The sequence below is a fragment of the Symphalangus syndactylus genome, chromosome 20 (genome assembly GCF_028878055.3).
Source record: "Symphalangus syndactylus isolate Jambi chromosome 20, NHGRI_mSymSyn1-v2.1_pri, whole genome shotgun sequence".
In the NCBI taxonomy this organism is placed as follows: Eukaryota; Metazoa; Chordata; class Mammalia; order Primates; family Hylobatidae; genus Symphalangus; species Symphalangus syndactylus.
In genome coordinates, this window is record NC_072442.2 from 26,180,942 (window position 1) to 26,469,299 (window position 288,358).

General features: G+C 43.4%; 4 protein-coding genes and 1 long non-coding RNA gene across 24 annotated transcripts; 2 read left to right on the plus strand and 3 right to left on the minus strand.

Moving 5' to 3' along the window:
- The first annotated feature begins 2,226 nt into the window (after positions 1 to 2,226).
- DUSP14 (dual specificity phosphatase 14) lies at positions 2,227 to 3,461 on the plus strand. The gene has a single exon (XM_055257115.2). The coding sequence runs from the start codon at positions 2,227 to 2,229 to the stop codon at positions 2,821 to 2,823; it is 597 nt and encodes a 198-aa protein (XP_055113090.1). The 3' UTR covers positions 2,824 to 3,461.
- Positions 3,462 to 8,088: 4,627 nt separating this feature from the next.
- SYNRG (synergin gamma) lies at positions 8,089 to 97,857 on the minus strand. 15 transcript variants are annotated; one of them, XM_063628653.1, is made up of 23 exons: positions 97,660 to 97,817; positions 88,411 to 88,451; positions 84,273 to 84,391; positions 74,281 to 74,411; positions 73,181 to 73,286; positions 72,504 to 72,615; positions 67,147 to 67,449; positions 65,085 to 65,318; positions 64,044 to 64,121; positions 59,192 to 59,388; positions 58,048 to 58,296; positions 56,219 to 56,352; positions 50,237 to 50,355; positions 49,959 to 50,021; positions 41,899 to 42,843; positions 29,978 to 30,436; positions 28,388 to 28,551; positions 27,317 to 27,370; positions 26,439 to 26,535; positions 24,093 to 24,241; positions 10,189 to 10,299; positions 9,830 to 9,865; positions 8,089 to 8,701 (listed from the first exon to the last, which is right to left on the minus strand). In XM_063628653.1, exons 1-23 carry the CDS (start codon positions 97,734 to 97,736, stop codon positions 8,570 to 8,572), a joined length of 4,110 nt encoding a protein of 1,369 aa, XP_063484723.1. In that variant the 5' UTR covers positions 97,737 to 97,817; the 3' UTR covers positions 8,089 to 8,569. The 15 variants fall into 15 exon arrangements, with proteins under 15 accessions (XP_063484723.1, XP_055113052.1, XP_063484729.1 ...); XM_055257077.2 differs by having other exon boundaries at positions 84,273 to 84,394; XM_063628659.1 differs by lacking the exon at positions 67,147 to 67,449 and having other exon boundaries at positions 29,978 to 30,571; positions 84,273 to 84,394; positions 97,718 to 97,857.
- A 4,248-nt stretch (positions 97,858 to 102,105) lies between these two features.
- On the minus strand, positions 102,106 to 134,289 carry DDX52 (DExD-box helicase 52). Its single transcript, XM_055257089.2, has 15 exons — positions 134,149 to 134,289; positions 132,952 to 133,147; positions 124,114 to 124,244; positions 122,942 to 123,127; positions 120,295 to 120,438; positions 118,817 to 118,928; positions 117,026 to 117,098; positions 116,001 to 116,204; positions 112,689 to 112,779; positions 109,745 to 109,867; positions 109,474 to 109,624; positions 109,222 to 109,297; positions 108,112 to 108,183; positions 106,639 to 106,731; positions 102,106 to 102,708 (listed from the first exon to the last, which is right to left on the minus strand). Exons 1-15 carry the CDS (start codon positions 134,233 to 134,235, stop codon positions 102,651 to 102,653), a joined length of 1,797 nt encoding a protein of 598 aa, XP_055113064.1. The 5' UTR covers positions 134,236 to 134,289; the 3' UTR covers positions 102,106 to 102,650.
- On the plus strand, positions 133,354 to 142,679 carry LOC134735223 (uncharacterized). 2 transcript variants are annotated; one of them, XR_010118076.1, is made up of 2 exons: positions 133,354 to 133,481; positions 141,435 to 142,679. It is a non-coding gene; the product is annotated as an uncharacterized lncRNA (long non-coding RNA). The 2 variants fall into 2 exon arrangements; XR_010118075.1 differs by lacking the exon at positions 133,354 to 133,481 and adding an exon at positions 134,256 to 134,530.
- On the minus strand, positions 139,538 to 239,747 carry HNF1B (HNF1 homeobox B). Of its 5 annotated transcripts, none has more exons than XM_063628702.1 (9): positions 238,721 to 239,590; positions 233,634 to 233,833; positions 227,480 to 227,744; positions 225,502 to 225,737; positions 204,366 to 204,526; positions 198,797 to 198,929; positions 194,883 to 195,077; positions 192,975 to 193,093; positions 139,538 to 139,570 (listed from the first exon to the last, which is right to left on the minus strand). In XM_063628702.1, the coding sequence occupies exons 1-9, from the start codon at positions 239,062 to 239,064 to the stop codon at positions 139,553 to 139,555; spliced, it is 1,671 nt and encodes a 556-aa protein (XP_063484772.1). In that variant the 5' UTR covers positions 239,065 to 239,590; the 3' UTR covers positions 139,538 to 139,552. The 5 variants fall into 5 exon arrangements, with proteins under 5 accessions (XP_063484772.1, XP_055113066.1, XP_055113068.1 ...); XM_055257091.2 differs by lacking the exon at positions 139,538 to 139,570 and adding an exon at positions 180,285 to 181,543 and having other exon boundaries at positions 238,721 to 239,747; XM_055257093.2 differs by lacking the exon at positions 139,538 to 139,570 and adding an exon at positions 180,285 to 181,543 and having other exon boundaries at positions 227,480 to 227,666; positions 238,721 to 239,587.
- Positions 239,748 to 288,358: the final 48,611 nt, after the last annotated feature.

The following is a 288,358-nucleotide window of genomic DNA, read 5'->3' on the forward strand; positions in this document are numbered from 1 at the left end:
AAAATGAAGGAAAATGTCAAACTGCCATCCTGAACACTAGCACCGCCTGTAGTTAGTGTTCCTGGCTGCAGCCACATCTGCGGTCCTGCTCCTCATGAAGCTCCTCCCTGCCATGTCCCGGCCGCGCCTGTCCTTAGCTTCCTGGTGCACACTGTCCTCCACCTTGTGTTCAGGCACGGGGCTGCTTGGCTTACCCTCACTGCACCTGGCCTGTCCATCCTCCCACCGCGGTGCCACCCAGGCCTTCCCGCTGCAGGGCTGGCTAACGGTGCATGGAAGAGACTCGAGTCTGTGCTGTGTCCTCACAGCCCACCGAGCAGGCAGCAGTGCCGGATATTTCGCGGATAGGTTGTGGTCTCAAGAGGAGGACATTTGTCTGTGTTATTGTCAAAACTCTATTTGTCACACCGCGGGTTATGTGTCAGTAACAAAAAGCTGAGACTTAGGCTGGTGTTTCTTACTGGTGCAGCCTTTAAATGCACATCTGCAAATGTTCAGCGCACCTTCCACTTCCTGGCTCTATTTCAGTCAAACCCGAGGTCGTAGTGAAAGTCCATGAGGAATTCTTTGGAACTTCCTGATTGGCTGTGTCCTTGCCTCCTTGTTTTCCCGCAGATTTGATTTGTATCCACTGTCACCAGCACTGCTCACTTAGGACTTTCTGGATCCAGACCCAGGCAGCGCACACTGGACTGTTGAAGTGAAGTGAGTACCCCAGCACTGCCTGCCTGTTGAACTCGGGGAGGCTCTTGTCTGACTGAAGTCACTGCAGGCTTCCCGATGGTCCCCTGGGTGTGGGCAGGCGCACTTGCCACTGGGCACAGGTGATAAAGCACTGTGATTTTTTTTTTTTGGTGAGAGGAACGGATGTATCTAAGATCTCAGGAAACTGAGAACTTCCTTTTCTGCTCTTATTAAATGTCAATATATGCAATATATATATCAATATATACGTAAATGTATATATTGACATTTAATAGCAAACACTGGAATAATGAGAGGATAGCGATGTTCAGACATTAAAAGCCAGTGGGATTCATCGTGGAGCTCAGAATTAAGGTGAAGTTATTTAGCCACACCCAAGGTCAGGTCAGGTAAAATGCTCATTTAACTTAAAGGAATGAACTTTGAAGACCATGGCCTTCAAATTGCCTGGGATTATTTCCATGGAAATGCCACTGTGTTCACATTGTCACAAAATTATAGGAAATAGTTTTTGGTTTGGGTTTTTTTTTGTTTTTGTTTTGAGACAGAGTCTGTCACCCAGGCTGGAGTGTAGTGGCACGATCTCAGCTAGTTGCAACCTCCACCTCCCAGGTTCAAGCGAGTCTCTTGCCTCAGCCTCCCGGGTAGCTGGGATTACAGGCGCTTGCCACCATGTCCAGCTAATTTTTGTATTTTTAGTAGAGACAGGCCCTGTCTCTCCTTATTACAGGCCCAATGTTGGCCAGGCTGGTCTCGAACTCCTGACCTCAGGTGATCCACCCGCCTTAGCCTCCCAAAGTACTGGGATTACAGGCATGAGCTACCTTGCCTGGCCTTTTTTTTTTTTTTGAGACTGGGTCTCCCTGTTGCCCAGGTTGCAGTGTGGTGGTGGCGCAACCACAGCTCACTGCAGCCTCGACCTCCCGGGCTCAAGTGATCTGCCCACCTCAGTCTCCTGAGTAGCTGGGACTACAGGCATGCACCACCACACCCAGCTAATTAAAAAAAAAAAAAAAAGTTTTTTTGTTTTTGTTTTTTTTTTTTGTAGAGATGGGGTCTCACTGTGTTGCCCAGGCTGGTCTTCTGGTCTTGAACTCCTGGGCTTAAGCAGTCCTCCCATCTCAGCCTCCCAAAGTGCTGGGATTACAGGTATGAGCCACCATGCCCAGCCACCCCCAACCCCACTTTTTTTTTTTTTTTTTTTTTTGGACAATCACCAGAGAGCTGAATTTTACATTGATTTCACATGTTTGTGTCCTAGGTGACTTTTCCCAACTGTTAATTGATAGAAAATGATTTGTCTGTATCCTTGAAAGATTGTACTGTATTATAAAAAAACAACCTCTAATCTTCCCATTTGACAAACGTGACAGAAGGCTGTGATGAATCAGTAGCATTTAAAGTACTGACACATACCTGTATTTTGCAGGAAGGAGACTGTAATTTTGGATTCCTTGGTGGAGGAAAATAAAACACTCTTGTCTTGCCCCCAACGATGCAAGTGTGACTGCTGGTGTCTTCATGAGCTCCAGAGGTCACAGCACGCTACCAAGGACTCTCATGGCCCCTCGGATGATTTCCGAGGGAGACATAGGAGGCATTGCTCAAATCACCTCCTCTCTATTCCTGGGCAGAGGCAGTGTGGCCTCCAATCGGCACCTCCTCCAGGCTCGTGGCATCACCTGCATTGTTAATGCTACCATTGAGATCCCTAATTTCAACTGGCCCCAATTTGAGTATGTTAAAGTGCCTCTGGCTGACATGCCGCACGCCCCCATTGGACTGTACTTTGACACCGTGGCTGACAAGATCCACAGTGTGAGCAGGAAGCACGGGGCCACCTTGGTGCACTGTGCTGCAGGGGTGAGCCGCTCAGCCACGCTGTGTATCGCGTACCTGATGAAATTCCACAACGTGTGCCTGCTGGAGGCGTACAACTGGGTGAAAGCCCGGCGACCTGTCATCAGGCCCAACGTAGGCTTCTGGAGGCAACTGATAGACTACGAGCGCCAGCTCTTTGGGAAGTCGACAGTTAAAATGGTACAGACACCTTATGGCATAGTTCCCGACGTCTATGAGAAGGAGTCCCGACACCTGATGCCTTACTGGGGGATTTAGTGCCACCGAAGTCTGCGTCAGCAGCCCGAGCGGGGCTGGCATCTGCTGCCCGCCGTCTGCTCCCTCTCCGCTCTCTTCTCAAATGGCTGACTTCTGGTTCTCCCTCAAGTGTTTTTTACACTGGGTGTTCAAATTTATTTTAAGAGATAGGGAGGGAGGGGACATAAAGGGAATGCATACATTGCTAGTCACATTTTTAAAATTAACATTTTGGAAGAGTGTTTATGAAAATCTTTAGCTTTTAATCATTTTTACCAATTTGAACAGTTTAATAAACTGGTTCTGCTCTCTTCTGAATCTCATGCCTTTGGCACCTTGGTAGGTGCAGGAGGAGCTCAGTGCAAAAATCACTTTGGGGCCTCATTAACCCTTTAGAGACAAACTTTGCCCCAGGCTGCTGACCAGACAGATGCTTAGGGAAGGTTGATACCAGCTTCAGTCTCTACTGGATTAGCCCTACTGTTTCCTTTCCCCTCTATTATTTAGTGACTCTGTAAGTTAAAATAAATACACCCTGATTATTTAGCTGTTAAGTAACTATAATGAAATCTGCTGCAAAAACTCTCTTGGAATCCATGTGCCCAGGATTATATTATTAGCATTATTTTTAATAAATCTATATGCTTAACATATTAGAATTTTTACTAATAATTTCAGGGTGTGTGTGTGTCGATGATGGAAAAAAGGTGCTCTCCAGTAACTGCTGAAATGTGGCTCCTGTGACAGACAGTTGTGAACACTACTTAAAATGCACATCCCAGCGGAGTCGTGTCGGCGCATCACATCCTGGTGGACGGGCAGACACACCGTCCCCAGTGCTGGGCCGGTGGGAGATGATAATCGTGCACACTGTGATCGGGGGTGCTGGTTTTGGTTTCCTCTTGGTTAGCGGAGCGCCCCGAAGCAGCATGTCCTCCGTCAGAGAAACTGGTTTTCAATAAAAGGTGCCTCTGCTTGACTATTACCACATACGAAAATGCCCTAAACCAAACCTCAGTATGAGCGATAAGCAAATAAACAATGGCTGCCTTTGGTTAACTTTGGGAATGTCACCCAGTTCACTGCTCCTGATAAAATGGGCAGCACCGCTCATCATCAGATACATGGTAGAAGGTGAATGAGCTCGCCCCTGTCCCACTCCTGGGACACTCCTGGGCACTTTCCACATGCCCCCAAGTAACCACTGTCCTAGGGCGTGCCTTTCTTCTGGATGGAGGGTGTCCTGGGCGTGTGCCTGTGCGATGGGAACCCGCCGCGGCACTGCTCTTTGGCTTCATTTGTCAGGGAGGTTGTAGCTTGCTCACCAGAGGAATAGTTTTCTAGATTTTTTGGGTCAGTTTTGGCAGGAAGCCATACATAGGCCAGTAGCTACATATTTAGACAAATATCCTCCACATTTTACCTGGTTTGTGGCAATGGTTTTTTTCCATCTAAATTCTACCTACCTTTTATTGCTTTATACCCGTGGCTGCCCACTGTTATAAACATGCATCATTATTCTCTAGAAAAATTAAAATGAAAAAAATTATTAATAAATAGTTTCTGTGGGAAATCTGAGGAACCAACAAATGCTACAAAAGATGATCAAAAAAAAAAAAAAAAATCCAGGGAGGCTCTGGCTGCTTTAGTATGAGGCTCAGCTTTGAGTCTGGGAGTTTCTGAATAAGAGCCCCCAAATAACCATTGTCCTAGGGCGAGAAGACACCTGGTGACAGATATTCTTGGTAATAAATGAAAATTACCTGTAGAATTCCTGGCAAGCAGCACTAAGGGGCTGTAACTAAGAGTTCTTCGCACGTGGGAAGCTGAACACCTTTGTAATCTTAAGTGCATGGGCCCCGTTCATCCTAGTGACTTGCATCTACATGAAAGACAAGACCAAGAAAAGGCTTAGTAGCCTGACATTCTTCTACACTTGTATTTTGGTTAGGGAAGTTTAACAAGGGGTGATTTCAGAACAGACCCTGAAAATATTTTAAAGGTAAAGCTTTATAATGTCTAAACATATCAATTAGAGCAGTTGTTTGTGTATTAAAATACAAACAAGGGAGAAACCACACCATCTTTTAAAATACAGGCGCGAATTCCACATCACACAGAAGACAACGCGTTTCGCTAAGGACCACAGCATTCACTGGTTAATAAAGCCACAGCTACAAAGTAATGAGATGTCCCACATGAATACTTTTTTAACCACTTATATTCACATCCATAAATAATGGAATTAAGTAAAAACTTCATTATAATGCTATTTTGTTAGAAAAGTATTTGTAAAGTGGCATTTTTCCCCCAAGAGCTGTTTCACTTAAGCTTTATTTCCTCGGCCTGGCAAGGGTCGGGCTTTTCAGTATTATTATTTGGTACACACTAACCTGAAGAAATAAGTAACTAACTTAAACATAAAAAACATAGTCGACACACATCTTGCCCTGCATTCTGACATTTGCTGGAATGGTCTACAGCAGGCTACAATGCTTCCTTCTGAATGGCAAATGTCTGAAAACATCAAAGTTTATTAACTGTTCACAAAGGCAGGCATTTGACCTCGAAGGTGTTAAAGGGAATTTTGGTAGTGGTCCCCAGTCCAGGGCCAGCATTTCCTATTTCTGTAACATACAGCCCTATAATCTTTGCAAAGCTGAAGTACACTTTAAATAGGCAAACAGAAGACACCTTTAAACAAATAAGACCCCTCCCAAAACCCTTCAAATATGTATATGTACACAAAATATTCAAATAATTAAAAATTCACAACCCCTATGGAATGCTAACTAGTAGCCGCAGGAAAAATAAAACATGGAAAATATCCTCATATATCCAGTACCTCTTCTATCTCAAGCGTGTCCAGACAAAAATTAAATTACACACAAAGCCATAAAAATTTTAAAGGCAAAACATCCCACCAAAAAAAGAAAAGTGCTTATTAAAGGCCATTCAAGCGGTGGGGTGAAGCGGGCTGACACAATGCACAGTATGGAAATAAGTAACCTTGGCTACGGTTTCCAAGGACACGGGGCTCCTGGCTGACAACAAGAGCTGAGGTGAAGCTGAATGCAGCGTTGAGCCATTTTAATAAACGTTTATAAAGAAAAGCAGCGCAACCGTGTCCCACACTCCTTGGATCCCTATTGGTGGCATCTAATTAAACATTTCAAGTATTCAAGAGATATGAAAGATAGTGAATACTTTTCATAGCAAAGGCTTTTTTTCTGTTGATATCTGCTGAATCTCCTGTGGCACCTCCCAAGGAGTGATTAAGCCTACCGTCCTTGGTAAGGAAAATGGGGATTATACGAAAGAATTTTATCTGAGGCATTCTGGAATTTCTCAGGAATAGAAACCAGCCCAGCTACCAAGTGAGCTTTTTAAAATGTTGATACTGGGCCACTGTGACATGACAGGCGTCTATACAGCATTTCAAAAAAAAATGTTTCAGCAATACAAATTCACACTGGGAAACATTATTTTTTTAAGAGACAGTGTCTCGCTCTGTCATCACCTAGGCTGTCACTGCAGCCTCAAACTCCTGGACTCAACGCAATCCTCCTGCCTCAGCTTACCTAGTAGCTGGGACCACAAATGTCCGCAGATGCACTCCACCACGCCCAGCTAATTATTTTTTGTATAATTAGCTGGGGTCTTGCCATCATGCCCAGGGCTGGTCTCTGACTCCTGGGAAACATTCTTATTGCAAAGGTAGATTCTGCTGTCATGGTTCTGTTATGAAATTTAGGCCAGGCGCAGTGGCTCATGCCTGTAATCCCAGTACTTTGGGAGGCTGAGGCGGGCGGATCGCCTGAGGTCCGGAGTTCGAGCCTGGCCAACATGGAGAAACCTTGCCTCTACTAAAAATACAAAATGAGCTGGGCGTGGTGATGCACACCTGTAATCCCAGCTACTCACAAGGCTGAGGCAGGAGAATCGCTTGAACCTGGGAGGCGGAGGTTGCACTGAGCTGAGATTGTGCCATTGCCCTCAAGCCTGGGCAACAAGAGTGAAACTCCATCTCAAAAAAAAAAAAAAAAAAAAAAAAGAATTTTTAAGGCCAATTAGCAGCCTGCTTGCATTCCAGCTCCATGCGGAAGTGGTGCTGTCCAGGATGGCAGCGCTGAGGCCTTGGAAAATGCCTGCCAAAAGCTGTCCCACCTGTGTTGTTAGAAACACCCCAGTAGCCTCGTGGTGGGCAAAAGCTCCAAAGGTGCCCATTCAGAGTGAGCTGCCTCAGTCAGGAATGGCCAGAGACGGTATCATCGGGAGCGAGTGAGAAAAGCCTTTCTCTCCTCGGTGCCTCTCTGTGCATTGGGGCATGCAGAAGGTCAAGCAGAAGCCCCAGCAACAGCTGTTTAATGAAAATGTTCCACACCTTTCTTGGAGAACACGGAAAAGCTGTAAGATGGAGCAAGATAGAATTTGTCCTGAGAGGAGAAAATAAATTATGTAAAAGCAGCAATTACATAGACAAGACCAACTTTTTCAGTTTAAAAATAAAAGTCTAGGTCAGAGGGCCTAAACCACACAAAGTAAAGCATACGAGATTGAAAAATCGCTTCATAAAGCACATAATCAACAACCCAGAGAGACGTGCGCCCTAGATTGGTAGTTCTTCCCAGGAATAACACAGCTCTTAGCCACTTGGGTTTTTTCCCCTAATTTTATGCATTCAGATTAAATGGCAAAGACAATTCCCTACTCCAGGAAGCACCAGCCTTTTCCCTCTAAAATTCAGTACTGTTTCTGGACAATTTTCTTCTACTTCTTCTAAGTCATGTATCTATCCCATAAATATACATCTTGATACTTTACACTAGGCCGAGAGCTCCACATTTTCACCCTGAATTAATTTTCAGGTTTTTCTCACAGATACTGCAAAGTCAGGCAGTGTCGGTCCCTATGCAGTCATCTTTGGAAATTTGGAGAGAGGCCACTGCAAAGAGATTTCATTCCACTGCCTTTCCAAATCTCGTCTGAGAAAACTCCACGGTCAGTCTTTGCATGCGGCAAAACAGGTCTGCAGTGAAGGCTCCTGGGGGGAAGGATATTGTCCTAATACACAGGATGTGGGCCTCTGTCAAAATGAGCATTCTTCACGACTGCAGAGTGCCCAGGCATGTTTTGGGAAAAAGTCTTGAGACTTGACAGAAGTGAAGGAAAGGAGCAGAGAACTGGTTCAGTTGTGACAACCACGTGGGTAAAATCTGCCCTCACCTGCCTGCTACTGTCCAGGGGAGACGGGCAGAATCTTCTCCATAAAAAGCAGAACATCAGTTTAATCGCAATTTCTTCTTTTTATTCATTTCAGACATTAACAAACTAAATGCAGATAAATGCATTCTATTTCACAGGACAGTAAGTGTCCTAGATAAAAACAAGCACTGGCTCCAAGCAGTCGCCCATTCCAGTCCCGCAACGGTAATCTATTTTTCTTCAAATGTCAGTTCTTCACAGTTTCAATACTGCAGCAGCAAGTTCTTCCTTAGATCAAGAAAGCTGTGGTCCATATTTTAGAAAATCTTCAGAAGTGATAAGTGAGCAAGCTTCTGGTGCCGCATGTAGCTTGGGTGGGACAATTTTACCTCAAGTCCCGCAGACTGGCCGTGGGGATGACGTGGGCCCCGTCCCTTGCGGTGTTGTTCGTATCGATTCAGGGAAGCGAACTGTGCAGTGCTCGCATTCTATTTATTGGTCCCTGTCACCCCATGGGGTGTCACAGAAAAAAAAAAAAGTCAATGCTTCACAGAGGAGTTGTTCAGAGCAGGTCAGGCAGGACGAGGCCAGGAGGCTTCGGTTCGACACAGTTGATCCAGAAGTTGGCACAGCTGGCGTGATACTGGTGCCCTCCATAGGCCAGCTTGAAACTGTCTGTTTCTGAGTTGAATGCCTGCCAGAAATAAACAGAGATGTGGGGCAAGTCAGGCTTTTTCTGCATCTCAGAGCTTTTCAGCAACCAACATGTACATCTCTCCGGGTCACAGAGGCTGAGGCCAAAATGGCACACACAAAAAGGCTGAGCGGATAGCTACAGGAATTCAAGAGAGAAGATTTTTTACTGCTAATTAAAGGTATAAAATTGTTACCACTAAACCTAGTTTCAGCAAAAGGTGGCCAAATCTTCCATGGAAAAGGCAGACAGAGGTTATGGGGCGGAGGGGGGGAATCATGATAAGGGGAACTAAAGTAGCCAAGGGCTGTGGAGAGCTTTCATCCCTCACTGTGCTGAAGGAAGCCCTCCTCCTAAGGCTGGCATCTGACTACAGCATGCAATCCTTTCCACTCCTGTAGCTGACCACAAGCCTATCGTGACAAAAAATTACAAGAGAGTTAGAGAACGAGAGAGTTAGAAAACCAGAGAGTTAGTGAACGACAGATAACAACTCTTAGGGTCTAATGGCATTGACCTTAATGCCTTTGAATTGACCCTAATGCCTAATGAATCTACATTATCAAAAAGTCCAAACAGGAATAGAGTTAAAAAAAAAAAAAAATGCCTCGAAATGAATGGGCATTAAACACGTAAGAATTATTTCCAGGTGAACAGGCTTATCAGTAAGCTACAGTCAGCCATGGAAAAGTAGAGTCCAAACCTCAACCACTTCCTGGGGTTAGTTTTCTAATACGCACTGCAAATAAACAAAACTCTCAAACCCAATTTGCTGCTTGTCTGTTAAAATGGCTAAATGGCTACATCCTGAAGCTCTTTGATCTCCATCTGTGTGTCACTACAACTTCCAGACTTCCAGAAGTTGCTCATTCTGTCGCCCCATTCATCACAGAGAAAAATAACTGCAACACCAGAAGCCAATTATGTGAAACAAGTACGCAAATAAGCCAGCAGTGACCCACACAGACACAGTAGGAGACTCCATCAAACATGACGGGAACAAAACTGACTCAGCGAAGGATTCATGATTGGAACAGTTCAGGACGGCAACGGATGGAATCATCCAATTTGCCCTCCACACTCAAAATTGAAATGGAGACGCCAAGATAAGGTGTAACTGGTTCATACTTTTTTAGGATGTTCTTCTGCAGGCTTCTCTTCTTTCTGAAATAACGTTGAAACCATAGGTCAACAACATTCCCAGAACAGGGCCTCTTGCCTCCAAACACATCCTTACAGGTTCACCCTTTTCTCCTGACCTCCCCACTATGCACAGGGTGCCACAGGCATGAGACCCGCGTCCATTCCCTCCACAGCTCCCCCGCCGCCCTCTCGAGGAAATGTGTCTGCTCCTACCATCAGCTTTTAGGACTTGAGAAAATCCCCACTTCTGGTCACAAACTTTGCAGTAAAGTGGGCCAGATGAGGTTGTCCAGAGTCACGTTAGGGAAGCCCTTTGCCGTCTGCAAGGAGGTTGCGTGACTTACCCGGCTCCTCGAGTCCACATTCAAGAGGCACACTCCACAGGCAAGCTCCTGAGCATTTTTAATCCCAGGCCGTAGCATACAGGAGGAAAAATCCAGCGAGTTTTCATCTGGCTGTGAGGATGACAAGACAAATGGGTAAGAAGTCCAGCAAGTCCACACGCTGTTCGCTTCACTCCCTCATCACTCACCCCCAGTAGGACTAGCGGCAAGTTAAGTACTCTAACGCCACTACACGAATTTAACTTCCCACACATCCGCTGGGAACCAGCCATGGTTCCAGGTGTTAGGAAGGCCGGCACCAGTACCACACGCCCTCTGTCCTCTGAGAACTCAGTCTCGGGTGGGCGCCAGGGGAGCCAGTGCAGTGCCATGAGTGCCGTGTGTGCTTACTTGGGGGAAGTCCTGAGTGCCAGGGCACAAGGGAGCGGCACTTAGCCCAACCCGAAAGGGATGGGGCCTGAAGCCAGAGACTGCTTCCTAGAACTTTTTTTTTTTTTTTTTTTTTTGAGACAGAGTCTCACTCTGTCGCCCAGGCTGGAGTGCAATGGTGTGATCTCGGCTCATGGCAACCTCCGCCTCCCGGGTTCAAGCGATTCTCCTGTCTCAGCCTTCTGAGTAGCTGGGATTACAGGCGTGCCACCACGCCCAGTTAATTTTGTATTTTTAGTAGAGACAGGGCTTCACCATGTTGGTCAGGCTGGTCTTGAACTCCTGATTTCAGGTGATCCACCCGCCTCAGCCTCCCAAAGTGGTGGGATTACAGGCATAAGCCACTGCGCCTGGCCTGCTTCCTAGAACTTAGAATCACCTTGGCTGAGTGTAGATAGGAGCTGCTAGGTGAAGGGGACAGGGTTGGGTGAGGTAGGGGAGGGAAGGATATTCTATGCAGAACGAGCAGCAAAGGCAAAGGCCTCTGAGCTAAAGATGGGGTATGGGAAGAAATCTAGAGGGTGGGGACAGAGCCCAGGAAAAGAGGAGATGAAGCCGCAGCATGAGGACTTCAAGGAAGATAAGGAGCATCCTGAAAGCCACTAAGGGTTCCAACTGGATCACGACAGGCCCAGGTTCATATTACTGACAGATCCCTCTCGCTACAGTAATAGGCAGTGAATTGGGGGTGGCAATCCTCAGAGCATAGGCCTCAGCCAGAAGTCTGCTGTAGCAGTCCTGGAGACAGATACCGATGGTCAGAATGGAGGCAGCGGCGGTGGGGAACAGAGAGAAATGGGCACATGAAAGAGCGGCCAAGGCAGGAGAATGAGCAGGCCTGGGTGACCTGCTGCATGGGAGAGGTTGGGGGACCCGGGCAGCTGAGAGGATTCACCATAATAAGACACGTGAGAGAAGGACCAGGTTTGAGGATGGAAGCTGAGAAGAGTTTAGTTTGGTCCAAGCTGAGCTGGAGCTGCCTGTGGGAAGCAAAGGCCACATGCCATATAAGCAGGTGGTTGGATACACATACAGGCCTACTGCTTGTGGAGAGATCTGAGAGTCACCAGCTGAAGACCATAAACAGAACAATAGCTAATATGCCCTTACTTTGCCAAGCACTATACTAAGCTCTTTACACGCATTATCTAATTCACACACACACACACACACACACACAATGGTTAAAAGGGTAGGTCTCAATCTTAGAAAGCTGTCCAGTCACTCTGTTGCTCAGGCTGGAGTACAGTGGCGTGATCACAGCTCACCGCAGCCTTGACTTCCTGGGCTCAAGAGATCCTCCCACCTCAGACTCTCAAATAGCTGGGGCCACATGTGCATGCCACCATGCCCAGCTAATTTTTTGATTTTTTGTAAAGATGATTATCTCCCTATGTTGCCCAGGCTGATCCTGAACTCCTGGGCTCACGTGATCCTCCCAAAGTGGTGGGTTTACAGGCATGAGCCACTGTGCCCGGCCCCGCAGCACTCTTATTTTTATTTATTTATTTTGAGACAGGGTCTCACTCTGTTGCCCAGGCTGGAGTATGGTGGTGTCATCTTGGCTTACTGCAGCCTCCGCCTCCCGGGCTCAAGCAATCTTCCCGCCTCAGCCTCCTGAGTAGCTGGGACTACAGGTGTGCACCACCATGCCCAGCTAACACACTTTTTTTTTTTTTTTTTGAGATGGCGTCTTGCTCCGTAGCCCAGGCTGGAGTGCAGTGGTGCAATCTCTGCTCACTGCAACCTCCGCCTCCTGGGTTCAAGGGATTCTTCTGCCTCAGCCTCCCAAGTAGCTGGGACTATAGGCATGCACCACCACATCTGGCTAATTTTTGTATTTTTAGTAGAGACGGGGTTTCACCATATTGGCCAGGCTGGTCTTGAACTCCTGACCTCGTGATCTGTCCACCTTGGCCTCCCAAAGTGCTGGGATTACAGGTGTGAGCCACTGTGCCTGGCCACACACTTTTAAGTTTAATCTGCACTAATAACATTTTCTCCATCACTTTTTAGCACTGAGGAAATCCCTCAGTCCTGACCAAACAGGGACAGTTGGTTGCCCTGTGATAGACATAAATAACCCTGAAAGCTAGACAACAGTAAAATTTAAGAACTAGAACGTTTTAAGTATTTATTACCACTATTTTTAATATAATATATTTAACTGCAAGTTTATATCATTTGTGTTTGTTTTGTCTTGCTTTTGAGATAGAGTCTCACTGTCACCCAGGGTGGAGTGCAGAGGCATGCGTGATCATGGCTCACTGCAGCCTCAAACTCTTGGGATCAAGCAATCCTTTTGCCTCAGCCTCCTGAGTAGCTGGGACTATAGGTGTGTGCCACTACATCTGGCTACTTTTTATTTTTAGTAGAGATGAGGTCTCGCTATGTTGCCCAGGCTGGTCTAGAACTTCTGGCCTCAAGCCATCCTCCCACCTCAGCCTCCCAAAGTGTTGGGATTAGAGGCATGAGCCACTGCACCCAGTCTTCATTTAATTTTTAGTAATAACCGTGTTTAACAACTGGCTCATAAAATTCCTGAACATTTAACAATCAACTCGTGCAAGCCAGTAAGAACGGGATCTGACACACTAGTGCGACAGAAGGGAACCTCAGGTGGGAGGCTAGAAGTTGAGGGGCTCCTCTCAGAGGGCTTATCCTCACTCTAAAGCAGGAGGTGAGATCATCAGCTGTGTCTGAAATGGCAGTAGCCTTGCGAACTCCAAGCAGCAAACTCTGGTGGTGTGACTGTCTCCACCAGCACACAGTGGGTCAAGGTGGGGGGAGAAGGTGGATGGCTGCCCTGATTCCAGTTGGGTTCAGTCTAATGAATATGACTGAAGCGAGTGAGGAGGGATGCCCCATGCACCGTGGAGAGTAAGGAGGTGAGAAAAGAAGTGAAGACAGAAGAGGGCTGATAGGAACACAGTAAAAGAGACAATATCCTGTCTTGAGAACCAAAAACAAGAGCAGTGCCAGTGAAGAGTGAGACAGCAGGGGGGTTGCCAATCTGGATTCTGCAAGTTCGATGTCGGGGTTAGAGACTGTACAGGCGCTGCACAGTGTTTGCTAACACAGCCCATCGTGGTGATGCCAGTGGGTGGCTGAAGTGCAGGGGAAGCGAGGGCTCTGTGGTCCAGGCAGTCAAGCGTCTGGGAGCCTGGCATGGCAGCTGGTTTGTCTTCATGGATACTGAGGTGACCCAGGATGATGGCAAATTCCTGCCAAATTAACAGTTACATTTCCCATAGTTCTTCCAGTCTTAACCACTGAGGAGTTTCCACGTTGTTTTTGAGCAACAAAGCAAAATTATATGATCCGCATTTTTCCTCACCAGAAAAAAAAAAGATTTCTCCTTATAAAAATGTGTAGATTATGTATGATGTTCCCTGTTCCTTTCTAATTTGAAATAATAAACTATGAACTAGCTCCACAAACCTTTCTTAAACACATTTGAACGAGGTCCACTGAGATCACAGCAGGGGAAGGAAGAACACGTGGTTTTCAAAGAAGAAAAGGTGAGGTGTACGTTTCAACTGTGTGCAAAAGGACTCTAGTGTAGGTGATCAAAGTAAACTCACATGGACTCAGCCAAGTCATAGGATATTTTTTCTTTTCTCTCTTTTCTTTTGTAGTGCAACCGTGGTCACTCTGGTCAAATGTAGAAGAGGCTGGCGCTAACACTTGTTTGTTCTGCAGTCAGTCATCTGTAAAATGGTAACTATTTCACTTGCCCTACACCTCTCTCCCATTTCTATATATCGCAGATGGACATAAAACATGCTCTCAAAGTGAAAAAATAGTCTATATGATTATCACAATTATTCACTTTGACGAACTCTTAGCAAGCTTTTAAAAGAGGTTAAAACATAGTATCACCTCTATAATCCACATTATAGATAGTCATCATGTTACTGAATCAGGGCTATTTGAGAAATAATTAGAATCTGGGAAAACTCGAATCCTGAAATCAATCAACTTAATAGAAGCCCCTTAATATCTGTTTACCAAAGGCATAAGGAAAGCAAATGAAAAGATCACACTGTAATCGCCAATGAAAACCATAAGGCTCTGCATAAATGACCCTGTGATCAAATTACTCCTTCAGCTGACAAAATTAACCTTCTTAAGTACACATGTATAAACAGGGTGTTTATTGTAGGGTAATAGTAACAGTTTGGCACCAATCGTATAAGATAACAGTTTGGGTGTCATCATATAAGAAGGTATGCCCTCTACAAGTCACCTTAAATTGATAATCTCATTTGGCAAGTATTTCATGCATTTAGTAAAGATTTTAAAAAACATATACATATTATATATGGCCTACTGACACTGATAAGTCCCAATGTCAGACTAAGATATATAATCCTGAATCTTTAGCCTCCAATAAACTGCTACAATGGTGTCCAAGAAGATCCTTATTAAGGAAGAAGAGTTTGTAGTAATTAGTGTTCTTCACCAATGATCTTTCTCCTTTTTATGGAATGGCAGGATGGGCCTTCCCTGCCCCTTTTTCAATCAGGCATTGGCCTGTAACTTGCCACAGTCAATAACTAAGCAAAAGTCACATGTAGGCCGGGTGCATGGTGGCTCACACCTGTAACCCCAGCACTTTGGGAGGCCGAGGTGGGTGGATCACCTGAGGTCAGGAGTTTAAGACCAGCCTGGCCAACATGGCAAAGCCCCGTCTCTACTAAAAATACAAAGAAATGCCGGGCGCGGTGGCTCACACGTGTGATCTCAGCACTTTGGGAGGCCAAGGCAGGCGGATCACGAGGTCAGGCCTTCGAGACCAGCCTGGCCAACATGATGAAACCCCGTCTCTACTAAAAATACAAAAATTAGCCAGGTGTGGTGGCGCTTGCCTGTAATCCCAGCTATTCAGGAGGCTGAGGCAGGACAATTGCTTGAACCCAGGAGGTGGAGGTTGAAGTGAGCCAAGATCGCGCCATTGCACTCCAGCCTGGGCGACAGAGTGAGATTCCGTCTCAAAAACAAAACAAAACAAAGCAATTAGCCGGGTGTGGTGGCGGGTGCCTGTAATCCCAGCTATTTGGGAGGCTGAGGCAGGAGAATAGCTTGAACCCAAGAGGTGGAGGCTGCAGTGAGCTGAGATTGCACCACTGCACTCCAGCCTGGGCGACAGAGGAAGATGCCATCTCAAAAAAAAAAAAAAAAAGTCAGAGTGTCACCTCTGGGAGGAAGCCTTTAAGACCAATGTGCTATTTCTCATGTTTCCTTGACACTCCCATGGTGACCAGCTATGTTCCACATGGTGGAGGCTCTGTCAACCTGGGTCCCTGGGTAAGGACATGGCACAGAGCCCCCCACCAACTTGAGATGGACATACAGCCTGAGCAAGAAATAAAGCTTTGCTTTTGCTAAGATGGAAGAAGCTGTTTGTTACTGAAGCATAACCTAGTCTAATTTGACTGATACAAAGGGTGATCTAGACACAGGTTCCATAGGCAATTATAAGGTTTTGATATTTGCTTGGTTACAATGTCTTGTATAATCTTTCGTATTGCTGCTGTAACAAAGCACAAACTTAATGGCTTAAAACAACATAAATGTATCCTCTTATACTTGTGGATTTCAGAAGTCTAAAATGGGTGAGCAGGACTGCATTCCTTCTGGGAGTTCTAGGGGAAAATCTGTTTCCTTGCCTTTTCTAGCTTCTAGGGACGGCCTCTGCATTCCCTGGCTTATGGTCCCATCTTCAAAGCCAGCAGGTAGCATCTGCCACTCTCTTCTTCTCTCTGCTTCTGTTGTCACATCACTTTTTCTCACTCTTCCCCTCCTACCTTCCCCTTCTAAGGATCCATGTGATGACATTGGGGCCACCTGGAAAATCCAGGATACCTTCCCCAAACAAAGACCTTTAACTTAATCCCATTTGCAAAGGTAACATATTGACAAGTTCCTGGGACATGGGTAGCTTTGAGGGGGCCATCATTCTGTCTACCACAGCTGCCTTCTGTCAACTGAGGACAGCCATGCAGAGACATAGTAAAGATCCTGTCTCTAAAACATTGTGCAGACTGGCAAGACGACAAAAATGCTATCACCATTGAAAATAAACTGTTCTCCTGATATGTCATAGCAATAGGAAATAAGGACTCTGAAATTCACTGGTCAATTTCACATTGAAAGGAAGTAATAAAGAATTCACATTTCACTGAGGTGAACAGTGGAATCAGAGAGCCTGTGTGATTGCCAATTGACTAAAATTCAGGCGAATAACAACCTTTTCTCTTCTCTTAGATTTTATATGGTAAAAATCGATTAATTTTCCAGGACAGAATTCTCTGTTTGTTCCAAACCTACTGAACTTCAACCCACTTCACAAGATAAAACCTTAGATGGCAAGTCACTCAGGGAGCCAACCATCACATCTCACTACACCAGGTGAGTTTTACCTCTTGAGAAAGAAGCAGGTCTTCAGTCTGTGCCCGGAGGAGACATGCTTCTACCACAAGAGGGAGTCTTAGTCCATGGATAAAGAGTATTAAAGAGAAAGAGAGCATAAAGCTCTGCCGGTACAGTCAGCCCTCGGTATCCATGGGTTCCACATCTGTGGGTTCAACATTGATGCTAGAAAAGGATGCTTACAAGGGGAGTCTGAGGGAAAGGCATAAATGCACAGCCCTTTTCTCCATTTACCTCACATCTGTTTATACTAAAGGAGTAAGAGCCACCATATGTGAACAGGGCAATGCTCCAGGTTAGATGGGCCCCAAACCCAATAGGCTTTCTTCAAAATAACAAAATCAAATTCCAAGGTCTCTTTAAAAAGGTCTGGACAAAACTAATCCTTGGTATAAAAAAAAAATCACACCAGGGTTTATATCTGAGTAGGGTGATGATTAGGAAGGTGCATAAGAAAACTTCTGGAATGATGGAGTAGTCTGTATCTTGATGGAGGCATGGGTTATATGAGGGTATGCATTTTTCAAAACTCATGGAGTGGTACAACCAAGATTTTCGCATCTTATTGTATATATATATATGTATTTTACCAAAAAAAAAAAAAAAAACAAAAAAAGAAAAGAAAAGGTGTGGAGGGGTGTTCAGAGTCTAGAAGGTGCAGCTGTAGCAAGCTTGTAGCCACAGGAGCTTGGGAAAAGGTACAAAAATGAAACTGGCTTGCACTTCACGTGGTGAGACGAGCTACCTCAAGAAGTAAATGCACAGCAGCAACCCAGGAATCTCCCCACTTATCCTTTCCCCAAATTCTCAAGCTTGGCAAGTACGCCTGGTCTCTGTGACACCTTTTATTCTAAGAGCTCATGGTAAGGAGAGAGACGCTCTGTAATCACAGTCATCTTTTCCCAGCAGCACTAGGAGAGAAGAGATGGGTGGCTGATTTGGGGGTTGTATAGAAATCTAGTTTTCAGGTGTTAACTGCAATAAGAACCGACTGTCACCCAAACAAAGAACCTTAAAATCTAAATGTAAAGAAGGAGGCTTTTAAGTTACTCTACAGTCCTGGTATATATATACAAGGGCAATGTGCAGAAAAGAACTCGACTGTTTATAACAAGTTGCTGCCAGAAAAGACTCCTGGCGTTTGAACTCATTAACCTTGATGCTAAAATCAACGCACTCCCCCCGACAAAAACTTTAGTACCTCTCTGGTTTTACCCACCCAACCTGTCCATCTCAAGGACGCCACAAAGAATAGAGGTTGAGAAAGTTGACTTCTGACTTTCAGAATAAACCCAGGCCTCAGCAGTATCTCTGTGCTTCAGTTTCTTCATCTGTAAAAGGGGAGAATAAAAGTATTTACTCCTATGATGATATTCAGGCTTAATCTGCTCCATATTAGGACAAGGTCAGGAAGCGGCAGGTGGGTGAATTAGGAAAGACGCAGACACATACTGATCTCCAGGTTCACAAATGGTGACACATCCTTCTCTACCCCACAGCTTCACAGGCACCCTCGGCACATATCACTAGCCAATCAATTTCATTAGTAGCTGGAGCTCAGGAAGTAAATGCAGAGTTTAATGCATTTCTCTGATCCAGAGGATAATGAACTGAATTCCAGAAGCTCAAAGAAAATTGGAAGACTGCAGTAAACACGTGCTTTTTTCCCAAGTTCCTCGGATTAGTCATCATAACAGTTAACCAATCCATTAAGGACAGAACTGGAAGACTCTCATCTAGACCCCAAGAATTCTGCCTCTCTGAATGTAAATAGAGAAATGGAGGATAAGTAGTAAACTACCCCCATTCCTTCTTCCCAGCTTCTGTTCGCAGTATTCTGATTCAGCTGCCTTTTAGAGGCAGTGATGTGTGGTACTATAGTCCTCCTTTGTCAGGTGGACTGTCAGGACAAAAGATGTCTGGTAGCTTGGGCATGATTCTCCTCTGCTTCAGGAGAGGATGACAGCAGGGTAAAGATGTCAGGTTGCCATGCAGATTTACTGCAATTAAAGTCCCTAAAGTAGTCTGGGCATGGTGGCTCACACCTGTAATCCCAGCCCTTTGGGAGGTTGAGGTGAGAAGACTGCTTGAGGTCAAGAGTTTGAGACTAGCCTGGGCAACATAGTGAGGCCCTGTCCCTAGCAGGCCAGGCATGGTGGTGCATGCCTGTAGTCCCAGCTGTGGGAGGTTGGGATGGAAGGATCACTTGAGCCTGGGAGTTCAAGGCTGTAGTGAGCCGTGATTGTGCTGCTGCACTCAAACCTGGGTGACAGTGTGAGACCCTGTCTCTAAACAATAAATAAACAGGGAAATAAATAAAATTCAGTGTGAGAACTTGATAATCTATCACTACAATGGAAAGGAGAAGTGGGCAAGGGTAACAAGGGCTATCTACAAGGAGGGTTTGTGCAAGTGAATGAAGGGTAATGACACATTTCTCCTACTAGAGTAAAAACACTTGTTTTTCCATTATAAATGCAACAAATGCTATCAAAAGAAAGTTGAAAAAATTAAAAAACTAACAGAATATTTAAAAATCCAGTCTTTTGGCTGGACACAGTGGCTCATGCCTATAATCCCAGCACTTTGGGAGGCCGAGGTGAATGGATTCTTTGAGCCCAAGGAGTTTGAGACCAGCCTGAGCAACATGGCAAAACCCTGTCTTTACAAAAAATACAGAAACATTGGCTGGGCTTGGTGGTGTGCACCTGTGGTCCCAGCTACTCAGGAGGCTGAGGTGGAAGAATTGCTAGAGCCCAGGACGTCAAGGCTGCTGTGAACTGTGATCACGTCATCGTACTCCAGCATGGGTGACAGAGGGAGACCCTGTCTAAAAAAGAAAAAAAAAACCACCCAGTGTCTCATCACCCAAACACATCCCTAATATCATTTTGGCAGATTTCCTTCAAGCCCTGTAGTAACAGTTCTGTGTCATTCAAATTTCGTGCTCCTTTACAAAACGGCTGCGTGAGACCCTGGGGTAAAGATTCACCACAACTTACTTAACCAATCCTCTAGGTTTGGACTTTCAGGTTGTCTCTAATTTTTCACGTTTACAAAGAACAACTTTGTGCACTTGCTTCTTTCTGTGAATTCACGTTTAGAATCGCTGCCTTAGGACATTTTCTCAGAATTGGAACTACTGAGTCAGCTACTCTGAATGCATATTAAGTTCTTTAATTCATTCAACTTTTACTGAGTGTTTACTGAATGTTTACATAGTGCCTGGCACTGTGCTCAGATAAAGAAGAAAAGATGAAGAACGCAGTCTTGATCTCTGTCTTCAAGAAGTTCACAGTCAGGGCGAAAGCATGGTGCCAAACTTCTCTTTCCATAGGTGATTCCACCCTACAGTATATAGTCCACATTTTACCACATCAACACTATTAGTATTCAAACAAACAGACCATACAAAAATTGGGCTTAATTAGTAGGCAGGCCAGGCATGGTGGCTCATGCCTGTAATGCCTCTAGCACTTTGGGAGGCAGAGGTGGGTGAATTACTTGAGGACAGGAGTTTGAGACCAGCCTGGCCAACAGGGTGAAATCCCGTCTCTACTAAAAATATAAAAACTAGCTGGGCATGGTGGCACGCGCCTGTAATCCCAACTACTTGGGAGGCTGAGGCATGAGAATTGCTTGAACCTGGGAGGCAGAGGTTGCAGTGAGCCGAGATCGCGCCATTGCACTCCAGCCTGGGTGACAGAGTGAGCTCTGTCTCAAAAAAAAAAAAAAAAAGAAAAAATTAGTAGGTAAAAAATGAAACCTTGTTTTAATTGGAATTAATGTTTACTGATTAATTGTACCTCCCCTTTTATGAATCACTTCACATTTTTGCTCATACGTTACTGGGATGTTGGTATATTTCTCATTGATTTGTATGCTTCCTTTACAGAGCAAAGACATGAGCCTGCTATCTGTATGCACTACTACACCTCCTAGTTTACAATTTAATCTATTTTTTCCACACTTAAAATGACTTCCACTCATACTTTGGAGTTATGCCATTTGGCCTATATTGAGAAATGTAATAAGAAACTACCCAATGAAACCTGTTGCTTTATTTACTGAAAGGATTTTTCTTTTTTTTGAAGGCAATGTTGATTATATTAGTTTCCTCTTTATGAGAACCTACAGATGAAATTTCTTTCTGATATTAGTATCAAGGCCAGGCACAGTGGTTCATACCTATAATCCCAACACTTTTGGGAGGCCAAGGTGGGTGGATCACTTGAGCCCAGGAGTTTGAGACCAGCCTGGCCAAAATGTTGAGACCCCGTCTCTACTAAAAATATAAAAATTAGCTGGGCGTGGTGGCGCATGCCTGTAATCCCAGCTACTCGGTAGGCTGAGGCGGTAGAATCGCTTGAACCCAGGAGTTGGAGGTTGCAGTGAGCCAAGATCACACCACTGCCCTCCAGCCTGGGTGACAGAGTGAGACTCTGTCTAAAAAAAAAAACCAAAAAAACAAAAAACAGTCGGTAGAGGTGTGTGGAATAGATTACTAGATTAAAAAAAAAACGGAACCAGTAACCCTAGCTATGAGGTCAGAAGTTCAAAAGTGATAAGGGCTTGAATTAGTTAATAGATTTTTTTAAAAAAGATTTCTAATTTCATTATATTTTCTTTCTTTCTTTTCTCTTCTTCTTTTTTTTTTTTTTTTTTTTGAGACAGTTTCACTCCTGCTGCCCAGGCTGGAGGGCAGTGGCGTGATCTCAGCTCACTGCAACCTCCGACTCCTGGGTTCAAGCAATTCTCCTGCCACAGCCTCCCAAATAGCTGGGATTACAGGCATGCACCACCACACCCAGCTAATTTTGTATTTTTAGTACAGACAGGGTTGGTCAGGCTGGTTTCGAACTCCCGACCTCAGGTGATCCACCCACCTCGGCCTCCCAAAGTGCTGGGATTACAGGCATGAGCCACTGCGCCTGGCCTTTGTTATATTTTCTAACAAAAAAAAATAAGTTTTCTAACTTCATTTTCTTTTTTCTTTTTTTTTTTGAGACAGAGTCTTGCTCTGTCACCTAGGATGGAGTGCAGTGGCACGATCTTGGCTTACTACAACCTCCATTTCCCGGGTTCAAGCAATTCTCCTACCTCAGCCTCCCGAGTAGCGGGGATTACAGGCACCTGCTACCATGGTCAGCTAAATTTTTTTTTTTTTTTTTTTTTTTTGTATTTTTAGTAGAGACGGGGTTTCACCATTTTGGCCAGGCTGGTCTCGAACTCCTGGCCTCAACTGATCTGCCCGCCTCGGCCTCCCAAAGTGCTGGGATTCAAGCATGAGCCACCACGCCCAGCCTAATTTCATCATATTTTCTAACTACTAATAATATGTAGGATTGTTATGAATTTTTGCCAAATGCAATACATTTAAACTCCTGAATTTAGATTAAAAAATACATTTTTAAATCTATCTACCTATAGACTGAGTTATGAGACTGGTTAATTTTTGTATTTTTGGTAGAGATGGAGTTTTGCCATGTTGCCCAGGCTGGTCTCAAACTCCTGGGCTCAAGTGATCCGCCCACCTCAGCCTCCCCAAAGTGCTGGGATGACAGGGGTGAGCCACTGCACCTGGCTGCTTGAATTTACATTTTTAAAAGAATTTCATTATCACCAAGTAAACATAATTTTATCTCTTTCTTCAAATATTAACACTCCATTTCTTATTTCACTTGCTAGAACAGTATTTTTTTTTTTTTAATTATCTACATAAAATTTTAGGTTGGAAAATGAGAAGTGATTCAAGGGAACAAGAAAAAGTTTTGGAAATTACTTAAACTCTTAAAGACTTTAATATTACAAACCAGAAGCAACATGACAATGGTGAGAGGATGTGCTGCTGAAGACACGTTGCTGGGGTAGCTGGGTATCCACCTGGCTATCAGTTCAGAAAATTAGAACTGCTTCCTCCCACACAGCTGCAATCCCATTCAGATGGGTCGCAGAGTTCCATGTGAAAAAAAAAATTGGAATAGCATATTTATTCCAGCTGTGGAAGGAAGATAAACTTCTGACTACTGTGAAATAAAGGATATCATCAGAGACAAATTGAATAGGTATGAATATATAAAAATAAAGTAGTTTTGCCCAATGAAATGTAAAAAAGGGACAATAATAAAGGAGGAAAAAAGCTGATAAAAGTTTACAAGCTTATATATATGTATATAAACCTATTACAAATATGAAAAATATAAGGTCAATAACCATATTCCAAGGAATAAATGGTCAAATGGTCAAAAGAGTCCAATCTGTTTATATACAAAGGAAACAGAAATAGTAAATTGTCATTTGGAACACTGCAAAGCCTCTCATGAAATTAAAAAAAAATGTAAAAAATACCTTAGGGAATAATTGCATACTTGTTAAATTAAGAAATTGATACGACATAATGTAGAGAAATGTATCCATGTACTTATATATTTCTGGTAGCATTGCAACCAATACAAGCTATTTGGAAAGCCTTCTAATAAATGCAACAACAGCTACATATGCATGCATGCACCTGTGCAGACACACACACTGACCTCCTAGTCCACCTGGAGGAAATACATCCCCACAAAGGAAGAGTGATTTGTCTATTCAGAGAACTACTCATAACAGGGAAAAATGAAAATAACCCAAGAACCTAAAAAAAGAAGGGCTAAACAAACTACAGGATGGCAACATGAGGTATCATATAGCTTTTTGAAAGGACACATATGGGGACATAAATAACTAGAAGTGCAAAGGGAGTATCTCAAACCACTGCTTTGCAAAACTTCCATGTATTATGTGAATTAAGAAACATGTAGCCAGAGTGAATGTTTTCCCATACTCTTTTTTTTCCTTAGGTTCACTGGGCCTTGGAGAGATCAGAAGCCCACCTGGTACTGTTCAACTGACCACACACCTGTGATCTCCCTCCTCTAATATAACATGCTCCAGTTGGCACCTTCAGCCTCCAGTAAGTACCATCATAGGAATATACACTCTGCTTTACAACTTAGGTTTCTGGAAAGGAAAGCAACTGCTGAGTTGTCTCATGGGCTTACTGTGAGTGTGGCGAGTGACATGAAGCCGATGAGGTTATTCCACACTTTATCGATGTCCTTCAGCAACTGCTGGAGCTTCTCACTGCACACTGCAGTGGCTTTTATCCCCAGCTCCACACGCTTGGTCACCCTGTACACTTCAACAACACCTGACGGGACGAGAGAGCAGAGAGGGAGTGTTGGCAGTGGAGACACAGAGGAACCAGACAGGGGAGCATTATTGCTTGCTGATATCTGTCAGAAACAATGGGTATATCTGGACAGGGGTGTACTTACTATTCTTTGGGACCAATCCACTTCTCAATGCTGCTGTATAGCTTACTGGTAAGAGCATAGACTCTAAAGCTGCACTGCTTGGGTTCAAACCCCAGCTACGCCTCTTGCTGGCTACATGACCTTAGGCAAGTCACATAACCTCTCTGTACCTCAGTTTCCTCATCTGTGAAGTCGAGATGGTAACAGTAGCTTCTCCAAGGATGGTTGAGAGGATTAAATAGGTTAATATGGTAAAAGGCTTACAACAGTGCTTGGAGAATGGCAGGTACTATGCAAGTTATTAGCTTTTGTTTTTTGGGAGGTTTATTTATGAGTCCATCTGTTTGAATCTGGGAAATCCCAATAAACTAGCTGAAAATGGGGATAGTAAAAATTTAAAAGAATCTAAATGTTAGTAGCATCACAAAGTAATTAAGAAACATCTCACCCCTCTGAATCTGAAGGTCTTAAAAACACTTTGACTTCACTTATCTTTATACACGTAACAGGATGCAGAACAGTTCGTTTCCTATGGGCTCTAAATTGTGGTTGAACTCTTGAAGCAAGGATGAGAGGTGCTAAGTACCTCCACATTCTAAGGACAGCCACCAGACACATCCCTAACCCCTGCGATGTGACAGTCACCAAAGACATGACCCCGACCTCTCTAAGTGAACACTGGAGGAACTCCAAGGGATCTTCAGAGCAGGGCCTCAGCAGCCCTGTGTACAGCACTATGGCTTTTCTTCTTCCTTCCCCAAGGGAGGGGCAGAAATTACTGCCCACCCTAAGCCAAGTGAGGGGGCTTCTAAGAGAATCTTCCATAGATACAAGGATACTAGGAGAAAAGACAGGTGCCCCATTTCCTGGTGGACATCTGCTTATGCAGAACTGTGCCTGTCTGAGCAGGAAAAGAAGACCCCGAGTGAGGTGGCAGGAGTAAGGCAGAGGCTACATCCCTGCACTCTCCACTCATCCAGCAAATATTTTTGAGTGTCAACTATGTGCAAGACACTGGATTAGGTGTTGGGGACACACCAGTGAACAAAACAGACCAAAATCCTTGCCTTCTTGGAGGTTCATTCTAGTGAAGGGAGACAGAGAGTAAAAACAACAACAAGTAGCTAGGCGCAGTGGCTCACGCCTGTGATCCCAGCACTTCGGCAGGCCAAGGTGGGTGGGTCGCTTGAGCTCAGGAGTTCGAGACCAGCCTGGGCAACATGGCAGAAACCTGTCTCTACAAAAACTAGAAAAATTACGTGGGCACGCGGTGGTGTGCACCTGTGGTTCCAGCTACTTGGGAGGCTGAGGTGGGAGGATTGCTTGTGCCTGGGAGGTGGACGCTGCAATGAGTCATGATCACATCACTACACTCCAACCTGGGTGAGAGAGTGTGACCCTGTCTTAAAAAAGAAAAGAAAAGAATAATAAGTAACATATGTAAGAAATTAAAGGTAATAAGGCTAAGGAGAAAATCCAGCAGAGAATGGGATGGGAAGTGCCGGGGTAGGGAGAGAGGATACTCTTTGGAGAGATGGGTGCTAGGAAAGAGTTCACTCAGAAGCTGACATTTGAGTAAAGATTTGAAAAAGATTAGGGTCCAGTGGCTGTGGCTCTGGCCATGGGCCAAGCCTGATCTTGGGGAAGGGAGGAACACCGAAGTGGACAGAGACTACACTTTCACGTTGGACTGACACATCGATTTGCTGCAGATGGCCAGGAGGTTAAGGACTCTGTGGTATCATTAAGCGGTCGAGAGAAAGAATAGAGAGTATGGTAAGGAATTGATGGGAGACAAGATGATTTTATTTTAGTGCATCAGTAGTTCAGATTCTTTGATAAACCAGTAACACAGATATAATTTTACATTTTTGCTATTACGTATATAACAAGGATGAGGAAACTTAGCCATAGAGACTTTTTAAGTCCAATAGTTTACTGCCTGTAGCTTGAGTGTCTTACCCACAAATGCCGATGCTTCTTACTGAAGTCATATGTAACTTGAGAGATCTAGCTTAAAATAATTAAAGGGAAAACTGAAAATAATGCAAAGTGCCATCATTTTCAATAGTAAAATATGAAAGAACATACCTAATAAATATTCCATGCCTTGAGCTGACTGAATTACTTCTGTGCAAACAGAACTACTACTGATTCCATTTAAGGTATCATTTGCCTTCTTAATGACCTAAAAGAAATGAAATCACATCACCTTACATAACTGAGAAAAGTCATTGCAAATCAATTTACTATTAGTAGAAAACCCAACCGAAAAGCCAGGAGGTGTCAAAAAATCTCATTTTATCCTTGAAGAAACAATCCTCCATTTCTTTGGAAGAGAAAATACGGTTTTTTCCTTTTGTTTTGTTTTGTTTTGTTTTCTTTTGTTTTGAGACAGAGTCTTGCTCTGTAGCACAGGTTGGAGTGCAGTGGCAAGATCTCAGCTCACTTTATCCCCGACTCCCGGGTTCAAGTGATTCTCCTGCCTCAGTTTCCTGAGTAGCTGGGATTACAGGCACGTGCCACCACGCCTGGCTAATTTTTGCATTTTTAGTAGAGACAGGGTTTCACCATGTTGGTCAGGTTGGTCTCAAACTCCTGACCTCATGATCCACCCGCCTTGGCCTACCAAAGTGCTGGGATTATACGTGTTGAGCCACCGCACCCGGCCAAGACAGGTTCTTTAGCTTAAATATTATTTTGATTTAGTCAGAGTTAATGAAATCACTTTGCTATTTCTTAAACACAATGACAGATGAGGGGATGACTGACACATGAGCCAGTCTGCTATTTTAAGTGTGAAAGAAGCCTCACCTAAGATGCATGACTTCCACAGAGTTACACTTTGCCCAGGGACATCCAAGTAAGGCTCTCCTGAAGTTTGCCTCTGTCAATTCAAATGAACCAAGAAGGCAAAAAGGCACAGGAGAGCACTCACATACGTGTGAACGTGAAAGTGACATACTCACATTCAGGGCACTCCCCAGGCATCTCTGCCATTCATATGCATATCTCTCATTTTCCTGTGAATTTGATAAAAAGAACTGGGTTAAACACGCAAACCTGGCATCTTCTATTGATGACTGTCAATTCAAAGAGCTTGGAGGACTTTTCTTTTTATTACAATCACTCTAGTTCAAGCAGTTTATATATATATATTTTTTTTTTGAGATAAGGTCTTGCTCTGTTGCCCAGGCTGAAGTGCAGTGGCATGATTTCTGCTCACTGCACTGGACGCAAGCGATCTTCACGCAGTTATAATGCTGTGTGTGAGGACGTGGCCCATGTGCACATGTAACAAGGCGTAGGGAAAGGTGGGAAGTGTGTTGACCATAGGAGGAACACAGCGTGGCACTAAGATGCAGCAGACAGAAATAAAAAAATTCAGAATATTTTCTTTTTATTTATTTATTTTATTTATTTTTTTGAGACGGAGTCTTGCTCTGTCGCCCAGGCTGGAGTGCCCTGGCACAATCTTGGCTCACTGCCAGCTCCGCCTCCCGGGTTCACGCCATTCTCCTGCCTCAGCCTCTCCGAGTAGCTGGGACTACAGGCGCCCCACCACGCCCGGCTAGTTTTTTTGTATTTTTAGTAGAGACGGGGTTTCACTGTGGTCTCGATCTCCTGACCTCGTGATCCGCCCGCCTCGGCCTCCCAAAGTGCTGGGATTACAAGCGTGAGCCACCGCGCCCGGCCAAAAATTCAGAATATTTTCCGTCTCCTCTATTTTGAGGTTTCATGAAGACAATAAAGTCTAAATGCTCAAGAAGAATTGCACAAACACTGCCATCCTTGTGAAGTCCCATGAATAGTTTTGGTTTTAGGGTCACTGACTAGTTTCAGTGGGTGCCACACCTGGGAAATGTTTTCACCCAGGGCTAATGTTACCCTTGCCTCACTTTAATTACATAGTTTATGTCTGGTGCTTTGTGTCTTTCTGCCCCTCATTTTCCCCACGTGAAAGCTGACAGCATTCTTTCTTGGGGCCCTGTGTGCTTGCTGGTCTGTCACCCACCCCCTGTAGAAAGCTCTCCTCTCACCTCCACCTCTCCCGTCAGGTCTTTGTACTTGTCTCGGATTACGGGCAGGGCGGGCTTCTCATTCAGAGTATTGGAACGGTCTCTGAAAGGCTGCTCCAAAGCCGGAGAAGGAGAAGAACGGCTTATTTCTTTATCACCAAGGCTCAAACTCCTCTTGTGTGATCCTGGGAGAAGGGGATAATACAGTCAAAGGTTTTGGCTACTCACCTTAGTTCAGGCAGAGGCTCTTCCTCGCTACCACAACCCTCTTCTTCTTCTTCTTCTTTTTTTTTTTTGAGACAGTCTTGCTCTGTCGCTCAGACTGGAGTATGGTGGTGTGATCTCGGCTCAGTGCAACCTCCGCCTCCTGGGTTCAAGCAATTCTCCTGCCTCAGCCTCCTGAGTAGCTGGGACTATAGGTGCGCACCACCATGCCTGGCTAATTTTTGTATCTTTAGTAGATACACGGTTTCACTGTGTTGGCCAGGCTGGTCTGGAACTCCTGACCTCAAGTTATCTGCCTGCCTCCGCCTCCCAAAGTGTTGAGATTACAGGTGTGAGCCACTGCGCCCAGCCCACGACTCTCTTCAGATGCTTATGTCATGAGGCATTCACAAATACATTCCTCATTCATTCTTTCTGGGAAGCTACATGTTAAATCCTTCCTACTGTTCTCTCTTGCATGGTTTCCCTGCGTTTCGTTTTCAACATGACTCTTCTCTGATCTATCACAAGTCTTCCATAATGCTCAGTGCAGAATCACTGAAGTCTGGAGAACAAAAGCACCTTTCTAAATATCAGTATGTAAGAGTTGTGTGGCTTTTCCAGTCATTTGTTATGGATTTGTAACCGAGTTCCTTCATAGGCTCTCAATCCAGCTGAAATCAACAATCCCTTCTGTCAGGATGAGATTAAAGCAGAAGAGGCAAACTCAAATGCCTTCGGAGACCAGGCAAGTAAAGTGAATAACTTAAGTAGGTCCACTGAGACAGGAAGCGGTGGGGATTATGGCAGGAGAGAGAGAATGACCCACCTATAGGGAGCGGTGCTCTTCGGCTCCAGCTGCCAACATACGGGAGTGCAGACCTACTAGTGCCAGCTATTACGACTTCTCAAGAAAACATGGAAATCCAGATTGGGAAATCTCATGTCTTTTAAATACTGGCAATTACTTCGTACTTAAAAATCTTTCACGCGGGTCAATGTGATATGCAGGCTGGATGCAGATCCCCAGCCCCCACATTGCAACCTTTGGATTAAAAGACATTATCTGTGCCCAGGGAACATGAGCGGAGCTAACGTGCCCACAAGTGGCTCAAATCCATTTATCTGGCTCTTTTAACACAGCACACCTCTAACTAAACAAGCTAATGAGCAATACCTGCATGCTGTGCCTATTTTTAGCCCATAAAGCAGTTATCTGAGGGATGATGATTTTGACTCTAGTCTCAGGGAAATCTTTATTATAGCTATCTGTAATTTACCCTGATCTCAAAGATTAGAAGAATGTATTTCCTGCTAAACCAGGGAGCAACATTTTATTCTTAAGAACATCTAAGATCTCAGTGGAAAAAAACCACAATAGTAAAATCTACCTTGGAAGCTACTCACCTTGAACAGAAAGGTCAAAGGTTGCCAGCTCACTTTTGATCATTTCTTCACTGGATTTCATTTTGCTTTGTGAAGTGGCTACTAAGAAGTCAAATTTGCTGATTTTGGGCTTTTCACTTTGAAACTCTCCAAAGTCATCAGAACATTCGTTGGGGGTTTCTTGAGAGGCGCCACTGGACGCTGGGCTGGGACACGTGGCCTCCTGGCTCCGTTCAGCCGTGGGCAGGTCCTGTCTTGTGAAATCTTTATAGTCTCTGTTTTCGTATTCCTTTTGCTCACTGGTCTGAGGCATCGTGTCTTTAAAACTGGCAAAAGCTGGGAAGGTGGTCTCTGGAAGAGCATCTTCACTTGCAAAGGTCGTTACTTTGGAGAGAGATGTCATGGTGATGTTTTCAGAACTGCCAAATGAAGTCTCTTTCTTTTGAAGAATTGAGGTGGCTGAGGGGGATCCACTTCCTGCTGAGAGGACAAATGGAGAGAGTTTTCTGCCCTGAGTTGCATCATCCCTGTCTGACCAGTCATAGCTTGTAAGTGTGCTCACTGCAAAATTGCTACTGTAGCTTCCAAAAGCAGCATATTTTAAGTCCTCTATATCTGAAAGGGAAGTAAGACCCCACAATTAGAGGCAAGCAATTTAGGCAAAATGCCCTAAACTCTGTAGAAGCAAAATGCCTAGCATATTTGATTAGTTTTATACTACGTTGAAATTAGCTAAATTTAGAGTTTGTACTAAAATTAAAAGAGTTGGGCTGTAAAATCTGATCTTAAAAAAACCCACATTAGCCTTGAGTTGGTATTTACATTTAGTTACCAAGAACCATCTTCTTTGGCTATAAAAATTACTAAAAAAAGACAGGAGGTTCATCTACCAATGTATACACTGTTTGACATAAGATTAGGGCCATTTAATAAACTGTTCCCTTATCAACTTAAAAATGTACTGATATTCATCATTTTTTATGGCTGCATAGTATTCCATGGTGTATATGTGCCACATTTTCTTAATCCAGTCTATCGTTGTTGGACATTTGGGTTGGTTCCAACTCTTTGCTATTGTGAATAGTGCCGCGATAAACATACGTGTGCATGTGTCTTAATAGCAGCATGATTTATAGTCCTTTGGGTATATACCCAGTAATGGGATGGCTGGGTCAAATGGCATTTCTAGTTCTAGATCCCTGAGGAATCGCCACACTGACTTCCACAATGGTTGAACTAGTTTACAGTATAAAAAATGATGAGTTCGTGTCCTTTGTAGGGACATGGATGAAACTGGAAAACATCATTCTCAGTAAACTATCGCAAGGACAAAAAACCAAACACCGCATGTTCTCACTCATAGGTGGGAATTGAACAATGAGAACTCATGGACATAGGAAGGGGAACATCACGCTCCGGGGACTGTTGTGGGGTGGGGGGAGGGGGGAGGGACAGCATTAGGAGATACACCTAATGCTAAATGACGAGTTAATGGGTGCAGGAAATCAACATGGCACATGGATACATATGTAACAAACCTGCACATTCTGCACATGTACCCTAAAACCCTAAAGTATAAAAAAAAAAAAAAAAAAAAGTACTGATATTCCTTGCCTAAAACATGTCTCCCTTAATCTTGACTTTGTTGGAAAATGTGCCTTTAAAACATGGTCATGTGAAATGCACATGGCAAAATAATTAAAAGTTGACAGTTTCTCAAAACTAAAATGAAAATAATGTCATCTAACTTTTAATCAGTTATTAGGGTTTCTGTCATAATATTATCAATTATTAGGATTTCTGTCTCAGGCAATGCCAAATATGAGATTTTAATCAAGCAATTACTTACCTAGTTGTTATTTTGGTCAAATTGGACGTCATATCGCTGTGATGAAGTATGAGGAAAGAAAAATCAATCTGATCTACTTTAGCCCTTAAAAAATACAATAAAAAGATCTGGGTCCTGTTGGGCTCCACTTTTTCCTTCAACTATGTATCTACTCCCCATTTAAAACAAAAAAGGAAAGAAGAAAAAGAAAGAACTGCTGGGGCAGACAACTGATTTTACAAAGCATTCTTAATATATAGCTAAGTAATTTAAGAGGTAGCATAAAACAGCATGAAGAATGTAGGTTTTTGATTTGGAAAGACCTAAGTTCAACTCTGCTACCTACTATTTGTATGACACTAGGCAAATGATTGAACATTTCTGAACCTCAGTTTGCTTATCAGTAAAATGAGGAGAAGACCGTGTACTTGGAAGGACTGTGTTATGACCATCAACCATGATCATGTATGTGAAAGGCTAGGTTGGTGCCTGGGGAGCAATACATAATAGCTAGTGTCTGCTCAGCATAGGTACCACCAGCCTCAACTTGACAGTTAATTGCTGCTTTAGGGCCTACAGTGGAATTTCAAAGCAAAAATGAAAAGTCAACTCAGCATTTTAGTGGTGTTAGTAGGAGAAAAAGTTTCTTGCTCATTTTCAAACAGCAAAACCAGCCGCGACTGAATTAGGCTGGTGTGGAGAAGTGGGTTGATATGCATTTAGTTTCATTGTAGTCACTGTACATGAGGCAAGAAAGCCAAATACGAGACTCTCCCTCTGACAACCACATATGTGATTTACAAGGAAAGTGCTCAAAAGTTTTATGACCTAGATTTTCAGAACTAAGTCAATAAGTGAACCGACATGGAGTCATTTTTCTCTTTCATTCACAGCAATACTGCATAATTTATGAGGGGTAAGAGGCTCCTGACATTTCCATAGCTCTTCTAATGGTATAATCCAAATCTCTCTTTGAGCTGTTAGGAAAGGGGTACTAATCATAAAAACAAAAAACACTAGCCGTACAGAAAACCAACCAGCAAAAAGCAAACAGCTTTCACAAAATGATGGCATATTTAAAAATTCTGTGGTGCAATGGTACCCTTCAAATGTGGTTTATAAAACAGAACGAAAAAATGATTCAGGTGAAAAGCTTTTTTTTATTTAATTGATTTTTTGAGATGGAGTTTCACTCTTGTCACCCAGCCTGGAGTGCAATGGCACGATCTTGGCTCACTACCACCTCCGCCCTCCTGGGTTCAAGTAATTCTCCTGTCTCAGCCTCCCGATTACTTGGGATTACAGGCACCCGCCACCACGCCCGGCTAGTTTTTGTATTTTAAGTAGAGACGGGGTTTCACCATGTTGGCCAGGCTGGTCTTGAACTCCTGACCTCAGGTGATCCACCCATCTCGGCCTCCCAAAGTGCTGGGATTACAGGCGTGAGCCATTGTGCCTGGCCTCAGGTGAAAAATTTATAGTTTAGAATGAATGGAAAAGCCTTTAGCCCAAAGCTTTCTTGGTCTTTTGCTGTAGTGATTTTTTGTTTTTGTTTTTTTCCCCACGATTTAAAGGGACCAGAAGGTGTCCAGACTCAAATGAGGTGAAATTCAATCAGGGGGTGATGCAGTTAAATACAGGACTATTCTTGGAGGGATACATTCAGAAAAATGTTTCATAATACAGATATTTTTATTACTAGGCCCTACGAAAGCGTTTTGGGAAACTGTATTAGGAACTGCTTCCAGAATCTTTCCTATTAAAAGGTTAGCAGGCCGGGCATGGCGGCTCACACCTGTAATCCTAGCACTTTAGGAGGCTGCGGCGGGTGGATCACCAGAGTTTGGGAGTTCGAGACCAGCCTGACCAACATGGAGAAACCCTGTTTCTACTAAAAATACAAAATTAGCTGGGCATGGTGGCGCATGCCTGTAATTCCGGCTACTCAGGAGGCTGAGGTAGGAGAATCACTTGAACCCGGGAGGCGGAGGTTGCGGTGAGCTGAGATCACGCCATTGGACTCCAGCCTGGGCAACAACAGCGAAACTCCGTCTGAAAAAAAAAAAAAAAAAAAAAATAATAATAATAATTAGCTGGGCGTGGTGGTGCGTGCCTGTAATTCCAGCTACTTGGGAGGGTGAGGCAGAAGAATCGCTTGAATCAGGGAATCGGAGATTGCAGTAAGCCAAGATGGCACCACTGCACTCCAGCCTGGAGACAGTTTGAGACTCTGTCTCAAAAAAAGGAGACAATTTTCCTAGAAGCAAATGATAAATTTAATGAAAAGATAGCTCCAGTTCAAACACTGTAATCAAGATATTACTATGGTAATAAAAAGATCTTTCTGTGCAATTATGCAACAAGAAAATGTCTTTTAAAAAACTAAAATGACTAATATAATCAGGTAAAAGGCATTACAGGGAATAAGGGATTGCCTAAGCTGAGGCATTTTTAAGCATTTTAAAAATTTCAGGAAATCTTATTTTTATTAAAAATGATACGCCTGTAACATCTTGCCTTTTGGAGCAACTCCCAGAAAAGACTAAATGAAAGACTAGAAAAGCAAATGAAAGACTTAAAAAGAAATATTTTATACTTAAAATGAAGAGTAAATATATGAGTCACTAAAATCAAGCCTCAAAATTGAGTTTTAAATTTACTTTTGCTTATTTGTTGGCTATTATAGTGTGAAAAAGTAATTTCGTAAAGTGTAATTCATTTGAACACAAGTACTGATGGTACATAAGGAATGTGAGACACAACACCGTGCCCCTAAACTTACAATTTATAAACAATATAATTACAAGGCAGTATGTTCTGGCATAGCAAATATATGTAAACCATTTTCTAAGAAAAATGTGGTACATCAGTTCATTGAAGGTAGCTTAAAGTAAGAAAATTCTTCATTTCCCCTGTTAATAGTTCTACATTTCTAAGCAGTCCAGTTATAGGTATTATTGTATAATGGTCTTAAAAATATTAAAGATTATGTAAGACTTACAACATAAGTGATAGAAAAAATGATGTGGAATAACCCACATTTTAGTTTGTAATCACTGAAGCTAGTATAGATGGATTTTCAATTTGATAGCCGAATTCTGAAAATTGCAAGAGAAAAAGGAAAAAGAAAATGGAGAATGAATGCAATAAAATGAACAGAAAATCACTACTGTATGTCCAGTTCTGCTGCAAAACTCCTAGGCTGTGCTAGGCTGACTGCATTTGCACACAGATAATATGCCAAATTGTTGTTTTAATGCATACATCTGTTTGCAATCAGGGATGTCCTATCACAAAGGCCAAATAAATAAATGTATACGATCTGTTTTCCATCATGGATCTCAAATCAAAACGCATATTTCTTGCTTATGCTGGCAAGTAACCCTATCAGTCTCTTCCATAACCTCTATTCAAATCTCTTTTGAATGGATGTTGTACATGAAAACAGGGTATTTTTTTGAACAAAGAATGTTGGCTGCTACTACAGGACACAGACGGCCAAGCTCATTCCCAGGGACATTTGCTAAAACTGTAAGTATATGCCCAGGTGAGGAAGAGTTACAGGCTTTTGAAGGAGTTTGGAGAAAGAAGAAAGGAGAAATATGTGCAAATTCCACCATTCTCATTTTATATGGCAATAAAAATGTTCATTGGACTAAGAAAGAAATATATTTTAATTTACAGCACTGATTTACTCTAAACTTCATTTACCAAAGCAAACCGTAAAATACTCGTACATTTCAGTTTCTCTCTACCCGGGGCCCTAATCTCTCTTAGTCCCTATTCTATCTTCGATCTACGTATGAGATCAGTTATATTCATATTCTCTATTAACTAAAAAACCTGGTTTGTGTCCTATCAGTCTCAAATACCGAAGAAAACAGGAATGAAAGTGATCACAGTATAAGTGACAGGCTGAAAAATGCTGCTGTTTAATTGCCTTCCAGTGTTTTCTAATCTGTATGAAAATTTCCTGTTCTTCATTTGCACTGACTCACACAACTCTGTGGTATAAATTATATCCACACTATCTATAAGCACCTTTGGGTTTCTGTGTTAGTGTTTTAAGTTCAAAAAAGAAAACTGGAAATCCTGTGGATATTTTAAGTTAGACGAAGACAGAAGGCCAAGGAATGGTGTCAGGATACACAGTGGGACTGCCCCTGGTTATCAGTAAAAATCTCAACAAAAAGACACCAAATGAACACAGAAGACAGGAAGTGCAACTGAGGCCTTTTGGTTCTTTGCATTATTTTAGGATTTAGCACAGGTTTTTTGATATTGCCAGTGTTCTCTTCATGTTCATTTGCTGCTTTTTTTTTGAGACGGAGTCTCGCTCTGTCGCCTAGGCTGCAGTATGAGTGGCGAAATCTCGGCTTACTGCAACCTCCGCCCCACAGGTTCAAGCAATTCTTGTGCCTCAGCCCCCCCGAGTAGCTGGGATTACAGGCACGAGCCACCACACCTGGCTAATTTTTGTATTTTTAGTAGAGATGGGTTTCACCATGTTAGCCAGGCTGGTCTCCAACTCCTGACCTCAGGTGATCCGCCCACCTTCGCCTCCCAAAGTGCTGGGATTACAGGCATGAGCCACTGTGCCCGGCTGTCATTTGCTACTTCTAAAAATCAGCAGGGATTTTGATGTGAACAACAGAGTGACTACAGAACAACAGATACATAGGTATACTTTCTCAGGCACTGATACATGAAGTGAAGCACTAACCATGTTACTTGGCATCAGGGTAAACAAAACAGTATTTTGTTTGTTTGTTTAAACCTATAGCATAGAATTCTTCCAGTCTTTTTTGCAAAAGAAGTTTAAGTCATTACATTATATTAAAACTACCTCCCTAAAAAGTAATGTTACTTTGGAAATATTCATTACTCAATTTGTGAATGTATGCTTTACACACAGTTACATTCAGTCATTTTCTGCAGCCTGCTCAGATAAATGGAGAAAAGAGTTAAAATAAAGCAGTCCTACATGGACTAATCTAGCATTACAGAATTCCATTGACGAAGAAATTCCTCAGCCAAAGCCATCAAGAGATTGGTTTTATAAATAGCACGGGAAAATCCAAAATAAAGGGCAGCTGGCATTATCACTACATGGAAGCTACACTAAGATCTCTTTCTTTCAAATTTGTTAGGAGCACATATCATAAATAAAATATAATGCATTTACACAAGGTTTTTGAAACCAAGTATTATTCAGCTTTTTAAAGCAGTATGCTCTGGAAAATGCTGTATTTTGAATGGCAGGCTTGGCTTTCCTCAGAGTTAAGCTAAACCTCTATATGCAACTTTTCTTTCTTAAATGGCATATTTAAAACACTACAAGTGATCTCTTAGGAATCCTATTCAAAATCCTCATCTTCTTCTAGGCCGGTTGCGGTGGCTCACACCTGTAATCCCACTACTTTGGGAGGCCGAGGCAAGTGGATCACTTGAGGCCAGGAGTTTGACACCAGCCTGGCCAACATGGTGAAACCCCATTTCTACTAAAAATACAAAAATTAGCTGGGCGTGGAGGCAGGCACCTGGAATCCCAGTTACTTGGGAGGCTGAGGCAGCAGAGTCACTTGAACCTCAGAGGCAGAGGTTGCAGTGAGCCGAGATCCAAGATCGCGCCATTGCACTCCAGCCTGGGTGACAAGAGAGAAACTCTGTCTTTAAAAAACAACAACAACAACAACAAAACGGGCACGGTGGCTCATGCCTGTAATCCCAGCACTTTGGGAAGCCAAGGGGGGTGGATTACCTGAGGTCAGGAGTTTGAGACCAGCCTGACCAACATGGAGAAACCCCCATCTCTACTAAAAATACACAATTAGCTGGGTGTGTTGGCATGTGCGTTTAATCCCAGCTACTCAGGAGGCCGAGGCAGGAGAATCACTTGAACCTGGGAGGCAGAGGTTGCAGTGAGCCGAGATCGTGCCATTGCACTCCAGCCTGGGCAACAAGAAATGAAATTCAGTCTCAAAAAAAAAAAAAAAAAAAAAAAAAAGTCTTCATCTTCAGTGATTTAATTGCCTTCCTTCCTCAAATTCTAAAAAGGAACAAAGAATTAAAGCCTCAAAACATAAGAATACAAAATGTAAACCATGGAAATATCCCCTTTTCCCAGGGACTTTATTGCTTTGGGGTTTCTAACCTGAAAAACAGTAATATTCTCAAGGTTTTTTTTTACTGTTACCATACTCTAAAATGGAGAAAATATTTTCCATGTTTGGCCTACGCTTGTTGCCACATTTCATTGGTCCTTCTAGAAAATGTTTTCTTAAAAATAAGAATGGTTCAAACCTTACTTTGTTAGACACACCCCCTAAAGTAACATGTTTTAAGAATTTGCTTTATGTACTATGAGTTAAAAAAAAAAAAAAAGGCTGAGGGTTGCTTCATCATACAGAACACATAACTGCAAACCTAACATGCTCTGCAATTAGAGGATGGAGTACCCAATTTTTCTTTCTTTGAGACAGGGTCTTGCTCTGTCACCCAGGCTGGAGTACAGTGATGTGATCACAGCTCACTGCAGCCTCTACCTCCCAGGATCAACTGATCCTCACACTTTAGTCTCCTGAGTAGCTGGGACTATAGGTGCACACAACCGTGCTCGGCTAATTTTTGTATTTTTTGGTAAAGATGGGGTTTTGCCATGTTGCCCAGGCTGGTCATGAACTACTAGCCTCAAGCAATCCACCCACCTTGGCCTCCCAAAGTGCTGGTATTACAGGTGTGAGCCAGCGTGCCCGGCTGAGTACCCAATTTCAAACTCAAATCAAATTCCATCCTGAAGACTTCCTGTTACTAATACAGAACACTTTCCATTATGCAGATTATCAATTTAAATACAGTTTACATTTACTGTGCTCAGAAGTCCATTTCAATATTATTTGATGATATATATCTAATTTGATGATATATATCTAATATATATCTAATAGCTAGTTATTATATCTATATATATCTAATAGCTAGTTATTATATCTATATACTAGATATATATCTAATATACATCACAATATATATTAGATATATATCTAATAACTAGCTATTAGATAACTAGATAGGTATAGTTAACTCTTTCCACAACACTCAACTCTTAGGTCTTTTTCCCCACCTTCCCCTTCTCTTCTCTTCAATGTAATGCCTAGTAGAGACAGATTCTCTACAATAAAATATGATCAGTTTCTTCAAGAGAAGAAACTGCAATAAATGTTCTTTCTCCCTATCATGTAAAGTAGTGTAAGGTTTACTCTTATTTAAGTTTAAAGTTACATTTCAATCCAATGCCATGTTAAAAACTTACATTAATGGAATTATAAGAAACAAAAGCTAAAATGTACCAATAGTTTCTTAGGAGACAAGTGTTTGACGAAACAAAACAAAAGGGGAAAACCCTCTAGTCTCAGGATACTATTGCTTTCAACTTGGTATCAGCCAGGTATTTCTTTGGTCTAACCCTGAAAAAGTACAAATTACACACATCCCCACACTTTCAAAATATGCCAAAGAATTATTTATTAACACAAGACTTACAGATCACAAAAGAGAGTGATACAGAAGAGCTGGAAAAGAAGTCATCAGAATATGCATGCAGATCAGTATTTGCAGAGGAATATACTAAAGCAAATTCGAAGGCACATTCACACAGAAAATGTCTAAATTGAAAAAAAGACATCAGAAAAGCAGCCAAAAAAAAAGGGTGCTAATTAAAATACAAAGATTTTCAATGTCAAAGAAGAGCTACTTTACAGATAGGTAGGTAGGTAGCTACAGAAGTCTTGCTAACCCTTTGAAAATGTCACAGATGAGGGTCAGCTCTTGCTGCCAATAAAACCATATGATTTTAATGACTGCACATCAAGATGCTTCAGTGCCACAGATTAAATTTAGTCAGGGGGAAAAAGCAGCCTAGTTGAAATTATATGCAGCAAGGGCTCAAAGGGTTAAATGTAATAATATGCAGAGACATCAGGCAATGTTATCAGTATTATCTACCTTCCATACAAAGAATTATAGCAAGAGTTAAAAGAGACAGTATCCCCTTCAGAGTTAAGTTAGGGCTTCTAAACAGGATTAAGGTCCACAGATAGCAATCTACCAGGTTTCATTCTCTCTTCATCAGCTCACTTCTTATTTCTCCAACAAGAAGTACCTTTAACCCTCAAACTAAGAGAGCAAGAGATACTGTGGTGAACATGAGGATAAAATAAAACTATATTATTTTGAATAAGTCCTTGCCATTTACCCTCTACAATACATTTATGCAGCAATTTTGCACAACAGCAATATAGCGCATTGGTCAGACATCAACCCCTTTTAACAACCGCTCTAAAGGGATACTGCTCCTTTCTGACAGGAGGTTTACAGATCAATGGGAAGAAACCATCTGCTTTTAAGAATATCCTCCAACTGAAGAGAGTTAGCTTGAACATTACAGGCTCCAAGCTGGGGATGTTCCAAACATACATAAAAGAACATGAGCACAGAAGATTATTTTAACAGGTCAGTAAGAACAAGCTTGGTCAAAAAAACCAACCTCCAAATGAAATGGGGGAAAAAAAAAGACACCCCAAACCCGGATTAGACTCATTTCATAAAGACATCTAGCTTGGCACTGTGAAAGAATATAGATTCACCTTCAGAAAAATAGTTTCTAATTAATAACTTCAGATTCCAAAAGGCTAGTATACATGTTATGAGATTTTTAAGTAAAATCCAATATTGTTCAGAAGAGCACTTTGCAACCAACTGCTGTGGCTCAAGCAGCTCATACAACAAAAACAACAACAACAACAACAAAAACCCACAATCACTCTATCAAACAAATAGCAAAAAAATAAGAAAATTTCTGAGGAAAAGTACAAAAAAAAAAAAAAAAAAAGAAAGAAAGTAGACAGTCAAGAGCACAGGAGCTCTTCAGACCGCCCACTGCATTTGAAAAATACCTTAGCAAGTAGCAACATGAAACATGCAATGTCTCTGCTAACTTGCTCCTGATTCAGCACCCTGTTTAGGAATACCTACAAAATTTCCATAACCAAAGGATGGATGCAATTTTGTTTTCCGACTTGCCAATTTGACATAAGCAAAAGCTATAGGACTTTACAATTTCTGCCTGAATCTGTAGACTTGGAAGTGTCTCACGTGTCCCCCCTAGTTAGACAAAACCAAACCCTTCATATGCATAATACATTTTCTAGAATAATACAGTGATACTGAGATATTTCTCATTATTAAAGGCCACAAAATAGGTTTATCTTTCTATATACATATCAAAAAACAAAACAAAAGAAAAACCAGGACACTTGGGAATCTAGTTTTTATGACAGAAGTTGAACTAGAGAGTAAATTGCTACGTGTAAATCCACACAGAATTTAAAGAGGGCTCCCTAATAAGATGTTTTCAAACATTCTATCAGAAAGTTAGCAGTTACCCTATCCTAGCATCTACAGATTTGCTACAACTTCATATTTCCCGTAACAGAGTTAACACTGAAAAACAGCTCCTGGATTCCACTGACAACACACACCCTCCTCTTTGCCAGGCCCTGACACACAGAACATTCATATATAAACACTTTCCTTCTTCTTCTCTTAAAAGGATGTGGCAAACTGCACTACAAGTGGTTAGAAATTTTTACTTTCTTGGCCTAACAAGAGTTAGTTTCTGTAAATCAAACAGAATACTATACTGGCAGTTGCTGTGTATATCCAAGAGAAGAAAAAAGGAGAGGGAAACACTGATTTTACTTACAGAAATGAAGGAACACTGCTGGCACTGCAAAGGTCTTTATCAAATTTCTGGCAATGTGAGGTTCACTTAGCAGTGACTTTTTATGTGCCTCTAACACCAAGCTGGTGCTAGATTTCAAAAATAAAAATATCTTAGCTACCCAATCTAAGTTCCACAGTAGCCATAGTATCCATATCAAGTATCCATAGAATCATATTTAACACTGCTTTAAGGAGACTGGCAACAAAGAGGTTGATTATTAGAGATTCATAAAGATAAAGGGCCAGAGCCTTACTCATGTAAATCAACACCTGCAGAATCATCTTTGAAATCTACAACACCATCACCAGAGCAATCTCACCAATTCCTCACCTGCAGCAGGAGGATGCTGGCCACTAACTGTTGGTAAATCCAAAGAGCTATCAGACATGACATGCTTAAGATCTCCTCCCACATCAGCCAATTTCATGTCAAACTGAACAGAGAGTGCATCTTCAGAGTCCTCCTTGCCAACACTGCTGCCACCAATGGAAGGGAGATCCAAGGACTTCACTGATGCAGAGTCTTCTTTGGTGTGTCTGAAAGCCACTGCTTTCTCTCCCAGGGATTTGTCCGAGCTTATGGAAGAAAATTTACTGGAGTGGAAGTCAGCAAAATCATCATCACTTTTTCCTGAAGGAGTGTTATCTTTTAGGTCTTCAACACCTAGTCCAGACCCTTCCAGAGAAAGTTGTCTGAAGACATCATACTTGGTAGACGCAGCAGTCGAGTTTTGTCCACCCTTCACTGTGCTGCCCACGTTGCTGGTTAGAGGAACAGGACTGGGTTCCTCTTTAAGGGCATCATATTTGTCATCTGGCTTTTGCTCAGATGAAATAGAGCTATTACTGAAAGCCATAAAATCTGCAAAGTCATCCTGCTCCCCAACAGGTGCTAGACCAGAATATTCCCCAAAAAGGCTGAATTCTCCAAAATCATCAGCCAAACTAGAAGGTTTTGTTGATGCCAATGCTGTCGTAGTAGCAGCAGAACCTGTTGACTGTGGTGTGGAAACTGATTTTGATGTGCTAAACGCAGCTGAAAAAGACAATGGTTTCTCGCTGCTGCAATTAACTGAGGAAAACATATCTAGGTCTGCTAAGTTCAGAGGGTTTTTCGCTTGTGTTTGTTGTTTCTGTTGTATAGTTCCTGAGGGGAAGGATGGTGGAAAAGTTTTGTCTTTTGTCGGTGGCTCTAGTGGTGATACACTATCAGCTGTTTTAAAATCGGTGAAACCATCATCAGTTCCCGCAGATCTGAATTCTGCAAAGCTTTCTCCTGAAAGAAAAAATACCACCAAACAAATAGGAATGCTGAACTGAAAACCATATAATACACAGCATATTAAACTGCAAGCATAATTTTACTGACTTTTCTCCACTGACTTGACATTACGTAATAATGTTTACATAGTTTAAACCCTATGGAACTACACAGTTGTTTCCACACTGAAGTCTAGTGATACTGAAATAAATAGACATCGAACTGAAAGTACCTGACAGTACCATTTTCAGTTGCTCATGCTTTCAGTGTGGGATCTCTCTTAGCTCCAGATCCTACAATTGGCTAAAAGTACTCTTCTCACTTTTTGTTCCCACAGCTAGCCAGCCAAGCAGACAATATAATAAGAAATAGGGCTAGAGGTTCTTGAAGAGAGGCATATTAAAATAGTGGTCCTTTAAAGATAAACATGTTACCCATTAAAAAAATCAGAGGCACCAATAAAGTATTATGAAAAATCCTACCTCTGATATTCAGGATGTACAACACTTGGTTCAGCCAGGCACTTTAAGAATAACATTAGATACTATGTGGTCTTGCTCAAGCAAATGAAGGCATTAATTGGAAGGGAACTTTGATGAACATTTTTGAAAAGGTGTCTATTTATTTGCAAAGCATTCTAGGTGGGGCACATTGTAAAGCAGCTCCTCCCCATCGTCTCTAATAAGCTGAATCTCACAGAAAAAAAGTCTATGAGCACGTGAGTTTTTCTAGAAATCAGCTGTCTCACTGTATCAATGAGCACATATTTTTATTTATTAAAATTCAAAAGGATTTGAATAAATACCAACTCTGTTATATAAAGTTTTGGAGGGTATGACTTAGACGACTTTAGTTTACATTATGCTACTCTGAGGATGGGGTAACTGACGGAATTGTTTATTTATTTTATTTATTTTAAATAAAATTTCTTTTGCCCATGACACAGCTCTCAAGAGATCCTGAGAAACATGTGTCTCAGAATTGTTTATTTTTATATTCTGGTTAGACTGGGTACTTACACACTTCTCATAAATAATTAAACAGACTCAGTTAAGACACTGATAAAAATTTAGGCCTATGATTCTTTTTTTTTTGAGACAGAGTTTCATTATTGTCACCCAGGCTGGAGTGCAATGCTGCGATCTCGGCTCACTGCAACCTCCACCTCCCAGGTTCAAGCGATTCTCCTGCCTCAGCCTCCCAAGTAGCTGGGATTACAGCCACCTGCCACCATGCCCAGCTAATTTTTGTAATTTTAGTAGAGACGGGGTTTCGCCACGTCGGCTAGGCTGGTCTCGAACTCCTGACCTCGGGTGATCCACCTGCCTCGGCCTCCCAAACTGCTGGGATCACACGCGTGAGCTACAGCACCTGGCTCAAGGCCTGTGATTCTTAAAAGGTTTCTATATTCTTTATTATCATAGTAATGTTATCACTCAGGTACAGCATCAGGATGCAGATGATCTCAGTTTTCTAACAGCATCTGAAGGTCAACCATAAAATCCACTAGGCTATACCAGGTAATAAAAACCAGAGATAAACCAAATGTAAATATAGTTATGCCAAGGCCGGGCACAGTGACTCACACCTGTAATCCCAGCACTTTGGAAGACCGAGGCGGGTGTATCACTTGAGGCCAGGAGGAGTTCAAGACGGGCCTGGCCAACATGGAGAAACCCCATCTCTACTTAAAATACAGAAAAATTAGCTGGGCATGGAGGCACATGCCTGTAATCCCAGCTACTCGGGAGGCTGAGGCACAAGAATTGTTTGAACTTGGGAGGCGGAGGTTGCAGTAAGCCAAGATCCCACCGCTGCACTCCAGCCTGGAGGACAGAGAGAGATTCTGTCTCAAAAATAAAAATAAAAAAACAAATAAATATAGCTATACCAACCAACATCATTTATTATTTAAAAAAATGACTGCCATTTCTGGAGATTAAAATTAAGTAAATTAAAATACAAGCTTTAATTTCCTCATCCATTTTAAAAAATTACATTTCCCCTAAAAACGACATATAAGAGCATATCAATAATAAAAATGTATTGAGAACCAAAATCCAATTCTTAAATTGGCATATAAAATAATGCAGGCTTAAAATATACTGTGCTTGGGCCAGGCACAGTGGCTCACGCCTGTAATCCCTGCACTTCGGGAGGTCAAGGCAGGTGGGTCACCTGAGGTCTTGAGTTTGGGACCAGCCTGGCCAACATAGTGAAACCCCATCTCTACTAAAAATACAAAAAATTAGCTGGGTGTGGTGGCAGGTGCCTGTAATCCTAGCTACTTGGGAGGCTGAGGCAGGAGAATCGCTTGAACCCTGGAGGCAGAGGTTGCAGTGAGCCGAGATTGTGCCATTGCACTCCAGCCTGGGCAACAAGAGCAAAACTCCGTATCAAAATAAATAAATAAATAAAATAAAAATAAAAATAAATTTAAAAAATAAAATATACTGTGCTTGTAACAAGATATATACTTGGATATAGCAGATGAAAAAAAAAAGCACCAAAAACAATACAAGCTGTTTTTCCTCCTAACCTGAGATAGTTAACCAATTCACCAGCATAATTCATCAACACCAAGGAATTCATCTAATAAGAGAGGAACAGCATTCAGATTTCCTGTAATTTATATTTGTAAGACATACCACTAGTAAAACTCAAGTCAATTTCACAAACTGACAGAAGATGTAAAACTTTTAAAAATCACCCTAGAATTTTTTAGATTAGTAGTATCACTGATCATACTTGTATTATTTCTGAAAATGTAGAGGTGATAAGCAGCCATTTTTATCACAGCCTAAATTTTTAATGTGTTGCTTTGAAATATCTGTGAAATTGACAAGTATTGCTTTGTTTGTTTATTTGTTTTAATCACCACAGCAAACTACACTTACTGATGAATTGTAAACTTTTCCATTGGAAATGTAAGCTGGGTGAAAGGGCTAAAAGGAAATAAAAGCGGGTGGGTTTACAAAGGGAATTTGTTGGCAAATAAATTAGTCACAATCAATGGAAGCTTGTCTATCAGAAGGCATATTAAGCATATTATTTCATGGTTAGCTTTTTGGTTAATGTCTACATACTTGTAAGTTTCCCTTTCTGTCACTTTTTAGACTCCAAAAATCTCAAAAAAGACCATTTTTTTGCTAAAACTTCAATAAAAATGTGTCATTTTTTTATATAGAACATTTCCTCATTTACTTTAATTTATGGCTTAAACTCTGGAGATGGAAAAAAGGAAATATTATTAAACTCTGTCATTCAGTAACCTAAGAAACCCACAGCTCTAAACAACACAATACTATAAAGATTCTTCATAAATTCTAAGATACTAATATACTTTGACAAAGTCAAGCCAATGTATTTTTTAATGAGTATAAAAAAGATACCACACCATTTAGGAAAATAAAATCTATTCTCCTAAAATGCATCAAGTTGGCAACACTACTTGGAAGACCTTAGAATTAATGTTAAGGTAGGAATGAAAGCAAGTAAATGAAAATAACAACAATCTGGAACTTTGCTTAAAGAGTACTGAAATGTGGCTGGCCATGGTGGCTCACACTTGTAATCCCAGCATTTTGGGAGGCTGGGCTGGAAAGATTGCTTGAGGCCAGGAGTTCAAGACTAGCCTGGGCAACACAGCAAGACCCCACTGTGGTGGTGCACATCTACAGTACCAGCTACTTGGAGGCTGAGGCTGCTTGAGTCCAGGAGTTGGAAGCTGCTGTGAGCTATGACTGCACCACTGCACTCCAGGCTGGATGACAGAGCAAGACACTGTCTCTCAAAAAAAAAAAAGTATTGAAAAGGCAGGACTAAGGTACTGCTTACATTTTGGTGACACCACTGTCTTTTCCTATTGTCTATTACAGGAATACACACTATGGTCATTAATACCATATTACACAAAGAACCCTCATGTTAAACCATGTGCTCTTTACTCCAAACTTGTCTTGGCCCAAGTGTTGATGAAAGCATTGCTAGGTGTAAATAAAAACCTAACAAGTCAAAAGTTCCCCTCAGATTTATCTCTGTTACTCCCACTGTGTATCTGATACAGGCACTGAGGAAGAAATGGCTATTACATTCTAAAAGCTTGGATAAAACACAAGAAAATATTTCTAGAACCTAACAGTTATAAGGGGCTGAATATTCTTATAAGAGTTGGGCTTTCCTTCTTTAAAGATGATTAAGCAATACAATTTCTACCATACCTACCTACCTTCTCTCCCCGACCCCTAGCAGAAGGGTGGAAATAAAAGATTGCTGAAGGATGTCCCAAGTTTGAGCATTCAATATGTAAAGATAGAATTGGTATTGTTCCCAGAAGGAAATTCTCATTAGAGTATACACATTTCATAGCATGCATAGTTAAGCTTTGGAGAACATATTTTGACCTATGGGTTAACGAAACCCTACCCATCATGTTTACAGTAGGATTTAACCACAAACGTAACATCCAGTTTTTACATATATGACTCCCAAATAATCATTTTATATTCTCTTGTACTCTAAGTCTTACTATCAGAGATGGTAACCACACGTGCACATAAACCCCTCTCTCTTCATCTTTCTCATTAAATTACAGCCAATCTTGAAAATTTTGTAAAGTGGTGATTGAGTTTAACACAAGCAAAGTATAGTAACTGATCACTCATTCTTACTGGATTAGTGTGCAGATGATTGAATATCGACATCTGTATCCTTGAACACACTAAGTGAGCATTGTTTGGTTACTGCTTCTGTTTGAAATGATCCTGTGTTTTGGTTGTGGCCCGAGCTTTGAAGTGCTACTTGCCATTCCCTTTCTTTCACAGAGCTCTCACCGTGCTAACATGAAGGATTTGGTAAAATACGAGTTTGGTTGAGTCCTGCTTACCCCCACTTGGTCATCTTTGTAGGAATCCAATGTTTCATTGGTTTGTTTTTAAATTATTTTTAGCTGATGTTCATGAAGAAAAGTGAGTACCTATAACCATGCTACTAATGAAAGAAAATCCTAGCTAAGAAGGTGCATTTCTGTATGAGAGCTGTGTCATACCATCCTTTGGGCTCTCTGCTGGAAGAGTAGAATCAAATCTTATATAGTGCCTTTTTAATTGTATGCTCTAGTATTATAGATGTAAGACAGTACTGTAATATACCTCTGTGAATGTATCTTGTACCTGCATTATGATATGTAGCAGTGACTATGCCTTAATCAAGTCATTTTTAATAATGTTACTCTAGAACGTTTTATCTCTAGATCATGATTGAAAGGCTAAAAAATAACAAATAATAATGGTACCAAGTACCACAACAGCAATAGAAAAAAAAATCTTGAAAAGGAAAAGACAGGCCAAGTGTGGTGGCTCACGCCTGCAATCCCAGCACTGTGGGAGGCCGAGGTGGGCAGATCACCTGAGGTCAGGAGTTTGAGACCAGCCTGGCCAACATGGTGAAACCCTGTCTCTACTAAAAATATGAAAATTAGCCAGGCGTGGTGGCAGGTACCTGTAACCCCAGCTACTTGAGAGGCTGAGAAAGAAGAATCGCTTGAACCCAAGAGGTGGAGGCTGCAGTGAGCCGAGATCATGCCACTGCACTCCAGCCTGGTTGACAAGAATAAAACTCTGTTCCAAAAAAAAAAGACTAGTTGCTGCCTTTACAGTCCGCAGATTGCTGTACTGCTAATACTTCAAGCAGTGTAGTTTGAGTATTAGCAGTACATTGTTGAGCAGTGTAATAAATCAGAGTAACCACGGCTCTCACTTGACAAGGGAATTTAACTTGTCATGCAAGCTTCCCGTGAAAGGGAATGTCCTATCTTCAGAGGAAACTACACTGATTTGGAATTTGCCCTAAATTTTATTTTATTTTTACTGTGACCAGGCTGGGGTACAGTGGCACAATCATGGCTCATTGCAGCCTCGACCTCCCAGGATCAAGCAATCCTCCCACCTCAGCCTCTCAAGTAGCAGGGACCACAGGTGTGCACCACCACATCTGGCTTATTTTTTATTTATTTATTTATTTTTTTTGTAGAGACAAGGGCTCACTATGTTGCCCAGGCTGGTCTCAAACTCCTGGGCTCAAGCCATCCTCCCACTTTGGCCTCCCAAAGTGCTGGAATTACGGGCATGAGCCACTGTGCCTGGCGTGCCCTAAATTTTGGAAAATAAATAATTCTCGATAACTGAAGCACATTTACCTCCTTGTAATTTCCAGAACCACAAGAAGTAATCTTATCCCCCTTCTACTAGATAATCCCCCATTTAGTACCTATCATTTTTTTTTTTGAGATGGAATCTTGCTGTGTTGCCCAGGCTGGAGTGCAGTGGCGTGATCTCGGCTCACTGCAATCTCTGCCTCCCTGAGTTCAAGTGATTCTTGTGCCTCAACCTCCTGAGTAGCTGGGACTACAGGCATGTGCCACCATGCCTGGCTAACTTTTTTGTATTTTTAGTAGAGATGGGGTTTTACCATGTTGGCCAGGCTGGTCTGGAACTCCTGACCTCAGGTGATCCGCCCATGTCAGCCTCCCAAAGTGCTAGGAATACAGGTGTGAGCTACTGTGCCCGACCCTATCATGATATTTTTTAAAAACAATAGCTATTTTTTTTTTTTTTTTTTTTTTGAGATGGAGTCTTGCTCTGTCACTCAGGCTGGAGTGCAGTGGCACAATCTCAGCTCACTGCAACCTCTGCCTCTTGGGTTCAAGTGATTCTTTTGCCTCAGCCTCCCGAGTACCTGGGACTACAGGTGCGCACCACCACACCCGGTTAATTTTCATATTTTTAGTAAAGACAGGGTTTTGCCGTGTTGGCCAGGCTGGTCTCAAACTCCTGACCTCAGGTGATTCACCCCCCTCGGCCTTCCAAACTGCTGGGATTACAGGCGTGAGCCACTGCACCCAGCCTAAACACAGTAGCTATTATTAAGGTTTTTTGAATTAGAATACTTACAGTTTGAGTATCTATTATAAACATCACTACTATACCATATTGTTTTATCCATTCAGTTTTTTTCTCCTAAACACACACACACACACACACATAAAGGGAATGCCACTGAAAGAACCATCAAAAATCCCTTTTTTATTAAAAATGGAAATAATTTATCCTTCTGAGGACTCAAAAACTTACCTAAAGGTTTATTCTCTGCTGTCTGTTCGAGTTCTCTGAAAGCACTATATTTATCACCAGAATCTATGATAGAAAGGACAGAAGCTCAGTTAAGGTTAGGAATCTTGAAATCACAGCTCCAGGAAGTGAGGCAGATTGGTTTAACCAAACACTATTAACATGTGGTATATAGGCATTTTACATATTTAGCACAGAAGACCACCACTTAAAGATTCATACAATTTAAATATTATGCAATTTAGCATTCACAAGTTTATGAATTTACCAACTGTTTTTACCTCCAGGTGGAACAGTATTTTCAGAGGACTTGTCAGCTGCAATTCCTTTAAACACAGCATATTTGTCCACTGAAGGCAATGCTTTAGTTCCAGGAAGTGGCATCAACAAAGAAGGGGCACTGAAGGAAAAAAGAAACATATTTTGATGACATTGAATCCTTCCTTTATCATCTAAAAGGAAGTTCAAATTAAAATGGCAAACAGGTATTTCATTAAAACTCATGGTTCTCTGCTTTAAAAGTTAGAAACTATATAGTATACATATATACCACAAAGAAAAAAAACGATGTCCTTTTTCAAAAAACAAAACAAAACAAAAAACATTACCCAATCATTTTTTTCTTGATTAAATGAAGAGGGGTCAGATCCATGCTGACTGTCTAAGCATCTCTTTAAGCCATAGTAACAACTGGAATGGTGTTGGAAGTAGATGATTAAAGAATGATGACTTCCTGCAATTTTAGCTTAAGGTCCATAAAACTGCAAAAGTGAACTGTTCCACATATGTATACTCAATATTTTAAAATAAATGTTAACCTTAATATAAATTATTATCTTCAATGGGTTCAGAGTGCAGAGGTAGAATAGTTAAGATAAAAATCTATTTATGAAATGCTGTCCAAGCTAAAATGTAAATTGTTTTTCTTCTGATTGTACTGCGTTGCCTACTGGCAGAAGTGCATACATCTGATAAGCTGCCATAGAGTTAATACAATTTGCATTTTTACAAGGGTCACATCCGCGGTTCCAGAAGCTATCTTTGTAACAAAACAACAATCACTTCAAAATTAGATAAAGATACTTTTGCCTGTGGACATATTTCGTGCTGGATGGAAAAATAGCGTTAATGAGTAATACCTGTGTGGGTAATTCTTAGCAGGCTTAAACACATACTATAAAAGCATTACTTTTTTCTTCTTCTTCTTCTTCTTCCCTTATCAGACCCAGGCAGCTCCCTGGAAGAACACTTTTACATATGAATGACTACATTCCACCACTAGTTTGTGTCATTCAATACCATGCACAAGTTATATAAATTGACTTCTATTGAGTTCTTTGCCCTGGAGCAAAAATCTTTCCACAGTCATTTAAATCTTCTTATCAGTGGCTTACAAGCAAGGTAAAAACTAGGCTCTGGCAGCTGCATTCTAATGGGGTACACAGTCCTTTAGGGCTTAATGCCATCAAATATTATGATTTCACATCACCACCAAACAGCTGCTACATAACTGATCTTGACAAATGAAATAAGTCATCATCTATACACTGTAAGTTGACTTTTTAAAAGTTCCGTAAGTAATTAAAGTACAGTTCACTGTACAGAATGTTACATGGGAATAAAGGAAATTAACATCTTAGGGAAAAAAAACCCAAAAGTTGAATGATTTCTTTATTTTTCATGACCCTCCAGCTTTAGCTATGGCCTTTTAAGCCTCATTGGTAAAAATCTTTCTACTAAATGTTACACTTAATTGATTATTAATTTTAAAATTATATTCACAGAATTGGAAAAAAAAAACCAACAGAATCTTTAGGGTAATGAACTACTGCTTGCTGATTAAAGTCAACAAAATTCCATTCAAAAAAAGTTATGACTCAGACTGTAATTTTATGCACACTGCAAATGAGTATTTCATTCCAGTTCTTTCTCTGAAGTTATTATTTTTAAAAACCACTGCAATCACCATGAAAGTGTTTATGCCAGTTACATAGTAGTCATCATCCGTTCCAAACATGAAGACAGTATTTCTACCCTTTCACACTAATGAAAATACTCAAGTGAGAAAGGCATCTATGATTTTACACTTAAGAACCTGTATTCTACTAAAAGGTAAGACTTAAAAAATTCGGCCACAAAAAAGTATTTTACATTTTCTCTAGTGAATCTATTAGTGTTTTACAATCACTCCATATAACTGTGGTAGACAGTTTTATTTAGTTGCTTACCCTGCTAAATATATACATTTAAAAAGAAATATTTTGATCTCAGCAGAATAAACTAACCAACCCCGAAGTCCTATACGTTAACCCTTTGTGAACTTTTATTTATTTATTTTTTGAGACACTGTCTTGCTCTGTTGCCCAGGCTGGAGTGCAGAGGCACCATCATAGCACACTGCAGTTTCGACCTCCTGGGTTCAAGTGATTCTCCTGCCTCAGCAACCCAAGTAGCTGGGACAGCTGGTACTACAGGCATGCACCACCATGCCCAGTTAATTTTTGCATTTTTTGTAGAGATGGCATCTCCACAGGTTGTCCAGGATCAAGTGAACTCCTGGGCTCAAGTGATCTGCCCACCTTGGCCTCCCAAAGTGCTAGGTTTATAGGCAAGAGCCACTGCACCCAGCCTTCCCTGCCAGCTTTTTTTTTTTTAAGACAAATTCTTACTCTGTCTCCCAGGCAGGAGTGCAGTGGTGTGATCTTGGCTCACTGCAAACTCCACCTCCCAAGTTCAGCAATTCTCCTGCCTCAGCCTCCCAAGTAGCTGGGATTACAGGCACACGCCACCAGGCCTGGGTAATTTTGGTATGTTTTTTTTTTGTAGAGATGGGGTTTCACCACGTTGGCCAGGCTGGTCTCAAACTCCTGACCTCAGATGATCCGTCTGCCTCGGCCTCCCAAAGTGCTGGGATTACAGGTGTGAGCCACTGTGCCTGGCCAACCCTGGCCCCCTTGTTAACTTTTCTATGATCAATGTCCCGTATCTGCTTTGTTGATTAGGCTCCCGAGTGCCTGGCACATAGTATTTTCTGAATGAATGACTGGATGATGTTGCTGCCTTCCAGAGGCCCTTCAGGTCTTATGTGCAGGCTCAACTGCCATCTCTCCTTTGATTCATCTAGTTTAACACTGAGTCTAACCAATTTCTCAGATATAAACTGTTCAGTGTCTATAACTCTAAACCCTGAGTAATTCTCATTATCTCACAGCAGGATTACCATGGCAATTGAATTTATTCTAAACACGGTAGCAAGAATCACTTTCATTGTGCCACTTCTTACTCCTAAAATGCTTTAAAATAGAGAATGTCATAAGTCATAAGCCATCCCACAACTGGTGCTGTCCCTAACTAATGTTATTTTCTCACAGACTAACAATGCTCTCCATGCTGGTCTACTCCTAAAACCTTACTTGCCTTTTCATCTTCTCTAACAAGCAATGCCCATTTTCTGTCCAAAATGGTCTTTCCTAGGCTTAGCTATTCACATCATGATTTAACAAATCTCTTTTTAAAACAATTTGGAGTACAGATTATCATAAACTAGAGAATACATTTTATATATACATTTAAGGACTAATCCTAAGACAACTTTATCAGATAATTTAAATACCAGATAAAACTAAGTGTCTTTAGAGCAGGGACTGCGGTTTTTGCTTCTGTATTTCTCATGCCTATCCCAGTGTCTGGCATATAGCAAATGCTAAATAAATGTTTGCTGGATGAATAAACGAATAATGAGTATGAATTCTAGATAAAACCAAAATAGTTTCATTCAGCTGGGCATGGTGGCTCACGCCTGTAATTCCAACACTTCGGGAGGCCGAGGCAGGCAGATCACCTGAGGTCAGGAGTTCAAGACCAGCCTGGACAATATGGTAAAACCCCGTCTCTACTAAAAATACAAAAATTAGCTGGGTGTAGTGGCGCGTGCCTGTAGTCCCAGCTACTAGGGAGGCTGAGGCAGGAGAATCACTTGAACCTGGGAGGCAGAAGTTTCAGTGAGCCGAGATTGTGCAACTGCACTTCAGCCTGGAGACAGAGCAAGACTCCATCTTAAAAAAAAAAAAAAGTTTCATTCAAGGAAAGTATGGAAGTAGTCAAGTCAGAGCTGTATGTAAGAGGAATAGCTGCAAAGTATCATATATGAAAGTAAACTATTACATGGAGATAATGCCACACAAAATTGCTAATACCCCATATATCTCAGGTCTGGCTACCACCTTAAAACTTTCTACCCCCAAATTTTAATTTCATCTACAAACAGTTTTGCTCAGAGAAATAAACCACCCATTTGATAAATCAGGTTTATAACCCATATACTATAACATTGTCATCCAACAGATCTTTATTAATTACATATGATGGGGCCAAGCACTACATATATAAACATGAATGACTGTCTTCAGATACTTACAGCCTAGAGAGGGAAACAGTCAGGTAAACCAGCAATTACAATTAGGGCACAGATATTCATCAGGTACTATAGCAGTAGCAAAGGAGGTGGGAATTGGTTAGGAAAAACTTCCTATATTTAGCTGATTTCTGAAATGGAACTATAACTATAGGGAGATCAGGTAAGGGTATTTCAGACTGAAGCAAACAGAACGGATAAGGCTTGGAAGAGCATGGTCAGTTTGGAGTCATGCTGGCAAGGCTGGAGTGTAAGTCATGGGGAACAGCAAGAGTTGAGAGTGGGCAGGAGTTAAGATCACACACTGTCACACAGAGCTGACAGAGTTAACGGTGGTAAAGGAGAGAGGACAGAGCCAAAGTAAATAGCATGCTTTTAATTTGGTGACTGAATATGGTGACATCATTCACCAACGAAGGGAATAACGATTTAACACATTTTTATTTGGCTTTGAGTAGGAAAACAATACAGTTAATTTAATGCAGTGAATTTGAGATGCCTTGAGTCATTCAGATAGGGATGCTTAGATAGCAGTAGTACATATAAATTTTGTTCAAAGGAAGAGATCTGGAGTAGAAATACAATTTATGTGTCTAGAAGGTTTAACTTGTGTTGGTGCAGCAGTCCTGGAAATACCAGCACTCTATGGTCACATTCCTTATATGTTTCTCCTATATGTTACCTACATACATTTAACATGTTTTTAAAATCAGGAGAATAATCTCTTTTCCTAATTTGTAATTCTCTATAATGCCTATCCCTTAGTTCTTGTTACAGTGTGTATGCAGCAAAGTGCTAAGAGATAATCAATTGGCTAAAGGGGAAGAGATGAGCGAAACTGCATAAACAGGAACATAGGAGACATGGAATATGTATTCTGACAAAAACCAATTTGAAAAGTAAAACCAAAGGAATTCATATCGCTTACTCTGGTGTCTGATGTCTTCCACTTTGCAGAAATATCCAAATACTTTTTTAAAAATGCCGGCTGGGCATGGTGGCTCATGCCTGTAATCCTAGCACTTTAGGAGGCCAAGTAGAGAGACTCACTTGAGGCCAGGAGTTTGAGACCAGCCTGGCCAACATGGTGAAATGGTGAAACCCCATCTCTACTAAAAATACAAAAAATAAGCTTGGCATGGTGGTGGACACCTGTAATCCCAGCTACTAGGGAGACTGAGGCAGGAGAACTTGGGAGGTGGAGGTTGCAGTGAGCCGAGATCACGCCACTGCCCTCCAGCCTGGGTGACAGAGCAAGACCCCATCTCAAAAAAAAATTAAAAATGCTGACAACATACTGAATCAGTTACTGTACCTGAAGGTTAAGGTGGCATGTAAAACCTTGGAGAAATGTTTATGCAGCCGTCAGCAACAGAAATCTGAAGGCTTAAAAGACACTAATGTCAAATATACAAGAAATGTGAATGAATATGATTAGAGTTCTGAATTACGATTCTGTGGAAAAGCAAAGGTATGTAACATTACAAAAATGTACAATTATGTGCTCCCGCCTAAAAAACTTTTTAACAATTGAGGACCTTGCTTTAATACAGGAACACGAAGTCATCACTGCACAGGTGCTCTTAGCTATAATAAAGGTTTGGCACAGGTAAAAAAGAATATTGGCAGGCAGGTGTGTACTTACAGGAAACAGTAGGAGCTGAAGTTTAAGGTGGACAAAGGGGAGAGAAGTTTGAAGAGTAGAAGTATTAATACAGAGGGAATAATCACAGAAAGTAGTAGAGTAAGGAGTCTTAATTTTTAAATTTCTCACACCTAGCCTTCCTATTATGGATGCCTCTTTCTTAATGGTTAAATGCAATATTAAATATATTAAACTCTTTTCTACCTGTTTCCATGCTGGGAGTTACTTGTTTTTGAAGAAGCAGGCAACTCTTGGAAATCACTGAATGAGTCATCAAGGGATCCTGACTTAGAAGCATCTTGAAAATCCTGGAAGTCGTCTTCTTCTGGCTTTACTACCTAGGTTTATAAAGGACATTTAAATAAACAGCACTGACTGACAAAATAAATACACAACAAATCTCCAAAAGTCAATCTCAAAGACTGCCTTTAAAATTTCTCAGTTTAGATACATTAACTCAAGTGCTTACGGCAGGAATCCTGTTTTGTATTTTTAGATGCTCTCTGGTACAAATGGTAAAAGACTGGTTTAAATAGCTAATCTAGGCTGGGAGCAGTGGTTCACGCCTGTAATCTCAGCCCTTTGGGAGGCCGAGGCGGGCAGATCTCCTGAGGTCAGAAGTTCGAGACCAGTCTGGATAACTTGGTGAAACGCCATCTCCACTAAAAATACAAAAATTAGCTGGGCATGGTGGCATGTGCCTGTAGTCCCAGCTACATGGGTTGCTGAGGCAGGAGAATCACTTGAACCCAGGAGGCAGAGGTTGCAGTGAGCCGAGATCCTGCCACTATGCTCCAGTCTGGGCAACAGAGCAAGACTCTGGCTGAAAAAAAAAAAAGCTAATCTATACATTTGTAAAATAGCTGAATGACATTCATTGGGTTACTGAGCGCCTACCATCTTTAAAAGACATATCTAGCCAGGTGTGGTGGCGGGCACCTGTAATCCCAGCTACTTGGCAGGCTGAGGCAGGAGAATGGCTTGAATCTGGGAGGCAGAGGTTGCAGTGAGCCACGATCGTGCCACTGCACTCCAGCCTGAAACTGTGTCTCAAAAAAAAAAAAAAAAAAAAAAAAAAAACAATTAAAAAGGAAAGGTCAAAATGCTAAAAAAAAAAAGACATACAGATATATCACGCATGTTTGCAAATTAAGTGACACAAGCTCATCATAACCAATCACATACATGTACAAAGAGTGGACACTGACTCCTAATCCCACACTCCAGAAGTACTGTTAACAGCTCATTTGTTTTAAAGAAAAATGAGATTACACTATGTTGCTCTATACTTTAACCATATAACAAAGACACATTTCCATGCAGTACATGTAGATCTATCTCATTCAGCTTAATGATTACCACTGTGTGAATGAACTGAAATTTATTTAACCTTTCTCCTCCTGTTGGATATTTAGCTATTTCTACTTTTTACTCAAACAATGTTACAACAAAAATTCTTGTATATCTTTGCTAATTTGAGTTACTATTTCTTGGGATAGATTTCTAATAATGTGACTACTAGGATAGAAGATACAGACATGCTGAGGCTTTTTTTTTTTTTAAACTCAGTCTCCTTCTGTTGCCAAGCAGGAGTGCAATGGTGTAATCATAATCATAGCTCACTGCAGACTTGAACCTCTGGGATCAAGTGATCCTCCTGCCTCAGCCTCCGGGGTAGCTGGGACTACAGGTACACATCACCACGCCCAGCTCAACATGTAGAATTTTGATAGCTATTGCCAAGCCTGCCTTTCAACAAGGCTGTACCAATAAGCCTAGAGTGTATTAGTCACTTTTACCCTACTTTTTCAATGACATTAAATATTATGTATTTAAAACATTTTTGCTAATCTGAGAAGTGAAAAACTAAAGTATTTTAATTTCAGATTTAGCAAGTTTTCCTGAAAGATACAACCTAAGAATTTAAATGTGCTCACCATAATCCAGTAACCTACTCTATGTATCCCTGGAAAAAATGGTGCCCAGATTCACTTTCAGTGATTATTTGAAATATGCACAACTTCACCATTTACCTGATTTGCAGGATAGGTTGGTATGAAACCACTAGAAGCCTGGGCTGCAGCTCCACCCACTGGTCCAACAAGGTTAATGCCCATGACTGGCTGTCCAAGGCTGAGGGGCATGGAGCTCGCAGGGCCTGAAGGTATCACGGTTGGCTGACTCACCGGCGTAGGCAGAGTCATAGAAAAGCCACTTAAAGTTGGAATAGGAGCTGCTGGGAACTGGTTTAAAGCATCAGGACTCATTGCGGGAACGCCCCTCTACAAATGATAGAAAGAAAATGGATTAGGGGTTTGTAAACCACATACGGTCGAAATCTGGCAGAGACCAAAAGGTAAAAATCCGTAGCCTTTGCATGTTTCCACTCCAGCTCTCAAAACTCATGAATTTAAGAAAAAAAGTTACAAGGTCAATGCAAACCTAATACTTAACAAATAAATGGCCAACACATATCAGTTCTGACATTTTCACTTTCTGACAAGTTTGGTTAATTCTGTATCATCAAATCATTTAAAATGACTTTGCAATAAAAGAAAAATTTATACCAGACTGAGAATACTTTATCTATATCTATGAAATTTTAGAGCATTTCAAAACAGAGTAATTTCACCTATTACTGACTAACTTTCAAGTTCAGAGAATGTTAATATATTAAAAGTCTTTAGGCCAGGCGTGGTGGCTCACGTCTGTAATCCCAGCACTTTGGGAGGCCAAGACAGGTGGATCACTTGAGGTCAGGAGTTCGAGACCAGCCTGGCCAACATGGTAAAACCCCATCTCTACTAAAAATACAAAAAGTAGCCGGGCATGGTGGTGGGTGCCTGTAATCCCAGCTACTTGGGAGGCTGAGGCACGAGAATCACTTGAACCCAGGAGGCAGAAGTTGCAGTGAGCTGAGATCGTGCCACTGCACTCCTGCCTGGGCAATAGAATGAGACTCAGTCTCAAAAACAAACCAAAATAAAAAGTCTTTAAACAAAGGAATAACTTGCTATTATGCACATCATATAAACTCTACATTTTTGAAGTACTATATCCTGAAAATGATCTAAATTTTAATGTACCAGGAGTTACACAATGTAGTAAAAAAGATTTCATATCTTTGCAATTTATATTAATAAAGTTATTTGATCTAACTTAAGAAACATTGTTTACCTGTGTTACCGCTATCATGGCTAGAACGGTATAAAGTTCTTCTTTTGTAAGTTTGCCAGGTGTAGTTCGATTAGCTAAGGCCCATATCTGTCCAAGAGTTTCCCTGGGAAGCCCAGATGACATCAGAATGGGATACAGTTTGGCAGTATCTATTCCAGTTGGAGTCACTGTGGTTTCTAAGATTTTCTTATAGGCATCTATTAAAGGAAAGACCAGATTACAAATGGAAACACATTCCAAGTGATTTATTTTTTGGGGTGCCATTGTTGGTATACAAGAATAATCTTCAATCAAACTGCTTTAATAGAACCGAAGCCATGTCAGGGTTTAAATTGCTTTAAACATATTCAAGTGCAGCTGGGCGTGGTGGCTCACGTCTGTAATCTCAGCACTTGGGAGGCCAAGGCCAGCAGATCATCTGAGGTCAGGAGTTCAAGACCAGCCTGGCCAACATAGTGAAACCCCATCTCTACTAAAAATACAAAAGTTAGCCACGCGTGGTGGCATGTGCCTGTAAGCCCAGCTACTTGGGAGGCTGAGGCAGGAGAATCACTTGAACCCCGAGACAAAGGTTGCAGTGAGCCAAGATTGCGACTCTGCACTCCAGCCTGGGCAACAGTGACATTGCGTTTCAAAAAAAAGAAAAAAAATTTTGAGATATTCAAGTGGAAATGTCCAGCAGACAATTAAGAGTCTGAAGCTTGGTACTAAAGATAAAATTTAGGGCTAGAGGTAAGACAAAGTCTTATAATTCAGTAGAAGATTGTAACAAGACAGCATGTTTTGGACTTTACAAGAGAAGCTGTAGAGTAATGATGGTGGGAACAGTTTGAAAAGAGCAACAGGAAGTAAGAATTATACCAACATCACTCTTCTCCAGTAAATTAGAGGCTGTGAGAGAAAACACCATCGGAGAAGGTGCTATGGAAATACAGCCTTTAAGGAAAGACCCAGTTTCTGTTAAGGTGAGGAGGCAGAACAAGTGTCTTAAAAAGGGGGGTACAGTTGGTGAGTTTTTGACAATAACATGGGTTTTCCAAAGGACCAAGTGGGAAATGTTGTTAGACATAGGGCTAAAATAAAGAATGCCAATATTGCATGGGACATACTTATACTAAAAAATTATTTGTTGTTTACTTGAAATTCAAATTTAACTGGGCATCCTGTATGGTTATTTACTAAATGTAGCAAGCTTAGTTAGGGAAATGAAAGTTAGTAGGGCTAAGGGGGACAGAGAAACTGTTTAAAACAAAAATTTTACATCTGGGATTATAAGTATGGATTACAGGTTAGTGGGCTCTCCATAAGAACACGTATTTTTGGCCAGATGTGGTGGCTCACGCCTGTAATCCCAGCGCTTTGGGATGCCGAGGTGGGCGGGTCACAAGGTCAGGAGTTTGAGACCAGCCTAGCCAATATGGTGAAATCCTGTCTCTACTAAAAATAAAAAAAAAATAGCCAGGCGTGGTGGTGCACGCCTGTAACCCCAACTACTCGGGAGGCTGAGGCAGGAGAATTGCTTGAACCCAGGAGGCAGAGGTTGCAGTGAGCCGAGATTGTGCCACTGCACTCCAGCCTGGGTGACAGAGCGAGACTCCATCTCAAAAACAAACAAACAAACAAACAAAACATATTTTGACTAGAAAGTATACGTGCATGTATGTTTGGAAGGAAGAGGGAGAAAGTAAAGTAATACAAACTGGCAGAAAATGGATAAAACTCCAAAATATACCAAGATCTAGATGTCATTTGTTTGGCTTGAGGACAGAGAAGAAAAGATGCAAACTGTCTAACAGGCATTTGGAAGAAAAGCCATTATTTTAATGTATACTTGAATTGTACATACTATTTTGGTAACAGCCTTTTGTCATTATGAGTAGTATCAGAAAATGCATTTGAATGAAAACTATAAAACATTAATGCAAGAAATTGAAGGGGACATAAAAATTAGAGAAATATTCCATGTTTATGTTTTGGAAGAATCAATGTTGTTGAAATGTCCATAGTGCCCAAAGCAATGGGTAGTACAGATTCAATGCAATCCCTATCAATACCAATTACATTCTTCACAGAAACAGAAAACATAATCCTAAAATTTATATGGTACCACAAAGGACCCAGAATAGCCAAAGCCATTCTGAGCAAAAAGAAAAAAACTAGAGGGGTTACAGTATATTACTGTATATTACCTGACTTCAAATTATACTACAAAGCTATAGTAACCAAAACAGCATAGTAATAACACAAAAACAGACACAGAGACCAATGCAACAGAATAGAGAACCCAGAAATAAATCCACACATCCACCGTGAACTCATTTTTCAGAAAGGTGCCAAGAACATACATTGGGGAGGGTCTCTTCAATAAACAGTGCTGGAAAAACTGGATCTCCATATGCAGAAGAATAAAAGTAGACCCCATCCCACACCAAATAAAAAAATCAAATAGAAATGAATTAAAGATTTAAATCTAAGGCCAGAAACTATGAAACTACTACAAGAAAACTGGGGGAATCTCTCCAGGACATTCGTCTGGGCAAAGATGTCTTGAGTAATAACCCAAAAGTAAAGGCAATCAAAGCAAAAATGGACAAATGGGATCACATCAAGTTAAAAAGCTTTTGCACTGCAAAGGAAACAATCAACAAAATGGACAACCCACAGAACAGGAGAAAATATCTGCAAACTATCCATCTGACAAGGGATTAATAACCAAAATATATAAGAAGCTCAAACAACTCAATAGAAAAAAAGCTAATAATCTGATTTTAAAATGGGCAAGACAACTGAACAGGCATTTCTCAAAAGAAGACATGCAAATGGCAAACAAGTTTATGAAAAGAGGTTCAACATCATTGATCATCAGAGAAATGTCAATCAAAACTACAATAAGATATCATCTCACCCCACTTAAAATGGCTTTTATCCAAAAGACAGGCAATAACGAATGCTGGCGAGGATGTGGAGAAAAGGGAACCCTCGTACACTGTTGGTAGGAATGTAAATTAGTATAGTCACTATGGAGAACAGTATAAAGGTTTCTCCATAGTGGCTGTACTAATTTATAAGCCAAGATTCAAAAGCAACCTAAATGTCCATCAACAGATGAATGGATAAAGAAAATGTGGGGCTGGGCGCGGTGGCTCACGCTTGTAATCCCAGCACTTTGGGAGGCCGAGGCGGGCGGATCACGAGGTCAGGAGATCGAGACCACGGTGAAACCCCGTCTCTACTAAAAATACAAAAAATTAGCCGGGCGTGGTGGCGGGCGCCTGTAGTCCCAGCTACTCGGAGAGGCTGAGGCAGAAGAATGGAGTGAACCCGGGAGGCGGAGCTTGCAGTAAGCAGAGATCGCGCCACTGCACTCCAGCCTGGGTGGCAGAGCGAGACTCCGTCTCAAAAAAAAAAAAAAAAAAGAAAAAAAGAAAATGTGGTACATGTACACAATAGAGCACAATTCAGCCATAAAAAAAAATTGAGATCCTGTCATTTCCAACAACATGGTTGGAATTGGAGGACACTATATTAAGTGAAATAAGCCAGGCATAGAAAGACAAATTTCATATATTTTCATTCATTTGTGGAAGCTAAAAATGAAAACAACTGAACTCATGGAGACAGAGAATAGAATGACGGTTTCCAGAGGCTGAGAAGGGTAGTGGGGGGGGGCAGGAATAATGGGGATGGTTAGTAGGCATAAAAATATAGTTGGATAGGAGGAATAAGATCTAGTATTTGATAGCACTACAAGGTAGCTACAGTCAACAATAATTTATTGTACACTTAAAATAACTTACAGAGTATAATTGGAATGTTCATAACACAAAAGAAGTAATACATGCTTGAGGTAATGGATACCCTATCTACCCTGATGTGATTATTACACATTGTATGTCTGTATCAAAGTATCTCATGTACTCCATAAAAATATACACTTATTATGTAGCCATAAAAATTAAAAATAAATTTTTTTTTGTTTAAAGAAGAAAATGCACTTTAAGGATTTTCTTTTCTTTTTTTTTTCTTTTTGGCTCAGCAGTAAAAATATACGTAAAGAAAAAGTAGGTCAGGTGCAGTGGCTCACACCTGTAATCCCAGCACTTTGGGAGACCAAGGTAGGCAGATCACTTGAGCCCAGGAGTTTGAGACCAGCCTGAGCAACATGACAAGACCCCGTCTCTACAAAAAAATACAAAAATTAGCTGGGTGTAGTGGCACGCGCCTGTAGTCCCAGCTACTTGAGAGGCTGAGGTGGGAGGATTGCCTGAGCCTGTGGAGGTCAAGGCTACAGTGAGCCAAGATCCTGCCACTGCACTCCAGCCTGGGTGACAGAGTAAGACCTTGTCTCAAAAAAACAAACAAACAATAAAAAAGTAAACACTATCATTCACATCTTCCGATGTGAAAAAAAAGATCCCACATGGTCTTTTATTTCATATAGTATTACGTGACAAGTCATAGAAAGAATATTTTTAAAAATATAAACTAAGAATTCAGAAAATTAATTAAATATTTTAGTAAAATTCTTGATAAGTTATTAATCGCTGAAGTAAATATTTGATAATGTCCATTAAAGCATAATAAATCTAAGAGAGCTTTTAGAAATAAAAGTATGATGGCTGATAAAACATTAAAACAAAACTATTCTCCTTTATTTATATAGTTATTCCATACATGAGGCAGTCTTATGAAACACGACATTTATTTAATCTCTGTACTCTTTCAGAAAAAAAGAAAAGTGACAACTCCTCCTGCATATTTTGTAACTACAACAGTAAATATTTACAACTCAATTTACAATATTTAAACCAAAATATCCAGATAGGAATCCTGGGTAAAGAAGCTTTTTTACCTGGAACCAAACTCTCATTGTAAATCCAAGGAGGCATTCTGGGCTGAGCAGGATCCTGTGAGGGAAATACTCCCATACCTAGAAGATAAGAAACATTAATGTATATAGTGGTCCATGGAGAAGATGGCGAAACCACACTGAGTCATGGTTTTTTATAAAGAGCACTGGCTGGAGACACTAAAAAAAGTCACCAATACAATGAAAATATTTGGTCCCCCCTGCCTCCGATTCAGAATAAAATATTTGGTTTCTAAGCAACTCTTGCATGTTAACTATGTTCTAAAGAGTAAGTTATACAAAAACTAAAATGTATCAAATCAATACTCTAAATCATATAAGCCTTGCACCATTTAACATGTATTACAAATTAAGGAAAAAAACATGATACATGATAGTTTAAAATTATGTATCTAAAAATATTGAATTGTCCAAGCTTTACTTGCGGTTTTTACTAATGCTTCTTTGCAAAGTTTCATTGTTTTTTAATCTACATATGATACTGCTGTCTTAAATATATAGGACTTTTGGGGGCTTTTTGTCCAGTAAAATATCCTCCCAAAAGTTTGCCTCCTAGGCTGCCCACATTCTAATTCATTTCTGAGGGTTGAATTTATAAAATTTAGGTCTTTTAGGCAGTGCTGCATATGATTTATTTTAGAGAAACCAAAACTATATTCTCATTGGTGACTTTTCCAGTTACATTTCAACTTTTCAACCTTTATGGAAGAACAGAAAGTATAAGGGGGGAAAAAAAAGAGAGTTTTTATAAAATAAAAGGAAAGAAAATTTTAAATCAGAAATGATTCCAATTAAGAAAACCAGTTATCAAAATCATTTTTAAAAAGGAGTAACAGTGTGTTGAAAGAATTCAGAGCAAAATCTTAGGGGTTAATTGGAGAAAGGAATGCATTAAATATATTTCAAGCAAAATTTCAATTAGCAAAATGAAGCAGCATTCATTTCAAGATTAATGCTTAAGGTGTTAGCATTTGAGCAACGTTTGGTTAAACAAGTTTTTTGCTGAATGTTTCACGAGCTCACCACTCTCTTCAATTGACAGGTTTTGATCTGAAGTCTTTTCTGCCTCTGCAGTGGTGGTACCACTTACACATCCATCTACAGCACCCCCGTTACTGGCCGTTAAACTGGGATACTTCTTACTGGAACCTGGGCCTAAGGCTTTGTGGCCAACTTCAGAAGTATTTAATTTAATTTGTTCCTGCCCAGATGTACTTATATCACAAGATACTAGGAACTTCTCCTCCAAGGAAGGGCCTAAACAAACAGCATGAAGGATTATTTGTACATAACTGTATATGTCTAATCTTTTTAATCATCCATCTCCACCCCCATATTCTTTTTTTTTTTTTTTTTTTTTTTTGAGACGGAATCTCACTCTGTCGCCCAGGCTGTAGTGTATTGGCATGATCTCGGCTCATGGCAACCTCTGCTTCCCAGGTTCAAGCGATTCTCCTGCCTCAGCCTCCTTAGTAGATGAGATTATAGGCGCCCGCCACCAAGCCTGGCTAATTTTTGTATTTTTAGTAGAGACGGGGTTTTTCGCCATTTTGGACAGGCTGGTCTCGAACTCCTGACCTCAGGTCATCTACCCACCTCAGCCTCCCAAAGTGCTGGGATTACAGAAGTGAGCCACGGTGCCCAGCTCACCCCCATATTCTTTTTTTTTTTTTTTTTTGAGACGGAGTCTCGCTCTGTTGCCCAGTCTGGAGTGCAGTGGCACGATCTCAGCTCACTGCAAGCTCCGCCTCCCGGGTTTGCGCCATTCTCCTGCCTCAGCCTCCCGAGTAGCTGGGACTACAGGCGCCCGCCACCACGCCCGGCTAATTTTTTGTATTTTTAGTAGAGACGGGGTTTCACCGTGTTAGCCAGGATGGTCTCGATCTCCTGACCTTGTGATCCGCCCGCCTCGGCCTCCCAAAGTGCTGGGATTACAAGCGTGAGCCACCGCGTCCGGCCATCACCCCCATATTCTAAAGGGAGGCCCTGCCACATGTAATGTAAACATTGTGGCCAGGCGCCATGGCTCAAGCCTGTAATCCCAGCACTTTGGGAGGCCAAGGCAGGCAGACCATGAGGTCAGGAGTTCAAGACCAGCCTGACCCACATAGTGAAACCCCATCTCTACTAAAAATACAAAAAACTAGCCGGGCGTGATGGCGGGCGCCTGTAATTTCAGCTACTCGGGAGGTTGAGGCAAGAGAATCACTTGAACCCAGGAGGCGGAGGTTGCAGTGAGCTGAGATCATGCCACTGCACTCCAGCCTGGGTGACAGTGCAAGACTCTGTCTCAAAAAAAAAAAAAAAAAAAAGTCAATCACTGCACATTTGTATAGGACTTGAGAGACTTGAGATTTTAGAGAATGTAAACATAATTATCTACTGTGATTCTAAAGAATTCTATGAGACAGTAGGTGGAAGAGTGTAGTGGAAGGAAGGAGCACTACCTTTGAAATCTGACAACCTACATAAGATAACACTTTCACTAACTCCTAGGGAGGCCTCTGGCCAGTAACATCATCGTCATCTCTTGGTCTGTTTCCACGTCCATCCAGTGAGACAGTCTGGACTAAGTACATGTCTGCCAAGATCCCTCCCAGCACCCTGTCTCAAGCCAGGATATGTAGCTGTCTCTATTCATTTTATAGATGACAAAATCTAAGGCACACCAAGGACAAATTGATAGTAAATGAACAACCTGGGCTTCTGCCCCCAAGTGCCCTGTCACTGAAGCTGAAAGAGTACTTTCTAAAGAAGCCTTTCCTAGCTCCTTATTCTTAAGAAAATGATATTGGTGAATCTCCCAAACAACAATCTTCTGGAAAAATCAGAAGATTTCTTTTAAAGTTATAAGGCAGTTTAAAGTGCTCCTAGTTGAGGAGCAAAAGTTTTAAATCACCTTTCCGGAATGTGAAGACCCCAGAACTTAAAAATCTAGACACTTGTTTTGTTGAATTTCAACAGCAGTTATACATTCATGTACATGTTTACTTGCCAACATCACTGGATTATTCTACTTATATAACAAAAATAAGTTATCCCAGGATATCTTAAGAATATTTTCATTAATAATGCTAAGAGTTACCTGCTTTTGGTACACTGTGTGAGGCTGAAGCAGTAGAGAAGTAAGGAATTTGCCCAGGGACACCATGTAAGGCAAAAGGCACTGGACTCTGACTTGGAGGGAGAGGCTGTGTCCCAGCCTTCTGTGTATGCAACTGGCCAAGTGGGGTGGAGGGGTGGAAAGACTGAAAGGGCTGGGATGTGGAAGAAGGCCCACATGGGGGAACTTCAACAGGTCCCTGCATAAAGTCACTGAATTCTTCTTCATCAAGAAAGGCAGGTGATGGGGAGACAGTTTTAGTAGAATGAGATGATGTGGGGCAATCTGCAAAATGGAAAATGGCAATGAAACACACAAAAATGGAAACCAACAGAGAAAAAGGAATTAAGATGTAGTACAATTCCAAAAGAATATATTGAAACATAAATAGTGGAGGTGAACAAGAAATAACAAGTAACAATAGTCAAATGGAATTACATGATGCATGTAAAACCCTTTGATGTCTATTTATACACAATTTTATGTCTTTTTAAAGGAGAGTTTTAATAGCTATTTTGCATTTGGTTCAAAAAAGGTAAAACTAAAAATGTATGTATCCATTTATTTTAGAGACAGGATCTTGCTCTGTCACCTAGGCTAGAGTGCTGTGGCATGCTCATAGCTCATGACCATAGCAGCCTCAAACTCGTGGGATCAAGCAATCCTTCAGCCTCAGCCTCCTGAATAGCTGGGAATATAGGCACATGCCAGCATACCCAGCTAATTCTTCCTTTCTTTTTTTTTTTTTCATAGAGATGGTGTCTCACCATGTTGCCCAAGCTGGTCTTGAGCTCCCGGCCTTGACTGTCTTTCTTTTATTAGATTAATAATTTTTCCCCTGAGACCATTATGATTTACATCAAAGTGATAATTATTTTTGAAGTCAAAATGATCTGTTTATCTAGATAATATTATCTCAAACCAATATACATCAGATATAAGAAAACCTACCTATATAGTGCTGAATACATTTTGGACAGATATATACCATGATGACTAAATTTCATTATTTATTAAGAAATTCAGTAAGAAATAATGCACAATACAAACTTGTAATTTTTGAAATATCATGCCTGATCCATACACTTGCATAGATCATATTTCAGTAAAGTTACCATATGAGAAATAAAAATTACAAAAGAACTTTTTTTTTTTTGAGATGGAATCTTGCTGCGATGCCCAGGCTAGAGTGCGATGGCATGAGCTCAGCTCACTGCAACCTCTGCTTTGTTCCCCGGGTTCAAGAGATTTTTCTGCCTCAGCCTCTCAAGTAGCTGGGACTACAGGTACGTACCGCCATGCCCAGTTAATCTTTGTATTTGTGTGTGTGTGTGTGTGTGTGTGAGAGAGACGGAGTCTTGCTCTGTCGCCCAGACTTGAGTGCAGTGGCACGATCGCGGCTCACTGCAACCTCCGCCTCCTGGTTTCAAGCGATTCTTCTGCCTCAACCTCCCAAGTAGCTGGGGCTACAGGTGCGTGCCACCGCACCCAGCTAACTTTTGTATTTTTAGTAAAGACGGGGTTTCACTATATTGGCCAGGCTGGTCTCGAACTCCTGACTTCATGACCTACCTGCCTTGGCCTCCCAAAGTGCTGGGATTACAGGTGTGAGTCCCCATGCCCAGCTAAATTTTTGTATTTTTAGTAGAGATGGGGGTTTCACCATATTGGCCAGGCTGGTCTTGAACTCCTGACCTCAGGTGATCCACCCACCTTGGCCTCCCAAAGCGCTGGGATTACAGGCATGAGCCACCATGCCTGGCCAAGACAAGAACATTAAACACATTATTAAGGTGATATTTTCTTGTGAAAAGCATCAACATTAGGATATCATAAAGAGCTGAATCAAACAACTATAGTCAATTTAAGAAAGTAAACCCTGCCTGAAGACTATGACTACCTTTAAAAGACCTTTGGCACTAAAGGATATAAATGTCACTGTGGCTTTTTATTGTTAAATGTAAAATTCACTTATGTAATAAACCTGCTCTACTGGGGCTACATTTAACATGAAGCTCATTAACAATACTATTTTATTGTTGCTTCTTCACATTTATTACTATTATTACTATTATTATTATTATTATGATACTGGGTCTCCCTCTGTCATCCAGGCTAGAGTACAGTGGCACGATCTCAGCTCACTGCAACCTCTGCCTCCCAGGTTCAAGTGATTCTCGTGCCTCAGCCTCCCAAGTAGCTGGGACTACAGGTGCCCACCACCACGCCCGGCTAATTTTTGTATTTTTAGTAGAGATAGGGTTTCACCATGTTGGCCAAGCTGGTCTCAAACTCCTGACTTCAGGTGATCTGCCTGCCTTGGTCTCCCAAAGTGTTGGGATTATAGGCGTGAGCCACCACACCTCACCTTCTTTGTTTTTGTTTTTGTTTTTTTGAGATGGAGTCTAGCTCTGTCGCCCAGGCTGGAGTGCAGTGGCGCAATCTCAGCTCACTGCAACTTCTGCCTCCCAGCTTCAAGCAATTCTTCTGCCTCAGCCTCCCAAGTAGCTGGGATTACAGGTGTGCACCACCACGCCTGGCCCCACATTTTTTTTTTTTTTTTTGAGACAGAGTCTGGCTCTGTTGCCCAGGCTGGAGTGCAATGGCGTGATCTCTGCTCACAGCAACCTCTGCCTTCTGGGTTCAAGAGATACTCCTGCCTCAGCCTCCTGAATGGCTGGGATTACAGGCATGCACCACCACGCCTGGCTAATTTTGTATTTTTAGTAGAGACAGGGTTTTGCCATGTTGGTCAGGCTGGTCTTGAACTCCCAACCTCAGGTGATCCGCCCACCTCGGCCTCCCAAAGTGCTGGGATTACAGGCATGAGCCACCGCACCCGGCTTCCCCACATTTTAAATTACTTTGAATTGCTTTAGTATGACTAAAGTCTATTGTCACAATAAGCAGTCTTTTTTTTTTTGTCACTGACTTGAAGCTCAGGAGTAGTCTTTTTTTAAGAAATGGCTCTTATCTGAAAAATGGAGACCCTGCATACTTCTTTCCTCTCTTTAGGATCAATGCAATAAAACCTGGATGCACTGAAAGTTCTAAGAAAGATGCAAAATTATTGCCTTAATTAAGTTTGTTTAAAAAAGAAAAAGCCCTCCCACATTGTATTCCAAGCCTCCCAACAATTACCAAGACTGGATTTAGGTTCTCAATTTGGGTTCCCAGCTACTTAAAATATTTTTTAAATGGACCCTATTTCCTTGGGATATACTGTAAAGACCAAACCAATGTTTCTTTGCATTTGGCTGGAACGTGTGAATTCTACGTGGAATATATTTTGGCCCATACCAACTCTAGCAGCGATGTATATGATTAAAAAGAAGTATAAAAGTTATATGATGGGCCAGGCACAGTTGCTCACACCTGTAATCCTAGCACTTTGGAAGACTAAAGCAGGTGGACTGCTTGAGTCCAGGAGTTTGAGACCAGCCTGGGCAACATGGCGAAATCTCGTCTCTACAAAAAACACAAAAATTAGCTGGGCGTGGTGGTGTGCATCTGTAGTCCCGATTACTGGTGAGGTTGAAGTGGCAGGATCATCTGAGCCTGGGAGGTCATGGCTGCAGTGAACTGTGATCATGTCACCGCACCAGGGCAATAGAATGAGACCCTGTCTCAAAAAAAAAGTTACATGATCAATATAGTTTGTATATTCAGTATTCAGTATTTTAAGATAAACAATCTATAAAGAGAAATTTAAAAGGTGCCTTTGGTGGTAGAATGGCTGGAAACTCTTTTTATAAATACTTTAGGACTAGGTTTTTGGTCTTTTTTTTTTTTTTGAGATGGAGTCTCACTCTGTCGTCCAGGCTGGAGTGCAGTGGTGCAGTCTCGACTCACTGCAGCCTCTATCTCCCAGGTTCAAGCTATTCTCTTGCCTCAGCCTACCAAGTGACTGGGATTATAGGGATGCGCCACCACGCCTGGCTAATTTTTTGTATTTTTAGTAGAGATGGGGTTTCACCATGTTGGCCAGGCTTGTCTTGAACTCCTGACTGAATTTCTCTACTTTTCCTAACCTCCAGCCTAGGTCTAGTTCTAGTATTAACTTCTAATATATATTCCTAAATTACTTCTTGATTAGCTTATTCGGCTTATAATTTTCATTTTTAGATATGTTTTTCCTTTCTAATCTCAGCCTGATTGCTAATATCTGTTTTCTTTTCAATCTTGTATATTTTATTTTGGGGCATACTTTTGGAATGGGAATCTTAAGTGAAATTAACAGAACAGAGTCAAAGTTGTCCCGGAAAAATCAAGAACTGGTTACTATGCCAGTGATTATTCCCTCTTGATATCACCCATGAAAGGTACTATAATACAAGGGTTCAAGATAAAATTTATCAATGCAACATTTTCCAGCAGAAGATAGTACTTTCTTGGCTGGCTAAATGATTTATGAAAACTGTTCACCTATTAGGTATGTTTTCTTGGAATCAGCTGATAAAATGTCAAAATGTTGAATCTGGTTTTTTTGTTTTTGTTTTTTTTTTGAGATGGAGTCTTGCTCTGATGCCTAAGCTGGAGCGGGCAGTGGCATGATCTCGGCTCACTGTAACCTCCACCTCCCGGGTTCAAGTGATTCTCCTGCCTCAGCTTCCCGAGTAGCTGGGAATACAGGCACGCACCACCACGCCCAGCTAATTTTTGTATTTTTAGTAGAGACAGGGTTTCACCATGTTGGCCAGGCTGGTCTCGAACTCCTGACCTCAAGTGATCCCACCCGCCTCGGCCTCCCAAAGTGCTGGGATTACAGGCATGAGCCACGGCGCCTGGCTTGAAATGTTGAATTTTTAAAAAATAATGTGGTAACAATTATGCAAATACAAGACTCATTTCAACTGCTAAATGTTCAAAAGAACAATCAAACCCCACCCCCCAATCCCTTTACCCTGCTCTAAAACAGGCACATTTCTTTTTGCTTACCTGACAATAAATGATGATAAAAATTACAAAGAAATGCATTAGGGAAAGTAAAATTTCAAGAAGAGCATAATTACACCCATGATTTTTTTAAAATGAGGCATTTGCTCTGAGTGAACAGATTTTACTAATGTTAACGTATTTATATACAGAAAACTTACAGGTGAAATTGTCATACTGACATTTAATTAGAAGACAAAGAGGTTTTTTCCTCCCAAGACAGTTATTATCCAGACCAGAGCTCTTAAGCCACTGTATATTTGAGAACATCCAAATCTGTACTTAGCTTGAAGGAAGAGTTCTACATTGACTTTTCACACACACATATAATGGCGAGGTAAAGAAACAGGGACTACATAAATCACCTTCCCAGAAAAGAAAAACGTAATGCCTCTTAAAACTACCTGGTTTCTTGGGGTGCGATGCTGGAGTAGGGTGCATTTTTGCATCTCTGGAAAACCCATCTAAATTTCCTTTTATGGCTTCCAAAGCATCATCTCTACTCTTCTCTCCAGTCTAAGAGACAATAAATATATGTATATTTCTTTACTTATCCTTCACTGTATCCTAAACCCTCCCAAATTAAGAAAAGCACAGATATTCATCTATTTCCAATATTTTTACCACATACTTCCAATAATGAATTCTCCAAGTCAGAAAGATATTGGTAAATGATTAAACAATGACACTCCACAGAAAATAAAAACATTACAAGGCCAATGTATAAATACTTTAGGATAGACCTGTTTGATATTAAGTGTCCTGTGAAGGCTCTAACAGAAACATGAAATATCACTGAATTCAGGATTACTGCTTCCCAAGAAAAAGATTACAGACATTGCCATGATACTAAAAAAGAGTTGAGAAGATAATGGCTGATACCCTATTCTCATTGACAGCAGTGTATCTTTGCAGAAAATGAAAAATCCTTCACATTAGGAATTAGATAAACCGAAATGAGAAGAATCAATCACAGCCTCAGCTTGGGCTGGTGCCCCAATGACAAAATCCACTCAATGAGTGGGAAGAGGCACATTCAGGGTGTGTATGTTCTGGGTGAAGAGAAGTATTGAAATACTACCTTGGGTTTCACACTGCTCAAAAGTCTGAGCTTTTGCTTCTGCTCTTCAAACTGGCGTCTTTTTCTTTCTTCTTCTAAGAGTTTTTGCTGCTGTTCAAATCGTTTCCTGAAGGAAAAATGATCTAATAAAGAACCAGCTCCCGGAATTATACACTGTGTTTTATATTCAGATTTCTAACAGTTTCAGCAATATCATGTTGCACTTCCAGAAGTGTAAATTTCATTGCTAAATATCTAGTTTTCTTACGACAATCCTGTTTCCTCACTATATTAATTCTAAAATATTTGACATTAGTCTAAAGAATGATTTACCTAAATTATGTATATGAATTTATTTCTCATCTAATTTGCAAGAGGAGGAAACAAGCTTTTGCATACAAAAGTATTCTCAAAAAACAGGCAGACAAACATAAGAACACACTTTGCTCTGCATATTGAAAAAGAACCTGCTTGGGAAGGCAGTGTCATACAGCAGAAAGAGTAATGATCTGGGAATCAGGAGGCCTGCCTTTAGGTCCAGGCTTTGCTGGTAACTGTGTAACCTGGACTGACAAGTTGTTTCATTTTCCTGGACTTCACTTTCACTAGATGTAAAACAAGAGGGTTGAATTAGAGGATCTCTAAGGTCCTTTTTGATTCTAAACTTACAATAATGGTATTTTAAAGAGGCTTTTTTGTTTTTGTTTTTGTTTTTAAACAGGGTCTCACTCTGTCACCCAAGCTGGAGTACCGTGGCATGATCACAGCTGACTGCAGCCTCAACCTCGGGGCCCAGGTGATCCTCCCACCTCAGCCTCCTGAGCAGCTGGGACTACAGGCATGAGCCATCAAGCCTGGCTAATATTTTGTATTTTTTGTAGAGACAGGGTTTCACCATGTTGCTCAGGCTGGTCTCGAACTCCTGGGCTCAAGCAATCTGCCCGCCTCAGCCTTCCAAAGTGCTGGGATTATAGGCATGAACCACTGGGCCAGGCCTTAAGAGTTTTAAAGACAACTTTTGACTGTTTTAGTTTCAAATCTGCACTAGAGATCATTAGACAATTCTTAAGATAGATGCTATAATCTATCTTTGTTATCCTTTAATTCTGGTGATTTCTTACTGCTGCTCTTCGGCAAACTGCTTCTGCATGTCTGGAGTGTACTGTGGGCCTGGAGGACGCATGCCCAGGAAGGGTGCTTGTCCTAGATAAGGCATTCCCGCTGCTGGCATTGGTCCCATTGGTATTCCTGCCTAGAAGAAATAGACAAAGGCTTAAAAAACACAATTTATCACTTTAATTATCACACACAAAAAATGTGACTTCCATAAATTCTATCTTAATACTTTTATTTGTAACAAATAGAAATATCTTGTATTAAAAGATGCAAAGATGCAAATAAATAAAAGATGCAAATATACAAAGAAATATATTATATTAAAAGATGCTAAAAATGGAAGGCTCCTCTTAATATCTAACCCCTCCATTCCCTTCACTGTCCCAGAGGTGACCACTGCTAACAGTCTGATTGGTGTGTTATGGAACTATATGCCCACAAGTTATATTCTTGTGAGCTCACTAATCCTCTTTGAGAAGAGGTATTATATCTTACATATTTTCAATTTGCAATAATAGGTAAGAGCCTGGCATATGGTAAACATACCACAAATGAAATTAAATCTGATTTTCCAATATATATGACAGGATAATGAATATTTTGATGTTATCAAAGGCCTAACAGCCAAACTTTTATAGAAAATGACACATATTCAATAAAAAATGACATAATACAATACAATAAAGTTTGTTAAAGTGTCCAGAAATAAGAATAACCCAATAGCTAATCACAAAATTTAATAATATTATGTTTTTAGAGACAGGGTCTCATTGTGTCACCCAGGCTGGAGTGCAAAGGCGCAATCACAACTCACTGCAGCCTCCAACTCTTGGGCTCAAGAGATCCTCCCGCCTCAGCCCCAGAGTAGCTAGGGCTATAGGCATGTGCCGCAGCTGGCTCAAAATCTAATATTAAGAATGACAACAATGATAATAATTAAATGGCTAATTTTTAATGAGTGAAAACTCTTCTACTACTCAACCTTCTCCCTGAAAAGTTCCCCTTCTGTCCCTAACTAAAGTCTGTCCGTGAAACACTCTCATTTGGAGACTGCTACTTCTCTTCTATATTTCCTGTAAGTGGGGAATATTCCTCCTTGCTTCTTCTAAACCTTTTCTCCTCTCTCTACCTTCAAAAACCTGAATACATTTTAATTTCTCACTAACAGACTTCACCACTTACTATCTGATCTTGTTCATGTCATCTACTGACCCTCAACTTCCTCACTCTTCAGTTGAACACTTCAGACTTTGCTGTCTTCCATTCTACCCCCAAACTGCTCTTGGTACCGTCAACAATCACCCACATGGGTAATTCACCCAACACTGTGGTCTTCCAGGTCTTTAGCCTCCTCATCACAATCATGCCCAACATACAATTCCAGCTTCCCATTCCATGGTAATACCCATGATCTATCTGCACCAAAGACTGTGTCATGTCCAAAATCTGGATGTTAGGCATCCCGACACTTGACCACCACCTCCTATCCTTCTAGCTCATCTAGACCAGTAATTTTCCTATCTCATTAATATCTCCCACCTAATAATTTATTTTTTTCCTTGAGCTTATTTTGTAGGTTCCACCTGTTAATTTTGCCACTTTTCTCATGATTAATCATCTTCATTATATCCTCACTTCCCTTCTTGCTCAACTTAGATTCTAGGGTTCCATATTAAATGCCCTTGTAAATATCCTTAATTCCCCTAATTGTCAATTCCTTAACATGGTCTCCTGGGAAACTTCACCCCGATTAGAATCAACTAATCGATTTCTCCATGCTTATACAAAAACCACTGAACCATGCTGGAGAGAAAAACATTGAGGATTCACTTTAAATTCTTTTTTTTTTTTTTTTTTGAGACAGGGTCTCACTCTGTCACCAAAGTTGGGATGCAGTAGTGCGATCTCAGCTCATTGCAACCTCCACCTCCCAGGCTAAAGTGATTCTTCCACCTCAGCCTCCCAAGTAGCTGAGACTACAGGCATGTGCCACCATGCCCAACTAATTTTTGTATTTTCAGTAGAGATGGGGTTTCACCAGGTTGGCTAGGCTAGTCTCGAATTCCTGACCTCAAGTGATCCACCCACCTTGGCCTCCCAAAGTGCTGGGATTACAGGGGTGAGCCACCAAGCCTAGCCAGCTTGGAATGCCTTTGGAGGGTTTCTAGCACTCTACAACTGGAGTTACACACAATATTGGCTCATTGCTAACATTCTCTATTCTAAATCTTGGGTGGAGATAGCTGTGTATGCTTATTTTAAATCACAGTATTGATCTCTTGCTGCTAAAAGTTAGTATCACAGTCCTAGAATTAAATTTTTCTTTTTTTTTTTTTTTTTTTTACTAATTTCACCCAAAGTATATAAAATACAAAAGAAACTACCCAAATCATAGAGATTAAAAATAAGGCAAAGTATTCTACAAAAATAATAAAGAATGAAAGAAAGAAAGGTGTTATGCATATTGCCTTCTTACATACAGACTCCTTTCTTGAGGAAAATTCAAATTTACTAAACGGCATTTTGTGTTTCCCCTACACCTGGAAAGGAGGGACTATCTAACTTTTAATAGACTTTTGAAATCTAAATAAACTAAAAGGTTAAGAGATACTAGTCTTTAGGCCGGGCGCTGTGGCTCACGCCTGTAATCCCAGCACTTTGGGAGGCCGAGGCGGGCGGATCACGAGGTCAGGAGATCGAGACCATCCTGGCTAACATGGTGAAACCCCGTCTCTACTAAAAATACAAAAAATTAGCCGGGCGAGGTGGCGGGCGCCTGTAGTCCCAGCTACTCGGGAGTCTGAGGCAGGAGAATGGCGTGAATCCGGGAGGTGGAGCTTGCAGTGAGCCGAGATCGTGCCAGTGCACTCCAGCCTGGGCGACAGAGCCAGACTCCGTCTCAAAAAAAAAAAAAAAAAAAAAAAAAAAAAAAAAAAGAGATACTAGTCTTTAATTGTATACTGAATGGATGACATAACAATAGAAAGAACTCAGAAATCTGAGATACATTTGATAAACTATTGATGGCACTTAAGATTTCAATAAGTTGAGAAGTATAGTATGACAGTTAAGACTAAAAGAGTAAAAGTGTCCATTTCAGTCAGAGCCCCAACAGTTTTGTTTTGACAAGCTGATCTTAAAATTATACTGAAGGGCAAAGGACCACGAATCAGCTATAATTCTGTAAAAGAAGGTTGATCCATACTACCAGATATCAATGCTTATTTCAGGCTAGATAATTAAGGCATAAGATATTTACTGATGGAAGGAAAGACAGATACAGCAATGGGACAAATACATGAGCCCAGAAATTAATCCAAAGCATATAAAGAAATGTGATATTACAGGAATAATCATAGAAATCAATAAATTAAAAATGGGCTATTTAGGGCCGGGTGAGGTGGCTCACGCCTGTAATTCCAGCTCTTTGGGAGGCCGAGGTGGGCGGATCACGAGGTCAGGAGATCGAGACCATCCTGGCTAACACGATGAAATCCCATCTCTACTAAAAATACAAAAAATTAGCCGGGCGTGGTGGCAGGTGCCTGTAGTCCTAGCTATTCGGGAGGCTGAGGCAGGAGAATGACGTGAACCCAGGACGCGGAGCGTGCAGTGAGCCAAGATCACGTCACTGCACTCCAGCCTGGGCGACAGAGTGCGACTCTGACTCAAAAAGGAAAAAAAAAAGGCTATTTATAAATGATTTGGAAATAACTGACTACAATGGAACATAATAAAATTATATCCTTCTACCTCACACTGATTCTAAAGAACAATTCTAGGTAGGTTAGAGACTTAATTTGAAAAGACAGGCCAGGCGCATTGGCTCACACATGTAATCCCAGCACTTTGGGAGCCTGGGGCAGGCAGATCACTTGAGGCCAGGAGTTCCAGATCAGCCTGGACAACATGGTAAAATCCCATCTCTACTAAAAATATAAAAACTAGCCAGGTATGATGATGCATGCCTGTAGTCCCAACTACTCTGGAGGCTAAGGCAGGTGAACTGCTTGAGCCCGGGAGGCGGCAGTTGCAGTGAGCTGAGATTGCGCCACACTCCAACCTGGACGACAGGGCGAGACTCTGTCTCAAAAAAAAAAAAAAGAAAAGAAAAGAAAAGAAACCTAACTTTTTTTAAATAAGAAGATACAGGTAGGGAAGAATGTCTTAGATAAGTCAAAAAAAAAAAAAAGAAATGATTTATCCATCTGTCTTAATTTCGACACAACATGACACTATAAACAAAATTAAAAGAGATGCCAACGACTAGGAGAAGATACTGGCAACACATGTAACTACAAAGGATTACAATCTAGAATATATAATGAACACTCAGAAATCAATTAGATCAAAACAGCAAAATGTTAGAAGCAATTTAAATGTCTGTCAATAGAACAACATATATTCACTCTATGAAATACCACACAGCAGCTACTATGAATGAACTTGGCATAATTTTACAACAGGGATAAATCTTGGGGGAAAACAATGTTAAATTAAAAAGTCAAGAATTTGAAGGGTACACACGTAAAATTTAAAACCTAGAAAATATGATATATTGCTCATGAGTATACAAATATATAAAATAATAAAAGTATAAAAATATGGCCAGGCGCAGTGGCTCATGCCTGTAATCCCAGCACTTTGGGAGGCGGAGGTGGGTGGATTGCTTGAGGTCAGGAGTTCGAGACCAGCCTGGCCAACATGGTGAAACCCCATCTCTACTAAAATACAAAAATTAGCTGGGCGAGGTGGCGGGCACCTGTAATCCCCGGTACTAGGGATGCTGAGGCAGGAGAATTGCTTAAACCCAGGAGGTGGAGTTTGCAGTGAGTCGAGATCACGCCACTGCACTCCAAGCCTGGGTGACAGAGTAGTATAAAAATATATACGAGAACTATAAACACTGAATTCATGATAGTGATAACAACCTCTGAGGAAGGAGAGGAAGGAAAGTATTTTTCAATTCTTTAAAAAAATGTAAAGCAAATGCGGCATGTTAAAATTTGATAAAGGTAGGACATGACTACCTATATAAAAAATCCCATGGAATCCACAAAAAAATTCCCAGAGCTAATAAAATGAGTTCAGTAAGGTTGAGGGATATAAAACAAACATATACAATCAATTATATTTCTATATACTAGCAATGAATACGTGAACACTGATATTAAAAAACGCCATTATAATTACTCAAAAAATCAAAATATTTAGATGTAAATCTAACCAAACATGAATGTGACTTTTATGCTGAAAACTATGTAAATGATAGTTTACATAGTCTTCTGATAGAAGAAACCAAAGATCTAAACAAATGAAAAGACATCCCATATTGATATGTTGGAAGACATCAATTCTCCCTAAATTCATACAGAGGTTTAACGCAATGCCTATCAAAACTCCAGCAAGAGTTTTTCCAAAGATAGACAAGACTATCCCAAAATTAATATGGAAAGACAGAGGAACCAGAATAGTTAAATTTTGAAAAGAAGAAGAATGTAGGAGGAATCAACCTTATCGTATAGCTACCGTCATGAAGACTGTGTTATTGGTGAAGGAACAGGCATATACGTAAAACAATAGGACAGAACAGAGAACCTAGAGAAAGATCCATACAAGCATGCTCAACTGATTGCTGACAAAAACGTGAAAGCATTTCAATGGAAGCAGAATAGCTTTTTCCACAAATGTTGCTGGGGCAATCGCACTTGCATAGATAAAAAGAGAGAGATAAAAAACAACCTCAATCTAAGTCTTAGATCTTACACAAAAATTAACTCAAAATGGATCACGGACTTAAATTAAAACTATAAAACTTTTAGAAAAAAACATAGGAGAAAATCTTCAGAATCTAGGGCAAGGCAATGAACTCTTAGAGTTATACCAATGCATGATCCATAACAGGAAAAGTTGGTAAATTAAATTTCATCAAAATTGAACTTTTGCTCTGTGAAAGACCCCATTAAGAGGGTGAAAAGACAAGCTAAAGACAAGAAGAAAATACTTGTAAACCACATATCTGACAAACGAGCAGTACCTACAAGATATAAAGAACTCTCAAAATTCAATAGTAAAATACCAAAAAACGCAATTAGAAAATGGTCAGAAGTTATGAAAAGGCATTTCTCTGAAGAAAATGTAATGATGGTAAATAAACAAATGAAAAGATGCTCAACATCATCTGCACATTAAAACCATGCAAATTAAAACCATGAGATATTACAACGTACCTGTGAGAATGGCTAAACAAAAAATAATGACACTAAATGCAGGTAAGGATGCAGTATAATTGAACCTCTGATACACTGCCGGTGGGAATGTACAGCTACTCTGGAAAAAAGTTTGGCAGCATCTTAAAAAACTAAAAATGCAATACCATGCAACCCAGTAATTGCACTCTTGGGCATTTATCCCAAAAAATGAGGACTTATGTTCATGCAAAAACCTTTATTTGTGATAGCCAAAAATTGTAAACAACTCTGATGTCCTTCAGTGAGCAAAAGGTTAAACAAACTGTCATACATCCACACCATGGACTATTACTCATCAATAGTGAACTACTGATACATGCAACAATTTGGATGAATCGGAAGGGATTATTCTAAGCGACAAACGCCAAACCCAAAAGGTTACTGATTCAATTTATATAACATTTTTGAAAACACAAAATTACAGAAATGGGGAACACACTAGTGAATGCAAAAGGGGTAAGGTGGGGCAGGAAGGAAGTGAGTACAGCTACAAAAGGGCAACGTGAGGAGATCCTTGGGGAGGTGGAAATGTTCTGTATCTCAGCTGTGCCAATGTGCATATGCTGGTTGTGTTACTATAGTTCTACAAGTTTTACCAATAGGGGAACTGGGCAAAGGATTTCTATTATTTCTTACAATAACACAACAGTTTGCAACAGGTTTACACATGTCCATCATGTGCTCTACACTTGCCTAGATGTTTGAAATGCTTCAGAATAATTATTTTAAAATGTATTGTACATCATGAGGAGTGTTTTCTTTTTATGTGTTTTGGGGAAGGGAGAGATTATAATAATCAATAATAATATAATAATAAGACTAAATTTCTGGCCAGCGCAATGGCTCACGCCTGTAATCTCAGCACTTTGGGAGGCCAAAGCAGGTGGATCACTTGAGGTCAAGAGTTCAAGACCAGCCTGGCCAACACAATGAAATCCTGTCTCTACTAAAAATACAAAAATTAGCCAGATGTGGTGGCATGCCCCTGTAATCCCAGCTGCTTGGGAAGCTGAGGCAGGACAATCACTTGAACCCAGGAGGCAAAAGTTGCAGTGAGCCGAGACTGTACCACTGCACTCCACCATGGGCAACAGAGCCAGACTCTGTCTCAAAAAAAAGACTAAATTTTTTTTTATGTTGACTTTTATCTGAATCATCACTTTTATCTCCAAAGACTTAAGAGATAACTAAAGGAACAATGGGTTTGCTTCATATATGTCCCTGGTTGGTTAGGGCTATTGAGTTTCGGAGGAGGAAAATAAAATCTGGATGTTTTTCTCCTTAAAAAATGGTGAGCAGCGGCCGGGTGTGGTGGCTCTTGCCTATAATCCCAGCACTTTGGGAGGCCGAGGCGGGCAGATCACCTGAGGTCAGGGGTTTGAAACCAGCCTGGTCAACGTGGCAAAACCCCATCTCTACTAAAAATACAAAATTAGCCGGGCGTGGTGACATACGCCTGTAATCCCAGCTACCTGGGAGGGTGAGGCAGCAGAATCGCTTGAACCTGGGAGGCGGAGGTTGCAGTAAGCTGAGATCATGCCATTGCACTCCAGCCTGGGCAACAAGAGCAAAACTCCGTCTCAAAAAAAAAAAAAAAAAAAAAGTGGCAAGCAGCTTCCAAACGGTATAATGCCTGTCAGCAAGATTAAAGGTTAAAGAAAAAGACTTTGGCTGCTTTGTCTTAGAATCACTAATACTCAAGCTTCTGATATTCAGGGACATTATTAAGGCACTAACAACTCTCATAGTTTACTTTTTCTTATTGTTCTGCATATTAGAGACTATTAGAGACTCTTACTGTTTTTGGTTGTTTCAAATGCTAAAAACATTTTTCAGATAATTGTGTAAGTCATAAAATAATGTTTAGTGTAAAAATTAATCATTTAAAATTTCTATCAATTAAGATTCAGTATTAAGCTTAGGAAGTCTTAATTTAAAATACATTGTATTCTATGGTAGATTGTTTTTAGTTATTTGCTGCCTTTATTCTTTTTTTTTTTGAGATGGAGTCTCACTCTGTCACCCAGGCTGGAGTGCAGTGGTGTGATCTCTGCTCACCGCAACCTCCGCCTCCCGGGTTCAAGCGATTCTCCTGCTTCAGCCTCCTGAGTAGCTGGGATTACAGGCATGCACCACCACGCCTGGCTAATTTTTGTATTTTTAGTAGAGACAAGGTTTCACCATGTTGGTCAGGCTGGTCTCGATCTCCTGACCTCATGATCTGCCCGCCTCAGCCTCCCAAAGTGCTGGAACTACAGGTGTGAGCCACTGCTCCCAGACATTTGCTGCCTTTATTCTAAGAGAACTACACATCCCTATGTGGTTTACATTCCTCCTGGTATATCCCTCCCCTATTGATGTTAAGGCCACATTACTTTGGTGAGCAGAAGTGACTAATAAATGCTACCTCCAAGTGTTAGCTTTAAAAGACATCACAGGGTTTGGCCATCTCTTTTTCCTATGCCAAGAGCCTAAGATGTCCTGGCTGAGGGTACTAGGATAAAGAAAACATGGAGCAGAGTCAGCACTAACCCATAAGGATATGTATCACGAGTGAGGAATAAACTTTTCTAAGTCACTGAGATCTGGGGACTGTTTCTGCAGCACAGCCTAGTGAAAGCTAGCTTAACGTGAATTAAAAACCTGCAAAATCTCAATGTATTCCCTTCTTTCTAGAGACGGATAAAAAATGACACTGGAAGTTTTCCTGACCCTTTAAACACAAACAGAAGCTTTATTTGCATAATCGACTTCAAAACAACAATGGTTTCAACTTAAAATTCTGGTCGTGAACTCCTAATATTACTTATTTATAAGTTATATACATGTGTTACTGTATAAAAGTATATACTGTATAACAAAACACACAGAAATAGAAAATGTTAAAGTATTAGGTGAATAAGGAAACTAACGCAGAAACAAAAAACCAAATACTGCATGTTCTCACTTACAAGTGGGAGCTTAACACCGGGTGCACATGGACATAAAGATAGGCTCGACAGACACTGGAGACTACAAGACGGGAGAAAGAGTGGCGGAAGGGTTGAAAAACCACTTGTTGGTACTATGCTCACTACCCGGGTGATGGGTTCCATCATACCCCAACCCTCAGCATCACACAACATATCAGTTTAACAAACCTACACACGTGCCCCCTGAATCTAAAATATAAGTTGAAAAAAGCAAAAATAAATAAAGTATTAGGTAAAAAAGAAATACAGTATATGGCCTTAAAGATAGCTGTTAATAGTACAAAAGCAAAAACCTTTTTATCCTCTGGCCTTTTTTTTTTTTTTGAGACGGGAGTCTCACTTTGTTGCCCAGGCTGGAGTACAGTGGCATGATCTCGGCTCACTGCAACCTCCGCCTCTCGGGTTTAAGGGATTGTCTTGCCTCAGCATCCCGAGTAGCTGGGACTACAGGCATATGCCACCACGCCCAGGTAATTTTTGTAGTTTTAGTAGAGATGGGGTTTTGCCATGTTGGCCAGGCTGGTTTCAAGCTCCTGACCTCAAGTGATCTGCCTGCCTCAGCCTCCCAAAGTGCTGGGATTACAAGCATGAGCCACTGCGTCTAGCCTTTCCCTCACTCTTGGAGGGTGAACACATCTTCATTTTAGTTTGAAGGAAGCCATTTATTTATGCTTATTTCTAATTGTAACATTAAGCTCTTAGCCTGTAGCTCTTGATATATAAACGTAACAACAAACAATAACTTTGTAAGAAACCAACTAAAGAAGCAAGTACCTGCATAGCAATAGGTCCTTGGGACATCTGAGAGCTGTAATTCATTCCCATAATGCCTTGCATATTAGGCTGCATGACAGAGACCATAGGAAATCCTTGTTGCTGCATCGGCATCAGGCCTGCTGAAAATATAAAGACATTATTAAAGTCAATGTGTTTTAAAGTTTATTTTCTTAAAACCATAAGTACCTAAAGGACTTGTTGCTTGGCAGGAAGCAGAGTGTAACGAAAAAGCACAGGGTCCTGAGTGAGACAGATGTGAATATGAATTCCAACTCCATCATTTACTTAGCTGTGTGATCTTGAACAAGTTACAAAACTTCATCTGTAAAATGAAGATAATATCTCTTCTATGGAATTTGTATGCATATTAAAAAACAGTATGGCCTAATTGGGGTACTCAGCCTTCAAGATGGCCTCCAATGACCTCTGTCTCCTGGTATTCATACCCTTGTGTTGTTCCATTCCATACTGAATAGGGCTGATCAGTATAACCAATAGGATACTGTGGAAATGACAGCATGTAACTTTGAAGACTAGTTTTTTTTTTTTTCTTTTGAGACAGAGTCTCACTCTGTCACCCAGGCTGGAGTGCAGTGGCACGATCTCAGCTCACTGCAACTTCCACCTCTTGGGTTCAAGGATCCCGAGTAGCTGGGACTACAGGTGCCTGCCACCACGCCTGGCTAATTTTTGTATTTTTTAGTAGAGATGGGGTTTCGCCATCTTGGCCAGGCTGGTCTTGAACTCCTGACCTCAACACCTGCCTCAGCCTCCCAAAGTGCTGGGATTGCAGGTGTGAGCCACTGTGCCTGGCCTGAAGGCTAGTTCTTAAAAGACACTGTGGTTTCCTCCTGGTTCTTTTGGATCACTTGCTCTGGAGCAAGCCACTGCCAAGTCATGAAATACTCAATAAGACCTATGGAGAATCCATGTGGTAAGGTACTGAGGTCTTCTGCCAAAAGGCAGCATGAATTTGCCATCTATCTCAGTCAGCCACCTTGGCAGCATCTCCATGAAACTTTCAGATGACTGCAAGGCTGGCTGACATCTTCTCTGCAATCTCGTAAGAGGTCTTGAGCCTGAACCACCCAGCAGAGCTACTCCTAGATTCCTGACCCACAGACACACTATGAAATAATAAAATGTTTACCTTTTAAAGTTCGGGATAATTTGCTACACAGCAGCAGATAACTAACAAAATAACAGTTAGGAGCATGAACTCTGGGAGCCAACTAGAAATGACACATACTACTTTGGAACCTTGGGCAATCTGCTTCTTTCTATGCCTTGGTTTCTCATTTGTAAAACTGTTTAATACTTACTATGCTCAAAGAAATGTTATTCTTCTTCCTTTTTCTTACATGAATAGGTAATATAACAGTTACCACAAAATAGCCAGCAGCACGTGCAATGGCAGAAAACTATCACAACAGTATGATTTAGGCTAGTGTTTCCCAAACTTTTCCAAGAGCAGAGGTGAATGAATATACATCCCTTTGGGATTTTAATAAATACTAAATGCCTACCATATGCTAGGCAAAGTTCTATGTGCTTGGTACACAGAAGTGAATAAAACAAAATCCCTACATAGCCTGAGCACAAATTTCATTCTAATTTTGCATTCAAACTACATCCATGTTGGTTCTATCAAAAGGAACTTTATATCAAACTGTCAATTTGAAAAATTAAATATCTAGGAAATTATACCATGTTTATCTTATGGTTTTTGTGTACCTCCCAGGTTATTTATAACCTAGCCTAATTTCAGAAGCATGGACATCCACATTTGTGGCTAACAGTTATTGGAGGTAGGCCATTCACTTACTCAAGTATTTGAAGCCTACTCCACATTAGGCACTGTTCTAGGGACATAGCCATGAACAAAACCAGGTCTTCACTCTCATGGAACTTACACTGTAATTAGGAGAGGTAGATAACAAAAAAATAAGTACATGTCAGGTGGTGATAAGAGCTAGGGCAAAAAATAAAGCAGGGCAAGGGGGAATGGAGTGGTTGCTATTTTACATAGAGCAATCAGAAAAAGTTTTACCAACAGGGTAGTATTTCAGCAAGGACCTCAAGGAAATAAAGAATCAAGCCATGCAGATATTTGGGAAGAATATTCCAGACCAAAGAACACCAAGTACAAAGATCATGAAGTGTCAGGGAGAATTAGAATACACAGATTGAAAACAGCCACAGTAAGATGTTTTCCGTCTTATTTCTTTGGACTTAAAAGTTTCATTCATTTTAATTGATTTTATTTTATTTCTGAATGGGTAACTCAGATATCTGGCATAATATTTCAAGGCACAAAAGTGTACACAGTAAAAAATAGGTCTCTTTCTCTCCTCTGTCCCCTGTTCAAGTACTTATGATCTTGTGGCCATCCTTGCTGTTAGTTTCTTACATATGTTTTCAGAAATGATCTATGCATAATTTAAAGCCTTCAAATGATCAAAAAGTCCATTCTAACAACTGTTAAAAAAAAATCTCCAAACCAATTCCAAATTCCCTAAGAAAAAATATCAGTCAACACTTTGGGATCTCTTCTTGTCCAGTTCCTTCACTCCATATGCATATTTTTACTTGAAAGTGTATAGAAATGCAAAATAACAAACATGATAATGGACACATAATTCTGTAATACCTTCCTAAAGAACAAAAGATCTCAAACCATTTGATCTCAATCTGGGAAACATCTAATTACAGATAGCTTAAATAATGCATAAACGTGAACACGATGAAAAGAATACAACTGACCCTTGGAAAAACTTACCTGAAACTCAACCGCCATCACTGATTATAAATGAAGACCAAGTCAGGATGAGCCACTGACCACCTGCTACTGAGCTGCTCTTTATCTTTTATCTCTACTGCTGACCTAGGAGTCTCTGTTTCTCTAGCAAATCTATGACAAACAATCAACGCTGGCTTTTTAAGAAGAGCCAGTTTTCAGAAGCATCTTGGTGTGAGGGGAGAGAGAAGACATCAGAGTGAGAGAAATGGGCGGAAAGAAGCCAGAGAAAGACAGATCTATTCCTTCTTCACTGTTGTGTCCCAACTGCATGGCAGCATGGGTCAAAATTATATTCCTTCACTACTATTTCCTTGAAGATAAAGCTAGAATTGATATTGGTGGGTCCTAGTCTGAGACCAAGAGAGAAGAAGTATACTTTGTAGAGAAATTTCTAGGAATAGAACTGAGACTTGGCCGGATGTGGTGGCTCATGCCTGTAATCCCAGTGCTTTGGGAGGCCAAGGCAGAAGAATCGCTTAAGCCGAGGAATTTGATACCAGCCTGGGCAACATAAGGAGATCTTGTCTCTACAGAATATTTAAAAATTAGCCAGGCGTGGTGGTATGCACCTGTAGTCCCAGCTACCTGGGAAGCTGACATGGGAGGAATGCTTGAGCCTAGGAGGCTGAGGCTGCAGTAAGCTATGACTGTGCCACTTGTACTCCAGCCTGGGTGACAGAGCAAGAGACCCCATCTCAAAAATAAAAATAAAAATAAAAAACCAAACAAAATCCTGAGACTTAAATACTTAAGCTGAATCAGACTATGTGATCTCTTTTAATTTCAAAATTATATGTTTATAAAACATGATTATAATAAGATACTATCATATAGAGAAAAAATAGCAGTGTGAAACAACTAAAGATGTTCATTTATTCATTCAACAAACATCTACAGATAACCTATTATGCTAAATCAACATGCTGGGTGCTACAGATAATGCTAGATGAGCATTAGACAGACGTGGCACTAACAATCTAGCAGAAGACTAGATAGAAGGAGAAAGACATCATTAAGTGAATTACAGCTCGTTTCATTTTTATCACTTGTTCTTTAACATTCTTGTCCTAAAAGTCTCTTTCACCTCTGAGGTTAAACAATCTATGAACATAATGTTTATATAAGTTTGGGAGAAACAAGGAGTGATCCTTATTACTCCCAAAATTATATAATTTTTGAGAAATTTTAAGAGTAGCTGTCATATAGGTTTAAGAGTGTAGAAAATTTTACTCTATTTAGCAGCAACATAACTTATTTTCTATTTACTTATTTAATTCCCAGATTCAGAAACACAAGAGTAAAAAATAAAAGTTCAAAACTTAAGCTCTCACATACCTTGAGGGGGTCTTATCCCACCTGCAACAGGAAACATGAAGCTGAAAACAGAATAAAAATGCATTGTAATCTTCATATGTACAAAGATTTCAAATAACATATATACTTTTTTACATGGATAAAAGACTCATAGATGGGACCTGGTGTTTATTCTGCACCACAATACTGAATTGCCCAACATCAGTACACTGAGCATCCACAGGATGCATGTCAGCATGCTACTGCAGACGGAAACTTGTTGAAACAAAAGACAGAAGACCCTGAAACTAGTCCTGGCTCTGTCACTGTGTGTCCTCTCTGGATTCCAATTTCCCCATCTATAAAATGAGAGAGTTTAGATTCAATTTAGTCAACATCTATTGAGTGTCAACTACATGAAATGATGGAAACTTATAATCAAAAATACACAAATGCAGACAAATAACTATAGCACAGGGTAAATGTGCTAATTGCTATAAGCGAGGTCCAAATTATTAATAGAGATGAGAAGAAAAAGATGAATTTTAATGGGCTATATCTTGAGAAGTTTTATGGAAGTAGCTCTGGAGCTGAATCTTAAAGGAAAATAGAGGCACACTATATATTTTGAGCAAAAGCTCTGAGGCAGAGATGCAGGGATGTTTGGAGAAATGAATGCAGGTTAAATGTTAACTATATGATTTAAAAGCAAGCAGATTCTACAGGGCCTTTATTTTTATTTTTATTTATTTATTTCTGTGAGATGGAGTTTCGCTCTTGTTGCCCAGGCTTGAGTGCAATGGCACGATCTCGGCTCACTGCAGCCTCCGCCTCCTGTGTTCAAGCAATTCTCCTGCCTCAGCCTCCTGAGTAGCTGGGATTACAGGTGCCCACCACCACGACTGGCTAATTTTTTGTATTTTTAGTAGAGGCAGGGTTTCACCATGTTGGCCAGGCTGCTCTCGAACTCCTGACCTCAGGTGATCCACCCACTTCGGCCTCCCAAAGTGCTGGGATTACAGGCGTGAGCCACTGTGCCTGGTCAAGGGCCTTTAAAATGTTTAATTTTATTTTGAATATTATATGAAGTTGTCAGAGGTTTTATTGTTATTGTGGTAACATATACATAACATAAAATCCTATCATTTTAACCATTTTTAAGTGTATAATTCCACGGCATAATTAACAACATTCACAATATTGTCAACCATTACCACTATCCATTTCCAGAACTTTTCCATCATCCCAAACAGAAACTCTGTACCCATTAAACAATAAGTCCTCATTTTAAAGCATAAGAAAGCTCTCTTCTAAGGGTTTTTTAAGCTGACAACTTTATTTTATTTTTTTGAGACGGAGTTTGCTCTTGTCATCCAGGCTGGAGTGTGATGGCATGATCTCAGCTCACGGCAACCTCCGCCTGCCAGGCTCAAGTGATTCTCCTGCCTCAGCCTCCCATGTAGCTGGGACTACAGGCAAGCACTACCAAACCTGGCTAATTATTGTATTTTCAGTAGAGACAGGGTTTCACCATGATGGCTAGGCTGGTCTTGAACTCCTGGCCTCATGATCTGCCTGCCTTGGCCTCCCAAAGTGCTGGGGTTACAGGTGTGAGCTACGGCACTTGGCCTAGGCTCTTTTAAATAAAGGTTAAGCCTGGCAACAGAGTGAGATTCCGTCTCAAATAAATAAATAAATAAAGGTTAAAAAGTTAAGCTCTGGCTAGGCACGGTGGCTCACGCCTGTAATCCCAGCACTTTGGGAGGCCAAGGTAGGTGGATAACCTAAGGTTGGGAGTTCCAGACCAGCCTGACCAACATGGAGAAACCCCGTCTCTACTAAAAATACAAAATTAGCTGGGCATGGTGGCACATGCCTGCAATCCCAGCTACTCAGGAGGCTGAGACAGAAGAATCACTTGAACTCGGGAGGTGGAGGTTGCAGTGAGCCAAGATTGCGCCATTGCACTCCAGCCTGGGCAACAAGAGTGAAACTCCGTTTCAAAAAAAAAAAAAAAAAAAAAAAAAAAAGAAGCTCTAGTTGCAGATGAAATAGCCAAGGGCATATATCCACTAACAAAACAACTAAGGACAAACTTGGAGAATTCTTACAGTGAAAACTGAGTAGGAAATGGTCATTGAGAACCAAGGGAGGCCAGGCGCAGTGGCTCACACTTGTAATCCCAGCACTTTGGGAGGCCGAGGCAGACGGATCACGAGGTCAGGAGATCGAGACCATGGTGAAACCCCGTTTCTACTAAAAAAAAATACAAAAAAATTAGCCAGGCATGGTGGCAGGTGCCTGTAGTCCCAGCTACTCGGAGAGGCTGAGGCAGAAGAAGGGCGTGAACCCAGGAGGCGGAGCTTGCAGTGAGCCAAGATTGCGCCACTGCACTCCAGCCTGGACTACAGAGCGAGACTCCGTCTCAAAAAAAAAAAAAAAGAGAACCAAGGGAGTGCGTATAACTGAGAGTTATAACCGAAGAAGGACCACATTTCAAGAAGGAAGTAGTTACCAGTGTCTAATGCTGTAGAATAGCGGTGAGAATGAAGATTAAAAAATAAATCACTGCTTTCAAAAATGGTGATCGTTAAGTGAGTTAGTTTCAGCAGAGAAAGGGGAAGAGACCCTAGGGAGAAAAAATTTAAGAGACAAAATACATACCTAGTGATTGATAAAGTTTTTAAGGAAATGAGATTAACACGCAAAGGAGCAAAAGGGGGCCAGATGAGGTGGTGTATGCCTGTAATCCCAGCACTTTGGGAGGCCAAGGCAGGCGGATCACTTGAGGCCAGGAGTTCAAGACCAGCCTGGTCAACACGGCGAAACCCCATCTTTACTAAAAATACAAAAATTAGCCAGGCGTGGTGGCATATGCGTGTAATCCCAGCTATCCAGCAGGCTGAGACATGAGAATTGCTTGAACCCAGGAGGCAGAGGTCGCAGTGAGCTGAGACTGCCCCATTGCACTCCAGCCTGAGCAGACAGAACGACAGAACGAGACTCTGTCTCAAAACAAAACAAAACAAACAAAGTAGCAAAACGGATCTGCTTTGAAAAGGAAGTGGGACTTCTTTCTCTGAGCCTAGAAAGAAAAAGGGACAAATCAAGGAAGACCTCTGAGTGAGAAAGGCTCTTAATCTGGGAGTCAAGGATCTGAAAAGGAGGTTTCTAGATACTCTTTAGAGAATCTAGTGAATGGCTGGGGCTGGGGGCTCACGCCTATAATAATCCCAGCACTTTGGGAGGCCAAAGTGGGAGGATTGCTTGAGCCCATGAGTTTGAGACCAGCCTGGGCAACATAGTGAGACCTCATCTCTCCAAAATAACAACAACAACAACAAAAACAACAATAAATAACATAAAAATTATAATGGTGATTCTTTTCCAGAAAGTTTTCAATTTACTGTGCCCATTTCCGTCAAAAGAATCAGTATCTATGGGCGTTACAGCCTTAGATATAGCCTTAGAATGAATTTCTCAAATAATAAGAGATGAAAGAAGAAATTACTTCTTGATTCATGGACTGCAGAATGGATGTTGTTTCAGCAGATATGAGAATATTAACCTTCTTATGCACTGCCATCAGAGCTCTTGGGTGACCAGGCACATTGTCAAGAAGCAATAACATTTTCAAAAGAATCTTTTTTCTGAGAAGTAGGTCTCAACAATGGGCTTAAAATACTCAGTAAACCATGCTGTAAACAGATGTGCTGTCGCCCAGGCTTTGTGGTTCAATTTATGGAGTATAGGCAGAGTACATTTAGCATACTTTTAAAAAGCCCTGATATTTTCATAGTGGTCAGTGAGTACTGGTTTAATTTAAAGTCACCTGCTGCATTAGGCCCTAACAAGACAGTCAGCCTGTCCTGTGGCGCCAGGCATTGACTTCTCCTCCCTAGCTAGGAAAGTCTTAGAACGCATCTTCATCTGCATTGAAAATCTGGCCAGGTATGGTGGCTCATGCCTGTAATCCCAGCACTTTGGGAGGCCGAGATGGGTGCCTGAGGTCAGGAGTATGTGACCAGCCTGGCCAACATAGTGAAACCCCATCTCTACGAAAAATATAAAATTAGGCGGGCGTGGTGGTGCGTGCCTGTAATCTCAGCTACTGGGGAGGCTGAGGCAGAAGAATCACTTGAACCCAGGAGGCGGAGGTTACACTGAGCCGAGATCACTCCACTGCACTCCAGCCTGGGTGAGAGTGACACTCTGTCTATAAAAAGAAGAAAAAAGAAAATCTATTGTTTAGCATAGCCACCTTCATCAATGATCTTAACTCTTCTGAGTAACTTGCTAAAGCTTCTACATCAGCACTTGCTGCTTCACCTTGCACTTTTTTGTTATGGAGATAGCTTCTTTGCTTAAACCTCATAAACTGACCTGTTAGCTTCCAACTTTTCTTCTGCAGCTTCCTCACCTCTCTCTCAGCCTTCAGCCTTCACAGAATTGAAGAGACTAAGGATCTTGCTTCAGATTAGGCTTTGGCTTAAGGGAATGTTAAGGGTGGTTTAATCTTCTATCTAGACCACTCACCCTTTCTCAATATCAGCAATAAAGCTGTTTAACTTTCTTAACATTTGCGTTTCCTGGAATAGGACTTTTAATTTCCTTCAAGAACTTCTCCTCTGCATTCACAACTTAGTTAACTGGTGTAAGAGGCCTTGCTTTTGACCTACCTCAGCTTTCAACACTTAATGACTAAGCTTTATCATTTCTAGCTTCGGATTTAAAGGGAGAGATGTGCGACTCTTCCTTTCACTTGAACACTTAGAGGCCATTGTAGGGTTAATCACCCTAATTTCAACACTCTTATGTCTCAGGGAATATGGAAGCCCTTGGAGAGGAAGACAGGGGAACAGCCGGTAGGTGGAGCAGTCAGACTACACAAAACATTTATCAATTACGTTTGCTCTCTTACACGAGCTGGCTTTGTGGTGCTCCAAAACAATTACACTAGTAACATCAAAGATCACTGATCACAGATCACCATAACAAATAATAATAATGAAAGAGTTTGAAATATTGTGAGAATTACCAAAATGTGACAGAGACATGAAGTGAACACAGGCTGTGGAAAAATTGTGCAGATAAACTTGCTTGATGCAGAGTTGCCACAAACCTTCAATTTATAAAAAACACTGTATCTGCTAACTGCAATGAGGTATGCCTGTATTCAGTTTTTAAAGACATTACTCATATGCTAAAATTGATAAATTTAGGAGCAATGAATACATTTAAGTAATCAAGCTGTCAAGATTTTTAAAAATCAGGCTTAAACATTTAAATTAGTCATATGGCCTAGTGGCTCAAAAGAATTGGAAACTCGTGTTATATTTTCTTTCTTCCAGCCTTGCCATAAAGTAACTGTGAAGCTCTGTGCAATCTCCTTCAGCCCCTGTCTGGTTTCCCCTCTGTCAAATGAGGACGTAGAATCAAGTCTGCCAAAGTCTCGGCTAAGACAATCACATAGACATGAATACATAAACAGATGTATAAAGGTTACTTGGAAAACAAAATAAAAACAAAATTAATACTGTCAAACATGACTTTCTCTAGTAAGAATTTAGCAACTCGAACTGCTTAGTGACTTATGAAAAATTCGTATTTTTCTCTGAAATGTTTAGACAACTAATATCAACATGCTTAAAGATTGGTTAGATAAGCAGTTAAGGCATTAATAAGACAGTAAAAGCTTGGCAAAAAACTGGGCAGGAAGGTGACCAACAATTTAATTTCAAAGGTAAAACCACTAATTTTTATATTACTGACATCTCAGTATGAAAGCAGAGCTCTGTCACTTACCTATCTCATCTGTCCCTCCTTTTCAGTTACCTTTGTTACTAACCTAGATTTGAAACTAGGCTTCACTTCTTAGGCCTAGACTCCTACATAAAGACTTCCTAATGGATCTCCCCACCTCCAGACTCTGGTTTCTAATTCATCTGATGCAGCACAAGTGAGAGACATCTTTCTAAATGATGGACCATTATGCAATAATTAAATGGTCCTTTAGCAAGATGCACTCCTGAAGTTAAAACTATGGAATGATTTCTCTGAAACTGAATTTCCTTAGTTTACACTCAAGGCCCTCTCTAGTTTGGGCACAACTCTACTTTGCAGTTTTATCTCACGAAACTCTTCTCTGCCACTCAGAGCCACAGTCATCTGGCGCTGCAGGTACACTGTTTCCTTAGTGTTCACTAGGCCTTCCCATCTCTATGACGATCTCTTGACCGCTTCCTCTTCCTCTCTGTGGGCCAACTGAAATACCCCTTATTTGCCTTTGATATAGCTGGAATCCACAAATATTTACAGAATGTTTTTTATGTGCAAAATGTGCTAGAAGCAGTGAAAGAAGAAAAGATGAGGAAGCCCTCTAAAAGCTTGTAAAAGATCAGGAAAAAACAGACAAGTTCACAAATGACAACATCCCAGAAGAACGTGACCTCTTTGTTCTCCTTTACTTTGTACCACAGTTATTTTGTACATTCTCCAAGGATAGGGATGACGTTTTGATGTCTTTTTAATTCATTACAGCATCAAGAACAGTACCTTACCCATGTAGGCATTCAATGACTATAGACTAATCCAGATCTTTCAACTCTTTTTTTTTCTGCCTTGATTAAAAAAAAAAAATATATATATATATATATATATATATACACTTCTCATCTCTTAGGCAAATTTTGCCCTTTATACAACTCTACCATTTATTCTAAAGTAGCTCACTCAGGACACCAATCAAAAGTAGGGTAATATTAAATTTGGAAAACGTTATTGTGTTTTGCTTATTAGCCTCTTAGAATAGAGAGAAGTATGTAAACAATACGGTCAGTTATAGTTCATGGATTTTCTCCATTAAAGGTGTAGAGAAGTTGCCTTTTTTTTTCTTCAAATATACTTAGGTTGCCATAATGTTAAGTTCCCTTACAAAATAATTTCAGGGAGGGTGGGTGGCAAAAAGAAAATTAAAAATAAAATAAAATAACTTCAGCCTTTACCATTACTCTCCAAAAAAGCATAATATTCCTTTTTCTATTAAGGATACAGCTTCTCAGCCTCAGAAAGTTGCCAATATATGTAACATCCGTACCATACATTTTTCAAGGTAAGGATCATTTTAACCACTTCTTTCTCTCCCATATATCGTTTACAGTTTTAGAATGCAGATGTTACTACATTTACAAAGGAGGGAAATTTTAAAATCATTCTAATTTCTATCAAAATTCAACCCATATTTATTTTAAAAATTTGTGTCCATGGACCAATGATACTCAAATATTATAAACTAAAGGGAATAATGCACTTGAATTTCTGAACCTGAGGTCCTCCCCACCCAAAAACATTTTTTAAGTAAATAAAAATTTGGGTCTAGATACAAATTCTTCTAAGTTTACATTTTCCCAGAACTTGGTGCCATGATTAATCATATACTTGATCAAATACCATCCAGGGACATTTTAGAAACTGTAATCACATATAGGAAATAGAGGATGCCGGGCGTGGTGACTCACGCCTGTAATTCTAGAACTTTGGGAGGCCAAGGTGGGCGGATCACTTGAGGCCAGGAGTTTGAGACCAGCCTGGCCAACATGGTGAAACCCCGTCTCTACTAAAAATACAGAAATTAGCTGGGCGTGGTGGCGCACGCCGGTAATCCCAGCTACTTGGGAGGCTGAGGCAGGAGAATCGCTTGAACCCGGGAGGTCGAGGTTGCAGTGAGCCAACATCGTGCCACTGCACTCCAGCCTGGGTGACAGAACGAGACTCTGTCTCAATCAATCAATCAACAAAATTAGCCGGGCATGGTGGTGCGCACCTGTAATCCCAGCTGCTCCGAGGCTGAGGCAGGAGAATCGCTTGAACCCAGGAGGCAGAGGCTGCAGTGGGTCAAGATCACGCCGCTGCACTCTGGCCTGGGCAACAGAGCAAGACTTCCTTTCGGGAAAAAAAAAAAAACAAAAAAAAACCAAAAAAACCCAGAAAAAAACAAACAAGACAAAAGAAAAAAGGAAAAGAAAAAACAAATAGAAGGGAAATTATTACATATGTTTCTTCTCCAGCCAGAAACTGGCTTATACGAAGTATTTATTTTTTAAAAAACCCTCTAATGAAACAACGAAGAGAACAAAAGAGAAAGCAAAAAGTTTAAAAATCTAAAAGATGTGCAGAGGAAATGAAAAATGGGGTTGCACACAGGTGGTTTATTGAACAGCCACTGCTCGTTTACTGACAAGCACCTGCAAGAGGTGATAACTTTAAGGACCTTACACTTTTGTAGTGTTCACGACTCCGAAATTGGAACACTACATATAAAAAAAAAAACCTAACACTTCGTTTTCCAAACATAATTTAGGATACTGAAGATGCAAAGCTACTTTTACCTCCAAATGTGTGTGCTGTTATGTGTTGGTTAGTAAAACAAAAGCAGACTAAGTCATTATAGAAGTGGACTGAAAACTTCCCAGAATAAAACATTTCCTTAAATGATAACGAATCTGTTAACTTGTAAAATGTACATCTCTCTTACCATTCTGGGTATAAGAACCACGGCAGTTCTTGGCTGAAATGTGGCAGAGGGCACATTTGTTTAAGGGCTGTCTGGAAGCTTTGTTCTAATAAATACGCAACTGCTGTTTAACAGTGCACTTTCTTTGTTTTTAAATGCCTTTTTAAAAAGGAGACAGACAAGTCTTAAGAGTTAGTGTACAAGACAAGAACTCTATCTCAAGACCATTACTAATTCAGGTCTTTAGATGTTCCTGCTGTTTGTCGCGGGTTAAGGAAATAAAGAGGACAGGACACTCTAAAAGGGAAAGAGACAAATCGTCCACACACACCCCCCTTGGAAACAGTCCTCCAGCTTTGTGAACAGATTTTTAAAGCCCTCCCTCCAATACATCTAGTTAAGTCTAGAAAGCCCAGGGAAAGGGAAGACCCTGGTCGCTTCAGAGGCAGCCAGGACTAGGAGCGGAGTCGCGGTTCTTGATTTACCCCGCCCCCTCACCCCAAGAGGACCCTCATCTTCTCTCCCCTCCCACACTGGGCGCGCGCTCGCTCCCCGCTCGACCCCAGGCGGCCGGCGCCTCCAACTGTTCCCGGAACACAAGCGTCCGGCACCCGGGCTCCACACGCCCCTTTCGGCCTGGGTCCCTGGGGGATGACCCTCCTCCCGCAGCCCAGTTCCGAGGAAAAGGATCGGAGCTGGAGAAAACTGCCATAACTGCCGAGCGCCCTTCGCCGCCCCCGCGGAGGCCAGCGGGCTCCTGCCCGGCTCTTCACACCTACCCGCCTCCCCCGGCGGACCCCGCGCCGGCTCCCGCGGCCCCGCCGCCGCCAGAACCACCTCCTGGCCGCAGCGCCATCTTGCTCCCGACCTGCCGCTGCCTTCGCCGCCGCCACCTTATCAGCACTGTCAGCTGAAGACAGCCACTTCCGGGGCAAACACCAGGCCCCACCTCGCCGCGGACCGGGCGATGGGGCGGGGCCGTGCGCCCACGTGACTACCCCGGCCCTCGGGGAGGCGTGGCGCGCCCACGGCACGTGATCCGGCGCCGCAGGGGTCCCCCAGGTTCAATTCTAGCTCTCGGGCTGGTGGGGCGGTCGCGGGCGCCTCTCCAAGGGAGCTGATTCATTGTCTGGTAGGCCCTCTGCAGGGCGCAGCTGGCGACCCAGTGGCAAAGCGCCCTTGGTCCTCCGTTTGAAAACCATGATCGCGGTTAGTGGAAAGAGTAGGCTGAGTCCTGATTTTTAAACTATACGGTGGGTACACTGGTGTTCTTTTATTGTTACTCTTTACAAAGAACAGATAGGTCCTGAAGGGCCCTTTGATAGTCTCGCAGCACTGATTAGCTCTCCCGTCTTTCTCTGGAACTCGGTAGCTTCATGTTGGCACCTATCACAGACGCTGAAGGCATTTAAATTTTATTTTAAATCAACCAAGAGCACAAAAACCCAACCCATATTTCAAAAAAACTCCAAGGTGTACTACTCTTGTTTGGTTCTGCCATCTTACAGTCCCTTTGTTTTTCCTATTCTTGCAGGCAAGTGCAAAACAGTGGTTTTGGAAGGCAGTTCAAAATTACTCTGCAGCTATTTCGGCTATTTTTTACTGATTTTTTTTTTTTTTTTTTGAGACAGGGTCTTGCTCTGTTGTCCAGGCTGGAGTGCAGTGGCATGATCATGGTTCACAGCAGCCTCAACCTCCCAGGCTCAAGTGATCCTCTCGCCTCAGTCTCCTGAGTAGCTGGGACCACAGGCATGCACCACCACACCAGGCCAATTTTTTTTTTTTTTTGTAGATAGGATCTATGTTGCCCAGGCTGGTTTCAAACTGCTGGGCTCAAGCTATGCTCCCACCTCGGCCTCCAAGTAAGTGCCAGGGTGTGAGCCACATGCCTGGACTGTGATTTTTTTTTTCTTTTAATCAAACTACTGTCTGGAAGTAAAACATGAAAGTTGACTAATTTTCTCAAGCACGTAGTTTGCTTGCTAACAAGTAATGGATTAATTAGCTTTATGTTTTCATTCGTCTCAGGGTTTTTACTGGGTAATAATTTGTAGTAAGTTATTAGGCACAAACCACTGGTCAGGAACTGTACAGGCATTTTTAAAAATCCTCAGTATCCTTAGGAGTTACAATTGGCATCTTACAGATGAGAAAATCAAGGTTAGAAACAGTTACTGTTATTTGTCCAGATCATACAGCTACAAGCAATAGGATCAGGATTCAAATCCAGGCCAGTTTGACTCCAAAGTCCTTGCTGATTTCACCAGTGCCAGCTATTCAATTTTTATGTTTTTTGTTTCTTTTGCTGTAACTGTCTATTCACTAATTTCACTCCTTCCCTTCCTTGGGTGAAGCTGAAATTTATGTAGCACATAGTTCAGCTGCTTTGAAGGAGCTAAATTTAGTATTAATACACTGACAAACTAAGTTGATACAGGTTACTGCAGATACTTCAAACAGACACAATAAAGCCAAGGATCATAGATGTGACCTCAGTTTGTCCTGGAATCCCTTTTGTTCCTCTTCTTTGCCTATTGGTTTTTACATTTGCAGGACTCAACTCAGGTTGTCGGCCTTCCATGACATCCCCAATCTGGGTTAGAAGCCCTCCCGCGATGCTTTAGCATCATGGCCTTACATCTAACAGAGCACTTGCCACATTAGTCATGTGCTACATGATGTTTTGGTCAGCCACAGACAGCAGATACAATGGTGGGATGAGAAGTGGGGGTGGTAGACAGTGAGACTGATGATCCTGACCTTTTGTAGGCCTAGCATAATGTGTGTGTTTGTGCCATGGTTTTTAACAAAAAAGTTTTAAAAGTAAATAGTAAAACAAAACAAACAAAAAACTTAATAGAAAAAAAGCTTCTAGAATAAGGATATAAAGTATTTTTCTACAGCTGTACATCTGCATTTTAGGCTAAGTGTTATTACAAGAGTCAAAAAGTTTATAAAGGCCGGATATAGTGGCTCACCCAAGGTCAGGAGTTTGAGACCAGCCTGGCCAACATGGTGAAACCTTGTCACTACTAAAAATACAAAAATTAGCTGGGTGTGGTGGTGCACGCCTGTAGTCCCAGCAACTCGGGAGGCTGAGGCAGGAGAATCACTTGACCCCAGGAGTCAGAGGTTGCAGTGAGCCGAGATCATGCCACTGCACTCCAGCCTGGGCGACAGAGCAAGACTCCATCTCCAGAAAAAAAAAAAAAAAAAATTCTAAAAAACCCAACCTGGACAACAAGCAAGACCTCGTCTCTACAAAATTTAAAAATTAGCTGAGTGTTGGTGGCCCGCACCTATAGTACCAGCTACTCGGGAGGCTGAGGTTTGAGGATCACTTGAGTCTAAGAGGTCAAGGCTGCAGTGGGCCATTATTGTGCCACTAAACTCCAAATTAGGTGATAGACCCTGTTTCTCAAAAAAAAAAAAAAAAAAAAATCTTATACAGTAAAAAAGTTACAGTAAGCTAAGGTTAATTTATTGAAGAAAAAAATATATGTATCTAATATACATAACACATAATATATATAATGTGTGTGTGTGTGTGTGTATATATATTTTTTCAAGACAGTCTTGCCCTGTCACCCAGGCTGGAGTGCAGTAGCGCGATCTTGGCTTACTGCAACCTCCGCCTCACAGGTTCAAGCTATTCTCCTGTCTCAGACTCCTGAGTAGCTGGGACTATGCCACCACACCCGGCTACCCTTTTTTGGTATTTTTTTAGTAGAGACGGGGTTTTGCCACGTTGCCCGGGCTGGTCTCTAAACTCCTGAGCTCAGACAACCTGCCCGCCTAGGGCTCCCAAAGTGTTAGGATTACAGGCATGAGCCACCGCGCCTGGCCAAGAAAAATATTTTCAATAAATTTAGTATAGGTTAAGTGTTGCAGTGTTTATACAAGTCTACATGTTCCAACTGTCTATAGCGTTCAGGACTGTAACATGCTATATGGGTTTGCAGCCTAGGAGCAACAGACTATGCCATATAGCCTAGGTGTACTGGTAGGCTATGCCATCTAGGTTTGTGGAAGTATACAACATGATGTTTGCACAATGACAAAATCACCTAACGATGCGTTTCTCAGAACATATCTCTGTCATTAAGTGATGCGTGACTCTATTTGCTCCTTTATCTCTAACATTACATTGGAAGGGTAAGCACTGTGTTATCAAGCCTGTATTCCTAACAACATCTATGTTTGTTAAAGAAATATTTATTGTGAGTTTACTATGTGTCAGGTACAGTGCTAGGTACTTACAATTTGAGACATAATTTCATAGATGAGAACACTGAAACTCTGAGAAATTAAGAACTTACTTAAAGTCACACAGCTGGCAAATGGGTTGCATCAGTATACCTACCTCCAGAATATATATTGGGTAAAGGATCTGTTTGCATGAACAAATAAAAAAATCATATTCTTGTAAGTATTTTTACACCCTGTACCAGTAGGTCTTTCTTTAAATAAATTCTGAAGATGAACAATTTTTGTCCCATCTAAAATATTCAAAGCAAAGTCCACCTGTTCTGACTCTAGAACAAAAAGCTACAAATAGAGGAAATAAATAAGTTGAATTCAAATGCTGCTGAGAAAAGGTAATGTATATTATAGTTCTGTGGTAGTACTGGTAACATTCAAGTCATTCTTAGGCACCAGTCTTACGTATATGAAGTCAATTTTTCATCCCATCGTACAAAACTCATATTTGAGAAAAATCTAATAGCTAATAGTCTCCAACACCATATGATCATAATCCTTTAGCTTAGGTAGAGATCTACTTACTAAATGAGGCACCATCAACCTAAGGAAAGATAAGCTGTAAGAGAATGAAGACAGAGGTATATCAAGTAACAAGAACATTCTTCCTTATCAGGATAAAATGTTTATCAGTATTCAAATAAAATATCTTAAATGGAAAGAGACAGGAAAGAACATGGTTAAATGACAGAAAATGAAGAAAGGGAGAAGCTGATCATGATCTTGTACAACATTATGACAGTGCTAAGGTATTAAGTATCCAATACGAGGATACTTAATAGACCAAAGAATTTAAAATCCCAGGGAACTGGAACAACCAGCCAGAGAAGAGGCCTCTCTTTGTTGCGGTTCACAACACAAAAGGCCATCAACAAATTAGGAAATATTAAAATTAAGAGAGCAGCAGGTTTCTTCTTGGTAGACAGCCCATGCTACCATCCACAAAGTGAGCACTGGAAGGGGTATTTAATGTCAAGGCTTTATTTCGAATTTCTGTTCCAGATGCCTCTCCACAGCATTCATCACACCTTCCTTCACACTTGAAGGGAAAAGTCCTTAAGAGTTCACCACATTTTGGTGTTATTTTTAGCATAAACATTTGTTCTTCTATAAGAAGTATCTCTCTGGATTCAAACCACAGAAATGTTAATGAATGTTATTTCCATTGTATAATCATTTAAAAGTCACCTACAGAGTTGGCTGCAGGAGCTTGTGCCTGTAATCTCACCTACTCAGGAGGCTGAGGCAGGAGGATTGTGTGAGGTGAGGAGTTCAAGACCAGCCTGGGCAACATGGCGAGACCCTCATGTCTACAGGAAAAAAAAAAAGGCACCTACAAATTGAAATTGACTTGATAGTTTAGGATCATTTATCACCAATCCTATGTACTTGTAGTTGATTTCAAATGTTTGATACAGGTGACTGTAAGACTTCAAGTATTCCATGAAAACAACATTCATGCTGGGATCATAAAATTACATTTCTGGGACAGTATTTTTAAAGTCTGTTTTTAACTTTTGTCTTCAAGAGCTACTTTCTTCCTGTTGTTCTGACCAGTGACCTTTTTCCTGTAAAGAGCAAAGTAAGGAAAATTGAATAAAAAATTCTACATATATTTACTTTCCATAACCCTACCAACAGTTTAATAAACATTTACTGAAACCTACTGTGTATCAAATAATGAGGTACTAGGAACACAAAGATGCATTAGACATGGTCTCTGCCCTTTAGAAAATCACAATCACCTAAGTGAGGCAGAACCATCACAGTAAACTACATTACTACATGGTATGACAGATAGATTCGGATCCTGACCTAATGAGTTCACATTGATTCAGTGCTTACTACGTGCTAGAAACAGTTATTAAGTGCTTTACATGTATTAACTCGGGTAATTTTCCTAACAACTTATGAGGAGTATTCTATTATTATCCTCCGTTTACAGACAAGGAAAATGAGGCACAGAGTGGTTGAGGAACTTGCCAGTCATCACTCACTGGCAATCCATGTTAGACACGAATCCTATCAGTCTGATCCTATGGCCTAGTGAAGGCTGAATGTCATTAAGTGGTAACAGATAAAGGAAAAAAGTTTTGAGAAAATAATCAATGTTTGCAAACTATTATTACAGTAATACAAAGTTCTTTGGTGTATATTAACTCATATAATCCCAAATCCCAACTCTACACAGGGAAGCAGATATTAGAACCAGTTCTTCTGGCTCCAAATCCAGTTCCTCCCCCACTCACTGCATGGGGCTGAGTTTGTGGTGCCTGAAGTGAGGTCCACTAGGCAACAAGGATTCAGGTTTGTAGCTCAATGGGGAAGTTGGGGCTGAAGATAAGACCTTTAGAGCTATCAGCATAGAAGTATGAGCTGAGCCTATAGGCATGGGTGGGATCATTAAGGAAACATCTATAGCGTAGAGGTAAGCCAGAGTTGGATCATGATGGGTCTTGCTTGTACGCTATGTTTAGTAGTATGGCCTTTACATATGAAGAAAATGGAGACACAACCAAAGCACCTTAAGCAGGGGGCTGATATGACAAGATTTATATCAAGTGTCTTCAAAGCCTTAGTACAAATTAAGTTTTAATAACCTCAGAAGAAGGCAGGTGCAGTGGCTCATGCCTGTAATCCCACCACGTTGGGAGGCAGAGGCAGGCAGATCGCTTGAGTCCAGGAGTTTGAGACCAGCCTGGGCAACATGGCGAAACCCCATCTCTACTAAAAATAAAAAATATTAGCCAGGCACGGTGGCATAAGCCTGTAGTCCCAGCTTCTCAGGGGGCTGAGGTGGGAGGACTGCTTGAGCCCAGGAGGTCAAGGCTGCAGTGAGCCCTGACTGTGCCACTGCACTCCAGTGTGGGTGACAGACTGAGACCCTGTCTCAAAAAACCCCAGAAGTAGAAATGCTATAAACTTATAAAAATCAGCATTTAGACTGGGCGCAGTGGGTCATGCCTGTAACCCCAGCACTTTGGGAGGCCGAGGCGGGCAGATCACAAGGTCAGGAGATCAAGACCACCCTGGCCAACGTGGTAAAACCCCATCTCTACTAAAAACACAAAAATTAGCTGGGCATGGTGGTGCGTGCCTGTAATCCCAGCCACTCAGGAGGCTGAGGCAGGAGAATCACTTGAACCCGGGAGGTGGAGGTTGCAGTGAGCCGAGATCGCGCCACTGCACTCCCGCCTAATGACAGAGATTCCATCTCAAAACAAAAACAAATCAGCATTTAAAGTATAATTATTTAAAATACTGATGTATCTTATTAAAATTCAACATAGCCACCATCTTATGTTCTGGTTGATTTTTGACCTTTGTAAAAACTTTCATCAGTTGCTGCTCAGTGCCTGAAAGGACTGCATTTGTTATCTTGGCTTTAAGACCATCTGAAGAGTAACGCATGCACAACAGTTCTGATGTGACCCACTCCTCTACCACCAACAAATCTATTAAGACAGATTAGGTGACCAAAGTGGCCAAGCATAACAAGGTTCGCTACCAATCCACTGGTCTAAGTGTCACCCAGAAACTGTTGCGACAGAAAATTAAAATTTAAAAATGTTGGCCAGGTGCAGTGGCTCACACTTGTAATCCCAGCACTTTGGTAGGCTGAGGTGGGAGATCACATGAGGCCAGGAGTTCAAGAGATCTAGACCATCCTGGCCAACATGGTGAAACCCCATCTCCAGTAAAAATACAAAAAAATTAGCCAGGCATGGTGGCGGGTGCCTGTAATCCCAGCTACCCAGGAGGCTGAGGCATGAGAATCACTTGAATCTGGGAGGTGGAGGTTGCAGTGAGCCGAGATTGAACTGCACTCCAGCTTGGGCAACAGGGTGCCAGAGCAAGACTCTATCTCAAAAAAAAAAAAAAAAAAAAAAAAAAAAGTAAATGTGATTGTGAAGCATTCCCAAAACTGAGTAAGTACAAATGGAATTAAAAGGATTGATCATTCAAATATACTTTTTTCAGTTTGTAGCACTTACCCTTCCCAAGTTATTAAAACTTAAAAGTATGATAAAATTTTGGGACACTATATATACATTGTATATTTGAACTCACTTTTATTCCTCATAGTCAATACCAACATGTGAAAACTCTTGTTCACTTATTTACAAAGCACACTCTAATTTTCATGCCTCTGTTCTTGTTCCCTTCTCCATGCCTAAATTTTATCTATCCTTAAAGATAGTTCTACTTTGTTGAAACTTCTGTAACCACACCAATTCACAATCTTCTTTCTCTTAACTCCTATTTTATTTAAAAACCAGTCTCTAATTTTCTGTCATGTACACCAATCTTCTTTCCCTAACTTCAGGAGAGGAGTCGCATTTTATATTCAATTGTATACCCTACCACCACCAAGTACCTTGCAGAACAACTTGGTAAATGCCTACTGGTTGATGGAAAGTTTCTTTCTAATGACTTCCATAGAACAGATGTGAGGTAACTGGAAATAAGCATTAGCATATTTCACAATGGTAATATCCTAGGCCACTGATAGCACTCTCAGGGGAAAAAAAAACAATAAATTATAGACTTGAACAATTCTATTAGAGTATATAATAACCTGGTTCTGGTAGAATGTGAAGAGTGCCATTTTCCTTAAATAGTGGAAAGAGTATAACTGTTCAAAATATCTTGGCCTATCCTTTTCAAAATATAAAGCTTCCTAGTAGTACTGGGCAAAATAAGGTAGCCTATATGTATGCTAAAAAACTATAATATCCTCATAAAACTCAGCTAAGCTAGCACAAATTTACCTAAGTAATACTTTTTACAGGTGTTACAATGTGCATCTGCATAAGCCTGAGATCATATTGAAATCCTGCCCAGAATATGGAGCTTCAAAGACTAGATCCATGTAAGTCAATGGTCCTAACTATTGGCCTTAGTAGCATGTCCTAATGTGGGCTGTGTAGAGAAGGTGGGCAGTATAATTCTAATTTATAGAGAACTGAAATAATATTTTCCAAGATGGAAAAAAAACAGATCATCAACATATTGATACAGAAAAATTCCAATATTAAATTCCTGGCCGGGCATGGTGGCTCACGCCTGTAAGCCCAGCACTTCGGAAGGCTGAGGCAGGTGGATCACCTGAGGTCAGCCAGGCCAACATGGTGAAACTCCGTGTCTAATAAAAATACAAAAAAAAAAAAAAAAAATAGCTGGGTGCGGTGGCGGGAGCCTGTAATCCCAGCTATTTGGGATGATGAGGCAGTAGAATGGCTTGAACCCAGGAGGCAGAGGTTGCAGTGAGCCGAGATCACGCCATTGCACTCCAGCCTGGGCGACAGTGCGAGACTCCATCTCAAACAAACAAACAAATTCCCCAACTACAGGCAACCTAAAATATATTATTTTTGTCACGTTTTATAACAGACTGTAGTATCAATTCTACTTCTAAAAATTTACCTAAGGAAAAATAATGCCTACTATAACTTTATGATGGTGTCAAACAGCCATTTTTCTTACCACATACTTACCGTTTATCCTTAGCTTTTTCTAAGAAACATTTTGGAGTTGTACTAATGCTCTCCCTTTCCAATGGTTTCTTAATCATCTTTTTCTTTTGTTTGCTGAAAGTTACAAAGTAAAAGAGGAAACAAATTAAGTGCAACTTCAATTAGACGAGTTAAAGCTAAAATTAGTTTTGATCCTTGATCACAAAATTCATTTTTTTTTACTTTGAGACGGAGTTTTGCTCGTTTCCCAGGCTGGAGTGCAATGGCGCAATCTCGGCTCACAGCAACCTCTGCCTCCTGGGTTCAGGCGATTCTCCTGCCTCAGCTTCCCTAGTGGCTGTGATTACAGACATGCACCACCATGCCCAGCTAAATTTTTTTTGTATTTTAAGTAGAGATGGGGTTTCTCCATGTTGGTCAGGCTGGTCTCAAACTCCCGACCTCAGGTCATCTGCCCGCCTCGGCCTCCCAAAGTGCCGGGATTACAGGCGTGAGCTACCATGCTCGGCCACAAAATTCATTTTTTAAAACCATTTACTGGCTTAAGGTGGGGCTGTAACTAATAAACGAGATCATCTAATAGCATTTAGAGAGCTAACTCAAAGGGATGATAAATTCAATCAACCTTTTAAAAAGCTACTGACTGTGATTAAAATATGTCCTGTGCCAACCTTATATCCTATGTCAACAAGCAACAGAGTTTGATTTTGATCAATTTTTTTACCAGCTTTATGAACTAAGATAATTCTCAGCATATTTTACTTATACTGAATACTTTTAAAAGAATCAGAATACTTAAAATTTCAAGGATCAGCCTAGGTGCAGTAGCTCATGCCTATAATCCCAGCACTTTGGGAGGCTGAGGCGGGCAGATCACTTGAGGTCAGGAGTTTGAGACCAGCCTGCCCAACATGGTGAAACCCCATCTCTACTAAAAATACAAAGATTAGCTGGGTGTGGTGGCGCACACCTGTAATTCCAGCCACTTGAGAGGCTGAGGCAGGAGAACTGCTTAAACCTGGGAGGCAGAGGTTGCAATGAGCTGAGACTTCATCTCAAGGAAAAAAATAAAAAAAATAAATAAATAAAGGATAAAAAACTGGCAAGGAAATAACATGTAATATTCACAAGCAGTTTTGGACTGGGCGCAGTGACACATGTCTGTAATCCTAGTACTTCGGGAGGCAAAGATATAAGATAGCAAGATCACTTGAGGCCAGGAGTTCAAGACTAGCCTGGTTAACACAGCAAGACCCCATTTCTACTCCCCAAAAATCTAAAAAATATTATAGCCAGGCATGGTGGTACATTCCCGTAGTCCCAGCTACTCAGGGGACTGAGGCAGGAGGATCACTTGAGCCTAGGAGATCAAGACTACAGTGGGCTGTGATCATGCCACTGCACTCCAGTCTGGGCAACAGAGCAAGAAGAAAAAAAAAAAAGAATGTATATACAAAGAGACAGACAAAGATAAAGGTAAATTCAAGATTGTACCTTAGTAGTTTCTGAAAACCTTTTATGTATTCTGGTACAGGACACCCGGCCTGCTGTATAACATTGGCAACGCTGAAAAAGAAACCCATAAACATAAACTTGTATCTTTGCTAAATTGATGTTTATGAATGTAAACCCTCTGCACAACCTTCCAGGGAACTAAAACTACACAAAGTAATCCACAAAGTGTTCTGATATATTCTCAATTATTACCTGATGTAAGCACATTGGATTACAGAGAGAACTATCCACTGGGCTGAAATTAATGCACTGATAAATAACTATAGATAGCAGCTATTTCAACATTTATCAAGCCCTATAAAGCTGGTAAACTCAATCTTGGAGGAAGCATTGACTGAAGCCAGAGTCAAGCTTAAATTCATTAAGTGAAAGTGCCTACTATGGGGTTGGCACTGTTGCCAAGTTTTTTGTGTATAGTAACTTCTTCACTCTTCACGACAAGCCTGTGTTGTAAATACTATCACTATCCTCATTTCACAGATGGAAAACTGAGGTGCATAGTTACACTAATATTTGGGTCATGAGATTCACATGCTTGGAGTTGCTGAGGCCTATGGTGGATCTAGGTTGTTGGAATATATCCCTCTACACACGCACATTTGAATCCGCTTAAAGCGATACAAAGGCTGACAGGTGGCAGAGCCAAAGCTCAGAAAGCACAACTAAAATATTTACCAAAACTGATAAACAGATCTAAGTACAAACCCCCTTTGGCCAAAACTAGATTTCATTAGCTAGAAATGTGAAGTGTTAATCATCATCAACCAAAAATTACTGTAGGCAGTCAAACTGCAGGAAACTCATCTTCTACATTAAAATCTAACATCAACCATTGAAAGAGTCCTATGAGTCTGAAACTTACAATGAACATTCCACTTTGAATATGTATTTCCAAATTCTAATAATGGAAGGGCAAAAACAAGGCCTTTTGATCATTTTTCCTTTCCCATGGCTAAAATTTGGTCAACTAACACCATTATCAGTAGAATTTGGGACATAGCCATTTTGTAATTATCTCTTAATTGAATATACATATAAGAATAATGAAGCAATTTTGCCAATAACACTAGGTTATTTTTTCTAATTTACCTTCTTAATAATGGCTTATCATCTTCAGTGAAAAATGTAATTGCTTTTCCCTTATTCCCTGCTCTTCCAGTTCGACCTAAGAAAAATTAGACCATTAAAAAACACATTTGGGGGGAAGGAGGCTCTCAAAATTCATTTATAAAAGTCACTGGATTTTCACAGCACTAAGAAGTGAGCATATGCGCAGGGAATAGCAGAGGTCCTAACACAGATCAGTGGGTGACAGAGGGGAAGGAAAAAAAGACAACTCACCTATCCTGTGGATATATTCCACTGAGCTGGTTGGAAAGTCATAGTTGATCACCAAGTTCACACCTTTAAAATCAATCCCTCTTGCTAGCAAAGCTGTACAAATCAGAACCCAGATTTTTCCTGCTCTGAAACTGTGGACTGTGTTATCTCTCTGGTTAACAGAATATATATTAAATTGTTTTAGAATGAAAACAGGTACTTCATAAATTTAATGTCAATAGTTTAAAATCAAGTAGTTCCTCTGAGTTTCAAAGTATATATTTGATTTTACCTGTTGTTGTGTTCTCTCTGCATGAATAACATCCACATTAATACCTTCATATATGAGCTCATGAAAAAGTTCTTTAGCCCTTTCAATGGACTGAACAAAAACAAGAACAGGTGGATTGAAACCCTAAAAGAAGGCAAAAATTGGCGTACATAACTCAATCAAGAATACAACTGGTCATTATTTCATAATTTGATTGTAGCTTCTAAGAACCCATTTCAATTTAGTGTACTTTCTTGGCTAAATTTCTTGGGCTATGGTCTAACTCTGCCTCCATCTTCGTCACCATTCTCTCCAATTGGTTATTTCCACTCAACTTGAACTATATTCTCCATCTTGCTAATTCCAATAATGTTGTCTAATCAATCCCCCTACACCGCCTACGATAACAGATGCCCAAACTTTGAAATAATCATCTCTTGACTTCTGTGCCTCAAAACTTTTTTTATTCTGCTTAAAATGAAATAATTATATTTTTAATTCATTGGGTTTTTTGGGGTGAAATTAATTTTTTTATTCTTATGGATTTAGGGGTACAGGTGCAATTGTGTTACACAGATATATTGCATACTGGGGAAATCTGGGCTTTTAGTGTACCCATCACCCCAAAGGTGTATACTGAACCCCACAGGTGGTATTTCATCCCTCATTAACTCATTATTTGTCCTAATTCTGGTGCTCTCCCCAAGCTTAGTCCTTGGTTCTCAGTTCTTTCAATATAATCTTTATTTTACTGAGTTGAATCTCTACTACTATCTCTAAGTAAACTTTTTTTTTTTTTTTACTACATCTGATGTCCGCGCATCTAAGCAAATTATTTTTACATTTACACTATCAAACCCTTACTCTCTCTCAAACTAGCTTTCTATCTTTTTAATTGTTCATATTAGAGTTTCTTAGCCTTTTTTTTTTTTTTTTTTTTTTGAGACGGAGTCTCGCCCCATTGCCCAGGCTGGAATACAGTGGTGCAATCTTGGCTCACTGCAACCTCTGCCTCCTAGGTTCAAGCGATTCTCCTGCCTCGGCCTCCTGAGTAGCTGGGATTACAGGCACGCACCACCACGCCTGGCTAACTTTTTGTATTTTTAGTAGAGACGGGGTTTCACCATGTTGGTCAGGCTGGTCTCGAACTGCTGACCTAATGATCCGCCTGCTTCAGCCTCCAAAGTGCTGGGATTACAGAGGTGAGCCACCGCGCCTGGCCGAGTTTCTTAGCCTTTTTATGATGGCTTAAACATCTCTTTCAGAATCTAATGAAAGCTAAGAAACTTTCTAATAAGTAACCACTCATTCACACAAAAATCTTACGTATAATTTTACAGGGTTTGCAGACCTCCCAAAGCTCATACATGGCTAAAAATCTCTGGTGTATAATCTCCAAGGAATATCCTGGAAAACCTTAAATTTCCTAGTACCAAATGATTCTCTTAAGCATATTAATAAAATACATTTAGCATTTACTATGTGCCAAGCACTATTATATAATAAGTACTATGCTTGTACTAATGAATTAATAGTAAAACAGCTCTATGAGGTAGATATTATTATCCCATTTTACAGACAAGGAAAATGTGGAAGAGAGGTTAAGTTGTGCAAAGCTATCGTGGTGGAGCTAGAACTTCTACCCAAGTAGCCTAGCTCCAGCGTCCATGGTCTTAACCACTAAAGCAAACCATTTCTATAGTCGCCAGGTACTTGCAAACTTTTCCCTTTCATCCTCCAACTATACTTAATGTCCCACCACTAAGGCTGCTGCCCTTATTTCTTCCTCATCTCTGCCTACCCCAGTTTAAAAGTCTGATTGGTTTCCTTACTTTCCATCTTTCCCATTACAATTCACCTTACATATTACGGTTTAACTAATTTTCCTTAAAAATTATGTAGTCACAATTAGCCGGGCGTGGTGGCAGGCGCCTGTAGTCCCAGGTATTCGGGAGACTGAGGTAGGAGAATGGCGTGAACCCAGGAGGCAGAGCTTGCAGTGAGCCAAGATGACGCCACTGCACTCCAGCCTGGGTGAAAGAGCGAGACTCCGTCTCAAAAACAAAATTATGTAGTCACATTCTTCAAAAATATCCTGACCCCAGCTTTCCTGTCCAACCTGGTTTTCAATTCCATACTATAAACTGTTTGCCTTAGATAGGTAACTGCTTCATTAGTCTTCAAACACATGGTGTTCACTTCCACCTCTTAAGGCTTTACTCAAGCTGCTCCCCCAGCCGTCAATGCTCTTCCCCTCCACGTTTTATCCTGAAAATCCTTCAAGGATCAGTTTAGTAGCATTTCTTCTATAAGGCTCAACCAATTTGGCTCACCCTGGTGGCCCCATTATGACTATATGGATGCTTAAAAAAGTACTCTTTAGCCCTTTAGGACACTTTACCAGAGACTATGTTACACAAGCGTATTTATTTTATCCCTCTAAATAAGACTAAATTCCAGGGGCAGGGCTTAGGAGATTTCTTGTATTGCCCAGCGCTGACACCTCAGTACTTTTTAACTATGGCTTCTACTCAGTACTTACTGAAAGGATAAAAACAGAAAACCCCACTCAGTGTCCTACAACACCCCAGTTCTTCTATAAGAAACCAGCAGAGGGATGGAGCAGGCAAATGTGGAAAAATGAGATTCTCAGGGCAGCAGATCGTTTCCTAGCCTAATCTGAGCTGCTAAAAGACAACTTACCATATTCTGAGAGGCAAGCTTCTGTCCCTTGGGATAAGAGTTGGGACAACATGCTTCTTAACAATTTACTCCTAGATTACTAAATACGATGCAGGATGATCATATAGTTAGCACAATGTACTTTCTTATCAATTTACCAGTGGATTACTGAATACGAGGCAAGATGATGATGATACACAGTGCTACCACTGTAATAGCCTCCCACCAGTAATATGTGTCTTGGCAAACTTTACCAAAATTCAAGAAGGTAATACAAATATACCTTTTTAACAAGTTCTCTCATGGCCAGAAGTTTTCCAGTCTCAGATCCAACAAAGAGAAGCTCTTGTTCTACAGTTTCTACTGCAGAATTCCTGAGAAGGAAATATACCTTGTAGTTTGTAAGAGTTAATTTTTGCTTTTTCCCCCTGAACTCTAAATAAATGAAAAAATTTACACACAACTCCAATAAAATCAATTTTTCCACTGTCAATAAGTACTTAATTATTTATACTTTAACTTGAAGACAAAATTATTTTTAAATGCTTTCTTCTAATTTTAAAAATATCTTGAAATGCCACCCATTAAAACTTATGTTTCAGTCATAAATTTTCATGTATTTGATTATTTATAAAAAATTTCTAACTGTAAAATTATTGAGTAAAATAATAAAAACATTTTTAAGGTTGTTATTACATATGGTTAAACATTTTTCATAATGATTAGCAAAGATGTATTATAGACCAACAGTTAGGGGTGAGACATATGAAGACTTTATTAATACTCTGTAAGATGTTACAATGTACTGTGTTGTATCATATTTTTCCCATTTAATTATGTTTATCTAAATATATTTAAATATAAATTAATTATATTTAAATATGTTTAATTTCCCATTTAAATTATGTTTATGGTGAACTCACTCTGCTTTCCTTTTTTTTTTTTTCAAGATGGAGTCTCACTCTGTCACCCAGGCTGGAGTGCAGTGGGGCGATCTTGGCCCATTGCAACCTCCACCTCCCAAGTTCAAGCAATACTCCTGCCTCAGCCTCCCAAGTAGCTGGGATTACAGGCACACACCAATTTTTGTATTTTTGGAAGAGACAGGGTTTCACCATGTTGGTCAGGCTCGTCTCGAACTCCTGACCTCAAGTGATCCCACCTGCCTCTGCCTCCCAAAGTGCCGTGATTACAGGTGTGAGGCACCGTACCCAACCTTGCTTTCTTCTTATAAATGGGAATTTTAGGTTTAAAATAGGGTATTCTTTACTGTTCCATTGGCTACTTTTTCACTTAATATGGTACTACAAACACTTTTTCATATAGCTACAGTCTTCCTACATCATTTCAGGGGTTACATAATCCATCAGGTAGCAGTATCATAATTTCTTTAAACTTTTTTCTATCACTGAGCATTTATTTAGCATAAAATGCTCCCCAAAACATTTTTTAAAAGGAAATATATATCAAGTGGCTCAGTAACATCAAGTTCTTCCTCTGTGGTCCACTTATTTAAGCCATCAAAGAAACTAAATCTTCCAGGTGGCCACAGAGCTCATGTTATACTCTGTGGATGGAAAAAAACACCTAAAAGCATGATGACAGGAATGTCAATATGACAATATAAAAACCTTCTTTTAGATTACTCTAAAATAAAAAGCCTTAAACAATCTTGGCTTAAAAGAACACGTTTCAATCAGTAAAACTCTCTCCCTTGCTAGTCTCAGGCCAAGAAACCTATCTCCTTCAGTCTTTAAAAAAGACTTGTATTTTTTTTTTTTTTTTTCAGTGATAATAACTCAATCCTCTATTTGACAAAGAAGAAGGAGAAGGAAGAGGAAGAAAAAGAAAGTGGGATAAAGGATCAGAAAGGGAGGAAAATAGAAAAAATTAGAGTATGACTCCAGGGTAGACCTGTTTTGTTGTCACTGAGTTGGTTGGTTGGTTTGTCTGTTGTATTTTTCATATGTTTCGCCATGTTGGCCAGACTGGTCTCGAACTCCTAGCCTGAAGTGATCAACCCGCCTCGGCCCCCCAGAGTGCCGGGACCACAGGCGTGAGCCACCACGTCCAGCCCCCACATTGCTTCTGGCCTCCGTGGTAGACCTCCCAGACGGGGCGGTCAGGCAGAGGTGCTCCCCACATCCCAGACGGGGCAGCCGGGCAGAGGCACTCCTCACTTCCCAGACGGGGCGGCCAGGCAGAGACGCTCCTCACTTCTTCCCAGATGGGGCGGCCGGGCAGAGGTGCTCCTCACTTCTTCCCAGACGGGGCGGCCGGGCAGAGGTGCTCCTCATTTCTTCCCAGACGGGGCGGCCGGGCAGAGGCGCTCCTCACTTCCCAGACGGGGCGACCGGGTAGACGCATTGCTCATTTCTTCCCAGACGGGGCAGCCAGGCAGAGATCCTCCTCACTTCTTCCCAGACGGGGCGGCCGGGCAGAGGCGCTCCTCACTTCCCAGACGATGGGTGGCCGGGCAGAGGCGCTCCTCACTTCCCAGACGATGGGTGGCCGGGCAGAGGCGCTCCTCACTTCCCAGACGATGGGTGGCCGGGCAGAGGCGCTCCTCACCTCCCAGACGATGGGTGGCCGGGCAGAGGTGCTCCTCACTTCCCAGACGGGGCGGCCGGGCAGAGGCGCTCCTCACTTCCCAGACGGGGCGACCGGGTAGACACGTTGCTCATTTCTTCCCAGACGGGGCGGCCGGGCAGAGATGCTCCTCACTTCTTCCCAGACGGGGCGGCCGGGCAGAGGCGCTCCTAACTTCTTCCCAGACGGGGCGGCCGGGCAGAGGCGCTCCTCACTTCCCAGACGATGGGTGGCCGGGCAGAGGCGCTCCTCACCTCCCAGACGATGGGTGGCCGGGCAGAGGCGCTCCTCACCTCCCAGACGATGGGTGGCCGGGCAGAGGCGCTCCTCACCTCCCAGACGATGGGTGGCCGGGCAGAGGCGCTCCTCACTTCCCAGATGGGGAGGCCGGGCAGAGGGGTGGCCGAGCAGAGACGCTCCCCACCTCCCAGACGGGGCGGCGGCTGGGCAGGGGCTGCAATCCCAGCACCCTGGTATGCCAAGGCAGGCGGCTGGGAGGCGGAGGCTGCTGCGAGCCAAGACCACGCCACCGCACTCCAGCCTGGGCAACACTGAGCAGCGAGTGAGCGAGACTCCGTCTGCAGTCCCAGCACCTTGGGAGGCCGAGGCGGGCAGAGCGCTCGGGGTCAGGAGCTGGAAACCAGCGTGGCCAACATGGCGAAACCGCGCCTGCAGCCAAAGGAGAAAAAGCAGGCGGCGCGCGCCGGCAGTCACAGGCAGTCCGTGGTGCGGGGCAGCAGCGAGCCGAGTAGATTGCAGCCTAGGCCACGGAGGGAAAAAAAGAAAAGAAAAGAAAAGAAAAGAAAAGAAAAGAAAAGAAAAGAAAAGAAAAGAAAAAGAGAAAGGCAGGAAGGCAGGAAGGCAGGAAGGGAAAGAAAGAAGGAAGGAAGGAAGGAAGGAAGGAAGGAAGGAAGGAAGGAAGGAAGGAAGGAAGGAAGGAGGGAAGGAAGGAGACTTGTATTTTTAAAAAAAATCAGTGTGATAATGTTGAAAAACAATTAAATACCTTGCTCCAATGGACACACTGATGACATTGTCCAGGTTGAGTTTGCACCACTGTTCAACATCATATGCAAAAGTTGCACTGAACATAGCTCTTCGGACCTTGTGGGATGTGCAGGCCAGGAAAATGGAAGCCAGCTGGTCTCTGAACCCAGTTTTGCCATCTTCAAACAGTTTATCTGATTCGTCTACTACAAGCCACTCAACACTAAGAAATAACAAAACAACTTGTGGATATTGAACTGAAAGATCCAAGACACTTCAGTAAACCGTGGGGGCAGTGGACACATGAGGAAGTCAAATTATGATGCTGCTTCTCAGATCCACTTTATCATACCAGAAAAAAAAAAATAAGAAAAACAAGCAGGTGATATGGTTTGGCTGTGTATCCCCACCCAAATCTCATCTCGAATTGTAATCCCCACGTGTTGAGGGAGGGACCTGGTGGGAGGTGACTGGCTCATGGGGGCACTCTCTCTCTCTCTCTCCCCCATCTGCCACCATGTAAGATGTGCCTTGCTTCCCCTTCTGCCATGACCGTAAGTTTCCTAAGGCCTCCCCAGTCATGCCCTGACTTGTGGGTCAATTAAACCTTCCATTCTTTATAAATTACCCAGTCTCAGGTAGCTGTTTAGAGCAGCATGAAAACAGACTAACACAGCAGGAAAAAGGTAAAAGGAAGATAAACATAGCTTAATGTACCTATTCCAATAGCCTCAAAGATACGAGGTTCCATTAACGACAACAGAGCTTTTCATAAACTTCATTAACCCCATCACCATTGCTGAAAGATGCAAAAAGGTCTAGGGGAATTCTGTACCAACTGCTTATCAAAATGTGTAACTTTCTTCCAGACAAGATAGTTTTCTTTTCTATGAATTTTTTTAAAAAACTATTATTCTGAGTGCCAACACTGACTGAAGGTAGCAAAGAGCAAGCTCCAAAGACGAAAAATACAAGCAATGGAGGACAAAATATAATCAACTAAATTAAAAATACACACGAAAGACATGAAAATATCATCTATACCTTGTTAGGTCGATTCCGGGGGGATCTTGCTTTAATAAATAGATTAGTCGATTTGGAGTAGTCACAAGAATATCTATAGGACAAACAAATGGTAGAAATTGCAAAACAGGATTTATCCCTCTTGAACTAGGAATTAAGCCTCCTCAACTTCAGCTGATAACCTGAAGTGGGAAGTAGTTATAGCCAACAACACAAAACTATTATATCCTTACTTTCTTTTTATTATATCTGAGTAGCTTTCTCTTTTTCTTTTTTTTTGAGACAGGGTCTTGCTGTGTCACCCAGGCTGGATAGAGTACAATGGTGTGATCATAGCTCACTGCATGCAACTTCAAACTCCTGGGCTCAAGAGATCCTCTGGCATCAGCATTCTGAGTAGCTGGGACTACAGGCACATGCCACTGCACCTGGCTTATTTTTATTATTATTTTTTTTTGAGACAGAGTCTAGCTCTGTCGCCCAGGCTGGAGTGCAGTGGCACAACCTTGGCTCACTGCAAGCTCCGCCTCCTGGGTTCACGCCATTCTCACTCCGGAGTAGCTGGGACTACTACTAGCTGGGACTACTAGCACCCACCACCACGACTGGCTAATTTTTTGTATTTTTAGTAGAGATGGTAAATTTTTTTTTTACTTTTATTTTTGTAGAAACAGGGTCTCCCTATGCTGTCCAGGCTGGTCTCGAATTCCTAGGCTCAAGCAATCTCCCTGCCTCAGCCTCCCAAAATGCCGGATTACAGGCATGAGCCACAACACCCAGCCTCTTCTCAATTTCTAAGAGGAAAGAACAATTTAATTTTCAAACCTTTTTTTCCCCCCAGGAAAATCATTTTTTTTTACATGGAATTTTACGCAGAGGCCCAAGAGTTTAAAAAAAAAAAAAAAAACAACAACAGATGAAAGCTTATCTCCAAGTGGACAATGTCAAAAAACAAGAAGAAAGAAAAATAGATGAAAGCAGATTCTCTGGCTGATGTAAGGGTGAGGATGTAAGCCGTTCTTTTTGTTTTTTTTTTAAGATGGAGTCTCACTCTGTTGCTCAGGCTGGAGTACAGTGGTGCAATGATAGCTCATGGCAGCCTTGAACTCCTGGGCTCAAGTGATCTTCCCACCTCAGACTCCCAAGTAGCTAGGACTACAGGCGTGCACCACTATGCCTGGCTAATTTTTTTTTATTTAAAAAATTTCTTTTAGAGATGGAGTCTCACTATGTTGCCAAGGCTGGTCCCAAACTCCTGGCCTCAAGCAATCCTCCCATCTCAGCTTCTCCTTAGCTACAGGTATGGAGAAGAATACAGGTGTGAGCCACTGCACCCAGCTATGCATGCCATTCTTGTCTGCCAGAGTATTTCCATGGCAGATTAAAAATCAATGGTATAAATCAGAATTTTTCAGCCTCAGCACTGTTACCACTTTGGGCCAGCTAAGTGTTGGTTGCAGGGGACTGTCTTGTGTACTGCAGAATGTTTAACAGCATCCTTGGCTATAGGCTTGTAACTACAGGCTAGTAGCACTTCTCCCCAGTTGTGACAACTACAAATGTCTCCAGATTATTGCCAAATGTCCATGTGGTGAAAGGTGGGGGGCAAGATTATCTCTAGCTGAGAACTACCGGTATATGTTTATGTATAACTTCTCAGTAGGGTGAGAGATCCTGAGAAGAGGATCTCTTTAGTTCTCTAAAATTCAAATTTTATACATACATGACTATAACAACACTTACATAGTAATTAGGATATTTATAATTTCCAGATTCCTTACATGCTCTACATCCCATGTATGAATTCCTTACCAAACTTTTTAGATGATTTAGGTCCAAATTTCTTGGCTGCCACTGCTGCTTTGTGGATCATGTGTATCCTGAATTCTGTTCCCTCAGAAATTTTTATTAACTCTCTGTGAATCTAAAAAAAAAAAAAAAAGATAAAAACATTAGCTGCTAATATACTTGGACAAGATGTATACTCTCTTTTACATGATTAATGAAATAAATCTATTACCAACCCATGAATATCTGAAATTAAACTCATAACAATCTGGAGATTAACCTGAAATCTTAGCATTTTGAAACTTCGATGCCTAATAAGATTCAATAATTTCTTCAGGTGGAATAAACTAGTTGCCAGAGATAAAACTAACCTATTACATATTGTTTTCAGAATACAGTACTATTGGCCGGGTGCTGGGGCTCACACCTGTAATCCCAGCACTTTAGGAGGACAAGGTGGGTGGATCACTTGAGGCCAGGAGTTCGAGACCAGCCTGGCCAACGTGGCAAAACCCCATCTCTACTAAAAACACAAAAACAATTAGCCAGGTGTGATGGTGCGCACCTGTAACTCAGCTACTTGGGAGGCTGAGGCAGGAGAATCACTTGAACCTGGGAGGCAGAGGTTGCAGTGAGCCGAGATGGCGCCACTGCACTCCAGCCTGGTCCACAGAGCATGACTATTTCAAAAAAAAAAAAAAAAAAGAAATATATATATATATATATACACACACACACACATATAGTACTATTACAAGACTATTTCATACTTGATAGGTGTTTCATATTAAGCACATTGGGAGGGTAGAACAGATCACTGTATAGTTTTCCCTTCTCAAAAAAAAAAAAAACAACAGAGATGAGTCAGGCATAATGACTCATGCCTGTAAGCCCTGTACTTTAGTAGGCCAAGGTGGGAGGATCACTTGAACCCAGGAGTTCAAGATCAGCCTGGGTAACATAGGGAGACCTTGTTTCTACAAAAAGAAAAAAAATAACCAGGCGCAGTGGCATGTGCCTGTAGTCCCAGTTACTCAAGAGGCTGAAGCGGGAGATCTCTTGAGGCCAGGAGATCAAGGTTGCAGTAAGCCATGATCACACCACTGCATGCCAGCCTGGGTAACAGAGTAAGAATCTGTGGCTAAAAACAAACAAATAAATAAATAACAACCAAAACTAACATGAGTATTCCTTTTTTTTAAGATGAGAAAAATAAAAGTCCAAGAAGGACTATATTTCATTAGGCTTTCAACTTCAAAGACCTTAAAGCATTTACCAAAGAAGTGTAAATATTAAAATCACTGTGTTTTAGAAACTTATAGAAAGACTTAAAAGACTTGCCCACATGGAGTAAGATCCAGAGAACTGTGCTGTGTAGAGGATACTTGACCATGACAGAAGACATGGGCCTTGCTTTTTTAAGATCTTTTTATTACCTTCGAATAAGAAAGATCACTGAAGTAAACACCAATCGCATTCTCTTCAAAAGCTACAAGTCATACCTGGCTGGCAAGTTCTCGTGTTGGTGATATAATCAGGGCTCTGAAGCCTTTATTTGCAGGTTGTTTCAGCTGCATTAAAATAGGAATGCTAAAAGCTAATGTTTTTCCAGATCCAGTTGGAGCAGAAGCCAGAAGTTCCCGACCCTAAAAACATAGGGTATATTAAATACTACAAAGAAAGTACATAAATTTTTCAGAGCCTGGTCAAATAATGCTACCAGCCATAGAAAAAAACAAATACAATTTTACATAATGAATCTAATCATTCAAGTCGTATCTGCTTTCCTAACATCATCCATCCATGCCACTATCACCCCAACAAAGTTTCTGAGCATTGCCCTTGAATTCCCTTTGAATGAGTGTAAAGAATACGGATAACTAGGCCAGGCGCGGTGGCTCACGCTTGTAATCCCAGCACTTTGGGAGGCCGAGGCAGGAGGATCATGAGGTCAGGAGATCGAGACCACGGTGAAAGCCCGTCTCTACTAAAAATACAAAAAATTAGCCGGGCATGGTGGCGGGCGCCTGTAGTCCCAGCTACTCGGAGAGGCTGAGGCAGGAGAATGGCGTGAACCAGTGAGCCGAGATCGCACCACTGCACTCCAGCCTGGGTGACAGAGCGAGACTCCGTCTCAAAAAAAAAAAAGAATACGGATAACTAAAACCCAAAGATATTCCATAACCTAAGTTACATCCATTATTTCAATTTTTATTTTCCACTAAACTATTGTCAAAATAAAATTATAAAACGAACTTTTTGTCCTGGTATCTACATTGCTCAATCACTAGGGAAGGTTTTATTAAATAACAGAATGGCTGAAGAAATAAAAAATGGCAATGACCTGAGGGACAGAGTAATTTCCAGGAGACGGTTTTCAAAAACTCGCTGTGATTTTTTTTTTTTTTTTTTTTTTTTCACACAGAGTCTCACTCTGTCACCCAGGCTGGAGTGCAGTGGCACGATCTCAGCTCACTGCAACCTCCGCCTCTCGGGTTCAAGCGATTCTTCTGCCTTGGCCTCCTGAGTAGCTGGGATTACAGGCACCCGCCACCACGCCCAGCTAGTTTTTGTATTTTTAGTAGAGACAGGGTTTCACCATATTGGCCAGGCTGGCCTTGAACTCCTGACCTCGTGATCCGCCCGCCTCAGTCTCCCAAAGTGCTGGGATTACAGGCGTGAGCCACCGCACCCAGCCCACTGTGATTTTTTAAGCTTTAAGCCAAAGCCATGACAGAAACAATCTTAAACAAAAATTAAAAGCAAATTTACTATAACATGAGTCAACAGCATCATTTAAATGTATGATTGTTTTTTTGTTTTGTTTTTTTTTGAGACAGAGTCTCGCTCTGTCGCCCGGGCTGGAGTGCAGTGGCGCAATCTCGGCTCACTGCAAGCTCCGCCTCCCGGGTTCACGCCATTCTCCTGCCTCAGCCTCTCCGAGTAGCTGGGACTACAGGCGCCCGCCACCGCGCCCGGCTAATTTTTTGTATTTTTTAGTAGAGACGGGGTTTCACCGTGGTCTCGATCTCCTGACCTCGTGATCCGCCCGCCTCGGCCTCCCAAAGTGCTGGGATTACAAGCGTGAGCCACCGCGCCCGGCCTATGATTGTATTCTCATTTCAGCTCTCAAAGAAAACGAAAAGGACTAGTATAGATGAAAAGGTATCTTATATCCTTTGGAAACCAAAACCGAAGGCCATCTCAGTTACATGGGGAAAAAACCCAACTCTCATCGCTACAGAAACAAACCTCAGAAAAACTTAACGTCCGAAAACCTAAGTTAATCCATACCTAAGTTAGTCCAACAAGTGACTGGATAACAAATTGTGGTATATTCATACAACATAATACTACTCGGTAACAAACTATTGCTCTATGTAATATAGAAGAATCTCAAAGCATTACACAAAGTGAAAGAAACCAGAAATAAAAGATTAATGTGTGATTCCACTCACATAAAACTCTAGAAGAGGCAAAAGGAATATACAGCAGTAGAAATCAGAATAGTAGTTGCCTCTGAGCAGGGGCCGGGTGAGGACTGAATGGAAAGGGCACAAGAAAATTGTTCAGGGTAATACATATGTTCTCTATCTTCACTGGAATAGTGGTTACACAGGGTATGTATTGCTGAAACTCACTAAACTGGGCACTTAAAAATCTATGCATTTTATTGTATGAAAGTATACTTTAATAATAAAAAGTATTCAGAAAAATAAGTCAGGTTATGTACAAGAACTTTAGAAAGCATTTGTATTTCTGGAGTAGCTCCTGGGCATTATAAACTAAATAATGAATGAATGAATAGAACATAATCCCCATTCTCCAAGGGGTTACACACTAGTAAAATGAAAAAGATAAATATGATTGGTGCAAATACAAAGTAGTGTAAAATGTAAAATAAATGTTGTAAGGAAAAGAACACACCAAATACCAGAAAGGGTACTAGAAAAAGAAGAAGATCACATCTAGGTGGAGTGATCAAGACAACTTTTATGGAGGCACAGGCATTTGACGAACCTTAAAAGGAAGTGAAGGATTTTAACAGGGGAAATAAGGTGGAAAAAAAGATTTCAAGAGGAGAGGGAAGAGAATGAGCAAACACACAGAGGAAGGAATGTTACAGGCATTCTAGATCTTCATACTCACATGCAGCATAACTGGGATGGCTTGCATTTGGATTGGCGTAGGCATTTGGAAACCTGCATCTAGAATGTTCTGAAGTAGTCGAGAATTGATTTTATATTCCTGGTCAAGTTGCTGAAATGTAGCAATTGGGTCAGGAAGATCGGTTCCTTGGACGTGAATTTTGTGTTTATTCCGCAAGAAGTTTATCTGAAAAGTGAAGTAAACAGGCCACCATGGATATGGCCAAATAAATAAATTCTCAGATGTTATAAAGCAACATTAACAGTTTCTGGGATAACCCTTAGCAGCATATGAAACTTTTTGGTTAAATCCAAGAACCAAAACATCACAGATATTAGGTACATTTCATGCCCTTTCATAGGAAACCTTCATAAAATGTCTATGCTTTCTTCGTATTAATGTGTTACTGTCATAGTCATAACTTCCAACCTTAAATAAACTTCTTAGAAGGCAGGCATTGAACCCATCTACCATTTTAATATGGTGGTTACAAGTATCAATGCTTTTTGATGATTTACCCTAAAACTCTGCTTATTAAAACTGAGTGCCAAAAAGTGGAGTCTAGTAGTGCTGATTTGGTTTGTTTCCCCATTCTCTGGACCAGAGACAGCCAAATTCTGGTTTCTGGGTTACTGAAGCATTGCCATAGTAATCCCTGAAGTGAGCTGAATACACCTCTCCATCAGGAATATGGCAGGTGTACAGCAGACACAAAAAAGGTGTATTTGTTGTTTCTTCCATATCCTACTCCTCTTATTCCCAAGTCACAAAATACCTTTCTTAAGAATTCTAACCCTCTGATCTGTGTCAGAGGAAATCCCTCTAAACTGATGAGCTCAACACAGAGAAGAAAGGGAGCCAAATTTTGTTTGTTTATCAAAAACAGTTACAAAATTTTAAAAATTTAATTCTAAACATACTATCAATCTTGAAACTTGAGCAGGTCAAGAATTTTATATGTATATCTGTAATTTAAATTTTAAAATGTTCACCCACAGCACAAATGCCTACTTTGCTTTAAGTTTTCATTAAAGTAAAATCTAAATGAATGTAATTAACCTTCTATCTTAACAAAACTATATTCACATTAACAACAGAATAACCCAAATCCAGCGAATAAGTCACTTGGTCAGAAAATATATATACTTTTGGCCCCAAAATATTTTTCTAACCTTTTCTTTTCTGAGATTCTCCAACTTTCCGGAAGTTAGTTTACTTTCTCTCTGAACTTTTTTGTCTTCAATCTTTGCTTCTACAGATGATATCCACTGTATAGTAGCACCTTCTTCTTGGGAAATAATTTCTAAAATATATTTTTAAAAAGTAAAAGATTTTAACAGTCTAGGCAACATAGTGAGGACCTGTCTCTTAAAAAAAAAAAAATTAAAAATTAGTCAAGGGTGGGTGGTGGTGCAAGCCTGTAGTCCCAGCTACTCAGGAGGCTGAGGGGGTAGGATCATTTGAGCCTGGGAGGTCGAGGCTGCAGACAGCTGTGATCACGCCACTGCATTCCAGCCTGGGTAACAGAGAAAAACCTTGTGTCAAAAAACAAAAAACAACAACAACAACAAAAAAAAACAAAAAAAAAAAGAAAAGAAAAAAGGTTTTAATCTTGGGTGTATGTGTAGCAAGAGAGCCATACCTTCACACTAAAAAAGGAAAACGTATAGCTGATGCAACTAGGTTAAGAGAAAGTAATAGGATGTATAAAAATGGAAATGAAAAGGCAAGTTCTGTGTTGGTATGATCAGAGCTCCGAAGCTTACTATCTTCCCTTTGTTGGCTGTTTCAGCAGTGTACTGAGTATACTTGAAAACAACAGGGGATTAATTGAAAAGTGACTTAAACAATGATAAATTTCTTTCCTTTTTTTTTTTTCTTGAGACGGAGTCTCGCTCTGTTGCCCAGGCTGGAGTGCAGTGGCATGATCTCGGCTCACTGAAACTGCTGCCTCCCTGGTTCAAACAATTCTCTGCCTCAGCCTCCCAAGTAGCTGGGATTACAGGCATCCGCCACCATGCCTGGCTAATTTTGTTTTGTATTTTTAGTAGAGACGAAGTTTCACCATCTTGGCCAGGCTGGTCTCAAACACATGACCTCAAGTGATCCACCCGCCTCGGCCTCTCAAAGTGCTGGGATTACAGGCGTGAGCCACCGTGCCCAGCCAAACAACGAGAAATTTCAATAAGGCAGCCAGGTTCTCTATATGTAAACAACCAACAACTAAAAAATAAATATGATGAAAGATCTCACTTAAAATAGCAATGAACGGCCAGGCGCAGTGGCTGATGCCTGTAATCCCAGCACTTTGGGAGGCCAAGGCGGGTGGATCACCTGAGGTCAGGAGTTTAAGACCAGCCTGGACAACATGATGAAACCCTGTCCCTACAAAAACACAAAAATTAGCCAGGCATGATGGCAGGTGCCTGTAATCCTAGTTACTCAGGAGGCTGAGGCAGGAGAATCACTTGAAGCCAGGAGGTGGAGGTTGTAGTGAGCCGAGATTGTGCCACTGCACTCCGGCCTCAGCAACAGAGCAAGACTCTGTCCCTAAATAAATAAATAAATAAATGGCAATGAACATAACACAATACTTTGAGCTACTCAGTATTATAAAGATAGCCATTATCCCTCGATCTATGAAGAACACTAGCCAATTAAAAGTAATGGCAGAACTGTTTTGGTGACTAGACCAGCTGACTTAACAGTTTCTATGGGAGAATAAATATGTAAGACTAACCTAATTTTTTTTTTTTTTTTGAGATGGAGTCTTGCTCTGTCACCCAGGCTGGAGTGCAGTGGCATGATCTTGGCTCACTGCAACCTTTGTCTCCCAGGTGATTCTCAGCCTCCAGAGTAGCTGAGACTACAGAGGCATGCCACCATGTCCAGCTAATTTTTGTATTTTTAGTAGAGACGGGGTTTCACCACGTTGGCCAGGCTGGTCTCAAACTCCTACCTCATGATCTGCCCACCTCAGCTTCCCAAAGTTTTGGGATTACAGGTGTGAGCCACCGCGCCTGGCCTAACCTAAAAAAATTTTAAGTTTAATAAGTAAAGACTAGTTCTACAAAGCAAAGACTAGTTCTAATTTCTAAATTAGTTCTAAAACTAGCAAAGACTAGTTCTAATTTCTTAATTTTTTTCAACTTCACTGAGGCATAAATATATACAATAATCTGCATATATTTAAAGTATCTAATTTGCTGAATTTTAACATATCTACACACCCAAAAAACCATCACCACATTCAAGGTTATTTCTATCACTTCTCCAAATTTCCTCATGACCCCTTATAATCCATCACTCCATGCATAGGCAACCACCAATCTAATTTCTGCCACTATAGATTAGTTTGCCTTTTCTGGAATTTTATATAAAAGGAATCATGTCATATGTACTAATTTTTGTCTGGCTTCTTTCACTCAAGATAGTTATTTTGAAATTCATCTATGTTGCAGCATGTATCAACAACTTACCATTTTATTACTAGGTAGTATTCCATTGTATGGATGTACAGTTCATCATTCACCTGTTGAGGGACATTTGGGTCATTTCCAGCTTTTGGCTATAAGTAATGTTGCTATGACAATTTGTGTACAAGTCTTCCTGAAGATGTATATTTTCCTGTCTCTTAGGTAAATACTGACAAGTGGAATAGCTGGGTAATATGGTAAATATATGTTTAACTTAAAAAAAAAATCCCCAACTATTTTCCAAAGTGGTTGTACCATTTTACCATCAACACTGTGAGAGCTTGTTTCTGTACATCCTTGCCCATACTTGGTACGGCCACCCTTTTTTATTTTTAGCCATTCTAATGGGTATGTAGTGGTTTTAATTTGCCTGATGGCTACTGATGCTGAATATCTTTTATGTGCTTATCACCACGTGTATTATCTTCTTTCGTGAGTAGATGCAAGTCCTTTGATATACATTTTGCAAATATTTTCCCATCTGTGGCTTGCCTTTTCATTTTCTTAATGTCATCTTTTGAAGAATGAAAATTTTTAGTTTTGATAAGTCCAATATATCAATTTTTTCTTTTTAAAAAATTTTTGTTGTTGTTGTGCTAAGGAACCTTGACATATCTCAAAGACACAAAGATTTTTTTCCTGTGTATTCTTCTAGAACTTTTATAGTTGTAAACTTCAGTCTGAGTCATTTGAAGTTAATTTTTGCTTACAATGTAAAGTTAGGTTTGATGTTCACTTTTTTCCCCACGGATCCAGCATCGTTTGTCGAAAAGACTTTCCTTTCCCGGCTGAATTACCTTATTACTTCTGTTGAGAACTAACTGACCATATATGCATGGGTTTGTGGACTAGCTATTCTGTTTCACTGATCTATATATAAGGGGGTCTTCAAAAAGTTCATAAAAAATCCATATTATGAAAAAACTATGCAAAAATTTCAAAATTTTTTGCACCAAAATAAACTCATATCAACTTGTTATAATATGGGTGAACTGGATCTAGTCTGAGACACTAAGAAGGATAAGACAGCAGTTTGAAAAAAGCAACATGAATTCTGCTTAAAACTGAAGCAAGAACAAACTTCAAATTTACAGTGAAGCTTGGGTAGAAGAATAGTGAAATTACTGATGCTTTATGAAAAGTTTATGGGGACAAGGCCCCAGAGAAATCAGCTGTTTACAAATGGATAACCTGTTTTAAGAAGGAACAAGATAATATTGAAGATGAAATCTGTAGCAGCAGACCACCCACATCAATTTATAAGGAAAAAATTCATCTTGTTCATGCCCTAATTGGACTGTTGATTAACAGCAGAAACAATAGCCAACACCACAGACATCTGAGTGTACATAACCAATTACAAGCTCATGCTTGTAATCCCAAATATATATATATATGATTTGGCTTACACCATATATATATATAAAATTTTTTTTTTTCAAGATAGGGTTTTGTTCTGTCAGCCAGGCTGGAGTATACAGGCATGATCACAGCTCACTGTAACCTCACACTCTTGGGCTAAAGCAATCCTCCTGTCTCAGCCTCCCAAGTAGCTGGGACTACAGACATGTGCTGCCACGTGCAGCTAATTTTTTTTTTTTTCTTTTTGGAGTCTTACTGTGTCACCCAGGCTGGAGTGCAGTGGTGTGATCTCGGCTGCGGCTCACTGCAACCTCCGCCTCCCAGGTTCAAGCGATTCTCCTGCCTTAGCCTCCCAGGTAGCTGAGATTATAGGCATGCGCCACCACGTCCAGCTAATTTTGTATTTTTAGTAGAGACGGGATTTCACCATGTTGGCCAGGCTGGTTTCGAACTCCTAACTTCAGGTGATCCACCCACCTCAGCCTCCCAAAGTGCTGGGATTACAGGCATGAGCCACCGCTCCTGGCCCTATTTTCTGTATAGATGGAGTATTGCTATGTTGCCCAAGCTGGTCTCAAACTTCCTGGCCTCATCTGATCCTCCTACCTCAGCTTCCCAAAGCACTGGGATTACAAGTGAGCCACTGCTCCTGGCCTCCCTACCAATTCTTTGTTGTTTGTTTTTGAGACGGAGTTTCACTCTTGTTGCCCAGGCTGGAGTGCAATGGCGTGATCTCGGCTCACTGCAACCTCCGCCTCCCAGGTTCAAGTGATTCTCCTGCCTTAGCCTCCCAGGTAGCTGAGATTATAGGCATGCGCCACCACGCCCGGTTAATTTTGTATTTTTAGTAGAGACGGGATTTCACCATGTTGGCCAGGCTGGTTTCAAACTCCTAACCTCAGGTGATCCACCCACCTCGGCATCCCAAAGTGCTGGGATTACAAGCATGAGCCACCAAGAAGGCCCGGCCTTCTACCTACCAATTCTTAATGAAAAATTAGTTGAGCAAATTTTCCATTTGATGGGTGCCAAAACCACTGCTTCCAAATCAGCTGCAGACAAGAGCAGAGATTTCAAAAGAAATTTTAAACAAGTAGAATCAAGGTCCTAAAGCATTTCTTTGAAGAACTATAACAGAAGATGAAACATGGTTTTACCAGTTTGATCATGAAGACAAAGCACAATTAAACCAATGGCTACCAAGAAGTGGAAGTGGTCCAGTCAAAGCAAAAGTTGACTAGTCAAGGGCAAAGGCAACAGCAACAGGTTTTTTGGATGCTCAAGGCACTTTGCTTGTTGACTTTCTGGAAGGCCAAAGAGTAGTATCTGCTTATTAAGAGAGTGTTTGAAGAAAGTTAGCTGAAGATTTAGCAGAAATTTCTACAAAAAAAAATCTGCTAGAATTCTAATTGGGATTGCAATGATTCTGTAGAACACTGTGGGGAGAAAATATTGAGTTGCCTAAAATATCGGTATGCCTCTCCACTCTACTGGATTTTGTAACATATAAGGTCATAGTAATTAAAACAAGCTAGTATTGGTATACAAATACAGAAACAGAATAGAAGAGGTCCAGAGGCAGACTTGAATATATATGGAAAATAAGTATACAATTAAAGTTGCATTGAAGTCCAATAGAGAAAACATGGATTATCAACATATGGTATTAAGACAATTAGTCAACATAAGACAAAACACCAACATATGGTATTAAGACAATTATGTTATTAAGACAATTATTCAGACATCTGAAAAAAATTTTAGTTCCCTATTCACTCCTTATACCAAATGAAATTTCACAGGGTCAAAGATTTTAATATAACAAATTGAAACTACAAATAAGAAAACATGGAAGTTTTTTTTTCTTTCTTCTTTTTTTTGAGACAGAGTCTTGCTCTGTCACCCAGGCTGGAATGCAGAGGCATGATCTCAGCTCACTGCAACCTCCACCTCCTGGGTTCACGCGATTTTCCTGCCTCAGCCTCCCACATAGCTGGGATTATAGGCGTGCACCACCACATCTGGCTAATTTTTTTATATTTTTAGTAGAGACAGAGTTTCACCATGTTGGCCAGGCTCATCTGAAACTCCTGACCTCAAGTGATCAGCCCGCCTCAGCCTCCCAAAGTGTTGGGATTACAGAAGTGAGCCACTGCACCCAGCCTAGAATTTTAAAAAAACAAATGTAATGCACAGAAGGCCAAAAAGTAAATAAATAAATAAGACAAGTGACATATGACAATCTGGAAACATATTTGTACACATAATATGCCAGACATAGAGCTAATTTCCTCAATATATGAGGTTTAATAAATTAAGAAGAAACAGATGAACAATGTAAGGGTACAATGTACATGAAGAGACAAATTTACAAAAAGAGAAAAGTCTCATACCTTGCTGGAAGGCATCGCAAAGTAGAATGACTTTAAAAAAAGTTTTGTTCCCTTTATGAGACAGTTGGTACTAAATGACCCAAATCATTACTAATTCACAAGCTCTTCAATTTTCCAGTTAAAAACAGATACATGCCTGGCCCGGCGTGGTGGCTCACACCTGTAATCCCAGCACTCTGGGGGCCCAAGGTGGGTGAATCACAAGGTCAGGAGATCGAGACCATACTGGCTAACATGGTGAAACCCCGTCTTTACTAAAAATACAAAAACAAAATCAGCTGGGCGTGGTGGTGGACGCCTGTAGTCCCAGCTACTCGGGAGGCTGAGGCAGGAGAATGGCATGAACCCAGGAGGTGGAGCTTGCAGTGAGCAGAGCTCTCGCCACTGCACTCCAGCCTGAGCGACAGAGTGAGACTCAGTCTTGGAAAAAAAAAAATTGATACATGCCTACACATTTATCATAGATCTATGGCCTAAATACATTTGTTGCCACAATGGTTACAGTACACAGCTGTATATTTCTGGTGGCCCAACATTTGAATCCTTTTCCTAAGTTTCTGGCATGTCTTTTTTATTGGTAAAGGTTTTATCAAACTTCCTTGCAGCCAGGGAAGAATGACTTTTACTGCAGCACTGTAACAGCAAAAGCATGCAAACAATGTACTAAATGTCCATCACACAGTAACATGTCAAATTGATCATGGGGCATCCCTACAATGTATGATGGGCTACTATGCTGTGTTACAATGAAGAAGGCAAAGTACTTCCTACTGATGCAATGTTTCTGGTGGATAAATCTATTTGTTAACTCTGCAATTCCACTTCTAAGAATTTATGGGACAGATATACTCACATATACATGCAAATATAAGTAGAATGACGCTGCAAAACTACAACAGCAAAAATGATATATAAATATCCATCACACAGGAACTTGTTAAATCAATTATGCAATACACAATGGGATACAACGCTGTGTTAAAATGAACAAGGCAATGTACTTCCTACTGATTCCAAACAACCTCCAAGATACATTGTTTTTAAAAAAGGGGAAGGTAGTAGGAGAGGCTCCCAACAGAGTGTATATAGAGTAATCAAAGTATATAAACATAGTATGTGGAGTATTTGCTTTTTTTTGAGTCTGGCATAAATACATAGGAATAGAGTGTCCCCAGAAAATTACAAAAGAAATTGATTAACAGTGGCTGCCTCTGGAAAAACAGGGGACTGGAGATAAACAATAGGAAAGAACTTTACTTTTCATCATTGTATAACTCAAGTGTTTACCAAAAAAAGGTAAATGACTAGGAAACTTAATATTATAGATTTTTAAAAAATATAAATAGCCCTAGAGTACAGTACGAGAAAAGAAAAGGGAAAAAAAAAAAAAAAAAGGCCAGGCACGGTGGCTCACACCTGTAATCCAGTACTTTGGGAGGCCGAGGTGGGCGGATCACAAGGTCAGGAGTTCAAGACCAGCACGACCAACGTGGAGAAACCCAGTCTCTACTTAAAAATACAAAAATTCGCCAGGCGTGTTGAGGCACACCTGTAATCCCAGCTACTCAGGAGGCTGAGGCAGAAGAATTGCTTGAATCCGGGAGGCAGAAGTTGCAGTGAGCAGGGGAGGCTGCAGTGAGCGGAGGAGGTTGCAGTGAGCAGAGAACATGCCATTGCACTCCAGCCTAGGCAACACAGCGAGACTCTGTCTCAAAAAAAAAACAAAAAAACAAAAACAAAAACCTCTGTCAAAATGCGCAAAGAGTAAGAAGAAACTATTCACAAAAGGTGAAATGTTAATGTCCAGTAAAGCATACAAAAATATGCTCACCAGCCGGGTGTGGTGGCTCATGCCTGTAATCCCAGCACTTTGGGAGGCGGAGGCAGGTGGATCACGAGGTCAGGGGATCAAGACTATCCTGGCTAAAACGGTAAAACCCGGTCTCTACTAAAAATACAAAAAATTAGCCAGGTGTGGTGGCGGGCGCCTGTAGTCCCAGCTACTCGGGAGGCTGAGGCAGCAGAATGGCGTGAACCTGGGAGGCAGAGCTTGCAGTGAGCCGAGATTGCACCACTGCACTACAGACTGGGTGACAGCGAGACTCATCTCAAAAAAAAAAAAAAAAAAAAAAAAATGCTCAACCTCACCAGTTATCAATAAAATATAAATATAAAATAGTTTCAGGCCAGGCGCAGTGGTTCACGCCTATAATCCCAGCACTTTGGGAGGCTGAGGCGGGCGGATCACGAGGTCAAGCGATCCAGGCCATCCTGGCCAACATGGTGAAACCCCATCTCTACTAAAAATACAAAAATTAGCTAGGCGCAGAGGTTGCAGTGAGCCGAGATCGCGCCACTGCACTCCAGCCTGGCAACAGAGCGAGACTCCGTCTCAAAAAAAAAAAAGTTTTATTCATTAGCTTGGCAAAAAAATTAACACCAATAATATTCAGCACCGACAAGGACTTGGGAAGTCACTTTGTAGTTTTTCAGTCATTTTTCAGAGAAAGGGTACATACCCTTTCACCATATGATGCTACTTTTGGGATGGTATTCTGCAGAAATAACAGTACCTGTACAAAAGGATTTACGTATAAGTATCTTTACTTAAAATTATCTTTGCTGTAACAATATTTCTAATGACAAATACCTGGAAACAACCTGAGTGCCATCAGCTGATAAATGACCTTATTGTCTGACTTGTAGCCATAAGCCTGTATTATTTTTATAACTGAAAAAAGTTAAAGGGAAAAAACAAGAGCAGAAATCAAACACTAACCTGAAGTCATCGTCTTCCTTTTTTTCTTGCTCTGCTCCCTCTTCCTTTCAGTTATGCTCTCGTTTTTCTCTTCATTTTGGGACTTCTGATATGTTTGTGATGCTCCACACACACCTGGGACAGACTTCTTGTTTCCAAAAAAGTCCAGTCCCTGAAGCACCTCCGAAGAATCAAAGTCATATTTCCTTTTTCCTATCTAAAACCCAAAAAATTCAAAATGAAACCTGACAGAATACCATTGCTTTCATTCAGGCAAGATTGTTCAATGACTCCTCATCTTTTCTACCCTTTTACCAAATATCTGTCGAGCTAACAGGCGTCTCGGCAAATGGAATCTGAAGAGACCTTCCCTGACCTCATAATAGTAACAAATTAATATTAGCAATGAACACATATATGCTTACTAAATGTCAAGCAGATTTCTAAGCATGTTTATACATATTAAATTACTTCATATTTACAACTCTATAAGGTAAATAGCAGTATTACGAATGAGAAAACCAAGGCATTCGGAAATTAACTAACTTGAGGTAGGTCTCAAAATTAGTAACTGGCAGACTTAGCATTTACACCCAGATAATCTGGCTCCAGAGTTCATACTCACCAGTTAGAGAAAGAAGAAACACATGTCACACACATATACACATCCAAACAACAAAGTAGACATTCAAGATTTTCCAGAATTGGGCCCCAATTGACTTCCCCCGATGTATCACTCACTACTTCTCTAAGTAAGATCCCTCATTTCTTAATCGCTCTTCTCATTGGTTACTTAAGCCATGGGGTTGAAGCAATAAAAAGAACCACGCCCAGTACAACTATACGCAGGCCAAGCCAAACTTTGGGAGACTACAGTGAGAGAATCTGTTTTCTCCATCTTTGGTTGTTTCTGTTTTCGAAATTCCTTTCCTCTAGGTTCGGAGAAAAAGTTCCTTTTGAAAGGACGATTCCAACTTTGCTTTGAATAAGAGGGAGGAAAGAGCGTTTCCGTACCAGGCCCAACTAGGTCTACAACAGGAAGGCTTGAACCGAGTAGGTGTGCAGCCAAGCTGAACCCAAAAGGAAGCAAAATACCCCAAGGGTGGTGAGAGCCAGGCCACGGGTGTCCATGTGCGCCGGCCTACCCCAGCAGCGGGTTCATTCCCGGGCTCCTGCTCCTTCTCAGTTACTCGGCCCTCGGTCCCTTGGGCACAGTACCTGGAATCGAGCTGCGTCTGCCGAAAAGCGTCTCGTGTCGAATTTGGCACCCTCGCCGAGCCGGCGAAAGAGATCGTGGACGTCCATCTTTACCCAGAAAGCTCCGCGGTGCTACAGCGCCTGCGCAGACTACTTCCCGGGCCCCGGGCAGCGTCGGAAGAAGGCTTGAGCGTAATTGGCTCCTGTAGGCGGAGCCTGGCTGGGAGAGAGACGAGGCTAACTTATTATCGTGTACTCCGTCATTATTTATCTTTTTTTTTTTTTTGAGACAAGGTCTCTCTCTGTCGCCCAAGCTGGAGCGCAGTGGCGCAATCGCAGCCTCGAACTCCTGGGCTCAAGTGATCCTCCCACCTCAGTCTCCCAAACTGCTGGGACTACAGGCGTGTGTAAATTCTTTTAAAAAATATTTCTCAGTATCCTCTTATGTTGGGCACTGTTCTAGACTTTGAGGGATACTATAGTAAACAACATCTTAAGATTCCTCTTTTCACGAAGCTTACGTTTTAGTAGGGACAACAGCTATTGTTAACAAATAAATAAGCAAAATCTCTGTAAAGTAATAAGTGCTATGAAACGAAAAGGTGTAATTGATAGAGAAAATGATGGGGGAGCTGACTTAGTGAAATTCACTCTGTTGAAGTGATAACTTGAGCTAAGAGGAAGCAACCTCTTAGGGTCTGGGAATAGCATTCCAGATAGGGGAAACACGTGGCTGAAGGGAAAAAAATAGGAACCTTGAGGGAATAGAAATAATGCCAGTGTGACTGGAGCCAAGTTGCAGTGTGATAGAGTAGTACAGATAAGGTTGGAGGGACAAACAGAAGCCAGATCTCACAGAATCTTGTAACAAGGTCATAGTAAGGAATTTGGACTTCCACCTTGGGAAACTATTTGAAAAGTTTTATGGAGAGAAGAACATGATTTAGTTTATCACATTTAATTTTTTATATTTATTACATCTGTACGAAATTATTTACTGCTTATTGCCTCTCCCTCTTCTTGAATGTAAGTCCCTGAGCACAGGGATATACTTTGCTTCACTGTGTATCCCCAGTTCCGGTGCACTTTGGTGAATGAATGAGTGAATGTTTCATAAAGGATTACATGGCTATTTGGAGAGTGGACCATAGAAAAGCTGAGTGGAAACAGGTTAGTCAAAGTAGAATGATGATCACGGCTTGTCTAGGTTGGTATCTGTGCTGAGAGAGATAAATGGATAGATCTGGCATGTATTTTTGAGGTAGAGCTAAATGTACCTGACGGATTTTATGCAGAGGTGAGAGAAAGGGAGAAATCAAAGATCACTCCTAGTTTTTTGGCTGAGTAGATGGCATGCCATTTAATGAGCTAAGAAAGCCTAAAAGAAGAAGGGCTTTCTGGTACAAGTGAGACATGGAGGGTGAATCAATTGTTATGTTTTGGACGTGTTAAGATGCCTGGTTACTTTAAGTGGAGACATCCAAGTAGGTAGTTGGTTCTGAGTCTGAAGCTCAGGAACAAAAATTAGGGCTAGATAAATTAATTTGGAAGTCATCAACATATAAATGATACAAAGGAGTTGCATCATATAAGCATTTAACTTAAAAATTCAGTTATATGTATTCGACCAAAGAGAATGAAACATACTTGAAATTGTATGGGTGAGTCCTTTATAATCAAGGAAAGCAGGTGTGAGGTGAGCATGTGATGGGGGATGTGAATCTGCCGTTTCTCAGATGAATTCAGTCCCTTACTCCCTATTACAGTGGGGGGTGGTGGTCTTCCTGTCCCAAGTGTGTCTACTCTTTAAAAATAGGAATTTCCCAAGTACTTCATCTGTTGTTCAATAAAAATAGTTTATCTTCGGCCAGGCGCAGTGGCTTATACCTGTAATCCTAGCACTTTAGGAGGTCAAGGTGGGCAGATTACTTCAGCTCAGGAGTTTGAAACAAGCCTGGGCAACGTGGCGGAACTCCATCTCTACAAAAAATTAAAACATTAGCTGGGTGTAGTGGCACACACCTACAGTCCTAGCCACTTGGGAGGCTGAGGCAGGAAGATTGCTTGAGCTTGGGAGGTTGAGGCTGCAGTGACTCGTAACGGCACCACTGCACTCCAACCTGGGTGACAGAGTGAGACCTTGTCTCAAAAATAAATAAAATTAATCTATTTCAACATAAGAGGAAAAACTCAATATTAGTGTGTTGATCTTCAGTTTGGCACATAAATATGGCTACAGCCATATATAAAATTAACATGTATGAAATGACAGCTACCATGGTTTGTGGATGACTTACGGAATTTTTTAAAAATTCAACTTTATGAGATTTTTTTTTTTCTTTATGAGCTGATTTAGAACCTAATCCCTATGCAAGTGGTAAAAAACCCATCTCCAAAAGCATGAGCATGAATGTGATCACTTAGAGAAAATGTGTGAATAGAGAAGAGAAGGGGACCCAGGACTGACCCTATGGTACTCTAATGCTTGGAGATGAGGTGGAGGAGGAAACCCCTGTAAAACAAGAGTCTGAGAAGAAGCAAGTGAAGTAGAAAGCAAGCAATGAGGTAGGAAGACCAGGAATTTGGTGTCACCAAAGCCAGACAGAAGTTTTAAGAAGGTAGTGATCAGCTATTTCAAAGGCTGTTGAGAGGCTGAAGACAGAAAAGATCACTGCATTTGGCAATGTGGTCACTAGAGTCCCTGATAATGTCAGTTTCAGGGACATTGGTGAACAGAGATGATTGGTGAAGGTGGTGAAATGGAGATGGATGAAACCAACTCTTCCAAAGATTTAGCTGAGCAGAATAGCAGAGAAGTGGGGTGGTAGCTATAGCCAGATGAGGATTCAAAGGAGGGTTTTGCTTTTGGTTTTTGGTGTTTTTAAATATGGGTGCTAGGAGATGTTTGTAAATTATATGGGATGACCCAGTGGAAAGGTATAAATTGTTGCTGCAACAGAGAAGGGAGAATTATGGGATGGGGGTGGGATGAAACTTTGTCAGGGTGTGTTGGAGGGCTGAGAAGAGAAGTGATGTGAAATAATATTCTCTAACAGTGGGAAAATGAACTTACTGAAGAAAGGCGGTAATAATTCTGGGCAATGAATGCCTATTTGAGGTTCAGGGCAATTAATTTAAAAGGAGACAAATTAGCATGATTCAGCCACTTAAACAAGGGTGTGAAGGGTATAGTGTTATATGTGGCCAGGGTTAAACTTTTGCCAGGTTAATATCATGGAAGGTTATGGCAGAGTTCTGTCCTCCCCACTCCAACAAGAAAAGCACCTGAGATTGATAGTTCAATAGAAGTTTAGCCACCTAGGACTGAAGAAGGAAGAGGAAGCCACTAGGAATAATACTCTGTGTTATACTAATAACTGAACTTGCTGCTTTCCTATCAGAGAAAAGAAGAATTATATTGAGTGTTGAATATGTACTATATTATTTACCTTCGTAAGCATGGACTTGGAGTTAAATAGGGCTGAGTTTAAATACTCCCAGCCTCTTCACCTATTAGCTGTGATTTGTGATTTTGTCACGTTAATCTTTCTGGGACTAATTTCTTTGTTTGTAAAATGAGGATCATGATAGCTACTTTGGAATCATTCTGAAGATTAAGCTAGGCTCATAGGCAGTGGTGTGTAGTGGAAGGAGTGTAGGTTTGGGGCATCAGAAAGACTTAATGTTTGAGTCCACTGTGTCATTTAGTAATTTGATAATCTTAAATGAGTTATTTCACTGGTCTGTGCCTCAGTTTCCTTGTTGGTAAAATAGCAATTATAGGATTATAATACCTACCTTGAGGTTAGGAGTAGCATAATTTTTCACCACACAGGGCTCAAAATGGTTGAGATGGGTCAGAATACTAGATATGTATAAAATCCTTATATATATGTATATATATATGTATATATATATACATATATACACATATATATACATATATACACATATGTGTATATATATGTATATATATACACATATGTGTATATATATGTATATATATACACATATACACATATATGTATACATTCTGTAGTTATTGTATAAAGCATTTGGAACAAAATCTCACACATAGTAGGTTCTTAATCAATAGTAGTTCTTTTCCATCTTTCAGTTCTTCCTTCTAGAGCAATAGTTCTTGACCCTAACCACACATTAGAATCTTCTGAAGAACTTACAAAACAAGTGACCAAGTGCAGTGGCTCACACCTGTAATCCCAGCACTTTGGGAGGCCGAGGCAGGAGGATTGCTTCAGGCCAGGAATTCAAGACCAGCCTAGGCAACATAGGGAGACCCCATTTCTACCAAACAATTTTTAAAAAATTAGTGTGGGGTGTACCTGTAGTCCCAGCTACTAGGGAGGCTGAGCTGGGAAGATCAATTGAGCCTGGGAGGTCGAGGTTGCAATGAGCCATGGTCACACCACTACACTCCAGCCTGGGCAACAGAGCAAGACCCTGCCTCAAAACAAACAAACAAAAGAAAACTGATTCCCACCCCCAGAAATTCTGGTTTAATTGTTCTATACTGGTTTCCTAGCCTGTAATTTTTGAAAGCTTCTCAAGTGATTCTAATTGTAGTCAACCTTAAGAATCCACCTGCTGGAATTATATTTCGGAAGCCCAAATGTGGACCATGTTGCTTCACTGCTTAAAAACCTCTGTTGATTCCCCATTGTCTACTGAATGTAGTCTGGACTATAGCTTGTATGTCAGGCCCTAAGCAGTGGTTCTCAACATTTTATCTGCTTCAGCATTCTCAAGAAATATGACTCCCTCCCATAAACAGCTTCAGCTTGGGTTCAACTCTCAGTCCTATCACTTAACCAGCTGTGTGGTTACATATCCTCTCTAAGCTTTAGTTTTCTCACCTCATTTCAGCTTTGCTTACAACTCAGAACCTTTGTACTTATTTTTTTTTTCTTCTTGGAATGTCCTCTCTTCCTTTCCTCCATGGAGAACTCCTTATATTTTTCAATACTCAGTTTACATGTCCTCTCCTGAGTGAAACTTACCCTGAATGTCCCCTCTTTGACATAGTCCATCTTTCTTTGAGTTCTCATGCCACTTCATAAGTACCTCTGTTTTAGCTCTTTTCCTATAGCATTGAAATGATATTTCCATGTATGTCCACAGACTTTGAGCTTTTTGAGGGCTGTTCCTACATCTCATTTATCTTCGTATTGTTTGCTTCTCATGGAGTCTGTTTCACAGTAAGTGGTCAGTAAATCTTGTCAAATTAATGAAGTGAAATGAAATAGACAAAGATCCCTGAAATTGCCAACCTCAATGAATTTTGGAATGGACCTTATGTTTTTCGCTTGGTGCTTTGTGATAAATTTTAGATGAATGAATGAAAGAAGACAAATAGAAACTGTTAGACTTAGACCATTTCATACCCTCACAATGTCCAGCTGACTCATTAAAGGACCATTTCCTCCTGGGGAAAAAACAAAACAAAACAACTTAGAAGCATTGTCAACAAAAGTGGTGAGGAAACTGAATCATGGTTTTGTATAACTGGAATTTCTCTAAAAACCAGTACGGTCTGACTGGTAGACACACATGGTTTCTCAGCTGTAGCAAGTGAGAACACGAAGTCTGTATAACACTGCAGTGGAAAAGCTAGTTGGGATAATTTGTTGTGAATAGAGTGATCACTCTATGTCCTAAGAGTATGTTTTTGAAAACTTTTTCTCCACTCCTTGTTTATCATTCAACAGACTTGGTAGTGGTTGTTTTTACAGTGTTTCTGGCATGGACTAGGGCTTAGGGATCCAAAAATGAACTAGACACAGTCCTTGGTCTCAAGTAGCTTTGAGTCTGCAAGGGACAGAGAACTGTTTGCAAACAGAACAAGGAAATTCTCTAGGCACTGCAGTGTAAGTTATAGGAAGTGAGGGAGTAAGGGTGGCAGGATGGAGTGGGCTTTGTGGAAAGTTAGAAAAGACTTTATAGAGAAGACAAAGCTGGCATAGCCTTAACAAATAAAGTGTCGACCAATTAGACAAGACAGGTAAAAGTATTTAAGTAGAGAGAAGAGCAGCACGACAAATGTAAGGAGGGATGAAGCACCCTGTTGTGTTTGGGGAACTACTAGTGGCTCAACAAAGCTGGAAGTGGATGCTGCAGCAAGAATCGGAGCTGGACAGATAGGTAGGGACCAGCTTGTGACGGGCCTTTTGTGTACACTGAGGACTTTGAACCTGGTCTTGTAGGCACTGAGAGCCATTAAAGGATGTTAAGCCACTGATATAAACAGTTTTTAATTTCATATTTATTTATTTAGAGACAGGGTCTCACCCTGTCATCCAGGCTGCAGTGCAGTGGTGCAATCGTAGCTCACTGCAGCCTTGCCCTCCCCAGGCTCAGGTGATCCTCCCACCTCAGCCTCCGTAGTAGCTGGGACTACAGGCATGCACCACCATGCCCTGCAAATTTTTACATTTTTTGTAGGGATGGGGTTTTGCCATGTTGCATAGGCTGGTCTTGAACTCCTGGGCTCAAGCAATCCACCTGCCTCGGCCTCCCAACGTGCTGGGATGACAGGCATGAGCCACTGTGCCTGGCAGTTTTTAATTTTAAAACATCACTTTAGCAGCAACACAGAAGAGAGGCGAGTTGGAGTCAGGGAGACCAGGACAATATCGAAATAGCAGTCTAGTGAGGAAAGAAGGCAGTGGCTGTAGGAAGGAAGAGGAGAAAGGAGCAGATCTAAAGGACATTAAGGAGGTAAAGTGATTGGATGTGGGAGGATAGCAGGAGAGGGAGAAACCTAAAATAACTCCCAGGTCTCAAACTTTGGTGACTGAGTAGGGGTGAGCCTTTTCACGGAAAGGGGGAATACTGAAGGGCTAGGTTTGTGTGAGGACTATATATTAATAGTAAGTTTAATTCTGAATACGTTGAGTTTGAGATTTTTGTGGGACATTTGAATGAAGTTTCTAATGGTTATTTGAAAGTAGGAATTATTATTTCTTTGCAACGGGAGCTAGGAACTTTTGCACTATAACTTCAGGATCTTAATTTAAAAGTGAGTTGAGTAGAGGGTGATTGGCTGTGGATAACAAATCCAGAAGCCATTCCCACAGTGAGAAAAACCTTGCTTTCCCTGGGGCTGAGTTTCCAGCTTCAAATTCTCAAGATTTACCAATAGTCTAGTGTTTTAGAAATCCAAATCAAGTACTCAAGAAATCCAAATTCTTACACTTTTTTTTTTTTTTTTGCTACCAATAGTCAACAGAGTGTACTTTTTAGGCTACAATGCAATGTAAGTGTAACTACTCAAATATTCTTTTAATCAGGACCGAATTGAAGTAAATAGCGCAAGGACCAATGCTGACCTCAAGGTGGCACTCCAGTCTTGGAATAAAGGGCTCTCTGGAATCATCTTATTGACCTCCAACTGGACATTGAAGTGAAGAGTTGACATAAACTCTGGGCCCATAGACCCCACGGTTTAATTTCCTGAAGAGAATCTACCAACGAATTTGCTTTTCTGTTTTTAAATCAGCTCTGAGGTAAGGCTGGATCAATAGAATAGGTTTAAAGTATGCCAGAATGTCTCCATCCATAAAAAATGTCATCAGGGTTCAAAAGTAACCAAAATAATTTCACTATTATTATTTATTAATAGATACCATTTATTGAATGTCTGCTCTGTGCTACATTGGGTTCAGGGTACTTTTCATATTATATGAGCTCATTGAGCTCACAGCAGCTCTATGAGGTTGATATTACAGTGTTCTCATTTTTCTGAGAAGAAACTAGGGCTCAGAGACATTAAGTAGCTTGTCTCTCACAACATATAGGTAGTAAGTGGCCATACTGGGTTTTGAACCCGATCTGTGTGATCCCCAAGCTTGCACTCTTTAAACAAGGCTGCATTGCCTCATATTACTGATGCCAAGATAAAAGCAGCAATTAATGAAACTTGGTTTTCTTCAGGTATAGACTATTTGGCATGAGGTGTTTTAAATAATATCATATTTAAGGAGATCTAATGAGGGCCCCTATTGTGAATTTGTGGCCTCCTCTTGAAACTCTTTGCCACATATGAGAAACAGGATATTTACATAGTCACAAAGTGTGTCCCACAAGGTATTGATTAATTACGAAGAGAAAAATAGAAAATTTACAGGGAAGCAACCTGGAAGATACCATGTGATGAAATGGTCACAGTATAAATGGTAACATAAAAGTGGTGAAATATCAATATGTACACCATGGTGATATTCTTTTGCTTTTATTGTGGAAGAGACAAAGGGACAAGGGAGGATTTGCTGACATTGGTCAGGAGTGGAGTAGAGGACTAATTCCTATCTTTGATCTCCATCTGTGAAAACCCAGATTGCACAAAGATTTCCAAATGAAACATTTACCTTTCTAAGGGGTAGAGAATTATTCGTGAATCCTAGACTGTATACAAGGGAAGACTCCCAAAAGAAAGATACAAATAATAAAATTCTAGAATAATGTTATAGTACTGATTGTAGGCTATGGGGAGTGGGAGTTGGTTGTCCTACTAATAAAATGCTTAATCAAGAGTGTACGATTTGTAAATCATATTTGTTAAGCATTTTTTAATGCCTTACAGACTTCAAAGCCCTAAAACTTTTCTGCATCTCTAGGGGTTAATGTCAGCATTTTGTATATTCTCAGCTTGAGATAATTTCCAATCTGCCTATTTTTTAAAAGAACTGTCTTTTAGTGAGAAGGAGAAGATGTCTGGAGAAGCTTTTTGTTGAACATGTCGGTATTTGCATGATTTACAGTGTAATTAACCAGGCCCTGTAGCACAGGCAGACCTGCTCCCTTCACTATTTATCATGTTTCCAGCAACTTCAGATCATCAACTCTGCTGGGAGGAAATACGTCCTTCTTAGAGATGTGAAAATATATCCCCAACCATCCCCCCAGGCAGAATGTGATCTATCCTTATGTATCTATTATTTCTCATATCTAAGGGCTCTTCCCCCTACCCCATTATTTTTATACAGCATTCCTCTCAGAACTAAACTAATTAAATAAATATAAGGCCAGGCACAGTAGCTCACACCTGTAATCCCAGCACTTGATGAGAGTCTGAGGCGGGTGGATCACTTTGAGCTCAGGAGTTTGAGACCAGCCTGGGCAAGATGGCAAAACCCTGTCTCTACTAAAAATCCAAAATTTAGCCAGGTGTTTTGACATGTGCCTGTAATCCCAGCTACTCGGGAGGCTGAGGCAGGACCCCAGGAAGTGGGGGTTGCAGTGAGCTGAGATTGTGCCACTGCACTCCAGCCTGGGTGACAGAGCAACACTCCGTCTCAAAAATAAAAAATAATAAATAAATAAATACAAAATCTAATACTACTTAGGAATAATTTTGTTATTCAATTGCTTATAGTCACCAGCACATATTTGTTAAGGTATAATTGTGCTGTGTAAAAGACAAAGTCTGGTGACTCAAAATCTAAAACAAAACACCTATATAGACAAATAATATTATTACAAAACTACTTTAAATCTCTATATTAAAACATTATAGGTATCAAAAAAACTTCAAATGTGTTTACTTTTGGCCCAGTAATCATTTTAAGAATTTACCCTGAATATACACCTACGGCAATATAAAAATACATATGCATAAGTTTATATATTGCGGCATTGTTTGTATTTGGGAAATAATTGAGAAAATCTAAATTCCCATATGGTTCTCTAGCAAGCAAACTCAGAAAAAAAACAGTCTCCTGTGGAGGAGAGTGGTTGAATAAACTACAGTACAAGTACATAATAGAGTACTATAAATCTATAAAAAAGAATGAGGGGCCAGGTGCAGTGGCTCACGCCTGTATTCCCAGCACTTTGGAAGGCTGAGGCAGGTGGATCACCTGAGGTCAGGAGTTTGAGACCAGCCTGGTTAACATGGTGAAACCCCATCTCTACTAAAAATACAAAAATTAGCTGGGCATGGTGGTGCATGCCTGTAATCCCAGCTACTTGGGAGGCTGAGGCAGGAGAATTGCCTGAACCCAGGAGACAGAGGTTGCAGAGCTGAGAGTGCGCCACTGCACTCCAACCTGGGTGACAGAGCAAGACTCTGTCTCAAAAAAAAAAAAAAAAAAAATGAGGAAGATGTCTGTGAACCGATAGAGAATGATTTGTGGGATATATTATTTAGTGAAAAAGGTAGAGTACAAAACAGTATCTATAGTATGCTACTTTTTGTGTAAAAAAAAAAAAAAAAAGGAGTGAGAAAACATACACGTGTCTGCTTTTTTGACCAAAAAAGAAAACCGAGAAGGATAAATTAGAAAGTAATGAGATTGGTTACCTACAGGAAGTGGGTGGAAATGAGGACAAAAGGGTGAGGAGGCTGGGGACTGAGTGGAGGGGATGGGGACTGACAGTTTTCTTGAATACTTCTTTTTGTATGGGTCTATTTTTTGGAACCATGTTAATGTTCATATACTAAAGCACACATACACACACAAACACACACACACACAAATGGGGAGGGAAATCCTAAAATGGAATACAAACAAATCAACCTAACAGTTTCAAGTGAATAATATAATCACCCTGAAGAGCAGGTATGTTGGTGGGGGGACTAACCCAATCCAAGCAACTGTAGAATATATATATATATTTTTTTACTATATACTCTCAGACTAAAGACTAAATGAACTGCAAATGAATATTAAATTTTAGTTACTTTTTTTTGCACTAGAGGATGTCTTTTGGTAGCAGTTCTAAAACTACTGTGTATTCTGGAATTGGGCAAATAAGTAAATTTATTACAGATAATGGAATTCATTTTCCTCACAGAGAGAAGACAGTTACAAATTAGAACGGGACAAAAGTAGAATGAATCCTATAGTGTTGGATTAGACTTGCAATGACAGTATAAAACTCATGCTTTTTAAGAAAGGTATGAGAATGTCTTTATTGTGTACATATAATCATATATATATGCATGTATATATTCCCTGGCTCTATTCACTGAGAAATCCCAGAGACAATGACACCCCAAGAGCAATGAGCACGCCTGTCACTTAGATCATGATTTCTAATTTTGTTCACTATTTAAAGGAACCAGAGCTCCTTGAGGAATTGGCCTCTTCCAGGGAGGCTAGGGCTAGGGAGATACAAGATGAGCCTTGCACATCTTATTAAGCTATTAAGTTAGAAAGTGCTTTAAAAATGTAGGATCAAGCACGTCAAAACGTCCAAGAGTTATCCTGAAGGGATTCCTGCTGGCCAAATCTGGAAAAATTAAGCATAAAAATAAATAATGATAGTAATGTATTATAACTCATCGAATAACATATGTGGGCATATGAATAAGAGTAAATAAATGTGGGAGAAGGAAAAGTGAGTCCTTATTGTAGAATATCAACTAATAAATGTAGAAGGAATAATGGAATTAGGAAATCACCATCTAGCAACCATCGTGGTAATAATTGACTCATCAATGGATAGGAAAACTAGCAGGTAAAGTTTGGTTGAGAAATGGGATATTTACATAGTCACAAAGTATGTCCCCCCCACAAGATATGTATTAATTATAAAGAGAAAAATTGTAAATTTAGAGTGGAGAAATATGTCAGATACTAGTTAGTGAAATGACCAAAATGATAAAGCAAACGTGGTAAAATAGCAATATTTAGGAAATTGGGTGAAGAGTATACGGGAATTTTTTTGTACAATTTCTGTACCTTTTCTGTAAGTCTGAAATTAAGAAATAAAAAGAGATAAGTAAAACACTTTTGAGGATTACTAAGCTATAGCAAGATAAAGGCTGTAATCAATGTGTAGCAAGTAAATTCTGCTCACCTTCCTAGCAGAACAGCTTATAGAAGGTCTTAGTTGGGCTGTGGGGAGTGGGAAGAGGGCAAATACCTTATTGGATGCTTCTTTAAACACAATTTTTATTTTATTTTTCAAGACAGGGTCTTGCTCTGTTGCCCAGGCTGGAGTACAGTGTTAAAATTGTAGCTTACTGCAGCCTCGACCTCTTGGGCCCAAGCAATCCTGCTACCTCAGCCTACCAAGTAGCTTGGACTGTCATCACCCATCACTACATCTGGCTAATTACTTTTGTTTTTATTTTGTAGAGATGGTGTCTCTCTATGTTGCCCAGGCTGGTCTTGAACTCCTGGCCTCAAGCAGTCTTCCCACCTCGACCTCCCAAAATGCTGGAATTACAAGTGTGAGCCACCACACTTGGCATGAACACAATTTTTTTAATTTTTTTTTTTTTTTTGAGACGGAGTCTTGCTCTGTTGCCCAGGCTGGAGTGCAGTGGCGCGATCTCGGCTCACTACAAGCTCCACCTCCCAGGTTCACACCATTCTCCTGCCTCAGTCTCCCGAGTAGCTGGGACTACAGGCACCCGCCACCACGCCCGGCTCATTTTTTGTATTTTTAGTAGAGACGGGGTTTCACCGTGTTAGCCAGGATGGTCTTGATCTCCTGACCTCGTGATCTGCCCACCTCGGCCTCCCAAAATGCTGGGATTACAGGTGTGGGCCAACGTGCCTGGCCTAAAATTGTTTTTTAAAACAAAAGAATTTTGAAGTTTTTTTTTTTTTTTTTTACACTCTGTAATAGAGAGAAATTCTGGGTTTCTAGTTATTTAAAAAATATAGAGAATGAAAATTTTAATCCCAGAAGACCTAAAAATTTAAGAAATCAAAAAATAAGAAATAGAGTAATTTCTGTTCTCTTCCCAGATAGTAAATTTAAATAAAAACTTATGATTATGGCCGGGTGCGGTGGCTCACACCTGTAATCCCAGCACTTTGGGAGGCTGAGGTGGGCAGATCACAACATCAGGAAACCGAGATCATCCTGGCTAACACGGTGAAACCCCGTCTCTACTAAAAACACAAAAAATTAGCTGGGCGTGGTGGTGGGTGCCTGTAGTCCCAGCTACTTGGGAGGCTGAGGCAGAAGAATGGCGTGAACCTGGGAGGCGGAGCTTGCAGTGAGCCGAGATCGCGCCACTGCACTCCAGCTTGGGCAACAGACCGAGACTCTGTCTCAAAAAAAAAAAAAAAAAAAAAAACTTCTGATTATGATGGCAGTTATAAAATTTTAATGTTACTCATGCAGATGTACTTCAAAACTCTTTTATTATCGATCACATAGAAATGAGTATAAGATCATTGAAGAGAACTGTCCTAGGTAATGAGGTGGTAATATTATTACTACTACAAGGTGCCTAGTACTATTCTGAATACTTTTTGTAGATTAACTCATTTAATCTCACTGCAACCCTATGCTGTAAATACTATTATTAGACTCATTTTATACTTGATAAAACCAAGGTTCCCAAACTTTCTTGATAACTGTGCTTCTAGAGTCTCAGTAATTTTTTCACAACTCCAGGCTCAAAGAAATATGTAATAATTCCATTTATTAAGTTAAGCCCAAATATCTTAATATATATCTATGATTTTACAACTTAGTAGCCATTTGAAAAAATAATACATATTAAAAAATTTTTATATTTTTGAGACAGAGTCTCACTCTGTTGCCCAGGTTGAAGTGTGGTGACATGATCACGGCTCACTGCAACCTCTGCCTCCCAGGTTCAATCAATTCTCATGCATCAGCCTCCCAAGTAGCTAGGATTACAGGTGTGCACCAACACACCCAGGTAGTTTTTGAATTTTTAGTAGAGACGGGGTTTCGCTATGTTGGCCAGGCTGATCTCAAACTCCTGGTCTCAAGTGATGCTCCTGCCTCGGCCTCCGAAAGAGCTGGGATTAAAGGCATGAGCTACCGCCCTGGTCCATACATATAAATTTAAAGGAAAAAAATTGTATTTCATTTTAAAATAACTACATGTACTTGCTAATGAGAGTTGCAAAAAAAAAAATTACCCAGACACTAAGAGCAAAGTAATGAATAAAGTTTGGGAACCTTGTTTTTTTCAACTATAAAATGAGTCTAATGATAGTATCTATAATGTAGGCCGGGTGCGGTGGCTCACGCCTCTTATCTCAGCACTTTGGGAGGTTGAGGTGGGCAGATCACTTGAGGTCAGGAGTTTGAGACAAGCCTGGCCAACATGGTGAAACCCCATCTCTACTGAAAATACAAAAATTAGCCGGGCGTGGTGGCGGATGCCTGTAATCTCAGCTACTCAGGAGCCTGAGGCAGGAGCATTGCTTGAACCCAGGAAGCAGAGGTAGCAGTGAGCCGAGATTGTGCCACTGCACTCCAGCCTGGGTGACAGAGTGAGTGAGACTCCCTCTCTCAAAATAAATAAATAAAAATAAATAAAAGGCTCTATAACATAAGGTTGCAGTACGAGCTTATTGGATGCTGCACATCTTCTCAAACCTTGGGCTCAGATTGGACACTGATGCACTCATTTCCTGATTCATGTTGATATTCACATAGTACTTGTTCTTCATCCCAGCGACCACAGAAAACTCAGCTTTGCAATGACCTGACATTACCAAAAGGGTACTATTTGAATGTTGAAACCATGACTATCTCATACTAGTAGTTCATGTGGTTTTCAACAGATGTTGAGTATCATTGTGTTGTCCTTGAATATTTGAAATATTCTGTGTTGCTCTATGGACTTGCTGCAGTTCCGTGCTGGAGTTCCTTGGGGCACAGTTTGGGAACCGTGGTTCTACCACAGCATTGTTTTTTCAGTTTTGGGGACAAAATTCTTGGGGAGATCATATGTGGTGGTTCACGCCTGTAATCCTAGCACTTTGGGAGGCCGAGGCAGGAGGATGGCTTGAGCCCCGGAGTTGAAGACCAGCCTGGGCAACATATCAAGACCTTGTCTGTACAGAAAATTAAAAAATTAGCTGGGGATAGTGGTATGTGCCCATGTTCCCAGCTACTCAGGAGGTTGAGGTAGGAGGATCGCTTGAGCCCAGGAATTTGAGGCTACCATGAGCTATGATTGTTCCACTGCACTCCAGCCTGGATGACAGAGCAAGACTTTGCCTCAAAAAAATAAAAAAGAAATAAAAATTCTTCGGGAAAAATCTAAATCAGATTGTGATTTCTAATATTACTTAATTAGTGTGAATATTAACAAATTGTATAAAGAGTTAATATCTTAAAAATCTTGCTTTTCATATGAATTCATGTCTTTTTTGTTTTATCTAATTGCTTGGGATAGACTTTTATAGACAAATAGAAACAGACTAATTTGGAATGAATAATAAATTGTTAACACCTTTTGGTCAAAGGTAACTGCTTGCATTCAAGGAGTGGAAAGCAAGGACAGTACATAATAAATGTTTCAGCTGATAATATATGTAATAAAAATATTTTATACCACCAAGTACATAGGATGAACTCAAGGAACTTCGTAAGTTTAGCTGAACCTCTCTTTTTTTTTTTTGAGATGGAGTCTTGCTCAGCTCTCCAGGCTGCAGTGCAGTGGTGCTCTCTTGGTTCACTGCATCCTCAGCCTCCTGGGTTCAAGCAATTTCCTGCCTCAGCCTCCCAAGTAGCTGAGACTACAGGCACACGCCACCATGCCCAGCTAATTTTTTGTATTTTAGTAGAGATGAGGTTTCACAATGTTGCCCAGGCTGGTCGCGAACTCCTGAGCTCAGGCAGTCCGCCCGCCTCGGCTTCCTAAAGTGCTGGGATTACAGGCGTGAGCCACCATGCCTGGCCTAGTTGAACCTCTCTTTTAAGCAGATTTGTTACTTGAAATTTTGAATGTTCTAAACTAGTATACAAAGGACTTGATTATTTTTACAGAATAATATTATGTGAGTTTCTTTGATACTTAAAAAAAACACATCAAAAAGCTTATCCACCATGATCAAGTGGGCTTCATCCCTGGGTTGCAAGGCTGGTTCAACATACGCAAACCAATAAACATAACCCAGCATATAAACAGAACCAATGACAAAAACCACATGATTATCTCAATAGATGCAGAAAAGGCCTTTGACAAAATTCAACAGCCCTTCATGCTAAAACCTCTCAATAAATTAGGTATTGATGGGACGTATCTCAAAATAATAAGAGCTATTTATGACAAACCCACAGCCAATATCATACTGAATGGGCAAAAACTGGAAGCATTCCCTTTGAAAACTGGCAAAAGACAGGGATGCCCTCTCTCACCACTCCTATTCAACATAGTGCTGGAAGTTCTGGCCAGGGCAATCAGGCAGGAGAAGGAAATAAAGGGTATTTAATTAGGAAAAGAGGAAGTCAAATTGTCCCTGTTCACAGATGACATGATTGTATATCTAGAAAACCTCGTCGTCTCAGCCCAAAATCTCCTTAAGCTGATAAGCAACTTCAGCAAAGTCTCAGGATACAAAATCAATGTGCAAAAATCACAAGCATTCTTATACACAAATAACAGACAAACAGAGAGCCAAATCATGAGTGAACTCCCATTCACAATTGCTTCAAAGAGAATAAGATACCTAGGAATCCAACTTACAAGGGATGTGAAGGACCTCTTCAAGGAGAACTACAAACTGCTGCTCAATGAAATAAAAGAGGATACAAACAAACGGAAGAACATTTCATGCTCATGGATAGGAAGAATCAATGTTGCGAAAATGGCCATACTGCCCGAAGTAATTTATAGATTCAATGCCATCCCCATCAAGCTACCAATGACTTTCCTCACAGAATTGGAAAAAACTACTTTAAAGTTCATATGGAACCAAAAAAGAGCCCACGTTGCCAAGTCAATCCTAAACCAAAAGAACAAAGCTGGAGGCATCACACTACCTGACTTCAAATTGTACTACAAGGCCACAGTAACCAAAACAGCATGGTACTGCTACCAAAACAGAGATATAGACCAGAGGAACAGAACAGAGCCCTCAGAAATAATGCCACACATCTACAACTATCTGATCTTTGACAAACCTGACAAAAACAAAAAATAGGGAAAGGATTCCCTATTTAATAAATGGTGCTGGGAAAACTGGCTAGCCATATGTAGAAAGCTGAAACTGGATCCCTTCCTTACACCTTATGCAAAAATTAATTCAAGATGGATTAAAGACTTAAATGTTAGACCTAAAACCATAAAAACCCTAGAAGAAAACCTAGGCAATACCATTCAGGACATAGAAATGGGCAAGGACCTCATGTCTAAACACCAAAAGCAATGGCAACAAAAGTCAAAATTGACAAATGGGATCTAATGAAACTAAAGAGCTTCCACACAGCAAAAGAAACTACCATCAGAGTGAACAGGCAACCTACAGAATGGGAAAAAATTTTTACAATCTACTCATCTGACAAAGGCCTAATATCCAGAATCTACAAAGAACTCAAACAAATTTACAAGAAAAAAACAACCCCATCAACAAGTGGTTGAAGGATATGAACAGACACTTCTCAAAAGAAGACATTTATGCAGCCAAAAGACACATGAAAAAATGCTCATCATCACTGGCCATCAGAGAAATGCAAATCAAAACCACAATCAGATACCATCTCACACCAGTTAGAATGGCCATCATTAAAAAGTCAGGAAACAACAGGTGCTGGAGAGGATGTGGAGAAATAGGAACACTTTTACATTGTTGGTGGGACTGTAAACTAGTTCAACCATTGTGGAATTCAGTGTGGCAATTCCTCAGGGATCTAGAACTAGAAATACCATTTGACCCCGCCATCCCATTACTGGGTGTATACCCAAAGGATTATAAATCATGCTGCTATAAAGACACATGCACACATATGTTATTGCGGTACTATTCACAATAGCAAAGACTTGGAACCAACCCAAATGTCCAACAATGATAGACTGGATTAAGAAAATGTGGCACATGTACACCATGGAATACTATGCAACCATAAAAAATGATGAGTTCATGTCCTTTGTAGGGACATGGAGGAAGTTGGAAACCATCATTCTCAGCAAACTATCGCAAGGACAAAAAACCAAACACCACATGTTCTCACTCATAGGTGGGAACTGAATAATAAGAACACCTGGACACAGGAAGGGGAACATCACACACTGGGGCCTGTAGTGGGGCAGAGAGGAGGGGGGAGGGATAGCATTAGGAGATATACCTAATGTAAATGACGAGTTAATGGGTGCAGCACACCAACATGGCACATGTATACGTATGTAACAAACCTGCATGTTGTGCACATGTACCCTAGAACTTAAAGTAAAATAAATAAATAAATTAATTAAGTTTTTTAAATTTTAAAATAGAGACGGGGTCTCACTATGTTGCCCAGGCTGGTCTCGAATTCCTGACCTCAAGCAGTCCTCCTGCCTCAGTCTCCCAAAATGCTGAGATTACAGGCGTGAGCCACCACGCCCAGCTGCTTTGATACATTTAAAGTATGATGTGGTTCACTGAAATTGAGATGTGTGCCCTACTTTAAAAAAATTACTGAAATTGAGATATATGCCCAACTTTTTAGAAAATAGGTTGTATTTCTTTATTAACAAAAAATTTTTTAGACCCGTGTTTTTGATGTTTCCCAGGCTGGACCGAAACTCCTGGGGTCAAGTAATCCTCCTGCCTCAGCCTCTCTAGTAACTGGGATTATAGGTCTGTGCCACCATGACCAGCTGCCCAACTTTTAAAAATATACATTATTTTATAAAATACCTCACTGTGTTCAGTTGCATTTTGAGTTTTCTGTCTTTTAGAAGTATGGGACGCAAAACATTCTTCTACTATATATAAGGGAAAATGAGGCACAGAGAAAAGCAGTGAGTTTATTTAGCATCACATAGTAGGAAATTAAAAGGCACCAGCTACTCATCTTTATTATAAAATATCATGTAATTAGTATCTAACAGCCATTATTTTCATAATGAAGTCATGCTATGTGAAATCAGTAAATCAAAGTACCCATTTCTGCATGATCTTGTATTAGAATTAACATATGTGATTTTTTTTTGCCCAAGAATTTATCTCAGTTCTATTGACTGTACTGACACAGTCAAGATAATGGCAGCATATATCATATCCCATGAGTGATATGCTTGAAATGAGCTTAATGACAGATGGAGGAAATGCTTGCTTCTGTTTCATTCCTATAGTCACGATAAGGGGTTTAGTTTGATTAGGGTAACACCAGCATGCATTAATGGCATAAAGAATCAGAAAGTTTCACTTTACTTTGCCATCATCATTTTGATAGCAGATTGACTCAATAAAGCTGAGATTCCCAGAGCATTAAGTAAAATATCTCTGAGGCATCTTTGCAAAGTTATTCTGTAACCTAGGCTGAAATACTGTGGTTATATCTTCCTTGGGGCTTCTAGTATTTTAATTATGGAGCAATTACAGAGCATTGCCTTCTTTCTTTTCACTGCTCCAGCCAAGTACCTGGGATTCTCTAAGGTAAAAGCAAAGGCCTTTCCCTGGGTCCTTGGGAAAAGCAGGGAAATCTAAGGCAATACTGTTGGAGTGCGGGTCTTTTTAAAAACTTTTTTAGAGTTGGCATCTTGAATAATTGTCTTCAGGGTGGTGAGCCATAGTTCACTAACCAAAGTTTCATTTAAATATCATGATGAATTGGCTGCGAAAAGAGGATGGGGAGGAATGTGAAAGGATTTGTATAACAAAGAACCATAAATCATCTCCGGTACAGTGGATCCCCTATCACTCAGCCTATGGGCTTGTCAGAGGAACTGCAGGGAGAAAGATGAGAGGGAAAAGGGTCTTCCAGCTTGGGGGGCTACAGCATCCCCCAACTTAGCAAGGTCCCAAACCAAGTCTTTCCTGAAGTATCATTCACTTATTCATTTTGGAAATATCTGTCAATTGCCTACTATGTGCAAGGCACTATTCTAGTTGCCATTAGACTGGGAAAGTGTAAGGGTGCGGGATAGTACTACTTAAATGAGTAGAATACAGTCCCTGCTTTACTATTTATGAAGCATTTTTATGGCAAGGACCTAGCTTCTTTAGCATTAACATTAGTACACATTTAGGGTGTGCCCAACTTTATTAAACAGATGTATTTCTGAGCCTTTCTGGCATTAAAGTGAATGTCTATCAAGTGAATCTCTACATTCTTCATAAATCTGTCCCTGCTACCCTCAGTTGGAATTAATTTTTCTCCATCCCTGTGTTCCCATAGCCTTCTCTCTATATACACTCCATCTTCCTCAGTAGGCCTATTTGAGGCAATTGTCACGGAGTGGAAAGTGGAAAGAGCATGGGCTCTGCAGCCACACAGGCTCACATTAGAATTCCAGCTCTATCACTTAGTAGTTGTGTGTGATCTGGGTTAGTTTCTTTTTTTAAAAAAAATTTTTATTTCCGTAGGTTTTTGGAGAACATGGTTTGTGGTTACACAAGTAAGTTCAGTGGTGATTTGTGAGATTTTGGTGCACCCATCACCAACGCAGTGTACACTGAATCTGATTTGCAGTCTTTATCCCTCATCCCCTTCCCACTCCTTCCCCCTGAGTCCCCAAAGTCATTCTTATGCCTTTGCATCCTCATAGTTTAGCTCTCACTTATAAGTGAGAATATATGATGTATGGTTTTCCATTCTTGAGTTACTTCACTTAGAATTGTAGTCTCCAGTCCCATCTAGGTTGCTGCAAATGCTGTTAATTCATTCCTTTTTATGACTGAGTAGTATTTCATCGTCTATGTATACCACAGTTTCTTTACCCACTCGTTGATTGATGAGCCTTTGGGTTGGTTCCACATTTTTGCAATTGCAAATTGTGCTGCTATAAACATGCATGTGGAAGTATCTTTTTCATATAATGACTCCTTTTCCTCTGATCTGGGTTAGTTTCTTAACCTCTCTAAGCCCCAGTTTCCTCCTCTGTGGCATGGGGATACTAGTTCCTATTTTGGGGGACTTCATAAGTATTAAATGAAGTAAAGAATTCAGCATTTAGAAAAATGCCTGGACTATAATAAGCATTCAGTTGTTAATCATTGCTAGTAGGTATTTTATAGATGATCCTCTTACAGGCAAGGAAACCAAAGCTCATAAAGGTTAAATAACTTAAGTACTGTACTTTGTAATTTGGAGGAAGTATAACGTTGGATTTAAGAACTCTGGAGCCATGTTACCTTGTTCACCTTCCTTTTCTGCCATTTACTATTTATACAGCCCTGAGCCAATTTAATTACTCTTGGCTTTCATTTCTTTATTCATAAAATAAGGATGATGACTGATCATCTCTCACTCAATGCTTATTATGAGGATGAAAGGAGATGATATGTGTAAAGTGCTTGGCATCTAGCATGCAGTCAGACAATAGAAGCTACTATTATTACCAGAAGTCACCTAGTGGCCAAGTGGCAGACTTAGATTTAAATCTAGTGGGTCTGACTCTCAAGCACTTGCTTTTTGCTGATAAACTCACCACCAGCTCCTTTTCTGTCCACGCTGAGATTCTGAAGACTTAGCAGATGCTGTCAACACTTGAAAATGTTTTTTTCAAGTGTAATAAAGTTAATTGGTTGATTTTCTCTTTTGATGATTGCTTTATATTTCACAACTATATACTCACATACCCATAATCTTGAGCAGCTTTTCCCTCCTCAATCAACAGAATATGTATAATTTATAATATATATGTTTATATACTGTATATATATTTTCCAACCTCATAAAGGAATAGCCAACATCTCAAAGGAACATACTGCTGCCTTCACCCACATGGACTTTTCAAAACACTTGCCTTTGAAAGAAATCATCATCCCAGAGGAAGCATTACAGGGAATTTCTTGCAATAAGGAGTAGTATCAAAATTCATTTGTGGAATGAACCCCAAGTGAAAAGGAAAAGCAAGGGCTTGCCTTCTTCCTCCCTGCAAACCCTGTCTTGGAATACTGTCCCTCCCCAGCCCCAGGAGGGGCGAGAACAGTAGGGTCAAGGAGTGGTGACCAGGTTAGCAACAAGGGCAACAGAGGGAGGAGACAAAAGAGCCGAAAGTGGAGGCTGCTGCCCGAATGCCTGAGCATGTTTCTTTGCTGAAAGAGAATGGCAGGACAACGACTCAAACTGAGAGAAGAGGGTGGAGGGGGAAGAGGACAGCTAATGGATGGGGTGGCCCAGCAGGGGTCAGAGGTCATGAGGGCACACAGTGAACTAATTGGCCACTCTGCATATTCACTTTCTGCTTCTAGCCTACAGCTGGGCCTTGAGAGAAAGGCCTGGGGGTGAAGCTGGCTTTATTTACACCGTAGATTTGAGGCCAACTGGTGAAAAGCAACCGAAACTGAAAAGGGAGACAAGAACTCTCTTTCCTCCTGCAGGAACATCTGGCCAGGGGCAGCCTTGTGCAAAAGAAAATGTGAAAGATTTCACTTCATTCATTCATACATTCATTCATTCATACATTCATTCATTCATACATTCATACATTCATTCATTCATCATCATCATCATCATCATCATCATCATCATCATCATCTCCACATGTTAACTGGATGCTCCAAGAAATGTTACCAGATGGAGAAGGATTATAGACACCTTTAACTTGGAACATAGATGATTAGAGTTAAATTTGGGCTTTTGAGATCATCTAGTTCGGCTCTCTTGTTTTATACTTAAGGAAAAGAGAAAACGATTTGCTCAAGCTCACAGGAAAGTAGCAGAGGAGGGAGCAGAGCTCAGATCTCCAAATTCAGAGATTTTTCCAGTACACACTTCTCAGAAACATAGTAGATGAAAACGTGTGTTGACTGGTGTGATTAACAGCTCAGCCTCTGGGTCAAACAGACTGGGCCAGAATGCCAATAACGAGCTCTGTAAACTTAGAACACTTAATCTTTCAAAGAATCAGTTTGTAGAAAAATACAATTGTTATGTGAATCAAGAGAGGTAAATGCACGTAGAGTGAGTACATGCTTTACAATAACTATGACTATTGCTATTACTTTAGAGCCCAGTATAGACTGTGCTTTTGATGATAAACATGTAACACAATGAACATTTCTCTTGCCATATATAATCTCTATGGGCCTGCCATCCCAAGATGAAAATCCTCCTTCCTCCTCAGTTTAGAGACCCATGAAGGTAGGAGGGAAACTTTAGAGGCCTGTTTGAATCTTTTACAGACAGAGCTGTCCAAATTTGGAATGAGCCAACTTTCAAAGAGTCAATATATGGGAAGGGCTTAAAGGGCCAGGCACATAGCACTCAGTAAGGGTTAGTTATTGTTATTATTACTGGTAAGGAGGGAGTTCTTTGTCACTGCACGGGTTCAAGCATAAGGCTGGCTTACCCTTTGTCAGGAATGTTTAAGGTAGATTCATGGATTGGACAGAGTAACCTGGGCTCAGCTTTGTCTGTTATTCTGCTTTCCAGAGACTCTTTGTTTTACCCTCTTCAAAGGTCTGGCTGCATGAAGCAAGGAAGGGAATCTGGGAACCTAATTATTTTTCAAAGATTTCCATCAGGCCAGGTGTGGTGGCTCACAGCTGTAATCCCAGCACTTTGGGAGGTCAAGGCAGGCAGATCACTTGAGGCCAAGAGTTCAAGACCAGCCTGAGCAATGTGGCAAAACCCCGTCTCTACTAAAAATACAAAAATTAGCCAGGTGTGGTGGCACGTGCCTGTAGTGCCAGCTACTCAGGAGGCTGAGGTGGGAGGATCACTTGAACCCGAGAGGCTGAGGTTGCAGTGAGCTGACATCGTACCACTGCCCTTCAGCCTGGGCAACAGAGTGAGACTCTGTCTCAAAAGAAAAAGAAAAAAAGAAAAGATTTTCATCGGTCTTTATATTTTTCACTCCACCTTCATCCTTATCGTCTGAGGCACCTGGTAGACTGTTGTGGAGGGAATGTTTGTGTTTCCCCAAAATTAATATGCTGAATCCCTAGTCCCCAGTGTGATGGTATTTAAAGGTGAGGCCTCTGGGGAGTAATGAGTAATTAGGTTTAGATTAAGTCATGAGGGTAGGACTCTCTTGGTGGGATTAGTGCCCTTTTAAGAAGAGGAAGAGAGAGAGTTCTCTCTCCACGAGCAAGGAAAGGCCATGTGAGGACATAGCAAAAAGGCAATTGTCTGCAAACCAAGAATCACACCACTGCATTCCAGGCTGGGTGACAGAGAGAGACCCTGTTTCAAAATAAAAACAAAAACAACCCAGCCCCCCCAGGTGTCTTAGCCATTCTTGACTCTTTTCTAGTTCATATTTGAAGATTAGTTTGTAAATTTTTTATATACTATATATAAATATAAATACAGCCAAGTTGGGATTCTTTTTTTGGTATTGCATTGAATTTATAGATAAATTTGGGGGACGATTGACTGTGTTTATAACAGTGGGTATTTCTGTTCACAAACATGGTATATTGTTCTATTTATTTAGGGCTTCTTTTATGTCCGTCAATAAAGTTTTGTAATTTTCTTCATTTGGGTTAACACTTCTTTTATTAGATCTATTGCTAATGCCTTTTAGTTTTTGCAAATATGTAACAGGGTCCCTTTAAGATTACATTTTCTAATTAGCTTTGCATGTGCATAGGAATGCATCTGACTTTTTCTATGTTGATTCTGAATCCAGCAACCTTGAGCAATCCTTTCAGTCGTTCTGTTAGCTTGTCTATACATTATCTTGGATTCTCTATCTAAACAATCATATTGTCAACAAATAGCAACAATTTTACTTTTTCCTTTCCAATCCTTATGCCTGTTTATTTCCCTGCCTTATTGCATTGGCTGGGATAGCCAGTAAAATGCAACGAAATGAAAGAAGGTGGTGAAAGCGGATAGCTGTTAGTTAAAGGGACATGCCACCTTAACAGGGATATATCACCAGAGCTATTGGCTTTAGAGCTATACTGTGCCTGCCAGACCTGTACCAGCAAAATGTATGTATCTTTGGTGTTCAAAATGTGTACACCTTTGGTGTTTGAGAATAGGTATTTCTATTCTCATTTAATAGATAAAGAAACAGAAACTCAAAGAGGTAACCAGGTCTGTAAACCCAGCACTTTGAGAGGCTGAGGCAGAAGGGATTGTTTGAAGCCAGGAGATTGAGACCAGCCTGCACAACATAAGGAGACCTTGTCTCTACAAAAAATTTAAAAAACAAAAGAAACTCAAAGAGGTAAGTAACTTGCTAAAGATCACACAGTTTATAAGTGGGAGATTCACACCCAGATCTTCCGATTTCCGGTTGAATGCCATTTCCATGATTCCACACTTCCTTCCAGCTAGTTACCTGATAAATCTATCTGTGCTAATATGTTGCCCATCCCAGATAACATATTGCATTTTATCTTATTATTTATTTAGTTATTTATTTTTTTGAGGCAGAGTCTTGCTCTGTTGCGAAGGCTGGAGTGCAGATCATGGCTCACTGCAGCTGTGAACTCCTGGGCTCAAGCAGTCCTCCCATCATGGCCTCCTGAAGTGTTGGGATTATAGGTATGAGCTACCACGCCTGGCCGTAGAGTGCATTTTAGAAGAGATACTTCAGAAGAAACAATGCTTTTGCCCATTTAAATGATTTTTTAACAGTGGGAGTTTTAGGCAAGTATCCTATTTTGCCTAAACAGAAGACTCTGCTTACTTATAATTTTTTAAAAACAGATTCATTGACTCTTAGAGTTGAATGGCTTCTTGTCTTATCCAACCCACTATGTAATGTAGTTATCCCTGTATTGCATCCCTGACAGATCATCCTCCAGCATTTACCAACTGCCAGGGATGGGTTCACCTCACCAGCAAGCCGTTAAATAAATTCTCATGTGAATCTACAATCTGCCCACTGATCTAGAGAGTTATGTTTTCTCCTCTACATGACAGCTCTTCACATATTCATTAGTTTCTCAGACTACCTGTCTCTAGGAGGTTTAGTTATTGTCTGAATGAGATAGTTTCCAGACTTCTCACTATCCTGGTCATTCTCCTCTCAGTGCTTTCTAGTTGGCCAATGTCCCTCTTGAAAATGTTGCCTAGGCCAGGTGCAGTGGCTCATGCCTATAATCCCAGCACTTTGGGAGGCCAGGATAGGTGGATCCCTTGAGCTCAGGAGTTCAAGACCAGCCTGGGCAACATGGCAAAAACCTGTCTCTACAAAAAATACAAAAATTAGATGGGGCTGGGTTTGGTGGCTCATGCCTGTAATCTCAGCACTTTGGGAGGCCAACGTGGGAGGATTGCTTGAGGCCAAGAGTTCGAGACCAGCCTGGGCAACATGGTGAAACCCCATCTCTATAAAAAAAAATACAAAAATTAGCCAGGTATGGTGGCATGCGCCTTAGTCCCAGCTACTTGGGAGGCTGAGGTGGGAGGATTGCTTGAGCAGGGGAAGGGAAGGTTGCAGTGAGCTAAGATCGCACTGCTGCCCCCAGCCTGGGTGACAGAGTGAGTCTCTGTCTCAAGAAAAAAAAAAAAAGAAAACAAAAGTAAAGAAAATGATGGCTAGGTTTTTAAGATGCATTCGGATTGCAAACAAAGTGGGCCTCATGTCATCTGGACACAGTTACTTCTATTGATGCTGTCTAGATTTGTGTCTTTAGTAGCTATGACACACTGCTTATTTGTGGTGAGTTTAGGGTTAATTAAGCCCTCCATATGTTTTTTATTTGAACTGCATTTCTGAAAATATACTATTTGTATGTTAAAAAAGAGAAGAAAAATGCTTCTGAAGACAGGAATTTATATATATCCTCACTAAATTTAATAATTTGTGTGGTTACTTCATAATCGGCCATCTATAAATGTGATCAAGCATGCCTTCTGTATAGAGCGAGGCCTGCACTTGCAGAATGCAAAGACAAATTGTCCTGCATTGCCTAATCATTCAGACCAGAAGCCATGGAGGTATATCTGTTTGTTTTTAATCTTTCATCCCCTATGCCCTTTCCTGCAGCACTTTGGAGCTCTCCAAGACAGAGCAAAGTCTGTGGGGAAGGAACCAGGACAGAAATCTACTCTGTTTTGGAGACAAATGGGGCAGCACCTGCAGCTTGGAGGCTGCCAGCAGGTTACCAGGAAACACCTGCTTGGTCAGGGATAGGGAAAGTCATTAGGACTGCTGTCCCAGGATAGGATAAAACACCGTCCTCAAATTTCAGAATACTGGTACATTGGGATTTTTACTATAGAATTAAAATTCAATTTCTTTTTTTTGAGATGGAACCTTGCCCTGTCACCCAGGCCGGAGCGCAGTGGCGCTATCTTGGCTCACTGCACCTCCGCCTCCCAGGTTCAAGCGATTCTCATGCCTCAGTCTCCCAGGTGGCTGGGATTACAGGCGTGCACCACCACACCCAGCTAATTTTTGTATTTTTAGTAGAGACGGTGTTTTGCCATGTTGGCCAAACTGGTCTTGAACTCCTGGCCTCAAGTGATCCACCTGCCTCGGCCTCCCAAAGTGCTGGGATTACAGACGTGAGCCACCACTTCCAGCCTCAATTTCTTACATGAAACCACTTCATGAATTTTTAAAAACCTTACTTGATGTTGGAAGATCTACAGGAAGGGAAGGGGCAGCAGGAGTGCTCTCCTCAGCTCAGTCTCACACCTCCTGGTTTAGTGAGATTGGCATCCACCCTTCCATCTGACTAGCACAAATCAACTTCAAGGTATGTTTTTGAGACCGAAATCCTAGCTATCCATATCTCCCTTCTGCCTATCCTGCTCAAAAACTCATACTTACAAATCAATAAACATCCTCCACCCCAACACATGCTCGTCATCTTCACTAAATACTTGTAACTTTACCTGTGTAGTATTCACAAGGACAGTGTTGTATGTATCTAGCATTGACAATGCAATAATAAAAACTGCAAACATGTGGCACTTGTGATGTGCCACCCATTGTTCTAAGCACTTTATAGATGTGAACTCATTTCATGACGTTAATTCATTTCATCCAAAGGACAACAGTCCTGTGTGGTACATAATGTTATTATCTTTGTTTTACAGTTGAGGAAACTGAGGCACAGAGATTAAGTGTTTGTCCAAGGTCACACAGCTAAAAGTGGCAGAGTGGGACTGGAGTTCATACAGTCCAGCTCCAGTGCTCTTAACCACTATCTTACGTTGTCTCACTAAATTGTGGAGGGAGCTGCAATGGATATCTGTGTGGGGTGTGCAGCCCCAGTCCTGGGTTTTTGTCCATGAGCTATTCTTTGCCAAATGACTTCTTATTATAATCACCAAGAACATGATTACTTTCTTAGGACAGGAACTGCCAGCAGGCTTTAGCTCCTTTCCGGATGAGGAAACGTAGGCTCGGAGAGTTAGTGTAGTCAGGGTCACATAGGGAATAAGTGACAGAAATAAGAATGTGAACCCAGCTCAGAGTGACTTTAGTGTCCAGACACCTCCGCTTAACCTACACAGTCGCAATGGTGAGGTCAAATCTTCAGAAAGAGCTTAGACACTCTCCATACCCTCTTTTGCATGGGATAGAGAATATACGGGGGCCCTTGTTCAGGGAAAAAATCATCATAATCATTACCGAAACATCTTGTCGAAGATCCACTGGGTGCTGGATGCTATAATGTGGGATTATTTAAACTTCAGTGTGAGGATCCCTGAAAGTATCAACTTGGCAGAAGTTAGCTGAAGGGTAAGTAAGCCTCCCGTCCTAAGATAGGTTTCTTCATTTCTTGAGCTGACGGGTTGAATTAAGTTACTGCTTCTCATATATAGCTCTCTGGCTTTCGCTTTTATTTTATTTTTTAAACTGGTGATAGCAGCAATAGGAGGCCCTTGCTTTTAGATCAAGCATAGCTTTATTTTTTTTCAGGATGCGAGTCAAGGGCATAGTTCCTAAAGAACCATGTGGCGATGTCTGGGATCGCTGGAGTGTGCACTTTTATATTATTTTATTCTATTTTATTTTATTTTATTTTATTTTATTTTATTTATTTTTTTGAGACAGAGTTTCACTTTGTCACCCAGGCTGGAGTGCAATGGCATGATCTTGGCTCACTGCAACCTCCGCCTCCCGGGTTCAAGCGATTTTCCTGCCTCAGCCTCCCAAGTAGCTGGGATTACAGGCATGCGTCACCACACCCAGCTAATTTTGTATTTTTAGTAGAGACAGGGTTTTGCCATGTTGGTCAGGCTGGTCTTGAACTCCTGACCTCAGGTGATCCACCCGCCTCAGCCTCCCAAAATGCTGGGATTACAGGCATGAACCACTGTGCCCAGCCAGGATGTGTACGCTTCTATGCATACACATGCACCTGGCACAGACAAGCACACATACTGCCACATTCATGGTGCGAATCCCTGGAAATAAGGGTGGCCGTCAGGAGGCCAGCAAATGCATGGTGTGGTCTCCATTCCCGGGTGCATTGATGTGGCCTGCCATGCCCTGCTGGGTTGAGGTAGGCCTGTTCTGTCTGCCCTGAGTCCTGGCTGGGTCATTCTTTCCAGGAGTGTGGGGATACGGTTTCTATCAGGCCTGCCCAACACATCCCCCTGGTCTTGGATCAGCAGGGCAGGCTGGCAGGAATGCCTACCTCAGAGCCCCTAAGCAGGGTTTAGGTCAGTGGCCTCTCCACTCCCCACCCTGGCCAGCAGTCCTCCAGCAACGATGCCAAGGGTGCTTATTTATTTGTTTGTTTGTTTATTTATTTATTATTATTTTTTTGAGATGGAGTCTTACTCCGTCGCCCAGGCTGGAGTGCAGTGATCTCGGCTCACTGCAACATCCGCCTCCCAGGTTCAAGTGATTGTCCTGCCTCAGCCTCCCAGGTGGCTGAGATTACAGGTGTGCACCACCATGCCCAGCTAATTTTTGTATTTTTAGTAGAGGTGGGGTTTCACCATGTTGCCCAGGCTGTCCTCAAACTCCTGATCTCAGGGGATCTGCCCACCTCAGCTTCCGAAAGTGCTGGGATTACAGGCGTGAGCCACCACGCCCAGCCCCAGGGATGCTTTCTTAGGTCATAAGGGAAAGCATTGTTGCTGCCCTGTGGCCAGGCAAACAAGCTGCTGGCTTTGAAGTCACAGGGGATTTGCTCGGGCTGGAGTTGGGAGTCTGAAGGAGAGGACTCCATGCCTCCCCGAAGCCTCACTGTGTTTATTAACTCCACCTGCCTACCCCGGCCTGGTGTGTTTGATGTCTCGGGAGAAGCAGGAGGAGGGAGGCACGCTCTGGGGGTCCTCCGAGAGACATCTTTCAGCCCCTGCTGAGCCTCCCGTCCCACCTGGTCTGAACAGAAGGAAGACCAGGCCCAGGTCCAGAAGGGCTAGTGACAGGCCTGTAGTGAAGGGGACACCTAGTCCCCTCCCTTCAAGGTAGTTTACAGGAGTGTGGTCCAGGGCCAGTTGGAGAGTAGGCTGCTTCCCTTGGTCATTGTCTTTATTCAGGTGGCATCCGGTGAGAATGAAAGTCAAGGGAAGACTTGAAGAGAGAAAGAGACATCTAGAGGCAGCGCTGGTGCCTTAAGGGCCACAGCAAGTCTCTCCACTTTGCCCTGAGGTCCCCAATCACACCTCTGCCAGGTGCCTCCCTGACTCCTGCCCCATGCTTCACCCCTTCTCCCCACCAAAACAGCATGAGTGGGCAATTTGCCATTTCCCAGCGACAGCTCAGAAGCCTTAGGTAATGACCAGAGACATTGCCCACCCACCCCCTACTCACACTCAATAAAATGCACTGATGAGGAATCCATGGAGTGGGGAAGAAAGTTCTAGAGAGCCGGAGCCTGCGTAAAACAATGCTTGCCTCTCTGGGCTTGCCTTGCCCCAGGATTTCACTATGTTCCAAATCACGTTTATTACCTTTCAGGGTTGGGCCATGGGAATGGGATAAGAAGCAAAGCATTACTTTTAACCAGTTCCATGTCCCATACAATATTAGCCACGAATAGCTCCACCTCTCCCCCACAACTTCCCTATCAGCCACATTCTAACGCCCCCACCCCCAACACCGCTCTCTAGTCTGTCTCTGTCTGCCTGCTCCCCCTACCCCTGACATGTTGCAATTCAGAAAGAGCTTGTTTATGATAAGACCTTGAAATCTGGAGTTATAAATCCTGCCCAGGGCGGCTGCCCTATCTCTGTGCTAATGCTTGTGGTGCCAAAAGGAGGCTCACCTGGTTGTGACCCATTCCCTCTTACTCCCTGAGGAGTTCCCTGCTCCTCCTCTGCAAACACAGGACAATGGGCAAATGGGAGTTACCTGTTCCAACAGGTGTTAGCTGGGCCTCACTTTCCTACAGGGTGATGAGAAGGTCACCCTCTGGCCCACCCACGCTGGGCATTCCTGTGATTGTGAAAGCCCACCTTCGAACATGACCCTCCCTCTCCCCCACCCTCCCATGACTTCAGCTACAGGAGACTGAGCCCATCTCAATGGCTTTAAAAGTCCCCACTTGAAGCTACTGAGTCCACCAACTAGACAGCAGGCAGCACCTGCACTGCCTGGAGGGCCCTCGTGCTGCCTCTTTATTCTGTACAGGCCTCTGTCATTGTGTTTACACCATATTGCAGTTGGCAGTTGTGAGCCTTCCCTACTAAGCTATGGGTCCCTTAAGGGAAGACACCGTTTCTGATTCATCATTGAATTCCTAGGCCCCGAAGACTGCATAGAACGTAAATATTTGTTAAATGACTAGGTGAATGGTGTCATCCCTACCAGCACATATTTCTTCAGGGTATCTTATGTGCAGCGACTCTGCTAAGCAGTAGGCATACAAAGATTAATTGGACACCATTCCCACTCTCAGGGGCTTATGCTGGAGTCGGGGAGACCCACTGAAGCTTCACTTCCCTAGAGGTCAGAGGAAGAGCTGGATCTGGGGACCCCAGGAAGCTGCTTTGACAACCAGAGGCCTGGGGTCTTGGGAAAGTTTGCCCAGAGTGAACTTAGCACAGATGCCAGAGACTCAGATACCTATTCACCGTTGGTCTTGGTATATTCCATAGTGGAGCTGATAACTTGCCAACTAACAGCATGTGGAGGCTTTTCCTTTATGACTTGTATCCTGCTCTCAACAATGGGAATAAAAGTAATTTCTAGTATCCTCGCTTGGAATGGATTTTTCAGCCCTTTAGCTCTGGGAGCAAAAGAAGTGAAACTGGCCCCCACTGGGCCCTAGCTGGAGCTGTGCTTGTTAGCTGGGCCCCATACTATTTGGTTTGAGCTGCCTGTGGATTTGAGGCCACAGCTGCCTCCATCCTCAGGAGGAAGGAATGAGGAGGTGGAGGCATCCGTCTGGAGTTCAGTTCATCCCAACACACATTAATTGAATGCCTCATCTGTGCCAAGCATGCTGGACAGTGGAAATAGAGAAATTAACATCATGGGTGTAGCTCCTCCTTTCAGACAGGGACTGATATCTCTGAGAACCTGCGGGAGGAAGGACAGCCAGTCGATCTCTTGGGGACTGAGAGTCAGCCCACGTGATATGAGAGGCTGTTGCATCCCACTGCCATTGTCTCATGGAGGGGACCTTTACTGTGTGGAGTGGGGGCCTAGCAGTGTATGTGTGGGCAGTGTGGTGCAGTGTCCATGGGTGGCATTTTCTGTGTGGCTCTTTGCAGTCAGTGCTTTTGAAGCTTTTCATGTGAAGTACCATTAGTGGCAGAGAGTGAATTCACACTTCACAAGGGGCATGGGGTTTTAGATCACTGCACACAGAAACTTTCTTTGAAGCCCCATGTTTTGTCTTAAAAGTACATTTAGGCCGGGCGTGGTGGCTCATGCCTGTAATCCCAGCACTTTGGGAGGCCGAGGCAGGTGGATCACAAGGTCAGGAGATAGAGACCATCCTGGCTAACACAGTGAAACCCCGTCTCTACTAAAAATACAAAAAATTACCAGGGCATAGTGGCAGGCGCCTGTAGTCCCAGCTACTCGGGAGGCTGAGGCAGGACAATGGCGTGAACCCAGGAGGCGGAGCTTGCAGTGAGCCGAGATTGTGCCATTGCACTCCAGCCTGGGCAATACAGCGAGACTCCATCTCAAAAAAAAAAAAAGTACATTTAAATTTTCTATTTTCTACCATAATCCATCAGTTTGCTTTTATTGAAAAATGCAGTTAACATTTCTTATATCTGAATAAAATGGACACTCCAGGAAGATAAGCCATCTTTCCTGGGACTTCTTGCAACCTCTGGCTCACAGCCCTATTACCCCAGTTTGAGAAGCTTGCCTTTTGGGACATCAGGCCCAGATGTACCACATTCAGGGTGCCACCCCAAAGTGGATTTCTAACACACTTGCATGGCCCATGCCCTTGACCTGGAAACACTCTTCTGGATTTGGCCTATGCTGCCCTGGTCACACATTCCTTCCGTCTGACCCCACAGGACCATCGCTCCACCTCTGGGCTTATTCTGGTCCCTACAGCAGGGTTTGGAGATCAGGTGGCCAGTGACCATATTCCCCAGATGTCCAGGGCGATGGCCATCAATCTTTTTGGAGTCTCCTTCACAGAGAATGAGTAAGGCAGAAGCAGCAGTGAGCATGGGATCCTGAGGGGAGTTCACAACAACTCACACGGCCAGGTGCGGTGGCTCACGCTTGTAATCCCAGCACTTTGGGAGGTCAAGGCGGGCAGATCACCTGAGGTCAGGAGTTGGAGACCAGCCTGGCCAACATGGTGAAACCCTGTCTCTACTAAAAATACAAAAATGAGACATGGCAGCACATGCCTGTAATCCCAGCTACTTGGGAGGCTGAGGCAGGAGAATCGCTTGAACCCAGGAGGCGGAAGTTGCAGTGAGCCGAGATTGCACCACCGCACTCCAGCCTGGGCGACAGAATGAGACTCCGTCTCAAAAAAACAAAAACAACTAACAGCTAATGCAGATACTTGAACTAATTGTCTCTCTAAAGGGTCCTGGTCTAGGGATTGTTCTCACAACTGCCTTGGTAGCTTTAGCACAATACCCCATTTAGTGTTCCCTGACACAATTGCTTTATCTGTACGAGGAAACGGAGTCAAGACTACATTTTATCTGGTAATGGAGAAGTTCTATGATCCCAAGTCCATATAGGTTTATTATGGATTCACTGTATTAGTGTTTTTTAAGTTTTTAAAGAGGTGTGATGCCTTCATTTTTTCACTCACACATTAATGCATTTTCTTATTCATTCAACAAGTCTTTATAGAGAACCTACTATGCTTCAGGCACTGTATGAAGTCCTGGAGGTATAGTGGTAAGCAAGAATGGCATGGTCTGGGCCCCCTTAGAATTTGCAAGTGGGAGACGAAATTAAACAAATGGTCTCCATGGAAGCAAACAAAGCAAGTTCAGATGGGGCAAGCCCAGGGCTTTCTCCTGCTGACTGCTCCTGGATGTTCTGCCCAATAGCCTAAGAACGCAGTTAGTAGGTCCTGGACTAAGTCAGGGATAGCAATAGATTGTCTATGATTCCTCATATGGAAAGTAAAAACAAACATAAAATGAAATTCCCCTCCAAGTCCTTCCACCTGCTGGACTGCCCCAGAGAAAATGCACCAAACCTTAAGTGTGCAAACACACTTAAGAGTAAGGAAATTCATTATTTCATTTAGTCCTCACATTAGGGCTGTGAAGTTAAGTGCCATGATTCTCTCCATTTCAAAGATACAGAACCTGAGACCTTAGGGAGGTGAAGCTCACCTGGCCAGGATGGGAGTAAGATGGAGTTTACAAATAGGTGAGGAGGAGGAAGCTTTGGGGCATGACTCTTTTGAGACAGGGTCTCACTTTGTCACCTAGGCTGGAGTGCAGTGGCATGATCTTGGCTCTTGGCTTACTGCAACCTCCGCCTCCTGGGTTCAAGGGATCCTTCCACCTCAGCCTCTCAAGTAGCTGGGACTACAGGTGCATGCCACCACATTCAGCTAATTTGTGCTAGGACTACAGGCATGAGCCACCATGCCTGGCGTCTCTTGATTTTACTGACCAGTGCTGGGCTGGAGGCTTCCAGTGACTCTCCAGACAGATCTCGATGGTTTTGGAGACTCTGCCACTGCCCCTTATCTTTTCTCCCCATGGCGCACGTGGATTTGATGGCTCTAGGTGCTAAAAACTCTGGACTCTAGAACTCAGCTAAGGAATTGCAGAGCTGATGGGACAATGGAAATGTGGGCAACATGTCCGAACAACCCACAGCCCTGCCTCCTCCGCCCCAGACTGACCAATGACCCCTAAGCCAGTGAATGCATTGTTCCTTTTTTTTTTTTTTTTTTTTTTTGAGATAGAGTATCGCTGTGTCGCCCAGGCTGGAATGCAAGTGGCACAATCTCGGCTCACTGCAACCTCTGCCGCCTGAGTTCAAGTGGATTCTCCTGCCTCAGCCTCCTGAGTAGCTGGGATTACAGGAGCACGCCACTGGGCCCAGCTAATTTTTTTTTTTTTCGTATTTTCAGTAGAGACAGGGTTTCGCCGTGTTGTCCAGGCTGGTCTCGAACTCCTGACCTCAAATGATCCGCCCGCCTCAGCCTCCCAAAGTGCTGGGATTACAGGAGTGAGCCACTATGCCTGGCCCTAATGGTTTGTTCCTAAGAAACTTGGCATGGCCTTGGCAACTGACAATCGTGACAAAGGATCGTCACTTCCACCCTTCGCCTTTGGAGTATCTTCATCTGAGCCTTCACTGCCCTTAAAGGAAAATTCCACTGAATTTGGAATGAGTGAGGTTGTACAGCTAATCATGTTTAGAGTCACCTTCCTATGACATTAAGGCCTCCAGGAGAGTCACTGAAAAGTCTGTGAGGTCTGCTAATTCTATTGAGAGTGAGGAATGTGTTTATTCTTCCAAGGGGCAAAGATCCCCCACTCAAAATGACGCTGCCACATTGTGTAACCAGGAACGTGGGTTGTTTCTGATGTAAACAGATGGCCAGGGGTGGACCTGCCAGGATCCCGGGTCTCCTTTTCCCAGAGGTGTTTCTTATGAATGGTTGTGCCCAGTGAAGCAATTTCCTGCCTTGTAAACTGCTGCCCACCAAACCACATCTCCTATCTATCGCTGCCTGGCTCTGGGTCATAAAACAATTCCCCAGAAACCAATCAGAGCCCGATTAGGAGACCTTGAGTAACAGGAAAATTACCCTCCACCTGCCGATGTAATGACACTTTGCAAGCTAGTGGCTTTGCAGTTTCTGAACATAAACATCACATGCTTTACCCCATGCCCCACCTCTGCTCATCTGAGATGTGGGGGCTACATATTTGATTCTCAGGCCCTGGTTCACTCTGCTGGGGCACCAGCCGACCAGTGACCCATTACCTTGACCTGACACCCTGCAGCCTGGAGAACACATTTCACTCTGTCAGATCATGATTTACAGAGCCAGGGCAAGAGAAGTTCAGGCAGGGGTCTCAGGCATGCAGAGCTGGGTTGGGGGAATCAATGAGGACAGAGGATTTGGACTGAAACACTACGAATTCATCGATTTGGACATTCACTTTGCGTTGTGGGTCTTTAGCCTGGAATGCCTCCTCCACTGTCCTCTGCTCCCCATTCACCAGGTGAACTGTCACTCATTCTTCATGACACAGTTTACGTATCTACCAAGGAAACTTCTCTGATTGCCATCCAAGCAGAATTTCCTCTATTGTCCTGTCAGTATTCTTTCTAACACCTACACTCTGTAATTGAAATCACTTGCTAAGTTGTCTGTCTCCCCAGCCAGGCTGGTAACTGCTTCAGGGCATTTTAGAATCCCCACCACCCACTACCATGCCTGACTCAAAGTCAGTGTGCAAAAGAGGTTTGTTGAATGAGCACTCACCCTCAAGTGCAGTGTCTCCCCACTACACTTACGTGTTTTGCATATTGAAAATGTACAAAGAATATAGTCAAAGGAATGAAGAACCTGGGTTAGGCTGGTAGGCATAACATAAGGTCTTTGTCCTTAAGTTTGCAATCTGATTTTCTTTCTGTGAATAGTAGGAGTATTTGCAGGTGGTATACGGGAATTGAACCCATGGGTAGGCATGAATGTTGGGTTTTTTCCCCCCTTTTAGTGCCAGCTCAAAGCTGAACTGAGTTTGAGACGTGGCCTGTTTTTCTTTAGCTCTCTCAATTGTTTTAACTTTCACTTTTAGTTTAGTACTAAACAAGGCATACTTCCAACTATCCATAGCAATACACTAGCCATAAAACACCACCCAGGACTGCCATTTTCATCTCTTCTTTCTCCTTATCCCCAGCGATAGAAGTAATACCAATGACTTGCTTCTTCCTTTGAATCTTGGGAGGCCCCAGAGAGTGATGGTGATGGTGGTTGTGGGAGGTGTGTATTGGGGTCATTTTCCAAACAGAAAACTAGTAAACTCCATGATACACATACACACATTCACTTATTCGAAGAATATCTACCAAGTGCCAATGTGTGTCAGGTACCAGATGCTGGGGACAAACCAGTGAACAAAACACCACATCCCTGCTCTCACAAAACCTATATTCTGGTGGGAGGAAGACAGTGACAGTAGGGAAGGGGCCCACTGTGCTATCTCATGTTGTATTCCTGAATTGGATGCTAATGATGAACATTTATTGAGCCCTTTCTTATGTACCAGGCAAAGGGCTTTATGCATCTTCTGTCTCATTTAATCCCCAGACAACCCCATTTTCAGGTAAGGAAACATTCAGAGAGGTTAAGTTGCCTTCCAAATATCTCACAGCTGGTAAGTGGTAGAGTCAGGATTTGAAATCAGATTTGAATTACTCCTTACTCTGAGCTCTTAACCACAACTCTATAAGGCAGCAGTAAATATTTACTAGACGAACAAATGAGTAGATAAATGGTTAACCCTAACTACAGTGGCAAACTATTGTTTTGTCTCCATGATACAAACATGAGCAACATGCTTAAGTTTTTCATTGACTTATTGATTTGAGTGCCCCAAAGTGTGGTTCCTGAAAGTAGATTTTGTAATGATTAAGAAACAAGTGTCTTTCTTGTTACTATCCGTGTTTCCTGGACAAGACAACCTATTTTATGAAAATAATGATGAATTATAATGGAAAAAGTTGTACAAAAGAAAGTGTCACCTTACGTTCTCTTTTTCTGGCTTTGAATGTGTGGGTTTGTGATAAAGTCTCTGTATTAGGCTGAATGAATGACCCCCAAAGATAGCAGGTCCTAACCCTCCATCCTGTAAATGTTACAGTAAAAGGAAAAAGGGTCTTTGCCGATGTGATTAAGGAAGATTATCCTAAGCAACACAGTGGGCTGTGAATACAATCACATGTATCCTTATAAGAGGGAGGAAGAGGGAGACTTGACACAGAAGAGAAGGCGATGTGACCACGGAGGCAGAGATAGGAATGATGTGGCCACAAGCCAAGAACTGCTGACAGCCAATAGAGGCTGGAAGAATCAAGGTAAGATTCTCCTAAATTTCGAGCTTCTGGAGTGAGTGACAGCCTGTTGACAGCCTGATTTTGGTCCAGTGACCCTAATTTTGGACTTCCGGCCCCCAGAACTGTGAGAGAATAAATTTCTGTTATTTAAAGCCACCACATTTTTGGTAATTTGTTACAGCAGCAAGGGGGAACTGATAGAATCTCCTAGAGGAGGAAGCAGTAGGGAAACGAAGTCTTCAGCAGGCAGTGCAGGTGATTCGGAAATATTCACTCAGTTATCTTTTTGGTCAGGATGCCCAAAAGAAATCCTATCTTGGAAAGCAAAGACACCCATGCAAATATGAATCCACCTCCTTCCCCACCCTCCTCTTTCATCTTTCTCTGCTTTGTTCTTCTTTCTAGTATGTATCAACACTCGTATATTTGTTTATTTAGTATATATTTAATATATTGTTTAGTTTTTGTTGGCTCCCTCCCAGTTGAATGTAAACCCCATAGGGAAGTGACCTTTTATAAACTGCTTTTCTTCCCACACCTAGAGAAGTATGTAGCCTATAGTAAGCACTCAATAAACACTTGTTGACTAATGTGGTTTGGCTCTGGGTCCCCGCCCAAATCTCATGTCAAATTGTAAATCACAGTGTTGGAGGTGGGGCCTGGTGGGAGGTGATTGGATCATGGGGGTGGTTTCTAATGGTTTTAGCACCATCCCCCAGTGCTGTCTCCTGCTAGAGTTCTCATGAGATCTGGTCACTTGAAAGTGTGTAGCACCCAGTAACCAAAACAGAATGGTACTGGTACCAAAACGGATATATAGACCAATGGAACAGAACAGAGCCCTCAGAAATAATGCCACACATCTACAACTATCTGATCTTTGACAAACCTGACAAAAACAAGAAATGAGGAAAGGATTCCCTATTCAACAAATGGTGCTGGGAAAACTGGCTAGCCATATGTAGAAAGCTGAAACTGGATCCCTTCCTTACACCTTATGCAAAAATTAATTCAAGATGGATTAAAGACTTAAATGTTAGACCTAAAACCATTAAAATCCTACAAGAAAACCTAGGCAATACCATTCAGGACATAGAAATGGGCAAGGACTTCATGTCTAAAACACCAAAAGCAATGGCAACAAAAGCCAAAATTGACAAATGGGATCTAACTAAACTAAAGAGCTTCTGCACAGCAAAAGAAACTACCATCAGAGTGAACAGGCAACCTACAGAATGGGAGAAAATTTTTGCAATCTACTCATCTGACAAAGGCCTAATATCCAGAATCTACAATGAACTCAAACAAATTTACGAGAAAACAACCCCATCAACAAGTGGGTGAAGGATATGAACAGACACTTCTCAAAAGAAGACATTTATGCAGCCAAAAGACACATGAAAAAATGCTCATCATCACTGGCCATCAGAGAAATGCAAATCAAAACCACAATCAGATACCATCTCACACCAGTTAGAATGGCCATCATTAAAAAGTCAGGAAAGAACAGGTGCTGGAGAGGATGTGGAGAAATAGGAACACTTTTACACTGTTGGTAGGACTGTAAACTAGTTCAACCATTGTGGAAGTCAGTGTGGCGACTCCTCAGGGATCTAGAACTAGAAATACCATTTGACCCCACCATTCCATTACTGGGTATATGCCCAAAAGATTATAAATCATGCTGCTATAAAGACACATGCACACGTATGTTTATTGTGGCACTATTCACAATAGCAAAGACTTGGAACCAACCCAAATGTCCAACAATGATAGACTGGATTAAGAAAATGTGGCACATGCTCACCATGGAATACTATGCAGCCATAAAAAATGATGAGTTCATGTCCTTTGTAGGGACATGGATGAAGCTGGAAACTATCATTCTCAGCAAACTATCGCAAGGACAAAAAACCAAACACCACATGTTCTCACTCATAGGTGGGAATTGAATAATAAGAACACTTGGACACAGGAAGGGGAACATCACACACTGGGGCCTGTTGTGAGGTGGGGGAGGGGGGAGGGATAGCATTAGGAGATATACCTAATGTAAATGATGAGTTAATGGGTGCGGCACACCAACATGGCACGTGTATACATATGTAACAAACCTGCATGTTGTGCACATGTACCCTAGAACTTAAAGTATAATAAAAAATATATGTATAAAAAATAAAATAAAACAAAACTACCATTCAAAAAAAAAAAAGGAAGTGTGTAGCACCTCCCCCTTCTCTCTCTTTCTCCTGCCTGCCATGTAAGACGTGCTTGCTTCCGCTTTGCCTTCCACCATCATAGTAAGTTTCCTGAGGCCTCCCCAGAAGCAGAAGCCTGTATAGCCCACATAACCGTAAGCTGATTAAACCTCTTTTCTTTATAAATTATCCAGTCTCAGGTATGTCTTTATAGCAGTGTGAGAATGGACTAATACATCAACCAAGTGAATGTCATGTTACTGAAGAGCCTGACATCGTATTAGGGATATGATAATATCACATTACAGCATAACATACTACTAAGATGCTTCCTAAGGTACCACTTTAAAGAATAACCAAGACACAGCCTATGTTTGTGTAACATTGTTTTTCATTTTCTACAGCAGCAGCGTTTATTTTTATTTTTTAAATTATTTTTTCTGAGACAGGGTCTCGCTCTGTTGCCCAGGCTGGAGGGCAGTGGTGCAATCTTGGCTCACTGCAGCCTTGACCTCCTCAAGCAATCCTGTCGCCTTAGCTTTCTGAGTAGCTGGGACCACAGGTGCACGCCACCATACCTGGATTTTCTTAATATTTAGTGGAGACAAAGTCTTGCTGTGTTGCCCAGGCTGGTCACAAACTCCAGGGTTCAAGAGATCCACTTGCCTTGGCCTCCCAAAGTGCTGGGATTATGGGTGTGAGCTAACACACCTGGCCAACAACACTAATTTCTATTTCCTACTTCGTTTAGGGCCCAAATCTTGGAATTATTTTGGATCACTCTTTCTCACATTCTACATCTAAACCATCAGAAAATCCTGGTATCTTCAAATCCTCTACCTTAAAAATACACAATCAGATCACCTCTCATCACCCATGCTTAGATTATGGCAACAACTTCCTGATAATCTCTTTGCTGTCACTGTTGGCACTCCCTTCCTCAAAAGCTCAGCAGTCAGAGGGATCCTTTTAAAACAGAAGTCATATCTTGTCCTTGCTGTATTCAAAATTCTCTGCTGACTCCCAGCTCACACAAAGTAAAAGCCAAAGTTCTTACAGCAGTTGGCAGAAGTCCTTACGAATGGTCACAAGGCCCTTTGTCATCATGCCCCTGCACCTGTTTACCTCTGTGAACCAGAACTTTCCCTCTCTCTCTGCTCTGGCTGCTCTGCTATATGTTTCTGTTCCTGCCCCAGGGCCTTCGCACTTGCTGTTACCTCTGCCTGGAATGCTCTCCTCCTAGATGTCCACATGGCTCACTCAGCAGCCTTAGGGCTCTCAGACGTCACGTTCTCAGTGGCCACTCTCTTCTTCCTTGTCCATACTGTTTAAAATGGCTACCAGGCTGGGCACAGTGGCTCACGCCTGTAATCCCAGCACATAGGGAGGCCAAGGTGGGCAGATCACCTGAGGTCAGGAGTTCCAGAGCAGCCAACATGGCAAAACCCTGTCTCTACTAAAAAATACAAAAATTAGCCGGGCATGGTAGCGTGTGCCTGTAGTTCCAGCTACTCAGGAGGCTGAGGCAGGAGAATTGCTTGAACCTGGGAGGTGGAGGTTGCAGTGAGCCGATATGTCACTGTACTCCAGCCTGGGCCAAGAGTGAGACTCTGTCTCAAAAAAAATTAAAAATAAATAAATAAAAATCAATGGCTACCCCTAGTATCTCCTTTACCTGCTATAATTTGCATAGATTTTTTTTTTTTCTTGAGATGGAGTTCACTCTTGTTGCTCAGGCTGGAGTGCAATGGCACTATGTCAGCTCACCGCAACCTCCATCTCCCGGGTTCAAGCACTTCTCCTGCCTCAGCCTCCCGAGTAGCTGGGATTACAGGCATGCGCCACCATGCCTGGCTAATTTTGTATTTTTAGTAGAGACAGGGTTTCCCCATATTGGTCAGGCTGGTCTCAAACTCCCGACCTCAAGTGATCCGCCCGCCTCAGCCTCCCAAAGTGCTGGGATTACAGGCGTGAGCCACCGCACCCGGCCAATTTGCATAGATTTTTAAAATCATCTGACACACACACATCCACATACATATATTCACACATTTATTTGCTATCTCCCTGACTAGCATGCAGGGTTCATGAAGGTAAGGATTTTTATCTGTTTGGTCTACTGATAGATCTCCAGTGTCTGGAACAATAGTGCCTGACATGCAGCAAGTGCCAGTAAGTATTTCTTGAATAAATGAAGGGGAAATATTATTTTGAATTATACATTTCCAAAAGCAAAGATATACACAGAAGATCTTGTAATGGCTCGGGAAATCAGACATGTTTTCCTTATACTGGTATTTTTTGGTCTTTTTAAAAAATTAGCTTTATCCATTTATTACCTTCAACCTTCATAATTAATTGGGGATAATTTATTGTTATTTTATTTATTTATTTATTTATTTATTTATTTATTTATTTATTTTGAGACAGAGTCTCGCTCTGTCGCCCAGGCTGGAGTGCAGTGGCGCAATCTCGGCTCACTGCAAGCTCCGCCTCCAGGGTTTGCACCATTCTCCTGCCTCAGCCTCCTGAATAGCTGGGAATACAGGCGACCGCCACCACGCCCGGCTAATTTTTTGTATTTTTAGTAGAGACGAGGAGGATGGTCTCAATCTCCTGACCTCGTGATCCGCCCGCCTCGGCCTCCCAAAGTGCTGGGATTACAAGCGTGAGCCACCGCGCCCGGCCTTAATTGGGGATAATTTAATACATCAGTTCATTAATGATGTCAAGACAATATGGCACGGGAAAGAAATCTTTCTTTGGGGAATATAACAGTGTGTATTTGGTGAAAAAATAAAAGACGGGGGAAAGAAACATCTTGTTTTTGTGTTGCGTGATCTGTTGGCGTAAAGGTACATATGCAGATCTCGTGAAGCCTGCTTTGGTGTTTCCTGCTGTTGATGTTGTCCCCCTCGTATTTGCTTTGCGGGTTCTCCCTTAGAAAGTGTTTTCTCTGTAGGCATGCACCCAGGAAAAAGGAATGTTCATCCAGGCACGTGCAAAGTCCTGCACGCTCTAAAGATTCATTTGTAAAATAGTCATGTTATAAATCGCGGCACACAATCCAGTATTTGTCCAGCTAGAATGACCTCTGCACCCAGAAGAAGAGGAGGAGGGAGGGGGGTGGGGAGGAGGGGCCTAACAGGCACTTGGTTCAGCTGATTGCAATTTCTCATAAATATTCAGCCTGTGTGATGCTGTCGGGATGTGTTTGAAGCATGAAGACGTGGATATGTCACATCTCATTTTCCAGAGCAGCTTTGGATGGCGTGTTTGAATTAATTCCTAAGTCAAAGGGGACACATCGACCCTGATTTTCCTTGGACAGAAATTAGCTCCCACCCCTTCCTGACCCTCACTCTTCCTTGCTCACTGGACTCCTCCGTGATCCCCAACCCACTTTGTAGAACACAAAGCCACTTTTAGTTCCATCTTCCCAGTGCTCTCTGTGGCCCTCCCACTCATATAAGATCATCACATTTTATCTTCTTCTTTTCCTAAGGAAGACAAAGACTCTCTGCAGTGAAGCCTTTCTCTTCTCCTCAGGCCTCTCCTTCCCAACTCAGCCTTGGTTTACCGCTGAGATTTGCCATATACCACACAGATGAACAAAAACGTTACCAATTATTGGCAGTTTTTTGTTTTTTTTTAACCAAACGTCAAGTTGGTGATGAAGTTATCTGGAAATGTCAACCAAACCCAGAAGACTACACAAGACTACAGGAGAAGGCACTCTGGGGTGAGATGATACTAACATACAATACCCATTGTATATACAGATCTAAGTGTTTAACATATATTAACCCTCTTACTTCTCAAACAATCTTATAAAGTAGGTATTACCATTATCATTCCAGTTTCACATAGCAGGACACTAAGGAGGACCAGGGAGGTTAAATGGTGGAGTTGGAGATTCTAATCAAGGAATTCTGGCTCCAAAGGTAATTCAAAGACTTGCCCCCAACTGTGGGCCAAGAGCCCAGATTCCCTGACTGTCTGCATTGTATTCTTTCTTATCTACCTGAATTCAGCAGCTAACACTGCATTATCTCTGCCTTTGGTGGAATACCCCATAACTGGTTAGCATGGAAAAGTTTAATACAGTTTAAGGCGAGTTTTCAGTACTGATTTTATTTCCTATCCATGGATGTTAAAATGAAATTTGTCTTCCTCAGGCTCACCCTAGAAAGTGACAGCTGGCTCTGAAAAAAATGGAACCATCTGTCTGTGAGCCTGGGGTCAGGGTATGAAAAGACACCCTGGAGATTGTTGGTCCATCAGGTGGTGGGAGGAAGGTGTGGGGGTTGAAGCTTGCCAATGAATCTTCAGAGTGTGTGATTCCCCTTGGCCCTTGTATAGCCAGCGGAGGGAGGTCCCTGCTTGATTTAGAAAGGTGAAGCTAACCATCCTTGGGGCTGTCAGTTGCCAGGGTCAGCTGTCTACATATCTTGGTTCAAGTAGGATTTCGTTAGGAAAACTCTCTAGAGACTGTCCCCAACCCAGCCATCCTCCCTGTCTTCCATCTACATACACCTCTGCCCAGATGACCTGTTAGACAAATATGACCTTCTGGGTTTTCAGGGTCTAAATGCAAGATCTAAAATCTACCAAAAGCAGATGCTTGCTTTTCCAGAAACAACACAAGTCCAGACATAGGGCTTCAACTGGGGCTGGAGCTTGAGGCCTGTGTTCCTTTCCTCTTCCCGGAGCTCACAGAAGCCATCCAACAGGACAGCTCAACTAATGAAAGGGGATCTTGGCCTCTCTCCTCCATATGTAGTGCTCGGCCTTGTCCTCAGCCCTCCTCAACCCAGTCATGAACTTTTCTCTTGACTGTTTCAATCCAAATTACATTGTTAGGGGGAGCTAGGAATCAATTAAAGTCAGTATTTCCTTATCCATCCATTCCTGCTCTGGCCACAGAGTAGGTACTCAGTAAATTTGCCCAGCTCACTGAGAATTGAATCTCCCACTACAATGGGATTTTGAAAAAAATCCATCACTCATGGCCTGGTTAGCACAATCTTTGCTTCCACTTTCATTGGGACATGCTCTGCCTAAAAGCGAAGAACCACAGGCCAGTAGGCCTATGCTGTTTGGCAAAAAAGGAAATAGCAAAGAAGACAGGTCCATCTTCCTTTCTCCTGGAGTCAGCACTGAATTATTTGTGGTAAAGTCCCTGCTGGTAGAGTCTCTGGGCCTTTGGCTTTTTACTGTTTGGACTATTTGTATTCCTTAGCACCCCCACCAGAGAGAGAATCTTGGGCAAGAGGTGACGTCCACAAGAGCCCATTCACTTAGTGACTGAGAGCTCTAAGGGAAGGAAAAGGAGGGCAGGAAGAAAGGCTGGAATTAATGCTTTAAATGAGGCTAAACAATTCACCCACAGGGTTTTCATTCATCCTACTTTTTGTCTGTTTCTATCACACAGGTCACCCACCAAGAATTGACTCTATGACTTTACCCCTGAGACTTGCAGGGAAGAAAAGGGTGCTAGCTCCTGCTCTGGCCAGATTCCCTCTGAGCGACTTGTGGAATCTTACTGGGGGATTCAACTCTCCTTTACCTCAATTAGCAGTAAGGCCTACACAAAGACACCAGGAACATGACGGCAAGAGAAGGCCACCCGCCTCTCTACACCCCTAGATGACACACTACGTGATCCCAGTGGAGTACACAGAAAATTCCAAGGAGACCAGGGGCCAGGGGTTCTTGGTGGAACCATGGCAGGGAAAGTATCAGAGACAGAAATATGAGACTCTGGGTAGTGATAAAATAAATTGTTTTAATGGAAGGCTTTCTGAGACTGCAACTTTTTCTTCTGCTATCGGCCAGTTTCCCTGCCCTGGGGTTTCTTAGGGAGTGCATGGCTGAACTCCTGGCCCACAAGAAGCTGGCATGTTACTCTGACACACTACGTTCAGCCCCTCCAGGGATCGAGAGGTGTGTCTTTTTCTTTTTTTCGAGATGGAGTCTCGCTCTGTCGCCCAGGCTGGAGTGCAGTGGCGCAATCTCGGCTCACTGCAAGCTCCGCCTCCCGGGTTCACGCCATTCTCCTGCCTCAGCCTCTCTGAGTAGCTGGGACTACAGGCGCCCGCCACCACGCCCGGCTAATTTTTTTGTATTTTTAGTAGAGACGGGGTTTCACCGTGGTCTCGATCTCCTGACCTCGTGATCCGCCCGCCTCGGCCTCCCAAAGTGCTGAGATTACAAGCGTGAGCCACCGCGCCCGGCCCAGAGGTGTGTCTTAATGTCAGGAGACTGGAGTTAGCTGGTAGTCAGTCCAAGGTATGCCGTCCCCGTAAATGTCTAGGCCTGAGGGAGAGGACAAGGGGCTTCACTTCCCACTTAGGATGTTTCTCCATGAGGGAAGAGAGAGGGGACAGATCACTTTTGAAATTTTGACTCTGACCTTTACAAAGAAAACTAATAGACACTTTAGTATTATATACAGGACAGAGGGGAGAGGACACAGAGGGGAAATTGCACTTAATTACAGTAGTTTATAGTTTACAGCCATTGGACAAATTTACTTCTTTAAAAGAAATCTCAAGATCATTTGGGATGGGGTCGGGAGAGGGAGTCTGCGGATATTTACAGTGTGTTTGGCTCAGTTCAATAGCACGTGTCCTTCTCTCCTCGTTTCAGTAACAGATTCAAGTTTTCGCATCAGTTTGTTCGATGAAGGATCACAACGTAGACAGTACGGCTTTCTTGCTTCCTCTTCGGTGGTTCCTTGTCTCCCACCTCCAGGACAGATAGGAGTCCTTGACATCGTGGGAGAGGCATCGTGGCAATACTGCATAGAAGGGAAGCTGGGCTTCGGGCTGCGCCTCCTGAGAGTGGATTGTCTGAGGTGCCAGCAGGACGTCCGTCAGGTAAGCAGGGACCTCTCGCAGGTGCTTGTCAGGTCACGGGGCTTTTCCATGACAGCTGCCCAGAGGGTGATGGTGTGGAAAACAGGGTCCTTGTTGCTGCACACAAAGTAAGTGGTGTGTGGGCATCACCAGGCTTGTAGAGGACACTGCAGAGAGAGAGGAGGGAGAGTGCTCAGCTGTGTCATCTGGCAGGGACATGGGCCATTAGTTTGGCTTCTCTAAGGGAGTTGATGCCCAACTCAACCAGCAAAGAGCAGCAGGTGGAGGGCTGGGGGCCTTGTGTCTGCTCAGTTCTGCAGTTTTCATGCTGAGGCACACTTCCTGCAGGAAAACCTGGCAGCCGGCTTTCCTGGCCACTTCAGAAGAGAGAAGTGAATTGTTGGGGACCTTGAAATAGTCCTAACTTGCTGACCTTCATCCTGAAGCCGGGCTTGCCTTTCTGTGACAGTGGCATTTATACAGTGCTCAGTGTACTTGAAAAGGCAGCTAGATGGTGAGCTCTTGCCTCTTGTGGAAGCGAGGGTCTCTTCCTAAGGCCTCTAAGAGCAGAGGTCTCCTATACTAATGCTTCTCAAACTTTAATGGACCCACAAGTACCAGACAGCCTGTGAAAATGTGCATTCTGGTTTAATTCTGACTTGTAGGCCTGGGGTGCACCTAAGAGTCTGCATTTCTAACAAGTTCCCAGGGTGTGCCAGTGCTGCTCACCTAGGGCAGCAAGGCCAGAAAGCACACGAGAAAATGACCCTCAAACTACTCATCAGGAAGGAGCTTTGCAAATTGCAAAGTGCTTTCTATGGGTTTCTTACTTTGGGATAAGAAACTCAGAGGACCAGGGAAAGGATCCAAAGGCTGAAGGCCTCTGATGCCATCCTCGCGGGTGGGCCAGGGCAGGAGACCCCACAATGGCTGGAGAAGCCCTCGAGAGAAGCCGCCTCACCCAACTCAGGGCAGCCTCGCCCTCCAGTGCCCGGGCCTTATTCATTTGAACTGTCATGGAGTGTCACTGCTTTCCTTTTCACTTCTGGGGAGTCTCTTTTTGTCTCCCTGTGTCTCCTCCTTCCCTTTTGCTTTTGTTGGCATCTAAGGTTCTGCCTTTGACTTAGTGGCGTATTCTCTCAAGATCCCTCCAAACACACACACACACACACACACTTACACCTACCAATACTACTGAAGGCCACTGTTGTTGCATTGATCACTGCTCCAACCATAACCCTATATGAGGATACCATTATGTCTATTTGACAGATGAGGAAAACAAGGCTAAAAGAGAGTCAGTGAATTGTCCGAGGTTTAAGAACTAGGAGAGTGTGGAGCCACAGCTTCAAACTAGCTGTCTAGGTGGCCACTCAGCGTGTGCTCTTTCAATCATGCTTGGAGGTGAGGAGACTTCTACTAAGCTTTGTGCTCTTGGACAAGTTACTACTCTCTCTGTGCCTCAGTTTCTTCCCCTATAAAATGGGAGTTGTTGCGTGATTAGATGAGTGGAGTCCTGAGCGTGGTCCTTGGCACAATTTTATTAACATGGGGTTCTTCAGCCTAAGCCCATGCTGCTCCTCAGTGCTCTTAAGAGTGGGGCTGAAGGCCGGGCGCGATGGCTCACACCCGTAATCCCAGCACTTTGAGAGGCCGAGGCAGGTGGATTACGAGGTCAGGAGATCGAGACCAGCCTGGCTAACATAGTGAAACCCCATCCCTACTAAAAATACAAAAATTAGCCAGGCATGGTGGTGTGCACCTGTAGTCCCAGCTACTTGGGAGGCTGAGGCAAGAGAACTGCTTGAACCCAGGAGGCGGAGGTTGTGGTGAGCCGATACTATGCTACTGCACTCCAGCCTGGGCAACAGAGCAAGACTCAGTCTCACAAAAAAAAAAAAAAAAAAGAGGGGGGCTGAGCAGTGCGTGCATGTGAGGATACAGGCTTCTGACCCTTTCACATTCTTGAGACGTTGGTCAGGGTCCTCTGATACCCTTTGCCTCCTCTTCCTCCCCTGGCCCACCCCCACTCTCAAGTCTCTTTACTTCCCACTATCAGCCTTTTTCCAATTTTCAGATTTCAGGTGGAGGAGAGAGAAAACGGCTTGTGACCTTGCAGGTTTCAAAAGAAGAGCAAACAAGAAGGGCAGATAAGGAGACGCCAGTGAGATTCTATGGCCTGTCATTAGGGATGGGCTTCCCAGCTATCAAATGTTTGCTCACATAATAAAATGGTGGCAGAGCCCAAAATGTTGTCAAAAGAGAACTAGAGTTATTTGCCCCCTTCAGAGTCTAAACACAAACATCTGATAAGGAGTGCACTGTGGTCCCTTAGAACTGGAGGCCCAGCACACGCAGCCCCACAGGGGCCTGGCCCAGAAGATCTCTGAGAGACCGCAGGGCCCTCCGTCTGAAAGGTGTGGCAGCTGTGGCAAATGTGAAGGGCATCCTCATTCTAAGAGGATTTGTTACATAATGGTAAGAGCTAACATTTATCGACGTCCTACTGTGTGCCAGGCACCATACTAAGGGCTTCACAAGCATCACTGCCTTGAATTCTTATATCGACCCTTTGAAGTAGGTGATTATCGTGAATTCATTTAACACATTTGAGTGCCTACTGTGTACTTAGCACTTTTTTAGACGCTGGAGATGCAGCTGTAAACAAGACCCTGCCCACTTCTTCACAGACTTTACCTCCTAATGAAGGCTTTAAATAATAAACAAGTAAACAAATGCACACACACAGACACACACACACACACAATACAACTTTAGATGGAGATGAGCACTCCATAGATAAGTAAGCACAAAGGTTAGGACAGCTTGAGGAAAGAGATTAACTTAGATAGGGGAATCAGGCGAGGCCTCTTTGAAATGGCAACATTTGAGCTGAATGAAGTGAAGGGACGAGCATGTAAAAATGCACAGAAAAAAAGAGCTCCAGGCAGACACCGCAAATGCAGGAGTCCTGGACTGGGATCTCTTCAGCCCTAGCACAGCCGAAGCTGGGCGGGTGATGGAGGGAGGAAGGAGGTGAGAGCGGCGGCACTGGCAGGGGCATAATCACATAGGGTCCTGTATGTCTCTGTTTTGGTTTGGTTGTAATGGAAAGCTATTGGAGAGTTTTGACAGGGGATTGACAGGCTTGATGTCTCTTTGTAAGAGATCACTCTGGCGAACAGACCCTAGAGGGGCAAAGGTGGAGGTGGGAGACAGGCAAGGGCCACCTAAAGAGATCAGGGAGAGACAAGGGGGCCTGGGCTGGGACTAGGATGTCCTGATGGGGAGTGTGAGAAGAGGTCAGATTTAGGATGTATGCTGAGGGTCCCCTAGTAGAACTTATTGATGGACTGATGTGATGTGGAGAGAAGAATCAGGGATACTCTCAGCTCTCTCACTTGAACAACTGGTACCAGTTTTGGAAATGGAGAAGCCCACGGAGGAAGCAATTTTGATACGATGAAATTAGGGCAAAATGAAGAGTTCCTATCTTAGGCACGTTGAATTCAAGAGGCTTATTAGATATTTTAGACATGCATCTGTCCCTGCCAAAGCAGCACTGGATTTGTGAGTGAGCACTCAGTAGGGAAGACTGGACTGTAGACAGAATTACAGGAGCCATCAGCGCGTACACTTGACCTGAAGCCATGGGACTGGAGGAGATCATCCAGGCGTGAGAATAGATGAGAAGAGGCCAAAGAATGAGGCCCAGGGCCCTCCAACACATACATGTTGGGAAGACGAGTTGCCAGCTGAGGAGATGAGAAGTGGCCAGTGCCATAGAAGAACGAGGAATGGTAGTATCCCAAACTCCCATGGAAAAAAGGAGGGAGCGATCAGTTGTGTCAAAGACAGAGGTTGAAAAGTAACCATTGGATTCAGCAGCATGGAGGGGATCATGAGCTGGACACAGTGAGGTGTGAGGACAAAAGTCAGTCTGCAGTGATCTCAAGAGAGAATTGAGGGTGAGGAAGTGGAGACAGTGAGGGCAGATAAGTCACTTCTATGACCGTGAACTTATGTGAGATTCACTGTAGCTCCACTAATTAAAAGTCATGATTATAATTCCGGTTTTACAGATGAGGGAAGTGTGGCCTGGAGAGGTGATAAGTAAGTTGGCCAGGGTCTCACAACAGCAAGGCTTGTGCTCTTCACCCCTATGTAAGAGCACTTCTTTCAACCCCCTCAACACAGGAAAATAAATGCCCTTTGCCACGTAAAACCCTTTTTCCAAACTCAGAGCCGCTCAGGGGTGCTAGCAAGGGAAGTCAAGAGTGACCTAGCTTCCATGGGCTGGGTGTTTCCTTTGAGACATGCACTGAGTAAAGTATTTTACAAGTCTTCATGCAGTTAGTCCTTTCAGTGATCCCATGAAAAAGGTATCATTATCTTCATTTTACAGGTGAGCAAACAGAGGCTCAGAGAGGCTAAGACATTTCTCTGAGGTCACACAGGTAGAAAGTGGTAGAATCTTGAGCCCAGATCTGCCTAACTCCCAGATGGATGCTCCCAACCATCAGAACACTCTGCTTCCCCACCCAGTGAAGAAGCTGGGAGGGAGGGAACAGCCGAAGGGGATAGATGATGAGGCCGCCCACCTCCCCCCTTGTCAGTGCCCTGACTAGTTACTGCTCTGGGGGCCCTCTCTTCACCTTCCCATAAACTAGGAAGTCAAGCAGCGGGGAGAGAACACTGCGGAAACAGGAGTTGGCTCACAACCTGCCTACACTTGTTCTAACTGAGGTCAGTGCTTGCTGTGGTCTTGTTTCCAGACTAGCGGGGCATTGTTGAACTCAGGCACAAACCCACTCAGAGATAACTTGCCAGCACCCAAGAGTTGAGAAGGAGGGAGAGTTATGTGCTTTGGAAGGGACAGACAGCAGTAGACGCAGGATTCTTGGCAGCGAGAAGTCCCAGCCTGGGGTTCCTGACCTGTAATCCCCAAGGCCCTTGGGGCATGTCTGCCTTGAAAACAGGAAGTACTGGGATCAGACAGATACAAGTACAAATCCTGGCTTTAGCCTTATACCTGCATAACCTTGGGTTGTTATTATGGGTGCTTAAAAGTGGATATTGGAAGATGAACGTTGTTTAATGGGTCTGGAGTGAGAAAACCAGTCTGGAAGTCCAGCTCCGGAATTTATGATCTGTTTGAACTTGACCAGATCCATACCCATCTTTGAACCTCAGTTTTCTGTTTTGTAAATCAGGCATAAAAATAATGACCCTGCAGAATGGGTAAGAGCATTCTCCAGGAAATGTAAGCTAGAAAGGCATCTGGGATGCTGCTTGGAAAATGGAGGCATCAAATAACACGGGTTCTGCATTCGTTCATTCATTCATTCGTTCATTCATGCTTTGTTATTTACTGAACATCTAATATAGCCCAGGCATTTACTGAGTTGGATATTGAAAGAGTCACTAGGCTGGGCCCAGTGGCTCACACCTGTAATTCCAGCACTTTGGGAGGCGGAGGCGGGCAGATCACGAGGTCAGGAGTTTCAGAGCAGCCTGGCCAACATAGTGAAACCCCGTCTCTATTAAAAATACAAAGAATTAGCTAGGTGTGGTGGCGTGTGCCTGTAGTTCCAGCTACTTGGGAGGCTGAGGCAGGAGAACTGCTTGAACCCAGTAGGTGGAGGTTGCAGTGAGCTGAGACCACGCCATTGCACTCCAGCCTGGGTGACAGAGTGAGATTCCATCTCAAAAAAAAAAAAAAAAAGAGTCACTGGAAGGGGAGACAACTATCTCCTAAAGGATCACGGACGGGAGAGAAAACAGGGAGGGGGCTACCACTTTGAGTACTTGACTAAGTACTAGGCATTCTGTTAGGCACGTTGAATATTTTGTGAGATGGGGGTGGGATTTTCCCCATTTATAGATGAAGAAACTGAGTCTCCCAACAGGGAATTAACCGCCCAAGGTCACATACCAGGGGGTGATGAAGCTGAAAGTAGCTCAGGTCAGCTGGCGTTTCCTACCACTGTACAATGCCTCTAAAATAGGACTGCTCAGGATGTGTCCCTTTGACCCGAGCAGGGTGCACGCTAATTGCCCGGTTCAGTGCACACATCAGCAAGTGAAATGCTCTGAGAAGCCCTGCCCAGTGGCATTTAACTTTGTGTAATCCAGCAGTTCCCCCAACATATTTGACCAAGAAATCCTTCTCTCCCCTCACTTGTATTTCCTTGATACCTAGTGATATGGTTTAGATGTGTGTCCCTTCCAAATCTCATGGTGAAATATGATACCCAGTATTGGAGGTAAGGCCTAGTGGGAGATATTGGATCATGGGGGCAGATCCCTCATGAATGGCTCAGCGCCATCCCCTTGGTGATAAGTGAGCTCTGACTCAAGTTAATTCACGCAAGATCTGGTTGTTTAAGAGTCTGGGATGTCCCCTTTCTCTCTCTTGCTCTTTATCTCACCATGTGACATGCCTATTCCCCCTTTACCTTCTGCCCTGACTGTAAGCTTCCTAAGGCCCTCACCAGAAGCAGATGCTGGCACCACAACCTGCAGAGCCATGAGCCAATTAAACATATTTTCTTTTTAAGTTACCCAGCCTCAGGCATTCCTTTATAGTGATGCAAACGGACTAACACAAAAAACTGGTCCTGGGAGGGGGGCATTACTATAAAGATACTTGAAGATGGCCAGGTGCAGTGGCTCATACCTGTAATCCCAGCACTTTGGGAGGCTGAGGCGGGTGGATCACCTGGGGTCAGGAGTTCGAGACCAGCCTGGCCAACGTGGTGAATCCCTGTTTCTACTAAAAATACAAAAAATTAGCCAGGCGTGGTGGCCTGCACCTGTAATCCTAGCAACTCAGGATGCTGAGGCAGAATCACTTGAACCTGGGAGGTGGAGGCTGCAGTGAGCTGAGATCACACCATTGCACTCCAGCTTGGGCAACAAGAACAAAACTCTGTCCCCACCACCAAAAAAAAAAAAGATACTTGAAGATGTGGAAGCAGCTTTGGCAATGAGTAACAGGCAGAGATTGGGCGTTTGGAGGAACAGAAGAAGACAGGAAGATGAAGGAAAGTTTAGAATTTCTTAGAGACCTGTTAAGTGGTTGTGACCAAAATCCTGATAGAAATATGGAGAGTGAAGGCCAGGCTGATGAAATCTCAGGTGGAAATGAGGCACTGATTGGGAACTAGAGCAAAGGTCACCCTCCTTACACCCAGGCAGAGAACTTGGCTGCATTGTGTCCATATTCTAGGGATCTGTGGAAGTTTGAACTTCAGAATGATAGCCTAGGGTATCTAACAGAAGACATTTCTAAGCAGTAAAACATTCATGATGTGGCCTGGCTGCTTCTAACAACCCACGGTAGCTATGGAAGCAAAGGAATGACTTACATTTGGAATGTTGGAATTTACATTTAAAAAGGGAAGCAGAGCATAAAAGTTCAGAAAATTTGCAGCCTAACCCTGTGGTAGAGAAGGAATTCAAGTGGCCTATGGAGCAACAACTTGCTAGAGAGATTAGCTTGACTAAAACTAAAGAGGGCTGCATGCTAACAGCCAAGACAATGGAAAAAAGGCATTGAAGTATTTCAGAAATCTTCTAGGCAGCCCCTCCCATTAGAGGCCCAGAGGCCTAGGAAGACAATATGGTTTTGGGGGCCAGACCAAAGGCCCTGCTGCCCTGCACAGCCTTGGGACACTGCTCCCTGCATACCCGCTGCTCTAGCTTCAGCCCTGGCTCAAAGGGCCCCAGGTACAGCTCAGACCACCACTCTAGAGAGTGCAGTCTGTAAGCCTTGGTGGGTTTCATGTGGTGTTACGCCTGCAGATGCACAGAATGCAAGAGTGAAGGAGGCTTGGCAGCTTCCACCTAGATTTCAGAGGATGTATCAGAAAGCCTGGGTGCCCAGGCAGAAGCCTGCTGCAGGGGCAGAGCCCCCACAGAGAACCTCCACTAGGGCAGTGCTGAGAGGAAATGTGGGATTGGAGCCCCACCCCCCCACACACAGAGTCCCCACCAGGATACTGCCTAACGGAGCTGTGGGAATGGGCCGGCCACCCTCTAGACCTCAGAATGGTAAAGCCACTAGCAGCTTGCAACCTCAGCATGGAAAAGCCACAGGAACAGAGCTGCCCAAGGCCTTGGGAGCCCACCTGGCATGCCAATGTGCCCAGGATGTGGGACATGGAATCAAGGATTATTTTGGAGCTTTAAGATTTAATGCCTGCCCTGTGGGGTTTCAGACTTGCATGGGGTGTTACCCCTTTCTTTTGGCCAATTTATTTCTTTTGGGATGGGAATGTCTACCCAATGCCTGTACCACCATTGTATTTTGGAAGTAAGTATATAGTTTTTTATTTTACAAGCTCATAGGTGGAAGGACTTGCTCTTGAGTCTCGGATGAGACTTTGGACTTTGAGTTAATGCTGTAATGAGTTAAGACTTTAAGGGACTAGTGGGAAGGGATGACTGTATTTCTCAATGTGAGAAGGACAGGGGATTTGGGAGGCCAGGGGTGGAATGATATGGTTTGGATGTGTGTCCCCTCCAAATCTCATGTTGAAATGTGATTCCCAATGTTGGAGGTGGGGCTCAGTGGGAGGTAATGGATCATGGGGACAGATCGCTCATAAATGGCTTAGCATCATCCCCTTGGTGATGGGTGAGGAATTCATGCTTGAGTTAGTTCACATGAGATCTGGCTGTTTAAAAGAGTCGAGGGCTAGGCATGGTGGCTCACACCTGTAATCCCAGCACTTTGGGAGGCCAAGGCAGGCGGTTCACTTGAGCGCAGGAGTTTGAGACCAGCCTGGGCAACATGGCAAAACAAAAAAAATGCAAAAATTTAGCCTGTCATGGTGGTGTGCGCCTGTAGTCTCAGCTACTCTGGAGGCTGAGGCGGGAGGATTGATTGAGCCCAGGAGGTTAAAGCTGCAGTGAGCTGTGATTGTGCCACTGCACTCCAGCCTGGGTGACAGAACGGGACCCTGTCTCAAAACATAAAAATATAAATAAATAAGTAAGAGCCCAGGGCAGGGCCTCCCCCTTCTCCCTCCTGCTGCCACTCTCACCATGTGATGCATCTGCCCTGTCTGCACCTTCCGCCATGATTGTAAACCTTCTGAGGCCTTCAGCAGAGGCAGATGCTGGCATCATGCTTCCTGTACAGCCTGCAGAACCATGAGCCTTTGAACCTCTTTTACCTAGCCTCAGATATTTCTTTATAGCGACGCAAACAGACATCGCTATAAGCAATAAATCTGAACATGCCAGAAATGAATTTGAAATTCCTGTTGGAATATAAGACCTTAAAACAAAACCAAAAAAGCAGAATTGCCATCAGGTCTCTTTCAGAACTCACTTCTGACCCTGCCTTAGGAATAGAGTTTGTACAAACTGTCTTCACCGTGGGTACCTTCTGCTGTCAGGAGGCAGCGCCTTTACCCTCATTTTACTTCACTGCGCCTTTCCCATTCCTCCTTCTCTTTCAACTTGTTGGAAGAATGTTTCCTGAGTGGAATATGGGAAGTGAACTTATTTTTTACTCTTGTTCCTGACCACAAAGACAACAAGAGTGGCAGCAGTTACCATAGAATTTTAAAGATGGGTAGTGGAAGGTAAGTATGTGGAGTCAAAGACCAAAGCCTGAAGGTCCAGCACTAGAATTTATCATCTGTGTGACCTTGGGCAGGTCACCCTTCATCTCTGGGTTTTAGTTTATTTCTTTGTACTTAGGAGGTTGCAGTAAAAATAAAAGGATGAGACAAAGTTCATGAGAAGTATAAACTGTAATGTGCCACATGAGCATTTTTCATCCTTACTGAGTGTAATAATCAATCCTCATGATCGCAGAAATGAGTCTATTGCCAGACTCCTGAAATGTCTGGGGACACGGAGACAATGTCACAGCCGTTCTGGGAGGCCACTCATGCAGCTTCAAGGTCGGCTGGCCACTCCGTCCAATGGAGAGGAGAAGCCAGTGGGGGGCTTGTGCAGCGTCTCAGGGAGCATCTTAAAGTATTTTGATTAAGAGACCATTTCCTGAATTCAGAGGGCTTGTTTCAACAAGCAACCATCAAAGTCAACTTGGGAAAGACAGGAATAATTAATCATGGTCCTGTCTGGGGCTGATCAAGCGGCAGATGGATTGATAAACCTTTCAAAGGGGAAGGTATTCCCAAGGAGGGCCGCTGCGCCTGGCTGCCCCCCGATTGAGATTTGTGAGCACAGATAAATGTTTTCCCTGCTCACTACAAAGAGTGGGAACTCGCACGGGAGTCGAAGGGCAGGATAGCGAGGGGTTGTCCTTTCATCTTCTATTGGGTGAGAGAGGAGTGGCAAAGCAGGTCCCACACACCTCTCCCTCTACCCCCGGCCCCAGAGCCCAGCTGCCCTGGTCGCGTGTGTGTTTCAGTGCCCAAGACACCAGTTACTTAGTCTACGCAACCTTGCTGAATCCTCAGAAAAAGCGGATGTTACAACTCTCACTTTAAAGATGAAGAAATGAAGGCTCAGGGAGGTCAAGGTCACCAAGCAAATGGCAGAATCAGGAATAGAACCCACCTGCTCCACTACACTCTAGGGCTGGGAGGAGATCGGGGCAGAGGAAAGGATAGAGAACCCTGATCCCATGAAGGAACCTCCTGGGAAGCCCATGGCAGTGGATGAAGTGTGACTTGCAGGGCTCAGATGAAAACAAGACCATCAACAAGACCAAATTCTGAGAGCTTCTGACATGAAGTTCAAGGTTGTCACCTACTTATCTAGTAATCGATAGAGGCCAAACAGTTCCCACACTGCACAGACCCCAGCTACTAAAAGGTCTCATTGTGTTATTCTGGAATCATCAACTGTGTTCAGACAGCTTGTCCTGTTTTCTAACTCTCGGTGTCTTCTTGCAGTCCAGCTGTCCAAGCTGTAGCAATGAGCCTCGCCATCAGCTGCCTGTCTTTACTATTCCATCACCTCTATTCGGAGGTGGGACTTAGTCATCAACTGAAACAGTGACTAAGTCTCTGGATTCCCCACTTTCAGTGCACCAGGAAGTTGATAAAACCCCAAGTGGATGCTTACCCCTGGAAAAGCCAGGCTGTCTACTGGGGAGTCCCCATGGGTTGACATAGCTGGGTCATTCCCAGAGCTTATGGCATTCTGGGTCCAGGGGAATCAGCCTCAGGACCTCTGACTTCCTACTCACTGTCTCCACTGACTACTTTGTGGATGCTCAGGGATCCCTCTTGCAAAGCATGAACCTCAGCGGGGGATCTGTCCTCCTGAGCCCTCCTTGGAAATACCTTTTCCATGGACCATTGATCATTCTATTAGGGAACACTCAATCTCAATGCCTAAGCGCTCTATGTCATCCAGTCTCCAGCAACCTATCAAACTTCTGTCCTTGTTTGGTGCTCTTCCTGGGGAATCTGGGGGAGCAATAAGCCCTTTCAGCCTGTGGCCCTTTTTTTTCGCCCTGGGACCTTAAGGATTCTCTTTGCAAATAACAGGGAGCCTCAGAAGGACCTAATTTCTGGCCAAGTCCATGCTTGCCACAACCTCTGCACATCAATAGCCTTAGTCACACCCTGCCCACACCCCAACCCCCGCAAGTCCTGCTGGCATTACCTGTTTACTTGAAGACATGTTGGTGAGTGTACTGATGCTGCTGGTATCTGTGACCACCATTGCAGATGGAAACCGGGAGGTGTGGGAATACTGGGGGGGTTCCTGCTTGTGTGCGTACACTGGAGAGACAGAGTGAAGACAGAATCAAGGTGCATACATAGGCACATACACAGGTACAGGGCCCCCATCCCACACCACAGCTCCCATCTCCTCAGGGAGATAAAAGGGGTGGTGGTTATAGTGGGGATTTCTCATATTAGTTATCCATAAGATTCATGTAAATTCCAAGTTACGTGACCAACTCCCGAAAGCCTGTGGATGCTTGGCTGGGAGAGAGAGACCAGCCTGCTCTCAGAACACGGGGCCTACCAGGGAGGCCTCCGGTATGGAACGGGAGTGAAGGTCACTGGCCGTTGCCTCAGCTTGCCCTTCTCAGGCAGGGAGGCAGGTTATTTCCTGGTCCAGGGCACCATGGGCTCTCTCTTCTTGGGCGGCCAGGCCTGCTGGGCCTCAGCAGTCCACAGGTCGCTGGTGACCACTCTCTAACTGTCCCACCCAGGCCTCGCCACTGAGGAAGCCTGGCCAGGTGAAGGGAGAGGGGTAAGTGGGGAGCACATTGCCAGGCTCTGGGAGGATGGGAAGTGGGGCACATGTGGTCTCAGACTCTGCTACAGGCTGTGGCAGATTTTCAGAAGCCACTAAAATGTGACTGGAATGTGAGATGGTGCTCAGAAACCAGCTCCACAGGCCTGAGTGGGGATTGAGCCCTGAAGATAGAAGGCTGGACTTGGCCGTTCTCCCCAAAACCCACAGCTTATCTGATGCAGCTAGGGAAGAAACACAAACCTCTTTCACCATCATTGCCTTCTAGGAGTCCCTTTATAAATAATCTTCATAAAATTTTATGCTTACCGAACGCATTTACCCCTATGTTTATTTCCTATTCATAATGAGCCTAAATGCATACTATTTCCATTTTATGGGTAAAGAGATTGGGCTTAGAGTGGCTAAGTAACTTGCATTAGGCTACATAGCTGGTAAGTATCACAGCCAGGATTTAAATCCGGATCTGTCTGATCTAAGACTAGTGCTTTATACTGAACACTTCCTTGGGGTTTCTGAAGCAGAGAAGCCATGATTCCTCCCCAAACTCCTGTGTCAGGGGCTATAGCCAGACCTGGCCAGAGGATTGGAAGCCTGGGACTCAGGATGAAAGGCAGAGAAACAGAGGCTGGGACTGGATGGGAAATAAGTGGTCGAAAGGTAGGCTTGGGGTAGGTATAGAAATTGGATATGAGAAACAGTCTGTGTGCAGGGATGCAGGGGCGGCAGGGAGGAAGAAACTTGAATGCCCAGGATGGTGTGCCACTGGTATTTTTCACTTGTGTTCATGGTTCTTGATTAGAGGTGTTTGGGGTGTATAAATTGGAGGACACGGGACTCTAGAAGATTCTTCTCTCTTAGGGAAGGCAAACAGGATGCAAATTAGATGCCAACTGTGATCATTTGATAATGGCTGCTTGGGAGTTTAGATTGCAAAGGCTAAGTTGAGGTTCACTGGGAACAGGTGCTGGTGGTTTATGGGCGCGATCTTTTCCAGAGGTGTTGGAATGGGAAATTGGCGGTGTGTGTTCCACATGCTGTCTGGCTCCAATTCCCCTTCATCTGTAGGCCTAAACTGTCCTCTTCAAACCTTTCCCTGGGAATCTCAGGGGTAGAGAAGAGGACTAGAAAAGGTACAGCAACACTCAAGAGTTATGCTTGAGAAATTGTTTTGGTCGGTTGATCACAGGCAGGGAAAAGTGACCAAGCCAATACACTTCCGAGAAAGTTCAGACCCAGAGAGGGAAAGTGGTTGGCCACGGAGGGTCCTCGGTGCTCCCTCCCTCCACATGCCCATGTCCTTACTGTGTGAGTTCTGCAGCTGAGTCACAGCTGCCATGAAGGGCTGCTGGGCCATGTGGCCGCCTGGGCTCTGCTGCATGAGGGGCTGCTGGTGAGGGCTGTGCAGCTGCTGGGAGAACTGGACGGGCTGCAGGGCTGCCAGGCTGCTGGCCACACTGTTGATGACAGGGACACTCTGTGCTTGGGAGGTGTTGAGGCCTGTGGGAGCAAGAGGAAAAGATCAGAGACAGCTCCTGGGATAAGGAGAGGCGGATGGATGTCATCATTTGAACCCCTGCTCAATGTCCCAGTCACTGGGCTGAGCCTGTTACATAGGAGATTGCATGGGAGGCAAGTTTAAAGAAACAGAGACTTGGAGATATTAATTTACTTGCTCAAGTTCCACAATGAGTTGTGGGTTGGAGATGGGCATTAAACAGATATGATTAAAGCCTGAGAGTCTCCCAAAGTCATCCGGTGACCTCCCAAACTTAGCTCTCTTGAGGTTACCAGGGCTTTGGAAAAGCTGGCTCTACTTGCCCACTCCATCCATGCCAGGCTGTGAGAGAGGCTTGCCCTGGTGCCTGCAGGGCAGAGTGAAAGATGTCCACACTGAGGCACAGGTTATTGCCCAGATCAGTCTGTCCAGTAGAGGGCAGGAGTGTGCAGGGACGCAACTTCCATAGTCCCGGGAGTATGAAGATGGAAGACCCTTATGTAGTAGACTGTACAAAGACCCCGAGAGAGGTCAGGTGCCAACTCCCTTGACTGTAACAGAGAGGGGAGAAAACACTGGAACTCAGCCAGTCGATGAGGTGGGCATATCTTACCTGGCAGCATAGGGCTTGTGGCACTAAAAGGACCAGGTTTTAGAAAGAGGAAGTAGTACATTAAAGGTTGACTCTTGGCATTTATAGTGGGTCTTCCCATCTTTCTGTTCTGGGGATGTCAGGGCCTCTGTGACTTGGAACTGTGTATCCTGAGGCCTCTTTAGGACCCGGGACAGCCCTCTGAGGATGGGATCCCCCGGTACCCATGCTCTATCTCCTCCCTGAAAGCGACACGGAGGAAGACAGCTAAGGTAGGATCGGAGTGGGGACAGGACGATCAGGAGACAAGACACCTGGACCTACTTCCTGGGGTCGACTATGTTCCTGTGTTCTTGCTTTCTGGGAAGTTGGGGGAAGAATGGGATGAAGAAGGAATCCAGAAAAAGGTCTGATATAGGTGGATGCGGAAGGGACACCTAGAGAGGCTTTCCTGAAATGGAGACGGTTTCATAAGCAGGTTTGTGGGAAGCCATCAATGGAGATAACACAGAGTCCTCAACAATTGCCTACTCAGAGCTTTAGCTGATACTGTTATCAGAAACCTAAAAGGCGAGACCCCTGAGCAGAAAGGACGGGGAGAATCCTGCTTCTGGCTCTCCTGGGTGGGGGGTGGGGGTGCAACCCTCTGATCACCCTCAGAACAGCACTGTCTCCAGTTCCCCAGGGGGCTCAGCGTCTCCTCAAGCCAGCATCTCACCAGGTACCCTGATGACCGTGTTTCCCTTTCCTACCTCCTGCTTATGGTCTCAGTCTCCCAGGAAGCTCCATGAATGTGCCGTTTCTGAGAAATCTCTGAGTGCCCTACTGCTGCTCTTTTTGGGAAACTGCTGCCCAGCAAAGCAAATGATCCTGTCTAGAGTGGACGACATTTGAAAGCATAGTTCTGAAACCTGCGTGTGCTTCAGAAATCATCTGGGGGAGCTCTTTAACAAATAGACATTCCTGGGCCCCACCCAAGACCTAATGAGTCAGAACCTTCAGAGGTGGGGCCCAGGAATCTTATTTTCAATGCAGTCTGTGATCCTGATGTGCCTCAATTCCAGGATCGAGAGCCTCTGATGTCATTCCAGCTCCCTCAGTGGGTAAGTCTTGACCTTTTCATCTGTTTCTGTTTCTGGGCACTGGTTCTTGCTTGGGAAGTATGCTATCCAGTCCAGGGAAGACATGAGGAAGAGAATAGGATGAAGAGGTAAGAATGAGTAGAGAATAAGGAACTGGCCCTGCCAAATAATTTGTTACCACCTTCTCCACGGCCTTCTGCAATTCTGAGGCAGGGCCCGTGGTACTCAACACATCAGTCAGTTAAATGAGGATGCCTGCAACCAATTTCTCATCCTAACACTCCATAGTGTAGGACCTCTGTGTCTCAGCAGTTTTCTGGTGATTCTCACCATTTCTCATGCTCTGTCTGCCCCAAGTGTTCACAGATATGTACACACACAGCCACCCTTCTAAGGTCAGTGTGCACTCTGGTGTAGCCCATCTGAATAGGAGATTAAGGAGCATTGTGAGATGATAGAGAAATATGAGTAGAGGAAATTAGAAAGAACAAAATTGAAAGATACAGACTAGCCCCAGGGAAAATTTTAATTCAGATATATATATATAATATATATATATAAAAAACTGTATGGCAGTGAAAGTTTGGAATGGAAAGAAAGAAGTTAAGTGGGACAGTTTATTATTTTGATTGCAGAAATAAGTGGAATATCTTCCCCATGGGCCTTTTAATCAAATCTTCTAAATGGCAAACAAGCTGGTTTTAGGTATCTTAACTCATTGCAAACTCTGGTATTAGTATAATTACCATATTCCATATACCAGAGGGCCCAGTCAAAAGGCAGTACATTTAAAATGATCGTTTATATTGTGAGTTCTCTAAACGCTTCCCCATTCCCATTTTCCTTCTGCCAAAATAAATGCACTGTGTGTCAATTTCCAAGCAGCTAAGGATAGAGTGAGAGCCACACATATTCAATAAATTTGTGTGCCTCCAATGGGCCTAGCCCTGTTCTGACCTCAAAGGATGTGTAAGTCATTCTCTTCAGAAGTGAGAATCCAAGTTCCGACCCTAGCTAGAGCTGATTTAGGGAGAGAAGAGGGAAGAAAGAAAAAGGCAGAAACAAAACAAAGAGGTGGCCAACATGAGCCCTAGACACAAGGAAGGTAAGAGGACAATGGAGTGATACAAGGTTGAAAGAAAGATGACCAATGTGCTACCCTTACATCTCTCCCAAGACATCCAGCAATACATCCAAGGGTCACAAGGATGGTTTTGAGAAACAATGACACCTGAGCTGTCATGGTGAAGCTGAAAATATGCTGAATACTCATCAACATTAAAACTCTCAAAGAGACATCCACAACCACAGTTCCCTTCAGCCTTCTCATGCCTCAAGATGGCCCATGTATGGGAGGGCACAGGCTTGCTGTTGAATATGAGCCTCCTGGAGCTGGAGGGACCTGATCCATCTCCGTGTCTTCAGGCATGTGATGTGCCAAAGCAACCTATTTCTCCTTAAAGTTTTCAAAGCTCTCAGATACAATGGCAGTTTCCCTCTGGGTCCTCCCTCGGTGTATTTTCACTGCTGGCCAAGGAGATTTCGTATACCACACAAAATTCCCCATTTAGAAGCAAACCTGTCATTCTTACTTCATCATCACCAAACAGAAAGAACCTCCTGAAAAATCTACCACCTACTTAGTGATAGGAATGACCTCAAGACAAAGTGCAAGCTACGATGTTATACACATTCATACTTTAGAGATTTACAAGCATGTTCCTATTCACTGTCATTTGATCACTTCAACAACCTATTTTATAGATGAGGACATTGAATCTCCTAAAGGTTCAATGATTTGACCCAGGATGCACAGCTGCTAAACTGTGACCGGGATCCAAATCCATTCCATAATTTTCTCTTGTTTCAGGCTAAACAATCCAAATATTGGATTTAAGGAGACAGATGAGAAACTAAAGAAGTTAAGCCAAATCTACTAGTCGTGGGTGAGTTTGAAGGAGACCTACAGTTATTTTTCGCCACATTAATTTGCTTCCCATTCTTCTTCTCCCTGCCCCCAAGTTTTCCGACCAAGAATAGAACTTACTTTGTGCAATTGCCATGACTCCAGAGAGGGGTGTCATGATGAGGTTTTGAGATTGCTGGGGATTATGGTGGGAGAGGCTGTGGATATTCGTCAAGGTGCTGACTGGGGGCAAACCTCCTCCCGAGACTGAGATCTGATGGAGAGAAAAAAACAAGAGAAACATGGGTGGACTTGGACCACAAAGAGCAGTTTCCAACATGATGTGACTAGCGATTCCTTGGCATGGCTAGTTCTCAAATTCATTCCTTCATTCCCTCAATAACAATTATTGGCTGGGCGTGGTGCTTCACCCCTATAATCCCAGCACTTTGGGAGGCCAAGACAGGAGGACTGCCTGAGCTCAGGAGTTCAAGACCAGCCTGGGCAACATGGTGAAATCCCATCTCTACAAAAAAAGAAAAAAACACAATGATTAAGTGCTTACTGTGGGACAGACACTATTCTAGATGCTGGGGATACAGCAGTAAGTAAAACAGACAATGATCCCTGCCCCCATGGTGCATCTATTGTTGACTGTCTGAGTTACTAGCCAGCTTCAGAAATTACTAAGGGTTGGGGGAGATTAGCCATTATAAGGTTTCTCTACTTTTTCCACATCTCCAGTACACATTACAAAATTTTTTCTTTTTTCTTTTTTGGTCAAGGATCCTATATTGTAATCACCATTATATTTTAATGACAGATTAGTATGAGAAAGCTACTGATTTTTGTGTATTTACTTTGTACATGACCACTTCACTGAATCCTACTAGTGTCTTTTCCTCATTGATTTTTTTCCAAGTATGTAATTGTAATACAAGCATCTGATGGTAACAGGGTCTTTTCCTTGCTAGTACTGATATGTCTACATGTCCTATTGTATTGCTTAGAACTTATAGTATTAAATAATAACAGCTGTAATAGATGTGCTTATTTTGGTTCTGATGTTATCAGAAATGTTTCCAATGTTTTCCCATTAACTCTAATTGTAATTATAAGGGCGCGATCAGTTTTATACACACCTACACTTTTTCCGTGATAAATTAGTTTACTACTTATAGTTTCAAAATAATTTTTTTCTTTTTTTGAGGTGGAGTCCAGCTCTGTTGCCCAGGCTAGAGTGCAGTGGCGTGATCTCTGCTCACTGCAACCTCTGCCTCGTGGGTTCAAGCAGTTGTCCTGCCTCAGCCTCCCGAGTGGATGGAACTACAGGCACCCACCACCACGCCTGGCTAATTTTTGTATTTTTAGTAGAGACAGGATTTCACTATGTTGGCCAGGCTGGTCTTGAACTCCTGACCTCAGGTTATGTGCCCACCTCGGCCTCCCAAAGTGCTGGGATTACAGGTGTGAGCCACTGTGCCCAGCCTCAAAATAATTTTTAAAGTTATTATTAAGAAAGGACTGGCCCCTCTTATTCTGAACCCAGGCGTGCTTGAGAGCATCAGGAACCCTGAGAGGTGCTTTGGGGTTAGGATACACCAGATGTCTGAGTAACTCAACTTTCCTTCTTCCATCTTTCACTTCCCAGAGCTTTTCAGACTATAGGTCTCCCACCAGCACCCAGGTAAGATACTGTCTCCCACCCTGCCCTTCTGGTCAACTCCACAGCGTCCAAGGTTAATTTGAAAAAGAAAGAAAGCAAAAACCAAACAGGTGTGTTTGTGTTTTTAAAATAAGCATCAAGAAATGAGTTAGGGGGTCACATGACCAAGAAGGAATTCTGACCACATCAAACAAGAGAGAACCAGCCTGTTTGCTGGACTTGTTTTTCAAAATGCCAGTCATTAAAAAAAAAAAAAAAAAATCCGTAGCCTGCCCTCAGACTGAATCTCTTGGGTAATGTAGTTCCTTTGGAGAAAGTCAACCAAGTGACAGTAATTTCTCTGACATTTCAGCATTTGGTTCATGGTATAAGAGAAGCGTGGAGGCCAATGACTTTAGGATTTGTAAAGTGCTTTCACTGATTGTCCTTAATAGATAATGACACAAGTAGGGCAGGCATTATTACTATCATTCCCTATATTACAGATTAAGAAACTGATCTTCGAAAGAGTTGAGACTATTTCTATGTCACTTGACTCATAAGTGAAAAAGCCAGAGTTAAAATCCAGTTTTGCTGGAGCTTAAATCTTATCCACTTACTAAGTTTGGGCAACCTTGATCAAGTTACTTCCCATTCTAAAATGCAACCATTATTTTTTAATTTTTTTTTTTTTTTTTTTTTTTTTTTGAGACAGGTTCTTACTCTATCGCCAAGGCTGGAGTGCAGTGGCATGATTGCAGCTCATCACAGCTTCAAACTCCTGGAATTAAGCGATCTTGTCACCTCAACCTCTGGAGTAGCTGGGACAACAGGCATGCACCACCATGCCCGGCTAATTTTTTTATTTTTTGTAGAGACAGGGTCTTGCTGTGTTACCCAAGCTGGTCTCGAACTCCTGGGCTCAAGCAATTATCTTTCCTCACCTCCCAAAGTAGTGGAATTATACGTGTGAGCCACTGTGCCAGGCTACAACCATTACTTTCTATTTGGCTCCTGGACTGATGGAAGCTAGGGCACTGCTAAGGATATCAGTGGTGATCCTTACATGATAATTTGGAGAGCCTGAATTATATTAATGGTGTCATTTACGGTCTCTTCACTATGCTAGGTTCTTTAAATATCTATAATCTATAAGGTTGGTATTATTAGCCCTATTTCATAGATAAGGATACTGAAATTTAGAGAAGTTAAGAAGTGTGCCCAAGTGGTAGAATTGGGGTTGAAAGCAGGCTCTCTACCACCACGGCCTGAGCTTTTCACCATTAGGACATACTGCTTGATACTGTGAAAGTATTCGGTATGTGCTTTTCTTTGTTCTTTCCTTCTTTTTTTTTTTTTTTAAAGGTTCGACATGCACAGACTACAACCCTGAACCTGGCCAGTTTTTTGTCAATGCGTGACATTTGGGTATGGGGGTGGGTAGGGGCACACAGTACAACAGAGAGTTCAAATGGATTGGCTTTATTTCCAAAACCAGTCCTTGGGGCAAGATTTCAAGGCACGTCCTACTGAAAGTCAGCATGCAGAGATTGTCATTCCTAGAACAGGGCTGACCCAAAGAACAACGGTGCTACAAGCAATCTTCACACCAACCCTATGACGTAGGCATCATTATCCCCCATTTTACAGATGAAGAAACTGAGGTTAAGCAATTTATCCACACTACTGCTGGTGAATGACAGAGCCAAGACTTGCACATACTGGTTCCCTTCCCTGCATTCCTTTTTAACCATACTCCACTCTTGCCTTGGGGGACCAAGATCCGTGATGGACATCTTATTATATTAACAAGAAAACAGACTCTTGAATTTGGGTCTCTTACGATAGTGAAACAGCACATGCACTAGGGTGTTGGAAACAAGAGGAAAGCCAGACCCTGCAAACAAGCTTCCAGGTGTTTGCTAACGTTGAGGTGTGCAGTCTTGGTCAATCATCAATCCAATAACACACTGCCCAGTTAAAGCACTGCCGAGCACAACAGGAAGCAAAAAGCGTGTCCGCAGGCTGCATTCAGAGAGGCCTTGGCCTGGGTGAGGCAGCTTGCCTCTCAGGAGGAGTGGCAGAGCTCAATAGGAAACCCCAAGGACCTTCAAGCAATAAGAGCTGAGACCTGGAAGGTTTTTCCACACTGAGAAGTCAAGACCTCTTCCATAAGGCCCCCCTCTCCATGGAAGCCTGGGTAATCCTTAACCCTAACTTGTTTGGGACACTCTCGAGAAGTCAGAAAGACTTGTCTGTGCCTCTCACAGGTAACTGACACAAGTGGTTCTTCATATGGAGAAGAATCTTTCTTAAGGGATAGGTGGGAGTAGGAGAAGGTGGCTGCGAAATGCCTCCCCCAGGAATGCCCTTTCATTTTTGTTTTCAGAGACCACGACCAGGACGAGCGGCTCAGGTCCTCTGAAACCAGAATTGGCCGGGTCAGTGATCCCCTCAGAAACCACACTTTGTTTTTCCTCCAGGGAGCCAGGGACTCGATCACCTGTGACTCACCGTTTCTGTGTTGCCTACACAGCATGCACGTCAAGATCTAAAATGGCCTCTGCACCCTGTTGCCCTCACCCATCCTGGCCCCCACTATGAATGTGTGCAGCTCCACCTTCAGCATGAAAGTCAGGAAGCTGCGGCTCCTCCCTCCCCTGAAAAACAGAGCATGGCCCAAAGAATAGAGCTTTCCATTCTCTTCCCTCGCCAGTGTCGTAATGCTCCTGATCTCCCATAAGCCACTCTCTCCTGCACTTGTGTTGCTACAGGATCAGAGCCTACTCCTAGTTATTTGTTTTACTATTATTATTAATTATTATTTTTTGAGACACCCGAGTCTCACTCTGTTGCCCAGGTTGGAGTACAGTGGTGTGAACTCGGCTCACTGCAACCTCCGCCTCCCAGGCGCAAGTGAGCCTCCCGCCTCAGCCTCCCGAGTAGCTGGGATTACAGGTGCATGCCACCATTCCTGGCTAATTTTTGTATTTTTTTTTTAATAGAGATGGTGTTTCGCCATGTTGTCCAGGCTGGTCTCAAACTTTCTGGCCTCAAGTGATCCACCTGCCTCAGTCTCCCCAAGTGCTGGAATTACAGGTATGAGCCACTGCACCTGGCCTAGAATTTAGTTTGATATAGAAAATTCAAATTCAAATTGTCCATTCTTCACCAAGTGTGCTAAACTTGCATCTGGGTATGGGGCTGTGGTTACGGATATAGAAAACTTCAGTTAATGAGAATGATATTGACATTAACATGACAACAACAATACTGCAATTTATTGACTATTTCCTATGGCAAACACTGCAGAGTATTTTTCAAATGTTATCACGCTCATGCCCCGACCAAGTCTATTGTTACCGCCCCCATTTGATAGATGAGGAAGAGATCATAAGTAGTTGAGTAACCTGCTCAGGCTACACAGCTATTAAGAGCCGGAGCTGGGATTTGAACCTGGGCAACTGTAACTTCAAAGTTGGTGTTTCTCCCTCCCTAAGCATCGCCCCACCCCATCTACCATTTGTGCTGCGATCTTCGCTGTCGTGGCATCCCATGTCTTTCACCGTTCCAGTTCAAGAAGCTTCTCCCCATCACCTCCTATCCACTACATCCTGACTTGCTAATGACTCTTCTTGTGAGTACCAAGGGGATGGTAAGGAGCAAGAGGGGGCTTGTGTCAAAGTGAGGTGCTCTCTAAGTTAAAAAATTGGCTTTGGAGGCCTTGGGGGGAGGGATGAATGAACATTTTATCAACACAAATGTCATTGGCAAGCCCCAAAACAAACAGCGTCCCACCGGGCTTGCTCCTTTATGAGGCATTCAATCAATAAAATGAGAGCAGAACTCTGTCAGATTTATTGGCTGGGTTCAAACCGAACACCTCTTCTACCCGCCGAAGGCTGGGTCGCCAGCACTACCTCTCCTTTCCAACTCTGGACAGCCCTCATTTTCCCCTATGGGGCTACAATGGTTCATTGTTTGAGGCAGGCCTTGTGAGAAGTTGTGTTTGTTTTGCCTCTTATCTTATCAGCTCCAGAGCGACAATGGCCCAGGTGTACTCACCATTTTACCATCAGGTGAGAGGAGATTGTGGCCTGGGTCCAGGCTGGCTGGGGAGACTTGCTGTAAAACCGACTGGCTGGTCACCATGGCGCTGTTGCCATGGTGACTGATTGTTGAGGAGGAAGTGACCTCATTGTTTCCCTGCTGGCTGTAGCGCACTCCTGCAAAACAACACAAACCCAATAGCGAACATTAGTGCCACCAGGGCCCTGGAACAATGACTTGGCACCTCTTGTTTTCAAGGGTGGGTAATAAGAAAATAAAGTTGCCTTCTCCTCCCGTCCACCCACAAGAAACATCGGCTGCTTTTCTCCAGGGTAAATATGGCATGTTCTCTATTTAATTCTAGAATGTAAGCTCCATGAGGGCAGGACATTTTTATCTCTTTTGTTTTGTTCACCGATGTATCCCCAGTGCCTTGGCACTGAATAGCCACTCGGTAAACTTCTGATGAATAAATGAATGACTGGATGGATTCTGTTTGTTATTGCTTCCACACTGTTCTTTGAGGATTTGGGGATTGAGACTAGCCTTCTGTTACTGGCTGGAGTATTTCTTTTATTCTTTAAAATGCCTTCTAGAAATGTTTCCCTGGCATCTCTCATGGTGCTGCAAAGTATAAGTAGACCCATGTGACAAAGAAGAAGCCCTTGTCCAGTGACCCTGGAAAGAACTGTAGCTTAGGCATCAGTCTCTGTGTACCACCTTTGTGGCCAGGCCCAAGAGGTCAGGGGCATGGACACAGGCAGAGCAGGACAGGGATGAGGCTGCGTCTGGGAGCTAGGCTGTAGAACTCACATTCCTTTGCTGGGGTCCCATTTGGCTGCCTTCCAGGGCACAGGGAAAGGTGCGTCTGCCGGGAGGTGGGGCAGGCAGCACACACAGGCAGATGTGGATGCTTAGTAAACCACTGGAGTTTGCTCTGCAGGGGAAGGGTAGAACCAAACATGTTTACAACCTCACTGCTCTGACACTCCCTCTTGCTCGGGAACCAAAATGGAGGTCTGCTCTCAGGAAAGAAAAGTACTGGACAGAGATCAGGCAACTGAAGGAAGCCAAAAGAACGCCTGGGTCCAGTTTGCAGATGGAAGACCTGCTTGATGTGCCCATGAAACAGTCAAGGACAAGGTTGAGGGTACATGGGGCATCTCACCCTTAAGCTCAGTGCTTAGAAAGACAGTGTTCTTGTTTTTTGCTTTGGATTTGACAAAAAGGTTTGGAGGACCCTGTCCTGCAGAGACAAAATGCTCTAGGCATGGAATCATCTGGATAAGTGGACCAACTCTTTGGCTGCACGTCTTCCTTTGCCCAGTTTCCCAAGATGAACCATCCCTGTATACTGATTCTGTTGTTGCTCTTTCATCTACCCACCCCCTGCCCTAGCTAGAGCCCCACCTTCCAGAGGAGGCTACAAAGTTCCCCCAGGGGCCAGGCACACTGCCATAATCAGTGTCATAATCTGCCTCTAATTCACTAAGATGAAGCTTACCAAGATGAGACTAGATGAGCCCCAAGCCAGTTTTCCCTGGATCTTCCTAAAGACATTACCCAAGGCTGATATGACCTAGAGCTTAAGAGGGCTGGGGAAAAAAACAAAACACATGCTAAAGCTGGGTTCTAACCTTCAAGAGCAACTTGTCTGAGTATGTAGTGGCTTGATGCTTGCTCTATGAGCTTTTCTATTGGCCATTTTCCCCATTCTTTGAATCAAGGAGCTGCTAGTGGGGGAGGTGGTGACAGTGGGATGGTGCTGGAATTGGTGTATTGGTTTAAGGCACAACATTTTTTGGGAAGAACAGAAATCATGAAGTTAAAAGGAGGAACAGCGTCCAGATCCCCAAGTCAACAGCCCATGCCCAGTCCCCTGTCCTCCTGTGCACCTATTTGCAGCCCCCACATCTCCTGTTTGCCATCGATGCCATCCCATTGGATTAAATGAGGCCTTCTTTCTTCACTCACATTTGCCACCCAGTTCCCAGCAGGATGCTTCCAACAGTTCAAAGTGTTGTTACATGAAAGAAGAAAGAGATTTGAACCTTATGAGCTCTGAAGGCAGAGCTAGGTCCAATGGAAAACAGGGAGGCAGACTTCAAATAAATAAAAGGAAGAATTTTCTATCAAGGAGGGGCAGTGGGAAGACTATGGACTCTGCAGCTAAACCAACTCGGGTTCAAATTCTGATGCTGCTCTTAATAGATCTGCGATCACGGGAAAATTACTTTCCCTCTCTGTGCCTTTGTTTCCTCTAGAAAAATGGAGGGAATGCATCCTCAACAGGGCTCTTTTGGGATTAGAGGTAACATCTATACAGTTTCTTGCAAAATGCCATACAAATGGCAACTATGGGTGGGGATGCTGTGGGGAGGAAGCTGGTATAGGAATGGACCCCAAGATATTTGCCCTAAGATCCTAGAATTCTAGATGGCTTAGGACAGATTCTAAACACTGAATGGAATTATCTTTCCATAGAGAACAGTTTCCAAAGAATCCTACCCTGGCAGAACCACTGATGGTTTGCCCTGGAAGCAACTTGGGAGAGAGGTCTGGCCGCTGCCCTCTTGCTCTGTTCTTTTGGAGGAACTGGACTTCACCCTGTTTTTCTCCTGCTTTCTCTGACTCCCTAACCAGCTATTTACCTCCCCGAGAGGCTCTGCTCCTGAGAGAGTGGTGATAACGCTGGGAGTCAGGTGTGTTTTCACCTCCCAGCCTGTCCCCATCATCGATTCAGTCTCAAGTCAAACAGTCTCTGGATTTAGCCTATTTAATTTGGCTGACGGAAAAGGGCCAGCCCTCTGATGATCAAATATGGGTCACAGGGAGGCTTCTCCCCTACCAAAGGCTACGCAATTATTTATTTAAAAATAATTAACCAAGGATTTCCGCAGGAAACAAAAGGCTTCTTTACAAGGGAGCATGTCAGGAGAGACTCAAGAGCCATTTGTTAGAATCCAGGCAGCTTATTCCAAGGCTGCTGTGGTTTTTACACTTTGTTTTTCTCCCCAACAAAACTTTATTATATAAGAAATATAATGGTGAAGCTGCTCTGTCAAAAGACAGATGAGCCTAGACCTTTGAACGTTCCTTTAAAAGCCTCTGGTTAAGTGATAGAGGCCTGGCTGGAAACTGGGGGATCCCTGTTTTAATCTCAGCTCTGCTATCAATTTCTTGGGTGAGCACCAGCTTCCTCATCTATAAGCCAGAGGACTGCCCACTGTGGGGAGGGGGCCATTGTCACAGCAGAGTGATGGCAACCAGACACAAGGCTGCTCATCAGCCCCAGATCCACCTGCAGCTGTTCCCACGATGCTCCTCTCACCAAGAATGTGGCAATCACTGGCCCCTGAGAGGGTGGCTGTAATCAGCCAGCCATCTTATGAGGGGGCGGGGTGGGGGCGCATCACAAGGCGTACACCAAAAATAGGTGCTCTTGTTAGAGGAAGGAGAGGCCAGTCCTCCTATATTTCAAAAACTCAGAAGAGCACTTGAGGTGAGAACAAAAATAAGTGCAAAGGGTGCAGGCTCTGGAGCCAGGTGACCTGGGTTTAAATCTTGGCTCTACCCTGTAAGACCTATGTGACCTTGGGAAGTTACTTAACCTCCCTGAGCTTCAGTTCCTTACTGTTAACAATATCCATCCGTCAGGTCATTGGGAAGAGAACGGAATGAGTTAACGGATGTCCAAATATCCAGACCATGCTGGGCACATAACAGTTGCTGAAAACACGTCAATTCCTCCTACTTTGGGACTGTCTTTGTTTAAAAGACATTTTTAGGAAGGCTGAGGTCATGCCACTCTATTGAGCACCTACCATGTGCCAGGCACTGTGCTAGGGAGCATTAGGAAATGGAATGGCATCTTCCCTTCTTCCTTCACCAATGCAAGTTCTTAAAGTGAACATATGACAAGGGCTCTGGTTTAATATTGATTAAGCAAAGATGCCAGGTTAATAGCCACAGAGTACCCATAGGAGAAATGACAGTGGCAGATGGTAGCCATTCACCTTCCACTTACTTCCTAGCTCAAGCCACTAATGGGCCCCGTCCCCATTGTTGGCTCTATGAACCACAGCAAGTGTGTCCAGCAGCAAAAGCCATCCAAGGTGGAGTTGAGACATCCCTGAGGCCCTGGTGAGTAGATCATCTACTTTCCTCTGTTCCTAGGCATCAGCATCATGGGTGTTGGGTTATTCCTGGATTCCCAACAGCATATGGGGCAGACGCAGATCATTCGGTTTCTATCCCATATGACTGCTCAGAAGTGCCAAAGGCATGGCAGAGGTACATGTTTCCAAGAAGCCAGCATCCTTGCTCTGCCTTCCTCTACCAGCACCGTCTCCAGGGTGCCTTTCACACTGCTGCAGCCTGGGATTTCTTTCTAAAACAAAGTCACACCATGCCTCTGCCCTGCCTGGAAACGTCTGATGGCTCCTCACTGCTTTCCAGAAAAGCCCCAACACCCGAGACTGGCAGAACTGGGCCTTTGTGATTCGTCTGTTTTATTTGCATGATCTCTCGCCACAACCTTAATGCATTTCTCAAACGGCCTGACTGTCTCCTGCCTCTGCACCTTTGCTGTTCCCTCTGCCTGGAAAGCATCTCGTGTCACATGTCGCCCCGCTGTGAAGCTCTTCTAGATTCATCCTGGGAGATGGCTGCTCCATCCTTTGTATTTTACATGCACTAGACAGAGACTTACAGCAGGAGTCAGTCACACTGCATGCACGCTGATGATATGTTTACTTTTCTCTGCCTCTTAAAGAAAGAGATGAGTTTTTACTTGTTGCATCTTCACAGCCTAGCAGACTGCCTAGTACTGTGAATATTTATTGACTGAAGGAATGAAACCCCAGCAGCTTTGAGCACCCATGCCCCAGACAAGGAGCATCACGTCTAGCAGAAGGAGAAAATACAGTCAGTTCTGTATTTATTGCAGTGAAAGTGTAAATTTGTTCCAATTCTATTGACATATTGGGGATAATTTGAGTGTAATGTCAATTTCACATTTGGAAAACACTTAGTGAATTCAGAAACCTGCATCCAGCTGAATGGAACCACATAGGAGAATACTAACAATGCTCCTGTGTGTACATATGCGCACCTCAAACATCCACCAGCCGCCTCAGTCCACTGTGTGCACTGGTAAGACACATCTGTGCAATATGGAGTCACATCTTTTCCTTCCCATTTCAGATAACCCTTTCTCCACTGCTTCACAGTAACTCACAACCAGCAGCCCTTCTGATGCCCACTTCCCTAGGCAAACTTGCCATATTTACTGTTGTACAGCATTTATATATTTCTTAACTATTTAACGGGTATAAAACTCTGGTAATCTTTTTATTGGATTCTTATCTTTTAAAAATGTGTTGGCCGGGCACAGTAGCTCATGCCTGTAATCCCAGCACTTTGGGAAGCCGAGGCGGGTGTATCACTTGAGGTCAGGAGTTCGACACCAGCCTGGCCAACATGGTGAAACCCTGTCTCTACTAAAAATACAAAAATTAGCTGGGTATGGTGGTACATGCATTAGCCAGGCATAGTGGTGTAATCCTCGCTACTCAGGAAGCTAAGGCAGGAGAATTGCTTGAACCTGGGAGGCAGAGGTTGCAGTGAGCTGAGATCGTGCCACTACACTCCAGCCTGGGTGACCAGAGCAAGACTCCATCTCAAAACAAAAAAAAAAATGTGCCGCTGAGGAAGTTTTCAAGTGTTGTGCTTTTTTAAAAGTTTATTTCAGAGACAGAGTCTCATTCTGTCACCTAGTCTGGAGTACACTGGCGTAATCTCGGCTCATGGCAACCTTTGCCTCCCGGGCTCAAGTGATTCTCCTGCCTCAGCCTCCTGAGTAGCTGGAACTACAGGCACCCACCACCACGCTCAGCTAAATTTTTGTATTTTTGGTAGAGACAGAGTTTCACCGTGTTGGCCAGGCTGGTCTCAAACTCCTGACCTCAAGTGATCCGCCGGCCTCAGCCTCCCAAAGTGCTGGGATTGCAGGCATGAGCCACCGCGCCCGGCCTCAAGTGTTGTGTTTTTAATCCTGTTTTTCCCACAAGCCCTGTGGTTCTTATCACATGGCTTAGCACACTCTGGTGATTTTTAGGCTGCATATGTCAGGTTATATAGACCCTACTGTGCCTGTGTGTTCAAAGACAAACATGACTGCCTTACGGGAGGACCCCAGAGAGGAGCTGCTCAGGGTGCCATTCACCAGAGACTTTGCAGAAACCTGTGCTTCAGGGCCTTAGAGCTACAGCTCATAGAGCCCCTGGCGATTTAATTCAGCTCTAAGAGCTTCAAAAAAACAGCTGAAACCCCAATTCCACGATTCCAGAGATCAACTAGGCACCAGCCTCTATACATTTTAACAATCCCTCTCTCTCTCTCTCTGCCTTAACTCTCTGATGATTCTGGGTCAGTTAACTTTTGGGCCTTGGCATTTTTGTCTGTGAAAGGGGCATACAGATATTCCTTCTTCACAAGCCAGAATAATGAATGAATAAAATAATGTCAGAGATGCACTGGTTCTGCTGGGTAAACAGAAGAGCAATGTCAACCAGGAAAACAGGACCAGAATTGCTCTTTTAGTAAGAAGAAGTGAGGAAAGTGGGGATTCCTGGGCAATGTCGGGCTCAGCTTGCCCGTGATGTGGCTTTTTGGCGCTGAAGCCTGGGGGTTCCTTTCACTGAAGTCTGCGAGCTGCACCCAGAATCTAGTGGGATGCCTTTCACCCTTGACATTTCAGAGCCAACCTCCCATCCCTGATAATGCAGGAATGTTCCTCCGGCTGGTGGACCTCTGCCAGCGTAAGTGAGCGTCCCAGCCACCAACAGAGTAAACATTACTCAACTGGCTGGGGCTCTGTCACACACATTCTTCCCCTGTGTTTCTAACCTCATGCAGAGTGCAGCCCAGCCCTGTTGGGTCTAGAAACTGGGAATTTAAACTCAGGAAGAGAGAGCATGCGAAGGAGAAAGCTCTTCCAAAAGGTAATAACTATGCTCATTGTTCATAAATTATGAGTAGACAGAGCCATCTTTTCTATGAAGCCAAATCATTATATTGGGGAGATGACAGGGAGAGACTGGGCCAGGCTTGATGGACCCAGTACTGTGTCCTGATAACTCTACCTTCTCCCTAAACACGTTACTTTTCTTAGGAACAGAGGCAGAGAGACAAATGATTCCGTCTGGTGAACTTCCGAGAGGCCCATTTGGAAGAAAAGAATGTGAACAATTCCCTGGCTTGAAGTTGAGAACTCCAGAAATGAAAGCTTTCGAATGAGTTAGCATTGCTGCCTCAGTTTCCTTGTTTGTAGCACAGGACTTTTGCTAGTTCTTATTAATATTTCCTCCTCTGCCAGGATAAAGATTCATGTTTGCAAAGAGTTTAGAAGATTAAAAACCTGCAAATGTGGAAGAAAAAGCTGATGCAAGATGAAAGCAATCTAAATGCTGGGCTGGTTTCAATTCCGGATCCCTTTCTACCTAACATGGCTTAGTTAGGAGCTCAATTCATAAGAGGAGAAATACAGACAGGCCTGCGGGGACAGTAAACATTCTTGACTCAAGGAGTAAAAGTTGAGTGATACTTAAGGGAAGCCCACAAACTGGTTTTCTTATTTAAAAAAAAAAATCAAAGCAAACGTAACCAAGAAAAGAAAAAAAATCTTTCATCAAAAGCACCTAGGCTGAGAACAGAAGCTAACGTGCAGGGTGCACTTGAAAAAATTGCACACATGGGGAGGTAGAAAAGCAACAGAAACTCTGTGTGTCCTCCCCCACAAGGTCTACCTGTGCCACCACGCCTCATCCTTAGTAGAGTGGCAGTTTCTGCAGGCACACATCAGGTGGTTTGCAAAGAATACTTCAGCCTGAAGATTGCTGCTGTAGGTAAAAGGAACCAGCCTGGCACTTGAGAACTTGGGCAGTCCTCACATCTGAGAGTATGTTACACCCATCTGCTTCTCAGTGGGTCACAAGCACCCATTTGACAGAGTGGAAAACTGAGGTTCGGAGAGGACAAGGTTGTTTGCACTGCTCCTTGCTAGGGGGTCTCCCAGCAAGTCAGTGGTATTCCAAAGCTGACCCTTCTCCCTCTTCCTCATAAGCCCCAAATGGGCTCCAGATATGTAGAGCTTCCCCATCACGACCCACTAATAGCTTGAAATGATTTTGCAGGTTTGTTTACTTGTTCCTTGGCTGCATCCCTCACTGGAATGTAAGCCCCATGAGGGCAGGACCTTGTCTGTATTCTCCATTTTCTTCTCGGCAGAGTCATGCTAAGCATTCAGTAAACATTTGTTGAAGGAGTAAATGATGAATGAATAACCTATGCTTAAACTCTGACTGATGACTCCACATCACTTTCACCTTTAGACTGTTGAGTTGAGTGGTGGTGAAGTCACTGGAGTATATCCATTTATCCTCTAAATCTCCCAGTTTTTCTTTTCTTTTTTGAGGCAAGCCCTAGCTCTGTTGCCCAGGCTGGACTGTGGCGGCGCAATCACAGCTCACTGCAGCCTTGGACTCCTGGGCTCAAGGAATCCTCCCACCTCAGCCCCCCCAAATAGTTGAGACTACAGGCACATGCCACCATGTCTGTCTAATTTATTAATATTATTATTATTATTGTTATTATTTTGTAGAGATGGGGGGGTCTATGTTGCCCAGGGTGGTCTCAAACTCCTGGGCTAAAGTAGTCCTTCTGCTTTGGCCTCCCTCTCCCCGTTTTTCTGTGGGCAAGGAGAGGCAAGCATTCTTTTTAAGGAGGAAGAAAGAGGAGTAAGAGAAAAGGAGAGAGAGATTAAAATATAATCAAAATTGAAGAAACAGTATTGATAGACTTGGGCAGTTTCACATTTGAAAAACCGAGTTTGGGGGCCACTGGGTTGATTTGGGGATAGGAAGAAGAGTCAATTAATGGGAATTTATTGTGGCAACATGAATAACTTAAATGCCCCTTTCTCCAAAGAAACTAGGGTAAAACTAAGAAGGGTTAATGGTGGACATCATTAGGCCTAAAGGCTGTGGGGACAGAGAGAGCCCTTCTGCAGTCTGGCTCCCGGGGTCTGGTATTTTCTGAGCAGCTGCCTTTGCCGGCAGAGATAATATGGCTGCAACAAAGGCCTCTAGGCCTGGCGGACAAGGAGAATGGTGATGCTCCCAGTGGGTCTGGGCAAAGGGAGAAAAGCTATAAAGCCATCAGCAGACTGAGCCACTGGGTGTCCACACAAAAGTAAGGTCCTATAAACAGACATCTGTATTGTGAGTGAAGGGCTAATAAAATTGCCTTAGAAAAGAGAGGTTTTCCACCACAGCCTATTCATAACAAAGAGCATACTGGGAGATGATACCCAGGGAGAAGATCCTTTGAGGTCTGGCAAGTGTCAGAGCTGCCTTGTGTTAGGGATTTGCCTGGCCAGATCCCAGCCTCTTCATCATTGTCACAGAGGGCATCTCCATCAGTATCATTAGCACCATCATCATCACCATCATCATGACAGATAGCTGCCGACCACCGGCAGGCCCAAGGAGGCTCGTCCCAAGCAACACCAGGTGTTGGGCACTGAGATAGGAGCACCAGCCAAGTGCGCAGGGAGCACCACCAGAGACCTGATGGCTGCCCAGAGCAGGGCAGTTTTGTTTCTGTCTGTCCAGATAATTGATTTGCAGTAGTCCAGTCCCCTTTCCAGACCTCGCTTTGCTCAATGGAAACACAAGAGGAGATGTTCTTGCTCTTTTCTTGCCCTAGGGATCCTGGTAAGAGATTTTAAAACGAATGAAAGTAGTAGAACATTAAACTAACTAGTAGAACTAAATTAAATGAGTAGACTAGTTTACTAGTAGAACATTAGGGAGAAACTCATAATACGTTCTTTGAAAACTTTCTGGTAACATTAAATGTCGACATCAATTTGTGAACTGTATACTTAAGCAGTGTTAATAGGGTTGAAGCTGGGTGACATTGTTTCTAGAGAAGAGAAAATATGCCTTTATATATACACACATATATAATTACATAGCACATATATGCTATATAAAACAAAAACTAATCCAGGCTCAGTTTAATTCTTAAACTGAATATCAAATTTATAAAACAGGGGGTTTCTGCATATGCTTTGACAGGAAGCCTTCTATGATAGATATCTTTATTTCACAAACATATGGAGTGTCTGCCGTGTGCCAGGCACGGGGCTATGGGCTAGAGACACAAGGGTGAAGAAATCCACCTCAGGCTCAGATGTTGGTACAGCCCACAATTCTGCCACTCAGAATCCATACACAGAGAGCAAGGTGTTCAGAGACTTCAGGGACCTTCTTCTTCACCGTGAGATTAAAGTTTATAGGTAGGGATGCAAACCCTCTAGTTCCCCTGGCTGTAGGGTTGTAGACAATGAGGAAGAAAGGCCGCTCATTTCTGTCTCCATCCCTAAAACACCTTGAGATAAATTAAGCACTTTTGTGCCCATCGTGCAAACTGATGTTACACAAATAGGAGATGCTGTTTAAGGGTTTTCCACTCTTGCTGAACAAGAACTCACTTAGGCTTCATTGCCAACCCAGTCCAATGGGTGCCAAGCAGGAAGAGGCACTCTGCAGTGACAGGGCCAGAAGGCATGGGCATGCCGGCTGCTATTCAGAGGCCCTCAAAGTGTTAACCTCTAGCAGTTATAGGTGTCTCGTTTATACCCATTATAAATCTGTTTATTGTGACTGGCCCCACCCAATCTGCTGGTGTTGTAAAGCTCTAATGATCCCTAATAAAGGTGGAAGGCTTCTAACAGCACACAGTTCCTGAAATGGGGAAGGAGCAAGGGAGTGAGGGAGAGAAGGAGAGAGAGACAGATGATGAGTTTCACAATAAAATACCACAATGGCAAGCCTCCCTCTGCACTTCAAGCTGCGGAGTCCTGGGCCCCAAGACTGGATGCAACACACAGTCTCCAAATAATAGCCTGTCACAGTGGAAAGGCCCTCATCCCACACCCTCATTTGCCAGAATTCCCAGGAAGTTAAATGATTCACCCAAGGTCACCCTTGCTCATTGGTGGCTCTGATCTCCTGAATCCTCGTCCAAAGCCCCTCACCCCGGCTGCTTCTCCTTTCCCATTTCAGCAAGCGGTCATGAGGATTACCTTCAACCCCTTCAGAACTCTCCTGCTCCCTCTGGCCTAGTAATGTCAACCCTGACTATGCATCCAAATCTCTCTCTCTTTTTTCTTTTTTAGAGACAGGGTCTCACTCTGTCACCTGGGCTGTACTGCAGTGGCGCCAATGGGAACAAAGTGCTTAATTTATCTCAAGGTGTTTTATGGAAGGAGACAAAAATAAGCAGCCTGTGTTCCTTGTTGTCTACAACCCAACTGCCATAGCTCACTTCAGCCTCAAACTCCTGGGCTCAAGTGACCCTGCTACCTCAGCCTCACAAGTAGCTGGGACTCTAGGTGAATCTCTTAGGGCTTTTGTCGAAAGTTCTTATGCCTGTGAACCCCTCATCTCTCAATTCTGATTCCAAAGGTGTGCGTGTGTGGAGGGAGCCATGTGTATTTTTAATGAGCTCCCTGGATGATTTTTGTGTGGTCTGGAGAGAGATTTGAGAACCACAGATCTTGCCAATACTTAGTTCATTGTTTCTGATGTTTCAAATGACAAGCAGGGTTCATGGAAAGGAAAATCCTTCCAGAGTGAAACTACAAGGTAAGACCCTTGTCAAGAACCCAGGGAGGACCCAAGCTCTTCCGTTCTCTCAACACCCTGAAGTTTCTGAGTCAATTCAATAATACTGTAATGGCAGCTAACCTTCCTTGCGGCACTGTGTTTGGCACTGAGTGTGTCTGATCATATTTAAGCCTCACAGCACCCCTAAGGGGATAGGTATTGGGACAGAGAGGCTAATAACTTGAGGCCACACTGCCAGATAGTGACAGAACCACAATCCAAGCCAAGCCTGATTTGGGTGCTATACTTGGCTACCCAGACACACACATCTGAATCTGGTCCTGAGAAGGGACTGGCCATAACCAGCTCACCTTGGCTCAGGTAGACTTCCCTTGGGAAAGTCTATATGCTAAAGACCATCTGCACGGTGTTTCTCCAACTTAGAAAGAACATGCAGAGTACAAGTCCTGAGAAAACTGACTCTTGACTTTCCAAAAGCGTCGGAAGCATCGAGTCCCCCCTTGCCAGTTGATTCTTCAGTGGCTGAACTCACATAAGTGTGCTATTGCGGAGGTTGCTGAAGTCCGAACGTAGGGTAACGGGAAGATACCTGAAGCAGATGTATGCTCACAGGTTGAGTGGAGAGGTTTCCAGAAAATTAGCCCTTAGGAGCTTCTGAGGTTTCCCTTTGCTCACCGTGGGGCTGTGTGCACCTTCTCTTTCTTAAATGCTCCTTCGCCTGAAGTTTGGGGGAACTTCCCTTCTAAGAACAAAGGCCATTAAGCTTCCCAGATGCAGCCTCCACTGGGAACATCCCACACCCCTCTACCTGGTAGGTTCCCAGGGCTAATTACTAACAAGCAATACACATGAGAGGGGTATTCCCAGCTCCTTTAATTAAAAAAGAAAAATGGCCAGGCATGGTGGCTCATGCCTGTAATCCCAGCACTTTGGGAGGCTGAGGCGGGTGGATCACGAGATCAGGAGATCAAGACCATCCTGGCTAACAAGGTGAAACCCCGTCTCTACTAAAAAAAAAAAAATACAAAAAATTAGCCAGGCGTGGTGGCGGGCGCCTGTAGTCCCAGCTACTTGGGAGGCTGAGGCAGGAGAATGGCGTGAACCCGAGAGGTGGAGCTTGCAGTGAGCCGAAATCATGCCACTGCACTCCAGCCTGGGAGACAGCGAGACTCTGTCTCAAAAAAGAAAAAGAAAAAGAAAAAAGAAAAAAGCCCTGTTAGTTACAGGAAATTCATGGTCATCTCGACTTCATGAACATCATGAACCTGACCTCCTACTACATGGTCATGACCCTCCCCTCTGCCCCCACCAATCCATGGTCTTCCCAGCTTCCCCTCACTGTTTCCTGAATTTGTACTAAATGCCTTACAGCACTTAACATGCCTTGTGGATGTCACAGAGAAGTCCTAGGAAGAGCGGGACACTGCCTCATACCCAATGTGCTGCAAGAAGCCAGCCTAAGTTTGCTGCAAACACCAAGATGACTATCTAGCTGGAGATACTCAAATTCTTTAAAAATCAGGGTTGAATGAAACCTCCAAGAAGGACAAGGAAAGAGGGAAACAACTAAAAAAACAAAAAACAAAGAAACAACCCACAAGCCTCTGCAAGGAATGGTAACAGCTACTATTTATGAGAGCCTGTTATGTCCAGAGTGTTTTACATATATATTATCTCATTTAATTCCTCCAGCATCTGCATGAGTGGATATCTCCACACCTCAAGAGGCAAGCACAGAGATTCCAGAGACTTACCCAGGGTCACACAGCAGTAAGTGCCGAAGTTAAGGTTGGAATTTGGGTCTGCCTCCATAGCCTGTAATTTTGTCGCTGTGCCAGCTGGATTTAAAAGAGCATTTCCCCATATTAGATGTCAAGGCTGGTGATGGTGAGGCAAATTACACAGGTTGGGAGGCAAAGGGGAGTTAGCTGCTAATCCAACCCCAGTACTCAAAAGTGTGTCCCAGACCATCCTCTTCAACAGCACCTGGGAACTTGTTGAAAATGCAGAAACTCAGGCCTTACCCCAGGCCTACAGAATGAGAATCTGTATCCTAACACCCCCCGCCCCAGGGAATCAGCATGCACTTTAACATTTGAGAAGCTAAATTTGAGAACCTTAGAACTGGCTCTCAAATTTAGCCGCACATTGGTATCACGTAGAAAGTTTTAACTACTGATGTGTAGTCCCGCTCCCCAGGCGTTCTGACGGGTCCAGGGTGCAGCTTGGATACTGGGATTTTCAGATACTCCCTCGGGAGATTCTAAAGTGTGGCCACATTTGAGAACTATTGTCCTACAGCAGGGTCAGCAAACTGGTCTGCTGGCCAAAGCAGCCTGTTTTTGTATGACCCACAAGCTAAGAATGGGTTTTACATTTTTAAATAGTTGAGAAAAAAATCAATTAAAGACTATAGGATGATATGTGAAAATTATATGAAATTTAAATTTCAGTCCCCATAAAATAAAGTTTGACTGGAAGACACTGATGTTCATTCACTTCCATGTCTATGGTCTATGGCTGCTTTGGTGCTATAAAGGCACAGTTGAGTAATTACAACTGAATAGTTTAAAATACTTAATATTTACTATCTGGCTCTTTACAGAAAAAGTTTGTCAATCCCTGTTCTAGAGAATTTATGAATAGCTAGGATGATAACCATGACTGACTGATTGATCTGACTTTATTTGTGGGCTGCATTCCTTTTATATATATAACTTCTATATGTATGTGTGTGTGTGTGTGTGTGTGTGTGTATATATATATATATAAAATACATATATATGTATGTATATTTCTCTCTGTCCTCTTCATTTGTGTTTGTACTTCCCCCTAAAAAATAGGTAGAGGCATAAGGCCAGATCTTGTTCCATTCCATTAAGCAGGTAGCTTCAAAGGCCCTTGCACAGATCTCTGCCTCTCTCTGCACCTGTGATACTTAATTCTCTCCAAGTTCCTGTCACTTCTCATCAAACCTTCAACAGTTTCCAAGAGTACTTCTCCCATAAGCTGCAGGCCAGGGCTGTGTGCTTGCAGGCAGCTTCCTTCCTCCTCAGAGCTCACTGGAGGCAGCAAGGAGTCCTTGAATCGTCTAAGGATCCTTCATGGGGATTAGGCATGACCCTTAGGTGATAGGACTCCAGTATCTCCTGGCCCCTTTGTGCAGAGGCTTGGAGCCCCACCAGCACAGCAGCCTGGTTTCTTTGTATGCAGACCAGGGCTGGTCCCCTATCAGGGGGGAGGCTGACAGCAGAACACCCTGAAGGCTAGGCCTCTTAATCTCATTAATATCCTGATTGTCTTCCCCAATCTAGTGGCAGCCGATGGGGTGGTACCCACAAGATAAAATGACCTTCAAATTCAAGAGATAAAATGGCACTCAGATAAAGTCCCTAAGACGGAGAACGCTGGAGCCACCCATGTCCACCACTAAACCTCAAGTCAATATGAATGTGTTTCCTAGAACAGCAGACATTTCAAGGCAGGATTTGTCTCTCTTCTGAACTGAAATAATCTGCTACTTGGGGACAATGGGCCTTATTTACCGTGAGGAACTTTGCTGCTGAGATGAATATTTTTACAACTACCCTCATAAACCCCTCCCACTGTCTGCTGCCCAGGGAGGGGGCGGAGCTCCCAGAGGTGAGCTGAGGTGCTTGCACTGTCTCAGACGCCCCATTAAGTTGTTAAGGCATTTAGTAACCCAGACAGTGCTGACTGCAAGGGCAGTTCAAATCCCCACACAGATGGGGATGGGGTCGTGAAAGAGGGGGCTTTGATTTCTTGCCTGGGCGGGGCACAGAATCCACCTTGGTCAGGGGCAGTGGTTGGGGAGGAAGCAGTAAACTAGCCAGAACGGGAGACTCCCACCCTTACCCCACCTCTTTGGCCATGATCTCCCAAAGCCTCAGTGTCATTTAGAGGGGAACGGTAGGAATGTGGGAAAAGGAACTGCTGGGGGCTGTGTGTGTGTGTGTGTGTGTGTGTGTGTGTGTGTGTGTATGTGTGTGTGTGTGTGTATGTGTGTCTTTCTCTCTCTCTCTCTCTGTGTTGGGTTTTGTGCCTGAAAAGTTCTTAGCATCTGCATAAAGCAAAAAGAGATGGACAGTGTGCAACAGCTCAAAACCTCTCCCCACCACTTACTAAGAATATGAACTTGGGCACATTCCTTCCATTCTAAATAGGTCACTTCTCTTGATTGTAAAATGAAGATGACACTACAGATGGCTCCTACTCTGCAGGGCTGTTGTGCGGGTCACTTAAGACGATGCACGGAGGAACTCGGCGCAGGGCCTGGGACCAAGGAAGTGCTCCATCAACACTGGCCATTAGAATTCCTCTCACTGAGTCACTACCTTGCCACCGGAAACTTGGAGATTTCCTCCGGTCCTGCAGAATTCAGTGCCAGGGAAAACAACAGCATTCACATAGGTACCCTGGCCCAGAGTTTGGCTGGTCTGAGACCCAGGGTTAGATTCCCTCAGGTAACCTGGGAGGGGCTGTGAAGGGGGATGAGCGAGAGGCAGGAGGCAGGATTCTCTGTTTTTCAAGCTCTAAGCCACGTCAGGGAAGTCAAGTCCACTGGGCTTGGAGAGGGAGGAATAGAGTTCAGCGAGAAGGAGGAGCAGCAGCCACAGAAATAAGTGTCTCCTCTTTGGTAACGGGGCTATGGTTCGGGACCCCTGAAAGTCCTCCTGGCAGGGACTCTTCTCTTTTTCTTTGTGCCTCACTTTCTTTCCAGGAGAATAAGTCCCCACTTCTCTCTCAAAAGGTGACACAAGAGTGAGGACATCACGCGTGGGAGAGCGGAGGCTGATGAAGACCTTTTACCCCTCCTCTCCTCCTCGAGGTAGTGGCCAGGTGAGCTTGCTGCCGACTAGAGCAAAGGGTACAGGGAGCAAGGTCGCCACAGATCACACAGCAGATACCACGGCTTGGGCCAAGGCTAGCCGAGTTTCCATCCCGCGCCAACTTCCTCCTCCTCCTCCTCGAGCCAATCAATACAAGCACCAGGCTCCAACCAGTCCTTCTCCTTGCTGCCGCCCTGCCCTCTGACCTTTTGGGGGCCTTTCTCTTGATTCATCTCCAGAAGGGAGGTAGAGGCCATCATTCCGGACCTGCTCAATGGCCTCAGAATGGGCTGTCATGGGGCCTATAACCAGGGACAGCTCCTGCTGGCCAAGAGCTGGAATAGGGGGTGGGGGCGGATAAAGGCCTTCCAGGCTGAAGATAAATGGCTGCCTGCAGCCTGCTACAGTAACTTCAGGCCCCCAAGAAGAGCAAACAAAGGGTGGCCCTGTGACACTCCCTGGAAAGATGAAGGCCCAGCAGCGGCAGCCAGGCTGGTTCAAAGCCCCAACTTAATTGTCAATTAAGCATGCATAAGGGAGACAAAGCCATGACAACCCTTGGCTGCATGCTGGTGTGTGATTGTAAAGCCGAGGAGGGGCAACGCTGGAAACAGCTGACTCTGCTGACAATGTGTTTGTAGGGCATCTTGTAACCAATCAGCCGCTGACAGAGGCAGAGTGCTCCTCCTGCCACCCCTATTGTGCCGGACATTCCAGGACTAGGGTCACACCGTGGTCATCGTGGGCAAGTGGGTCACAGCATGGTAAGCATAGCTGGGAGGGAAAGTGCTGTTAGAGAAAGGCTGCTCTTCCTCTCTAGGAAGAGGGTTCTGGGGAAGCTTCATCTCCAAGGTGCTGCCAGCCCTCCTGGCTCAGGTGCCGGTGTTTGGAGAGGGGAGAGCGTGGAGAGTGGGTGTGGGGGGATTCGGGTCTTGTCCCCCCCAGCTCAGTCTTTGGGGTTGCTAGTGCTGACTGTGGATTTGGGCTCTCCTCAGCAACATGGAGATCTTTTTTTTTTTTTTTTTTTTTAGACAGTCTTGCTCTGTCGCCCAGGTTGGAGTGAAGTGGAGTGGCCCATCTCAGCTCACTGCAACCTCCACCTCCCGCCTCCCGGGTTCAAGCGACTGTCCTACCTCAGCCTCCGGAGTCGCTGGGATTACAGGTGCCTGCCACCATGCCCAGCTGATTTTTGTGTTTTTAGTAGAGATGGGGTTTCACCATGTTGGTCAGGCTGGTCTCAAACTCCTGACCTCAAGTGATCTGCCTGCCTTGGCCTTCTAAAGTTCTGGGATTTCAGGCATGAGCCACCACACCTAGCCCACAGAGCGTTTTTTGTTTTTTTTTTTTTTTTTGAGACAGAGTCTTGCTGCGTCGCCCAGGCTGGAGTGCAGTGGCGTGATCTCTGCTCACTGCAACCTCTGCCTCCTGGGTTCACACCATTCTCCTGTCTCAGCCTCCCAAGTAGCTGGGACTACAGGCGCCTGCCACCACGCCTGGCTAATTTTTTGTATTTTTAGTAGAAACGGGGTTTCACCGTGTTAGCCAGGACGGTCTCGATCTCCTGACCTCGTGATCCGCCCGCCTCAGCCTCCCAAAGTGCTGGGATTACAGGCATGAGCCACCGCACCCGGCCTTTTTTTTTCGGTATTCTGCACACAGTTAAGTTTCTGGCTTGGTTAGTGACCATACCTTGGCTGTGGGCACTGAGGTGGGAAGAGTGCCATGCGGCTCTACAGACAGAAGCCACCCCGAATGCTGGGCTGCAGCCCGCTGTCTGCCTGAGTGCATTACTCAGGAGCCCTGTCACGGCACACACACCATCCTGGCAGCCTGAGATGGGGACACAAGTCTTTGACCCCAGCATCCTGCATCTCAGGCACTAGCACAGCAGCCACCTCTGTTTCTAGTTCCAGGGCCAGGACACATCTTACTGCCTCTTAGGGGGAATGCCCTGGTGTGTGAGATCAAAAAGAAAATGATTTCTGCTGCATGCCAGTCTTCTCACTGCCCTTCTTTAGCCCTCTCTAATGTTAAGAGTCATAATAAGGGTAGTATGGGTTATCGGGAAAGGTGTCTTTATACATTCACTCCTTTCATCCTCACACGCGCCCTGTGTGGAAGGTCCTATTTCTCCATTTTGTAGGCAGGAAATTCAGACTTAGAGAAGTTATGTGAATTAGCCACAGTTATAACCTCACTGGATAGAACCCAGATGCATAACTACACTCAGAGAAAGAGAAGCCAGTCCCTGGGCTTGGGACAAGGACCATGTTGAGGAGCCCAGAGTGAAAAGGCAGAAGGGCTGGGCACAATCTCACAACTGTAATCCCAGCACTTTGGGAGGCTAAGGCAGGAGGACTGCTTGAGATCAGGAGTTCGAGGCTGTAGTGAGCCAAGACTGCACCACTGCACTCTAGCTCGGGTGACAGAGGGAGACCCTGTCTCTCAAAAAAAAAAAAAAAAAGACAGAAGAAAGGCAGCCACTGATAATATTCAGTGTCCCATAACTGTTGCTCCAGAAACAGTAATAGGATCTATTACACCGCAGAAAGATCACAAAGCCCTCAAACAAAACCTCGATCTGCAGCTGGTTCTGGTGACTCGACAGTGACCCGATATCTTTCCTACCAGGCAGGACGCGCAGCTCGTACATCACTAGCATATTCCCAGGACTTGGTAAGCACTCAGCACATCGCAGTGCTGTGGGAAAGTATGGAGTGGGAACCAGCAGGCCTGAGCTCTAGTCCTTGTTTTGCTACCATTACTCTGTGTCACTTTGGCAAATCACTGCCTCTTTCTGGGCCTCAGTTCCTTTCTTCAAATTCCCTCCAAATTCTAATATTACAAGCTTTTTAGAAAGATCCAGACTTCAGGGGCACCCCAGAGTATCCACTTCCCGTGGGACACACCCTTCCTAGACTGCAGTCAGAGGAGTACACAGGCTGTGTCTTCTGTCCACCCTGCCGGGTTTCCAGCACCTGCTTCCCGTCCCTCCAGCCCCAGCTCTCTGGGTCTCCTGTCAGCACACAGGATGCCTAAACCAACGACCCCGTGGTGACCTCAGCACAGCCCCAGCTTGTCAGAAGGCTGCTGGGCCTTTGTTTGGCTTCCAGGCTCCCTGACTTTGGTGTGGAGATCACAGGTCCCAGCACAATGGCCATTGTCTTCCCAATAATGCCCCTTGCCCCAATCACGCCCCCCGCAGCTCCCAGCTTCAGCGCCGTGGATCGCTGTGGCGGGCAAGCACTCCGGTCCTGCCCGGTGCCAGCCACGTGCCATTTGCCACAACCCTCAGAACCCTGCTTTGAATTTCCCTAAAGGGGCGAAGTTACTCTGCAATCAGGCCAGTCTTTGCCTAGGGGCTTCTCTGCCTCTTAAGTAACCAAGACTTTCTTCCTGTGTGGCTGAGTCTCTCTCCTCTGTGGGAGTGGGACCTACAGAAACCCCCAGCACTGGCCCCAGCTTCATGCTGGGCACTGTCAGGCTCCCAGAGGCCCTGGAAGAGGCTGTGCTACGGGAGGGCAAAGCAGGCATGGAACAAATGCTTGTACACCACCCAGCTGATGGCTCTGAGCCTGTCTTGGTGGCTTTGGTCCCCCTCAACACTTGGGTCAGCTCCCAGCCCTCAGGCCTTTCTCATCAGAAGGGCAACCAACAGGTGAGGGGAGCAACAGGTTTCAGAGTCACCCCCGAGTTAGAAACAGTGTTTGGCTTTCCTTTCGCAAGCCCTTTTCTTGGAGCAGCAGGAGAGGCTGCTACCCTTTGTCCTCATGGGCACTGCATGGACCCCAGTGAGCACATCAGTTCTAGGAAGGCAGCTGTGCCAGGAGAATGAAGGACCAGAAGAAGTGCTCCATCCCAGCCTGTGCCTAACACAGCACGCAGCATGTAGGTGTGCTTTCCCCCAAGAAGGCTGTAGTGTTCCGTCCTGACAAACTCAGAGCCCACGGCAGAGGCATTCTAATCCAGGCCAGGGCCCAGCACGCAGGAGCACTCAATCAAGCACGATGGGGCAGGTACTTAGTCAGTTTTGCCCAACTCATAGCTGCAAAGATTTCAAGTGACTGACCCCCACCAACCCTGATGACACACGGAAGCCAACAAGCAGAGGCCACCAACAGAGTGGCTGTCCCCAAAGGCCACTGGGCTTCTCCTGAGGCAGCCAGGACCGAGCGAGGGGCAGGATATGGCCAGGGATGGAGGAGGTAGCCGGAGTGCCATCCTCCAACACAGTGAGGGATGCCGCGCCATCGCCACCCCTTTGCCTGCGGTTTGCATCTGGCCTACCCATAAGGCAGCCTCCTCAGTGTAGAATGACTGCTGAGTCAGCAGCCACACAGGGAGAAGAAGAGGGAAGGAGACAAATAGGGTAAAGGGCTCCCTGGAAGCCGAGTGAGCCCTCACAGGGCAATGGCTGAGCCAGGAGTTGGAGGAGACTGATCAGAGCCACATATTATTTCCAGGGGAATATTCTGGCAATGAGAGAGGGGCCCTAGGATCATCTCAAAACATTTGCTCCTCTGAAAACCCTTAAACCAGATAAGATCCGTGGGGAGAACCAGGATGGTCGGGTTGCCAAGGCAGTGAGGCCCAACCTTTGCTTACCTGACAGCTTGTTTGGAGGAGAGGAGCTGGGCTGGTGGTGGGGGGAGCTGTGGGAGAGCAGAGGGTTCAGGCTGTGAGTCTGGTTGGAGCTATAGGCGTCCATGGCCAGCTTTTGCCGGAATGCCTCCTCCTTCCTGCGGTTCGCAAACCAGTTGTAGACACGGACTTCAGTGACCAAGTTGGAGCCCAGGCCGTGGGCTTTGGAGGGGGACACCCCTCGCTGCAAACATTCTGCCCTGGGAATGGATGGAGGGGAGATGGTGAGTGAGGGTGGCGGGGGGACTTGTTGGTGCTTGGTCAAAAACACACAATCACAGCAGTCTTGATTGGGAGTGTGAAGGGGCTGTGGGCAGAATGGAAGGCTGGGGAGGAGAGGCCTATGCAGAGAAAAGGCCAATCCATGGAGTGATCTGATGAAGATGGCTGAAGTGGGCCTGAACACAGGGACAGAACAGGCTATGCCACCCTGGGAGTCAGGGGCTTTGGCTCTGGTGTGGCTCCCGAGGGGAAGAGAGCGAGCCGGGGACAGGCAGTCCAGGGGAAGGTCCAGATGGGGCTTCCTGACACCTCCTTATTTAGCCATTCTTCCCACCACACAAAAGGCAAAGCCCTTCACTGGCTCTGTCTTGAGTGGCTTCAAAGCACTTCGAGAGGATTTCTGGTCTTTTGGGGCTTGAAATCCCTGAAAGAGTGCCAGGAAGCAAGATGCCTTATCCCCTCCAAAAGGCAGGCTGGGTGGGGTACAAAGCAGGGTGCATTGAGATGGCCAGTCTCTAGCTTTATCAGGGCTGGTGAAACCTCAAAACCAGGTGTGAGAGATTCTTAGACACTACTGGGTGCTGCAAGGCATCTCGTTAGTCGGGGTACGGAGCACAGCCTGAGGACTCAGTGGCAATACAGGCCTCCCTGCTTCCCAGCCTGACCTCCCTGGCTACATTCTTTCCACGGCCAAGGCCAGCCCAGCCCAGAGACAGAGAAAGCGCATACAGGTCTTGGCCAGACCAAAGAGCTGAAGTTTTAGAAAGTCAATACTGGAGTCAAGGAGAACAGGGCAGGAATGAAGTAAAAAGATTTCCCAAGGTTTTCCAATCGTTTTAAAAAAAAAAAAATAGCTGGGCCCTGTGGCTAGAGCCTGTAATCCCAGCTATTTAGGAGGCCAAGGCAGGAGGATCGCTTAAGCCCAGTTCAAGATCTGCTGGGCAACATAGCAAGACCACATCTTAAAAATAAATGCATAAAATAACACATAGTTTTTTTGTTTTGTTTTGTTTTGTTTTGTTTAAATAGAGATAGGGTCTCGCCATGTTGCCCAGGCTGGTCTCAAACTCCTGGGCTCAAGCAATCCTCCTGCCTCGGCCTCCCAAAGTGCTGGGATTATAAGTGTGAGTCACCGTGCCTGGCTGGTAGTTAACACGTAAAAAGAACTCTGTTGAGTCAGCGGGGGCAGAGTGACTGAACAGATCTGACCAATTCTTACTCTCCTGTCAAGTTTCCTTTTGGACCACTGCATGTCTGACAATTGGTAGAGGCCAGATCTAGAGTCTGTGGCTAAGGGAAAGTTTTACCCTGGCCTGTAGGGAGGTCAAACACACAATTTTCACTTTACAAGTATCATATTTTACGTTAGCATTCTCCAGAGTATCTTCCCTAGAATAATAATTCATGGGGTTGTCTGTACTCCACCAAAGATTCCATAGTTAACAACCAATTCAACAAAGCTAAGTGGGTTTCTTGACTGCAGGGCTTCTCGGAGCCTTTAATATATGTTGTGACTCTCTAAGGGGAAGTATCCATATGCTGGTTCTCAGACTTACTGATTAATGAATTGATATTGGGGTTCTGTGGAACATACTTTGAGAAGCTCTGATTTAGCCACACTTATCTGTATAACTAGTGTCTCAATATCCCAGGACCGAGGGGGAGAGATCCTGGGTCCGTGTGCGTGCCCAGCGCCCAGGTGAGCTTCTGGTGGTGTTACCTGTTGCATTCCTCCACTAAGGCCTCTCTCTCTTCCTTGCTGGGGTTCTTTTGCCGATCGTAGGCCTGGTACAAGATTTGCTGGGACGCGGGCCCCCATTTGAATCGGTTGCGGCGCATCTTCTTGTTGGTGGGCTCAGAGCAGGCATCATCGGACTGCCCAGGCCCCTGGCTCTGTTGACTGAACTCTGGAAAGAGAAACAGCAGCTGATCCTGACTGCTTTTGTCTGTCATATTTCCAGAACTCTGGACTGCCTGGTTGAATTCTGAAAAGAGAAAGGAGTAGATTTGATAGGGTCTGTAGCCTTCACTCAGCAGACAGACACAGACAGACAACGGACGAAGACACCTTTATTCCCCTCATCTGAGCTTTGCAATCTGTTCTCACTGCATATGGAGCTGGAGACGGAGAGGCCTCAGCACAGGCCCTTACTGCCCACCTCAGTTGCCCCAGCAGAGCCACCCTTTTCCTTTCTTTGAAGGAGCTCAAACATAGCCAGCTGTTGTTTTAAGAAAAAAAATTTTTCCCCCTTTGGCTCACTGGCCCTCAGACATGAAGCAACACTCTGCATCCTGAACTCTTGTATTTGATATCAAGTGGGTGAGCTCAATCAAGTCTCAGATCCAGGGGAGAACTGCTCAAAGGTACAACTGACACTTGCACAAAACATTCAGAGGCTGTAGATAGCACTCCCCACCTCTCCTCCCCCTTCCTATATCCTAGGTATCTACATTATAAAGTCAGGTTTTTAGAAAAACCCCAAACCTTTTGAAACATGCTTTGAAATAAATATAACTGGAGCTTTGTATTGGAAGGAGAAAATGTGCTTTAGATCTCAAATAATTTCAAAGACTACAAACACAGGACCTGTCTGGGAGTGGTGTTTAATTAGCTGGAAATGATGCTCTTTGTCTGTCCAATTCCTTGGGTCCAAGCACACTGTGACCCTCAGGAGATTTTTGTGGAATGAATGAGAGCTAGCAGCTCGGCCCAGTGGTGATGCCTTAGCCTACATGGTTTAATGAGATTTGATATTTACATTACTGAAGAAGAAAGCTTTGCTGTCCTCGTCTTCACATCTGCATGAAGCAGGGCTCATCAGGAGTGATTAATTCCATTTTACAGATGAATAAACATAGAGGCTAAGCACTCTGCTGAGCAGACACATAACACATTCACTTCCTAGCTCTGGGTCCCTATGTTCTAGATCTTAATATCTTTTTTTTTTTTTTTGAGACAAAGTTTTGCTCGTTGCCCAGGCTGGAGTGCAGTGGTGTGATCTCGGCTCACTACAATCTCCGCCTCCCGGGTTCAAACGATTCTCCTGCCTCAGCCTCCTGAGTAGCTGGGATTATAGGTGTGCGGCACCATGCCCAGCTAATTTTTTGAATTTTTATAGAGATGGGGTTTCATCATGTTGGGCAGGCTGGTCTCAAACTCCCGACCTCAGGTGATCCACCTGCCTCGGCCTCCCAAAGTGCAGGGATTACAGGCATGAGCCACCATGCCCGGCCTTGATGACTTTCTTTCTCAGTTCCTGTAATTACTCCCACAGGTCACAGAGAGTGGAAGGCTACCACCTCCCTTTGTGATAAGCTCTGAATGTCCCATCATTTACATGCTATCCTTCTCGTTCCTTTGGACAACTGGATCCAAAATCCTCAAAGTTCAAGTCAGGCTACTACTTAACGTTTGAATCCCCTCTACAACCCCCCACGGAGTGGTCCTCCAGTGTATATGCCTCCAGAAGCAGGGAACTTACCACCTATCTAAGGCTCATTTCCATTTTGCTCCATCAGGAGGAATGGTTAGGGCCCCTAGCCAGCCAGGACTTGGGATCCCAACTGCAGGTGGTGTTGGGCTTTGTTTAACTGTGGACTGACCGTGTCACTGGGGCCTTTGATTTCAACCCATTCACCTTGGAGGATTCTTAGGCCACCTTAGGGCTCTGTTTTCAGTGGTGCCCAACAATGCCACTATAGACCTGAGAGAGTCCCTGTCAAACGTACTAGCAGGAAGTCACTGCTAGTGGGATCATGTGGGGCCCCAGCTTAATTCCCTCATCACTTAATCTCCCCAGCTGTGGAATGAGACTGACTGAAAGCTTAGGGACACTAACTAGTCTTTTAGAATACCTGCCCCTAGTCAGGATGATAGTGATGTTGGCCCAAATTCCTTTGGGGGTTATACTTTTTCTTTTTTTCGAACAAGGTCTTTCTCTGTGACCCAGACTGGAATGCAGTAGTACGATCATAGCTCACTGCAGCTGACCTCCTGGGCTCAAGCTATCCTCTCGCCTTAGCCTCCCAAGTAGCTGGGACTACAGGTGTGCAAGCCACCACACCTGACTAATTAAAAAAAATTATTTTCGTAGAGACAGGGTCTCGCTATGTTGCCCAGGCTGGTCTCAGACTCCTGGCCTCAAGCAGTCTTCCCGCCACCTCAGCCTCCCAAAGCATTGGGGTTACAGGCGTGAGCCACCATGCCCCACCTGATTATACTTTTCAAAGTGCTTTAGCCCTTCTATGGCATTTGGCTTCACAGCAGCTCTCTAAATGCAGTTACTTGAGGGGAAATCAAAGGGGGAGAAGGAGATGTCCCCTGCTCAGTGAGGTCTGTCACAGTGTCTTCTCTCCTCCCCGTGGGCCCTGTGTGGCACCGGTGGAGTCACCAATGGCCAAAGCCAGCGTGGATCATCCCAAGGGCCTGGGAGCAATGTGAGATTTTTTCATTTGATGTGAACAGACACAATAATGGTTCACATTTATTGAACCATTTCTATGGTGAGGTATTGTGCCAAATCCTCTAAATATATTCCTTCATCTAATTCTTACAACCGCTCCATGTGAGAAGTATGGCCAACTCCATTTTACAGATGAAGAAACTGAGGTTCAGATTGGTTAAGTGACTTGCTTAAAGTCATGTGGACTTGGGGCAGGAGCCTGGACATGAGCCCAGCCTGCAGGCTTGCAGGCTCCTAACTACCAGCCTGCCCATCACCTCTCACTAAAAACAAAACCCGGCCGGGCGCGGTGGCTCACGCCTGTAATCCCAGCACTTTGGGAGGCCGAGGTGGGCGGATCACGAGGTCAGGAGATCGAGACCATCCTGGCTAACACGGTGAAACCCCGTCTCTACTAAAAATACAAAAAATTAGCCGGGCGCGGTGGCGGGCGCCTGTGGTCCCAGCTACTCGGGAGGCTGAGGCAGGAGAATGGCGTGAACCCAGGAGGTGGAGCTTGCAGTGAGATGAGATCGTGCCACTGCACTCCAGCCTGGGCAAGAAAGCGAGACTCAGCCTCAAAAACAAACAAACAAACAAAAACCCAAGTCATGTACCCCGCAAACGCTTCAGATCTGACTTGTGTGGAGGTGACAAAACCGACTCCTGAAGCTTTGTGTCTGGTGGGTGTGAGACACTCTTGCAGCTGCTCCCTAGTGTGGGGGCTGCCGCAGTCTCTCATCTGCCCTTTGAGGAGGTAGCAGCCTGAACAGTGTTCAGAGCTCAGTGTGTCCTCAAATCAGCCGGTGGGTTTGCCTGTAGGTGCTCAGAACCATTCAGGTTCCACTGACCTCAGGGGCTTGGCTCTAGCCTCTTCCAATTTTTGAAGAACTAGACGCCCACATTTGCTCCCTCTAGCCACCAACAACTCTTCTCTACTTCCCTTCAGATTAATTGGGGTTGGGGAAGAAAATGTTCATTGCCCATGAAAATTATCTTGGAGAAGTTGGCTTCAGTAGCCTCTTTATAGGCTTGGGGGCTGCTTGGACAAGGAGGTTCTGTGTGTGTAGAGGGGCCCATGAATATTACCATTTGTTATTTTTAGTTTTTCCAGGAAATTTGTAATCATGTATCATTTTTTATTCTCTCCCCTCTCTTCCTCCTTCTCACCACCCTTCACTTGTGTCCCTCTTTTATTTCTCTTACTTCCTAATTCTTAGATCATGCTTGCATGTCTTACATTCATCCTTCAAGACATGATTTGAATGTCACCTCTTCTAGGAAGCCTTCCATGATGTCTCCAGGCAATTTAGCAATTCCTCTGCTGCCCCTTGTGTATATCTTTATAACAGCTCTTAGAAAGTGAATGGCATTATTTACTCAAACATCTCCACTTCCTCACTGGATGGCAGGTAAGTCCCTGGAGAAAAGAACCTATGTATTCCATAGCTTAGCATCGTGTTTGGCACATAGTAGGTGCCTGTATAATAGTTACAGAAGGAAGGAATGTTTCTTAAGCTTTTATGTCTCATGTGACTTTAAAACAAAAATAACAGCTGGGTGCGGTGGCTCACGCCTGTAATCCCAGCACTTTGGGAGGCTGAGGCGTGTGGATCGCGAGGTCAGGAGATCGAGACCAGCGTGGCCAACATAGTGAAACCCCATCTCTACTAAAAACACACACAAAAAAAATTAGCCAGGTGTGGGGGTGGGCACCTGTAGTCCCAGCTACCCAGGAGGCTGAGGCAGGAGAATGGCGTGAACCCGCGAGGCAGAGCTTGCAGTGAGCCAAGATCGTGCCACTGCACTCCAGTCTGGGCGGCAGAGCGAGACCCCGTCTCAAAAAGTTAAATAAATAAATAAAACAAAAATAACAACAACAACAATCTCTTGAAGAGGCTGTTGTATTTGTAAAATGCCCCTTCCTCAGCATCTTGAGAAACTTTCTGGACCTCTGTCTTTTGAGAAGTTTCCAGTCTGCCTTTCCTGCCTCCTTCTCCTTTCTGAAGAAATTCTCATGGAATACAGAGAGGCAGCACAGACTGGAGATGCTGCATAAAGCTTAAATTGGGCAGGGCCCAAGGGCTGTTGGGTCTTTGGAGACAATGGCTCCTGAGAATTTTTTTAGGCTTTCCAGGAACTACAGAGAGTTGCTTCACGTCAGGAACGCAAATTCTTAAAGAGCTAGTCACCAAGTATGGGGGGCCAACCCATTCTTGGAAAGGTCTCCCGCTCTAAGCAGCAAACAGCTCTCACGTTGCTTCTTCCAATCTATTCATGTAATGCTCCCAACAAAAGCACAAACACCACAATATGAAATGAACACCTAAAACCCTTCCTTTCACCAGCCCAGGGACATTGAGACAATAAATACTGAAACAATCACTTTAGAGCAGTGCGTAACAGAAGACAAGAGTCATTTCAAAAAGCCACAGGGAAAAAACCCAACCCAGAAAGTGGTGGAAATTAACATCTTGATAAAGACAGAGAAGGCTAGATAAAGCCAGAGGACAGTGTGTGGGGAGAGTGAAAACTGATACAAATTTTCCAGGGAAAGGATTGGATCAAAGTAATGAAAGTGTAATGTCAAAGAATACTTTCCTAAAATACAGACAGTATGTCATTCCTACTCTTGTTATTCATAGGCAGTTCAAACTTCTCTAGACGTACTTCAAAACAAAAACCTTTCAGAATTATTGCGTGGGAGAAATCTTGGGACAGAAAAAAAACTTTGGGATGGGAATGGGAATGACAAGAATTGACGGGTCAGAGTTCCAAATGCAGACACTTTTCCTGTGCCCTGCCTTAGCCAGAAGTAGCTTCTTCATGAGCAGGGCCACCAGCTGAGGTCCCCACACTCTACCAATGTTGGTAAATGTGGGTAAACACCTTAAATTGCCTCAGGATTCAATCCCTCCCACTATCCTCCAAGAACAGGGTGAAGGTCTGAATATATATGTCTCCATACAAATGCCTTCTATTGCTGATACTTTTTCCAGAGAGGAGGAAATTAACAGTAATAGTAATCAATATTATTGACTGCAACGAAATGTCTTCTTTGGAAATTGACCGATGGTTATGTATCAAGGGGAGATGCTGGGTTTTCTCTCGGGGAGGATATTTCACTCTGTCACCTACTTGGTTTCAAAGAGAAGGATGTTGGAAGGAGGAGCCAAAAAGTTTAAGGCACGCTGCATACACTGACAGGCTCCTCAGAGCAACTGGCTGGGTAGCAAGGGGCTGTGACTGAAGAACATGACAGAAGCCAATCCATTGTACAGCAACCACCAAGACCAAATCTACTTGCCACCTTCCTCATATCTGCCAAGTGCTCACAAGGCCTTGTCGATGAAAGGGAAACTGAGGCAGCCCATGGGGTGAGAGGGCAAAGGTCACTTCAGGTTGAGGCAGAGGCAGGATGAAAACACTTACGTCGGAGGATCTCTCGTTGCTTTCTGACGTACCAAGTGTACAGGGCGGCACGCTTCTGGGTCTTCATAGGGGTGCCCTTGTTGAGATGCTGGGAGAGGTGCGATTGGTTCAGGCCGGTGACATCGACCACCTCCCTCTGGGGGATGTTGTGTTGCTGCATGTAGCCCTTGATCATTTTAGCAGCCCTCCAAGGGTCCTCACTAGACAGACAAGCAGATGGTTAGGGTACTAGTGGGAGACATCTGGGGAGAAATATTCTCTTTCTAGGGGGTGCTACCTATGGTCTACGCAAAATTCTGAATTTTCCACCCACCTAAGCTACAACTTTGGGATAGACATGAAGCCAAAATGGAAGCTAAACAGAAGAGAAGGTGACGGCCCCTGTATGGTACACCTCATCCCGTTCTTCCGAGGTTAGCGGGCAAAAGAGGACTTCCCATCTTCAGGAATAAAAAAGCACCACCACCACTCTCTCTTATTAAGCAAAAAGAAAAGCTCTTGTTTTATTTATTTATTTATTTATTTATTTATTTATTTATTTATTTTATTTATTGATGTGGAGTTTTGCTCTTGTCACCCAGGCTGGAGTGCAACAGCATCTCGGCTCACTGCAACCTCCGCCTCCTGGGTTCAAGCGATTCTCCTGCCTCGGCCTCCCGAGTAACTGGGATTATAGATGCCCAGCACCACACCCAGCTAAATTTTGTATTTTTAGTAGAGATGGGTTTTCGCCATGTTGGCCAGGCTGGTCTCACACTCCTGACCTTAGGTGATCCATCTGCCTTGGCCTCCCAAAGTGCTGGGATTACAGACGTGAGCCACCGCGCCTGGCCGTTTTATTTTGCTTTCCTTCATTTTCCTGGAATGTGGGAGATTTAAAAGGCAGGTGGCCCACTGGAAAGTGGGGATGCCTTTAGCTTGGGGCTGGACTCACTGATCCTACAATGAAGTAGGGATAGCATCAGTTTCTGAATTTGCCCAATTTTAGCTTCAACCTCTCCTACATTATTTTCCTTTTGAATGGGTATCTCCATTTCTTATAAAACAGGGGTGAAATGTATGTGTTCACCTTCTAAGAAGCAAGGAGGGTGTCTTAGCCAAATAGTAAATAATTTTCAGAGTTTTAGAAAAGTTTTCCAAAATACAATGTTGTACCTCTTTGGGACTGGAGGATCACACCACTGAGGTGAGGCAAGTAGTTAAAAAAAAAAAAAAAAAAATCCACAGCCCTACCTTCCAGACAAAATCTACTGGGCTAATGGGGACAAACAGCTTCAATTTTGGACATTCACAATTTTAGATGCTCGTTTTCCTGTATTATCGTGTTTCTCATAAATTTTAAATACTGGATAAGAACATGGTTATACTTTTCATTTCTCATAAACACAGGTGTGTAAACTGCTAGTTTTAGCACCTTTGAATTTTATTTGTCTAGAATGGTTTCAACTTTGCCAATATCTTTTCTGGCTTATTGAACAGATGCTTTGAAAAGAGAGATATAATTCAAAACTAGAAATTAAGAAAATAGTGTGCAGCACAGAGCAAAAGTGCTAAAGAAGCAATATATACACGTTTACTATTTATTTAATGCAGGTACATATTTAACTTACAAAAACCAGCATCCCATTACTGTATGTTGATACATGTATCAGTTTGATAGAACATGAAAAAAAACGGAAGGGAAAACTAGTTTCAGGTGAAACAAAAAAGAAAACGGTGTAGAGGCTGAAATAGACACAGCATTGCATCATAATAAGCAATTTTATTTCTAAATGGTGCCTTTAATATGTCAAATAAAATTAATTTTGTTTAATGAATAAAAATCCAGTAAGCGAACATATTTTGTAAGCATTTGGGTAGTTGTGATTATTTTATCAAGACTTTGATATTAAACTCGTTAGAACACAGGCTTTGATAGAGATGTTTTTGAGAAATGCAAACTTTTTATATTAATTATATATAAGAACGAATTTCTCAAGTATTTACAAAGGTACTTTCCGAGTACACAATATAAGGAAGTAACAACAAGAACAAAAAATGAGAAAACGAGTTACAGTTTCAAACGTGGAGAATTCACATTAAGAGGAAAATAATGTAATAAACGTTTTAGACATATCCTTGTAAACATCACAGATCATTTAAAAGTTTATTTCTGGTCAATATTTCCACAGATATTTTTAGGGTGGAAAAATACTTTCAACGGTTACGAACAAGACGCTTCGAACCTTAGGGGAAAAAATGCATTTTAAAAGTGAATATTGCTTTAGCAAATTCTTTGGCTATTTTTCTTTTGTTTAAATGCCTTTACCTGTGCTCATTTTGTATGCCTAAGAAACCTAGAAAAATAGGGTACTGTTCTAAGTGGGAATGATTCTGTGGAAACAGTGAATTAGCCCAACAATTGGGGAGGGAAAAAAAAGCCCCCCCCAAACCTTACAAATAATGGCAAAACCTTTTAAGTCCGACTTAAAAGAGAGTGAGGAGTAAGATGGCGCAGTTATACCTTCACAGCTCTCTGACCCCAAAATTCACGTGTGTTCACCGGGAAGAGCCGGGAGAGCTGGTTATTTTTTTTATTTGAAAGCACAGCTCAGGTTCAGGGGTTCCTAACACGGAGAAAGGCACGGGTCCCGAAGAGCGCCAGCGGCCATTGTGTCCCAAGCGCAGGTGTCAAATGCTGGCCGCGGCGCCCGCAGGGTACGTCCCGCACGCTCCTTCTCAGACAATGACTTTGCTGCCCAGGAGCAGAGACGCCTGAACCCCAGCGCAGTCCGCAGCGCGTTCGTTAAGGAGCCCAACTTTGGCTTCTTAGAACGCAGCCCACTTTCTAGACGCCCCCGTCGCGCCTGCCTCGAGGCCGCGAGCAAGGCCAGCTCCGGCAGGGAGCCGGAGACCGGGAAGCGCGCAGTCCCGACCTTCCTTCCCTGCCTTTCTCTTCTAGGAGGTTTACTAGAACTCCAGGAACTCCAAAACGCGACTTCTGTTTCTCTTTGCTTTTCGTCTTAAGGGAACACTGTGGGCAAAAGAAGGGAGTGCGTGTGCCCGAGGCTCGGGAGCCCCCTGTGCAGTGACCTACGAACCGCTAGCGATTTCTTGAAAAATTACTTTAATCAAGTCCGGCGCTCCCGGAAGAGGGGGAGGAAAGGCCTCACCCGCTCCGGACGGGAGAAAAAAGCCTCCAGGTCTGTCCCGCGTCTCCAACTCGGCGAGGGTCTCTGGCTCCCCAGTCCCCCTCCCTGCCCTGCTGGGGCCTGGGGCTTTGGGGAGGGAAGAGGGGGGCTGGGGTCTAAGGACCCTGGGCCGGGCCTGCGGGTGTCGGCGACCCGGGTGCTCCGCGGGCGGCTCCGGCGCTCAGAGAGCCAGTGTCCCGCGCCGGGGCGGTGAGGGCGCGGGGCCGCGCGGGGCGCCTGGCTGGGTGCGCGCTGGGAGCGGCGAGCAGCCCCGCGCCCGCGTTTTGATTTCCTTCCCCCTCTAAGCCGCGTTTACAACTTCACCAATGAATAACCCGCCTCTCTTTTCAACCTAATCACGGCTCTTTGTGTATCTTTCTGTTGATGATTTATAGAAATAAATTAATAACACCCCAACTCCACGTGCTGCAGTTTATGTTACGTCTCAGTTGCAGCCAGCCCGGCGCGGGGCTGGGTGCGGAGGGGCGCCCCAGGTCCTTCCAGCGCCGCGCTAGAAAGCGGGCGCCTGCGGCCGGGCGGGAGGGCCTAGGCCCTGTGGCCCCCGGTGGCCGGCGGTGGGAGCCTGGTTCATCCGCCAGGTCCTGAGCGACCTCCCCGACAGCCCTGGCGCCCCAGCCGCTCCTAGGGGCCACTCTCTCGACCCCTCTTAGCCTCTGCGACTCACACCTTCCGCGTCGCGGAACTCTCTTGCAGGAGTTCTCTCCGGTAGGGGAGAAATCACCTCCGGGCGGGGGAGCGACGAGGGAAGAACCTCAAACCTATGAATTATACCAAGTGTGTTTGGGGAAAAAAAAATCTACAAGTTCCCCTGATTGTTTTGGCTGGAGGGCAAACCGCCAGGCCCTCGGAGCGCAAATTCAAATGCAAGGTCATATCCCACCCCAAACCGCCGCTGCGGACGTGCGGCCGAGGCTCAGCCCCGAAATCGCGGCGCTTCAGTGTCCGAAGCCACGCGATGGGCTCCGTCCTAAAGCGGAGTGGCCCGGGAGCGACGTGCTGTCTCAGGGAACCGCTCGGCTCCTTAGATAATTAGTAACCAGCTGTCAAAGCCTACGGCGGTCAGGGAGGACCCACAAACGATCCAGGCCCTGGGGATACACTGCCAGCCGGCCTGACCTCCCGGGGAGAGGCCGGGGGTGAGCAGCGAGGTCTAGAAACGCCCTCCTTTCTCAGACTGAGACCAGATCCTCTGCGAACTGCGGTCTGAGACGCGTTCGCCTCCACACCACCGCGCTTGGTTTCTTTGGCCCCGCGCGGGTCCACCCGGACCCTACATGCAACATGCCCTTTGCGAATCTAAACCCGCGTTGGGGATCCCGGATAATTCCGGGCCTTGCATGGGCGCGGCTAACAAGAGTGCCCACCAGGGAACTCGCCTCCCAGATCCCGGCTCCGGATGCCGCCTGTCCTTCGGCAAAGAACTGCAGGTCATCATGCAGGTCAATGTGTCCGAGGCCGACATGCGGCTTTCCAGACCCGAGGCAGCGCTCAGGAAAAATGCGCGGCCTGGGGCTTGTAGCGGCGCGAGCCTCTGCTCCCGGGAAGTCGCAGCGGTTTCACTGCACCCACTCGCAACTTCAGTTGCGTGGGCAAACCTCCTGGCAAAGGGCTCCGCAGCTCCAATTCTCCCCGGCCGAGCCCCAGCCCCGCGGGGAAAAGCCCTTGGGTCTCGGACGCTGGCCTGGGCCTAGGGAGAAGAAGCCCGGTGGGCCGCAGGGTCGTCCGGCTAAGGGATTGGGAAGGGTCCAGGTGTTGGGAGAGAAGCAGAGCGCCCCCCGGGGGACTTCTCTGGTGGGAAACGGGCTTGGCGAGTGTGGTCGGGCGCAGTGTCACTCAGGCCCGGGGCCGGGGCTCCAGGAGTTGGGGTGGGTCATCTCCACCTCGCTCTGCGCCTACCTGAGCATCCGGTCCACCTCCGCCCGCTGCTCCGCCGCCTCCTCGGTGTTGAGCGCCTGCAGCTCCTTGAGGATGGGAGGTGTGTCATAGTCGTCGCCGTCCTCGGAGCCCTCGTCGCCGGACAAGCGGCCCTTGGCGTGGCCGTTGGTGAGAGTATGGAAGACCGGCTTGGTGTCGGGCTCTGCCCCGCTGCCAGGGGACAGGGGCAGCGTCTCCAGCTTCACCCCGAAGTTCGGGGATGGCAGCAACTCCTCCAAGGCCTGAACCAACACCTCCTTGGTGACCCCGGAGCTCAGCAGGGCGCTCAGGAGTTCTTGCTGGAGCGACGTGAGCTTGGACACCATTTTCCAAGGACGGAAAAAGAAGGGGGTAAGGGGGTGGGTGGGTGCGAGAGAGGAGGGTGGAGGGGAGTTTCGCAAGCAAACCCCAAATCCAAGAACCCCTCCACCCTTCAGCGTCCAGACACCTGTTACTCCCCGGGGTCCCGGAGGCTCCTCTGAGAGGAGTCACAAAACTTCTAACTTGCCATGATCGCCACCATTAGGCCATATAAGATATGCAAATTAGTGGGAAGGGCCCAGCTTTCGGCTGGATGCAAATGATGGTGGGGAGGGGGAAACCCGGAGAAAGGGAGAGCCGGAGGGGCAGACCTGGAGAGTAGAAGACCCGGGCCGGGAGCGGGGCTTTGCCAGGGTCCACTGTACTCACGCTGGGGGGCTGGAGACCTTCTTTTACTGGTTCTGCTTATCAGCCAAACTTCAGCTAACCTTTGGACTTGTTAAGCCAGTGCCTTGCAGCCTAGGCGCGGGGCTTTTCCACCGGTTCTCAGTTCCGCTTTAGTCCAGAGAGAAAACACTACGCTTCGGGGTTCAGGTGAGAGCCGGAGGAAGCTGGGGTGCTCGTGGAAGAAGGGGACGCAGGAGGAAGCGAAGAGTAGAGACCCTGGACGCGTCCCGGCCGACGCAGGTGGTGGGCCAGGAGAGCCTGCAGGGCGGAAGAGAAACTGACCGCTTAGGAAGGGGCGCCGAGGCCACGGGGGAGGTGAGGCAGCGTTAGGTGAGGTGAGCGCGCCCTGGAGGGACTCCATTTATTTCTACCTCGGTTACTACCTCCAGGCCCCAGAACCTCCCTGGCCTGGTCTGGCGGTTTGGGTTTGCAGAACTGCCCGCCAGAGAGCGTAGGCGAGAGTGAAGGAGTGCGGGAGGACTCTTGGAAAGAGAACACTTTATGGGCAGAGGGAGTAGCCAAAGTGAAGCTCCCCCAGCAGCCAGGCTGCACCGGCGCCCAGCCTGGCCACGCCACTGGGGAGCTGGACCCCTGGGGCTCCTCACTCTCCTGTTTAAACCCGGATGTCAAGGCGCCTCCGCCTTGGGGAAGGATGGTGAGGCATAATGGTGAGGCACTAGGATGGTGAGGCAGTGAAAGCAAAGCTTGACCTGCAGCTGGGTAGACATTTGCAGCCGAGTGTCCCCCCGGCCCACTCATTTCTGGTTTATTAGCAGTTCCAGAACATCTGTGGTTCCCTGGGCCTGGGACGAGCTCTGTAGACGAGGTCACCGCAGCAGTGGCAGGAATCTTGCACTCATAGTAGAGAAGGTGTTGACAGAGCTATTGAGGGAAAGAAGTTTTTTTCCCCACTCTGGCCGGGGCCAGGTAGGAAGCCATAGGCCTTGCAGCGCTACTGGAGTTTCACCTGCTTCTCCTCTGGTGATGGGCAGGAGGGGAGGGTGGCGGAAGCGCGCCCAAACCTGCAAGCTAGGACTTGACCTGTAGAACAGGGAAAGGGGTTTCCTTGCTTCCACCACACACAGACCTTCTGGGGAGGAGCATAACGCTTCCCTTCTGGGAGCCTCAGTTTCCTCATCTGCAAAAAGAGGATACCACTGATACCTTTTTTGGGGGGTTGTGTATATTGACTGAGGCCACTTGTGCAACCTCTTGGTCTAATAATAAAGTTCAACACTTTCTGATCTGAGAAGACGGGAAGCCAGTTCCCAGTAGTAAAATTGAGTTACTCTGGAAACTTAGGGTTTTCAGAATTGGTGATACAGTGCTGGGTTTGGAGGGATTGGGGGACTGGGGTTTCAGAATCAGCAGAAAAATTGCAAAGGAGTTTCTAAGCACATTTTCCTTCCTCTCCCACTCTTGAAAGATATCTAGGAGGAAGTAAGGTTAGGTTAGGGATAGAGGGGAATTTCAGCAGGAGGAGGAAGAGTCTAGCAGCTCTCATCTGCCTAGGGGCAGGATCTAATCTCCTAGGTGTGCAAGGGCTGATGGTGTAATTTATCAAGTCAGGCTGTTAAGGAGCTAAGATGCCTCTTAAATACAGGGTCTGCTACAGGTGCCTGGGCCACTTGTGCTGTGAGCCAGAAGGAAGCGGGATGGTTGTGTGCATGGAGCCTGGGGAAGGTTTACACTGCCCCTCTTTCCCTGAGACAAGCAAACCCCAAATTCGGGAACCTCTCCATCCTTCAGCCTCCAGACACCCATTACTCCTCAGGGTGCCAGAGGGAGTCATAACTTCATGAAAATGTTGGCTTTTCATTTCACCTTCTTTCCCTCTAGTTTGTTGTAATAGGTGGTAAATCTTTGCCTCTCATAATTCTGCCCAATGGAAGAACATTCTCTGCCTACCCAGCTTGCCTCAAGAAGGATAATGAAGTGTTCAGAGTAAATGTCCCTGAAGAACAATCTCTTTTTCTGTCTCTCACTCGCTATCAGGATAGAAGCATCAAGTGTGATGAAGATCAGTTTCTGCCTTAAGCTGGGAAAGCCCATTTAAAAAACAGCGATCACTTCTGTTGTAACGACAAAACTTTGATTGGCAGTTCCAGCTGCTGTGTGCCCCATCTGATTCCCAAGCCTCATTCTCTTTCAAAATTCAGGTGTCAGCAAACCCATTCTTCCCCACACCCCGGCTAACTACGTGAACGTGCAGGCAATTTCACACAGAGGATAGGACAAACTTCCTATGAGTGTCCAGGTATGTTTTCCAGGTAATCTGGCTATTCATATCCAGCAACTTCCTGTAATGCTGCTTCCTAGACCTACCTTGTAATATGCCACTTTGTGCAAGATAAGCGCTCATCAAGTAATTGTTCTGTACTATAGATCTTCAAGCAGATTCACCAATCCCTTCATATGGAAATTTAAAAAGAGATGTGTAAAGTAGACCAGCAGATAGTCTTTCAGAATGCAGGTCATAATGCTAAGTGAGCTATCTTATAAAACTCTTCAGTTAAACTTCCCCCAAATAGAGGAAGATGGAGTAGGATTGAAATAACATCTGTTTATGCTTCACACAGAATAAAGTGGTGATGGACTGATAGAATAACCCCATTTTTAAAAATGGAAAAATAAGATATGGGAGAGTCTCAGGTTGCTTGTAGCCATCTCAGCAAATTAATGGAAGGGTTGAGGTTGGGGCTCAGAACTTTTGAGCAGGGCTTTAGGATGAAAGGGAAGGGTCTCTAGCTGTCATTGTTTTGAGAGATGAGAAGTTGAAAGGGGGATTCTCTGGGGGAGAGGTGGAGGATACCCAGCAGAGAATAGAGGGCAGGCTTTGGAGTAGTCAAACAGAACTAAACTTGAACCCAAGATCGGCTTCACGTGCTGTGTGAAGTTGGGCATGTTACATAATCTTTCTGATCCTTAGTTTCCTCGGTGCAAAATGATAATGACACTCTACTGTACCTGTGTGAAGATTAGGTGAGTTAGCAACTACAGGTTCCTAGAATATGGTGGGCTGTCATGTATTTAGAAAGAAGAGACACATCTTGAAAACGTGCTGAGAACTGAGGCAACTGATGTCTTTAGGCTCTTACAGTCCCAGCATGTTTTTAAAAGCTACTGAATTTAAAGAGACCATATCAGTTTCATCTACTCAAACTAGATGAATTTTCAGTTCATATCCCAAGGTTTTTTGTTTGTGTGTTTGTTTGTTTTTTTATGGGAGGTGCAATCCCTGGTATAAAATAAGTTGAAATGCAGTTGACTCATCACTCTATGAAGGCGTTCTGAGCACCATGCTGGTCATTCCACAGATTGGCAAATGTGGCTTCTGCGAACTCATCTCCCCTGGAACTTAGCAGCACAAGTGATATTTCTTTTCTGATTTGTGTATGCAATCTTTCCCCTACTTTTCACGGTTGCACTTCTTTGTTTACAGAAGAGATTCTGGTCATTTCTACCCCCTGCCACTCCACTCTCCCAGGCTTTCTCATTGGTTCACAGAGTATCTAGAAGGCCTCAAAATAAAATCATCTCTAGAGTAAAACATAAATACCATCCTAACCTGTTCTGCAGGAGGTCAGGGGCCTTCTTGTTAGAGAGCAGTGTTGCAACCTGGAGAACATTCTAGACTTCAGGGTCTGGAAAGAGCCTGAGGTTCTTCTTCTGGCTACAATACCCCTTTCTGGGTGATTCATCTCCCCAAAAGTTTTGGTGAGCAGCTTCTCTGGGTCTCTGATTCTACCTTTGAAAAATGGCCGTTGGTTTGGATAACCATTTAGGTCCTCCAACTTTTTTTTATAGTTTGAAATTCCTAAAAGGTCTTAAATTATTAGGGTGTCTACTTGCAGGCCTTTGGGCAGATGGGCCAAGAACTCAGGCCAGACCTCTATGTAGTAGTGGACATGAAGCCTTGACTAGCCACGAAAAAATACACCACAGAGAGTAAACCCTATGAGGGGCAGGCATCTTCTCATGTCTTACTCCTCAGTGCCTGGAGAAGTGCTGGTGCATGGTAGATGCTGAAGAAAATGCTTACTGAGCAAACCAACATGTGATTGCCTCTGGACAATACTGTTAAAACTAAATACTTGCCAGGTGTGGTGGCTCACACCTGTGATCCCAGTGCTTTGGGAGGCCGAGGTGGGAGGATAGCTTGAGCCCAGGAGTTCGAGCAAAATAGTGAGACCGTGTCTCTACAAAAATAAAAAATAAAAAAATTAGCCAGGCATGGTAGTGCATGCTTATAGTCCTGGCTACTCAGGAGGCTGAGGTGGGAGGATGGCTTGAGCCCAGGAGTCTGAGGTTCCCTTGAACTATGATCATGTCACTGCACTTCAGCCTGGGTGACAGAATGAGACCCCATTCTCTAAATAAATAAATAACTACTTTTACCGGACACAAAAGAGTATATACCGTGTGATTCCATTTATATAAAGTTAAAAAGTGGAAAAACAAATCCATGGTGCTAGAGGTTTCTGGGGTGCTAGAAAAGGTTCTATATTTTGATTGGGATGGTGGATCCATCACCAGGCTATACATGTGGGATTTGTGCATGTTGCCATATATAAGTTATAAATTAGTATAAAGTAAATTAAATAAGTAACTCCAAGTATAAAACGTAAACAGTGTAGGGCCAGGCGTGGTGGCTCACGCCTGTAATCCCAGCACTTTGGGAGGCTGAGGCAGGTGGGTCACGAGGTCAGGAGATCGAGACCTGGCTAACACGGTGAAACCCCATCTCTACTAAAAATACAAAATTAGCCGGGTGTGGTGGCGGGCACCTGTAGTCCCAGCTACTCAGGAGGCTGAGACAAGAAACTGGTGTGAACCCGGGAGGCAGAGGTTGCAGTGAGCCGAGATTGCGCCACTGCACTCCAGCCTGGGCAACAGAGCGAGACTCCATCTAAAAAAAAAAAAAAAAGTAAACAGTGTAAATAATCTTCTTACCCCCCTCAACGGTTCACAGTTGATGTTCAGCAGTCCTCCAGATTTTTTCCTATTCATCATTATAGTTAATCATCATTAAGGTCTATAGCTTAGTATATTCCAGGAGTCAGCAAACTTTATCTATAAAGGGCAAAATAGTAAATATTTTAGGTTTTGTGGGCCAGACGGTCTCTGTTACAACTACTCAACTCTGCTCTTATCCACAATACATAAATGAATATGTGTGGCTGTGTTCCAATAAAACTTATTTACAAAAACAATTAGCTGGCTGCATTTGGCCCATGTGTCACAGTTTGTCAACCCCTGGATAAAGCACTTATACCACTAGAAGTCCACAGATCCAAAAGGGACCTTAAAATCATCCCCTTTCGCGTCTTCCTCTTTGGGATAAGGAAGCAAATTCAGGGAGGATAAATGACTTTCCCAAGAGCACAGGACCCTGGGAGAATCAGTTCTGGAGTCAGATGGGCCACCTGCTTTCTGGGAGTGTGTGGCCATAACTTTGGGCAAGTTACTAAATTTCTTTCAGCCTTATATTGTCACCAAAGGTAAACAGTGGTAATAATGGAATTCATACCTTATAAGGTTGTTGGAAGAACTAAATGAACACAGAAAAACACCTTGTGTGGGGTTGGCACGAGCTGGGAACACATGGAGTACTTGCTTGGTCACAGCACACGGCTCAGAGGCTCCCTCATGTCCTCCCTCCCTTCCTTCAAAATGCAGAGTTTCTGGTCTGAGTTCACTGACAAACACTACCGAGTGTCTACTCTGCGTGGAGCACTCTGGGGAGCACTCTGAGGAAATAAATGGATACAGGAAGATCCCAGATCCCACCAATCCCCACCATCAGCTTCCTTTCCAGAAATCCCTTTCGGCTCTGAGCTTTTATTTCCCAGACATGCTGCTATTAGATGATCATTGCCAGGGAAACTCCTAAAGGTAAAGAAGATTTCCCTCTCATTTTGATTCAACAACCCACATCCTTCTGCTGGGTCATTTTTTAGAAATAGGGTATTCCCAGTAGCTTGTAAAAGATTAAATTAAAAACCGGCAACCTAGTATGATATTAAACTAATAAATACTACACCTACCATAGAGAGCCTTCACTCCACAGCAACCATCTACTTCTCTTTCTTTACCACAACATCCGTGAAAAATGAGATTGGCGGTGGGCCCAGCACACAGAAGGTGCCCCATGAGTGTTTATGGAGTAAATGGTGAGCCCAGCACACAGCAGGTGTTCCATAAATGTTTACTGAATAAGTGATCATGCCTAGGCTGCGGTGTTTTGGAAAAAAAGCAATAATCTTTACTAGAATTTTCTGGAACCTGTTTTCAGATTAATATTTAAATAAACAAGTGTTATTGAGGTGACCTAGCTACACTCTGTCCTTTTTCCCCCCTCACAGACCTATGAAGTAGGCAATATCCTCCATCCTTGCTTTAATGGTGAGGAAATGGAGGCTCCAAGGACCCACAAATGGTTAAGGAGCAGAACCCCGGACTTGCACGGACGACCTCCAGATCCCATGTTAAGTGCCTCGTTTGTGACACTTTGACACCTTCCAAGCCCCGAAACAGATGGGGGCACACAGAGAAGCACCCTGAAAAGTCTCAGCACACAGAGAAATCTTGTGATTGCTTTAGAGAGGGAGAGAGAGAGGGAGAAAGGAGACAGAGAGGGGACAGGGTGAGAGAGATCATAGTCTTTCCTGTCAAAGGAGATACCTGGCACATGAAGAACTATGCTATTTATACAGTATTTTATGGTGTGCAAAGAGCTTTCCTCTTTCATTTGATCTTCAAAAGAGTCCTGCAAAGAAGGCAAAGCAGGCACTACTACCCACATTTCACAGATGAGGAAACTGAGGCCCAGAGGAAAAACGACCCCCAAAAGGTGCCAGAATCACCACCTGAGACTTCCACATCTAGAACCCAGTGTTTTCTCCATGACATTGGGTTTGTATAACGACAAGATCAGCACAAAGCACAGCCCAGGAAGAGGAACCAGGCCTAAGAGGAAGACACAATAAGACACCCCAGTTTCTGCTCCTGATGCCCTGCTTGAGTGAGGCAAAGGCTTTTTCCTTCCTCTCTGGTAAAGGTTCCAGGAAAGAGTTCGACCTGTGAGTCAAGAGCCTCTGCCCACTTGATGTTATCCTGTTTCTCCCCACTGATGAGTCTTCTCTGATTCTAGAGGTCCTGGTTGCAGAGCAGGAGCGAAGTGGACTCTGCCTCCACTCGCCCTATTGTGTCTGGTCGGGAGTGCTGTCCATGACCTATGCCTTGGGCATGAGAGTTACCACTCAGCCTCACAGTGAGGGATGACCGAGGTATCCTTTTGTGCTCTGATGACTACGCCCTGTTTCCAGGCCTGGGGTGGAGAGCCATGCAGGGCTGCTGAGTGAATGCAGCCAACGTTTATGGAGCATCCGCTATGTGCTGGGCATGCAGTCAGTGTCTGGCACTGCCGGAGCAACCACATTCACTTCCTGCTCTAAAGGAGTTGGTTATCCAGAGGGAGGGACAGACACGGACACACACCTCTATTGCTAGACAGAGTGGAGCAGGCTTCATCATAGCACTGTGCTGATTGCTTTACACAAAGCATCTCATTTGCTCCTCATAACTGCCCATGAGACAGTATTATTATTATTTTTTTTAGTGTTCCTAACTGACGCTTAAACTGTTGGAGCTGCACAGAGCTTGTTCTTCCTCAGATTGGGTTGAGATTCAAATGCAGCTCTCCCTGGTTTTCTGTACCAGCCAAGAGGCAGGTGCCACAGGGAATCAGCACGGGGCTTGGAGTCAGCCCAATCTGGGTTGAAACCTGTCTCTGCTGCTTTTCAGATGTGACCTTGGGTAAGCTGACACTCTGAACTTCAGTTTCTTTATCTGTAAAAAGGAGGACAGTGTAGAAATTGGCAGACCAGATAGTATATGTAAACCACCCTGGCACGATTAATAAATAGAAGCAAATGTCAATAATAATAGGGGAACCAACAAAATTCTGTCGGGGCTCAGGGCCCTTGAAGATTACATAGAATTTTGACATCAAGGAGAAGCCAGAGAACATTTCAGGCAGAAAGAAGAGCTGAGCCGAGCATGAAAGCAGGTCATGAGGCGACGGGGGAGGAGGGCAAGCTGGGCTGCCCGGACCACGGAGGAATCTTGCTAACGATGACACTGGAAAGTAAGGACAGGGCTGGTCGTGAGCAAACACTGAATGCCAGGCCTGGGGGGTCTCATCCTCTCTCCTTAGGCAATGAGGCCTCTCAAAGTTTTCTTTTTTTTTTTTTTTTTTTTTTTTTTTTTTTTTTTTTTTTTGAGACGGAGTCTTGCTCTGTCGCCCAGGCTGGAGTGCAGTGGCGCAATCTCGGCTCACTGCAAGCTCCACCTCCCGGGGTTCACGCCATTCTCCTGCCTCAGCCTCTCCAAGTAGCTGGGACTACAGGCGCTCGCCACCACGCCCGGCTAATTTTTTTTTTGTATTTTTAGTAGAGACGGGGTTTCACCGTGGTCTCGATCTCCTGACCTCATGATCCGCCCGCCTCGGCCTCCCAAAGTGCTGGGATTACAAGCGTGAGCCACCGCGCCCGGCCCCTCTCAAAGTTTTCAATGGCATATGAGCCATTATTTCATTTGTTTTTTTTTAAGCATGCTTGTAACAACAATAACAATAGTAGTGACTACTTATTGTGTACCTGTATCACTGTGCGAAGATTTGCACTGTAATCTCATCTGATCCTTAAAATTATCTGAGGTTACCGGTTTTTTTTTTGTTTGTTTTGTTTTGTTTTGTTTTTGAGATGGAACCTCATTCTGTCGCCCAGGCTGGAGTGTAGTGGCATGATCTCAGTGCACTGCAAACTCCACCTTTTGGGTTCAAGTGATTCTTGTGCCTCAGCCTCCCGAGTGGCTGGGATTACAGGCGTGTGCCACCATACCCGGCTAATTTTTGTATTTTTAGTAGAGACAAGGTTTCACCATGTTGGCCAGGCTGGTCTTGAACTCCTGACCTCAGTGATCTTCCTACCTCCACCTCCCAAACTGCTGGGATTACAGACATGAGCCACTGTGCCTGGCCTGAGGTTACTCTTATTATCTCCATTTTACAAAACTGAGTGAAATGGTTCAATATGAAGACTGTGTAGCCAAATTGCCAGGATTCAGATTTTGGACTCACAGCTCACTAACTGTGTATGGGCGATTTACTAAACCTCTGTGGGGCTCACCATTCCCACCTTTAAAATGGGGATGGAGATAGCATTTACCTAACAGGGAGGTTGTAAAGAGTAAATGGTCAATGCATATATAAATCAATTAGGGCTGGGCGCGGTGGCTCACGCTTGTAATCCCAGCACTTTGGGAGGCCGAGGCGGGCGGATCACGAGGTCAGGAGATCGAGACCACAGTGAAACTCCGTCTCTACTAAAAATACAAAAAATTAGCCGGGCGTGGTGGCGGGCGCCTGTAGTCCCAGCTACTTAGCAGGCTGAAGCAGGAGAATGGCGTGAACCCGGAAGGCGGAGCTTGCAGTGAGCAGAGATCGCGCCACTGCACTCCAGCCTGGGCGACAGAGCGAGACTCCGTCTCAAAAAAAAATAAAAAAAAAATCAATCAATCAATTAGAAGAGAGGCTGTCAATAAGCTCTCAATAGCTCTTATTTAAAGATGATGATTGCCCAAGGTGACACACTTAGAGAGAAGCGGTCCCAGTGGGTTCATTGATGCAGACCCTCCAGTGAGCCTGTGTCCACAGGAGGTGAGTGAAGGTGTTGTGGGGCAGCACAGAGGGGAAGAAGCCAGGGCGGAGATGAGGGTCTCCGTGGAAGGAGCCTCTTCAAGGTTGCTGATGGGTGTCCCTCAGCTTTCACGTACCAGGGCCTTAGGAAGAGTGAGTCACAGCCCACACCACATGCAGGAGGAGGCCTAGAAGTTCAGCAACTCACCAGAAGCCACAGTGGGGCAACAGGAAAGTTCAGATATAATCTATGTGAGGTTAAAAGACCCCTCTCTTATTCACCCTCTCCCCACGCTTCCCTTGCCAAACCATTCTCCCTATTAGCCCCTATAGCTCCTTGCTAATTTCCATTCCTATACCTGTTCACCTGCCACTTCCTCCACCTGGAAGAGCTCCTTCCAGCCAAACCAGACTTTGCAACTTCCCTGAGAATGTGGTTTAAAATTCATGAGCGGCTGGAAGCTTTCCCGACTAGCTCTGTTCCTTCTAATCATCCCCCCTACCCCACCCCGTAACCTTCTGGGATCAGCTGAGAGCTCGAGTCCTTTGAGAAGCCTCATCTGACCCTAGGTTGAGTTATTACTCAGTGGTTCTCACTTGGGCATGGTTTTAACTCCTAGGGGGCTTTGGTAATGTCTGGTAGGGCCAGCTTCACGAGTGTGCTTGGGGTTTAATGCACTGTAGTCGCCATCTTGAAATTCTTAATAGTTTTATCTTTGACTTTCTGTTTTGTAGGTGAAGCTGATGGGACAACAGAGCGTATGCCAGGGGCTTAGAGTCTCAGTTCATGTGGTCCCCCCTCCTGCTGCCTCCTTGCCTTTCTGGCGTGGGTTTCAGGTCCCAGCTCTCCATCCACCGATGCCCCTGGCCTGGCCAGGCCTCTACCTTCCTACTCCCACTCAGCAACCGCCGCTGCCCTCTCTGTCCTTAGGGGGTCTTCATGTGGGCATGGAGAGGCTGAAATAGGGTGCTTTTGTGGCACAGCATCTCAGGGTGAAGCATGGCAGTGGCCATCCCTGACCCAGGCTGGCAGTGCCATGGAGCATTAGGCAATAGGCTACATGGGGGCATGCTTTTTACCCACCTCTGGACCAAGGGTGTCCTTGTGCCATGGTTGTAATGCCCTTGGGGGTTGTCCATCTGCCATGGGTTGGAACAGGGAGTTGTGGGAAGGGAGACCTGGTTTGACTTCCATGCCCTCGGAACGGCAAATGCATGGCCCAGTGGCTGGTCAGAGCAGGGACATGGCAGCTGGTGGGTTGCATGTGTATGTGTGCTGAGTCATGGAGTGGGGTCACCAGACACCTATAAGGGTTTGCACTCACCCTGCTAGTGTGCCTATCCCTAGGGAATGAAAACACTTTATATCTGAGTATCTTCAATGGCACTTTCCCTCTGCTTTATGAACGGAGGGTCCCACATTTTCTTGTTGCACTGGGCCTCGCAAATTATGTAGTTGGTCCTAATGTCTAGAGATGTTTTTAGTTGTCATGGCTGAGGGTGGTGCTACTGGCATCTAGTGGGTAGAGGCCAGGGATGTCACTAAACATACCACAGTGCATGGGACAGCCTCCCACAACAACGAATTATCTGGTCTAAAATGTCCATGGGGCTGGGCGAGGTGGCTCATGTATAATCCTAGCACTTTGGGAGGCTGAGGCAGGAGGATCTCTTGAGCCCAGGAGTTCGAGACCAACCTGAGCAACATAGTGAGACCCCCATCTCTATTTTTAAAAATTAAAAAAAAAAATGTCCACGGGGCTGAGGTTGAGAAACACGGGATTTTGTATTCTTCCTTTCTGTTCCCATGCCCTCTGTGCTGATTTCTGTCCTGGCTCTTTGCTCAGGTTGTGGAAATGACCTCATCGTGTGTCTAGACCAGAAGTTTCTTCAAAGACAGGGTTGAATTTTTATCAATCTCAGATCCTTAGCACCAGGACCTAAGGTGGTGATGGGGCATAGTAATTCACTGACTATACTGGACGACAAGTTGATGAACTTACTTTATCATATTTTAACCTATTGTTTTGTGTTTGTTGGAAGTCTAAAACCATTTATAGTTGTTCTTGAGGTATTACATGATTGTTGTGCCTTTCCTAAGTGGATTGTAAATCCCTAAAGCACGGGAAATACACTTTTTTTTTCTTTTTCTTTCTTTCTTTTTTTTTTTTTTTTTTGGGGGGGGACGGGGTCTCACTCTTGTAGCCCAGGCAGGAGTGCAGTGGCACGATCTCGGCTCACAGCAACCTCCGCCTCCCAGGTGCAAGTGATTCTTCTGCTTCAGCCTCCTGAGTAGCTGGAATTACAGGCGTGTGCCACCATACCTGGCTAATTTTTGTGTTTTTAGTAGAGACAGAGTTTCACCATATTGGCCAGGCTGGTCTTGCACTCCTGACCTCAAGTGATCCAACTGCCTCGGCCTCCCAAAGTGCTGGAATTACAGGCGTCAGCCACCATGCCTGGCCAGGAAATAAACTTTCTAAGTAGTCTGTGTTGCTCAGTTGTGCTTACAACAGTGCACTGTATGCAGCAGGTGCTCTGTAAGCAATAACGTCTTTTGCTGTATTCTGTGTCTACCTTTGTGCATGTCCAAGGCCCAGATTACATTCGTTATTCATTCAACAAACAGCCAATCAGAATTTACTATATGCAAAACATTGGAGATTTAAAGATGTTAAAGGTACAATTTCTTTTCTTTTGTTTCTTTTTCTTTCTTTTTTTTCTTTTTGAGATGGAGTTTTGCTCTCGTTGCCCAGACTGAAGTGCAATGGCGCGGGTCTCGGCTCACCGCAACCTCTGCATCCTGGGTTCAAGCGATTCTCCTGCCTCAGCCTCCTGAGTAGCTGGGATTACAGGCATGTGCCATCATGCCTGGCTAATTTTGTATTTTTAGTAGAGATGGGGTTTCTCCATGTTAGTCAGGCTGGTCTCAAACTCCTGACCTCAGGTGATCCACCCGCCTCGGCCTCCCAAAGTGTTGGGATTACAGGTGTGAGCCATTGCGCCCGGCTTAAAGATACAATTTCTATTCTCAAGGAGTTCAGTCTGGCCAGGGAGTTAGAAAGATGTTTGTTGATTTGTTTTGTTTTGTTTTGTTTTTTTGAGATGGAGTCTCCCTCTGTTGCCCAGGCTGGAGTGCAGTGGCACGATCTCGGCTCACTGAAACCTCTGCCTCCCGGGTTTAAGTGATTCTTCTGCCTCAGCCTCCCAAGTAGCTGGGACTATACGTGAGCACCACCACGCCTAGCTAATATTTGTATTTTTAGTAGAGACAGCGTTTCACCATATTGGCCAGGCTGGTCTCGAACTCCTGACCTCGTGATCCGCCCGCCTTGGCCTCCCAAAGTGTTGGGATTACAGGCATGAGCCACTATGCCTGGCCAGAAAGTGTTGTAACTCCATGTAATTAAGCATCATAATTGCTGTGAAATTAGCCTTCAGAAAACTAATGATCAACAAGAGAAGAGAGAAAATACAGTAGAATTTTAATTCCGTCAGAATTAGAAAATTCTGTTTGTAACAGAGAGTTCTCAAGCTTCGTTTGGGTTTGTAACTCGGACCTTTGCAGCAGTTGGTTTGTTTGTTCAACAAGTATGTGTCTGTGTCAGGCCCTATTCTGGGTACTGGTGATGCAGCCGTGAATGAAACAGACAAAGCCCCTGTCCTCGCAGAGCTCACCTGCCAGCAAGAGCCAGGGACAGACAGCAAGCCAATCCATGGTGTATCACAAAAGAGGATGTATAATTGAGAAAAATGAAAGGGCAGGGGACAGTGAAAAGGAAGTGTGAGGGACACTGTTGAAAGTGAGGGATCTTCCTGGGGAAGGAGGTTCAAAAGTGACGTGTGGCTGGAAATCAACTCGGACTTCTTGGGATGTTGGTGTGCTCCACCCCCCCTACAGGCCCTATGCATGCCCAGAAATCCCTTCTGAGTTGCAAAGACACTGACTATAAGTAGGAATGAGTTGAATGAAGTATTGTTAAGTTTTTAAAGGGCTTTTCTTTAAAGCATTTGTGTGAAAATATTTTTCCCAAGTTACTCCTCTCAATTAAAAAAAAGTTTGAACACCTCATTTCCACTATTTGTATGAATGAATTAATTAACTTGCTACATGTGCTACCATACTAATATTTTACGCTCATTATAAGACTAACACAAGAATAAAAAGTATGGAGTTAACATAAATATAAAAATAAGGCCGGGCATGGTGGTTCACGCCTGTAATCCCAGTACTTGGGAGGCTGAGGTGGGTGGATCACCTGAGGTCAGGAGTTTGAGACCAGCCTGGCCAAAATGGTGAAACCACATCTCTGCTAACAATACAAAAAAATAAATAAGTAATAGCTGGGTGTGGTGGCGGGCACCTGTAATCCCAGCTACTTGGGTGGCTGAGGCAGGAGAATGGCTTGAACCCAGGAGGCGTAGGTTACAGTAAGCTGAGACCGCACCATTGCACTCCAGCCTGGGCAACAAGAACGAAACTCTGACTCAAAAAAAAAAAAAAAAAAAAGACCAAGATTTTCATCTTGTACCCTCAATATATCAGCCTGTGCTTCCCCCACTTGGGGACCCCTGTTCTAAGGTAGAAAAGTACTAATACTATTTTATTTTTGGATAAGAAGAAACTTGCCTAGAGGTCACCAGACAGATACCTCTCAGGACTTTTTTACGATTTGGAAAATAATAAGGGAGATTGATTGGAGGTATAGGAGGAGAGAGAAAGGCAGAGAGGAAGAAAAGAAAAGGAGGATAATGAAGAAAAGAAATAAAAGAAATAAGCTTTTTTTTTAAAAAAAAGAAAGCAAGATAAAAGGGAAGGAGAGAAGGAAAGAAAAAGAAAGAAATGAAGAAAGAAAAGAAAAGAAGGAAGGTAAGAAAGGGAGAGGGAAAGGAAGAAAGGGAGGGAGAGAGAGAAGGAGAGAGGGAGAGAGGGAGGGAGAGAGGGAGAGAGAAAGGCAAAAAGTAAGGAAAAAATGCCCCCAAGACGCCACCGGACAGAGGCAGTGCCTGTGCTATCTGCCCGGCCTTTGCTCAGACCTCTCAGTGTTTTAAGAATGTTCCGTCACAGTCCATAGGCTGGACCTTGGCCTCTTTCCACACGTTCAGAGCCACCAGCTAATGCAATGGAGATTGCTTTCTGGTCCAGCTCTCTTACCCGATGGCCAGTTCCCCTTCGTGGCCCTCACTTGGCAGTGGTGTCAGGGGTGACGTGGAGGCTGACCTTTTCCCATCACTGTCCCACACACCTCATTAACTTCTCCTTGCAGCTGGAGATGACCATTATGGAGTAGAAGAGCTGACAGGTTTTTCAGAGAGCAGAGGAATGCATAGTTTCCCAGAAGTTCCTGACCCGGGAGTTCTCGCCTGTAGGGCATGGGAGATAATCTGGTTTATGGGGCCATCAGAAGAAAGTCATATTCCAAGCTCTTCAAGAACCCTGAGCACTTTTTCTTTTTAGACTCTTGCGTTAAAAACAAAGGAATGAGACAAGGCAATTCAGTGTAGAATGAATCAAGGAATACAAAATAAAATAATAAAAAAATGCTATGCAAATAATACAAACATAAAAACACAAGCAATGCTTTTCGAATGAAATTTTTTACTTTCAAATTTGATCTAGCCCTGCACCAGAAGGCATGCAGTTCGTTGAAGGAATAAATGGTGAATTTTCACGATAATTCTGTGACAATGCAAGGTGGACAGGATCTTCATGGAACCAAGGAGACTGAGGCCCCAGAACTTAAGGGCTCAAGGTCATACAGTGAGTGAGCAGGTGATCAAGACCTGTCCTCCATTGTCATCAGGGCACTGCCTCCATGCAGGCCTTTTGTTTCCTTTGGGAAGATTTGTCACTTGCTTAGCTACTCTGGTGAAGTCATTGCTTTAGGGCAATGGGATTGAGTTTAAACATATTGAGCACCTAAAGAAGACAGGCATGTGTCGGGCATGGGGTGGTGGGGTAGGGTATAAAGCTGCAAAGCTGGCCCCTGCCCCCAGGAAGCTCACAGCCCATGACAACTGCAGTGACCCTTAAGCCTGTCATTTTCACTACTGTCTTCCTTGTCTTGTTATTGAATATTATTGTAATCTATGTGAGCATTCACTTTTTAAAAAGGGTTTTAGTTTTTAAATTACAAAACTAATAAATATCACCATATAATCTAGCAATTCTATTTCTGGGTATATGCCCCAAAGAATTGAAAGCAGGGTCTTGAAGAGATATTTATACACCTATGTTCATAGCAGAATTATTCACACTAGCCAAAAGGTGGAAGCAACTCAAATGTCTATTTTTTTTTTTTTTTGAGACGGAGTTTCGCTCTTGTCACCCAGGCTGGGGTACAATGGCGCAATCTTGGCTCACTGCAGCCTCCGCCTCCCAGGTTCAAGTGATCCTCCTGCCTCAGCCTCCTGAGTAGCTGGGATTACAGGCGCCCACCACCACACCCGGCGAATTTTTGTATTTTTAGTAGAGACAAGGTTTCACCATGTTGTGCAGGCTGGTCTTGAACTCCTGACCTCAAGTGATCCACCCGTCTCCGCCTCCCAAAGTGCTAGGATTACAAGCGTGAGCCACTGCACCCAGCTTCAAGTGTCTATTAAGAGATTTTATATATATATACATTTGTTTATTCGTTCATCTCTCAATAGACACAATAATTTTCCATTGTATGTATACACATATAATATGTATATAACATATATACATACATATATACATTTTATATATACATGTATATATGTATATGTACAATGGAAAATTATTAAGCCTTAAGTAGGAAGGAAATTCTGGCCAGGCGTGTGGCTCACGCCTCCATCTCAGAAAAAAAAAAAAAAAGAAGGAAGGAAATTCTGACACATATCTCAACAGGGATGAACCTTGAGAACGTTATGCTACTGAAATAAGCCAGACACGCAAAGACGAAAACTGTATGATTCCACTTATATGAGATTTCTAGAGTAGCCAAATTAATAGAGACTGAAAGTAGAATGGTGGTTTTCAGGGGCTGGGAGGTGAGGGATGGGGAGTTATTGTTTAACGGGTACAGAGTTTCAGTTTTGCAAGATGAAGGTTATGGAGCCGGATGGTGCTGATGGCTGCCCAATAATAGCAATGTGCTTAAAATACTATTGAACTGTACACTTAAAATGGTCAAGACAGTAGATATTATGCTATGTGCATTTATCATAACTTAAAAAGATCAAATAGACATTATGATAAATTCCAATAATCAAAACTTACTAAAGCAAAAAGAGAAAGTCTGCTTTCTCACCTGTTTGTCACCTCTCCTCCTTGAGATTTATTCCCAATCTCCTCTCTTTATCTAGGCAATTGCTATTCAGTTTGTTTCCTTTGTACTGTTTTTCCTGCTTGCACAGATATACATACACACGTGCATGCACGCATGCATATATGCTATTAAAAGCCAAAACAGGGCCGAGCATGGTGGCTCACGCCTGTGATCCCAGCACTTTGGGAGGCCAAGGAGGGCGGATCATGAGGTCAGGAGATCAAGACCATCCTGGCTAACATGGTGAAACCCCATCTCTACTAAAAAAATACAAAAAAATTAGATGGGCTGGTGGTGCGCATCTGTAGTCCCAGCTATTCGGGAGGCTGAGGCGGGAGAATGGTGTGAACCCGGGAGACAGAGCTTGCAGTGAGCCGAGATCGCGCCACTGCACCCCAGCCTGGGCGACAGAGGGAGACCCCATCTCAAAAAAAAAAAAAAAAAGCCAAAACAGATCATTGATTCCTTCTTCTCCCTTGTACACTCCTCAAAGGGAGCCAAAAGGAGAACTTAAGAATGTGGGTGGTGGGAACAGAAGACTGACTGGAATTTCCATTCCTCCCCTTACTCACTGTGACCATTCACTAGTGATTTAATTTCTCTAAAGCTCAGTTTCCTCATCTGAAAGGTGGGATAATATTATTGCTGAGACTTAATGAAGAAAACAGTGGAAGACGTTGGCGCATAGGAAACATGTAGTCAGGGCTGACTGGTTATGCACTTCTGGAAGTTTCTTCCATAATATGGGCTCTGTGTGCAGTCAGGGCTCAAGGAAGTCTGTAGCAAGAAGAGGAGAGGGAAAGGGAGAACCTCTTAGCAGGCGCTATGCTCGTGCCTAGGATGCGCGTATCATCTTACCCAAAGGGTCTAGTTAAGAAGAGTGATTGGCCAGGTGAGGTGGCTCATGCCTATAATCCCAGCACTTTGGGAGGCCGAGGCAGCTGGATCACTTGAGCCAAGGAGTTCAAGACCAGCCTGGGCAACAAGTGAGAACGCCTTCTCTACAAAAAATTTAAAAAAATTAGCCTGGTGTGGTGGTGCACACCTATAGTCCCAGCTACTCAGGAGGCCATAGCAGGAGGATCGCTTGAGCCTGGGAGGTTGAGGCTGCAGTGAGCTGAGATCGTACCACTTCACTCCAGCCTGGGCAACAGAGTGAGACTCTTTGAAAAAAGCAGCAGCAGCAGCAGCATTATTCTGTTCTTTCCAGTGATGACAAGCAGCTGGTACATGGTGGATATCCTTTTCAAATTAGTAGATCCTGGAAGTGAAAACTCATAATACAAACTTCTAGGTACAGGTGACAGAGCATAATCCAGAAAGCATTTAGGACCCGGGACACATGGATACGTGATTATAGGAAGGTCTTGGGGTCTTGGAATATGTGCAGCACATGGGGTCCAGAGGTCTGAGTTCAAGTTCTACCTTATGGATATATATAACCTTGAGTCACACACACTATACCCTCTTTTTTTTTTTTTTTTTTTGAGACAGGGTCTTACTCTCTCACCCAGGCTGGAGTGCAGTAGTACAATCTCGGCTCACTGCAACCTCCACCTCCTGTGCTCAAGCAATCCTCTCACCTCAGCCCCAAGTAGCTGGGACTACAGGCGTGAGCCACCATGCCCAGCTAATTTTTGTATTTTTTGTATAGGCAGGGTTTCACCATGTTGCCCACACTGATCTTAAACTCTTGAGGTCAAGCAATCCACTTGCTTCAGCCTCCAAAAGTGTTGGGATTACAGGCATCAGCCACCATGTCCAGCCTCAGTTTCCTTCCCCAGAAAATTATATATCTTATAGGGTTATTGTGAAGATTAAAATGGAATGTGCATGCAGAAGTGCTTTGCAAACCGTAAAGCTCTAGGTTGGTATAAATAACTGAACTTTTAAAAAAAATTTACTTTAAGTTCTGGGATACAACGTGCAGAACGTGCAGGTTGGTTACATAGGTATACATGTGCCATGGTGGTTTGCTGTACCTATCAACTTGCCCTCTAGGTTTTAAGCTCTGCATGCATTAGGTATTTGTCCTAATTCTCTCCCTCCCCTTGCCCCCTACCCACTGACAGGCCCTGGTGTGTGATGTTCCCCTCCCTGCGAATGACTGAACTTTTATATCAATGGGTTCATGTCAATGTTCTGCTATAAAGTGCTGTAATCCCTTTTAACTTTTAAAAATGGAAATAACTTTTTTTTTTTTAGTTCTTGGTAATATACAATCATTGTAAAAATGCAAAATGAGAAAGTGCAAGTTTCTTTAATCTCAACTGTTACTGACACTAATTCTTATTTATTTAATGATATCTCAATATATTAACTGAAAAAAGTTTCAAACATTTTTGTAGTATGGTCCTATTTATGGCTTAGGAATTACTGCCAATCAAATATTAGTGACAAGAATAAACATGCAATAGGCTACATTAAGATTATATGATCTCTTAGAGACTTTTATAATTCTCTAATTCTATCAATTATTGCTAAAGATCCTTTATGTATTTAAACTAGAATAAAGTACTAGTTAGAATTTAGGTTCTACATTGGTAAAAATGGAGATAATATAAGTGCAAATTCATAGTTTGAATGAAGATTAAATTAGATAATGCACAGTATTTTCATAAAGCATCAGAAATGTTAGTTGCTATGATTATCAATAATAATACATTTAGGTTATTTTGTTACTTGCTTTCACTAAAGGACTTGCTTATTGATGACCACAGGGTAGTTTATCTGATTAACCTGTGATTACTGGGGATAAATAAAGTAGAAGGTTTTAGGAAATAAGATTGTTAATATACAAGGTTGGGAGGTAGTGCAGAAGTAATCATGAAGATTGTGGAGGTTGGAAGCAGTGGGTGGGGACAAGTAGGTCGTCCGGCTAGATGATGGCCTGGGACTTTCTGATCTGTGGTGTCTGGCTGTGGCTTGTTTGGTCATAAACTCTTAACTACTGTTCCTGAGATTTCATGTGCATTTCCCTATATAAATCTTTAGTGCTACTGCCAGATTGCTAATATGTGAGGAGATAGTGCTTGCTTTTTTTCTCTGACAATGACAAGAAACTTATTATATGAACCATGTCAAAATTCCACAGCAATTTTTTTTTTCTCCATTTGATCTAACTCCAAAGTCTTTTCCCTACGCCTTATTAAAATTTAAATGTTATACATGCAACACTTGGAACAGAGCAAGAGGCACAGGATCTTTTAAAGTTTAAAGGTTACTTTTAAAAAATAACATTCGCTAAGGGAATTTCTTCTGTATCTTTGAAAAGCTGTTAAAATACACACACGCACACACACACACACACACACACATCTCTCTCCCAGCTGTCAATGAATGGTATAAATAACAATTGTGACTTTAACCACAACAAAAACGTATTACTTCTTAGGTTGTCTTTGAGGTTTTCCTTTTAAGAACTGTTTCTAGGAGCCAAGTTTTGGTTTTTGTTTTTTTTTTCTGCGATCACGGCTGACTGACTGAGGGCCTCAGGCTGTTTACGCGGGAGAGCTTTAGATATGTTTATTTGTATGGCATTGTATCAAGGCCTTCAAATATTTGCTGGGAGGTTCGGTGGAAAATGTCTAGACCAGTGCAAACACTGCAGGCCCCAGAGAAATCCAAGAAGCTCAAGGAACCATTCAAGAACCCTTGCTTTATCCTATTGTCATTACAAGGAATTACAAGGAAATCTTCTGAATCTTTGTCAGACTGGATGAGCCCATCAAAGAGGGTCCAAGTCAATAAAGGATCTTGATTTCACCATGCCTGGTTTCATTCATTCCACAGCGATGAGAAGTAGAGTGGAAAGCCATCGATCTAAGAGGCAGGTACCAGCCCTAGATCAGCTGCTCACTTGCTGGTTCAATCTGGCAAGTCACTGGCCCTCTCAGGGCTCTGATTTTCTTACGTTTAAATGAAAGTGGTTAAGTAAAAGAATGTCTAAGCTCCCTTTCTTTGATCCTATCTATCTATTAAATAACTTCAAGTGTAGTCATTGAACCAGGTCTGCAGTAAAAGATACAAAGAAAAAAATATAAAATGAGATCCCTTGTCTCAAGAAAGTTTGATTGGATATTTAAGCCTCTTTTATTATTTCTCAGCTCCTAGGAGTTTCTTGGAGCTTGTAATCTCACAGAGTATATGTGGCCACAGGCAAATACATAATAAATCATTTATCAATGTTACATCACAAGATAAAATAATATCTCCTATGTTGCCGGGCTTTGGGGCCACCCAGGTGGCCAACACACAAATAAATACACCTATAATAACTGTTATTTTATGTGTAATAACAGCTATATCGGGATCCTACTATGTACATAGCTCTCTGCTAGATGCTTTAAAAGCCTTATCTCTGAAACCCTCATGACAATCTTATAAGGTAGGCAGTGCTATCTCTGTTTTACACATGAGGAAACCAAGACTTTGAGAGATTAAAAAACTTGCCCAACATTGGCCGGGCATGGTGGTTCATGCTTGTAATCCCAGCACTTTGGGAGGCGGAAGCAGGAGGATCACCCGAGGTCAGAAGTTCGAGACCAGCCTGGGCAACATGGCAAAACTCCGTCTCTACTAAAAAAAAGAACCAACAACAACAAAAATTAGATGGGCACGGTGGCATACGCCTGTAATCCCGGCTACTCAGGAGGCTGAGGCAGGAGAATCGCTTGAACCCAGGAGGCGGAGGTTGCAGTGCGCTGAGATCACGCCACTGCACTCTAGCCCGGGTGACAGAGTGAGACTTCGTCTCCAAAAAAAAGAAACTTGCCCAATATCATGTAGCTAGGAAGGGGCTGCAGCTCTTTCGATTCCAAAGTCTAATCTCCTTTCACTGTACCTCTGCCTCTGGGTTTAATGTTTTGCGTTTTTTTTGTTTTGTTTTTTGTTTTGAGATGGAGTCTCACTCTGTCTCCTAGGCTGGAGTGCGGTGGTGCAATCTCGGCTCACTGCAAGCTCCGCCTCCCGGGTTCAAGCCATTCTCCTGCCTCAGCCTCCCGAGTAGCTGGGACTACAGGCACCTGCCACCACACCCGGCTAGTTTTTTGTATTTTTAGTAGAGACGGGGTTTCACCATGTTAGCCAGGATGGTCTCGATCTCCTGACCTCATGATCCGCCCGCCTCGGCCTCTCAAAGTGCTGGGATTACAGGCATGAGCCACCGCACTCAGGCATGTTTTGCATTTTACGAAGCTATAGATATATTCACACACACACACACACACACACACACACACACACACACACACACTCCCGCACACACACACTCTGGGATTTTGAAGATGAGTAGACTGAAGCACACACAGGTTGCTTAAATGATGTGTCCCAAATCCCTTCACTAGAGAGTGGCAGACGGGGGACCTGAATGAAGCCAGGTGCTCTGACTCAAGAAAATGTTCTCTTACCCTGCAGCACCGCTTGTGCAGCGTGCCCCAGCTGACATGGTTTTGTAAGATTCCTTGAACTCTCCTAGGTAGGGCAGGCATGCCACACATCCCCTCCCCGCATTGTTCATATGCTGCTTCCTATTTTCTTGCTCAACTCTCTTGCAATCTCTCTCGGTTCCACACATGGGAATTTCATCTTTCTAGCTGCTCAGGCCCCAAAACAAGAACCAATGACTTGTCCTTTTCTCTTACACCTGTATCTACTCCTTCAGCAAATCTGCCAAACTTCCTTCAACATAAACCCAGGATCTGACCACTTCTTGGCTCCTCCCTCAGTCTCCTTTCAGTCACACCAGGCATCTTTCCTGTCATCTCATTTGGTCTCTCTGCATCTTCCCTTGCTCCCTACAATCTCTTCTCCACTTAGTAGCCAGAGGAATCTTGTTAAGTCAGAAGCCACATCATGCCTTTCTCTGCTGATAAACGCTGGAATGGCTTCTGGTCTCACTGGGAGCAAAAGCCCTATGAGACAGACTTGACTCCCCCCATGGGGTCTCCTGGCTCTTCCTGGAACACATCAGGACACATTTCTGCCCCAGGGCCTTTGCACTTGCAGTTTTCCTGCTCTGGGACCCTCTTCCCCAGATGGCTGCAGAGCCCACTCCTCAGCTCCCCTAAATGTGTGCTAATTTGCCATCTCCGGGGAGGCTTCCCTTGCCCACCTTTATTAAAACTGCAGCTCATCTCCTACCCAAAGTTCTCCAGCCCCACGCTCTGCCTCCTTTCTCCTTCTAAGCACTTATCACCATCTGGCAAACGATGCATTGAACCAGTTCATTTTATTTGTCATCTATCTCCCTAACTAGAATGTAAGCCCCACAAAGGCAGGGTTTCTCTTTTGGGAGGGGAGGTTCTGGTTTTTTCACTAATATAACCCTAGTGTCTACAACAATGCCTGGCACTTTGTAGCTCTCAATACGTGGTGTTTTTTGTTTTTGTTTTGTTTTGTTTTGTTTTTTGAGAAGGAGTCTCGCTCTTTCACCCAGGATGGAGTGCAGTGGCACGATCTCGGCTCACTGTAGGCTCCATCCCCCGGGGTTCATGCCATTCTCCTGCCTCAGCCTTCCAAGTAGCTACAGGCGTGCGCCACCATGCCTGGCTAATTTTTTGGTATTTTAGTAGAGACAGAGTTTCGCCATGTTGGCCAGGCTGGTCTTGAACTCCTGACCTCAGGTGATTCACCCACTTCGGCCTCCCAAAGTGCTGGGATTATAGGCATGAGCCACCGTGCCTGGCCCCAATACGTTTTTTGAGTGGATGAATGAAGGACATTCATTCCCTGTCCCCTGACAGGTATTAGGGCCTCATATCTTCCTGATCTGCAGACCGGATCATTTTTATCTCAGTCACGTGTTCTCTCTTCTGAAATGTGGTATGGCCACTCATTTATCACTGACTCTCACTTAAGTCCACTTCCTACCTAAGATGCTCTCCACAGAGGCTTGGGTGAGGCTGCAGTCATGCCAGCTTCTGCTTTCATCCCACATTCTTTGAGTTTAATGAGGAAGCCTCCCTCAGGCGCCATCCTGGACCTTTTCATAAGACCCTGCTTTCACAGACAACACTCTCGGTTTCAGGAGCCATACAGCTGTTGAAGGTCAACCATTCAATTTACTGAGTATTAATTATTCAAATGTGTCTGGTTGTACAGGAGGCCTTCAGCCAGCAATGAAATGGAGAGTGAATCAGGATAAAGGAGAAAGTTCATATGAATGGCACCTCTTTCCCCATCTCAAAGGGTAACTGCCCTTGAAAGAGCCCCTGTGGTTCGGGGTTGAAGAGAGTGCAGGAGCACAGGAGGAGAGAAGGCTATTCAATTTGTAATTTGCAAAAAAAAAAGAAGCCATTTATCAAAGTTTGTGCTTGAGATATTTAATAATAGAACTGCCCTTCAAGGTTTCCTTAAGGGTAATATTGCTGATTAAAAAGGAAACATGCTCTCTCATTTTGCAATTGAAGAAACAGCCACATAGAGTCCGGTGGTGATTCTCAAAGGACAACAGCAACCCAATCAATTCTACCCCTTGTATCAAGGGACAGTCATGATCACCTCCATCCATGAGAATTGTGTCCCACACCGTCTTTGCAGGAGTATGTCATCACGAAAGTTACCTGCCATCAAGACAAAGAAAAAGAAGTGAAACTCACCCACTACTCAAACCCCAAACAGTGTTGGGTCAGGGGTGAGAGCAGGGCAGGCAGAACTGGGCAGAACGTTAGCACTGGTGTCCCGGCTGGGATGGCCTTTAAAGGTCAGCCAGGGCAAACTTGGAGGTCACCTGTACTTGGGGAAGCTCAGGTGCGGAGAGGATGAGTGACTCCAGGGCCCTGACCACACAGGGAGGTAGTGACTAAAAAGCAGCCATAATTCTGTCACCGTGAGTCTCCACAAAGAGCTATGTCCAGGGTCCTTAAATGACTTTGGCAACCCACTGCTTTTGTACCCTTATGTTCCAGATGAGGAAACAGACCCATAAGGCAGAAGAGCAACGAGGCCAAGGAGGCCAGAGAAGATATTTCATGTAGACCTTTACCCCGTTGGCTTCCTTTGAGTTTATTTAAGCAGGACTTTCAGTTCTTTCTCTCTTCCTTTCCTTCAGTGTCACAGCAACTTTATATCAATTTTGTCTAGTCCCTCAGGAAATGGTCTTGTGAACTTGAAAAACAAATGCCTAAATTCACTGAACCAAGTTAGTTTCTAGTACTGTCTCTTCTGTTTCATGCCAGTGTTTCTGCCCAGAAATGGGGTCAGTTTGGTCAGAGTGGAGGGGAGAGGAGAGATTCAGTGGACTTCCCCAGAGTCATAGCTTAGCAATGAGAAGACACAGATGCATAGGATAATCTCCCCAAATTAGACTATCCCAGTGTTCTCAGCATACAGCAGGTGCTTAGCAAATAATGTTGCATTGCTTTGTTAGGTGCCATGCCAGAAAACTTACAGGCTACCAATTTTACAACAGACCAATGGACAAGCGTATTGATCACCCAACTACTCTATGTCCAGAGTTATAATCGGAATTGTCCAAAAGCCAAGAGACATACAGCTTTACCCTGGGGGGCCTTGAAATCTCGTTGGGAAGCCAGTTCTATCACACATAACACACCTTGAGCAAAATGCAAGACAGTTCCTGTATAAGACCCTGTAACACTGGTGGGATTGTAGAGACAGGATTTAAAAGCAATCGCTCTCCATCATCACGCCCATGTAACAATAATGATAGTAATAATCATAGGTGCCCTTTTTTGAGCAGTGAACTGTAGTTACTACCAGGCACAGGCTAAGCACTTTAAAGATATCATCTCATTTACTCTGGACAACAAACCTACCAGTACTAATAGTATCTCTTTGTCCAAGGCCACGTAGCTAAAAGTGTAGAGCCAGAATTGGAATCTGGGCCCCTTTTATAAACCCTAACCCTAAAGCCATGTTTTTAGCATTGACACCCACAGCCCACCATCAGCCACTCTAGTCCTCTGTGTGTAGGTGGCTCCTTGAAAGATGACTGTACCTTTTAAACTTTCTCTCTGCGTCCTCTGGCCACCATGTTCTGGTCCAGATCAGTGGTCCTCAAACTATCGGACACCCACCGCAGAATAGAGGGTCCTGATGAGTGAGAGAGAAAGGAGAACTGCTTGTCATCTGTGGCCCATTTGCGTCCACCCACCCCTGGAAGTGAGGGCCACACACACACCCTGTCCCAATGTTGTCACTCAGGTGGAAACAAGTTGAGAACCACAGTTTTGGGGTCACCCCTGTTGCTCTCGTCCCATTTTGCACTTTCCCTTCCTGCTTTCCTGTGGCTGACCCTGCTCTGCTGATGTCTGTCTTAAACCCCAAGGATCAAATTGTTTCTGAAGCTCAGCCAGCCAACTCTCCTTCATTTCCCCAGGAGTCTCCTGGGGTCCTCAGGGTGCTCCCAGCTCCTGAGCCAGTTATTTTTTCCTAGGCCTGTTCCGATGTCATGAGTGCCAAATCATTGCCCCCGCCTCGTGGCTGTGCCTGGGAATTACAGCTCTCCTGCTCCTAAGGACAACTGCACCCCCAGAATATAGGTTTCCATTGCATCCCTCTCCCACTGCTATACTCACCCCCTCTCCCAGAGTGGAAGCACCTTAAGTTAACAAGCCCCCTTGACATCCTCAAATGCCACCATGCCTTCAGGATACGTCCACATTAAAATCACCCCAGTACTACTACTACTTACTACCACCACTCAATTCCTGCCACCACGAATAATACCCTACTCTGCAACCACTACCGTTACTACTACTACCACCACTTCTATCACTGTTAATATCACTACTGCCACAACCATTACAACCTCTATTAATACCACAATTACTACCACTACATGACCAGTGCTACGGTCACGACTACCACCATTAATACCACTACTACTGCCACTACCACCACCACCACTAGTGTTACTATCACCACAACCACCATTAATGCCACTACTGTTACCATCATTACCACTATTAATACTGCTACTACTACTACCACTACCACTATTAATACCACCACCACCAATATACCACTTATTTTTTTTTTAAGAGTTGGTGTCTCGCTCTGTCGCCCAGGCTGGAATGCAGTGGTGCAATCATAGCTCACTGCAGCCTTGAACTCCTGGGCTCAAGTAATCCTCCTGTCTCAGCCCCCAAATAGCTTGGACTACAGGTGCATGCCAGCACACCTGACCAATTTTTAAAAATTTTTTCCAGAAATGGGGTCTTGAACTCCTGCCCTCAAGCAATCCTCCTGCCTTGGCCTTGCAAAATGCTGGGATTACAGGTGTGAACCACAGCACTTGGCCACTATGGTTACTATTAATTACACTCCTACCATTATGAATACCACCCCTACCACTGCCACTCCTACCACTGTTCACACCATTCCTAGTACCGCTACCACCACTACTACTATTGCTATTGTTGCTGCTGTTACCGCTGCTACTGAAGACTTGCTGCGCGCTTGGCTCATGATCTTTTTCTTATATTATCTCATGTAATTCTCACAGCACTCTTGAAGTAGGAAATATAATTATCCTCATTTTACAGATAAGATAATCAGGACTTGGGGGCCGGGCACGGTGGCTCACACCTGTAATCCCAGCACTTTGGGAGGCCGGGGTGGGCAGATCACGAGGTCAGGAGATCCAGACCATCCTGGCTAGCACAGTGAAACCCCGTCTCTACTAAAAATACAAAAAAATTAGCTGGGCATGGTGGTGCGCGCCTGTAGTCCCAGCTAACTCAGGAGGCTGAAGCAGGAGAATGGCGTGAATCCGGGGGGCGGAGCTTGTAGTGAGCCGAGGTCGTGCCACTCCACTCCAGCCTGGGTGACAGAGCAAGACACCATCTCAAAAAAAAAAAAAAAAAAAAGATAATCAGGACTTGGGAGTCCTTTGAACTGTCATAGTTCCTTCTGCTAGTAAGAGGCAAATCAGGATATGAACCCAAATTATCTGGCATCAGAGCCCATGCACTTAACCCCCAGCATGAGGAAGCGACACTGGCTTTGGAGTCAGAGAGACCTGGGTTAGACTCCCCACCTTGCTGGGTAACCAGGCGAGTGAGTCTTCTTTGTAAGATGGGATTTCCACTTGCATGGCTAGGGTTCTTTAGAGAATTAAATGAGATGATATATATCGGGATGTCCAATCTTTTGGCTTGCCTGGGCCACATTGGAATAAAAATTGTTTTGGGCCACATATAAAATACACTAACACTAACGATAGCTGATGAGCTAAAAAAAATCGCAAATCTCATAATGTTTTACGAAAATTTACAAATTTGTGTTGGGCCGCATTCAAAGCTGTCCCAGGCCACATGTGGCCCATGGGCCACGGGTTGGACAGGCTTGATATATATGAAACGTGTAACAGAAAGACTGCACATAATCCGCCCTGCCTCCCAGGGAGCCTGGCCCACCTGTCTTGTGAGTCTCTGCTCACAGCCAACAACAGGCCTTCTGCAAGAACCTACTGTTGGATAACTCACGCTCCACTCAGGCCATACATACTGCTTGTTAATGATTCATTCCTTCCTTCATTCACCCACATATCACACATTTATTGAACACCTCCTATATGGTAGGCATGGTGCTTGGGCCTGGGGATGTGGTCACTGCCCTTGTGTCATGCACCCTACTAGAATTTTCTGTGTGCCAACTACAGGAGATGCAAAGAGCAGTGTGGAACAGTTGAGGCACAGAGCATCTGGTGAGCTTGGAAAGGGGGGTAAAACAAGAAAATCAATGACTAGGCACAATGAGGATGAAGATAAACATCTTAGGAGATTGGGGAATGGATAATCTCATCAAAGGATAGAGGCATCCCACTGGTGGATGAATTGGGCAAAGTCTGGTGGCATCAGTTGGAAGGAGCGGAAGGAAATGGCAAAGGTAGCAGCTGGAGGAACATCCTGGATAATTAGTTTTTTTCATTGAGTGGCCACTGAACTTCTGCTCATCCTTCACTATTTCGAGAGCACTTCTAATAACCAATGATTGTCTCACAGCAGCTTCACTGGAGTGGGGAGAGCTGGACCTTAGCGCTTCCTCCACAATCAATGGGTAACCACATGAAAATACTCCCACTCTAACCAGGCTCTGTGCTGGACTCCAGTCCTCATCACTGAGAGGGGGGCTCCCATTCTGCAGATGAGAAAATGGAGACTCAGAGACATTCGGTGACATACTGAAGTTACTGAATGCAGAAGTCAGGATGCAAACCTGGATTCATCTAGTGCCAAAGGCCACATTCTTTCCATCATGGAACACTTTTCTTTTACTGAGAAGGCAGGAAGCCTGGTGAACTCTCAGCTCTGATCATGCAGGTAGAGGGCCGTGTTCTCCATATAAAGGACAATGCTTAGAGCCACACAGGGTGTTGAGAGGCTGAAACAGACTTTGGGTGGTGTGGTGTTGTGAGAGGCTGCAGAGCGCAGCAATTGGTGTCGGGCAGACCTGGACCTGAATCTCAGCTGGGCAAGTTTTTTTTTTTTTTTAACCCCATTCAAAAATGCCAGTCCCACTATTTCCCTCTGTAATCATGTTTTAGCTGTTACACACATTTTAATGAAAATTATAATCGTACTGTAGGTTTAAGCCTTGGTTTTCTCACCTGTAAGCTGATAATGTCTATTATAGGATTGTACACGGGGATGAAAACAGTTAACACAGGAGGAGTTCCACAAAGCACAGGCATACAGTAAGCACCCAATGCATGTTTTTTACTAGGAGAAGGACCTAGAACAATGCTGAGGACATTGTTCTAAGACAATGCTGGGGTGCTCGGGACGTGGCTGCTAATGTTTCATTTTTTTCTGGAGCCTGACAGAATCCTGGGCACTGTACCCCTAACTGTTATAGTCAATAGGGTGTTTCATGAGCTTATGAATTTTTATAAGGTTCTACTTTTGCAATTTCATGTAATGCTCCAGTGCCGTTGGACACGTCAGCTCCTGACCTTTCAGTTGGTGAGGCACTTCCCATAAACAGAGCCATAAAAGCCCACTGGTTTTCTCCTTGGTGTGTGAGTTTGTTTGGTGCTCTCCCTTTCTCCTTCACCATTTGAATAGTGATGTCATTATTCCAACGTCCTCTCACCTCTGCTGAAAAAGGCCTACCAGTGACTGTCTCCTGGGTACTCAGCAACACTCTGGGGGAAGTTGTGGTTTCAGCAAGGTGCAAGCATCATGAAACCGAGAGAGAACGGGCAGGGTGGAGAACTCACCCAAAGGTAGGAGAGAGAGAAAATCACTCACATGCTTTTATTAAGCTTCAGACAGTGGTCAAGTCCGTCTTTATTATTAATTTTTTTAAGGCTTGCTGTTAAGACATTAGTATAACACCATTTAAGGAACTATAAATAGAATAAAGCACCCACCCATTCCCCACCACCAAATGCTAGCCCTATTATTTCCATTTAAAAGTGATCACTTTTAAATGCTATAAGTATTTTAATAAAAATTATAATTATACTATAGGTTTAATTTAATTTAATCTCCTTCTCTTTCCCTGAATGTTATTTCAGGAAGGTTTTTTTTTTTTTTTTGAGATGGAGTCTTGCTCCATTGTCCAGGCTGGAGTGCAGTGGCACCGTCTTGGCTCACTGCAACCTCTGCCTCCCTGGTTCAAGCGATTCTCCTGCCTCAGCCTCCCAAGTAGCTGGGATTACAGGTGTGTGCCACCATGCTCAGCTAATTTTTGTATTTTTAGTAGAGACAGAGTTTCGTCATGTTGGCCAGGCTGGTCTCAAACTCTTGGCCTCAAGTGATCCGCCTGCCTCAGCCTCCCAAAGTGCTGGGATTACAAGCCTGAGCCACCATGCCCGGCCCAGGAAGGCTTTTTCGACACTGCTGCTTCTTCCTGCTTATCACGGAAGCTACTGCATCATGGCTTGTTCCTGGGACTCAGTGCTCCAGCATCTTGGTTGCAAGCGATCCCAGGGGTGAATGGAACAGGCAGAGGTATCAGAGTTACAAAGCCTTGGGTTCAAGCCTTGCTTCTGGCACTTACTACTCATATGACCTTGGCTCAGTTACTGCTTTGTGCTTTGAGCCTATTTTCTAATCTGTGAAGTGGGAGGTCACACAGACGTGGCAGGGTTACTGTGAGGTTTAGAAGTAAAACATGTAGAGGCCTGGCAGAGAATTTCTTCAGCCAACGGTAGCTGTTCTTAGAGATGTGCTGTTGTTGACCGTATCGTTGGATAGTTCTTGATGATGCCATGATGGACATCTTTTATAATATCTGTTCTTTTTTTGACTTCTCTTCTGAGGAAAAGTTCCAGGAGTGGGATTTTTAGCCCAAGGGTGTAGACATTTTTGTGGCTTTTGACATGTATTGCCAATTTGCCTTCTAGAAAGCTGATACGAATTCACATAATCATTGGCAATGTAATTAGTATTTGATCCAAAGCTAGTAGCAAAAGAAGGTGTGCAACTAGTGACGTTAGTAACTCAGGTCAGTAATAAGTAGGTTCTTTAGGAACCAAGAGGCTGCAGTTTGTGGAATTTTGATGTTGGAAGCCAGAAATTTGAAGACAATATGGAAGTAATGGAAATTAGGCTGGGCATAGTTGCAGACCAGCAAAAGGCAGATATTTACCATCTGTGAGTTTGTTAACGCATGTACTCCTGCAGGGCTTAAGTATTTGATATTAAAACATGATTCTTCCCAAATTTATTTCTGGTTTAAAACTCGGAGAGGCTGAGGCAGGAGAATGGCGTGAACCCAGGAGGCGGAGCTTGCAGTGAGCCGAGATTGCGCCACTGCACTCCAGCCTGGGCGACAGAGCGAGACTCCGTCTCAAAAAAAAAAAAAAAAAAAAAAAACCTAAAATGGAATTTCTGCCTAAGTCTTGCATTTAGGGTTAAACCTGTCCCTCTGATCACTGCTTCTCTAGTTCTTTTCTTGGGGAATTCATTAAACTATTAAAAACAAGTTTTTCTAATCTTGACTTTTATAATACATTGAAACTACTGGCTCACTTGATCAAACAGTAAACCTCAGTGCACAAGTCCTACTTTCCTATTTGTGTGGGGGCGAAGTTCAGTGCTATGATCTTTTCATTTATATTTTATGTTTTCTAACACATCTCTTGAGTGGGGTGGAGAGAGCACTGAGTTGACAATTGCTTGATCTGGATTTGGGGACTGATTCTCTCATTACATCACAGCGTAATTTGGGGGAAAATCGCTACTCATTCCCCAAATTCCTATGCCTTCCACGGTGAGACTCACTGCTGTGGCAGCCATGTTCCTGGTGCCTGATGGTTTATAGCTTTTGAGCTTTCAAAAATCAGTTCTGAAGCTCTCTGTGACAATATGCCAAGGGGATTTAATAAAAAGTTTCTGTATTTAATTAAATTAATTATTTTTTGATAAAGAGTCTTGCTCTATCGCCCAGGCTGGGGTGCAGTGGCACAATCTTGGCTCACTGCAACCTCTGCCTCCCTGGTTCAAGTGATTCTCCTGCCTCACCCTCCCGAGTGGCTGGGATTACTGGTACCTGCCACCATGCCCGGCTAATTTTTGTATTTTTTAGTAGAGACAGGGTTTTGCCATGTTGGCCAGGCTGGTCTTGAGCTCCTGACCTCAGGTGATCTGCCCACCTTGGCCTCCCAAAGTGCTGGGATTACAGGTGTGAGCCACCGTGCCTGGCCCATTGCTGCATTTTAAATGCATTAAAAATACCCTATGGATATTCGTAGTCCAGTCCTCTCTTCTCCTTCCTGGACCTTGGTTTCCCTGGAAACCAAGGGGTTGATTTAGGCAACTGTTATGATCCCTCCTTCTCTGAAAGTACCCCCACCCCATGCTAAGGTTGAGGGTTACTGTAGCTCTTCTGTGCGGGCCACTGCTCTGCCTCTGATCGTGCACTTAGGGCCTGTGGATTTTGTAGAACTCCACTCAGTTTAGCTGCTTTCTCCTTGTCAATCTTCAAGAAAGAAAGGATTGGGCCCGGTGCGGTGGCTCACGCCTGTAATCCCAACACTTTGGGAGGCCGAGGTGGGCGGATCAGGAGGTCAGGAGATCAAGACCATCCTGGCTAACACGGTGAAACCCCGTTTCTACTAAAAATACAAAAACAAAATTAGCTGGGCGTGGTGGTGGGCGCCTGTAGTCCCAGCTACTCGGGAGGCTGAGGCAGGAGAATGGCGTGAACCCGGGAGACAGAGCTTGCAGTGAGCCGAGATCGCGCCACTGCACTCCAGCCTGGGCGACAGAGCGAGACTCTGTCAAAAAAAAAAAAAAAAGATTGAATATACAGAATTGGAGAGCAACAGAATTTGAGTGGCCCCTTCAGAGAACGTCCTTCTTCATTTTTGCTCTCTTTCCTAGCATATTTCAAAGAACTCTGGGGAGTTCGGGGTCAGTTTTGGTGTGCCCATGACACTGGGGAGCAGTGCAGACCCTGGGCACCACGCAGCTCTAAGCAGGCTCGGGGGATCCCATCTCAGTTTCTCTTGCAGGAAGTGACTACGGCCTGAGGGCCCTAGACACTTCATAGGCCGCATTCATTGCCAATGAAAGAAAAGTGCCCAGGACAATATAATTAAATGTAGATGAGATTATTACTGGAATAGGGTTTTTTTTTCCTCTTTAAAAATAAAAACAGCAGGTTGGTAGCATCAGAGAAGTGTAGTGAAGGCGCTCTCTAGAACAACACAAACTACAGGTATGAAAATTTATAGGCAGATGGCCAGCCCCTATCATTGCAATTTCTCCCTCTTTCAACGCCATACCAACAATTCAGGAATTCTCAACGTTTCTGGGATGGTTTCTCCAAGCAGGTGGGCTCAGAGGGACCAGAGAGTCTGACATCTGGTGCAACGTAATCTGATGAAATGACCTGATGTAGTTATGCTGCAGTGGCATTTGTGGGTACATAAGAAGATGGGGTTCCCCCTGCCCAGAAGGAGGTGTGACTTAAGGGGTAGCCTGGGCCTAGTTTTGCTTCAGAACTCAGGAAAAAAAAATGTTGGCATTAGTCACTAAAGAGGGAAGTGGTTGGAATGCAAAGAAATATATCGGGGGGTCCTTTTCTGTGGTTCACACAGGGAAATAATTTGTTCTTCCTTTTCCTGTGCACCTAGAATAATATGTACGAACAGGAAAACCTTCACGATAACTGTAGCGTATTTTCCTGTGGTCACTAAAGCTGAGCTTTGAGAGTCTGGGTGTTCCTTTCTAAAACTTTGTTGTTCTTTTTAAACTCACCTTCTCCAACCCCCACATTGCCTATGTTCATAACACAGTGTCTGGTTGTATTGGACCCTTGCTGGTCAAATGTGGTCCATGGACCAGCAGCACTGGCATTATCTGGGAGCTTGTTAGAAATGCAGAACGGGCACATGCTGGGCATGGTGGTTCATGCCTGTAATCCCAGCACTTTGGAAGGCTGAGGCAGGAGGATCACCTGAGGTCAGGAGTTCAAGACCAGTCTGGCCAACATGGCGAAACTTCATCTCTACTAAAAATACAAAAATTAGCTGGGTGTGGTGGCAGATGCCTGTAATCCCAGCTACTCAGGAGGTTGAGGCAGGAGAATCGCTTGAATCCAGGAGGCAGAGGTTGCAGTGAGCCGAGATCTTGCCACTGCACTCCAGCCTGGACAACAGAGAGAGACTCTGTCTCAAAAAAAAAAAAAAAAAACCAGAACCCCAGGCACCCAAGATGTACATGTAGGGATGTGCTCCTACTTCAGCCTCCTGAGTAGCTGGGACAAGAGGCATGGGCCACCAAGCCTGGCTAATTTTTTAATCTTTTGTAGAGATGGGGTCTCCCTATGTTGCCCAGGCTGGTCTCAAAATCTTGGGCTCAAGCAATCCTCCCACCTCGGCCTCTCTAAGTGCTGGGATTATAGGCATGCACCACTATGCCTGGCCTATAAAAATTTGTTAAAAGAGTAATTTTGGTGGGTTTAAAAATAAGATGAAACTAAATTACTAGGACACAGTAGGCATTTGACAAGGGCAAATTAAAGTCTCCTAAGGTTTTATATTTTGGGAAAAGTCATTAGAGATATTGATTAACTTTAGACTAATTAGGACAAGTATTTATATTAAAAATTTAAGGGTTCCCACTAAAAGTAGAAATGGAATGTAAAACTTTCAAACCAATGAAGAACAATAATATGATCAATTGGTAGAACGCAAAAAATAAAAATAAAAAAGAGAGAGAAAAGAAGTAAAGATAAAAAGAAAACACAAAATAAAATGGTAGAAGTAAATTCACAAATATCATTAACCATAATGATTCTAACTGAACACACACTTGATGCCAGGTACTATGCTGTGCCCAATACAAAAATAGATAAACAAAAGCTTCTGTCTTCAAAAGCTTATTGTCCAGTAGTGGGTGGGGCAGGGCTGAGAATGAGGCTAAACAAAGCAATACCTCATTCTATTGTGCTGCTTCTCATATACTGAGTTTTTGTGTTTTTTTTAAACATATGCACGACTTTTGGCAACCCTGCATTGAGCAATACTATTGGTGCCAATTTTCCAACAGCATATGCTCATTTTTTGTCTCAGGGTCACATTTTGGTAATGCTTGCAATATTTCTAACTTTTTCATATTATTACATATATTATGTTGATCTGTGATCAGTGATCTTTGATGTTAACTATTGTCATTGTTTTGGGGTGCACCACAAACCTCACCATATAGGATAGTAAACTTAATCGATAAATACGTGTGTTCTGATTCCTCCACTGACCAGGTGTCCCCCCATCTCTCTCCCACTCCTTGGGCCTCCCTATTCCCTGGGACACAATATGTTGAAACAGGCCAACTAATAATCCCTGCAGTGGCCTCAGAGTGTTCAAGTGAAAGGAAGAGTTGCACATCTCTCTTTTTAAATCAAAAGCTAGAAACGCTTAAGCTTAGTGAGGAAGGCATGTGAAAGCTGAACTAGACGGAAAGCTAGGCCTCTTGCACCAAACAGTTAGCTGAGTTGTGAAGGCAAAGAAAATTTCTTGAAGGAAATGGAAAGTGCTACTCCAATGGACACATGCATGATTAGAAAGGGAAACAGCCTTATTGCTGATATGCAGAAAGCTTGAGTGGTGGGAACAGAGGATCAAACCATCCCCTATATTCCCTTAGCCAGGGCCAGAGAAAGGCCCTCATTCTCTTCAAATTTTTGAAGGCAGAGAGAGGTGAGGAGGCTGCAAAATATTTTTTTTTAAGCTAGCAGAGGTTGGTTGATGAGATTTAAGGAAAGCAATCATCTCTATAACATAAAAGTGCAAAAGAAGCAGTAAGTGCTGATGTAGAAGCTGCAGCAAGTTATCTAGGATATTTAGCTAAGATCGCTGATGAAGGCGGCTACACTAAGCAACAGATTTTCAGTGTAGACCAAACAGCCTTCTATTAGAAGAAGATGCTACCTAGGACTTTCATAGCTAGAAAGAAGTCCATACCTGGCCTCAAAGCTTCAAAGGACAGGCTGACTCTCTTGTTAGAGGCTAATGGAGTTGGTGACTTTAAGTTGAAGCCAATGCTCATTGACTTTCTTTCTTTCTTTCTTTCTTTCTTTCTTTCTTTCTTTCTTTCTTTCTTTCTTATCTGTCTTTCTTCTTTCTTTCTTCCTTCCTTCCTTCCTTCCTTCCTTCCTTCCTTCCTTCCTTCCTTTCTCTTCTTTCTTTTTTTTTTTTTGATGGAGTCTCACTCTGTCTCTAGGCTGGAGTGCAGTGGCGCAATCTCGGCTCACTGCAACCTCTGCCACCCAGGTTCAAGCAATTCTCCTGCCTCAGGCTCCTGAGTAGCTGGGATTACAGGCCCCTGCCACCACACCCGGGTAATTTTTTGTAGTTCTTAGTAGAGACGGGGTTTCACCATCTTGGCCAGGCTGGTCTTGAACTCCAGACCTCGTGATCCACCCACCTTGGCCTCCCAAAGTGCTGGGATTACAGGCGTGAGCATTCGAACTCATTGACTATTTCAAAAGTCCTAGGACTTTTAAGAAATATGCTAACCCTACTCTGCTTGTGCTCTAGAAATGGAATAACAAAACCTGATGACAGGACATCTGTTTACAGCATGGTTTCCTGAATATTTTAAGCCCACTGTTGAAAACTACTGCTCAGAAAAAAAGATCCCTTTCAAAATATTACTGCTCATTGACAACGCACCTGGTCACCCAATAACTCTAATGGAGATGTACGGGGAGATGAATGTTGTTTTCATGCCTGCTAATACAACATCCATTCTGTAGTCTATGGATCAAGGAGTAATTTTGACTCTCAAATCTTATTACTTAAGAAATACATTCATAAGGCTATACAGCCATAGATAGTGGTTTCTCTGATGGATCTGGGCAAAGTAAATTGAAAACCTTCTGGAAAGGATTCATCGTTCTACATGTCATTAAGAATATTCATGATTCATGGGTCAGGGTCAAGATATCAACATTAAGAATTTGGAAGAAGTTGATTCCAACCCTTATGCATGACTTCAGTGGGGGAAGTCACTGCAGATGTGGTGAAAATAGCAAGATAACCAGAATTAGAAATGGAGCCTGTTCCCTCCTCCCTGCTTCTAAAAAAAACAGTGGAGCCTGAAGATGCAACTGAATTGCTGCAATCTCATGATATAGCTTTTTTCCCCATATATATGATACTATCTTCTCAATTTATTACAAATTGTAATAAACATAATAATCAAACTGGTGCTCCAAGCTTATGCTCTTCCCATGGAAGACACCACAAAAGAAGACACAATAGAGACTGCCTTGCAACTGTACCTTGCAATAAGAGGTACAAATTCTTTCTATAGAGATGGAGAAATAAAAGGACAAATCTAGTTGCCTAAAAGACAATTCTCTTTACACATTTTATTTACAGTTTTGTACATTGTCTTAATATGAATTGGATTGCTTTTTCTACTTGAGCCATTTTAACCAAAACAAAATAACCTATAACATAAGTAATACAAAGTGTTAAAATGCAGCATAAAAAGTAGTTTTTTTTCTAATTCTGTGAAGAATGTCAATGGTCATTTAATGGGAATAGCATTGAATCTATAAATTACTTTGGGCAGTATGGCCATTTTCATGATATTGATTCTGCCTATCGATGAGCATAGAATGTTCTTCCATTTCTTTGTGTCCTCTGTGATTTCCTTGAGCAGTGGTTTGTAGTTCTCCTTGAAGAGGTCCTTCACTTCCCTTGTTAGCTGTGTTCTTAGGTATTTTATTCTGTTTGTAGCAATTGTGAATGAGAGTTCTTTCATGATTTGGCTCTCTGCTTGTTTATTCTTGGTGTATAGGCATGCTTGTGATTTTTGCACATTGATTTCTCAAGACTTTGCTGAAGTTGCTTATCAGCTTAAGAGCTTTTGGGCTGAGACGATGGGGTTTTCTAGATACAGGATCATGTCATCTGCGAACAGAGACAGTTTGACTTCCTCTTTTCCTATTCGAATACGCTTTCTTTCTTTCTTTTGCCTGACTGCCCTGGCTAGAACTCCCAATACTATGTTGAATGGGAGTGGTGAGAGAGGGCATCCTTGTCTTGTGCTGGTTTTCAAGGAGAATGCTTCCAACTTTTGCCCATTCAGTATGATATTGGCTGTGGGTTTGTTAGAAATGTCTCTTATTGTCTTGATGTATGTTCCATCAATACGTAGTTTATTGAGAGTTTTTAACATGAAGGGATGCTGAATTTTATGGAAGACCTTTTCTGTGTCTATTGAGATAATCATGTGGTTTTTGTCTTTAGTTCTGTTTATGTGATGAATTGTGTTTATTGATTTGCATATGTTGAACCAGCCTTGTGTCCTAGGGATGAAGCTGACTTGATCGTGGTGGATAAACTTTTTGATGTGCTGCTGGATTCGGCTTGCCAGTATTTTATTGAGGATTTTTGCGTCAATGTTTATGAGGGATATTGGCCTGAAGTTTTCTTTTTTTGTTGTATCTCTGCCAGGTTTTGGTATCAGAATGACACTGGCCTCATAAAGTAAGTTAGGGAGGAGTCCCTCCTTTTCAATGGTTTGGAATAGTTTCAGAAGAAATGGTACCAGCTCCTCTTTTTACCTCTGGTAAAATTCAGTTGTAAATCCGTCTGGTCCTGGGCTTTTTTTGGTTGGTAGGCTATTAATTATTGCCTCAATTTCAGAACTTGTTATTGGTCTACTTAGGGATTCAACTTCTTCCTGGTTCAGTCTTGGGAGAGTGTATGTGTCCAGGAATTTATCCATTTCTTGTAGATTTTCTAGTTTATTTGCATAGTGGTGTTCCTAATATTATCTGATGGTTGTATTTCTGTGGGGTCAGTGGTGATATCCCCTTTATCATTTTTCTGTTGTGTCTATTTGATTCTTCTCTCCTTTCTTCTTTATTAGTCTACCTAGCAGTCTTTTTTTTTTTTCCTCAAAAAATCAGCTCCTGGATTTGTAGATTTTTTGAAGGGTTTTTTTGTATCTCTATCTCCTTCAGTTCTGCTCTGATCTTGGTTATTTCTTGTCTTCTGCCAGCTTTGGGGTTTGTTTGCTCTTGGCTCTCTAGTTCTTTTAGTTGTGGTGTTAGATTGTCAATTTGAGATCTTTCTACCTTTTTGTGTTATAGCATTTAGTGCTATAAATTTCTCTGTGAACACTGCTTTATCTGCATCCCAGAGATTCTGGCATGTTGTCTCTTTGTTCTCATTGGTTTCGAACAACTTCTTGATTTCTGCCTTAATTTCATTATTTACCCAGGTATCATTCAGGAGCAGGCTGTTCAATTTCCATGTAGTTGTGTGGTTTTGAGTGAGCTTCTTAATCTTCAGTTCTAATTTGATTGTGCTGTGCTCTGAGAGACTGTTTGTTATGATTTCAGCTCTCTTGCATTTGCTGAGGAGTGTTTTACTTCCAATTATGTGATCGATTTTATAGTAAGTGCCATGTGGTGCCAAGAATGTATATTCTGTTGCTTTTGGGTGAAGAGTTCTGTAGATATCTGTCAGGTCCACTTGATCCAGAGCTGAGTTCCAGTCCTGAATGTCTTTGTTAATTTTCTGTCTTGATGATCTGTCTAATATTGGCGGTGAGGTGTTAAGGTCTCCCACTATTATTTTGTGGGAGTCTAAGCAAAAATTGACAAATGGGATCTCATTAAACTAAAGAGCTTCTGCGCAGCAAAAGAAACTATCCTCAGAGTGAACAGACAACCTATAGAATGGGAGAAAATTTTTGCAATCTATCCATTTGACAAAGGTCTAATATTCAGAATCTACAAGGAACTTAAGTTTACAAGAAAAAAAACCCCATTAACAAGTGAGCAAAGCACACGAACAGACAGTTCCCAAAAGAAGACATTTATATGGCCAACAAACATAAAAATAAAGGGTCAACACCACTGATCGTTAGAGAAATGCAAACCAAAACCACAGTGAGATACCATCTCACACCAGCCAGAATGGTGATTATTAAAAAGTCAAGAAACAGCAGATGCTGGCGAGGCTGTGGAGAAATAGGAACATTTTTACACTGTTGGTGGAAATGTAAATTAGTTCAACCATTGTAGAAGACAGTATGGCAATTCCTCAAAGACCCAGAACCAGAAATGCCATTTGACCCAGCAATTCCATTACTTGGTATGTATCCAAAGGAATATAAATCATTCGATTACAAAGATACATGCACACATATGTCCATCGCAGCAGTATTCCTCAATAGCAAAGACATGTAACCAACCCAGTGGTAGGCCGGATAAAGAAAATGTGGTACATATACACCATGGAATATTATGCAGCCATAAGAAGGAATGAGATCACGTCCTTTGCAGTGACATGGATGGAGCTGGAAGCCATTATCCTTAGCAAACTAACACAGGAACAAAAAACCAAACACTGCATATTTTCACTTATAAGTGGGAGCTGAACAATGAGAACACATGGACACAGGGAGGGAGACAACACACACTGGGGCCTGTTGGGGGGTGGGGGAGGGAAAGAATCAGGAAAAATAGCTAATGCATGTGGGGTGTAATACTCAGGTGATGGGTTGATAGGTGTAGCAAATCACCATGGCACACATTTATGTATGTAACAAACCTGCACATCCTGCATATGTATTATGGAACTTACAATAAAATAAAATAAAAAATATGGCATAAAGATACAAAACTAGACATACTAATTCTAGTTAGAAATGTAATTATGATGTTACATTTTTATAATCCACAATTATGTTTTGGAAATTGTACAAACACAGATCACTGACTTGAATGAAATGCATAAAATTGTAGCAAAGCTTTGTAGTTACAAAAAAAAACAAAAAAAATTACCAAAGAATGAACAAAATTAATGTCTATTCCACCTTTGTGTCATAATTCCTGGAATCTCATGATGTAACTTTGACAGATGAGGAGTTGGTTCTTATAGATGAGCAAAGAAAGTAGTTTTTTGAGATGGAATCCACTCCTGGTGAAGATGCCGTGAACGTTGTTGAAATGACAACAAAGGATTGAGAATACCACATAAACTTAGTTGATAAAGTGGTGGCAGGATTTGAGACCAATTTTGAAAGAACTTCTATTGTGGACAAAATGCTACTAAAAAGCACTGCATGCTACAGAGAAATCTTTTGTAAAAGGAAAAGTCCATCTATGTCACAAACTTCATTGTCTTATTTTTTTTAAATTGCCACGGCAAACTCAATCTTCAGCAACCGCCACCCTGATCAGTCAGCATCCACCAACAGTGAAGCAAGACCCTGCACCAGCGAAAAGATTACTACTCACTGAGGGCTCAGATGATTGCTACCATTTTTTTTTTTTTAGCAACAAAGTGTTTTAAAATTAAGGTATGTACTTTTTAAAAGATGTGATGCTATGGTACGCTTAATAGACTACAGTATAGTGTGACCATAACTCTTACATGCACTGGGAAACCAAAACATTTTTGTGACTCACTGTATTGCCATATTTGCTTTATCACAGTAGTCTGGAACTGAACCCACAATATCTCCAAAATATGCCTGTAAAAACAGTAGGCTAAGTGTTATGATAAAGGAAATACAGGGTGCTATGGGACTAAAAGAAGGGGCATCTAGCTTAGCCTGTTGGGAGAGGGTCAGGGAAAGCTTTCTGAAGATGGTGACCCCTCAGCTGCACTTTGGAGGATGAGTAAGAAGACAAAAGGGATAGGAAGGGTGTACCAGGCAAATGTAACAGCATGTGCAAATGCACAGAATTGTAAGAGAACATGGCACGTTCTGGTCCAACATTGTTCCATTATGGATGAGGAACTTGAAGCCCAGAAAAGGTGAGGAGACTACCCCAAGGTCACCCAGTGAATTAGTAGTAGGATCAGAATTTGCACCCAAGACTTGCGTTTCCTTTTACATTCGATTTTCCACTATACCAGAGTGCCTTAGGTTTGTAGCAGGAGGTTCTGTGACTAGAGGTTGTTGAGACTGCAGCCAAGTTTGAAAATGAGCTGCATGTGGGTGTGGGGGCTGGATCTGTCTCTGGCCTATCCCTGGCTGGAGCCGAGCCAGGAACTTGGCAGTTTCCAGGGCTGAGCCACCCAGCTCACCCCAAGGAAGCCTCGGCCTCCAGCCACGGCACTACCACATGGTTTAATCATTAACTCCAAGTTCACAGGGCTGGAGCTGGAATGCGCAGGAACTGGGGAGCAGACCGGGTCTCCAGGGAGCTAAGAGAAAGGTGGCTTTTGAGATGGGAGGGGACCAAAGTTTAGAATGGGGTTTTTCATCCCTGAATGGATCTATGCTCTGGGCTCAGGAACAAGGGCTCTTGCTGTTACTCTCAATTTTGTTGGAGTTTACACAACATGTTGTTAGCTTGATTTCAGGATTTCCTTTCAGTGTTCATAGCAGATCGTGCTTCCCTCTGCCACATCCCTCAGCCTGCATTCATCTACCCCACTAAACTGTGATGCTCCCCTCGGAGGGCAGGACTCAGTGCTTGGAACAATCTGGTGCATAGTTGGTGCTCGTTAAATATACGCTGACTGATTGAATAAATGAGGCCCTAACTCTGCCTAAAGGCGTCCCAAAGCACATGCCTTTAAAAAAAAAATTAAAAGACACAGAAGCCTGACTGGGTGCAGTGGCTCACGCCTGTAATCCCAGCAGTTTTGGAAGCTGAGACAAGAGAATCACTTGAGCCCAGGATTCAAGACCAACCTGAACAACAAAATAAAATGAAAAAAAAATGAAAAAAAAAAAAAAAAAAGAAATGGCAACTGATTTTGCATTAAAATTTCAACAGAGGTTCACAAAAATCCCCGGAGATACTCTGTGCTATCATAAAATAGTCTAGCACCATGATGAGGCCCACTCTTCTAGAAGAGATGCACTGCTTTTTTTTTTTTTTTTTAATAACTTCGACTTTTATTTTAGATTCAGGGGTACCTGTGCAGGTTTGCTGTCTGGGTATATTGTATGACAACGAGGTTTGGGGTATCAATGATCCTGTCACCCAAGTAGTGAGCATAGTACCCAATAGGTAGTTTTTTGGCCCTTGCCCTCCTCCCTCCCTCTCCCCTTTTGGAGTCCCCAGTGTCTATTGTTCCTTTGTGTCTGTATGTAACCAGTGGTCAGCTCCCACTTATAAGTGAGAACATGTAGTATTTGGTTTTCTGTTCCTGCATTAATTCCTTTGAGATAATGGCCTCCAGCTGCATCCATGTTGCTGCAAAGGATGTGATTTCATTCTTTTTTATTGCTGCATAATATTCTATGGTGTATATGTACCACATTTGCTTTATCCAATCCACCGTGGATGGGCATCCAGGTGACTCCATGTCTTTGCTATTGTGAATGACATGGCGATGAACATGCGAGTGCATGTGTCTTTTTGGTAGAATGATTTATTTTCCTTTGGGTAGATACCCAGTCGTGGGATTGCTGGGTCAAGTGATAGTTCTGTTGGGGATGTTCTTAAGGAGTCAACGTGTAGATGACTGAAGAGTTTGTGAGGCATTCTTGGGAGACGGGGGCTATTCAGATATGAGGCCATGTTTTATTGAGGAAACAAAAGCCCAGTGGAGGTCAAATTCCACCAGCATAATAAAGGTAACTGCCTCTTTTGATTTCTGAAAGCTGTAGCCTGCAATTGGAAAGACTGCATTATCAGTAGCATTGCTAAGCCCTAGAAATGCACCTTTAAAGGGATTTCTGGATTCCACAAAACAAAACTCCCCCTGGAAGGTGACGTGCAGGTGGCAGTAAAATTTCTGTTCTTTTTTGGTGAACCCAAGTTTCCTGATCTCGAAAGTAGAGACAGTCATCTCTTCTTCACAACATACTGGTAATGGTTAAATGGAATGATGGTATATAATGTCCTTGGCACCCAGGAGATGTCGGTCCCAGTGAAAATTATCTTCTGTCTCTTAAAAGTAAAAATCCTGAACCAATATACAGAGCCAGAGATGTGGAGATACATTTTGCTCTTAGATGCCATGTGTGTGGTGCCCAGTGATTTGGAGACCAATCTGGAAGGGAAAGAATCCCTCTGCTGAATGCCGACTTAAAGTGTAAATGTGTGCCGATAGTGTTGCTATAGCCAGCACCGGAGCATACTGGGAGAAGAAACTTCCCTTGCAAGAATAGTCACCCTCCTGGAAAGTGACTATTGGTTGGAATTGAGCCATAAAGGCTGCCAACTCTCACCCTAGCAAATTCTGTGTCAGCCCAAGGTCCTGGACATTCTGGGCAAACTGGCCAATGTCAGGGAGGCTCTTTCTGTACCACCCTCTGGGTCCTTTTTTTTATTTGTGGGTTAGTGGCCTATCATACAGCCAGTTTGCATTTACTTCTGTCTACCACCTGTAGTTGTCAGGGTTCTGTAAGTTCTTTAAAGTTCTAGCACTCAGTGATGATTACGTCAGGGGAGAAAATTCAGGAAGGACCTCAGGCTTAGTTAGGTTCCTCCAACTTCCCACCTACCCTTGGTCTCAGCAACAATGGAGAACAAATTGCCTTTGCAAGGAATTGGAAGATGTCTGCCCACCTGATCTCTTTTTCGCTTCCCTTTATCATTTCTCTCCTTTGCCCTAAAACCTGAGATGAAATGAGAAGTAAATTGCCAAGGGAGATCCTCTCCTGGGGCAAATTTCCTGTCTTTGCTTATGGGCACGGAGACCCTGAGTGGGAAGGCCAGTTGCAGGACACTCTCCCAGAACCAGCCCTGGGGTGAGAGGTGCAGGCAGGATCCACGCTTTCATGGGGGAGAGGAAGGATTGCAAAAGAGGAGGAAGAAGAAAGACTGTGGGAGACCCCAAGGGCTGCCCCTATTTCTCTACTCCACCCCAACCTGAAACTGACTGTCAGTCTCTACCAAGCCTGAGAGAGACAGAGAAAGAGAGAGAGAGAGAGAGAGAGAGAGAGAGGGAGTGGGGAGAAAGAGACAGGGAGGGGGAAATCAAAGAAAATTGCAAAAGTCAATGGCCTGGAACTAGAGGCAGCCTCAGCAACTGCAGTGTGACTTTGATTCCCCTATCATAACCCTGAATTAAAAATTCAGGCAATTATCTGCATGGCTTCCTTCTGATTAGAACGAGTCGGAGCCTCATTAATGCATCAGCACAGAGGAAAGCCATTAGGGTCTGTGAAATGGAATGTTTCTCTGAGAACAGGTTCCGCTTGATGTAGAATACCCAGCAAAAAGAAATTTCACACATTTTTGAGCTCAGAGTCACAGGACGGCACCCAGCTTCAGGGCTGCAGACCCCACCACCACAGTCAGCACCTCTCAGCTGGCTCTGGGTGAAAGCCACCTTTGTTTCACTGCCTCTCTCTGGCACCTCCATCCACTGCATTATGTGGAGGGAGGCTGAAGGAGCTGAGGGGCTGAGGGGCTTGCTGGGTCCTGAGACACTGAGTCAGCCTTCAGCCGGGATCCCCAGTTTCAAAGGCTTTGAGCCACAGGGAGCATAGGAATTTCATAGGAACACTGCCCTCCTCTGCTAGAAGAACTAGAATAGAAGCACCGTTGAGGACAGTGAAGGTACTAGACTCCAGAAAAGGTCAAAGTATCTTCATAGCCCCCCAGTTCTCGGTACTTTCTTCACCCAAGTCATAATTTGGTCATCCCAAGATGGCCAAAGCAGGATCTGGTGAAGCCCAGTCAGCCTTGGAAGCTTGCTGCTTAAGAGAGGGTGAAGGATTGGAGGGCATCTTTTATTCATGGTCCAGGGTACCCTTTATTCATCCCTTATTCTATAAGCTCAGAGCTTCCAGAAATGCAAATCTATCGCCCAATTTCTAAGTAGGTGAATATCCCTACAATATTTGGCATTTGGAAACTCTCATGCACCCCACTTTGGGGCTTCTTTTTTTTTTTTTTTTTTTTTTTTTGAGACGGAGTCTTTCTCTGTCGCCCAGGCTGGAGTGCAGTGGCGCGATCTCGGCTCACTGCAAGCTCCGCCTCCCGGGTTCACGCCATTCTCCTGCCTCAGCCTCTCCAAGTAGCTGGGACTCCAGGCGCCCGCCACCATGCCCGGCTAATTTTTTGTATTTTTAGTAGAGACGGGGTTTCACCGTGGTCTCGATCTCCTGACCTCGTGATCCGCCCGCCTTGGCCTCCCAAAGTGCTGGGATTACAGGCTTGAGCCACCGCGCCCGGCGGGACTTCTATAGGGGCAGCTTTCTTCCCTAAATGACTATATTGCTTATGGGGAAACCCAAGAGTGGTTTTCCAGACAAGTACCTTTGCAGCCCTAGTCAGTTCATCTCTTGGGAGAGTTGGGTTCAACTTGACTTTGTCTAAATTTCCTTCTAGTTGGTGGGTAGGACTTGGGCTTCCTCACTTCAGACATCTTGACATTTCTCCAATATGGTGATTCTCAGGACACCAAACATTAATCCTTAGGATGAACAACAAATAATCTCTTTAGGAGAAAAGTCAATGTTATATGGTAAGAACTGAAAAAGGTGAAAAATTTCTGTAGGAAGAGAACTAGTTAAGAGTTGATAGGATGCCAACCAAGAAAATGATATCCTTCAAACGGTTTGAGTAAGCCACGTTCTTCTCCTGGCACACCTGTTAACTCTTCAGTGTTAAGAACCAGGGCTGTCTGGGTAAATCTGTGAACAGGGCGCACCCGTGGTTAGTGTAATGGAGCCCATGTAGTACTGATGGAATTTGTATCAACAGCGCCCCCTACTGCATATGAGCAAAACTGGACAACCCATAGTAATTTGTTTTCAAAAGTGTTTTCAGCCAATCCCACGTTAGAAGGAGACATTCCTGGTCATCAGGGAGTTTTTATGAAGCATGTTTTCAATACTGCAGACAGTTTTATGGGTGAAGGCTCCTAGAGTCTATCTCACTCTCTAACACAAACAAGAGGCTTGGTGATTCAACCATGCTGTTTGTGGGCTGTGAGCATCCATCTCTCTAACATTTAGCTGGACTAACACTCGATAAAGTCAGACGCACTGGAGAATTACTTGTGACTTCAGATGATCCCATGTAAAGCGCTAACCTAAAGGCACTCGAGTCTTGAGGAGGTGGGGTTATCTCTCTTGGCTCACGTTGGTATACGAGTGAAAAGAGCTGGCCAAAGGTCGGGAATGTGGGCCTTCCAAGGAGGGAAGCTACTCCACCAGCTCAACAGAAGAGGCCTCCTTTCTGCCATTGGAAATGGTCAAATCCCAGCCGTTAGTACCGTAGCACCATTCACTAATTCCTTGATATTTTAAACATAGATGCTCTTCCCAGGCAAATCATTCCTTTCTTCCCAAGATCACTCAGCTACTTTTGTAATTTGTCACTCTATATTCACATGACAAACATTTTTCAAACGATTATGATATGCCGGACATTGTTTAGAACAGGAGTGACAGCACCGAGCAGATGGCAAATGAAGAATTTCCTGTTCTTTGGAGCATACATTCTAGTTGGGGGTACAGATGACAAACAGAAAGACAAGTAAGGGTGTCAGAGCTGTAAATGCTGTGATACACAATGCTGGGCAAGGGGGAAGAGAGTGATGGGGGGCTACTTCGCACAGGTGGTCAGGGGAAGCCTCTCTGAAGAGCACGTTAGGAAATCTTTCTAATGCTCCCTGCCAATTGATCTTCTTTCTCTCTTTTAAAACTAGAATTGCCTCTCCCATTAAACATTCCCAGTTAACTCTCCCTGTCCTCTGACTTTCCGCTCAGCTCATCTCTGCTCAAGCTTCTTCATCTTGCAAAGGGACAGGATCATAATCTCCTTGAGGACAAGGGCCCATCTTCTACTTCTTTGGCTTGCTACCAGAGTGGAGAGGAAGGGAACAAACACTGCTACTATATGCTAGAAACATGAACACATTAGTTCATTGACTCCCCACAAAGCTCCTGTCATCTCTTTATTATTTGTCCCTGTTGTATAAGTGAGGATAATGAGGCTCAGTTTATTCAAGAGTGTGAGCTGCCGAGGGGTGTTACTGGGATTTGAACCCTGGTCTAGCCTCATGGCCTGCAGTCTTCCCACTCCTAAGCATGGCATAGGGTGAGTGTTCATTAAAGGTTGTCAATGAGTCATGAGCACAAGGAAGAGATGAGCTTTGTTTCTCAGAGAACAGTCCTGTAAAGGAAATGATTCAACTCCCCCCAGCTGGCTTATAAATTCTTCTTTTACCCACTAAGTGACCGTGAGCCATTCATTTTCCTCTTCCTGGGCTTTGTAATTCTTCTCTGTGAACTAAGGTTAGACCAGATGATCCCCCAGGTCTCTTCCAGCTCTGACAGTCTAAGGAATGTAATCTTTTGTAAGCGGCAGGGGCGGGTGGTGAATGGGGAGGAGTCAAGTAACTTCTTTACATCAAAGATCTGAATCTGAATTTTTATTAAGAGAGAACAAAACAAAACAGTTTGTTTCTTCAGTTAAAGGTCAAAGCCTGGGCAACATAGTGAGATCCCATCTCTAGAGAAAATTTAAAAAAATTAGCCAGGTGTGGTGGTGTGTGCCTGTTTTCCTAGCTACTCAGGCGGCTGAGGTGGGAGGATCGCTTGAGTCAAG

Bases quoted from the DNA above. Each gene is read 5' to 3' on its own strand.
- DUSP14 (XM_055257115.2), top strand. From the start codon at position 2,227: ATGAGCTCCAGAGGTCACAGCACGCTACCAAGGACTCTCATGGCCCCT.
- SYNRG (XM_055257077.2), bottom strand. From the start codon at position 97,736: ATGGCGCTGCGGCCAGGAGGTGGTTCTGGCGGCGGCGGGGCCGCGGGA. The intron at 26,536-27,316 runs GTGAGTATGTCA...CATTTCTTTTAG, and splicing joins GCCTGGGGAGTGCCCTGAAT to GTCATTAAGAAGGCAAATGA. The intron at 24,242-26,438 runs GTATGTTCTTTC...TCGTCCCGTCAG, and splicing joins AGGCATGGAATATTTATTAG to GTGTTGTTGAAGTGTACAGG.
- DDX52 (XM_055257089.2), bottom strand. From the start codon at position 134,235: ATGGACGTCCACGATCTCTTTCGCCGGCTCGGCGAGGGTGCCAAATTC. The intron at 117,099-118,816 runs GTAAGGAATTCA...TTTGTCCTATAG, and splicing joins TAAATCATCTAAAAAGTTTG to ATATTCTTGTGACTACTCCA. The intron at 102,709-106,638 runs GTAAGTATGTGG...TGCTCTTTACAG, and splicing joins GAAAAAGCTAAGGATAAACG to GAAAAAGGTCACTGGTCAGA.
- HNF1B (XM_055257091.2), bottom strand. From the start codon at position 239,064: ATGGTGTCCAAGCTCACGTCGCTCCAGCAAGAACTCCTGAGCGCCCTG. The intron at 204,527-225,501 runs GTAAGCAAAGGT...GTTGTTTTGCAG, and splicing joins TCCTCCAAACAAGCTGTCAG to GAGTGCGCTACAGCCAGCAG. The intron at 198,930-204,365 runs GTGAGTACACCT...TCTCTCCATCAG, and splicing joins TCTCACCTGATGGTAAAATG to ATCTCAGTCTCGGGAGGAGG.